This window comes from Carettochelys insculpta, chromosome 17, assembly GCF_033958435.1.
Source record: "Carettochelys insculpta isolate YL-2023 chromosome 17, ASM3395843v1, whole genome shotgun sequence".
Lineage (NCBI taxonomy): Eukaryota > Metazoa > Chordata > Testudines > Carettochelyidae > Carettochelys > Carettochelys insculpta.
Window position 1 is genome coordinate 19,655,011 of NC_134153.1, and position 283,481 is coordinate 19,938,491.

Below are 283,481 nucleotides of genomic sequence, written 5' to 3' on the forward strand. Positions count from 1 at the left end.
ATATCCTGAAAGGACCATCTAAGGCCTTGCAGGTTGGTATGATGCAGTTTTCCAGGAATGTCTCCTTTTCTAGTACTTGTCTGGGCAGTTTACTAATTGGGCTAGTTATGTGTTTAATATTATTTTCTAGGATGTGTTCTTGTTCCACCTCAGTTAAAAGGAGTGAGAGGAGGTGAAGCTGGGAAACCTCAGCTCTGGGAAGGTGCAAATGGAAATCAAAAGGTGAGGAGAGTGGAGGGGGCTATCAAGGCAGGGTCATATGACTAGACTGTGCCAGGGGCCGGTCTGGTAGGCCATGCTGCACACAATGGTTAGCACGCGCATCTGCCCAAACTTACTCCTGCTGACACTGTGCAAAAGACTGGAACTGTGACAACCAGTGACTCCTCTTTCAGTTCAGCCTGGCTGACAAGCTTAAGAATCAGGCAGGGAACTGTCAGTGCCTATCTGGGTCTGGCAGAGTACATGGAGGGGTGGTGGACTTCAGAGTAATAAAGAATTACAATCCAGAACTGAGGGGATTCACTCTTTAAATCTGAGCTTCCTGCAAAATCTGGCCAATGAAACTCATGCTTTGCAGCGACAGGTGCCATGAAAACTGACAAATATTATTGGCATGTCCCTGGTTAACACAGCTTTTTCTTAAATGTGTGAACTTCAATACGCAGATGTTGGCCATGGTGTTCTTGTCCTTTTACTTTTGAGCTGATGTGACTGTACAAGTCCTTAATGCATATCTTTAATTTTAGCCTTAATCAGGGCTTGGGTGACTGAGGTTTATTGTGGAATTTTTTTTTTCTCTTTTAGGCTACATCTACACTAGCATTCTTCTTTCCAAAGAGGCATGCAAATGAGGGAAATTGAAAGTGCAAACGAGGAGCAGACTTACATATCTGGCACCTCATTTGCATATTCTTCTTTCGAAAGAAAAGCAGCGTAAATGCGGGTCTTTCAAAAGTAAACTCCATCTTCAAAAGAACCCTTCTTTCTAAAATAAAAAGATAGAAAGAAGGGTTCTTTTGAAGATGGGGAGCCGCATCTACACAGCTTTTCTTCTTTCCAAGGAATATGCAAATAAGGTGCCAGATATGTAAATCTGCACCTCGTTTGCATTTTCAATTTCCCACATTTGCATGCCTCTTTCAAAAGAGGAATGCTAGTGTAGATGTAGCCTTAATCTGTACACCAGAAAAAAACCCAGTACCTTTTATATTTGAAACTGTTAACTCATTTCCCTCCTGCTAGTTAGTTACATAGGGTGATGCATAAGTACAACTATGTGTTTGTTTCATGGGGAACCTAAGACAGCAGGTGAATTGCACCTCAGAAACCGTGTTCCCTCTCATTTTTTTCCATCCCAGATGGAATGAATTTTGTTATGTGCACCAATTCATGTGTGAATGTGCACCACCAACAGCATACTTGCTACCAGCTATGGCCATTCTGCTAATCATCTGGGTCACCTGAATGTCTCCCAGGTGGCTGCCCAAGCATTCAGCTTACAGGGAACACTGCTCAGGACCAAATCTTGGTAGCATCTGAGGTGTAGCTCCCCTAAGGTACTGAAGCACATAACTGCCACTGAAATTAGCAACTGAATTGCAAAGCTCTGGATGGAAGTGCCCTCAACTCTACTTGATGTCATTGAAAGCTGAGGGTTCTCTGTACTATGCTGTATTCTACCCATTTAATGACATGGATGGTATGCCTACACATGCCTGCTCTCTGCTGGATGGACACAGAACCTGCTTCTGTGTGTCATAGATTCTATCATGTTAATCATTAATGGAGAGTCTTCTTTAGCTCAAGGTTAGGATCCTGTCCTTCTGTGGGGGAGACTTTAAGTTTGATTTCCTGTGGCCATAATAAAGTCCTACATAGCTATGTTTTAAAGAACAGCAATAGCCTTTAAAATTCTTTAAATCAACATATGTGGTGCAAAATAATACAAAATATATCCAGGTAAATCATCTCTTTACCAACCTGACTGCTAGTTATGCCTTTGGAGGACATTACTAAGTTTTTCCAACCAAAGATCCTGTCCTAGAACTTCAAGTGAGGCACAATTTCTGTCACCTGCAACTGGAGAACCTGCCAGGTTGCAACAATTTGCTCTTACATAGCAATACCCTAATCAATAGCCAGAAGTGGTTTTACACCCCGTTACAGGGCTAGACCTGGCTTTCCAAATGCCGGAAGGGCTTTCTCCCACCCAGAGAGCTCACTCACAGCCTGTGACTCAGCTGCCATTCCACACAATAACAGTGCTTCCTACAAATGTAGTAGGGTCAATAATATATATTTTGTTCTAACTACAGCTCTGTTTATATCCCATTGCTCTCAGCTGAAGGTTGCTAGAGCTGCCTAAAATCAGCAGCTGCCCATTACTGGAGATGTGTATTTCCATTATCAGCTACAGACTTTAAAAAAAAAAAAAAAAAGGAAAAACAGCTCCTATGAATCTAATCTTGGCATCTTCCAGTCATTCTGAAGGTAACCTTGTAGGCATCCTCACAGCTCAATTTCTTATTTATTAAGTGGAGGGGAAAAAAGATGTGCAGTCTCAAAAAGAAATGTCAGGAATTTCTAAAAGTTAGTCAGATGTAAAATCTTACAAGAATGTTGGTCTCATTTTTTGAAGGTTTGGGGTCTAGATACTACAATGATGGGTGCAGTCAAAATGTTTGAGTCTGACAGATCACATGTTTTTGGGTTCAGTATTTTTAATTGACAAGTGATACACTTTCAATATAACAATTGAATTAATGATGTATTTGGAAAGAGTGATTCCACTTTGCATGGAGAGAAAGCTCTCTTCAGGAAGCACACCATGTCCTTGTCACATTAAATGTAAATAGAAGGTAACATTTTCAAAAGCCCTTCAGCCATGGAGGAGCATAAAAGTTGTGACTTTCACATTAAAGCTGAGATATTTTTGGAAATGGTCAGCAAGGGCCTAACTCCATTCCCTCTGTAAAAATATCACCATTAAGGATTAATAATTATAATGCCAAATCAGAATCTCCATAATAATGAATACCGTGCTCTCACGGATATATTTTCATCCATAAATCTCAAAGCAGTTTATAAAGCAGACCAATTGCATGATCCCCATTTTACATCTGGGGAAACTGAAACAAGTGAGGGCAGCCACTTGCTCAAGGTCACCTAGGAGACTGGTAACAGCTGGGAATAGAATCCAGGTCTCCTGAGTCCCATTCCAGTGCTCTATCCACTGAGATTTCTTTTTGCGAGTTTAACCCATTATTGAGTACTTGAGATTAGCAAATATATTAACAAATATATGTACCCAGATTGCCAACATTAATGTAACCTAAGAGCCCATATCATATACAAGGCTGAAGTTAGGAGCAGACAACATAAACATTCACCCAAGGTCCCTTGTTTTTAGGGGCTGCTAGTTCTGTACCCTCCCCCACCACCTGGGAGCTTTGGGAGGGGCCTACTACTTTAAGCTTGTTCCTTCTCTTCCAGATGCATCACTTGAAGCCTGCAAGAAGGCCTCCATAGCTGTCTTTTCTTCACCAGCTGGGATTGTTTCAGGAGCTATGTATGTCCCCTTTAAGGCTACTGGCTACTCCACGCCACTGGGTTGCATCAGACGTGTGGTTAGTGCTGACTACGATGGTGTTCAGGTGCACATGGATCCCAAAAGGCCACAAAACTTGATTAGTAGTCCTGCCTCATAATTAATATTATGTTTTCATGGATAAATGGGGCTGTGTGAGCATGACAGAGGATCAGCTGGCTTTGCTCATTGCAGGAGCCAGCAATTACCATAACTAATAAGGGTGTGAAAGTTCTTGTTTTTCTAACTAAGCCTATCTTAGCTTTTCCCTGGTGACTAAGGTGAGGCCCAAAAGCCTGGCCCAAAGGAATCAGTTCCTTCTCTCAGACCACCTGTCCTACCTGGGCATAAATCTGGATTCCAGTCCTACACAGAATGGTTTGCACAAGTTTGTAATTTCCCAAAGAGTTACAGAGAAGAAAGGGTGGTAGTGGGACTGAAAGACAGAGTCCAGGGGTGTTCTGGCATTTGGGCTGGCATCCACTTCCCCAGACAGCCAGCAAGGGAAATGCATCGGCTGGGTTTGTAGAGGACTGACCCATGGACAGCTTGGATGGGTCCAACCATGATGGATGATAAGGAGCAACTGAATGCTGTGATGCTAATGGGACTTGTCATTGCTCAATGCCACTCAAGGTAAGGTTTAAGACTTGCAAACTTGTTTGCTAAGATAAGAATGAATCTGTCTCATATTTCAGGACACAAAGGGGTCAGGAAATATGGTTTTCCCCAAGGACACACATTTGGCAGGATGCTTTGCTGGGAGTAGGCGTGATGCAAGTCCTGGCTTTGTGTCAGCAAGGGAAGAGAGGCACTGCAGATCCAGGGTTGGGTAACAGCAGCATAGGTGAATTAGATGTATCTCCAGCGAGGAGAGCAATTCCCAGCCTGGCTCATGACTGTCTATACAGCCACAGAAGCAGAACTGCACACAGGAGGGTCACAAAGGACTTTAGCTTCAAGAGATACAGACATGTCACACAGTGTACGATGCAGCTCAGTCCTTGCAGGCCTCAGTGCAAGGAGAACGACTGGCCTTGGTGTACCAAGGCTTTGATCCAATATAGGGAACGCTGCTTGGCAGTTACTGCACTCATTTACATTGATGCAAGTGTGGAGCAACTTCTTTGATTCCAGTGGCTTTACTCCTGACTTACACCAGCTTGACTAATAGCATAATTTAACCCTACAGACCTAAATAATATAACAGTAAAATTCCTTTGGAGAATTCAGAGCTTCAGGAGGCATGGCAGCTGGCCAGTCTCATGGGATAAATGTTTGTCCGCAGTTCAAAGCCTGAGCTAAAAGTGGAGATAAGGGGAATAAAGTTTTGTTCTTCAAGGTAGTGTCAGACAATGGGACAAATCCACCTTCTGGTTTTGGCTACTCCAGAAAGTTGCCCCACTGACCATAGACCCATCATTTGCGCTATACCACCCGACGACCTTTCTCTGAAGGTCACTAGCAGCGTTCCCTGTAAGCTGAGCCCTTGGGCAGCCACATAGGAGAGAGTCAGGTGTCACCCAGCTGATTAGCAAAGGGCCCACAGCTGGCAGCATGTTTCTATTGGTGGTTTACATAACAAAATATTTTCCACCCAGGGATGAAAAAATTCCAGGGAACAGTGGTCACCAGGGCCTCCTGCCTTGGAAAGCTGGTCCACAGCCTGTGGAGGACATGGAGTTTTGTGCAGCCTGTCACATGGGAACCATGTAGTTGTTGCTGTACTTCCAGCCTTGTGAACCCTTAAGGATGACTTGGGAGAAACATCAGGACCATAATGCTTAATAAGGCTAAATTAATCTCCTGGATAACTTAATTGAAATCATTGCAGCTACATCAGGGATGTATTCAATTCATTGTGAGGGTTTTAAACTCACACAAAGTTTTTTTTCTTTGTGCATTTTATGTGCTGTCTCAAATTCAGAGCATTCCGGATGCGACCAAGATACATGTGGCTGTGGGCAAGGTAGCTTTTCATGTACAACCACCTTAGGGAACATACCAGTGTTTCTTCAGCACTTAACGAGCTCTTAGTTCTTTAGATTCATCTTCATTAACAACCTTGAGAAGGCAAGGTCTTACTGACCTACTCTGAGGACATGAGGCAGCAATGCCTGCATGCCCATTGCTGGTGAGTGCTGAAAGATTATTTAATGCATGCCAGGGAGGATTCCTCCACAGAAATACAGTGATGAGTATTGCATGGTATTGCTGAAAGCCACAGGTAAATGCTGGTTTCCCCTTCGTACTGCTTACCAGGTAACATCTGGATAGGTAAATAGGTAATTTCAGTTAATGCTAAATCTCAGAATGTGCATTTGCACCATATACTTGCCATGATCTCTGAAGTATCTGAGGTTTAAGGAATCCCCTAGTTAATAACTAGAAATGCCTGGGAACAAACAGGATTTGTCAATGATTGCTGTTCAAGCATTTGGCTGGCTCCACAGGCCCTGAAAGCATAAGCCACAAATTAAGATTTGAGATGTCTGGGGTATAAAAAAATACCAGCTGAGAGAGGTTATCCAAAGAGACGATGTGCTATTGGGTGAGAATTTTGCCAGAAGGTCCATCATGTATTATATCACTTCACCTTTCTGCTGACCCTGTGAGCAGTGTGTGGGCAAACAGAACAGACATTCTCACTAAATAGACTCTTTTCAGGTGTGACTGGTTTGGCAATCTTTCCTGATTTAGGGGCTGATCTTGCAGCTTTTATAAGAGAACTCAGACTCATTTGAGTAGTAACTGACAGGAAGGAGTCTAACGTGACCCATCAGCAAAGTGTTGCCAACTTGATTTCAGCCTATTTTATTGTGGACATTTTCCCCTTCTTTACTATTCTTGTAGTACTCCATTGCTTCTAAAGTGGCATGTGAATGGTATTGACAGCTTCATAAAAATGGTGTAGAAGGTTATAAAACCTCTGGTCTTAAAAGTAAAGGTTGCCTCTTTCCTAGATTTATCTGCTTTGAATCTGATTTATTTTATGTAGGATAAATCTCTTAAATCAGGTACTCTCTGGCCTGCCAACCTCCATGGCCCAGAGGCTGGGGCCAGACCTGCATCTGTGGAGCAACTGCTGGGGCTAGGAGCAGTAGCTGGAAGTCTGGCCAGGACCAGAGCTAGAGTTCTCACTGGCCCCACTGCAGCATGGAGAAGGGGAGGACAGAACACTCGCCACACTGTGGGGCTGGGCTCCAGCCCAAGCCCCGCACTGGTGTCCCCACCGCTGCATGGGGCTGGGGCTGGACTTCGACATGATGACCAGGGCTGGTCCAAGCCAATTGGTGGCATTCCCAGGAGCACAGAGGCTGGAACTCTGTGGCAGCCTGAGGAATCCAGAGTTCCTGGGAAGGAGGAGGCTATGGCCACCTGGGACAAAAGATCTGGCCCTCCCCTGGTCCAACAAATTCTGTCCCTCAGGACCTGTCAGGTCCCAACCAGGGAGGTGTAACCTGTATATTACTTGTTGTGTTCTTACTCCCTTTAGGCAAGCAGAGGTTAGTTCTGATGCTGTTGCTTGGACAGCACAGAGGTCACTGAATGTGTTATGCACAGGTTCTTTTGGGACAGAATGCCATTGTGTGTGAGGTCTTTTACATTTACTTTCATTGGTTCAAAGCTGAAAATTATTCTCGCCAACAATCTGGTAAGTATTTGCAGCAGTTGATCCTACCACATTAGCACTGGGCCCATTTAATTAGAAAAAGGATCTCTGCACTGGATTTCAATTTGTACCATTTGTTTACAATGTTTACAATCCTTCAGAGATGTTTCTTCTTACAGAAGAAGAGGCCTGACTTTATCATAATGTAAGGTAATGTACCTAGGATATCATGGATGGTACTGCAGGCAAATATCTATTCTCATAGTACTGTCTAACTGAAGATTTCAAAGCACTTTACAAATGTCAATAATTCACCCTTATCACTCCAGGCAAGCAGTTTTATTATTCTTATCCCCATTTTACAGATGGGTAAACTGAGCCCTAGATTTGAAATTACTTGCCCCAGGCCTCTCACAAAGCTTGTGGTAGAAGCAGAAATAGGACCCATATCTTCTGACTGCAGATCATGTGCTTTAAAGACAGGAATAGTCTGTCTTTCAGGCAGTGTGGCCTAGTGACTAGAGCATTGGGTTGGGACCAGTGTTCCTTCTAACTTTTTTCCATTCATGGAAAGAATAAATTTTATGTGAAAGAAGGTGTGGGGGTCTGTGCATAACAAACAGAAACACATACTGCCCACTGTGGATGGCTCTGGATGCTGTTAAATGGCACCTGAATCTCACCTGGGCAGATGGACAAACACTCAGTTTACAGGGAATGATGGCTGGGACTCAGGAGGGGTTTTATCTTCAGCTCTGCCAGTGGCCACTGGGTGACATTTGGCAAGTCGCTTCACTTCTTTATTTCTCCATTTTTCCCTTCTGTAATGTTTAGATAATGATGTTTACGTCCTTTGTAATTCGCTTCGAGCAGCACTAACGAAAAGTGTGATGGAGGGCTAGGTATTATTCCTTCAAAGATAAACAGTCTTGACCCTACACACACTGTGAGTCGTGTTTATCAGTGGTGTTTACATGCGAAGATTTGAAGGATGAAGTCATAAGAGTAGAATCACATAACACTAGAACTGTAAACCACCTAGAGATGTCATCAACAGAGCCAATCCTAGGGGCCAGTGAGCTGGGCGGTCACCCAGAGCTGCCACTTTTGAGGGACTGCAACAAGCCAGGTGCTGCCTGCAGTCCTGAGGGACTCCTGGTCCTGGACGGCCCCCAACATGCTGCTTGCAGTCTGAGCAGCCTCTGCTGTGCTGCCTGTGCGCCCATGCACCACCTCCCGCCCCCACTCCCAGGCCAGCCCCTGTTGCCCTGCTTGCACTTCTGGGTCATCCCTGCTCAGGGACACCAGTTGGCTTGGACCAGCCCTGATCATCATGTCCAAGTCCTGAACTCATGGCAGGACCAAGCACCAGCTAAATAATCCCTAACAGATGTTTATCTAACCTGCTTTTATATATCTCCAATGATGGAGATTACACAGCCTCCCTAGGCAATTTATTCCAGCGCTTAACCACCCCAACAGTTAGGACAATTTTCCTAATGTTTAGCCTAAACCTCCCTTGCTGCAATTTAAGCCCATTGCTGCTTGTCCTATTGTTAGAGGTTAAGGAGAATAAATTTTCTCTCTTCTCCTTGTAGCAAACTTTTAGGTACTTGAAAGCTGTTATCTTGTCCTTTCTCCATCTGCTCTTCTGCAAACTAAAAGAGTTTAAAATAGGTTCGTATGTAGGTATTAATAGATTCACATATAGGTATTAATTAGATGATAGTACAAGGATGAAAGCCTGGGTGGTGAAAGAGGCATCTTAATAAGCAGAGGAACTATTAGCAGGAGAATTAATCTCTGTGGTGTTGGTAGGCCTGCTTCTACTGCAGTCAGGAGCAATGCATTACAGTGTTGCAAAGGGCTAGGGGATAGACAACAAGAAAGCCCTACATGGGACCTATCTAACAACACAGCTCCCCTTAGATCTTAGCTCAATGAGCAGGAAAAGGCCATGACGTGTGTATCATCTTTTGTTTCAGCTCCTAACAGTTTAAATGAGTTTTATTGAGGGAATGTTTCAAATACAGCAAGGAGCATAACAAATTAACATACACAGGGATATATCATCTGAGAAACTAGAACAGGTTATGGAGCGTAATATACAGTAAACAGCATCTTAGTACTTACACAAGAAACCCAACTAGTCTCAGATAGAAAAAAAACACAGTTACAAACAAGAGATAATATAAAATATCGGCCTTTTAACCAATCCCTACCCTGAGAAGAAAAAGGGGAAAATACTTTAAAGTAACAGACAATATAAGATATTGGCCTTTGGATCAATCCCAATCCCTAGGGGAAAATCAAAAAGGGGAGTATTTTACAGATACTAGACAATAAACAATATCGGCTTATCGGCCAGTCCCTTGAGAAAAAAGAAGTCTTTGAACATAAAATTTACTACCCTGAATCCAATCCCTGTTGGTTTTTTGTGGTGTCACTTTGAGGGAGGAGGGTGTGTGTATGTGTGATGTTAATGTTGATAAATGCAAAGTAATGCATGTGGGCGGGGGGAAATCCCAACTATCCCTATAAAATGATGGGGACTAAATTAGTTACCACCACTGGAGAGAAATCTTGGAGTCACTGTGGATAGTTCTCTGAAAACATCTACCCAATGGGCAGCAGCAGTCAAAAAAGCAAACAGAATTTTAAGAATCCTTAAAAAGGAATAGAGAATCAGAGTATACCTGAACACTTCCGTATAAATCTATAGTATGCCCACTTCTTGAATACTGTGTATATATGTGGTCACTTCATCTCAAAAAATTATATTGGCATTGCAAAAGGTTTAGAAAAGAGCAACAAAATTATTAGGGGTTTGGAATTGGTGACAGATGAGGAAAGATGAAAAAGTCTGGGACTTTTCAGCTTAGAAAAGAGGAGCCCAAGGGGGGAATACGATAGAGGCCTATGAAATTGACAGGTGTAGAGAAAGTGAATAGTTATTTACTTGTTGGTCATCAACTGAAATTAACAGGTAGGTTTAAAAGAAACAAAAGGATGTATTTCTTCATGCAGCACCAAGTTAGCTTGTGGAACTCCTGGCCAGAGGATGTTGTGAAGACCAGGACTTTAACTGGGTTCAAAAAAGAACTAGATGAAGTCATATGAGGGAGGTCCATCCCTGACAATTAGCCAGGCTGGGTAGGAATGGGGTCCCTAGCCTGTGTTTCTCAGAGGCTACAACTGGGCGACAGGAGAGGGCTCATTTGAGGGTTAGGTGTTCTGTTCATTCTTTCTGGGGCACCTGGCACTAGCCACTGTTGAAAGGCAGGATACTGGGCTAGATGGACCTTTGGTCGGGGGCGGGGGGGGGGGGGGGGGAGGGAGAGAGAATGTGTGTGTGGGAGAGAGAGAGAGAGAGGGAGGGAAGACCTGCGGGGTGGGTGGATGGGAGGAAGGGAGGGAGGCAGAGAGAAAAGACCTGCGATGCAGGTTCCCTGAAGGAAATACTCCCCGGGAAAAACAATTGTATAATCGCTGCACTTCCCGAAGCGCTCCCAGGCTCCTCCTCCCTCGTCAAGCATCCTTGCACCAGTGCAGCCAGGCCGGGCCGGGCCGGGCCGGGCCGGGCCCGCGTTCACTCCCCCTGCAATGCCGCATCCCAGCTCACGGGGGAGCTGCTGTCCTCTCCTCCACCTCCAGTGCCTCATTGCTGCCTAACGACGCCGGGACCGAAAAGCCGGAGGGGCAGCGCTGACTTGTTGATCTCCGTTCAGAGCCAGCGCCAGGAGCCAGGCGCGTCCCTCGGCGGCTCCCAGCCGGGGACAGGTGGCTCCACCTTGGAAGTGAGCCGGGGGCGGCGGGCAGGCCCGCGGGAAGCTGCTGTCAACTGGAGCCTGGAATCCGCTGCGGCTCGCAGGCGCTCGGGCTGCCTGGGCTGCTCGTGGGCTCGCTCGGCCCGCGGCTGCCGGGAGAGGGGCGGCGCGGCGCGGCGGGATGTAGGCAGCCCGGCTCTGCGGCGATCCTTGGCCAGCCAGGTAGGGCGGAGGGGAGCGGGGGGCCAGAGGTCACCGCCCGGGCCGGGGCAGCCCCGGGCTTGGCTCGGTGGAGGGCGGGGGCGCGGGGAGCCCTGCGGGGAGGCGAACGCGCCCCGCTTCCCCTCCTCCCCGGGCGTGCTCCGAGCCGCGGGGGGGAAGCAACAGTGCCCGGCGCCGCGGCTGCTTTCGTAACCCGCCGCGGGTGCAGGGAGGCTGCTTGCGGGGCCCGGCCCTGCAAGTGCCTCGAGCCGGGGCAGGGCCCTGCCTGGCCTCGGGGCGCAGTTACCCGGTGCCGGGGCTCCCCCTCGCCCCGCCCCGCCTTGGCCCAGGCTGTGCCTGCCCGGGGGGGCGCAGCCCTGGCTCCGGCAGAGCCGCCGGGCTCCTTGGGGCGCTCCGCAGCCCGGCTGGGCAGGGCCGTACCCACCGCGTCCCCCAGCCTGCGTCGCAGCCGGGCCCGGCTACCCGCCGGTGTGTGGCTTCTCCCGCGGCTCCCAGCCCCTTCCCCGCCTTCACCGATGGCAGCCGGGGGCGGGGGGAAGAAGCGCCCCACCGGCAAAGCAAACTGCAGCCCCCGGGCGGAGCGCGGAGTAACCGGCGCCGGGTGCACGGCGCTGCATGTTCCCTTCCCCCCCCAACCCGCCTCCAGGGCGGCCGCCGCTCCCCGGGGAGCCCGGCGGAGCAGAAACAGCAGCTCCTGCCTCCTACCGCCGGGGCGGGGTGTTGAGCGGGCGGCTGGCCCCGCTCTGGCTCAGGCCGGTTCCTCCCCTGCTCTCGGGGCAGAGCCGACGCCGCGCTGAGCCCCTTCCCTCCGCCCGGAGCCTCCCGGCCAGGCTGGTCCCCCCCAAACGCGCAGCGCCGGGGGCTGGGGCCGCCTCCCGGCCCGGCCGTGCCTCGCGTCCCTGCCGGCGCGGGCTGGTTTCAGCACCACGAGGCGGAACAGCGCCCCGGGGCCTGCCCCGCGCCCTGACCCGCGCGCCTCCGCCTTGTCTCTTGCAGCGCTGCGGCATGGAGGGGCGGGAGGAGAGGTGAGGGCCGCCGGCTGGGAAGCGTGAGCGCCGGGCGCCCCGCGGGAGCCGCCGCGATGCCGGCGGGGCTGAGCAAGCATGGCTCGCGCTCCTCCGCCTCGCTGCCCCCGGAGCCGATGGAGATCGTCCGCAGCAAGGCCTGCTCCCGCCGGGTGAAGCTCAACGTGGGCGGCCTGGCGCACGAGGTGCTGTGGCGCACGCTGGACCGGCTGCCCCGCACCAGGCTGGGCAAGCTGCGGGACTGCAACGCGCACGAGGCCCTGCTGGAGATCTGCGACGACTACAGCCTGGAGGAGAACGAGTATTTCTTCGACCGGCACCCGGGGGCCTTCACCTCCATCCTGAACTTCTACCGCACCGGCAAGCTGCACATGATGGAGGAGATGTGCGCCTTGTCCTTCAGCCAAGAGCTGGACTACTGGGGCATTGACGAGATCTACCTAGAGTCCTGCTGCCAGGCCAGGTACCACCAGAAGAAAGAGCAGATGAACGAGGAGCTCAAGAGAGAAGCCGAGACGCTGCGGGAGAGGGAAGGGGAGGAATTTGACAACACCTGCTGCGCCGACAAGAGGAAGAAACTCTGGGATCTTCTGGAGAAGCCCAACTCTTCAGTAGCCGCCAAGGTAACTTCTCCAGGCGCTGCTCCTGGGTTGCCATCGGCCAGTAGAGCCTGTGGGGGCTGGAGCGGGGCTGGGGCAGGCAGTTGCCATGAGCAAAGTGAGGGGCGCTGCTTGGGATGTGCCTCGGAAGAGTTGTACGGGAGCCCCTCACCCTGTTGGCTGAGGCCTTTCATGTCTCCACGATTGACCATACCCAGGTCTCTAGCGGGCTTCATGGAATCTCTGGTCTTTTCTGGTTCTTTGGATGAGGTTTATGGGGGATGGAGAAGGGGAGGGCTCCCATCCCATTCTACCCTTGGCATGCAAAGCAGAGCAAGGCGCTTCTCTTCATTATCTGTGGCTAGAAGAAGGAGTTGAGGAAAGGGAAATAACCACCAGCAGCCATGCAGTCCTGTGAGGCTGGTGGGAACTGCTGCACAATTGCACTGAGAAATGTAACCTCCCTAGTTTATTAAAAGCATTGGGCTTTTTAAAGGTGGGTTTGGTGAGTTCTCTGAGAAGCAGTTGTGGTTTATCTATTGCTTGTCCTATGTCTTGTTTTGATGCACTGCTCTAGTAGATGTCCAATCTTGGTCCACAGCTGTAATGATCTATACCAACCTGCCTATGAGTTTTGCCCTTTTGAGTTCAGCTAGTAAAAATATAATTGTGTGTATCATTCAGTGTATGGCTATTCAGAATCATTTCTGACCAGCTGGCAATAAGCTAGTAAATGGTGCCTTTAAATGGGTATCTTAACTATTTAGGATGAAACTGAAACACCCCAAGGAAATACTTTACTTCAGAGAGTGATTTAAATCTGTTTCTTACCCACTTTTCACAGACGTAAATTTTCCCCTCTATTCAATGCGATCCAAGTTTCTTGTATGTTAATACATCAGTGATGTGATGCTTGGTTGGAAGCTGTTGTGCTTGGATCCAGCAGTTCTATTTTAAAAGAATATCATAGTTCTGAGAAATCAGTGTCATAGTTGACAGCTAATTAGCTGCTTCACATTAGTGAATGTCCTCGCAGCTGCACATTTTCATTAGCGATGAAACATCCGCAAACAAACCTGGCTATTCTGTAACGGTAGAGGTAAAAATAAACTTAAAAGAGGTGGAAAACACAAGGGATAAGATCTTTAAAGGATTGACAAGTTGAAATTTCTGGGTCCAATGCTCCTACAAAACCACTACAAAGTAAAATGAAAGTGGAGCTGTTTTCCTCAGTGTCATCTTCATTTACGTTTCCACATGCAAACTGGATCTTTGTACCTGTAGCAAGTGGCTTATGTTTCATCTTGTTTGTTTCTGATTTTGAAAACTTGGAGTTTGTTTTTGTTGCAGCATTTCGGGTATGAACAAAAGTGTCTTTGAAGTTCTGGCAAGATAGTTTGAAGAGTGTGTGGGATCAGTGATTTATTCTGGCAGGGAGAAGGAAAGGTGTGTTGCTTTGATGAATCGATCACTTTTTTTATGACAGACGGAGCCACAGAATGCCTTTTTTATTTCAAATGGCACAGATGACACTGTGCTGAAGATGTTAATAATTTATAAGCATATTTTGGCACAGTTATGGAATCCTGAAACACAGGCCTTGGGCTTAGCTGTCTGTGGCACTGACTCAAAATCCATTAGGGACTGTTGCAGTTTACAATTTATTGTCTATGAACAGGGGATCATTCTTGCCAAATAAGTGTCTTGTGTGATTTATAAGTGAAATACACTCAAGGTCTATCTTCTGAGAAAATTCTCAGAGTAAGAGAGTTCGGCATTGCAGGCGCTGGAGTAATCTAGAGTGAAATGCAAAGGCATTATGGCCTTTCTCTTGTTAAGCTACCATTGTGAGGTTCCACTGTTATAGTTGAAGTGGTGCTGTTCATTTGTCTGTCTTCAAATATTCCAGCAGTTCCCATACACAGATCATTGGTGTTGTAACTAAGCATGGAAAAGAGGTACGACTAAGGATTAACTTCTGCAGAAAAAAGCCACTAGGCCTCGTGAAACCTCTGCCTCTTTTCTTGTGGCTATTTCTGCACTCACTTCCACTTGTGACTCTTGTGTTTGTACAGTGTAGTCTTTGCTGACCATGGAAAGGACTAAGTGAGGATTTGGGGATCTGACCCACTATTATCAAATAGCTGTGCCCAGTTATCATCACTTGAAGACTGAATTCTCTGAATTTGGTTCTACTCTCCTACCTCATCCTGTCCTTCTCATAGAAAGGCAACCATAGTCACTTATTCCGGTAATTATCACCCAAGTGTCCCTCAGTTGGTGCAAACCAGCATCTCCTGTCTTTTCTGTCTTCCCCCTCCCCTTCCCCACTTTGCACCTGGGCCAGACTGAAATACTTAGACAGCTTCTTTCTAATTTTCTCCTCTTGATCCCACTTCTCCCCTGTTCTAGTTGCTCTTTTCCTTCCTCTTTTCCCCATTAGAAGGCTCTTTCCAGTGAACTATGTCGCTGATAGGAGCTGGTGGCAGTTTCCTGTTTAACCAATTTTTAAAATAATTCAAACCTTCTGCACCATGAGCCTTTGTATAAGCCAATGTGGCCCTTCGCCAAAGTGTTAACCCTCCTCCTCCTCGCCCACACATGCAGTGCCTTTGTCAGCTTTTTCCCCTCTCTCAGGCAATAAGGAACGAGTCCTAATCAGATTAAATTTTTCAAGGTGGGCTCCCTAAATCTCTCCTAGTTGTTTCTATTCTAATATTTTCTCTACCATACTTAACCTAATAACTCATAATAACTTGCTGCAGTATATATAATAGACATGTTGGGCCCAGTTCTACACTGGTACCGATACCACGAAAGAAAGAGGTTGGTACATCAGGGCAGAAGTGGGCTCTTAAAAGAAAGAGTGAGACTGCGTGAATGAGCTAAAAATAAACATTACATTGACATCTCCTTGAGTTTCTCCATACATTTTGTTGTATCTTTGATTGGCTTTTATGCTACAACCACCTCAGGGTAACAAACGTCTTGTTTGTCTTGTACAATGCTGCATATTGGCTAAATAAAAAACGAATAGTATTGTTAGATTGGTTCCTGAGAGCCTCTAAACATTGGACCTAGTGTCAGAGAGCTTCTCACAAGAGCAGTTTATGTCTTATTAACGATGAATGTCATTTTCTTTAAAACTTGAGAAATGTGTACAGGTTGAACCTTTCTAATAGGGAACTCTCTCGTCGGGCACCATCCATAATCTGTCATGATTTTAGTTAGCCGGGTGACCATTTATCATGTGTGTGGCCAAGTTTCCTGTGGCCCCATAGTTTGTTTATGGCCACCACTCCTGGCTCTTAGTGTTTTGTCCTGTTATTCAGCTGTCATTTATCCCTAAATGTCTTCTAAGAGCCCAGTAAGCTGGAGAAGTGTTGATGATGTACTAAACAATATTGACCTCCTGTCATCCGGCAAATTCTTTTGCCTGGTACCAGTCAGGTCCCAAGCGTGCCAGACAAGAGAGGTTCAGCCTGTACTACCTTTTCTTAACTCTTTGCCTCAAGAGGTGCTGTTTTCCTCCCCAAAGCATCCAGGTTCTCTGCTGATGAATGCAAGAGAGATGTATATTTATAAATACTGTACATTTCCACTCTTCCATGCACACTGTACTCCTCCTCTGCAAGGCTGGAGTACAATTGCTACATTAGGCTTCCATCCTACAAAGACCTACACAGGTATATAGATTTGTATGTAGTTCTACAGAGCTATTGTTTAGTCCAATTGTATTCAACGTGACTGTTTTCAAACATAAAGTTAAGCCCGTTCCTAGGTGTTTACAGGGTCAGAGCCTTAGGTCTCTCTCCAGTCCAGAGACAAACCTGTATATCAAAGTCCACTACTTTTCCTTCTTGTTCCTACTGGTTCCTTGAATGGATCAATTTCTTCTGATTCTACTTGCAGAACCCTTTACTGTTAGCTGAAATGTTCACTGCACTTATAGTCAGTGTTTCTTTCTGTTCCTCTGATTATCCTTGAAGCTTATACCAGCTTATTTTCACAGATCTCCCAATCCTCCTTACCAGTTTGTTTATATTTTTTAAAAGCCTTCTACTTATACAGTGGATTGCCCACTACATCCTAACTTAACCACATTGGCCTCTATTGCCCTTGCTTCTGTTTGGATTTAACCTGGGTGAAACTGAGTAGCAGGTTCCTTCCACCCTGACTTTTTTTAAAGGGTGGTTTATCTTGCAGTTTACGGAAAATCAGCCTTCCTATAGCCAAATGGGAATATTGCTTTTCTAGGACTTGAACCTCGTGAGTATGTCAGATCTTGGCATCCTTGGAGTCTGGCCATTCTCTGGTTTTGAGGTCTTGATGTTTAAATCCAGTTCAGTGACCTCTTCCCCATAGTCATTCTCTTGGGCTATGTCTACACTAGCATTCCTCTCTCGAAAGAGGCATGCAAAAGAGGGAAATTGAAAATGCAAATGAGGTACAGATTTACATATCTATCACCTCATTTGCATATCAAAAGAACCCCTTTTTTTTAAAAGGAAGAAGGGTTCTTTCGAAGATGAGGTTTACTTATGAAAAAGCCATGTCTACACTGCTTTTCGTCTTCCAAAAGAAGAATGTGCAAATGAAGTGCCAGATGTGTAAATCTACACCTCATTTGCATTGTTGATTTCCCTCATTTGCACACCTCTTTCGAAAGAGGAATGCTAGTGTAGGCACAACCTTGGGGTCTTATTCTGCCAAGCCATAAAATTGGCTGGATGGCAGGACTTTGTATTTGGTCCCGTCATATAAATACAATATCAAACAAATCAGGTAAAGTTTAGTTAGTGTACTTGGCTCATTTACTAGAGATTAGGTTCTGAAAATCCTCTGACCATCTAGACCTTCCAGATAACTCTGTAACAAATAGTCTGCTTGCCTCTTCAGAAAAAGAAGTCCTCATTCCTTAGTTTTCATAAGAGCAGGTAGTGTCCCATTGGGGAAAAAAATAAAAACTTCTGATCTTCTTAAAGACTTTCCTGCATGACCTGATTTTTATTTTATTTTTGATGCCCTGGAGACCTAGACTAGAGCAGCATGTTAAAATTGCCCAAGTCCCCTTAATGATAAAAAGCTTCTCTGCATATTGTCATATCAAGTGGAACTTCCATATCCTCTTTGTCATGTAGGACTATATGATACTCTGCCTTTCCTTTTAGCTTTAATTTAGGAATATATATCTCCCCATTCTGGTGTGGCTAAATTTGAATGCATTTCCCTGTCTCAGCTTCCAGCACTGGTACAGCAGCTTTCTTTCCCCCCCGCACCCACAGCTACCCATTTCTCTGTGCTGTTAATCTCCAAAGCCGTGTCTACATGTGCACGCTACTTCGAAGTAGCGGCACTAACTTCGAAATAGCACCCGTCACGGCTACACGCGCCGGGCGCTATTTCGAAGTTAACTTCGACGTTAGGCGGCGAGACATCGAAGTCGCTAACCCCATGAGGGGATAGGAATAGCGCCCTACTTCGACGTTCAACGTCGAAGTAGGGACCATGTAGTCGTTGCGCGTCCCGCAACTTCGAAATAACGGGGTCCGCCATGGCGACCATCAGCTGAGGGGTTGAGAGACGCTCTATGGTCACCGTGGGCAGCAGCCCTTAGCCCAGGGCTTCTGGCTGCTGCTGCCGCAGCTGGGGATCCATGCTGCAGGCACAGGGTCTGCAACCAGTTGTCAGCTCTGTGGATCTTGTGTTGTTTAGTGCAACTGTGTCTGGGAGGGGCCCTTTAAGGGAGCGGCTTGCTGTTGAGTCCGCCCTGTGACCCTGTCTGCAGCTGTGCCTGGCACCCTTATTTCGATGTGTGCTACTTTGGCGTGTAGACGTTCCCTCGCAGCGCCTATTTCGATGTGGTGCCGCGCAACGTCGAAGTTGAACATCGACGTTGCCAGCCCTGGAGGACGTGTAGACGTTATTCATTGAAATAGCCTATTTCGATGTTGCTACATCGAAATAAGCTATTTTGATGTAGGCTTCACGTGTAGACATAGCCCAAATGTGTTATATTGGGGTTAAAGAGATTTCTCCATAAATTCTTTTCTTTCCTTATGACTATTATGATAGCAACAAAAATAATAATTAAAAAAAAGCTTCTCAGTTGCTTCTTCTATAACATTTTGCTTGTTATAAATGTCTTCAAATTCTTATACCTCCCATACAACATCAGTTTCTCTAACTTCTTTTGTATGAATTCACCACCTTTTCCAACAGTCAGCAGTATATCAGACTCTCCCCTTTTCACTCCCATAATTTGATTTTCTCCTGTCTCTAAGCCAGGTTGCCGGATCATATGTCAGCTCATTCCACAAAGCAAGGCTGTCTGATTTTGGTTTGCTCAGCTGAAGGCTTGTAGCTGTCATTTTCCTTCTTCAGTGTACAATGTGGCTATTGCCTGGGTTCCCCTCTTGTGTGTAGGTCAACTTAAATCTGCATGTAAGTAAAGTAAACTCCTCCCCTTCCTTCTGAGGTAATCAGAAAGTTATCATCAGCCCAAAGCCTCCACCCTTTGGTGCACAGATTCACCTCCTTTGGGCCAGATCATACAACCATTTTGCCACTGTGCTTCTGCCATACCAGTTTGGTGGAGACACATAAGCAGCTGCTGCCATCTCTGCATTTCCTCCTAGCTACTGGTTATTCTAGCCTCAAACGTCACCTCCTTCTTCAGGTACATTTCCCAGTCCTTCAGTTGTAGCTCTCGTTCTCTTCCCAGGCTCTTTCTTTCTAAATCACACTTAAACCCATTTCCCAGAGAGAGCCAACACTGTGCTCTGTTCCCTTCAGTATTCTTCTGCCTGTCCTGTGCCTCACCAACAAGCTTCCCAGAGCACCTTACCATGCCTACAGTTCCCAGAGCTCCTCTGAACTACAACCCCAAGAAATGAGCTGGTCTGGAATTTTTTCATTAAATTCTTTTTGGTTGAAAACTCCAGATTTTGAAAAACAAAAGTGTGAAACAGGGTCTGTGAATCTCCTAACTTTAAAAAAAAAAAAAAAAAAGAAAAGGCTTTGTTTTGACATTTGTTGTAACAAAACATTTGGAGTTTTCCAGTTGAAACATGTTTTTGGTTTGAAATCTAAGCTAATTTGGACATTTAAAAAAAAAAGGTTTGAAATCAAAATGAAATGTTTTAGCTGACATGCACAAAAATATTCTCTGTTGCCTCACTAGAGCCCTTTATTTGGTCTCACATGCTATTAACTTGGTCTCTTTTCACATTATAAGCCATGGTTTTGTCAGAATAACCATGCAATTGCATGTCTAATTTGGGTCTGAAATGACTACAACTGAACATGTAAATACATCCACGTAGTTGCTTGTATGTAAAACTACCTGATGGGCATCTGTAACTGCACCAGTAAGTGAAGTGCGTTGCAACTGCCCTACTCTGCTGCTTTTGCTCTATGCCTTCCTCGCTTGCGCTGGTCCCTGCAATCTGAATCCTGCATGTTTGCAGCAAGCACTCATCCTGTTCAGAGGGAATGGGGTTAGCTGTTAGAACAGGGGAGTGGAAAGCAAAACTCCTTGGTTCTACTCCTTGCTGAGCAAGTCCCTTGAATTCTCTGTGTTTACATCTGTATGACAGTGCCTGCCTCAGGAGGTGATTGTGAAGTTAATCTGCTAATGCTGAGTTCCTCAGGATGATGACAGGTGCTACTGATGTGCAAAATATTCAGGGGTGAAACTTTCAAAGCCCGAAGGGCTGGTAGGTACCAACTCCCATTGCACCTCTGAAAATCTCTCCTGTAAAGGTTTCATTCTCCACATCACTACATTTTCGTCCTTCCTTATCCTTCCAATTTGCCCAGTGTCTGTTTGCCATGTTTTACGAAGTCTCCTGTGCTTTGAACAGCCCGACTTAGAAATTCACTTAGTGGATTCTCAGACTCTGCTTTCGTTCCTTCACCAGCGGAGAACATCTCTAATTTATTAGATCTTAATTAGATCTTCCCGAAATCTCCTTCCTTACCTTAGTGCCAGAGGGGAGTAGCCATGTTTATAAAAATGGGATCTTTGTGGTTAAGAACCAGCAGTGTGTTCAGTGCTGTGTGAGATACACACAGACCACATGTCTGTTTCCTGCTGGGAGGAATTTAAAATATTCTGTTGCAAGCCCATCTTACACTCAGTGAGCCAAATTCCACTGTGATGCAACTTTGGTGGTTTCAGGGGGCTGTGTCCCTTCCATCAGAGCTGTATTTGAACAAATATTTTTGGCATAAATGACGATGACTGCAGATAGACTTCTCAGGTGTTTTCCATTAGAATGATCTTCTGGCAAAAATACTGTTTTTTATTGTGCAAAAATTTTCTCTGGGAAAACCTCAATTTTGCTGATTTCCCCCCTCCATTAAAGCTTTCAGAAAGCAATGAAAAAAATGCAGCTAAATTTTGAACTAACCCAAAACAGGGCATTTTGGGTTATTTCAACAAATGAAAACATTTTGGTGTTAGAAATGTCAAAACCTTTTGATCAGAAATATCAACATGAAAACTTTTGACCTATCGAACTTGTCATTTTCCAGGATTTCCACTCTGTGAAAAATTTCATTTTTTAATCCCAATTTGGGATAAAAAACTGTTCATGTGAGAATCTCCTGGAGGATTCAAATTCCAGATTTTACTCAGTTCTAACTACAGATGATTATTACTGATGTTGATGAGAAGAACTCCTGGCTGAATTTTCAAAGTTTTTATTTATGCAGTTGTGCACATAAACTGCACATGTACAGCTGTGTCTACACGTGCACGCTACTTCGAAGTAGCGGCACTAACTTCGAAATAGCGCCCGTCGCGGCTACACGCGTCGGGCGCTATTTCGAAGTTAACTTCGACGTTAGGCGGCGAGACGTCGAAGTCGCTAACCTCATGAGGGGATCGGAATAGCGCCTTACTTCGACGTTCAACGTCAAAGTAGGGACCGTGTAGACGATCCGTGTCCCGCAACGTCGAAATTGCCAGGTCCTCCATGGCGGCCATCAGCTGGGGGGTTGAGAGATGCTCTCTCTCCAGCCCCTGCGGGGCTCTATGGTCACCATGGGCAGCAGCCCTTAGCCCAGGGCTTCTGGCTGCCTCTGCGGCAGCTGGGGATCCATGCTGCAGGCACAGGGTCTGCAACCAGTTGTCAGCTCTGTGGATCTTGTGTTGTTTAGTTCAACTGTGTCTGGGAGGGGCCCTTTAAGGGAGCGGCTTGCTGTTGAGTCCGCCCTGTGACCCTGTCTGCAGCTGTGCCTGGCACCCTTATTTTGATGTGTGCTACTTTGGCGTGTAGACGTACCCTCGCAGCGCCTATTTCGATGTGGTGCCGCGCAACGTCGAAGTTGAACGTCGACGTTGCCAGCCCTGGAGGACGTGTAGACGTTATTCATCGAAATAGCCTATTTCGATGTTGCTACATCGAAATAAGCTATTTCGATGTTGGCTTCACGTGTAGACGTAGCCGTAGAGTAATTGTAAGTGCAAATAAGATAAGTGCATACAGTGGTTACCAGTCCTGGTCTACAGACCATTCCGTTACTTTATTTGTAGTTGCATGCCAGATGGGGTATTCAGTTGCACCCTTAAACTGTGTGAAAATCTTTTCCTTTCCATTAAAGAAACACCACATTTAATTCATTTTGTTTGGTTGAATAAATCATCCCCACCACTGATTTTTAGGAATGAACCTGGTGCCTCATTGTCAGCTCCCTCCATTGTCTAGTCCTTTGATTCAGGGTGGCCTTAGTTTCTCCTAACTCGCAAAGCAGACTAATCCAATGCTACAGTCACAATTAGGAGAGTATTGCTATTTGTTATCACTAATGGCAAAATATTTATGTCAGTGAAAGTTCACAGCTGATTATTTAGTTCTTATAATAAACACAGTCAATGTGATTTACTTTATGGAGGTACCTGGCAGTAGCAGAAGAGGCAAATGTGGCCCATCAGTATGGTTAACATGTTAAAATTAGTCCTGTCTAAAGAAGCTGGTAACTCTTCCTCCCACTAAATTCAGTGGATAAAAATTGTACTCGTGCTGTCGGAGACGGGAGACGTCTCTCTTGCAGCACAGCCAGACTACATGACCTAATAGTTTTTTTTATATTTAGTGTCTTGGTTTCTGGTATCTCTGAATTTTGTGCTCTGAAGGCGGCTGAGGTAGTGTTGTTCGGACCCTTTCTTCCCTGGGGTTTCCTTTTTCTTGGGAACTCAATACAAGAACACAGCAGAGACAGATCTCAGCCTTATCTTTCTCCCCAAGCCTGCTTGTTTCTGAGACTTTTTCTTTCCCCTCCAGGTTCTCCTGTGTCCTAGTTTTCTCTGTCCCCTTTAAAACCTGCTGGAGCTTACAGGATATCTCTACTAGCATGACTCAGCAGTATTCCATTCTCAATCTTAATGCTGGGATTTAGCTCTGACACCTAAAGAGACCCCTGAGAAGAGCCTGACATTCCTATGCAGGGCCTTTGAGTTTGCTCCCTTATTACACACACATAGTAAATGCTCAAACAGAAATAGCCAAAACATGATAGTTCTTTGTCTCTTATGGTGTCAGCCGAGGGTCCAGATCCAACTCTTGGAAGGTAAAACTCCTGTTGAATTGAACTGGAACATTTCCTTCTGACTATAATGATACCTGCACTTATCAAACAAAGCTCAGAAAGGGGCTTTGGAAAGATTGAATGCTTAGACCTTGAATCATAGCCGTGGTATGTAATTATCTCATTTTAACATTTGTAAAGTGAACCAAAAGATTAGGTGGCTTTGCCAAAGGTCGTATTGCAAATCAGGGGCCGAGCCACGATGGGAGGCCAGGAATTCTGTCATGCAGTGCCTCATTGTCACCACTAGACCACGTTATCCACAACATGATTTTGTAGCTAGGATAGACAAGTTTTCCAGGTATCAAATCTTACCTAGTCTGTGTTCTGCACTACTAAACCATTAGTTGATGTACCAAAGATGATAGATTGCAGCCCTCTGAATGTCCTTCCTCAGGGGAGGCAGTTTAAATCCATCTTTGCCTTCATGTAGCAGTTATGTCTAGTTTAAGGCTTGCAACCCTTATGGAGAAGCCTTATAGAACTTAATAGGGAAAGAAAGGTTGTATAGAAATTTAGTAGGGCTGCCTATACTGATAGATTTTAGAACCATCCCATGGAATTCTATGATAGGGGTACAATTCTTGATTAAGTCTTGCAGAATGTTTCAGAAATTCCGTGGAAATATTCTTATTTTCCATTAATTTTACAGTAATTTTTTCCATACAGAAGCTCTTATCAAATATTGAAATCATTAACCTGTTCATGTATGGTATTGAACTGCTCCTGATAATCACACTTAATTAGGGACGTTCTGTAACAGCAGCAAGCTGCTTTTCTCCATTCCACCCCATGCCCATTTTTCTTCAAACACATTAAAGACACCCAAAGGCCACAACTTTTTTTAATACAGTCAACATATTTTAATATTATACAGTATTGAGGTACTATCTAGGATACTATACTCATGGGGTAGCTGTGTTAGTCTGTGGCTTGACAAATAACAAGGAGTCCTATGGCTCCTTAGAGACTAATGACCTAATAGATTTGTGAGCTTTTGTGGGTAAAACCCACAGAAGTATCTATGACACTGTTGTTTCTGAAAGATCTTTCCAGTGAGTTGATTTGTCTAAGTGGGAATACTATCCCTCTATACAAATAAGAGCATTTATTTTGATGAAGCACCCATCACATGAATTAGAAGGATGCTCAACAGTAGTAGTGTATGTACTTGATAATCTGGTTACTCTGCTTCAGGCTATTTCATTCAGCAGTCCAAGAAATTGCATGCAGTCACACAACTGTTGATTCCCAGCCATAATTATTACAGGGTGTAGGAAAATAAATCTTCCCTTTGGAGATGTAGAAGCTGTGTGGTTAATTCCTTGCAAATAACGTTTGTTGTAAATTAACTCTTATTGTCCCGTTTATACGCCATCACTGATTACTCTGTCATCTCTCATCTACTAACAAATTGGACTTGTAAGTGTCATTTGTGTTATGTAAATAGAATTAATGCCATATATACTCTCTAATTGGCAATGATTAGTGAAACTGTTTCAAAGGCATAATGCTGAAATCAATTTTGGTGTCTATGAAGAAGATAACTTGTGGCAACATTTTTTTAAACTAATCATTCTGTTAAAAGAGTAAATTGAATAATTTATCAAAGGTTTACCTGTCTCAGACTCTCTACAAAGGCTTTTCAAATGCATGCATTGGACTGTACGATTAGCATTAGAACTTCCAATTTACATTTCATGGCACATGAAGTCTTGTATATCTGCTTGGCTTCATTGGTGACTGATTACAAAACTCTCAAACTTTGTAATTTCTGACTGTGCACCTCTGTCCTCAGCACTATGAAGTCTAGGATTCTCTGATTCCCAGACTAGATTCCAGAAGTGTTCTCACATTTCTCAGCCCGGAGGCTTTAACAAAACTTCTCAGCAACTCAAGATCAAGAGAGCAATAATGATAAACAAGAATCTAAACAGGAATTTACAAATCTTCCATGTTCCTTGGTGGTTGTTGCTTCCTTGTAAATACAATAGATCAGCTCTTTAGCTCATGCAAATCACCAGAGATCCATTGAAGTAACAGATACGTTACCATTTTAAAATCAGAACTGGCAGCATAGAGAGTAGGTATTTTGGGGTTTGAAACAGTCATTTTTAACATGGCAATTTCCAATCTGAACTGATGGTATTCACCATCTAATGGCCAAACTATTATATGGCCCCTAACACCATATAATCTCCTTGATCACTATCACCTTAATTTCTAAGACATCCCTCTTCTCCAATGATACATGATCTACCCATGTTGAATAGTAACAAAGAAGAAGCCGTGCTAGTCTATACACTATCAAAACAAAAAGCAGTAAAGTAGCACTTTAAAGACTAGCAAAATGGTTTATTAGGTGAGCTTTCGTGGGACAGACCCACTTCTTCAGACCATAGCCAGACCAGAACAGACTCAATATTTAAGGCACAGAGAACCAAAAACAGTAAGCAAGGAGGACAAATCAGAAAAAGATAATCAAGGTGAGCAAATCAGAGAGTGGAGGGGTGGGGGAGAAGGTCAAAAATTAGATTGAGCCAAGTATGCAGACAAGCCCCTACAGTGACTCAGAAAGTTCCCATCACGATTTAAACCATGTGTTAATGTGCCGAATTTGAATATAAAAGCCAGCTCAGATGTTTCTCTTTCCAAAATGGTGCGATAATTCCTTTTCAGTAACACACATACCCTTAGGTCATTGACAGAATGCCCCATTCCGTTCTCTCCTACAGACAACCTCCCAACCTCATGAGGATCCTCACTAACAGCCACAGTCTATACCCCAGGAATACCAGTCCTGGAACCTTTCCCTGCAACAAAGCCCGCTGCCGGCTTTGTCCACCTATCTTCTCTGGAAATACCATCACTGGACCTAACCAGGTTACTCACAGAATCACAGGCACTTTCTCATGCTCTTCTACTAACACCATATATGCCATCATGTGCCAACAATGCCCAGGTGCTTTGTATATTGGACAGACTTCTAACTCCCTTCGACAAAGGGTCAATGGGCACAAAACAGACATCAAAATACTCCAGATCCACAAACCAGTTAGTCAACATTTTAATGGAATGCGGCATTCTGTCAATGACCTAAAGGTATGTGTGTTACTGAAAAGAAATTATCGCCCCATTCTGGAAAGGGAAACAGCCGAGCTGGCTTTTATATTCAAATTCGGCACATTAACACATGGTTTAAATCGTGATGGGAACTTTCTGAGTCACTATAGGGGCTTGTCTGCATACTTGGCTCAATCTAATTCTTGACCGTCCCCCCCACCCTTCCACTCACTGATTTGCTTACCTTGATTATCTTTTTCTGATTTGTCCTCCTTGCTTACTGTTTTTGGTTCTCTGTGCCTTAAATATTGAGTCTGTTCTAGTCTGGCTATGAGTGGGTCTGTCCCACGAAAGCTCACCTAATAAACCATTTTGCTAGTCTTTAAAGTGCTACTTTACTGCTTTTTGTTATGATCTACCCATGAATGCTAAGGGGATAGTTTTGCTAGAAAAGAGAGCTCAGCATTTCCACAAAATTGTGTGAGAATCTGACACAGTATCTCTTGACCTCTCAAAATACATAGGTCACAGTGGGCATGCTAAGGGTGTAAACATCATGGCTGTGTCTATACTACATTCCCCTTTGAAAAGGGGGATGCAATGACCAAGCTCAGAAATGCAAATGAGATGTGAATTTACATATATTGAAAACAAAATAGGAAGAAGGGTTCTTCTGAAAATGGGGTTTGTCTTTGAAGGAACCCTCTCTACTCAGCTATTTTGCTTCCAGAAAAGGCTCTTCCAGAATTGACAATACGCAAATAAGGCACAAGATGTGTTAATCCATGCCTCATTTTCATTTCCAATCTCGTTCATTTGCATTCCCCTTTCGAAAGGGGAATGTAGTGTAGCCACAGCCCATGACTCACACTTTTGGTTTTTTTTAATCTTCCTGTATGTATCAAAACATCCATCCATTGCTCTAAGCATCTTTTTCTCCAGCACTGTATGGTTTTTAACCTTATTGATTGTGCATTTAATAAGCTCTGTTTACAACTTCTCAGAGTTGTTACTGTATAGTCACTCACCCCAGTGACACAGAACAAAATAACTCCCCTTCTCTGTCTTCATAGTTCAGTCTGTGTATTCCTCAAAAACCTGAGGGGAAAAAAACTTGTCTGATAATTTGCCTTACTTGGTGGTGATTCTAGATTCTATGAGGAAAAACCTGCAATCTACTGGGACGGGGAAAATCTCTTTTTGTTAGTTTGCTTTTTTAAATTTTGTCTTAAATCTGTCTTTCATATATCAAAAGTAATAACTTTTGGGGGGCAAACATCTCTCCACTATCAGTGTGCCAGAGGTTTATTAATAATGCCTACTAATTATATGGTGCACTTAGATTCTTTCTTCGAAGAGCTTTGCATATATTAATTGGCTAAGCCTCACGACTGCCTGCTGAGAGCTGTTATTCGTCTACATTTAAAATGGCAATTCAGAGGAAATAACAACTAGAAAAATCCTCTTCAGGATTCAGACAAATAATATCAAACCTGGCCTAAAAATATCTAGCTGGTCCAGAATATTTTCTACTGTAATTTTGCAACTCCTATATCATATAACATTTGTCTAATCTACCTATCACTGTTGTACTATTTAGGGACCAACACGCTTGAGTATGACTAAATTCAGGCCCAGGCCCAAGACGGACTCTGTGTGATATATTTTTCTAGACCTAGGGAATATCATCATTGCCAGCATGAGGAACATTGCAATTGGCAGTAGAACTCAATTTAGCAGTTCCTTGGTTTAAAAGGAAGGAGGCTGGCATCAGGGGGCTTCTGGAAAGGATGCTCAACTCTGAAAGGTACAATCCTTGCTCCAAAAGATTTTTTTAGGGTGCCCTGCAGAGCTGGTGTGTATATGTGCGTCAGACAAGTGGATACAAAAGCTGCTGTTATTTTCAAGTCCCATTTGGGTGGGGTCTGGAATAGGCATTTCCTCCTGTAGGGTTTAGGTTTTTCAGCTGTTTTTTGAATTGGAAAATGAGAGAGAATCAGAGACAGAAAAATACCAAATATGATTATGTCAGTAAATGTCCTCAAATACTTCCCCTTTTAGAATCCCCCCTCCCGCCTCCCCCAAAACACATGTTGCCAGCAGGTTGAATTAAATTTAGGTCATTCAGCATATGGCAATTTTTAACCTCTGATCTTTCTCTCATAAACTTCTGATTGATCCCAGCAGGTGATGGAGCATTTACCTGCTAACAGCCCTATCTACAGACTATGGTACCTTTACCATTGAGAGGGAATCCTGACACGATTACTGCTTATGCAGACTATATTAAGTGCATGTCTGTCTGCTTTTGCAACGTATCCAGTCAGATTATATTGTTGCTGCAGGAGAGGTCTGAAATTCTGAAATCAAGTCCTTGGGTGCTGAATCGGATGTCAGAAAATTAATTTACTATTTTGACCATGAACCCTGAGATGGATAACTGACTAAATTACAGTGGTTTATTTTTTTTAATTTGATTTTCAAAGTTAAATTTGAATCAGGTGGGTTACATCCATAGACTCCAGTCCTGAATTGTGCACTTAATTTTCAGCCAGTCTGGTGGTAAAACTCCCATTGATTTGGGGCTCGCACTGCAGATCTATCTAGGCAGAGCTCTTGTGTATTTCATTGGGAGACTGACAAAAGCAGAAGACAGCCCTAAACAGCTCCCATCATTGCTCTACCACTTTTGAACTACTGGGGCTTCCAAGCTCTTCTGTACTATTCAGAGTGTTTGTATCCTCACCAAGCTGCCCAGGTACAAAGATATTCCCCGAACATGATACCTGTGCTGTATTTCCAAGCAATTAACTTAATGGGGCTTATTTTGTCAATGGGCATGTACAATGTATTCCTTATGTATGTTTACACACAGAAGGTTGTTTGATAGAAGTAACTAAAGACTTGCACCAGTGCCAGTGATTGCAAGACAATATGGTCCAATTACATGTTCCTATCACTGGCCAGGAGCCACGTCAGGCTATTCATTTCACCAAATGAAATATTGGACTTTTATCATGCCAGGCAAACAAACTGGTCTCTCTCTTGAGTGACAGCTGATTCCAGTTCGGTTTTGGCAGTCACTGGGGCATGTATAATTCCATATTTCTGTATGATGAATTAGGGATTTGTGACCTCTGGGTAGTGAATGAATCCATCCATCCCCTCTTGATTTACTGAATGATTGTCTTTAAAGAGGCTGCTTGTAGAAGTTTGCATTGGGTTCAAATGCTTATGAGTCAACACTGTTCTTTGGAATGGGAAACTTGTTACATGGTTATAGATAAATTGGGCATGGACACCACCTCTTGCAGAAGTCATGTAACCATTTGTTTGGATTGCAGGACTCTAGGGGTGGGGGTCACCTTTTTGTTTCGAGTTTGTACAGCACGGAACGCAATGGAGTCATGATTCAGGACTACTAGGTGCTGTGGTGATGTAAGTCCTAAATAATAGACATTTTAAAAAGTCATCTGTTGAAAAGATATTTTAATTCCTGTAAACATAAACCATCTTAGAGCCCACAACAAGCTGGTTTCTTTCTCTGAAGTTTCAGTGATCTAGTAGATACCGACAGATCTTTCATGCACCACCACATTTTTATTGTTTTGAATGGAGAACTTGTATCCATATGTGTGTTCTGTATCATGGTAATTATGAAAAGGCTGGAAGGCACGGTCTATGTGCAGAGGTGTAGATTTTAAAACCATTTGATTATACTGGCTCAAACCCATGTACATATTAATTTATTTCATGTTGATTTGAGCTACATAAAAGGAATTGGTTAAAACTGAATTGATTTACATCTGGGTTACATCAGTTTGAGCATCCACGCAGGGATTTTGCATGGCTTTAACAAATTCGGTCTGTAATTGTACTTTTGTGTTGACAAAATCTAGAATGGTCATTTAGGATGAGTTATTTATTCACTCGTGCACTAAAAAGAAATGAATACTCAGTTTGCACACACAAGCCATGTCTACACGTGCACGCTACTTCGAAGTAGCGGCAGTAACTTTGAAATAGCGCCCGTCACGGCTACATGTGTCGGGAGCTATTTCGAAGTTAACATCGACGTTAGGCAGCAAGACGTCGAAGCCGCTAACCCCATGAGGGGATAGGAATAGCGCCCTACTTCGACGTTCAATGTCGAAGTAGGGACCGTGTAGTCGTTGCACATCCCGCAACATCGAAATTGCAGGGTCCGCCATGGCGACCATCAGCTGAGGGGTTGAGAGACGCTCCCTCTCGAGCCCCTGCGGGGCTCTATGGTCATCGTGTGCAGCAGCCCTTAGCCCAGGGCTTCTGGCTGCTGCTGCCGCAGCTGGGGATCCATGCTGCATGCACAGGGTCTGCAACCAGTTGTCGGCTCTGTGGATCTTGTGTTGTTTAGTGCAACTGTGTCTGGGAGGGGCCCTTTAAGGGAGCGGCTTGCTGTTGAGTCCGCCCTGTGACCCTGTTTGCAGCTGTGCCTGGCACCCTTATTTCGATGTGTGCTACTTTGGCATGTAGACGTTTCCTCACTGCGCCTATTTCGATGTGGTGCTGCGCAACGTCGAAGTTGAACATCGACGTTGCCAGCCCTGGAGGATGTGTAGACGTTATTCATCGAAATAGGCTATTTCGATGTTGCTACATTGAAATAAGCTACTTCGAAGTAGGCATCACGTGTAGACGTAGCCACAATGACTGAATTAGCATGCAAATCAGTAATTGAAATATGCAAATATACCTGGCAGTTTATATAAATAGTTAGCCTATCTGCACATGGAATACGGGATAGCTGTATATGCAAATCAGATGTGTAATTGTGCAGTTGTATACCTGAATGGTCAGAAAAAGTGTCCCTTTGTCAATAACTAAACGTTACATTCTAAGAGAAATTAAATAAGTCTCTTTGCCTGGTTTTATTCAATCCTTTCTTCCCCACCAAGGTGTTACACAATTTGCTCCTGCCTACACTCTCTGTGCTCGTTTCCTTTGGACAATATACAGTCGTCTGCTGAGTCCTGTTTGTACCTATCTACCTGTTTTTTCCTTCTATTGGCTATGCCCTTTCGTTCATGCTGTGCCCTAAAATACTGCCCCCGCATTCCTGTGTGTAAAGTGACCTCCCTATGGATGAAAAGCTCTTTTCATATTCCTCTTTGAAACCTATTCCCAACAGTAAGAGTCAGTCAGTGCGGCTCTCCTGGCTGCTTCCTCACACAAAGGAAGTGTTTCTGGTGTACCATTTACATCTGAATTAAAATGTAAATTCTTGGGGTCAGAGCCATTTGGCCAAATTCTGCTCTGATTTATGGTTTATCCTATAGAACCGCCATTAGATCAAAGAAGTATTGAGAGGAAGGATAGTCTTAAAAAATTCCACAGAAAAGGGGTAATTCCCAGCTCTGCCACTGGCTTCCTGTGTGACCTTGGCCAAGTCTTTTAATTTCTTTCTGCCTCTGTTTCCCATCTGTGAAATGGGGATAATACTTCCTTTCTCCCACCTTTGTACATCTTGTCTTTGTACAGTATAAGCTCTTTTGGGCAGGGATGGCTTCTTGCTAGGTATAGGTATGACACCTAAACACTGGAGCCCTAATCTCAGTTCGGGCCTCTTAGTGCTCAGGTAAAAACAAATAATGATGTTCACCTTTTATTTCTTTGTGCTTCACCATATACCTCTATGATGGTAAAATAACACACACAAACCTTATCTGGGTCAATTATCCTATTGGTAATGTAGAGACAAAGGGTTACTGATAATCTTTCACTAAGTATTAGTGTCAAGTTCCATGCACATTACTGTTTGCCTGGCTCCTTCAACTGTTCTGATGCATTCATAGATTCAGAGCAAAATAATGGCAAAGATGTTCCAAGTTCACAGAGCAAACTTGGCAAAGTTCCAGCCACAATACCTGTTCCGCTTTTGTTTTGTTTTCTACAGTGCTGAGCATTTGTTTCTTTTTCTTTGAGGCTTACTAAATTCTGGTCCAGAATGGATTGAAATCTCTAACGAATAGGGAGTGTTTTAAAGGTCTTCTGAAGAATCTGGAGCCTATGGAGACTTTAGAAATGTGAGATATATTCAGACGGGAACAAAGATTGATGGAGTATTATTGTCCCCAAAAACGCAAATGCCAAAGCAGATTGGAATAAGTGGGCATATAGATATGATCAAAGTGTACATGATGTTCAAATCCTGGCATACCCTCTGGGTGGTTCTGCCACTCTTGATGAAATTAACAGCCCCCACCCCCACATTCTAGTTCAACAAAAAACTTGAGCATGTGCTTAATATAAACATGTGAGTAGTCCAGTTGAATCAATAAGATGGTAAAATTAAGCAGGTAGTTGAGCATTTTGTGGAATCAGTCTCAGAGGGTAACTGCGTTATTCTGTATCTGCAGAAGCAACAAGGAGCCCTTTGGCATCTTAAACACTAATGGATATATTTGGGCACCAGCTTTCCTGGGTAAAATGCACTTTGTCAGGTGCATGGAGTTTCCACTCCCCACGAAAGATGATGGGAAATAAATCTTTTCGTCTTTAAGGTGCCACTGGACTCCTCCATTGTTTTTGCAGAATTAGGGCATTAATAGATTGCTCATTTATTTAAGAACACGAAGAGCATCCAGTCTCTAAATTACTGGGGAAGACCAGAAATTCTCCCTCCTTAAACTAAGATACTTGAAAAATGCTTGAGGGTAATTTGTCATCTGTAGCATCCTGAGGGCCTGGAGAGATCTCTTGTCTGGAGCAGATGTTCAGGCATCTGGATTACTGTTTTGATTTGGACACTGGTTACCACTTACAGATATCTAATTAATCAGAACTGAAAAATGTGTAAGCGTACCTGTGTAGCCCTGTGATATCTTGACTTTTAGTAACAATCCAAATATTTATGGAGTAGATTTTCCTCACTAGATTTCCAAACACTTTACACACAATCCTCATTTTACAAATGGGAAAAATGAGGCACAGAGAGGAGTCACACAGCAGGGCAAGGGCAGAGTGGGAAACAGAATACTTGTCTCCCAAGTGCCAGTCTAAAGCTCTAACCGCTCAGACAACTCTCCCACCCATGAAAACCTTATTTCAAATGGCTGCCATATAGGAGACTTTACATGGCCCATAGAGCTCTAACTGCTTTTTTTTAAGGTCTCAAATTGCTAGCTTTACACAAGTAGTTCTAAGGAAAGCAGTGGGATTATTCATGCACGTAAAGTGGTTTCAGCTTCGTCCTCAGTCCTGTATGAGCATACATGAAAAATAGCTCATATTTTATAGGTGTAGTTAAGTGTGAGGTGAGGAAGTAAAAGAAGAGGAACAAGGATCTTACCAATTACCTCCTGTAGGAACTTGTCCTCCAAAGAAAGTTTTCTGTCCTTCCATCTTCCAGTGAACTCAGCTGGAAAGACCCCCCACTAATTCACTGGGGACAGGTTTAGAACTAGAACTTTAAAGTGTGGTTAGGATTAAAAAAAGACACCTACCTCTCTGCTCAGCTGATCTACTTTCTAATGAACATTCCAATCAGTTCCTTTCACCTCACTGATTTAAAAAAAAGATTTTGGTTACTCCTGCTAATACGGAAGAGCCAGTTTTGGTATGGTAGAAAACTGCAAAATAGACAGAGGGTCTTTCAATCTGAGTGAAAAGTTCCAAATACCTGTTGGATCTCATTCAGAAGTCCACTCCTCATGCAGACTGCAGAAAAATGGAAGACCACGCAGCCGTTTTCTAGGGGCCAAGATCCCTACCACTGTGAAAGGATGCACCTTTATTAAGTTTTAAATAGCTTGGTGGAGTATTGAGACCAGGGGTCAGCAACCTCCAGCCCGAGTGCCAGCAGCGGCACATGAGCCAATTTTCATCGGCATGCAAGGTGGGAGATCAAAGACCAGCTAATGCTACCTCCCACCACCTAATGGGTAAAGCTTTGCATCTTTATTTATTAATGAAGCTGTTGTAGGCAGGACTGTTAGTGACTTTAAAAAGTATTACCGGCACTCAGACCATACAGAGAGATCAAAAGGTCAAATTTGGGCACTCTGCCTCAGAAAGGTTGCTGGCCCCTGATTTACACCCAGGAAGCCAGAGTCTCATCTGACATAAATCAGTGTACGTACATTGATTACAGTGAGCTATGCCAGTTGACATTAGCTGAGGCCCTAAGGGTATGGCCCAGTGCTGCCATTTAATACATCCCTAAAGGTGTCTAAAAACAATTCATTATGTAATTGTCAAGAAGCCATTGCAGAGCATCTCAGTAATTATTATCATCACTATTTGTATTACCGAGGTGCCTAGCAGTGAATTTGCAAAAGTGTTTTTTACCTATTGGAGCCATCTCACTTTTCTTGGGAAAATCACAAAATAAAGCCTACAGTATGTAGACTAGAAAAGGGAGGCACCCCCCTTGCATTAGAATTGCTCATGTTCATCTCTGTTTTCTGAGATCACAAAAAGCTCTCACAACTTTGGTTCTTGTGGACAGATAGCACGTTCCTAAACAAGTATATGATAATTATAATTCGTAGCTCTTGTACAGCACTCTTCATCCATAGTCTCCAAGTGCTTTACAAAGGAAATTCATATTATTATCCCATTTTAGGATAGATGATCTGGAAACTGTCAGAATTTTGTGCACAAGCAGAGCTGTCAAAAGACAGAATAATATCCCAAGTGCTTATATACACAGTACAAATGTTTAACAAAGGGATAGTTAGAGCAATGATCCTGGACAATACATGATTTTATAACAAATAGAGTTGGTCAATTTTTTAACCTTTTGTAACTTTTCAATGAAAAATTAAAATGTTCCCCTTTTTAAACCATCCCTCCTAAAGGTCCCTCCATATTGGAAACAGATGAGTCAGCCATCCTTATATTTTCACCTATTATTTTCAGGGAAGTTTGTAACATCTGTATCAGACATTCAGAACAGCCTGAGCTACAGCCAGCCAACAGGAACTTAGTACAGACCCTCCCTGGGACACAGACACAGGTAACCTCTGAGGCCATTTTATATCAACTCATCAATCTCAATCATTAACTGGTGATGCAGTGACACAGTTCCTCTGCAGGTGAAGAATCACATGGTCATAAAGTTTCTCAATGCAAACAAGGGAAACATGCTCAGAATCCTATTTGGATAGATTTGTCATTTGATTATGGAGTAGCAGCCTTGTCTGGGCCGTATGCCACCAGAGATTAATATGCACCTCACGCGCTGCTTTCTCTCTGGATGATGTACACTTGTGTGCTTTCCCATTATATTGTAAGGTGAAGGTCTGCTGACTTCACAGAAACTGTGTTATAGACCCCTGGATGCTGTACAGAGGTTTACACTGGTAAGCAGGCACCTAACAAGTTGCAAAAAGTTGGAGGATAGAAAATGGCCAAAATCTCCAATTAATCAATACACAATGGGTATAATTTTTAAAAGTTAGTATTTACCAGATATTACCACACTCGTCATCCAGTACTTTCCCCATAGGCCTAGTTATATTGGTTAGGAGTGTGAAAAATCCATGTACTTGATCAACAAACACTAATAAAAGCTCTAGTGTAGTCACAGTTTTAGTGGCAAAAATTGTCCTGTAGTCAGTGTAACTTATTCCATTCAGGTATAAACTAGCAAAATAACTCTCTTCCAGGTCTAAGTTGCATCTCCAAGTGGGGTTTTGCTATCAAAACTCTAGGGCTATGTCTGCACTGGAAGCATCTGTTGACAGGGAAATCGTGATGGAACCTCTGTCGACACACCGCATCTACACGCAACTTGCTCTGTCGACAGAAAACTGCCAGACTACACTGCCCTCTTGTGCCAGAAAGCAGAATGGCTGCTCTGCACAGAGAGCTGCCCAGGAACTGGAAGTCTTCTCTGTTGACAGAAGTGTCTACACGGCATTTCTATCGACAGATTGTTATGCCTCAAATTTTTGAGGGATAATACTGTTGAGGCAAATGCAGAGTTCTGTTGAGAATCTGTTGACAGAATGCTTTAAGTGTGTAGATGCTCCCTGAGTTATGTAAACAGAAAGTCCCTTCTGTCAACAAAACTCTCTAGTGTAGACCCAGCCTCGCAGTACAACTGTACTGGCAAAAGCTTGTTAGTGTGGACAAATCCTTTGAGTAGGGGACTACTACTGTGACTGTGTGAAACCTATTGATATTTAATGGTGATCTCTCTCCCTGTCTCTGCTGTGGTGTTCTTGAAGAGTTGCTGATGCAGTTTCTAGGTCTACATAGATCATTATTGTTTCTATTTAAAAACAAATTGAAGCAGTTCCTCCCCGCAGTAACCTCTTCCAGACTCCAGTTCAGGAAGGCTCTCCAGCAGGTGCTTTGCTTTAAGCAGCTGCTTTGCTTTCTTTGAAATCAACAATACTTAGGTATGTGCTTAAGTGCTTTCCTGAATCAAACATCAGTTATCAGCATTCAGGGTAGATTAAGATGAGCAAACTTTTTACAGGGGTCCCCACTTTTTATCCCTGCAATTAGCAGCTCCCCACTAACCTGTCTAATGTAACCCAAGCCGATGGAAATTTTGGTTATGTTCATATGAAAAAAAAAAAAAGAAAAACCTTTCAGCATGTGTAAGAAAATAAGTCTGTGCAATGTAAAAGCGTTATTAATCAGTATATAAATGTGAATACACAGACATAAAACAATAACATATTTTACCATTTTTAATGAGATATGTGAGCCTGAGATTCAGCAGCCAATCATGCTGTGCCCCCCCTTACAAATGTCATGCCCCCCAAGGGGGCCTGCCCCCCACTTTGCTTACCCTTGGATTAAGGTAATGTGGGTCCCTAGGAACACTGTGACTTAAGTCACCATAGCACCGTTGCCATGGCCTCACCTCAACCGTTGTCCTATCCTTTCTCCCTCCCCTGTCCTAGAAGAAGCGGCCATGGCAGGGACTCTCCTCCTCTTCCAGGGATGACACAGGATCTCTTTATTCTGACGCAACTGTCTCTCCTGGATGTGGCAGCATCCCAGATGTGTAGGTGTGACAACAGTGGGTGCCTCAGAACTCACCTCAGCAGTCGTGCTGTCTGGGTTTGAGTGGCTGCCTAGCCCATTTGCCTCACGCCCTCTGCAGCCCACTGTCCCTTGTTGGAATGGCTTTGGCAGCCTGACCCCCTTTCCGCAAGCTGTCGGTTTTGACATTCAAAGCCAATCAAGATGAATGGGGAAGGTTGGGCTGCTCACAGCTACTGTTTCAATTTGTCTTCAGACTCGGACAGACCTTGCTGTGCCTGTTATACTGAGATCATGTTTTCAAGCTTTTCTGTAGAACTACATGGGCTAGAAATATGTTTGTTTGTGAAATCTGAGAGTATGCCCTCATCAAAATGACTCCAATAGCTGGGGCCTTAACCCTGGGTCTGTAGTGACTATCTGTGCTTCATCCAGCCCTGGCAATATCCTCATTGGCTGTGTCTACACTTGGCAAAAATTTTGAAAGGGCCATGCCAATGGCCAAATCGGAGAATACTTATGAGGCACTGAAATGAATATTTAGCTGCTCATTGGCATGCTGCCAGCCACAGCACTTCAAAAGTGCCACGTTTCAATCGCGCGCTGGTCAGCTACATGGGGCCCTTTTCGAAAGGATCCTGCCAACATCAAAATCCCCTTATTCCTATCAGCTTTAAGCAGCTGCTTCACTCTCTTTGAAATCAACACTACTTAGGCATGTGCTTAAGTGCTTTCAGCTGATAGGAATATGGGGATTTTGACATTTGGGAGGTCCTTTCAAAAAGGGCCCTGTGTAGACGAGCCATGCTCCATTGAAATGCAGCACTTTCCAAGGGCCGGGGCTGACAGCATGCTAATGAGGTGCTGAATATTCATTTCAGCAACTTATTAGTATTCTCTTATTTGGCCATTAGCATGGCCCTTTCGAAATTTTGGCCAAGTGTAGACACAACCATTGAGAATCCATTTCCCACCCAACAACCCCTCTCCTGTAACTGCTTCCAAACACCAAAGCCTTTCTCTCCTCTCTCACATGGGTAGATAATATTATCATCTCTTTCCAAGACCATCCTCCTCAATAGATTCAGCTGCAATGTTCATCTACATTTCTACTGGTGATCTTGCCACTTTGCATTCCCCTTAAAGGAAAAATATGACTCCTCTTGTATTAAAATATAGCTGATTATATGAAGGGAGGGAACATTTTGCAACGAATGATTGTCAAGTGGGAGGAAATGTACTGCGTACATAGACTGGATTTTTGTCAACTTCAGTATTTTTTCAGCGTGAAATGAATGCTGCTGTTTTGATGAATTATTTGCTGTCGGTAACCCTATACTCCTGTTCCTAGACAGTGTGGAAAAAATATTTTAGTAGTTCAGTGATCACAGGACTTAGCAACAAAATCAATACTGTTTAATTAGATGTAAGCATTCTGGGTGAATTATGTCTTTTTCTAGACAGCAAGTGTTCATGTTAGATCAGGCACGCAGCATGTTAGCAAAGGACTGGTTAGCGGTTAACTTGTCAGCGTAGCTATGTTGAAAATGACACACACCACCTCCTTCCCCAGAGCTGCCAGTCCTGTGATTTCCACAAGCACTTATTCATTGGCAGGGTAACATAAAAATTATATAGGGACTGGGTTAAAGGAAACTAGAGGATAAAAAAACTCAGCTCCTGTTGAATATGACCATATGTCCTGATATCAGTGCAGTTGCAGTCCTAGAGTTGTGTCCTGGCCCAACAGGGTAAGGATATTTTACTGAGAGTGGATATCCTGGTGAGATAGGGCTGTGAGGTGGATGGATATGAACCCAACATTCAGATGTTGTTTTGTTTTGGTTTTTAAATCAAAGTTTGGGCATGTTTGGGTTTAGAGATTCTGGTTCCACATTGTGACAGGATGGATCACTGAAGACTGGCAGCTACAGGGAGGGCTCAGGTGTACGTCATTTTTAACACAGCTACATTGACAAGTTAACTGCTAACCAGTCCTTTGCCAACATGCTGTGTGCCTGCTCTAACATGAACATTTGCTGCTTAGAAAAATACATAATTCAACCAGATATTTATTAGATCATCAAGTCACTGATGCCCAGCTGCCCGCCTTCTGGGGTTCCCCACCACGCTGGCTTGCTGGGCCATAAGCTCTTGTCCCCCCTCAGCCAAGGCACAAAGTTGGGAGTAACTGCTCCCTAGCGGAGCAACAAAGATGCTGAACCAGCTCAGCTATAGGGCCATTGGCAGCCCCTGGAGCACAACCCCCAAAAGGGACCAAAGCCCCAGTAAATCCATTTTACTGTGTAGTAAAGTTTTACACAGAGAAAGCTTATGAGGTCAGGTCATCCCTTTTTATCAAGCGAAGAGAAGAGAGATATGCACAATGGTTGCTGCCTCTTCCCCTGAGTAACAGTTATTTACATTGGGTTTAATCATAAACAACAGTATTTTTATTAGGTATAGAAAGCATAGTTTAAATGATTGGAAGTAAAAACAGACAGACCAAGGTAAGTTATGAAGCCAAAATACACAAAACATGCCAGCTAAACCAAATACACTAAGAAACTTTTGTTACATACAAATTCTTACCCCAAACAGTTGTTCTAATCATCTCTCTCTCACAGGCTAGGGGGACTCCTAGCTTGGGCCCAATCCTCCCCCACCCCCGTTCAGTCTTAGATGTTTTCAACAGGCTTCCTGTGTGGAAAGTGGGGTCTCTGCCACCTGGCCAGTCCCCTGTTGTTTGGTTTTCTCCTTTTATGTTCATTTCGCCCAAGGTGGGAATTGTTTGTGCTCAGTTTACATGTGTGTCATCTGGAATGGAAAAGTACCAGACCCCAAAAGGGTTCCAGCATCAGGTGACATGGTCACATGCATTTCTAGGACCAGCCACTTCAGGCTGACAGGAAAAGCAAAACCTTACAGAGGTGATTGACTTGATCACTAAGCCATTAAGTTACTAAAGTATTACTAATATCTAGACTAATAAAGCAGGTTTCCACTTAATATTTCTAACTTCACATGTAAGAAAGATACATGCACATACATGGAATATACAGATTCAGCAGATTACAATTTTTAAAATGATGCGTTACATCACTCATTTTGCATAAACTGTGTTTGAGTTGTGCATATTCTTAAGCCAGTTTTCAAAAAACTTGGTGGGGCACATGACACTGTATAAAAATAGGTGCTATTAGCACAATTTGGCTCTGAATTTGGACTTTAAATACAGCTTTTCCTTAGATTTTGAAAGTGTTCTTATGTTAGTTGTTTGTTTTGGTCCAGTGTCTTAGGCCCAGCTTTAGTTTCTGAAGGTTCTCAGATGTTTTGAAGGTTCTCAAATGGTGAGGCACTTTGCCTATTATTTTCTGTCTAGGGTCAGAACCAGAAATGTAGAAACTCTTCAAGAGAAGTGGATTTTGGTGCTTCTGCTTTGACAGAAAATAGGAAATGTCATAAAACTCAACGTGATGCTATAGGGTTTTTAGCAAATTTTTTGCAGATTCAAGATTTGGTTGGTTCAGTTAAGATTCAGGAAAATATCCACATTTTATCCAAATCAAATCTCAGCTCAAAGCCTCTTTTCAGTTTCTCTCTTGCTAATGATATATTTTGGACCTTGTTAGGCCGAACAGTGAAGTATGGATACAAGAGCATGTTGTTACTTCTGGTTTTCAGAGTAATGTACTGAAAGTGACTTGATCAAGTGGATGTCAAACTCTGAAAGATGGTTGCCACTGAATAGCTTGTTGCCAGCCAAAACGACAAGAGATCCTGTGGCACTTTATAGACTAACAGATTTTTTGGAGCATAAGCTTTCATGAGCAAAGACCCACTTTGTGGTCTTTGCCCATGAAAGCTTAGGCTCCCAAAAATTTGTTGGTCTATAAGGTGCCACAGGACTTCTCATTGTTTTTGCAGATACAGACTAACATGGCCACCCCTCTGATACTTGTCAGCAAAAGCAATCCTAGGAGAGGGTCGTAAGTAAAACAATCAAATAGCTGACTTTTTTGATTGCTGTTAGTTCTGGGAGTGAAAAAGGAAAATTAAAACATGCCTTTGAACAGAATCCAAAAGTTTCAGACTATGTCAGCAAATTGAGGTCTGGATTCAAATTGCTGCTTCAGAATGCCCAGTGGGATGCCCACCCCCCTCCCTTTGGCTGTTTTGTGAGTGGGCATTGGAGGGGCGGGTGGGGGGCGGGGTGGGCAGAAGGCCTCCTGCCTGAAACTATTTAGTGAACATCTGGCAAATTCACAAATAGTTTTGCGTTGATCAAAACTGCCTTTTTTGACACATTTTCATGAACTAATTTTGATTATTTCCATGACCAGTTTTGCCCAGTTCTTGTTATAAATTGAATTACCCACACTTTTGGGCGCTGTTTGTTTCCCCTGTAACTGCAGTGATCCGGGGCGATTTGCAAGATTTGATTTGGGTGATTAAAGCAGAGAATCCAACAGAAGGGGACGCGGTGATCTGATGCTGGCTGTCATTTGGTGGGGTTGCAAAAATGCTTGATGACAGAAGATGAAAACCCTGCACTTGTGACAGGTTTTCTGTGCAGTCATCCACAGGGCTGCTGTTACCTAGCGTCCAGGCTGCCTGTTGTGAATTTCAACAAGATTTGATTAAATCCCTTAATACAGGGCTGCACGCTGAGAAAGAAGTGACAAAATCAATCTTTTTTTCTTTCACCTGTGAGATAGCTAATTAAATCTGGGCTGAGCTGCAGGCCAGGTATGCCACAAGCTACATGATGATTTAGCAGGCATCAAAGCTGTACACGAATGTACTGAGCAGCACATCATGTGCGGGTTTCCAAGTCTTTGGGAAGGTGCACAATGTGTAGGTGTTACTGCAGGGTGTTTGGTCTATGAAGTGAATAACACACGTTGCAATAAAAATGACCTAATGGATCTAATTATAGTACTGGCATCTGGGCTAGAACTGAGGTTTCCAAGATAGCAGTGAACCACTGCGAGACGGAGGGGTGTGAAGAAGGGGCGAATTTACCAGTTTTGTTCCTTTTTAAATTTGATATATGAGACAAGAAGCTTTCCATGAGGCAGTTTATTCACATCAGTCACCAGCAATCAAGGTCACACATGACAGGGCGATATCTGGTGATGGGCTCTTACTATCAAATGTTAGAACAGCCGCCCTCTGGTGAGTCAGCCCCTGCTGGTGTAACCCGCATACCTACTGGGTGTGGTTGGCTGTCCCATGTAGTGGTACTTAGACCACTTGCAGAGAGAGAGGATGAGTCTCTTCTACAGCTGTAGCTGGCAACCAGCTGGCTTTTAACTCCTGTGATAGGAGGGGGAAGCCAAGATTTTGGTGAGTGCTCAAGCACTGCACTTTTCTATGGAGGGGGTACTGAGTCTGGGACAGAGGTTGGGTGCAGAGCAGAACTCAGGGTAGGTGGCTGGGATGCAGGAGAGAGTGGGAACAGGGCGTGAGAGGCAGGGTCTGGGAGAAGGGTATACGTGCAGGAGAGGATTCTGGCCTAGGGGAGGAGTGTAGGCAGCAGTGCAGATGTGGGAGGGAGTTGTGACCTGGGGAATGGGGTTGCAGAGGGTCTGGGTGGTGATCTGGGGCAGGGAGTTTGCGGGGAGGGAGAAGCTGGGGTGTCTGAGGCAGGCTCTGGCTGGGAGGTGCTTGAGTAGGCAGCTCCTGGGCAGCAACCCTCTGAGAGGGATTCTTGCCTGCTGCACCCCAGATCAGTCAAGCCTACTCCATGTGTCTATCTGCTGCAAACACTGAGAGGAGGGGGAGGCTTCTTGTGCTGCTCTGGCCCCTCAGCAAAATTGCTGAGCTCCTACTGGCCAAAAGTCAGCAGTGGGAGCTAAGAGATTTTTGCTGTGGGTCGGGGATAGTGTGTGAAGCCACCTCCTCCTTCTGTGGTCTGGAGCAGAGAGCTACATAAAACAACGTTGGGCAGCTCTGTATTGCTTTAAGCAGCTTCCTGCTGCATGCCTGAGGCTCCCAGCTTGGCAATCTATGGGCTGGATCCAGTGGCTTGGTGGACCAGGTCTGATCTGTGAGACATACTTTGTCCACCTGTGCAATAGACGCTTACGTGCTAAGCTCCAGAGGTCCCAGGTTCTGCACCACCTGTCAGTGTTACACTGGCCCCAACATGTTCTTTAAATTATTCATAGTTTCAGTCTCAAAGCATCCCAGGTCTGCTAGTCACATGCAAGGGAAGGGAATTCTACTGAAGAAAGTGTTTTTTTTAATTTTCTTGTGCTTTTCCAGGGGCCGAATAATTCCCAGAGCTCTCACTCCTACAGAAATATTTGCAGCCCTTGTATTTGTGGACAATAAAGGATGTTAAGCATTTCGAGGAGAGCCACTTATTTGCCATAGAATGATAAACAGGGACTACAAACAGATGACTCAGTCTCTGGAGTTCTATGTTATCATCACCTGGGTTTCTAATAACCTGACATAATCAGGATGCAGAGTTATTTGGCATCATTTACAGGCTGTCAAGTGGGTAATGCGACTTTTTAGAAATAAAGCTGATAAACTGATTGGCTTTCAGCAGGCCTGCATCAGGTGTTCACATATGCTTGCTCAGTTCTCTGAAACAGCAGCCATAATTTCTGGTAGAACTTTGATTGTTTCATCCACCTAGTGAGAAACATTTTAAAAATATACAACAATGATCTAGGACAACAGACTGTCAAAACTAAGGCTAAATGAACTTCACTAGCCCAAGCAAAAGACTCTTTGTTTTGTTAGCAACAAGTGATGGGGGGGATCAGGAGAGAGACCATTAGTGGAGAGGCAGAAGAAGGTAACTTCAGCTGGGGACAAACTGGAGACGGATGTATGAAAAAGGAATACAGCAATTATGTCTAGACCCCCAAGACTGGGACTGAGGTGAAATCCTGCCCCCAAATTAATGACAAAACTCGATTAACTTTAGTGGGCCTGGATTTCACTCTCATGTTTTGTGAGAAAAGGGTCATGATCTACAAACTTAAAGTATGAACTGGTGATTCTATAACTGTTTCTTAAACCTTTTTGAGACCATGGAACACTAAACAGTAATATTTTTTATGAGGAACACCTCTGAAAATTTTCTTCAAAAAAAATTATCTGGCCAAAAAAAGCAAACAAACGGCAACATATACAGCAAAATCAAAATGAAGTAATTTAATCCGGTATCATAGCAATGAAGAGGTATCATAGCAACAAAGAAGTAACATTGTGTCTGGTTTTAATAATAGAAAATATATACCATGGGTGTATTTTTCCACTTATGGCACACCTGTGAGTTATTCATGAAAAACTGTTCTATAATGTTTTTAAGAAAATGAACTGTGATAAGTTGCAGTACAATTGGAATAAATACATATACATGAGCTGAAATGATACATATTATATCTGGGAGTCCTGTGGGGCCCCAGCAACCCTGACTGAAGTCAGTGAATGTCTTTCTTCTGGTTTCAAGATGTGCAGAATCAGGCCTTTGTATACAAGATAGCAAATAATTTGTACATGTGTAATGAAAACAAGCAATTTGCTCTGCCAGTCACACATCTCTGACCAAATTGAACTACTTATCTTTCATTTAAATTCTGCACTTGTTCTGACAGGATTACTGGTAGTTTATTTTTCATTACTAAGATTACTATGAGCCTGAGAGAAAGTTAGTCACACAGAAGACAAGCAAATTTCCTCGTAATCTAGAATTCAGCGGGGAATTATTTACACCCTTTGTCATATATCTAAAAATGTTGTTTCTTTGCTGTCAAACTTGCAGTGATTCCTTGAAAGGCGGGTGCATGAATTATGGCAAAACTGTAGAGAGAGTAAAACTCTCAAGTCTGAAACCTACGGATAAAGATTACGGAGACTGGAAAGTGTGAGTCATAAGATGGCTACTTCGTTTAGATTTAGCTAATACTGCTCCAGGCATAGTTTGGAAACATCTGTTATAAAGAAAGTGTGTTCACTTGTTTTATTTAAAATAGACCATTTTGACATGTGCAAAGCTGGTCAGAGTGCTATAAAAATCTGTGTATATTGTGTACTGTGAGGTTATCATTATTTTTTTTAAATCTCTATGTAACCTACGCACCTATGTGTGGTTCACTGTGCCATGTACTGGCACCTAGACCACATCACAGAGAAAGGATAAGTGTCCTCTACAGCATGGGCTAAGTGCAGCTGGTTATTAGCTCAAATTGTAGAGGTGCCAACTCCAGAGATGCCGGGTTTGAGACTGCCTGTGGGTGGATACATCTACACAAACCTCTTTTTCTTTGGTTGGTTCCAAACAAAATAGTCTTACTCAACAGATTTTTAAAAGTATTTTGAAACAGGTTCTCCACGGGTGTAAATCTGCATTGCTCCAGTGAAGTTACTGGAGCCATACAGATTTACTGCAGAGGAAAATTTGACCCTTTAAATGTACAGCTAAGCTTGCAAATGGGGGGCCCAGTTGCTCAGGCAGTTTTTGAAAAAAAAAATGTGGCCCTCCTCACATTTACTGTCTTCATGGGACCCATCTACAAACCCTTATGCATACAAATAAACTGCATAATCTCATTGACTTTGAACACACAGGGGTAAGAACAGCTTGCGTGGTAAGGGATATGAGGTTTCTACTGTTTTATGTGCTTAATATCCTTCCTGTTGTAAAACAGTGTTCAAACACAGAGCTATATAAATATTAATGAAGAAACAAAATGTGCCATAAAGGCTCAAAGTCAGCTTCCTATAAAGTTTTCAGCATGCTGAAAGCAATGTATGTTCATGCTTACCAGCTATTTACCTCAGTGGAAGGGAAGTCTGTCAAATAAACCCCACACTGGCATATACTCACCTGTGCCCTCATACATACCCTCTGTCCAGAGTGGTTAGGGCTCTGTGAAATTGGTGGGAAATTTCTTCATGAAATTTCACTCTACATTTCTGCTCCCCTGAAATTCCATTTTTTCAAGTCATTTAAGCAAGCTAGCCCTTCATATGCTGGAAATATGTCCCATTCAGTCATAGAATATTTTGAATTTCAAAAGTTGCTTTTTTTTGCTCGGAAAGTGACAGTTTCTACTTGAAATAGGGTTATGTTCACCAGCCCCGGGCCTGGGTGTAAAACCAGCTGCAAGCAAGCTCCAGCTTGTGACCTGGGAGGATGTTCCTGTTCTGGATACACCATTGTAGTTTACAACTTGACTCACTGTCATTTGCATTGGGAACTGGGGGCAGGGATCTTAAATGATAAAAACAGATGACTGAGATGAATGTTTCAGTAAAATGGCCACATTTTTTACTTAGTAATTATGAAAATGCATTTTTTTAGTATCTTTCCTTTCCCTGAAATTATTTCCGTACAGTTTTGTACAGAACAGTGTTCTTGTTCAGCAGAGTCCTTTCAAGCACTTTATTTTGACTGAGCATGTGTCCTACCTGGGCACCTGTGTTTGTACTTTGGTATTAATCAGGCTTTCTCTTTAAGGACTAGACTGTGGCCTGAGCAAGCAATGGTGCGTAAAAGGTGCCACCTCAAAAGTCGCCACAGAGGGGATTGTGCTTGTCTTCCCAGTGTTCTGCTCATGCACTAGAGAGAAGGGAGACTATTCATAGAGTCTAATGCCAGAAGAGACCATTGTAATCATCTATTCTCACCTCCTGGATATAACCCAGGCCTTAGAGACCCCTCACGTAATCCCTAGAGCAGATCTTTTAAAAGAAAACACCCAGCCTTGATTTTAAAATTCAGTGCTGGACAATCCACCCTAACCCTTGGTAAGTTAGTCCAGTGGTTAATTACAATCGGTATTAAATCCATTCCTTCCTGTTCTGAATTTGGAAGTCAAAGCCAGGCAATCGTTGGTTTTACCTTTCCCTGCTAGACTGAGAGAGCCCACTGTTATTTATTTGTTCCCCACCTAGGTATGTTTAGTTACATTCTATGTCACTCACCTGTTCCTCTGTTAAGATAGATAGGTTGATCTTCCTGAGTCTGTTTAAGGCAATGGTTTTTAGTTCTTTGGTCATTGTACATGTTGTTCTATTTCCTTTTATATGCTGCAGTGTGCTGCTCCCCTCACACCTGCCGTGGCTCCACCTGCTTCTTGCCAACTTACTTGTCATGGTGTGGATGGAGAGTATCGAGCACACACTCCCTCCTCCCTCACGTCTCCGTGCCCCAGGGAACAGTCGGAGCAGCCCCCTGGGCAGGTGCAAGGGAACTCCTGACTCCTTTGTTGGCTGCATTTGGGTTGGGAACAACTGAATGTCTCATGAGAGGCCAGCAAGTAAATATAGGGACTCTACAAATGAAGTTGCAGCGGTTTGGTCCCTGGATCCCTGAAGGACTCTCTGGTGAGCAAATTCTTGCTTCCTTTCCATGGACCTCTGGTTTCCTTTGGTGCTCTTGACATTTCATCTATCGCATTGTGCCTGTCAGGGTCAGCAGCCTGACTCTTGCCGCCCCTGCCAGGAGCAGTTTTCTGCTCCTGTCAGGGGCAGCAGCTGCCGCTGTCAAAGGTGGCAGCTGCAAGTCAGGTTGCCATCCCTGACAGGAGCGGTTTCCTGGTCTCTGCAGGGGCAGGGAGCTGGGAATCAGGCACAGCCTGGCTCCTGGCTCCCCTCCACTTGCAGAGCTGGGAAACTGAGCAGGGAAGCAGCCCTGTTAGTTTCCTGGCTCCAAGCAGCAGAAGGGAGTCAGCAGTCAGGCTGCCCCTGGTTCCCAGCTCCCCTTCACTGGCTGGAGCCAGGAAACTGAATACGGCTGCTGACCTGCTCAGTTTCCCCTCTCTGCAAGCAGAGGGGAGCTGGGAGCCAGGATGCTGCCTGATTCCCAGCTCCCTGCCACTTTCGGGACACGGGGAAACTGAGTTCTGCAAGCAGTGGGGAAATGGGAACCAGGCTGCCCTCTGGTTCCCAGCTCTCTGCCACTCTGTGAGTCAGGAAACTGACCAGTCCTGCTGGGCTGGTCAGTTTCCTGGCTCCTGCAAGCCCAGGGGAGCTGGGAACCAGGCTTCAGCCTTGTTCCAGTCCCCCCTCAACTTGCATAAAAATTCAAGTTACATGGGGGTTGCAGAAACGCAACCTCCATATAACTCAAAGGTTTACTGTACAGAAAAAATAAAATTAAAAAAATAACACAAGCAAATTGAACTTGCAAACAGTTCCCAAGGAAACATGGCTGTTGGCTAAATCTTACTCTGAATTTTCACAGCTGGGATTAACACATGAGCATCAAGGACAGATGTTTCCAGCAGAATATCAGAGTTTGATGAATTACATCATTCCTCATTTAATTCCCACAATATAACACAAACCCAGAAGCATGTAATTGTTCTGTTGCATTTACACCACTTTGTTTCATTAACTCCTCTTGGTTGAACCTTATTAGAGAGAAAAACACAACAGCCTGTCCTCCTGTTTGATTTTTGTCGCTCAGAAAACAAATGTATTTAGGTTTCCCTAACAAAGAGTTCTGAAGTGACAGCTGAAATATTCAGCATAATGAGAGCTAGTGATGTTTGTGTGTGTGCAGACAGAACTCCACTTGGAACTAGTCTAAATAAAGAGTGATGTATTTTGAATTGTTACAGTGCCATCCAAAGCCTACAACAATTCCATGAAATCAATTCCAGCCCCATGCTTTATTTATGTTCTTCATTCTCATTGGACTTGTGGCTGTGCATGATACTGCAGAGAGATAATAGGCCCTTATAGAAGAAATACTCTTTGCTTTGTGCATTGAATCATTTGACCTGATCTGATTATAAGCATTTGGATGCTGTTTACTTGGAATCCATGCAGCTTTGGTGTATTAGATTACTCTACAGTGTGTGATGATTGTGATCTAATCTTCCTGCACTATCTCCACTGACAATTCCACGGTCCTTCCAGCCCCACAGGTTTGTAAGCTCCATGTTATCTTTACTCTTCTCTCTGTATGCCCCATCCATCAGCCCCACATCCATCCTCCCAGCTATGTACAGTTGCTTTGTTCTCTTTCTTAGCACCAAGATCTGCTCTTTCCCATGTTCTCCACTGCGAAAATTCTTGTCCATCTGATGGTTGTTTCTCACCTTGATTTCTCTGGCTTGCTGCTGTTTGGTTGCGTTATCTTCCAGGGCAGCCCCTGTTCAGTCTTTTCAAAGCACTGTTGCTAAAGCCAAGGATCCTACCTCATCATTTTCATCTTTGAGTCCCTCCAATGGTTTCTCAGCTCTTACGAGCAACATCGATTGACTTGTGCTTTTTGTTTTGCTTTTCTAACCCAGTTATGTGTCTGCTCCTTTGAAACAAGGGAAGTTCTACCCGCTGCCTTGTTTTGTGTGAAGATGTCTGTAATAGGGTCCATCTCGCTAGTGACCCATGAGGGAAAGGGCATGGAGTCAGGCCAATAGTCTTTTTGGTAATGCTCAGTGTGTCTGCCCCCTTGCAGGAGGAGTTACAGTAGTCCAAGCACAGTCCTAGGTCTTCAAGAAGCCAAAGGGAAAAGTTTCCTTCCTTCTGTCTGAGAGGGTCTGGACAGCCCAAGCTCTCATGCCATTTCCCTGGTGGGCAACCCCATTCCCGGGGCTTGGGAGCACTGAGTTCTAGTCCTCCCTCTTCAGGGGGCTGAGGCTGATTGTACCCAGAGGAACACTTTAACTTCTTCCTGACTGGGGTGTGACTTGATCACATCACAAGGTCACATAGCTGTGCAGGTCTTTCAGTATAGTTCTAAGCATCCTTCATAGACAACTATGCAAGTCCATGAAGTTCAAAGCTGAATTGGGATAATGCAGAGAGAGAGGTGTTTGAAATTCCTTGAAATTAAATATAATTCAGGCCTACCAAAGTCATGTTCCATATTGAGCAATTTCACAAATCACCAAAAACCACAAAAAGTCCTGTGGTACCTTATAGACTAACATATATTGGAGCATCAGCTTTTGTGGGCAAAGGTGCATCTGACGAAGTGGGCCTTCGCCCATGAAAGCTGATGCTGCAGTATATCTCTTAGTCTGTAAGGTGCCACAGGACTTCTTGTGGTTTTTGCAGATACAGACTAACACGGCTACCTCTCTGATACTTTTCACAGTCACCGGATTTTAAAAATCATAGATCTCATCATTTCAGATATTTAAATCTGAAATTTCACAGGGTTGTAGCTGTCAGGGTCCTGACCCAACAGGAGGTTGTAGGAGGGTAGCCAGATTATTGGGAGAGGCCATGCTATTGAGACTCTTAGTTCTGCACTGCTGTGGGTGGCAGTGCTGCCTTCAGAGATGGGCGGCTGGAGAGCAACTCCTGCTGCCCAGGAGCCCAGCTCTGGTGGCAGAGCCACCGCCAGCAATGGCGCAGATGTAAGGACATCTAGCTGATACTAGACTTGCTGGAGCCCTGAAATTGGTAGGGCCCAAAATATAATGTGTATTCCAGTTCTGACCTTAGAGCAAGGCAGTTGCGTTGAGTCCCACACCTTCAGCGCCTTGCACTCTAACTGAATATAACCTCCACTGCCCACCGGTCAGCATGCCACCTTGGACTCCTCCACTGGGCCAGCTTTGTGTAATTCAAGATCAGCAGGTACGTGTTTGAGGCCCTCAAGCCCCTAGAATCTAAAGGTTTTCCTTCGTTTTTACCCACTGCCCCAAAAGTCCCTGTATTTTAAAGACCTTTCCTCGTGCTGGCTGACGCTTGAGTCTTTCACTCCAGGCATCCAGGTGCTCCATCATCACTGGAAATTGGGTTCACTTCCTTTTGCCGTGAGCCCAAGCCTACCCCTCCTCTGCATGAGGCTGGTAATGAGACGTGAATTTGGATCCCTGCCACAAGGGATCTCCATCCCTGGAGGTTTTTAGGTCCCGTCTTGACAAAGTCCTGGCTGGGGTGATTTAGTTAGAGTTGATCCTGTTTTAGGCAGGGGGCTGGACTCGATGACCACCTGAGGTCCCTTCCAGCCCTAGGATTCTATGATGAGGTGGTCTCTAAACTAATGTGCTGACCATGCATCGGGACTCATGTTAAAAATGACTAATTAATGATGCTGTCTCTCTAGTTTTAGGGCTGCAAGTGCACTAGTAAAAAAAGAAAAGTTTGGTAGTGTTTTACTTCTAAACCCAAGAAATTACTGCTTAAATAAGAGGGATTGTCAACGGAATCAGAGGAGTGGTTCATCTAATCCTATATCCCACGGTAACGTGACGCAGATGCTTCAGAGAAAGGCCCAGTTGGTGAAAGGAGTAATTATGGAATAACTTGCCCTGAGAGTCTTTCCCTAGTTCTAAATATTTTCTGTTTTAAAATAAAAATAGAATGAAATAATAAAGGTCTGGGAAGCAGGGAGTGTAGTTAAGTCTCAGAAATGTCTTCTGTGAACAAATGCCCAGGGGATGCTTTTTTCTCAGAGTATTTTTGTGATTGATTCCATTTCCCCTACCTAAAGAAAAGCACCATAATTCTTGAGGTCATAACAGCAGAGACTCTTCATTCAAAGAGTGTTGTAAACTGAACAAAGTGAAACGCAACACTCGTTGGCAGCTTGTGGAGATTATATCAAAACAATGTGAACGTCTGTCCATGGGGATGGTGTTACGAGTTAAAAAAGGCAAAACAATGTCAGTGGATGCCTATGGGGGATGATGATATGGCTGGAAATATGATCTGGTGGAAAGCAAAGTGATCTGGCCACTTAAAAACAGACAAATCCCAAATAAAAACCAAGTGAGGTTCTTCAGATAAAATTCGTGAGATGGGCCCAAACCAACAGGCTGCCAGCATGTAAACAGCCCTGAAGAGGGGAGGTTTGGATATGAACGTGCAGCATGGGTCGGTCTGTCTGTAGTTAAATGATAGTTAGCCGCCGAATCGTCCAAGCTCATAGGTGTAATAACCCTTTTGCCCCCCCAAAAAATGGGAGATGCGTGATGTTTTGGGGACACTAATAGGCTGTCAGTAAAATGGAACAGGCATTTTTAACCATTTCCACCAGCTCGTGATGTAATACAAACTTAGTAGCGGTGCTTCTGGTGGCAGTGGCAGAAGTACAGCCATGGATCACAATTCCCAGCAGTCATTGGTGACTGTTCATTGAGCCTACAGCAGTGCTGGCTGCTAGGAAGTATGGTGGTTAATTGCCTTCCAGCTCACCCATGGCTGGAAAATGCAGCGGAGCATCCCACAAGCAGCTCAGCATTGAATTGAAGGCATATGAAACAGGGAGTGACCAACTAACGTGTTTTTGGAGAAAGACAAACAATAAATAACAATTTTGAGTTTGGTGATTGATGCCACAAACATTTGTGTGTGTGATTTAGACATCTGAGTCATCCCAGGAGACTATTGCGTGAGGATAGAACCACACGAGCACTGGGAACTGGGTTATGCATAATTGAGTTAGATGCTGTGGGAAGAATAGGGGTAGGTGCTGTACAAATACAAAACAAGAAGGTATTCCCTGGTCCACAGTCTAAGGATCAGGAAAGAGATAACAAGTGGATGCAGGCAGACAGGGAAACCTCAAAGAAATGATGAGACAATACTAGTCAGCATGATAGGCAGTGATCTCAGGATATTAGCTGCCTTAGTATTGTCAAGATTTTTGTAGGCATCACTGCAAATAAGAGAAGTTATAACCTACTCAGCTTGGGGACTGGAAGTCTCCAGGGTCCATGAAGTATGTGCGTGTCTTAAAGTCATTGTCAGCTGGTGATTGCTGGTAACAGAAATAGCAAGGTTTGGTGACTTTTAAGCTAGTTTCTAGCACACAGATGTTCAACACTAATGGATGAACGGGCAGTTGAAACATACCAGGGTACAGTCTAGACCACTGGGGGCGCTGTTCACTCCTGCCCTGCTGTGGTAGCTCCCTCACAGGCCACTTGCAAACACCTGCCCAGCATGCACACCACACCCTGAATGGCTCTGTGTTACTGCAGCCTACCAGCCATGCATGGGTTACACTTTGGTTCTCACCAGCCTTGGTTATTCTGCAGGGGAACCACAATGCAACCCCACTCTCCGATTTTTACCTAGAAATGTACGTCTAATATTTCCCAGCCCTCTCCTAGACAATACAAAATATTTTACGTATGTTATTCCTTTAAGGAAATAATGTGCCATTTTATTATATGAAATAGTTATCCTGACACTTCAGTTTCAGCACTCTGGATGAGACAAAACCCTAAAGCAAGTTTATTAACTACAAAGAGATTTTAAGTGGGTACAAAGAATGAGGCATAAAAGTCAGAAATGGCTACAGGAAAAACAAAGATAAGGTGTTTACTAAAGCCTGACTTAAACTGTATCACATTGAAGCAATGCTTCTCACCAAACCCTTTCAGCAGTCTTGCTGACCAAACTTGATCGCTCAGGACCCCTTCTTCAGAGTTCATCACCCACTTCCTTTTTCTTTTCAGGTGCAGTGAATGTGGTAGGTAGACAGAGAGAGGCTGGTGTTTTGGGGTGTTTGTTTCAGTTTCTTTCTTGGAAATAATTTCTAGCTGAGCACTAGGAAACAGGCTACTGTGGAGGAGGGACACTGGGGAGGCACCAGCCATGTGATGACCCTCCCCATATGGCTTCTCCCCACACCACCTGTAGCTTGATGGAGGGCTGGGACAACCCCTCTTCACTTCAGGCTCCACTCCACCCCTTCCCTGCTCCAGCTCCACTTTGCCTGAGAGAGGGAGCTTGGGGGCAAGGTGGGATGGGAGCAATGCAGCCTGGAAGATTAGCGAGTTGCAGGGGAAGAGGAGCAACCTGGCCCCAGTCTACTCCACTCCCCTAGCTCCCAGCCATATCACTTAGGGGATGGGGCAGGTGGTAGGCACTAGGAGGAAGAGGGAGGAGTCAATCAGTAGGTCATCAAGAGAGTGGCTGGCTCTGGGGGGGCGGGAAGTAGGAGCTGGCTGCAGGTGGTTGCTAAACACCCACTAATTTTTGTCCATGGAGCCAGCACCTGTGGTTGCCACACATGTTTAATTAGGATAATACCAGCAAATTATGAGTCTTCAAATGATATCTTGAACATACAAAAATATTACAGCTGTGTGTGGGGTGTGATCACCGGGGTATATTCTGTCACAGCAGTGGAGTCTGAACTACCTGCTTTTCCCTCAAGTTGGGCTGCCCAGCTCAGAGGCAAAAGTTGGGGAAACTTGTACCATCTCTGTTCCTGCCATGTTTTGCTGAGGGACAAAGAGAAGATTTAGTATGGCTGCCAATCCAATGTCACTAGCTCCAAACAAAACAACCCCCTTCCCCTCAAAAATAAGGCTAAATAATTCAGAGTGGAACAATTGCATAATGTTACCTCCAAATAAAACTTATATTCTCCCTTTCTCTAGAAAAAGGCTTTATATTGCACATCCACCCTGCTGTAAACAGCGTGTGCCATAGTTCTCCTGAAAAATGTTAAAGTAGGGCTGCTTGGTATGATATAAGTGCAGTTCATTCTCCTTTTCCACTGATGTGGAATAAAACTTCTCTCATAACTCAGATTCTTTATAGGGAACAAGACAAATGCCCCTAGCAGTGGAGGGATCTATGCAGTATCTATCTGGAAGACTAATTGCTATGAAGTGGGATCTGGTAATTAGTATTTATGTAAAAAAACCACTTGAAATCCCTGGTATAATGGAGACAATGGCCTGGCTTGATTACCAATAAAATGATTAATGAGTCACAAAATGCATATCGATAACCACAGTTGGTTTGACATCAGGAAAGAAGCCAATGGAAAAGGAAACTGAAAAGATTGCCCTCCAAAAGAGGCAGTCAGATACAGAACAAATCCATAGCTGCCAGCCCTTTTCATGTCTGATACGCTCATTCACATTTCTTTCCTATTTAATGTCCTATAATATTATCTACTCTGATGAGTGACTGTGTATTTATGTATTTTGCTTGTGCCTCTGGTGCAGGGAAGACCCCCATGCTGCCAGATAGCACCATGTCCTGACTTGCGCATAGCGAAGGCTACAAAGGCAGGAAAAATTTTCAGGGCCTGCCTGTCACCAGAGGGAAGTTTATCCACCGCTCCTGCGGCAAGGATTTCGGGGGCTGGGTGTTGACAGGTAGCAGATTTTAGCTTGTGATCTCTGGCACCCACACATTCAACAGGTTCCACCATGACATCCCTCTTGGAATGTGTCTTCTCAGAGCCCAGTGAGCAGTGGAAGTGTTGGTTATGTCCTCGACAATATTGACCTTCCATGCTCCAGCAAATTCTCTTGTTCAGCACCAGTCAGGTCCCGAGGGTGCCAGACAAGTGTGGTTTAGCCTGTACTACCTTTTCTTAACTCTTTGCCTCAAGAGGTGCTGTTTTCCTCCCCAAACCATCCAGGTCTTCTATTGATGGATGCAAAAGAGATTTATGTTTATGAACACTCTACATTTCCACTCCTCCATGCACATTACATTCCTCTCCTACAATGCTGTAATAAAATTGCTACATTAGACTTCCATCCTACAAAGACCTAAGCAGGTATTTATACGCATAAGTGGTTCCATTGAACTCTGTTTAGTCCAATTGCATTCAAAGTGACTGTTTTCATACATAAAGTTAAGCCCATTCATAAGTGTTTGCAGGGTCAGAGCCTTAGGCTTTTCTCCAGTCCAGAGACAAACAAGTGTAATAAAGTCGTCTACTTTTCCTTCTCATTCCTACTGGTTCCTTGTATGGATCAATTTCTTTTGACTCTACTTGCAGAACCCTTTACAGTTAGTGCTAAATTTACTTCTAAATGTCTTCTAAGAGCCAGTAAGCAGTGGAAGTGTTGGTAATTTTGCTAGACAATATGAACCTACCGTGGTTTGTCACTGGTCATGTCCCAAGGATTCTGGACTAGAGAGGTTCAGTGTGTACATGAGAATGCTGGCCAATGGCAGGATACCAGATTACTGAAGCTTTTTACATAAATAGGCCAGGAGAATAGCATGCAGATAAGAAAACAGGCAAGAGTTTAATAATGTTACACCAGGAACGAGGTTGGGCCCAGTGTGCTAGTTTCAAAGGGACTCTCACCATCCCTTTGAATTCAGTGTAGGGGGAGGGATAGCTCAATGGTTTGAGCATTGGCCTGCTACACCCAGGGTTGTGAGCTCCATCCTTGAAGGGGCCATTTAGGAGTCTGTAGCCAATAGATCAAAAAAAAAAAAAAAAAAAAGGAGGGTACTTGGTCCTGCCAACAGGCCAGGGGACTGGACTCAATGACCTCCTGAGGTCCCTCCCAGCTCTGTGAGATGTGTATCTCCTCCTTGTTTGCTTTCTGCCTGCATGCTGGATCATAGCTTTGAAATGATAATTACAAACTTTATGCCATCCCTCACAGGGAGCAAGCTAGTCTGATGGTTTTTTTGATGCACTTTTGAGATTCACTGTAAGAATATGAGGTTCTGCCTGTGGAAGCAAGAAATATCCCCACTCAAATACAGCAGCTAGAGACAAGGGAGCAAAGGGTTTGATATAACGCATGTTAAAAGTTGAAAGCTAATGTAGCAGTACAATAATAAAAGGTGTCATTTGGAGTTATTGGCTCTAATCAGAGAAGGAAGCCCAGCTCGTAGACTCATCGAACACTAGAATAGGAGGAAACCTTGAGAAGTCGAGTCCAGTCCCATGCACTTATGGCAACACCAAGCACCGTCTAAACTGTCCCTGACAGGCATTTGTCTAAGTTGTTCCTAAAAGTCTTCATTGATAGAGATTTCACAACCTCCCCAGGCAACTTATTCTAGTGCTCAGCCACCCTCACAGTTAGGAAGCTTTTGCTAATGTACAACTAAACCTCCCTTGCTGCAATTTAGGCCCATTGCATCTTATCCTATCTTCAGAGATTATCTCCATCCTCCTTGTGGAAACCCTTTAGGTACTTGAAAGCTGTTACTGCGTCCCCTCTCCATCTTTTTCTTTTTCCAGACTAAACAAACCCAGTTCTTCCAGTCTTCCGTCAGAGGTCATGTTTTCTAGAGCTTTTATCATTTTTGTGGCTCTTCTCTGGACCTTTTCCAGTTTCTCCACATCTTTCCTGAAATGTGGCACCCAGAAGTGGGCACAGCACTCCAGTTAAAGCCTAATCAGCATGGAGTAGAGGCAAAGAATTACCTCTCATGTCTTGCTTCCAACATTCCTGTTAATACCTCCCAGACTGGTGTTTGCTCTCTCTCTCTTTTTTTTTTCCCTGCAATTGAGTCGCACTGTTGACTCATTTAGCTTGTGGTCCACTATGACCCCCTAGATCTCTTTCTGCAGTACTCCTTCCTAGACAGTCACCTCCCATTTTGTATGTGTGTAACTGATTGCTCCTTCCTAAGTGGAGTACTTTGCATTTTTTGTCCTTTTTGAATTTTTATCTTCTTTTTCCTCAGACCAGTTCTCCAATTTGTCCAGGTCATTTTGAATTTTGATCCTATCCTCCAAAGCACTTACAGCCCCTTCCAGTTGGGTATCATCCACAAACTTTATAAGCATTTTCTGTATTTCCTTATCTAAATTGTTGAAGATATTGAACAAAACCATTTTTTTATTCAAGTACTGAGGTTATGTGGGTTAGGCAGGTATTTTATTATACTGCAATTACTTTCCTTGCTGTGACTTGCAGGGGGGATGATGATGGTGTGGTTCAGTGGATCATAGAATCATAGAACACTAGAACTGGAAGGGACCTCAAGAGGTCATCGAGTCCAGTTCCCTGCCCTCTTGGCAGGACCAAACACCATCTAGATCATCCCCTATCTAACCTGCTCTTAAATATCTGCAGTGGTGGGGATTCCACAACCTCTCTAGGGCTACGTCTACACGTGAAGCCTACATCGAAATAGCTTATTTCGATGTAGCAACATCGAAATAGGCTATTTCGATGAATAACGTCTACACGTCCTCCAGGGCTGGCAACATCGATGTTCAACTTCGACGTTGTGCGGCACCACATCTAAATAGGCGCTGCGAGGGAACGTCTACATGCCAAAGTAGCACACATCGAAATAAGGGTGCCAGGCACAGCTGCAGACAGGGTCACAGGGCGGACTCAACAGCAAGCCGCTCCCTTAAAGGGCCCCTCCCAGACACAGTTGCACTAAACAACACAAAATACACAGAGCTGACAACTGGTTGCAGACCCTGTGCCTGTAGCATGGATCCCCAGCTGCCGCAGCAGCAGCCAGAAGCCCTGGGCTAAGGGCTGCTGCCCACAGTGACCATAGAGCGTCTCTCAACCCCTCAGCTGATGGTCGCCATGGCGGACCCCGCTATTTCGAAGTTGCGGGACACGCAACGACTACACGGTCCCTACTTCGATGTTGAACATCGAAGTAGGGCGCTATTCCTATCCCCTCATGGGGTTAGCGACTTCAACATCTTGCCGCCTAACGTCGAAGTTAACTTCGAAATAGCGCCCGGCGCGTGTAGCCGTGACGGGCGCTATTTCGAAGTTAGTGCTGCTACTTCGAAGTAGCGTGCACGTGTAGACACGGCTTAGGTAACTTATTCGAGTGTTTAACCACCGTGACAGTTAGGAAGTTTTTCCTAATGTCTAACCTAAACCTCCCTTACTGTAGTTTAAGACCATTGTTCCTTGTCCTATCTTCAGAGGCCAAGGAGAACAATTTTTCTCTCTCCTCCTTGTAACCCCTCTAAATCTTCTCTTTTCTAAACTAAACAAGCCCAGTTCTTTCAGTCTTCCTTCGTAGCTCATGTACTCTAATGGATGGGTCATTAGCTGTAGCTGACTGGTCTGTACCACTGCCTAGAGGGGTGATCTTGGGCAAATCACCTGCCTACTTTATGCCTCTGTCTTCGTTTTTTTGGGGTTTTTTTGGTTTTGGTCGGGGTGCGGGGGAGGGTGGTTAGACTGTAGGCTCCCTGTCTTAGACATTGTCAGCTGAGATTATTAGACGCTTCTCTAAAACCATAGATAGTAACAGTGATTTAGTTTGTGAGCTACAGAATCTAGGTTGTGTAGAAAGGAAATGTTACACCAGGAGTTTAAAGTTGTCAGGAAAAAAGCAGCTGGTCTCTTGCTTGACTTTAGCAGCCTGCCACTGCAAAGGAGGGGCTCTTGCCTAATACTTTCCTGAAACATCAGGGACACTAGCAATTTGTTTGTCCAAACCCAGCCCATTCAGGATTGTTCCATACTGAATGTTCTTCAGCAGGTGGGCTAGGACCCTGTTACTCCTGTTTATAGTGCTCTGCCGAGTGACTTGGCAATTACAGGACAAACCACGCACTGTTCTCTAGGCCTGAAGAAGGGCCTGACCTCAGCAAAGTGGCGGGGAGAGAGGGCACAGCACTGCAGAATATGTCCAGGGCATGACTAGAGTGGCCAGACACAAGAAAAGAGGCAGCCAGAGGCTCACAGCCCCAGCCCCACTGGAGCCATGGGGGAGGGGATGCACAGCTTGAGGAAGCTGCAGGTCAGGTTGCACAGCCCCAGCTCTAGCCCCACTGCAAGCTAAGGGACAGTGGCTTCCAACCAATGGGAGCAGTGGAGGTGGGGATTTCAGGCATGGGCAGCATGCAGAGCCCCCTCTCCACCCCAACCCTAAGAGCCAGAGGGACCTGCTCAGGCGGGGGTGGGAACCTGTCAGCACTTACCTGGGCTGGCTCCTACTGGGAAGTTCCTGGCAGGTCCCTGTAGTCCTTAGCTCAGCAGAAGCTGGGGGGTTTCTCTGGGCTATGCCTGCCACAAGCACCAGCTCCAGCTGCCACTGGCTGGGAGCTGTAAAGATGGGATGTTCTTGTAGCCACCAGAAGTGCACAGATGTCCCAGGCCAGGCTGCCCAGCGAGAGGTTCCTAGGCATTGCCTGTGCCTGCAGACGCCACCCCTGCAGCTCCTATTGGCCACGATGGAGCAAGCACTTGTGGTGGGTGCAGCATGCAGCAACCCTCTGGACATCCTTGTGCCTGGGAGCTGCAGCATCCTGTACCACCAGGCCCCAGGTCAGCACTGACCAGTGTGCTCCAGCCCTGTTCCAAAATATCAGAACAAATGGCTTTGTGACTGTACCCCGGTCCAGACACAGGACAAACAGCTAAAGGTCAGGACAGATGTGATTCTATGGGGACATCTGGTCGTGCTAAGCAGAATCCTTCTCCAGTACAGCTGGAACTTGGCTGCAAGGCAGGAGCAGAGCAAGGTCAAGGGCCAGTAGATCCAGGACTACAGTGATTAATCAGCAAGTAAATGTACATACCTTGAGGCTTCAACCTGCAATACTAGGTATGGAGTGGTTCTACAGCTGCTCCAAAACTTACAGAGGGGGCTGCCTTCCTCTCAGCCTCCAGGGAGCTCCCCTGTATATAACTTAGCTTCTCAGTCTGGGGAACTTCAGGATTTAGGCCTACAAGAGCTGATTTTCCCTACAATTTTGTATGTAACTTTTTGTTTTGACACTGTAGTGCTCTGGCTGATTCTGAGTGTGCTTTGCTGGAGAGGACAGTTTGGTGTCGCCCATCAAAACAGAACTGTGGCCTCTTGTCCACTCTCCTGTAACTGTTTGCTTTGGTTGCCTGACTTCTCACCAGCAGCTCTATCTTGGGTGGCCTCACGTGGCCCACTGAAATCTTGGGTTTCTTCTGCTCAAGAATCATATGCCAGCTCATGGGCCTCTCTGGGTCCCAAATAACAGCAAACAGAGACCACATTGACACAAGAGGGTTTTTCTGGCAAAACCAGGCTTTTGTCGGCAAAATTTGGCAGAAAGTTTACGTGCAAAATGCAGTTTGACAAAACCCGGCACATCCTTCGGCAGCGTTATACCTCTCCCCTTTCAGGTACAACACCCCTCTCGACAGTGTTCTGTTAACAAAACAGTCTTGTAGATACTCTGGGCCCTTTTGTCAACAGATGGGTCTTCCAGTTTGCTGGGCAGCCCTGTTTGCAGAGCTTCTGGTCCGTTGTTCGTTTGAGAGAGGGCCGGGCAGTCTGGCCCTCTCTGTCAACAGAGCACATTGCTTTTTCAAACCGCTTTTATGTGTAGACGCAATCTGTCAACAGAAGTTTTGCTGGGAAATCCCTTCCGACAGTGAGCTCTGTTGGCAGAGTCTTCTCGTGTAGATGTAGCCAGACAGTATGAACCTGCTGCTGCGTCTAGAAGAGAACAAAGTGAACTCCATGAAAGGAATAAGAAATTATTTGAAGGACTCCTGTTCCATCGCCATAAACTACAAAACCAGGGGGTGACTGCTCCTGTGATTAAGGCATGCAGGATGTGAGGCAAGTTGTATTGTTCCACTGATCAGAGAGTGCAGCTTCTGGCTGGCTGAATCAGAGACACGACTGGAGCAGTAAAAAGACAGTCAAATGAATACTTCCTTAAAGAAGTGTGTATATAAACAGCGGCAGAGTCCGAGGATATTTCAGCTGAGAATGTGATACCACCAAGGAAGCAGCCAGTCACCATGGTACTTTTATCCCTGATGAAAACACTTATTGAACTGGTTCTTTTACTCACTAGCTTCACTGGAAATAAGGAGGGGATCTGCCTACATGGGAGACATGGCTCCTCGCCACCCCACAGAGCAGAGAGGTTGCGTCTCACATGTCCCCCAGACCCACTGCAACCTAACAAGAGGAAAAGGGAGATAAAATATTCCTTACTTAATTCTCTCAAACTGAGAGAACATAATTGTTACTTGTTAATGGAGGGTTAGGCAGAGACTCATTGTGGTCATGAGTTCTGCTAAATGGAGAAAGAATCTTGTGCATAAAAAAGTACTGTATAAATTAGTAATATTTATAGAATCTCTTCCTAGAATTCCTTTTGGGACTGGGCAACATAATGGCAGATGGAATTCAGTGATGATAAATGCAAAGCGTTGCACATTGGAAAACATCAGCCCAACTTTACATACAAAATGATGGGGGTCTAAATTAGTTGTTGCCACTCCGGAAAGAGATCTTGGAGTCATTGTGGATAGTTCTCTGAAAACGTCTGCTCAACGTGCAGTGGAAATCAGAATAGCCAACAGAATGCTAAGAACCATTAGGAAAGGGCTAGATCAGACAAAATAATAATTCTAATATATAGATCCATTATATGCCCACACTTTGAATATAGCATGCAGTTCTGGTTGTCCCATCATTAGAATTGGAACAGGTTCAGAATAGGGCAACAAAAATTATTAGGGCCCTGGAACAGCTTACATATGAGGAGAGGTAAAAAGGCTGAGATTTTTCAGCACGAAAAAGAGATGACTTAGGAAAAATGCTAGAGATCTATAAAATCATGAGTGAGTTTTCACCAAAAAGTTAAAACTCTTCTGGAGAACAGGGGAGGGGAGAGACAGTTTTTGACCATCTCTAGTAATAGCCTAGAAAAGCTACATTTGTTTAAACATGTAAAATGGGCTGCTGAGCTCAACGCTTCAGTGTTTCCATTTGCATTACGTATTTGCAGTTTTATAAGTAACCCACAATGATTAGGTGCAGCCGATGTCCTCTCATGCCTTTAAATCCTCTTCCATATTCTCTTGTTGTGGAGTGTTTCACCATTATTTCTTACTCACATGAGCTGTGTCTACACGTGCACGCTACTTCGAAGTAGCGGCACTAACTTCGAAATAGCGCCCGTCGCGGCTACACGCATCGGGCGCTATTTCGAAGTTAACTTCGACGTTAGGCGGCGAGACGTCGAAGTCGCTAACCTCATGAGGGGATCGGAATAGCGCCCTACTTCGACGTTCAATGTCGAAGTAGGGACCGTGTAGATGATCCGCGTCCCGCAACGTCGAAATTGTGGGGTCCTCCATGGCAGCCATCAGCTGGGGGGTTGAGAGACGCTGTCTCTCCAGCCCGTGCGGGGCTCTATGGTCACCGTGTGCAGCAGCCCTTAGCCCAGGGCTTCTGGCTGCTGCTGCTGCAGCGGGGGATTCATGCTGCATGCACAGGGTCTGCAGCTCGTTGTCGGCTCTGTGTATCTTGTGCTGTTTAGTGCAAGTGTGTCTGGGAGGGGCCCTTTAAGGGAGCGGCTGGCTGTTGAGTCCGCCCTGTGACCCTGTCTGCAGCTGTGCCTGGCACCCTTATTTCGATGTGTGCTACTGTGGCGTGTAGACGTTCCCTCGCTGCGCCTATTTCGATGTGGTGCTGCGCAACGTCGATATTGAACATCGACGTTGCCATCCCTGGAGGACGTGTAGACGTTATTCATCAAAATAGCCTATTTCGATGTCGCCACATCGAAATAGGCTACTTCGATCTAGGCTTCACGTGTAGACGTAGCCATGGTCTCCTTTGCTGCTTCTGCTGCACCTGACTCATATAGGAAAAAAAACAATTAAAAGAGGTATTAATATAGCCTGAAAACTCACATGACTGTGAGGTGAAGTGGGCCAATTCTCCTTTATAAAGGGTTTAATCAACAGACACACAATTTTATTTTTCCTTTTTCTTCCTCATCCAACCCCCTTATGACTTGCTGCTTAGAATCATAGTGGACCAGACTCTGATGTCAAATTGTACCTTACTTCAGAAGGTTATCAGAGTCTGGCCCAGTGTGATTTGTGTATAAGTTAGGCTGTAAGGTCCTAGGACTTTATCTTAATTCTGCTTCTGTCAAGCACCATGACTGTGTCAGTCAGGAGGCAAAGGCAGGATCTTCTTAGCAGATGGTTCCTGATTCTGACATTCCCCGCCAGTAGCGATCAGAATGAGCCAAATCTAGCCACGATCAGGGGCCCAGTTCCATTCTCACATAGATCAAGCAGCTATAATTCCACTGAAATGTGGGGGAGGAGGGGGCAGTAACACTGCCATAAAACTAGTTTGAGCATGACAACTGCCATCTTGTTGCACACAGCAGACACTGGAGTGGACCACAGTTCTTCTGAGCTAAAACCACAGCTTGAGCTAGAGCTCTCAGGTGGGGGCTGAAACCAGAAGTGAAAGGAACTTAAATTTCTTTACGGTACTCTTTGTATCACACCTCCCCCTGGGGGGGGCCTGAGGGCAGAGGACGTGGGGTGAAGTGGGGGAGCTTAGGGCAGGTGGCTGTATTCAGGATAGACAAATATCTTGCCTATGGAGGGACAATAGAAATCTACCCACTGGTGAGTGAGTGTTTACAAGTCTTCCCCCTGCACTTGATTGACCTGCTGTAACTTCAGTGTAGCTGGTATGAATAATAGCAGTAGTAAAGAGGAGGTTGTAAGAGTTTTAGCGTGGGCTAGCTGCTCCAGGAGAAGCCCACACAGAACTGTGGAGATGTATTCAACTCGCTAGTCAATAGGACCACATCTATGTGGCTATTGGTACTCATGCTAACTAGATTGCGTCATGTCATCAAGCACAAATCATGTCAAAGGAGTCGGATAGCTTTCTTTGATAGGATAACAAGTCTTGTGGATAAGGGAGAAGCAGGGGATGTGGTATAGTTAGACTTTAGAAAGGCATTTGATATGGTCTCACACGATACTCTTATCAATAAACTAGACCAGGAGTCTGCAACCGAAATAGCGAGAAGAGCCATTTTTTTGAATTCCGTTACAAAAGCAATACTTCAAGCGCCGTAATGCATGTGACTGAGACAGTCCTTAATAAGTAATGCCAAACTGCGCGTTTTGTCACCCCTGTTGTAAGATCAGCACATTCCACGCAATGATTTGTATCAGTTAGAAAGTTGTTACCCCAATCTCCAGGCTTTACTTGCCTCAACCCCCAAATCTGCCCCTGATCCCCAAGCTTTACCCCCCCCATCCTGCAAGCCACCCCCCTTTTCCAGTATTAACACCTTCAGCCCCAAACTGCCCCCCACCTCCAGGTTTAACCCCTTTCAACTGCAACCCCCCATCTCCAGGCTGACCCCCTAACAACCCCAACCTCCCCCTGCCCGCAAGCTTAACCTTATCAGCCCCAAACTGCTTCCCCCCAACCCCGGGATTAAACCCTTCAGCCCCAGACACGTTGTCCCCAACCCATCCCCAGGGTTTACCTGAATCAGTCAACGAGGTCCATGTGCTGCTGCTGCTGCTCCTCCTCCACAGTCTCCACCTTCCCCTGCCACCTCCTTCGTTGCACCGCTGTGCAGCTCTGGCAGGGCAGGCTCAGCTGCCCTTCCCCCCAACTCTCCTGCAGGCTGACTTTCTCCTTGTGGAGCCCTCCCAGCTTCCTCTTACAGAGTTCCCTGCCCTGCTGGCTTCTCCCCTCATCCCCCACCGCAGCTGACTTCTCAGCAGCTCCAGAGGCCGTCGCCACCGCTTAAAGAAAAAACTCAGTTCCATTTTACCAGTGGGTGTTGTTTTAGCGGCAGCAGCCTCTGGAGCTGCAAGAGGAGTCAGCGGCGGCAGCGCTCGCAGCCACAAGCGGCTCCTTAATGAGCTACATGTGACTCTGGAGTGATAGTTTGCTGACCCCTGAATTAGACAAATACAACTTTGATGGGGCTACTGTAAAGTGGGTGCATAACTGGCTGGATAATCATTCTCAGAGAGTAGTTATTAATGGTTCACAATCAAGCTGGAAGGGAATAATAAGTGGGGTTCTGCAGGGGTCTATTATGGGACTGGTTCTGTTCAATATTGTCTTCAATGATTTAGCTATTGGCATAGAAAGTACATTTATTAAGTTTGCAGATGATACCAAGCTGGGAGGGGTTGCAATTGTGTTGGAGGATAGAGTCAGAATTCAAAATGATCTGGAAAAACTGGAGAAATGGTCTGAGGTAAATAGGATGATGTTTAATAAGGACAAATGCAAAGTACTCCACTTAGGGAGAAACAATCAGTTTCACACAGACAGGATGGGAAGTGACTGTCTAGGAAGGACTACTGCAGAAATATGGATCTAGCGGTCACAGTGGACCACAAGCTGAGTATGAGTCAGCAGTGTGGTGCTGTTCCAAAAAAAAGCAAACATGACTCTGGGATGTATTAAGAGGTGTGTGGTGAACAAGACACGAGAGGTCATTCTTCCACTCTACTCTGTGCTGATTAGACCTTAATTGGAGTATTGTGTCCAGTTCTGGGCACCACATTTCACGAAAGAGGTGGAGAAATTGGAGAAGGTCCAGAGAAGAGCAAAACCAATGATCAAAGTTCTAGAGGACATGAGCTATGAGGGAAGATTGAAAGAACCGGGCTTGTTTAGTTTAGAAAAGAGAAGACTGAGAGGGGGACATGATAGTGGTTTTCAAGAGGGTTACAAGGAGAAGGGAGAAAAATAGTTCTCCCTGGGCTCCGAGGATAGCACAAGAAGCAGTGGGCTTAAACTGCAGTAAGGGAGGCTTAGGTTCGACATTAGGAAAAAGTTCCTGTCAGGGTGGTTAAACACTGGAATAAATTGCCTAAGGAGGTTGTGGAATCTCCACCACTGGAAATATTAAAGATCAGGTTAGATAGGTGTCTCTCAGGGATGGTCTAGAATCTCTAGATGGTGATTGGTCATACCATGTTAGCAGGGGACCAGACATGATGACCTCGCGAGATCCCTTCCAGTTCAAGTATTCTATGATTCTGTATGGTATGTCTGTCTGTGCTAGTCATGTCTTCATTTGTGTATGGACATACCCTGTGTGCTTTCCCAAAAGACATTTTAACTACAGAGACTCTAAGCAAGAAATACTTGCAGAGAAATTGAATAACTAAACCGTCTGATTGTTAACAAAGCATGTATATTTGTGGGCAAAAAAATTAAGACAGTATATGTTAATATCTAAAAAGCCTTTTTCCCACCTGGTGCACTGCAGCTTTGAATAGATTCCAGCTGTACTGGACCCTAAGGAAATGCCTCACACTCCATAAAAGACAATGTGAAAGTTAATCTACAAATACACCACTTCTTCCCCCTCCAGTAAAATCTGTATGCAGGGTGTGTGCTTGGCTTGATTAAAGCATGCAAGATAGAAAATAGTTGGCGTTGGTTTCAAATAATCATAAATCTAAAAAAAGCTGGAGCAGGTTTTTTCAGTGAGAGAGAAACTTTAACTTTGGTTGCACTTATAAAAGACATTTGAAATTTCCAGGCTGATAATGGCTCCATCTCTTTCTTCCACTTACAGCAGAACCTCTTCAAATAAATAAACAACTTTTCACCACTGCATGATTTCTGAGACATTCTTCTCCCCTGCTGAGAGAAGTGCTGGCTTGGTAACTACAGCACCTTTCAGACCTTCAAAAGCCTCCGGCTGCCACCCACATCAGATTGTGTCTGAAACCTAATTAGGTCTTGTCAGCATAAATTATTACATGGAGCTCAGCTGGAAGCCAGCAAAGTAACAGAGATGGGCAGAGGTGTGGATGCTTGAAAAGGCTTTGTAGAGTCTGAAGTAACCAACTCTGTAGATTGCTCAGTGTAGCCATATTCTAAGGTAGTAATACAGTAGCTGGTTTATTTTAAATCAATAGAGACAAATGTATACAATCTAGCTGGGCAATAGTGCATGCAAAATGAGCATGCAATTCTCCATTGCATTTGTACACACATTTACCTCAAAGATATTCATTTATAAGCATTCCTATGCTGCCCATCGTCGTGGAATCCAAGTACCAATTGTGCATGCAAATTGGCTAACAGAGTGTACTGATGACAATAATCAGTTACTTGCATGGGCTGTTACACCAAGTTTGCAGTTGTAAGTGTGTGCCCAGATTATCATCTGGCACACAGTTGTGCACCTCAAACCTATTTGAAAACCAGGGCTTCAAATGTTATATCACTATCACTGCATGTTTGAAAATAGCAGGGGTGTTTTTTGATTGGTGCACACCCTATGTTGCTATACACATATTTAATCATGGGAAATATGATCTTAGAACTGATACGCGCAGCACATACATTACTCTTTTTAAAAAATGAAACAAAAAGTGACATTAGCACTTAAGAAGTTGATTCTTTTGTTCTTTATTGAGTAGAGAAGAAGCCCATGGAATCCTCTCAAATGTCTTCAGAGGCTTTGTTTCCACTGGGAGGGAGGTTTCGCCTCCCTGATCTGCCTGACACTGTACTCTTTCACACAAGGGTTCTGGTTTTCTTCAGATTCTAGCATTTTATATACTCCTCCTCTGCTCTCCTCTGTCAACAGGCGACTCTCTCTCACACACAGTCCTAACTCTTCTTTTAAGCAACATCAGGTGGGGGATTGGAGGGGAAATATCTTTGTTTCTATTTAAGGTGGGCCTGGAAACCTCAAATTAGTTAAAATAAATGATACTATTTAAAGGTTTTTCCACCAGTGAAATCTTGTCTGCCCTGTCACCAGTGAAGCTTTATTGCCAGCACTTTCATTTTTGAAGTTGGCAAGCAGAGAAATATAGCTTTAAGTTTAAGCAGTTTGACGGGTTACTGAGTTCAACAAGAGTCTGATCATGGATAACTCAATAATGACGAGAGTGGGAAAATGCAAAGTCAGGGAGCTTTGAATGACGAGCTGTTTAACACATACAGAACAGAATCTCCTATACACACTGAGGGACAGGTTTTTGGAAATGTTCATTACCCAATTGTGTTCCTAATTTGCACACACTACACACTTTGATTATATGTGCAAATTGAGTAGCTGCATGCAGAAATTGCTAATTAGTTAGGTAATTTGTGCTTGCAATTGCTGCAATTATGCCCCCAAACTTGGGCAAAGTTTTGTTGGAGACTTTTTTTATTCTTCTTTAGAAATGGACAAACTTAGGTGCAGAGAGTTCATGTGAGTTGCCAAAGGTTACACAATAGACATAATAGTAGAATCAGGAATGACAAACAGATCATTGGACTCCTGGTGATTTACTTTCAGCTGGCCCTCCCCTGCATTTATCACCATGGTACTTGAGTAATTAGAGGATACACCATGTTCCATTCCTCTGCATCACTAAGCCATAGGGTGTGTATGAGAACCTAGTAGAATTGAGCTGAGCATTTGGAAAATGTATGACAAAGCCATGCCTTCAGCCATGGCTATTTTATATGTCGAACACAATGTACAGTGTTTTGATGAAGTTATTATCCATTTCTTGTATTTCCCCAGTAATTAGATGCTAATTGCCTGCGAGATCTTTTCTTCTGTATGGACAAATTAAGTGGTGTTATCTTACAGCAAGGGACCATCACTGACTGACAGCCAAAAGGCTTTGCAACAACAAAAAATGGTAGGAACCGTGCAATTTAAGTCTATAAATGGCATCTTGGTTGAATGGTAGATAATTTGAAATGATTAGACAGATTAGCCAAGCACAACAAATGAACAAAACAACAGATGACAAGGAGGTATCGGTAATCGATGAATTGTCACCATACAACCGTTGCTTGCAATGCTCAGTGATGAATTATTTAAATACTTGTACCACACACCTGGAACAATATGAAAAATTAAATGAACCATGAGCTCTTTAGAAAATCTGGCTTCACATTTCATCATCCTCTTAATGTCTTCCTTCCGTTTCTGCGCCTTCATTCATGTGTCCTCCCTGACTCCTACCCCACCCACTGCTCCTTCATTCCCATTCACCAACAGAATAAACTTTTCTAAGGTGGTTTGTGAAGCTCCACCCCGCTCTTCAAACCTGTCTGACCTAAACAGATGGCAAAAAAGTCTTGGATCCTTCTCAAGCAAAACTGAATTAAAGAAACCTGGAGCTAACATGATGCCGTGTGGTAAACATCGTTGCTCTGTGCCTTGCAGTTTTGCCAGCCCCAAATGTTCAAATATCATGAATCAGGCTCACCAAAAATCATACGCTGATGTAAAAATAATAGATTTTTTATTTGCCTGATGCTTTTCGAGACTTTCCAGTGTAGTGGGGTCACATTTTGATGCTTTCTCCTTAATGGTGAGAACTAGAAACTTGCTTTTTCTTTAAGAATGAAGGCTGAAGTCATCACAGAGTCACTTGACTCCAGGATATTGGATTTTAAAGACAACAGTAATTATCTTGAGACGAGGGCTTTTTTTCTGACGGAATGCACTGGAATGGAGTTCTGGCACTTTTTTCCATTAGAACACCAGAAAGACTTTCACTGCCAGTTCCCCAGCAGTGCGGCGACCAGGGCAGGAGACCTGGCTGGTCCTGCCACAGCATAGGGACCGGGGCAGGAGCCCCCACTGACCCACAGCAGCATGGGGACTGGGGCATTAAAACTGAACATCCTAACCCCTGTGAAGAATCATCAGACTTCAATTCCAGTGGTGTTTTTCTACAAGAAAAAAACACCACTTGAGACTCATGAGAAAATCCCATCACCCAACTCTGTGCTGAGCAGTTAGACGGTTAGCACTTTAGACATTGATCTTAGCTTTATTTTTGACTGTGAAGTGCCTCAAACTAGAGCCATGTGATATTTTCCCGGTGAAACTTTGTAGGTTGTTTTTTTGGCCAACAAGTGCAGATTTGGATCGACCAGAACTTTCCATGAACTTTTGGCAACTAGTTTTAGCATAAGTCAGAAATGGGGAGCCCCAGATGCCATGTGTCCAAATGATCAGTTTCAACATTCTCTAATAGAACATGTAAAGTCATACAAAAAACATCACTGCTTTACACCCAAGACCCCAATGGTTAGAGTGCTCTCCTGGAATGTGAGAGATACGGCTTTGACCCTATGCTCTAGAGCAGGGACAGAAATGCTCTTCTTTCCCATCCAGGGGACAAATCCCATTGATTCTAAGAAGATTTAGGCACCTAACTGCTTAAGCACTTTTGAAAATCCCACTGGATGTCTGCTGGCATCTTTAATCACCTGTAGAGTATGGAAACCCTGACCCTTAGGGAGCATTCCCTGTAAGCTGAGCACTTGGGTGGCCACGCAGGAGAGATTCAGGTGCTGCCCTGCTGATTAGCAGTGTCCACAACACCCACAGTGGCAGCGTGTGTTTCTACTGGCGGTGCACATCCACACATGCATTGAGAGTTGCTGTGGGCCCTGTGGCAAAGTGGGAGGGGGGCCCTGGCAGGGCCAATGGTGGAAGAAGCATGGCCTAAGGCACTTGGCCCTCAGCACTGCTGGGACTGTGGTGCTCACCCCCAGCCACGCATAGCCCAAGCTGCACTGCTGTGGCCGTTCAAAGGGGCCTGGCACTTCAGCTGCCACTGTTGCTACGATGAAGGGCTGATCCCGGGGGCTGCTGCCCTCTTTGTCCCACCTTTGGTGGGCCTCCGTGCACATAACATTTATTCTGTACACGGATGTCAAAAATTAGAGGGAGCCCTGTCCTTAGGGATAAGTTACGCCTTAGTATAGGGAGGGAGTGAGGCCTCATACATCACAGACCAGTTCATAATGGGGAATGGGCGGTATGCTTGCTACGTGTTCTAATGTATCCATGCTACCTCTAGCATCTATGAGGCCGTAGGCTTTCAAGGGCTTAATACTTCCTGCCTCCCTCAACCCCATAGAATTCAGCCTCTTAGGAGGAATGATTTAGTTGTAATCTCTCAGTGACTTGATTACCCACGGGTATAATATTTGCCTTCCACACCAGAATATCCTGAGGCTAATGAAGGCAGTAAAGTGCTTTATGATGCTCTAAGGAAAGAGGCTACCCAGGTGCGATCTTTCTCTTGTTTAAAAAAATCCACATACCGGCTCCATAGTCCTTTTTTCCTTATGACCTTTCTAACAGTAATAGCGCTGTTCTGGGGAATGCACCGCACTTTGGTTGTTTTCGCTTAATGGAATCATGTTAGCCCAATACAAGATTGAAATATCCTGATATAAACCTGCATTCTGAATGCTTATCCCTTTGTATCTATCACCCTTTGTGGTTGATTCGCTCCACAATCGGTTTCAAAACCACTTATCTTCATATTGCGACCAGAGAAAGAATTCCACAGTGACCAGGAGTGGTAATTTCAGTCATATTTCTGAGTTGCTAGGAGTGATTTTCAGCTGTGTTTTAGGAAGGAACTATGAGAAAAGGGCACTTGCCAGGTTTCCATGGCAGCTGATTCACAGCCTGCGAGTTCAGAGCTGTGACAAGCGATAATTAAGAAAATGAGAAGAAAAATACAAATATTCTTCATGTTTGTATCCTGCAAATCCCACCGACTAGCAGACCCCAGGTTGTTTGCTGCTCCCTGCCTGCTTCATGTTACAGAGCTGTCTGTGATGAGGTGCCTCAGTGTATACCAGTTCCAAAGGAGAAAGGTCCATGGTACAGCCCAAGAATTTCTCACTGCCATCACTCAGCATATAGGCAGGGGGGTATTATTCCTTTAAAGGAACATGTTGTATGCCCAGAAACTTCAAACAGGGGAAGCTCTTATCAGTCTTTAGGTGACAAGGAGCTTTGAGAGGATCTCACTGAGCATCTCTGTAGAGCAGTGATGGGCAACCAGGAATAGTTTGCGGACTGTATGAGTGGCCCTCCTTCTCCTCAGTTGAACACGTCAACCTGCAGCCCACTGGCGTTCCACCTGCAGCCCCCCTGTGGGCCCCCTACCCCATGCCTCTCATGCACTGGAGCCCCACACTTACCTGTTCCTCCTCATCCTTCCCAGCACTTTTGGAGAGTGCAAATTGCCTGATTCATGTACAGTTCCCCACTCCCCACCACTCCCACTCCACCCCAGAGGTGGAACTCTGCAAACAGCTGATTGGTAAGGTTCCAGCTCTGGGAGGGAGGGGGAGGAGTGGGGATGGGGGAGGAGGGGAGGATGAGGAGGTGGCCTGATGCCAGCTGTACTGACAGCCACTGCAAGCCCCAGAGTAAGGTGGGACAGGGGGCCTGGCCCTGCATCTCAGAAGGGGCGGGGCCAAGAGCTGTCAGCTGTCAACTCTGCCTGGACTGCAGTGCTGCTCCCCTCTCACCTTTCCCTCAGAGCTGCCCACAGCTGGAGCAATGCTGCCGTGGCATTTCAAAGGGGCCCAGAGTACCATAGTAGCAGTGACGGGGGCCAGGACAGACGCAGGGCCTATGGGCCACTGCCTCCATTGCTCACAGCTGGCAGCGGGTCTGCTTGGTGCACAAGAGCCATGCGAGGGAGGGGAGGTGCCATGGGGTCAGTGGGCCACAGGTGAAGCCTGCAGGTTGCCGTCCACTACTGTAGAGTCCTATCTGGAGGGAGCTCTGCCATCCTAAATAGTTCTAAATTATTAACTAAGTGGTATTGAAATGGGTGGCATCCATTCCATGTGCACCAGCTGATTTAAGGCAAGTTGTCTATTCAGTTGATATCTAGTGATTAACGGAGATTTCAGGGGAAAAAAGGAAGCACTGAATGTGAAGGGGCGATGAGTTACCAGGATCGCTGTGGCATATTTGCTACTACTACGACTACTTAATCCTTGTACTCTGCGTGGAGTGTAGGTCATCTACAAGTCTCCACCACTTCACTCTGTTGTCTCCACAGGTTATTTACTAGAACAGCCCCTACAGGGAATACATTTTTGAGTTAACATCAGATTTCTTCTTCTTCATGGTGTTTCTGCAACATAAAGAAGCCTTGATTGCTGATTAGCATAAAGCAAACAACCAGCTCAGAGCCCTACTGGGCACAGGGAATCTACAATCCATCACACACTGGCAGGCAGGAAATAAAGGAGCCCTCTTGAGACCTTCACTAGGATGGGTCAAATGAGTTGCTGGTGCAACGCCTTTGATTTCAGTGGCTTTCCCCTGTTAACGCCAACGGTAAGTCTGACCCAGGGCGAGTATCCCAGTTACTTTCCTGTCATTTGTCTCACCCTGTGGGGGTAACACCAGTCACACACAGATGTTATTGCTGTTAGATATAGAGGCAGGTTAAGTGTTGAACAGGATGTGTCCTTGAAACCTTAAGAAAATGCAGCTGTCCTGGGTTGTGTTGGCATGTCATTGGCTAATAGAAGGGGGAGAATTTATGTAATGCTATTGCATAATCAAGTTATTCGCATGTGGGCCAGATTTACCTACGGCGTAAATCATCAGAGCTCCTTTGAAATCAGTACTTATTTACATGAGATGAGTCTCTATCCCATGAATACCGCAGTCTGTGCTCTATCAGGGCTCCAAGAGGACATTTGAGCTATTTTCCCCCCGACAAGTAACCTTAGGAATTGAAATAAATACTGTGCTGACGATTTCAGTGGACTTTCACTACTCAGGGTAGGTCTGCTCTGCAACTGGAGGTGTGAAGGCAGCACATGTAGGTCAGACACCTGAGTTAGGATGTGTCTACACTTTTGGAGTTTTTCTCCTGGCAGATTCACCAGTGATGGAAAACCAGTAAAAAAAAAAAAAGGGGGGGTGGCTGCTTTGTATTCTTATTTCCACAGGTGTCAGAGAGTGTTTAGATTTGCAGCAATTCCATCCCTGATGAGAGCAGTGCTGTGAGAGCAGGTATCCCCTAGTGCAGCTCTTCTGGGAATGGGGAGGGTCCCTGCATAGCCTCCTCTCCCCAAACAGAAGCTCAGCATTGCTCTAAGCAGGGAATTGTTTACTCCAGGGACCAGGCATTGTCACATGGCCAGATCATCAGTGGGCACTTGCCAAGAAAAGAGGAAGCGGAGTTCCCTGGGGCTTTTCAGGGGGAAGGGCAGATGTGTGTTCACCTGGGATCAGAGCAGTTGAGGTGCTAGCTAGAGTGGTCACCTAGGCACTGTGGGATACCCCATGCCGCTTCTGGTGAGTGTGGGGATGGTCCCGTCCCACCCCTCGAACAACATGGCTTGAGAGCAGCTTATGCTGCTCTAACTCATGGCCCTGCTGCTCTGGGGGAAGGGACCAACCCTGCACTCACCAGAAACAGCACCGTGCTGAACGGTGGCGGGGAGGGGCTGGGTGCTGGGACGTGCGCATGACCCCTTGTGCATCCCGCCTGCGTCGCCCCGCTAGGGTAGATGATTTCACAGCCTCTCATTACACCAAGTCAACTTAGAACAGCAAGACTTTTCCAGGCTCCGTAACCAGAAGCAAGGATGAGGTTCTGAGGTGTTTTCTTGGGTGCTTGCCTCTGAAAAGGTATATTCCTGAAGCATCTGAAACAACAGAGAAGATAGGAAAGGAGCATGTGGGAGGGGGATAGAAACCTTCCACGTTGCCAAGACCGTCACCTTTTGCTGGTGTGCTGGCGAGGGCAGGAAATCTCATGTGTCACAAATGCTTCCCTGAACCCCTCTCATGACTCACTTATTGCTGCCAACCTACTGGCTCCCTGGCTCTGTACGAGTGTCTCTTTTATTCTTTATAACCAGTGGAAGGAAGAAGAGCCGAATTGGTGAATTAAGCAGCTGTGATGCAAACACGCAAGGAGCTGGGATTTTTTTTCTCCCCCTCCTTCCTTTATTTGGAAACTGCCAGGGAGTGTGTTCTTTGATGCAAGAGGAGTTTGTTTTGAGGGAATGAGGTTGTCACACGTGCACTGTTGTATGGGAAGGATCTGAAATGGGGACATCGGGGGGAGGGGACTGGGTGGCTTAGTGTTTACAGCCCAGCAGCACGGTTGTTAAGTGGGTCGATAGTGGGGAAGGCAAGGAGGTGACTGAGGCTGAAGCAGTGTCCCTAATCCACCAGGGGCCCAGCATTAGGCAATCTTCTCATATGTTTCCAATTGCCCCACACATGATCTTCCTACCCCTGGTGTCCTTAAGTGCTGGCTACAGCTGCCTGTTCTGGGAGTGGGAGTTGTGCCTTCTTAGCTCTTGGATTTGGCCCCTGGGCAGCTGGGAGTCAGGACCCTGTCAGACTCAGCTGTGTTGCTGCTCAGGGCCCATTGCTCTCTACCTCTAAATGGGCTGCAGCAGCATCTCAGCTGGCAGCTCCATGCTTTCACCAGGCCACCAGGGATGCTTTCTCAGGATACTCCTCTGCCTTAGTGAAAGGGAGGTTTGCTAGTTCTGTAGTGAGTGACAGCTCCCTGCCACTCCCACCTGTTAGCTGCCCCAGACAAGCTTCAGAATCTCAGGACTGTGCTACCCCATTGCTTTGCCTACCAGGAAGATCCTGGGGTAAGTGAGGGGGGAGTTCCCTTGCAGTACCAGTCCCTCTCTGGACACTCAAAGAATCCGTCCTGTCCTAAAGATTTTGAATATGCTGCAGCCCATTAGCTCAGCTGGAGATGCCCACTTCACTTAATCCTACAGCACTGAGAGCTACTTACGATAACACAAAGAAAACATTATTAATGAAGATATATATTCATGTGATACTGTGCCAAGGTAGTAGAAACTTGTGGTTGTAAATGAAACAAAAGTAAAACCCACTTCCAAGCAGCATAACATCGCTTCAGCCAGTGACAGGCCTTTGCCTACAGCCATTTTCTCACCCTCGTAGTCCTTTTGGAAAGTTTTCAGACTCTTTTTCCGTCAAAGCAGGACCCAGATTTTCCATAAATTATCACACCCCCCCCCACCAGGCATGTTCCTCGGTGAAATGGATTTCCAGAAGGTTCCTTCTGCTGCTTCTTATAGTTAAGCAAAGCTTTGAAGTGCATTCTTGTGACATATTCCCCAGGTCTTCCCTCTCCTGCTGGTGTTCAGACACCATGCTACCCATGCTGCTTCCTCCTCAAATTTTTGTAGCTGGGAGAAAGGGGCTCCTCTTTGCTATCCCCCGCAGGGAGCCACCCAGGTAAGTCCAAGCCTCAACTCATAGCCCCACCTTGAGCCCCCCGCCCAGCCCTGAGCACCTTCCTGCTCCCCAAAGCCCCCATCCATGGCCCCACACCAAATCCCACATCCCCAGCTCAGAGTCTGTCTCTGTTTCTCTACCCCAACCCCCAGATCAGACCCCTCTCCAGATCTGGAACCCCCCTCCTGCATCCTGAAGGTATTCATCCACAGCCCCATCCCAGAGTCTGCTCCCCGCCCCCAGCCAGAGCCCTCACCCCCCAACTTCTGTGGAGCAGCTGCTGTCCATTCTGTACCTATCTTGTGCTTGTAAAAGAACTTTTAGGTTAGGTGCCATAAAGGCACCTTTGGCTGTTACAAATTCACTTTAAAAATCCAGGTGAGCCTGGCACTGAATAGGGAAGCATCCCACCTGCTGAGGGTGGCACTGCTTCAGCCTGGCTGCCCTTTGGCTTGCTTGGCCAAGGCTGCAGGGAAGTTACAGACTTCTAATCTCACCCACTTATTTTATCAAAACAAAAAAAACTGTCATGTAACACTTTAAAGACTAACAAAATAATTTATTAGGTGATGGGCTTTCATGGGACAGACCTGCTTCTTCAGATCATAGCCCCACCGGAAGAGACTCAATATATAAAGCACAGAGGTCCAGAAATTGTTATCAAGGTTGAGCTGGTGTGTTATAAAGGCATCATAAAATAAATGGTGAAGACACAGACTAATTCGGCTATCTCTCTGATACTCATCTCCTGCACGAAGCAGCTAAGGGAATTGAACCGGCATATCAGCTTCCCAGCCTGTTTGCTTGGACCTTGGGCAGGAGGGTTGTGCACACAATCCTTTCTTGGTACTCAGGCAGCCTGAGAGGAACTGGCACTCCTTTCCACTGTCGTCTTGCTTGGGCCAGGGCTTAGGGGTGGTCATTCTAGTAACATTGGGCAGCTGTGGTTTATGATTACTCAGCAAGGCCAAGAAAACCACAGGCTATTTCTGGGCACAGCAGCCTTAGTAAAGAATCTTGTAGATATTCATTCCAGCCAACTCCAATCTCTGCCCTACTCTGAGGGACGCTCCAGTACAATGGTGGAGAAGGACAGAGAGTCCTCAAAACCTGACCTTGACAACTGTAAGCTTTTTGGGTAGGGACCATATTTTTGTTCTGTGTTTGTGCAGCTCTTAGCACGATAGGGTCTATCCCAGGACAGGGGCTTGTAAGTGCTTCCACGATAACACTTAATTATTAATAATAATTGGAATAATGTTTTATTTCTCAAGACTGGGGAGTTTCTCAGATCCATTTTTTCTCCTCTCCATTTATGCCTGAGAGGGAGCAGCACTGGTGATTCAGTAGACCCTCTCTGTCGCAACTTTAATGCTGAATTATACAAGAGTCCTTGCATAATTCTTTTTTATGTCATTGTGTTTCCCTGTGCATTGTGTTTATTTGTCTCCCTCGCGCACGCGCTTGGAGACAGCAGGTAGCTGCTTTAGAAGAAAAGGGGAATATTTTGTCTTTCCCAGTGCCTAACATTGATCCCTGTGTTTCACTCATTGTCTTGCCCCTCACTCCCCAGAGCTGGCAGTTTGCAGCCTAAGTTATAGTGTTCCTCTGGCAAGAGGCGGTGCTGTGTCCTTTGGACCAAATTCTAAAAAGGAATTATTTATGTCTTGCATAGTTCTGGGCTTGACTGCCAAAAATGGCAAGCAGCACTGGGACAGGCTGATAGCACCAACCCTGGAGGGAGGGATTCATGGCTTGTGACAGGCAAACAAACAACCAACACACAAGATAGCTACAGGGTGAAGCCTTTTTTTGGGTAAAGGAGTAGGGCACAAGCGGTTGGGGAGGTGGGTTTCAGGATGTGCCTGGCGGGCTCAGCTTCTGGAAACTGCACAAATATTACAAAGAGATTCATTCAGTTGATGCTTTCCCCTGAAGTCCCTGAAAAAGCATCTCTATTTTAGATCTCTATAATGGATAAAAATAGCAGGTAGTAAGAGAGACAGAACTATGCTTTGCCCAAACATTCAGTGTCTGTGCTTACATCCCAGTATATATACTTTAAGGATAGTAAAATTAGATTTTTTAAAATTATTTCATAAGATATTATCAATGTTTGTTTTAATCATTTTTTCTGCTTTTTATCAGTTTACATTTTCACAGTTTGAGGAATTTTTAGGGGATAAGACAGTCAATGACGGTAGCTGTTGAGATTCAAAAAGTCACAGATTTTATAATCATTAAAACACAATTTGTTCAAATGCTATAAGAAGTAAATATACTTTAGTCAGACTCTATTAAGTTCTTAAGCAGCATTTTTCTTTCTTTGCCTATCTGTAAATTTTTATTATTATTATTATTATTATTATTATTATTATTATTATTGATGGAAATGTTTTTCATTGGTTGGTGTACATACAGCAAAACTGACATAGACTGATATTTACCAACAAAAAGGGAGTCATTCCAAGCCTGTGTATACTACTGCAGTATCTCCCTGCCAGGTGTAATTATATTGCACCTTTTGGGGGAGGTTTTCAAAAGCACCTGATGGAGTTAGTGACAAAAATTGTGCTGGAAAGGAAGAAAAAAAAATCTGGAGGAGAGAGAATAATTTCTTTGGTTAGGTTGGCATGCCCTTCTGCACATATTGGCCATATCTCCATTAACCCCAAACTTCGAAATGGCCATGCAAATGGCCATTTCGAAGTTTACTAATGAAGCGCTGAAATGCATATTCAGCGCCTCATTAGCATGTGGGCGGCCGCAGCACTTCGAAATTGACACAGCTCGCCGCCGCGCGGCTCGTCCCGACAGGGCTCCTTTTCGAAAGGACCCCAGCAACTTCGAAGTCGCCTTATTCCTATGAGCAGATGGGAATAAGGGGACTTCGAAGTAGGTGGGGTCCTTTCGAAAAGGAGCCCCGTCTGGACGAGCCGAATCAATTTCGAAGTGCTGCGGCCGCCCACATGCTAATGAGGTGCTGAATATGTATTTCAGCGCTTCATTAGTAAACTTCGAAATGGCCATTTGCATGGTCATTTCAAAGTTTGGGGCTAGTGTAGACACGGCCACTGAGATGCATTTATTTAGTAAGTGCACTCTTGTATATTTGTGTGCGTGTGGTTCAGTGAGCACACATACAACCACATATATGAGCAAATCAGGCATTATGTGCATGAAGCAGAGACATATTGCTATGTCTGAGCAGACAAATGATTTGTGTCGTTGTATCCAGTTGTATAAGTCTAAACTAGGCACACAGCTGCACACCAGGAGTTTTATCTGAGCCAAAAACATCATGCTTCCAACTGCTTACTTTGCATGTGCAGATGCAGATTATGCACACGCAAAATCAAATTGACTTGAGCACAGAAACAGATGCATGGCAGGGGGAGGGGAACACCATCATAAATGCACGAACTGCTTGTGCTAGTGTGGGTGTTAGTCTTTCCCTCCAACATAAATTAACATTAGCTTCTCAAAACACTGCAAAGAGCCAGAGTACAGCTGGCAGAACAGTATTGCCCAATTGTAGATGGAGTTGCTAATAACATTTCAACTGAGGGAAAGCGGCATTGCATCTTCTTTGGCTGGTGCTTTTCTTTGTATATTACAATCCTGTCGTGCAGCCTGCCAGTCTGTTTTCTAATTACAGGGAGATTCAGCTGATAAATTTCATTACGAGATAAATACTGAGGTATCAGCATCTCTAATTTCTGATGTATTATACTGTAGGGCTTCAGTGCTAAAATATAACATGAAATATGTGACTCCAGTGCCTGTCCCAAGCAGTGGTGTTATAGGACTTCTAAAATATAAGTGGGAATCCACAACATGGAACAGATTATATAGCCGGCTGGGAGGTTTTGCACAAATTATTGTGAAGCAGTCTGCGATGGCCTCTCTTTGCTTCTATTGAAATCAGCAGTAAAAATCCCCATTAACATCAATGGGAACAGAGTTAGGTGAACACTGAGCACTTTGGACACTTTGTCCCCAGTGTTTGTCAGAGGGACCAAAAATAATTTGCCATATTCCATGAAAAAAAAAATCTCCATTTCAGGCCATGCCCTCAGGGGTGCTCAGTGCCTACAACATCAATTGCAAAGAGTGGGTGAAGGTTGTTCTGAAGATGACCCAGGAGTTCCTCATGACCTCATTTGCTCAAACCATGTGTTCCAGACCATTTTGCCACCCGAATCTTTGTAGTTCATGAAATTTCCATGAAAATATGAGATGCTTGACGTTTCCTGTGTGCTTGGTGCAAATGGACCTTCAGCCAGAAGAAACCTGGATTGATGGAGATCCAGCTATGCAGTCCCTGGGGAAATCATCTGGGCTGTGGGTTCGTAGATAACTGCTGTGGAAGCCCCTGTTCCGTAGATAGACATGGAAGCCAGTGAGGGTTTTGCTTCCTCATCTGAACCTAAGCAACATACGAGCTGAGGAGCTTGCATATATCCTCACCAATACTCCCGCCTCCGTTTTATGGCTGGGAACTGAGGCACAGTGAGATTAATTGACGTGCCCAAGGTCACAGAGTGAGCAACGTCTCCCACATCTCCCAGTTAAGTCCTAGAGCCCTAATCGTTGGACCAGATTACACTTCATCTCTCCTTCCTATTACTGAGGCGATAAGGAGACAAGCCATTAACGCTGGTGAAAACATTTTTGGTGGAACTGTTTTCTGTTGGCAAACACAGGGGATTTTTCATCTGAAATGAGCTATATTCATTCCTTGCACTTTCTTCTCTGAGGAACAGCCAGATTATCTTCTCGATAGCCCAGAGAAGCATCACACTGGGCAGTCCCCACTACCATGACAAAAGCCTGGTCCTTGAACAGAGTTAAAAAAATCAGTTCTCTTTTATTCTCTTTCTGTTCCAGGAAGACCAAGATTTTAACCCTTTAAGAGCAATATTTTTCCAAGTTCCTCAGCTCATTTGTGTCAGAACTCCAGGAGAAAACCTTTGTTACCTAAACAAGATAATAGAACAAACATCAAATTTTTGAGGCTAGGATGCAGAGTTTCGTGCAACTCAGCATGCAGCTTCATCATCTCTAAGGGTGAGTACAGGATTATCATCATGACAGTTCTTCACAACTTGCTCCTGATTCTCAATTGAAATCCCTTTGCACCCCCTTCTCTCTCTGGCAGTGAAAAAGGGTCTTTGTTTAAAATAGAAATCAGGTCCTTTTTGTTCATTGCCTCCTATAATTTACTCTTGGGGGAATTCTGTGCCTAAAATTAAAATTTTAAAATTAAAAAAAGATATTTTAAAATGCTGCAAAATGTTTCATATTTTATTTGTCAAAATAACACAATGTAATAGTGCTCCTTTCAGTTATTTCAAAATGCCCATCACCAAATATGTCTCTCACAATACAGACACCAAAAAAAAAATTAAGATAATGCTTCTTGATACACAGATTCCTTACAGGGCATAGAACCTGCATTCCCATTCTCCATACAGTCAGGCATAGCTGACCCTGTACCCGTATATCCCTCCACCTCCTCTCAACCCTGCCCCAGTGTCCATGTGGCCATGCACTCCTGCTTGCATTCAGCCCCTGTCTCAATGTTGTCACCCACTAGTTCCTGTGCCCCACCCCAGTAAGCCCCCCACTAGCTCTTCTAACCCCCTGTCTGTGTGAGCCCCTACCACTCCCATGTACCCTGCTCCTCCGTACCCCTGCCATATCCTGTGCCTCCTCACCTGGCTCATGGGCAGGATGCTGTGATGAAGGCAGCCTCTGCACCCTCACTCTCCACAACTGGCTGCTGCAGTTTGGGTGAAAGGCATACCTGCAGCTTCCCTTTGCTTCTTTGGCTGCGTCTACACTGAGAGATAAATTTGAATTTAAGGCTGTTGTTACCGCGTGACTGTCCTCACTGAAAATACCATGAGCTCGATTTAGAGAGCATTAATCTCGAGCTTACAACGTGGCAGTTACCTGACAGGTACAGCGTCAAGCTCGAATTGAGAAGTTCAATTACAGGCCAGTGAGGAAGCCCCACATCCCAAAATCGAATTTATTAGCCTCCCCGATCTATCCCACACAGCTGTGTGTGCTGCACCTGGCTCCCAACCCCCACTACTAGCAGGAGCTGGGAAACTGGCCAGGCTGCTGCACTCCTGTGGTTGGGCCAGGCATCCTGCTGCCGGGCAGCTCGAGCTGCTCACGGGGCCAAGCACCCTGCAGCCGGGCAGCTTGAGGCAGCTGGGGCCCGGCACCTCGCAGCTGGGCTGCTGGAGCAACGTGCGGGGCCAGGCACCCCGCCACTGGGAGGCTTGAGCTGGCATGGGCCAAGAACCCCACATTCTAGCTGCACACAGGGCCAGGCACTTCATGGCCAGGCAGCTTGAGCCGTACGTTGGGCTGGATGTCCATGGGCAGTCACCCACCCTGCAGGTGCCCTTACCCACCTGTGACCAGGTGGCCCCACCCAGCAGGCTCCAGCAGCTTTTCCAGCAGAGCTGGTAGGTGGCAGGGGTTTGGGTTTTTAAAAGGGTTTTTGGGGGGCCTGGAGTGTTTTTGGGGGGTTGTTTTTGAGAGGTTTTTTTTGGGGGGGAAGTTGGGGTTGAACTGGGATTGGGGGAGCCTGTGGGGAGGGGGAGTAAACCCTCATATTTAAGGAACTGTGGGGAAGAATGGACAGCCCTATTAGTCCAGTAAATGCAGAGTTTACTGTTCTCGCGGGAGCTAGGAAATAGACCAGGGCTGCTGCGCTGTCTGTTTCCCGGGTCCCCCAAGCTGCTGGACCCAGGAAACTGACAGCGCTGTGGCTCCTGGCTCAGAATGCGGGGCTGAGGGAACTGTTGGATAAGTTCCCACAATGCACTGCTGCAACAGTCGAAGTTTGGTGATTTCAGTGTGGAAGCAACATGTCGAATTTGTTGGACGCCTGTGGGAAGTGAGGATACGCCAAATCAAATTTAGAAAAACCGACATTATAAAATCGATTTTAATAAATTCAGATTTATTTTGCAGTTTAGACGTAGCCTTTGTCGGAATCAATTATTCTGTAAGAGAAAAAAAATCTGTAGAGGACATTAATTCTGTGCTTGCACACTGGAGCAGCATTCCCTCAGGGTCCAATGGCAAAGTAGCTGTGGCTCTAGTATCCAACCACTACACCATTACATCAAATCATACAGTTGGAGGAATGGAGCTCTGCTCCTCCTCTCTCCCTCTACTTGCTGTGAGGTGCCTGGTGTGGAACAGGTCACATCTTGCTGGTACCTTACCATAGGGAACAAGCAGAGCCACTACATCATGCAGAGTTCAAAGTTCTCTCACTCCCATGGTGGGAAGGAGAGGTCTGTGCATCAGAATCAAGCCTGCAGGTTCCATTGACAAGCAGCTGTATCCCATACTGCAGCATGGGGAGAATACTGTCAGAATGGGTGTCGTACCGTCCCTCCCCAACTCTGACTCAACCACAGCTGGCTTGAGCAGGTTGTTCAGTCGCTCCAGGCCATCAACCCTTTTCTCTGCCATTTGGTAGCACGTATGAAGAAGCAGCTGAGGCAGAGGCTAAGTTTCCTTTTCAGACTGTCTCCTGTCAATCTGTACACCCAGATTAAATCAAATAAGCATTGTGCCTAGCAGGCAAGAAATAATTTAATTTATTTGAGAGACAGCATGCTCTTATGGTGCCAGGAGTCTTGAAAGCTACCCTATCAAACTTTCAGTAGAACTAAGGCATGTTGATCTGAGTGATACCCTTCCTTGGCCAATCTGCTGTTTCCAAAGTACAGTTGCGTAGGGAATAATATCTCCTCCATGCATATCTTCTTCCAACACACTTTTGTCTGGGTTTTCGCAACAGCACATTCAAAATCAGGCCATTCTTTCAGTCATGACTTGATGTGAAACCCCAAAAGACTATGTTACATGCTAGGTGAGATACTGTCTGGTACTGAACCAACTTGTGTGTGTGAAAGAGACAAGTTTTTGAGCTATGCAGAGCATCCCCCAAACTCTGTTTATTTTGGGGAATATTTCTCTATTGGTCTTTGCCATTTCCATTCCTCAAAGTAACTGGAAATTCCAGGATAGAGCAGATCTCTGTAGTACAGTGCTGAAATACCATAGGAGGGTATTCTTGCTGTTTGTGGACCAGTCAGAAGCAGGAAATCACATCTGGGAAATCTTGAGGCAAGAACCTGTGGTCTTGAGATTTCTTACTTAGTTTTGTTGACCAAAGAAGTGGGATAGTACTGATAGCTGAGTTTCTGGGGTATTGATTAATTTTGAACCTACACATATCCTAATATTTAACTAATATTATTTATTCAACGTGACTACAATGCACAGTAGTGTAGAGTGAACCTCTCTAGTCCAGAACTCTCTTGCCTGGCGACATCTGAAATCCAGAATGATTTTAGTTAGCAAGATGACCACTTTTCATGGATGTGACCAAGTTTCCCATGGTCCCATAAAGTTTGTGTACAGACACAAGTCCTGGTTCTCAGTATTCTGTTCTGTTATTTAACTCTGATTTATCCCTAAGAGTCCAGTGAGCAGTGGAAGTGTTGGTTATGCTGCTAGACAATATTGACCTCCTGTTCAGCAATTTCTCTCGTTAAGCACCATTCAGGTCCTGAAGGTGCTCGATTAGAAAGGTTCAACCTGTAATAACAGTTGCCAAACTTTCTGTCAGTGTAAATAGGTGCAGCTCGATTCACTTAGGTGAATTTGCCTTCAGATTAGACTGTGATGCTTGAGCAGTTAATGTTTCCTGAAAAGGGAACCTGAAAGGGTTGCAAAAACAAGCAACTTGATATTCTGTTTCAAATTCCAGTGAATAGTTCCTTTGCATTATTCACCTAGCTCTACTGTAAATGCAACAAACAAGATGTCAAAAGGAAAGGTAGGCAGGAATCCCATGCAAAATGAGCCCTTACAGACAAGAAAGCAGCAGCAATTGGATTTAACTTGCATGCTAATCAAGTCAATCCTGCTTTGTCAGCCTCGTTATCTGGATTGAAGGAAGCTATAAATACACAACAGTAAAAAGAGGCTGCAAAGAAGGGCACATCTAATTCTAGTGCATTATCGTTATTAATAGCAGGGTTATCCACTATGTGCAACAATTGATAAAGAGATTTTTCCTAATGCCTAAATGACAGTGTATGCAGAACTAGAGGCCATGCGCAGGCAAGGTGTCCTTGACTGTCTGCTAAGTTTCAGGCTTGTGGGGTTTGTTTATTTTTTCTGAAAGAAGATGTATTTTTTTTAGATTCAGGTATCAGCTTTCTGATGTACTTTCATGAGAAGTTGCATCACGTTATGACACTTGCCAAGGAAACAAGTTGTGCTACTGCATCCCATCATTTTAAGGTATAGCTTGATTATATAATGCGGTGGGATGCATTGCAGCAGCTACGTTTATCAGGACATCTGTTTATTTGTTGCTAATGAACAGAGTGGGACAGAAATTCCAGATCCCTTCTTCAGACACATTTTGTGCTTTTATCGGAGGGGTAGCCATGTTAGTCTGGATCTGTAACAGCAACGAAGGATCCTGTGGCACCTTATAGACTAACAGAAAAGTTTTGAGCATGAGCTTTCGTGAACACAGACTCACTTCATCAGATGCTGATCTTGGATCCAAGACCAGCATCTGATGAAGTGAGTCTGTGCTCACGAAAGCTCATGCTCAAAACTTTTCTGTTAGTCTATAAGGTGCCACAGGACCCTTCATTGCTATTTTGTGCTTTTGAGACTTTTACCATCCCAGGATGAAAAGTTAAAAATGCAAAGATTTTTACCAGAAGGGGCGTGCAGAAAAATTCTGGTTTGGGAGAACTAACATGGACTGTTTTGGCTTGTCTACCTGCTTACCCAGAAGGGTTCCATCTTTCTGTTCCATCTTTCTCTGGGGAGATATTGTCTTTTCCTTACAGAACATTTAAATTTTTAAGGAAAATTTGAAATTTCCTCCCAGACTATTTACATTTAGTGAGTGGAGCTCTCTCCGCTGGAAAATTTTTCTTTTAGAATATTCCCAAACCAGCTGTAATACTGAATCAACTCTTGTTGATCTAACAGAGAAGACACATAGGGTGGAATCCTGGATTCTTAAATCAAAGGACATTTTGCCTTTGACTTCAGTGCCCACCTGATCTTGGGCAAAGTCAGTTTGCAGCAGTAGCAATGAATGATTAAAGAGCCATAGATGTGAATTCTGCAGCAATGTTAATTTTTAGGATATTTGGCAAATCTTCAGTGAAATTCTGCATTCGTTTGAATAATAAAAGGAGAAGAACTCCACTGTTTTGTTTGAGTAAGTGGGGAATAATTTATTGCTTGGGCTTCTGGTGGTAACTGTTTAGGTTGTGGTTACTTAACATTGTGGGACCCAGAAACATACATGAATATATCCAGGAGAGAAAACCAAGGTAAGTTTTAAGGCCGATCTCTGTATACTACTTGCTACAGACAAGTTGGGTTTTTACAGCTGTAGAGTAACCTACCAAATTGGGACAAAATAACTATTTTAATTATAGTGATTTTAATTATGTTAAAACCTGCACACAACACACTTTTTATCATAAATTTCCTGGAATGTTAAAGTTTCAGCTCCTGAAGTCATGTGATGACATGAAAGTCTCACATTTTATTCTTTGAAAAAAACTTAAAACCTATGGCTATGTCTGCACAGTACCACAGTTCTAATTAGGGCTGTGTGAATTGCAGCAGCACACATCAGCATGCCAGGCTGTAAATCCCCTGCATGGACTTTGCAGGTGAGATCTAAGGAGAAGCTAGTTCACATTAACTTAGCCCTGTTTAGAGAGAACATGAATTTGGTATGACTGAGTTCAACACCTGCTGCAGATACACAGGGGGATTAAAGCACAGTCCACCCTGCAGTTTACACCCTCTGGTCCAAATGGCAGGGCCAAGTCAATGAGCCCTTAGCTCTCAGTATTACAGTGGAAAGCTTGAAAACATGGAAGCTACAGGTGAACAAAAGAGAAGGCAAATAAAAAGAATCCTCTAGAGTATTATTTCTATGCCGTTCTTGTGATTTTTGAATGTTTAGGGTTGACAATACTGTCCTCAATCTTCACCATCCTCCCAAAAACTCAGAACATGTAATTTGTCATAAGAGTGTTTACTCCTTAAAAAGTATTTTACATCCCTACATCGCAGAGTGCTTTGCAGAGGGGACAGTAGCACTGCCTCTGTTTCACAGATAGGGAAGGTGAGGTACTCAGTGGGAAACGACTTGGCCAAGGTCACCAGCAAAATAATGTCAGTCTGGAACTTGAATCCAGATCCTGTGAATCTCAGTCCGGCACTCGCGCCACTTGGAGCTTCTGCAGCCTCTCATGTAAGCAATCCCCTAGATGTTTATGGGACTAATCTCGTATTACATAGACACTTTGAGTCTTGCTGAGTCAGGGCTGTGGTCAGGAAGGCAGTCAGATTCAGAGTGCTTTCTTCCATGGTAGTTTTACTAATTTAGATTTCTGTTCAGTCTGTGCTTATGAACTCCTGTTTTCTCATCACTGTCCTTACTCCTCTAAAAATCAATGTGAAAAAACAAACCAATCATCCTCTTGTCTGGATCGTTTGTTCAAAAGACTTGGCTTCCTCTCAATATAATAAACATCTGCTGATCCCCTCTGTCTCCCATAGCCCATCTGCATTCTTAAAAAGTGTTTTTCTTTATTTGTGCGGCATAAAAATAGGTCAGTTGTAGGTAATTTATTACATGATGACTTTGCAACAGTGGTAGGCAACCTGCAGACTGCGGGATGCACACAGCGCATCAGGGTTCTATGTGTAGTCCACAAGTCATTTTGTTTACCGTTGCCGATGTTGTATTCTGCTAGTTTCCGTCCATGTAGGTTTTCTTTCCCCTAAAATGACACACACACAAAGCAAAGGCACATAAAGTCAGGTGCTGCTGATTGCAAACAACATTGACTGTGAGAGCCATGTGCTTTCTCTGCATCCAATCAGAGCACAGCTAAGGTTCAGTTGGCACCCCCAGGAAAATTCTAGGTACGCAAGTGCAGATAGCAAAACTACCCTCTCTCTGGAGACCATCTTGGTTATGACAATCTAATGGCCCACTGAGAAGGAGGGCTACGCATGCAGCTCACTCACTAACCTAGGTTGCTCATTGCTGATTTCCTAGACATAAAAACCTAAAAGCTGTAGCAAACTGATAAATGATGGTTCTACTTCAGCTGTTAGAGATCCTCAAGTAATTTGCTTGTGACTGTTATTCATAAATCTCATAAGAATAGCCATATTGGGTCAGAATAATGGTTCCTCTAGCCCTGTAGCCTGTTTTCTGACAGCAGCCAGAGCCAGCTGCATCAGAGGGAATGAACTGAATATGGCAATTTATCCATCAGTAACTCTGAATGGACCTTTCTTCCGAGTGCATCGCTGACTGCTCAAAAGGCTTTTGGTGTGGGACCTTGTCAAACACTTTTTGAAAGTTCAAGTTCACTCCTTCCACTCAATCACCTTTGTCCATGTGTTTCTTGGCCCCTTTGAAGAATTCTAACTGAATAGTGAGTTATGATTTCCCACTAGAAATGGTGGACTTGTGGCTAAGACATTGGCTTGGTAGATGAGAAATTCAGGTTTTATTCCACAGACATCTTAAGCTACTTTATGTAAGTCACGTCATTGCTCTGTGCCTCAGTTTCTCCTGAGATTGTATTTCATCTGGCCTCTAATCTCATGTACTGAAAGACCCCGCCGCCCCCCACTGACTTTAGATCAGGCCCACAATAATGTCAACTGCCAAATACCATGGCTGAGTAAAAGGGAAGAGGTACTTCAATCCCCTATGTTAGTATTTCATTCTCTCCACAACAAAGCAACGTGCTGTTTGATAAAAGCCGCTTTAAAACGTATGTATTTTTAAATGAGAAATTTAACAATCCAGCAACTTGTGCACAGCAGTGCCTGTGTTTCAAAACATGCTGGGGAACATAATGCTAGTGGGCAAGAAAAGCGGTGGTACTGACTTCAAACCTGTTTATGAGCTTAGAAACAACCAGGTATCTTTTCTTTGTTCATACGTAATGCTTGTGCGCTTGGCTAGAGGGGCCACCCGCCTTCAGTTCTTTGCCTTCAATTGGACAGGATCAGAGTGCACCTCCCAGCCTTCCAACGGTACCTCCTGTCCCAACCCGCCCCCAGGCGCGATTTCCAAAGCAGCGTATAGCTTTGCACTTGAAACATGATATACATTTTTTCCTGGGCATAGGAAGAGCTCAGAATGTGTAACCACCCACAAAAATGCCTGTGCGTACACAAATGGGGTCACATGCGGATGTTACAGGTGCCGTTTAGGAGGTTCTTTGAGCCTGTCCCTAAATAGCATGAGGGGATAAGGTTCTGGTGGAGAAGAAAGGCAAAACTTGGATCCAAGAGATTTTTGGCTGCTAATCTAGTCCCATTTGCCAGTCTTTGTATTGTTATGATAATAATACTATAATAATAGTAATAAGCATGAAAATTCAGAAATGTTCTTAGGCCATGAATTCTATGTGGAGGCCATCATTCACGGCTGGGTTTTTTAAAGGCAGTGCCCGTCACCTCAGACAGGCCTGCGTGTGTGTTTCCATTAAACATCAAAGAAAGCTGCTGAAGTATGAGCTTTCAGCTCCTGAGATGGTAAAGTGACAGCCCACCTGTGACATACTCTAGTGCTGAGGCTCCTCTAGAGGTTTCCAATGGATTGTGCCTGAAACAGCATCCATTAGATTGTGCCTCCTTACTCCAGAGACTGGGGAGAGGGGAATGAGAGGAGTAAGCACAACTCAGGACTGAGCATAGCTCTAAAAATGTATTCATTTTCCATGTTTTGTGGCCCTATAGGACCCCTATGGTATCCCTCCACTCACATATCAGTGCATCTCAGCCTCACAGCTGCCCTGTCAGGTAAGGAAACATTTGCCCTATTTTACACATCAGGGACTGAGACAGAGGGAGGTTAAATGACTTAAAGACAGAATTGGGGATGGGGCGGGAAGGGGGCAGGGCTGCACTCCTATAACAGACAGGGCCTCGTGCAGAAGGGGTGGGGCTGTGGGCAGCCAGCCCTCAAAACTGCTTTTGGCGCATTGCACTGCCCCACCTCTCCCAGCCAACCCTTAGCACTGCCCAAAGTGCATTGCACATTGCTCTGGTTGCAACTTAAAGGGCCTGGGACTCCAGCTGTTGCCTCTACCACAGCAGTGGTGCCAGTGTCCAGGACCCAGGGGCCCTTTTTAGTGGCTGGGCACCTCTTTACCACCACCGTCTGTGTTAGTGGGCCTGGCCAGAACTCTTGAACCCTGTTTGATAAACTAACCACAAGGACATCTTTCTTCTTGTTAAGTTCCACTAGTTATTTTCCTCTCCATTACTGAAAGTAGATGAAAACCATAGCTGCTGAGGCAGGCGTGTTGGTTCAGTATTATATGGGACTTTCTTCCTATAGAAAACTTTACAAGCCTCAAACAAACTCAAAAACAGGCAGGATTTTAGTAGCATCCTCACTTTATTATATCATCTAACCCCGTGTTTCTCGTGCTATCTTTCAGCTGCTGTAATTACTGTTGACAGACATTATGACCACTAATGTACTGTGTTGGAGTCTGTCCCCATTATTAGCAGTCTTGTAGCACCTCAAAGACTAATGAATTTACTAGGTCATGAGCTTTCATAGATAAGACCCACTTCCTCAGGTATTGCTACATAATGACTTGTAGGACTGGCTGGTATCTGTAGCACTGTTGAAGGGAACAGTGAATGTAGAACAAAGCCCCTGGCTGTGATATCCGTCTTACCCAATCTCCCTCTCTTGTGCTAGGAAGAAATTAGGTCATCACCATTGTGAATGTTTTCATTTTTTAGCAGGGCAGCTGGATGAACCCATTTCCTTGTGATGCAAGGAACGCCATGGGAGTCACTCGCAGAAGTTCTATGAATAGAAACAGAAAATTTAGACTTGTTCTGACCTTGGTTTAGTACACCCGCAAGCTGACTTAGCTTTCTGTTTCTAGGCCAGAAACTCAGGGGAATTATTTTGTAAAATTAACTCTGACTCCAAGGTTTGTCTAAAGAGTCTGTGTATCATAGTGGCTGTTCTGACATCAAGACCTGATGGTGGGCAGCTGATTTGATTAGAGAGGGCCATTTGTGTGCTCAAGGGAAACAGCCCACATCTCCGTAGAAGGAACTAATATTTCTACCTCGAGGCTGTTGTTCATGGCTTTACTTTGCAGGATTATCTCTCATGAATGCTATGATGAGCTGTGTATGTCTGTGTGGCTGCAAGCAAGATGTGCTGTAGTCTTGTCAAGTTGCACATTGGCGTGGCGGATCTGTGGGTTCAATCCCAGCACTCGTGGAGTGCCTTCCCAAGCCTCAGTAGGTGGGAAGTACCCTTTGTACCCAGACCAGAGTTAATCTGGTCACTAGGTGCCATACCTACAGTAACAGATGGGTGGCTGCTGCTGAGTCTAGTTAGGTTTGGAGACTCAAGTTCTTCCACATTTGGGATAAAGGAAAGGATTTCCTATCTTAATACCAAGATAAGGGTGTTCTGGATCTGTAACTGCTATTTATATGGCTGTTTCAGGCATTCAAAGACCACTGAACGACCTGAGGGGAACATGTCCAGGGACCTGTTTAACTTTTGTAGTATTCTGGCTGCACTGAGGGGGAAGAAAAATCTGTAAATAAATCTTAGATGTGGAGAGGAGATTTACTGTTTAACCTGAGATTCCTGCTGAGATTGTTCTGGCCAACTGGACCCTAATATTGATCTTTAGGAACAACAATTCAGGATTTTACTGCACTGTCTAAATGGCACCCCTGCTACTCTTGTGTTTTCCTGTGCCTGCACAAAAGCTTTCCTAAAACACCCAGGACTCCCAGCCATGTATGGTATTGGCTTACTCCAATTGCATAGTTCTGTGGCAGGTTGTATATACAGTTTGTAGCATCTCACAAGCAAATATGAATTTAACTAGCTGTGAGAGTGGGAGCATGGAGGTGGAATTTACCTTAATACATCCCAGGGTGCTCTTTCTGCCAAGACAAAATATTTTGGAGGGACATGGGGGAGGAAAACTACTGCTTTTGTTTTTAGAAAAACAGACTAGAATGATCACGGAGTTCCCTGTCTCAGAAACACGGAACAAAGCACAAGTGCTCACCTCAAAGAATTCGTCTGGCAGGACTTCAGGCGCAGACACTGAAATGTCAAGACGAGAATCTCTGCTCTGTGGAGATGTGCGTGTCTAATGTTAAAGGGAATAGAAATCATGAACAACTTCAAGCTTCAGCTTTACCCTGCTTCCTGTATGGGTCTGAGACAGGCAGGGGTTAGCAAAGCAGCACCACGCTTCTCACAAAGGTATAGGCGACTGTATACCTCAATGTTGTGCCTGTTAGCAAAGGCGAACCTGCACAGTAGAGCCAGCATTCACCACTGGAATCTACTGCTCACTGCCAGCGGCTCTTGTCTAGATCACCCCACTGGGAACCTAGCAAAACTGCCTTGGTGTCAAGGTCTCATACTTAGGACAACGTGGCAACATGAACATTTGTTTGAAGACACCCATGATTTCAGGGATGCACTCTTTCTTGGCTGGTCAAGTTCTAGAGGACAGTGTAACACACGCTTCTGTTTTCAGTTCCCACTTCCCCAGTAACATAGGGCCTGACCCCATGCTATGCAACAGCTTCCAGTTCATTTCCAGTCCAGGAGCCAGTCAAGGCAGCGAGTTGTAACCCAAGAGGCTTAAGTAGTCTGAGACCTAGCCATGTTTCTTCAGCTGAGCTGCTCAAGCTAACAGTCCCTGGGTTTCAGAGAGAGGGGGCAGCTGGCAGGGCTTTCCCAGTGAGGGAGCCTGGAACACATTTCCCTCCCTTGTGTGACAGAGCTGCTATCTGCCCACCTTCTAGCACACCGTCTGTTCTCCCAGGGCTTCTCCCAAGGGAGGAGAAGGTGAATCCTGTGAATTCTGCATGGCTGATGGCTTGCATTGTCCATGTGCCCAGAGCCTTGCCTGCAGGCAGAGTTTTACAATTGAAATGAATAGGTAAAGAAGCAAAACAGTTTGACTTTGAGCCACCTACACAGCAGCTTGGTTGATGAACCTAGGTGCAAGTGTACAAAGCCTTAGGTGTGAACGTTAGGACAGCATTGCTGTGCATGGGGAAGAGAAGGACTCAGCGTTTCAGCAGCATTGCTCTACTTCCACGGCTGAGACTGCTCCCTTTATAACAGCCTAAGAGACTTGAAATGGGAGCTCTGTAAGCATCCTGAAAACGTATGCTTTGAATTTAGCAGCAGGGGTACCATTCTTGACAATTGCTCAGGACACTGTTCACACCAATAGCCCAGCCTTTGAGTATCTGATGCTCTTCAGCCTGAATTAGCTCACACTCAGCTCTCCTCCCCCTCCTACCCCCAGACATAATACAATAATGGCAAAGTAACCTTTTTAGGGGAGAAAGGCCTGGCATGAAAGAGGACCCATTATGCCATAAGCATGAAAGAGTGACCTTTCATGGAGCCTAAATTAGACCACCTCTTGCAAAGGTCAACTCCTTCATCACTCTAATAGATCATGAGTACTAGGTCAAAGTACAAAGGAGGAATATAAACAAATAACACAGGAATGCAGAGGAAAATCAGAAAGGCGAAAGCACAACATGAGCTCAGTCAAGCTTGAGATGGAAAGGGAAACAAGAAAACATTCTACAAGTGTAATAGAAGCAGGAAGACGACCAAGGACAGGGTAGATGCATTGCTCAATGAAGAGGGAGAAGCAATAACAGAAAACATGGAAATTGCAGAAGTACTTAATAATTTGTTTGTTTCAGCTTAACTCAGTGCCAGGAAAGATGATGGAGCAAGTAATTAAGGTATCCATCTGCAAACAGCTGGAAATCTGAAGAAGTGGGTCTGCTCAATGAAAGCTCATCACCTAATAAATTATTTTGTTAGTCCGTAAAGTGCCACGTCTGCTTTTTTGTTGTGTGAAGGTGATAGATAACGCCCACCATGGATTTGTCAAGAACAAATCATGTCAAACCAGCTTGATAGCTTTCTTTGATAGGATAACAAGCCTTGTGTATAAAGGGGAAGCGGTGAATGTGGTATACCTGGACTTTAGAAAAGCATTTGATACAATCTTGCATTACCTTCTTATCAGTAATCTAGGGAAATGCAACCTAGATGGGGCTACTGTCAGGTGGGTCTATAACTGGCTGGATGACTGTTCACAGATAATAGTTACTAATGGTTCAGAGTCATGCTGGCAGGCAATAGCAATGGGTTTCCACAGAGGTCAGTTTGAGGGCCAGTTCTGTTCAATATCTTCATCTATCAGAGGGGTAGCCGTGTTAGTCTGTGTCTGCAAAACAACAAGAAGTCCTGTGGCATCGTACAGACTAACAGATGTTTTGAAGCGTAAGCTTTCGTGGTCAAAGACCCACTTTGTCTGCTGCATATCTTCATCCGTAATTTAGATTGGAGTGAGCAAACTTTTTATGTCAAGCCCCACTTTCCATGGCTGCAATTAGGTTTGTTTAGTTTGGAAAAGAAAACACTGAGAGGGGACATAATAGCAGCTTTCAAGCACCTAAAATGGGTGTTACGAGGAGGAGGGAGAAAAATTTTTCTCCTTAGCCGCTGATGGTAGGACAAGAAGCAGTGAGCTTACATTGCAGCAAGGGAGGTTTAAGTTGGACATTGGGAAAAATTTCCTATCAGGGTGGTTAAGTCCTGGAACAAATTGCCTAGGGTGGTTGTAGAATCTTCATCATTGGAGATAGCTAAGAACAGGCTGGATAAATATCTAACAGTGATGATCAGGGTGGTGCTTGGTCCTGCTGTGAGGCAGGGAACTGGACTTGATAACCTCTTGAGGTCCCTTCTGGTTCTAGTATTCTGATTTTATGACTCTGGTGTGGCATGAACACCCACGGCAGTAATTTCTCAGATGAGAGAGAAACAACTGCAGTACCACTGATGTGTTTGTCACCACAGTGACACTTCTGTGTTGAGCTGCAGAGAACTTGGTGCATAATCTCAGGGGAACAGCGGCAGGTTTCTATGATGCAGAGCAGATTGTAAGGGCTTAAAAGTTGTTCTGTGTGAACACCACTAATCCAACGCCCGACAGCAAAGAGTGTCCTCCCTCATGCCCCTGAAAGAGACAGAGCAAGGATGTCATTTTGGGAGGGCAGGTAGGGCCGGCAGCTGTGTGTACTAGGAGGCTGCTTGCTCTTCTTCCCTTTCCCTTGACTGTCAGGGAGTGAAGGGAATGTAAGCAGATTGTGTGAATGACTCTTCTGGCCTCTTCCATGACTAGCTAGGAATGAGAGGGGTGCAAGCAAACGGTACTTTTTCCTAACTCCCTCATAGTCAGGGGAATGGGAAGAAGGGAAAACAGCATCTCAGTACACAGGGCTGCTGCCCCCACCGCCCTCCCAAAGTGGCACCCTTGAGACAAAGGGACTTTGAGACCATTCCAGGGCTGTTTCCTTGTATCCGTGAGGCTGGACAGCTGCATTTCGACTGTTTGCTGGAGCAAACAAATGAGGGTTTGTTAGGTCTCACAGTGAGCCTGACTCTGTAACCAGTGAGAGCAAACCGAATCCTTTTGTGCAGAAGGTTGGGCCTGTAAACAAAGGCAAGTAAAGGTCACAGCATGAAGGGGAGGAGTGATGTGTGCAGAGGGTGGAAGGGGCCTCTCCATCACAGTGGAAGACAGTACGCAAATTATGCAGCTGTGAGTCATACTCTCTGGTCTTCTCAAGCATCTGAGAGACTCCTCTGTGCAGTTAAGGGTTGGTGCACACTGGGATTTTCAAGCCTTCTTGGAGGAACCTGGAAGCAACTGCTCGATGTGGCAGGCTGCGCCAGTACCCCTGCAGAAGTGCTACCAGTCATGCCAGCAGACCCTTGCAGCCAGAGGTATTGGGACTAGAGGTATGGGGGTTTTCTGCACCACCCCCTGGCTTGAAATGGTTTCCATTAGATCCAGGGTTTACATTTTGGTTCAGTGGCTCTCAACACCCCTACCGTATTCTTTTTTCCAGTGCCCTTGCTTGCTTGCATTAAAGTTTGCTCTGTGCTGTTTGCCACCTTGGCAAAACCCATGCAGCTCTCCCTCACCCCAACTGTAGCAACAGAAATAGCAACTGATTGTCACCAAACTCCCTGCTTAAGCAGCGCTTTTCCTTTGCACTTCTAGCTCTGTCTCTGGATTCCAAGCCACGCGGCTCTTCCTGCTGTGAGCCTGCAGGCTGCTTAGCCAAGCTGCAAACACACAGTAGTGCTGAGGGAACTCACCCCAGGCCCTTTGGCTTCCATTCGTGGTAAACAAGATCAGGATTCCAATGTTATAATAAAAATAGTATTGGCTAAAAACTTCCCCTCAGCTTTTTACTTTCACTAAAAATGACCGCAATTCTCCAGGTGTGTGTGAAGACCTTTGTACAGCAAAAGCCATAAATTTCCCATTCTTGATACATTTGCTATTTTATTGGTTTAATGAATACCATAAATATGTACAGCTCTTTGCAGAGAAATAAGATGCAATGTTTGCTCCAAAATATAGAAGGGATTGAATGCAGTGTAGATGGGATTGAACTAGAGAATGTAGAGAAGCTCACGTATCTGGGGAGCAGAATAACCTATGCTCTAGACTGTAAAAAGGAAATAGCAAGTAGAGTAGCAAAAGCAAGCTTGAAGGTGATGGATACGATCTGGAAAAGCCAAATGATTAGTTTAGGAACAAAGCTGAGCATCTTGAAAATGTGTGTATTCAGCAGCATGTTGTATGGGTGTGAGGCACGTGTGATAACGAAAGATTCAAAGAGAAGAATATTGGCATTCAAGAGGAGTTGTTATAAAAAGATTCTGAGAATAGGATGGATGCAGAAGGTCACCAAGAGGAATTATGTAGGAAGATACAGCCGAAAGAGAACCTACTGCAAAAGGTATACAATGGAAGCAACAGCTATTCGGGCATATTTGCAGAATGAATGATGAATGAAAAATCAAGACCCTGGTATTCAGCATAATGGACGGTTCAAATAGGAGAGGCAGACCCTCTGACAGAGAATGGGTAGGTGATATAGTAGACTGGTGCAAAGCTAGTCTACAGAAACTAAGTCACTCTGCACTGGACAGGGAAAGATGGAAGGAAATAGTGGGAGTGGCATCAGACACCAGTGGGCCTTGAGCCTGTGATTGTTGATGATGATGATAATGATGTCTGCTCCAAAGAACTGAGAATTTAAGACTCTAGCACAGCAAACACTGCTGGGCAGAGTAATTATTGCCATGTGTAGTGAACTGGAGTCATCTCTGAATCTACCAGCAGATATTTACAAGAGTGGATCCTAAGTTTAGAAATGGCAAAGTGTTGACAGCAAAGAAATGAGTAATGGCAGGGTGAAATTTACAGGAACTGGTTACCCTGAGGATGCCCTAGTGCTTAGTTACACATGCCCATGATTCTACCATCCATGTGCATCCAGTAGGTCTTTGCTATAGTGCAGTGAGTATTAGCCTATGCCTACACTTGAAGGCTATGTCTACGCCCGAAGCTACTGTCAATAGAGGTCCCTGTCCGAAGGGATTTCCCAGCAAAACTTCTGTTGACAGATGGCATCTACGCATAAAAGCAGATCAAAAGAGCAATCCGCTCTGTTGACAGGGAGCAGCCGGACTGCCCAGCCCTCTCTCAGCAGAACAGCCAACCGAAAGCTCTGCAAACAGGGCTACCCATTGATCTGGAAGCCCTGTCTGTTGACAAAAGGGCCTCGGAGCATCTACATGGCTGTTTTGTTGATAGAAGACTGTCAAGAGAGGTGTTATACCTGAGCAGGGAGAGGTATCACACTGCCAGTGGATGTGCCAGGTTTTGTTGACAAACTGTTGACAAAGCGCATTTTGCTTGTAGATGGTTTGTGTTTTTTCCTGACAAAAGCCCCATTTTGCCGGGAAAAGCCTCTTGTGTAGATGTAGCTGAAGAGTTTTTGCACTGTCAGTTTCATTGTTGATAGTTAATAGAAAAATGCTGGTTTGTATAGTCACTTCCACAGGTAACAGAGAGTTCACATTTGCAGCACTTCCATCACCCATGAGAGGAGTGCCCTGAAGGCAGCTATCTCATAGTGCAGCTTTCTTCATTCTGACTATAGGTCTTGTGGTAAAGGAGGGAAGGGGGTTAATCATGGGACTCCTGATTTCCTTCAGAGCGCCCCCACCTCCAACACTCACTTCCAACACTGATCAGCTCCAGTAGCTCAGCATTGCTCCTTGAAAGGGATTGTTTGCTCTGGGGTTCAGGCATTAATTATCATTTGGCGTTATCAGTGAGCATTTGTCAAGAAGATAGGAAGGGGAGTTTCATGGGGGTGGGGTCTGGCCAGAGTGGTCACCTATGCACTATGGGAAATCCTATGGAGACTAAAAGCTCTAAAATAGCAAGAGCATGTCTCCACTTGCAGATCACTTTAAAACCATCCCTGGTGAGACCTGTACAGTTCTCATGGAGATGGTTTTCTTTTTGTGGGGAAACTTCTGAGTTTCACCACAAAAAATCATTGGAGAATGTAGATGCTCCATGTCTGTCTCACAGAAAAGGGACATTTTCCTCTTTAAATGAAAAGAGTAGGCAAGTCTCTTGTTCTGTTTCCTGATAGATAGCTGTCCCTGCACAAACCTACAGACCTGTGCTGCGAGCTGTAGCATCCTTCTTGCCTCATGGATTTAGGAACCAGTTGATGACATCAGTAGTTTGAGATGGCATGTTTCAGGCAGGTTGGCTCCTTATCCCCTTGTCTAAGATTTGCGTAGCATTGCACAGCATATCAATACACCCAGCTTCCTCTTCAAAGCAAGAAACCAAGAGCACAGAGCCAGTCGGTGGGAAAAACAGAAGATGTGTCTGATTCTAGGAAGGATCATGCCTGTGCGGCACCCAGCACAATGGGACTGCAAACCTGACTGGTGCTTTAATACAAGCAATGAGATCTGAGTAATACCGCTCTCACACAAGGTTTATGTCTGGACAGCTCCCCTGGTTTCAACAGTTACATCTGATTCCCCTGCCTGCCCCCATCTGCATCAGAAAAGAGTCGAGTCCATTACCACTTCCTGTTTTCTGTTTCAAACCAGGACAAAACAGCAAGAGCAGCTAGCTTTGGCAACGGAGATCGTCCTAGAGTTATGTTATTTACCGCATGTTGGCTGTGAAGCAGCAGTGAGAGTAATATGAAATACTTAGGCAATAACTAGATTCTGCTGAAAGGCCACCGGTAATGACTTCTTCTGGTTAAGGCAGAAGCAAATAAAGTGCAACAAGTAAGCTAGTAACATCGTTATACCACACAGAAAAAAAATGTTCTCAGCCTCCTCTAGGGATGTAATCACAACAAATGCATTCCTTCTATTTGAAATTAACCATGTTACTTGGGCTAATTATTCTGGATGTTCCCTCCCCTTTTGAGATTTTGCAAAGGAAAAATAAGTCTTTATCTGTGTGAGAATATTGGTTTTTATTATTTTAATCTTGGCTTTTCTAGATATTAAATTCCCTTTCACTGCCACTGTGGTTCATGTTTCTTTGGATGAAATCATGATGTTAGTGGGGGATATTATGGAGCAGTGATTTAGGGCTAGATTCTGACCTCACTTCATACCCATTTTACACCACTGTCAGTCAGGTGACTGTAGTGGAATCATTCCTGTTTCCAGGTAGTGCAAGTGACAGCAGGGCCCCTTAGGGCTCGATCCAAAGTCCATTGTAGTCAATGGAATTCTTTCCACTGCCTTTTTTGGGCTTTGGCTCAAGTCCTAAGTAAGCTCCTGCACCCCCATGTTGCTCAGAAGCTCCGTTCTGAAAATGGTCCAGCAGACACTTCTCAGAAGCACATCCGAACTCATCTCTTGGAACTGAGATTCTTGCAAGATAAGATTTTCCCCATGAGATTGCCAATGTTCCTATTTTTTTAAAGCCAGGTCAGAAAAGCTATGAGAACAGCATGTACTAATGAGAGAGATTCAGCTCAGACCAGGAAGTTCAATACCATGGGCAAATTAAAAAGAAAAATGAACCAAACTTTTCCAAACTACAACTAAGTTTGGGGTTTGGTTGGAGTGTTAGGTGAACGAATTGCCCTTCAACCAAGTTAGTTCCACTGTCCATAGAAAGGGGACAGGGTCCAGTGGAAAAGGCAGTGATCTCAGGGCTCTTCCCAGCAGGGCCACTCACCTCCTGTGTGATGCTGAGCAAGTCACCTTCCATTATTAGTCACCTCATCAATAGATCAGGGCAAATGATACTTGTCTTTGCATTTATTTGAGATGTAGAGGTGAAAGGTGCTAATTAAGAGCTGCGCTTTGTTTAGGTGAACACTTCCATGGGACACAAAGCTAAACATTTGGATCCTGATGCCTAATACATGGAAGATGCAAAGAGCATTTGCTGCATTCCTCTCAGTGTTGTGTTTTAGTACGTGGGCATTTCTGGGGTGGATGTAATTGAATGACCCATCCTTTCAGTGATCTGTCTCTCTAGAAGGGAAAATTTTCAGGGTATTGCACATATCAATCTTGATCAGTTTTACTGCTGACATCTTCTCTAAGTTACAGAACAGAGACTACTGAGCGATTTCTTGAAGGATCACTGTTTAAGCTGTAATTAAAGAGAATCTGGGGCAAAAACAATTAGGTGCCTGGGTTCAATTAATTTTTTTTTACATTCATAATTGATGTAGCAAGCTAGAAGTGCTGGGCTATGATCTACCAAGCTTAGGCAAGCCTCAGCACAAATTAAGCACTGTGCAGGATATAAACTTGACTGAGTGAATGATGGACCCATTCTTCTTCCAGCCGTCCTACTTTAAAATTAGGGTTACCATATTCTGTGATGCTGAATATGGGATGCCTGGTAAAATTACTCATATTCAAGAGAGTTCCATGGCAAGCAGGCAGAACTATGCCATACAGACATTCAAATTACCAGTCCCAGAGGGGTAACCATACCTGTCTGTCGCACTTCAGAAAGAAAGAAAGAAAACCAACCAAGCAGTCCTGTAGCGTCTTAAAGACTAACAATTGTATTTATTAGGTATTGAGCTTTCATGGGTAAGGTGAAGTGGGTCTTACCCACAAAAGCTCATTACCTAATAAATAAAATTGTTTGTTTCTAAGGTGCTACAGGACGGCTTGTTCAATTTAACAGGGAGTTGGCCCCTGTTAAAAGAAATACTGTGTAGTTGTGATTTAACATCTTTTCTTTAAGGCATTAGGGTTCACATGGGGAGAGGTGACACACACAACTCCTGTGCACCTCTCACACTGTGTGTCTGTGTGTGATTGACCTGAACCTCCCTGCCTGGAGCTCTCCACCCTCCATTCTTGACTGGGCCCTTGAGACAGACCTCCTGGTACCTGGCAACAGTGTTCCCTCTAATTTATTTCTATCCATGGGTGGAATAACTTTTATGTGCACTGAAGCATGTGTGGATGTGTACCACCAGTAGAAACATGCTGCCAGCTGTGGGAGGCTGTGAGGGCTGCTCTACTAATCAGCTGGGCAGCACCTGAATTTCTCCTGGGCAGTCAGCCAAGCACTCAGATTGCAGGGAACGCTGCTTGGCACTGTGTCTTCAGGAAGCAAGACAAAGAGTGAGCAAGGGGAGAGGTATGCAGGGTCACTCCTCGCTCCCCAGATTTCTGCCAAGATTCACACCAGAATATGGCCAGCAGCAACCTTTGTGTAGTGTCCTGGAGGGAAGGGACAGGAGGTGCTTCCAGCTGCAGAGGAGGAGGAGGAGGAGGAGGGAGGGGGTAGGGATGACTTGAAGACTGTGTTTCTGCAGAGCTCAACTCTTATGTCTCCAAGAAGCTTGTCCTTTCCTGCCCACGCAGTGTTGAAAGCAGGCTAACACCTCCAGACTGCTGCTGGCTACTGAAATCACCCACCTGCCTCTTGACACTCAGCTTCAGTGCAGACAAGAAGGGGATAAGCCCTAAGGGGGATGATGGAACTTAACTGGAGGGATTTCAACAAACCCGGCCAGAGGGGTGACTCAGCAGAGGAGGGGGCCTAGAGAACAGAGCAGCCCCTTGCTCCGTGAGGGCAGAATTCGGGGTAGGGGGCAGTGAGGAGGGTGCTAAGCTCCTGCTGAGTGGGGATGCTGTGGACCCTACAGGGCCAGATTGCGTTCATGGACTATAAGGTGGATAGAAAGATGGCTTGCCAGATGGGCCCAGCGAGTGGTGGTCAATGGCTTAATGTCTGGTTGGCAGTCGGTTTCAAGTGAAGTACCCCAAGGACTGGTTCTAGGACCACTACTGTTCAACATCTATATTAATGACCTGGATGAGGGGATGGATTGCACCCTCAGCAAGTTTACAGATGACGCTAAGCTGGGGGGTCAGGTAGATACATTGGAGGGTAGGGATAGGTTCCAGAGTGACCTAGACAAATTGGAGGATTGGGCCAAAAGAAATCTGATGAGTTTCAGCAAGGAGAAGTGCAGAGTTCTGCACTTGGGACGGAAGAATCTCAGGCATTGTTACAGGCTGGATATGAGTCAACAGTGTGCCTTTATGGCCAAGAAGGCTAACAACATACTGGTATGCATTAGGAGAAGCATTTCCAGCAGATCTAGAAAAGTTATTATTCCCCTCTATTCAGCACTGGTGAGGCCACATGTGGAGTATTGCGTCCAGTGCTGGGCCCCCCAGTATAGAAAGGATGTGGAAACATTGGAGTGGGTTCAGCGGAGAGCAATGAAAATGATTAAGGGTTGGAGCACATGACCTGTGAGGAGAGCCTGAGGGATTTGGGCTCATTTAGTTTGCAGAAGAGAAGACTGAGGGGAGATTTGATAGTAGCCTTCAGCTTCCAGAAAGGGGGCTCTAAAGAGTATAGAGAGAGGCTGTTCTCAGCGGTGACAGATGGCAGAACAAGGAGCAATGGTCTCAAGTTACGGAGTGGGATGTGTAGGTTGGATATTAGGAAAAACTATTTCACAAGAAGGGTGGTGAAGCACTGGATGTGTTACCTAGAGAGGTGGTGGAGTCTCCATCCCTAGAGGTTTTTGAGTCCCAGCTTGACATGATCATGGCTGGGATGATTTAGTTGGGGCTGATCCTGCTTTAGGCAGGGGGCTAGACTAGATGACCTCCTGAGGTCCCTTCCAGGCCACGGATTCTATGAAACACACTGGAAGGGAGGGGTGGTTTCCCATGCCAGCACTGTGAAAGACTTTGGTACGTGCAGGGCTGTTCCTTCTGATCCGTGCTCTGGGTCAGAGGCTGTTGACCTTTCCCTGGGTGCCAATCCAGCCAGAGGCAGTGGGGAAAAGTAGGAACCTACCAGTCAGGCTGCAGTGAGTTGAATGCGCCAATCATATTCTGGTTCTCAGCACAGCACTGGGACTGAGATGCATCCTGCTGGGGGTGGGGTTTAGAGAAGTGTGGTGGGCACAGTTAAAAGGGTAGGGCAAGGAGAGGCCAATGAGAAGGACAACCTGTAGGGTGGGTAGGTGAGCAGCAGAGGCAACATGTAACCAACACCTGCCTGCCCAGACACACTAGCCACTGCAGCTCGCAGCTCACAGCTAGTGCCAGCCTCAATGGCATGGGGGCAAGACGTGCGGGCAGAGAACCAGTACTCAGCAGGCCTGCACTGACACACCAGCTGAGCAGCTGCCTAGCCCCATCCACTGCAGCTTTATCCTGACACCAACCTTGCACGCACACTCTGCCATTGTGAGCCATGGGATCCCTCCCCCCACCACTAGTGGGCAGGCAGCTGGTGGGCAGACAAAGGAGCCACTAGTACTGATGGGGGCAGAGAGAAATCAAGTAACAGTTTGCCTATTTTTAAGAAAAAGTCAGAAAATCTGTATGAGGGCTTAAATAGGGGGCTGTTCCTTTAAAAACCAAGACCCCCGGTCATCCTACACAGGGAGGGAAAGGGGCCAGTGAAATGCACAAGCCAAGTTTCAGGGTTGGGATCAGTCTGTTTTGTTTCTGAGTGCCCCCTGTGAGATTTGTGCTGCATTCTCTTCTCGGGTCACGAGAATTTCCACGTGGGAACTGCATTTCTGTGTGAGAGCTGATCTTCCTCATTTAAAGGGAGATTTGTTTTGGCGAGGGTGCCAAATCTATTTTTAAAGACCCTGTGTAGGTACTGTTTTGTCAGATGTTTTTGTAGCTACAGATTAACGGTTATTAATAGCCAGGATCTGTTCCTTCTATCTCATTGTCTCATGCTGCATCCAGCACACAGTGTGGTACTACTGATGTAGAGCTATGGAGTTAATGGATGATTCAGCTGTATTTTTAACAAACAACCAGCCAGGTATTTTGCTAATGTAAATCAGCATAAGTCCATTGGAGTGAATTGAGCCAGACTAATTTTCACCAGCTGAAGATTTAATCTTGTACATGTTGTGGCAGATCACAAACTGCAGTGGACAAGCACCTGATAGGAACATTTTGGGTGCAGGAGGAACCCCTTTTTTGTTGCCCTCTTAAGTGCACAGAAGGCTGCCGGCTAGATAAGCAGCTGGGGCTCATCAGGAGCCCACCAGCAACAGGCTGTAATTAAAGCACCTGTGGCCAGTTAAGGCCTCGAGGCTTTCTTTAAAAGCCTTTCCCCAGGCAGCTGGAGGAGAGGTACTTAGAGAGAAGGTCACTGAGGTGTAGTGAGTGAACCAGACCAGACGAGAACAGTATGGTATGGTGGGGAAGACCCCAGAGGGTAGTGGGTGAAGGTGCCCAGGGAAAGGTTGCTGCTATGGGGTAGGGGCAAAAAGCCCCCACCAGCTCCCTCCTTCCCTAGGGTCCCTGGGCCGGAGTCCAGGGCAGTAGGCAGGAATGGATTTCCACCACCACTTCCCCCCACCTCCAGAGGGCCAGCCAACTGGGCCAGAGCTGGAGCAGCTTGAGGCTGGAGAAGAGGGACCTATTCCACCCCCCAAATTCAGACTGGCCAGAGACAAAAATGGCTCAGTAGAGAGTGACTCTTGCCTTTGGCAAGTCCCAGGGCAATGAGAGGGGCCTCTCTGAGGCACACAAGGAGCCACCTAGAAGCGCAGGACCCTTAAGGGACAGTCAAGGGGTCCATCACAGTGTATACACACATGTAGGGCACACCTGGCTTTTCTCTCCCTTTGGTGTGTGGGAGTCTCTGCGCAAATATTATTCCCATTAATGCAGATCTCAGATGCCACTTGTGTATTAATGGGAGAGTTGGGGTAACCCACTGGTGAGTGTGTATTGTAGGCCACTCAGTGCGAAATCTGCAAAGGGAGTGAGTCTGTTATGGGCCAGTTACCCCCTGGCTTTTAACTCTGAAGTTCCCAGGATGGAATAATTGTTGGTAGTTGACTTTGTGTGAATTAATGACGTTATGGGTCACTCACGTCTGCCTAGGTCAGGCATGCCACTTATTATTTATTGTTATTACGGCAGAACTTGTATGTTCCATTCTGGATGAGGACTCCATTGTGCTTGTCATTGCCTCTACATCTACTTATAGCAAGAAAGTCCTTACCCCAAACAGCTTGAAACCATCTATATAGACAAGAAGGACAATGGGTGGGAGAAAGGAAGTATCTTTATCCTCAATGTAAAGATGAGGAACTCGGCTACAGCCACAACCAGCCCAGTCGAAAACAACTGAAGCAAAGGATGCTATTCCATGGACCACAGTGGGCCTTCGATGATGTATTAAAGACCAGATATTTTTAGTGGTCAGCTCTTTCCAGGTGGGGCCAGATTCTCAACATGTTCTAGACTCTCTTGGCAGCTTCATTACTCGTGATTTTGTTCAAGGTCACATAGGCTACCATCTAGATCTCCTGAGGCCCAGTCCTGTACGTTTTCCCCAAGACCATCCTTCTTGTCCAGCAAATGCCCTGTTTAAGAACTGTGCACAAATCAGGGTGTGGGTACAGGCACTGGGCTATTTGCATGCTTCAGTCAGATGTAGATTTATAAGTGCCTTTTTGAAAATTAGGCCCCATGTGCCTGTCAGGATTTGGAAGTGCTCTTTGAAACAAAATTGCCTGTTTGCATTATATTTGTGTAGGGTCCACATACCATCTGAGTGAGACATCTGTGCATTGTGTTTTACCACCATTCATTGAAGAAGTGCATTGGATATGGTGCCCTATTAGATCCTCAAACCTTTGCAGAGGCTTCAGATGTGATCCTGGCAATTTCATGCTGTTGAGCATAGCTTGAGTGCATTTCCAACAGATTTGAAATTTAATCTTTCAATAATTTCATTAAAAGGAGCAAAAAATACATCTGGTTCTTTCCTAGTATTACTTTCCCGTGTAAGCTATTGCTGTAGTTCCAAGGGGAATTTATTTGAACCCCACTAAGAGGGTTAGGTTACCTATGCTATTGTGATAGGCAAATTTGGCCTCTTCCCTCCCCGTGCAAAAAACACTATTTTTCAGGACACAGAAACTAGCTGTGCGCACCCTACTAATCACCTGGGGTGCATTTGATCTCCCCTGAGCAGGCTGCACAGCTAACAGGAAACACTGGCTGGAACCAATGGTTTTGAACATGTCACTTTGAAATGTCATATTCAAAATTAACAAAAGATTCACAATGAGTTTTTGACATTATGAGTTTTATTATTATTATTACTATATTTATTATTATTTTAGCAAGAAAATCACAAATTCAGTTTTGGTTCCAAACTAGCTGGGTTTTTGTTTTGGTTGGTTTGTTGTGGGTTTTTTCCTGTTTTCAGCGATGCAAACCAGTTGTTGTTGTACTTGTGCCTGGAACAGCTCTCATAATTAAAATCCTAGCGGAAATAAGGCACAGATAGTGGGCGGTTGGGTGTGTGTGTGTTTTAAAACTTAATTGTAGCTAGTTGAGATCCAGCTTCTACTTTGTATTTGGGGTTGACCTTGCCTAGCAACACTGAGGTTAAAAACAATCCTTGTGGAGATATCCTTAGTGATCTCAACATAAAACCACACCTCTTTTTTGCAGTGAAGACAGTCACAGAAGGAAGTATCCATGGGGTAAAATCTTTATTAAAGTATGAATATGTTTGAGAACCTGACAAAGGCCATCTATTCACTGCCAAAAAAGTGGTAAAAAGTCAGTTATACTGGGGATGCTAACCAACTAACTACCATGGTGACAAATGGTCCAAACTAATGATTTGTTCACAATCTGATTTCATTCTGACCTAGATGAAATTGTACATTAAAGCCTCGTGCTTAGAGCTGGGGGGTGTGCATGCAAGGGAGGGTGTGCGTGTACACACACAAATGTGTGTGCATTTTTAATTTAAAAAAAGAGAGATTTAAAATAAAGGGTCATTTGTTAAATCTTGGCCTTCATCAAAAAATTTGTATCTGGATATCTAAACCCTGAAAGTTCAGGCTTGTTTGAATTTGGGGACATGGCTCTGCTTTCATTGGAGAGTTGCATCCAGGCACAATATTTGGTCTGGATCAGGGTTTGCATTCTGAAAAGTCCCAACATTCGGGGTTGGTCCCAGTTTAGCTCTTTGGGTCAAATCTGTCAGGCTTGTTGTCATTTTTGTTCTTTTCTATTTACTTTAAATGTTAAAGTTAAACTAAACTCCCTCAATATAACCCACACCCTGAAAAAGTGGTAAAAGTGTTTTTTTTCACATTCATTAGGAAAACCATTGAACATCCACTGTGGGTATGTCTACACAGATGCTGGGAAGCATAATTCCCAGCTCAGGTAGATGTACACAGGACATAAGCTCCACTTGAGCTAGCACCTAAAATAAACAATGTAGCCCCCTTGGCAAGGGAGGCAGTTCAGGTCAGCTGCCTGACAACCTGACTACATACTTGCACAGTGAGCCTGAGCTGTGGGTTGTGCTGCTTCAGCAACACTAGCATTTTTAAGCACTGGGTCAAGCAGAGCTCATGCATGTATGGTTACCCAAGCTGAGAATTACACCACCCAGCTGCTGAGTAGATAGAGCCTGTCAGGTCTGTCTAGATGCATGACAATAGATCACAGCTCTGTCAGTACATTGCACAGTATGTTCATCTGATGGACTGCAGGCTCATCCATCCATCTGAGATGGGTTTCTTTAGGCATTTTTCTGGTTTCATATCCAGCTGTGCTGTATTTGTGTAATACCTCTTTTTTAATAATACCATTTACACACACACACACAGAGAGAGAGAGAGAAAGAGAGAGACAGTGTTCCATGAAGAAACCAAAGTCTTGAGCACAATTGCAGAATAGAAATCCAAGATGGCAGGTGCAATGGATTAACAAATGAGGCTAACATGCTGAAATAAACTAACAAAAGCAGGTGTATTCTCCATGCTTCAGCACAGGGCATAGGCATTCAAATGGGAGTTGTGCTGTGTTCACTTCTTGACTATTCTGCTGGTCTGCTGTGTGACCTTTAGCAAGTTCTCATCTTTCTCTGTCTGTTTCCCATCTGTAAAATGGGCATAAGGAAAGTTACCGTCCTATGTAAAGTGCTGTGAAAACTACAGCTGCCAAGTGCTACATAATAGTATGCCACAAATCCCAACTGTTGAGCTTCAGAATGCTTTGGCCTGTTGCGTTAACTTCACTTACAGTGAGCCAAGATTACAATAACACGTACACCTTGTTTTCTTTTGCGGTACTTACACAGGGTGCACTGATATGAACACTGATGCTTTAGTTGGACTATGGTCTGCTCAGGTATTTGCTAATATCAACCTACTGTGCAGGCGGATCTATTAACTGCTCACCAGATCTGACTGCAGAGCCATGGAGATGTCTTGGCTGGTTTGGTGGAATTGTTTTTAAGAGGGTTTTCCTACTCCTTTCTGTGTCTGAACTGGCTAGAAGGGATTCAGCAAATCACTTGTGGCTCAGCTTTTTTTCAGTGTCTGGATAAGTCAACAGAAAAGGCCAAGGGCAAGAAGGGAAATTGTATACAGTAGCAAAGGTGGGGAAGAAGCCTAGCAGAATCACAGATGCAGTCTTTGTTCTGATGTTTAAATAATTGCTTAGTGCCGGCACTGCTTTATGAACAGGTGGTAAACAAGTTCCCTGAAATCTAAACATAAAAGAATATTTCCTCCCGAGAATATTAAAAGACCAGCCTGAAAATATCAAATTTCAATATATTTGAATAACATCCTCTGTTTTTACAATGACTTTTACAATACATAGCTGGTGTTATTCCATTTGCAGTGGCAAAACTATATGTAAAAATATTCAGGCACTTAGCACAGTCTATTTGGACTTATATTTGGATGTTTGTTATTTTGCTGTAGTAAAAATATATTTCCCATTCCAAATGAATCACTTGAAAAATATAGCGTACTTCTCATCCCAATGGTTTTCTGTGAGAAACTGAAATAAAATTAATAAAGAATAATATGAAACCTGATGCTGAAACCAGCTCATAGTTATATAGCTGAGATAAGGATTCCTTAAAGAATCGAGAAGACTGTTTAAAACTTCTGTACAACTATTAAAATCTACAGATTACTTGACTAATTCTTCTATGGAACCCCAATTAATTTCAACAAGTTTCATCCCTAGTCACGTTTGTGGGATTTCTCCACGGGGGTATATGAAATATAGTGTCAGAGTCCTGGATTCAGATGTTAGCACCCTCCAGGGCCAACTTAGAAGTTGCTGAGCACTCCTAGATGCCCTTGAATTAATGCTTGGTCTCATGCAGGATCGAAGCCTCAGAATACACAGACAACCTGTGCTTCAAAATACCTTAAACAGAACATGTCGGGTTTTGAGCCATTAATAGCACCAACCTGTGGAATTTCTACCTGGAGCTGACACCTCATGGGCAATTATTTAATGGTGGCAAAAGCCAGTAAATCACCCTAGCATATATCAGTGGCTTTAAGTAAGAATGCAGGTACACTCTGCGTGCACATCTCTCGTGTGATTGGCATGGACCTCTGGGGAAATATTTAAGGGTTTTCAGAATCAAAGCAAATGGAAAGGACCATAGGGGTTTTTAAACAACACAGGATTATCTCCCTGCTTGCAAAAGCTGGAAACAAGATTCATTTTTTCACAGAATGCCAGTTAAGGTACCATTGTCCAACAAGCTACCTGAATGCAAACCCAGCCATCTGACAGCTACACAGAGCCAAACATTTTAGTGTGAACCAGATGGGGAGATGATGGACCCTCTTTCTGTTACACTTCATTGCCTCCCTGCCCTCTCTCGATTGGTTCTGTCACCACAGAAACATAGGCCAGGAAATGATATGGCCTCTGAAATCAACTAGGTTTCTGCAGCCCTGTTACATTCTAGTTTTATCATTCTGCTGGGTATAGATCTTCCTGAGAGAGAACAGCAGAGCTCATTGTGTGTTGGACCATTGATTATGCAGGTTGAACATATTGAACAGGTTGAATCTCTAATCCAGTACGCTCGGGACCTGACAGGTGCTGACCTGAAGAATTTGTCAAACCAGGGGAGGTCAATATTATCTAGCAGCATTGCCAACACTTCCGCTACTTATTGGGGTCTTAGAAAACATTTAGGGGTAAATTAGTGCTAAATAACAGCACAGAACACAGAGCCAAGTGGCTATAAACAAACTTCATGGGACTGTGGGGCAACTTGTCCACACCCATGATAAATGAACATATGGCTAGCTAAAAAACATGCCGGACCACGGATGTTGCCAGACCAGAGTGCGCCAGACTAGAGAGGTTCAAGCTGCGTTATGTAATGTAGAAACAAGCTGCCGCCTCCATGTAGTTACACAGAGAACAATTTGGAGCCAGAAAGCCTGAGTGCGAGAGATAGTTGTCAATATCATAGTCCTTCTGACACTGCAGTTTTGTCAAAACTAAAATCTTTTTTGGAGAATGTGTTGGTTCTGGAAAAAAAAGTCAACAGGTTAAAAAGCCAAATCATTTAGACTTTCTCATTTTGTTTGGATAATGTTGAAACATTTGCCTTTATAAAGTAAAATGTTTTGTTTTTACTTTATTTCTTTGATTAAATGTAGTCTTTTTATAGTGTATACAATATTATTTTTAAAATTATATTTTGTTTTTAATACTGCTTTGACATTATCAGAAGTAGTAACTGTTATTGAAACAATGTTTTGAGTAGGATGGCCATCGGTTCCGTTTTTCCCGGGACAGTCCTTTATGTAAGCTGTCTCCCAAGTGTCCCGACTTTAAGAAATGGACAAATTGACCCATATTTTGCTTTTCCCTGGCACCTGCTGTCTTGAGGCAGCAGCCCCCCTGCCAGGGAGCTCCTCCACTGGGAGGCTGTCCCATCCCCCGACATCCCACAGAGGCACTTCCCACTGCTGGTGAGCTCTGCCATGGAGAAGCTGCGTCATTCCCTGGCACCCCCCTGCTGGGAGGTTGCAGAGCCCCCCCCCTCATCCTCCACTCCCCCTCATCAGGTGGCCGTGGACCCCCCATCCCTGGTGCCTCACTGTGGGCAGCTGCCCCCATCACTGAGGAGCCCTAACATGGAACAGCAGCGCCCCCATCCCAGGAGGCCAGTGTCCCATATTTGCCATGGGGCAATGTGGTCACCCTAGTTTTGAGAGTTCTGAATAGAACATGTTTGGTATTTCCATTTCTTGAGAAATTAGAAAACTTCAGCTTTCCATTCAGAACATAAACCAACTGGGAAATGGCAGAACTTCATACAAAATGGGGATTCCATTGTCTGGCCAGTTCTGCTGGATTCCACAGCGATGTGACAGGCACAGCAACTGAGTCTGGAATATTGAGATTCTTCTGCTGTGCATAACATTGCTCAATATGGAAGTGGGCAATGCTTTGGGGGGAGAAGGGGTTATACTTTGCATTCTGCCAGGGGATAGCACTTGGTTCCAAATGAACTGAATTACATCGTCGTTTTCCCTTTAGCAAGAGCCGTGTTTTCCTTTGGCTTTCAAAAACGGCAGCACCTTTCCCTTTGTACCCTCCACCGCCATGCCTTAATTTCACCTCTTCACGGCTCATAGCCGCATTATCCAAGAAAGATGCTGACTGGCTTTTCTATCACTCTCATTGTTCTGTTTACCAAAATCGGAGCTGATTCTTGCTTCTCGGCAGGGAATATGGATCCCTCTTATAAACCCACCATCACATTTGTGTAATGTAGGGAGGCACCAACCTCTGAAATTGCAGTGATTTTGTAACCTGCTTGTTCAGTGGAAAACGAATCAAGGATAATTATGCTGGAATCATGGATCCAGGAAACAGACCTATTAGATTCTGCTTGTATGATGATTTTTTGTTCTTGGGTGGCATCAGGTTGGCCTGACAGCTGCTGAGAAATTGTTTGCTCATGCTGAGTCCTCTGTCATGCAGCAGTGTTCAGTGTTACAGACAGTCGCCCACGTTTCAGTCAGGGAAGATTGTCTTTCTCATGCAAATCCAATATTTGGAAATAGCAGGAGCTCTGCTGTAGATCTGCTGCTTTCTGAAAGTCATGGAAGTTACTGCTGGGGCTTGAAAATGAAAATGAATTCATAAAAAAAGTTGGACATGCTGATTTCAGTGACGTGGGTTTCAATCTGACTCCAGTGGAATCATCCCAGAATCGTTTTCTGTAAATGAGATCAGCGTTCCATAGCTTACAATGTGTGATGATTTGTTGCAGCATCTTAGCTAGGGATTTCACATTCACCAAAGTTGGTAAGTGGGCCACATGAGTGGACCTCCTTGTGCTGCATAGGCCACCAGATTGTCATAACCAAGATGGTCTCCAGGAATAGAGCAGTTTTGTCAGCTGCAGTTGCATACTGAAATTGCAGGGTGTGCTGATTGGATGCAGAGGAAGCGCATGGGTTGGAAATTGGAAAGGGTTCAGAAAAGAGCAACAAGAATGATCAAAGGTCTAGAGAACATGACCTGTGAAGAAAGGCTGAAAGAACTGGGCTTGTTTAGTTTGGAAAAAAGAAGATTAAGGGGGGAACATGATAGTGGTTTTCAGGTATTTAAAGGGGTGTCATAAGGAGGAGGGGAAATACTTGTTGTTCTTGGCCTCTGAGGATAGAACAAGAAGCAATGGGCTTAAATTGCGGCTTAGGCTGGACATTAGGAAAAAGTTCCTAACTGTCAGGGTGGTCAAACAGTGGAATAAATTGTTTAGGGAGATTGTGGAATCTCCATCTCTGGAGATATTTAAGAACAGGTTAGATAAATGTCTATCAGGGATTGTCTGGACAGTACTTGGTCCTGCCATGAGGGCAGGGGGCTGGACTCAATGACCTTTCAAGGTCCCTTCCAGTCCTAGCATTCTATGATTCATGTGCCCCTGCTTTACGTGTGTGTCACTAGTAATATTGGTAGGAAAAAAAATTACACAGACAGAAACCAGTTAGATCTGGCAGCCCTGGGCGTGGGCAGCAGTAAGCAAAATGTCTCATGGGCCACACACATCACTTCGAAGGGCTGTCCACCACTGGGTCACATACTTATTTCATATTTTCCCAATGTGCTGCTATTGCATGTGTATAATAACTAGCAAATTGAGCCAGTGTTGCTCAGGTAGTTAAGTGAAATAAGGACTGGGTTTCTCCTGTTTGGAAAATACAGTGGAAAGGGATATGGGTTATGCAAATGATTAGGTGGCTAACTGTGTGTGGGAGTTGTGGGGAGGCAGCAGGGCTCTCTCTGCACGGCACTGTGGCCAAGCCGTGGTGGGACGGGGGAGGGTTGGGCAGAGGGATGCTTTCTTCTCTCAGAAGGGTGGAGAGCCCTAGCTCCACATGGCTAGTGTCTTTCTGATGTGGCTGCCCTGGGATCAGTCTGCAGTATTGCTGTGCCCTTCATTCACTGCCCCCATCAATAAGTCTGGAGTATGTCATCCCCCCCGTCAGTGTCCCTCCCTCTCCATGTTCTGGGGAATCCTGGGATTTCCCACTTTTCCAGGCACAACCAAACCCTGACCGTGGTTTAAGTTGGGTAAGAAGAAGCTACGTACCAAATTTTGTGGTTGTAGATCTTAGGCTTTAAGAGGAGTTCTTGAACAAGTAGCACCAACAGAAAGACAGACACTCTAAAATACATAGTAGAAGACTAGTATCTTTACTAGGAATAGACCCTTTGGATTAGTCACCAGAATTCACCCTAGCAGCATTTGGCCCGGTGGGTGGATGGGGGCAAGGCATGGGTGTACTCCATCACTGTTCCACCCTCTGGTTCTGGAGGTGGTTGAGTCTAAACCAAGTGCCAGCCAAGTAATGGTGCCCTGAATGAAGGCTGTGCTGGGTAACAGCTGTACTCCCAGACAGGATCACCAGGGTGTCTGATGGCTTGGCCCAATCCCCACCCCAACATGTGCCCCACATACTGCAGCCTACCCAGAATGCTCTCTATCCCAGGGTTCCCAGCTTTCATATGGCACCTTATGCAGGAAGGCTGAGGATCCTGGTCTCTGTGTTCAGGGCATTATTCATGAAGCAAACGTGGATTTACTACATTAGCAGGTTAACAAAGCAATTTAATATCATTCCCAAAAGCATCTATGCTGTAATCCTAATTTGTTTTTATTGCTGGTTTTCACCTGTTTGCTAGCTGGTGACTCAGGTTAATTCTGCCATCTGCATTTTATTTTATGGCCAGTGGAATTGATAACTAAATGAGCCAAAACTAAAAGTGAGTGAGTTATATTTTTTGTGCACGGTCTTTTATTCTCACCTCTAGGCCATTTTACGCTAATCTAAACAAAGCATCCCCGTTGTCGTAGCCACTATGTATATTTACACTCTTGATGGGGTTTTTTTTCGGATGCTTCATTTTCCAGCTCATCTTGTATTGCTTTAGAACACACGTTACTACAAAACAGGACAAAATATCATGGGTAACCAATTGAAAGAATTTGTTTCGTAGTTTGCTTTTCAAGGAAATTTGCAATTTTCGAGCTCTCTGAAGAAAATCTAAGGCCATATTTCCAGAAAATAACTTTAACATATCTATTGGGGAAAGGGCATGGCCATCCATAAAAGTGCACTTCTGGCAGCCACCATGACTTCTCTAGCACCAAAGCATTGCAAACAGAAATGTAGACCCTGATCTTTCATAAGGATCCATATGTGCAGTCTAATTAAACTCTGTGGAACTCTATAACATTGCCAGGGTCTGTGACAGCAGATCACTAGGCATAATCAGAGTCTTAGAATATATTTTTATCTAAAAATAAATATCATTCTATTATGTTGTGAAGAGTCACTGATAAGTCACATATATGTGTTGTGTTTTTTAAAATAACGATATTACTACAGGTTGAAGCGATCTAGTCTAGCACCCTCAGGACCTGACTGATGCTGAACGAGAGAATTTGCCAAACCACAGGAGGTCAATGTTATCTAGCATGTTACTGCCACTGCTTACTGGGGTCTTAGAAGACATTTAGGGGTAAATTTGAGCTAAATAACAGCACAGAACACTGAGAGCCAGGCCTGGTGGCTGGAAACAAATGTTATGGGACCACAGGAAATTTGGCCACATCCATGATAAGTGGTCAGCTAAGTAAAATCATGCTGCACCATGGATATTGCTGCGCAAGAGAGTGCTGGAAGAGAGAGGTTCAACTTGCAGCATTGTTGTTATAGATAATACCTAGGGTTACCATATTTGACCTTTTAAAAATGAGGACACCCCTGAGACTGATACACTCCCTATCTGCCAACTCATGTTATATTAATGTGTGTGCACATACACAAAGTGAGTTGGTAGATGTTGATACAGATACACTCCTTTAAAAAGGGGTGTCCTTTATATAAAATGGTAATCCTATACTACCTTTTTATCTCCAGAGAGGCAATGGGACTGGGAAAACCACACCGAGTTCCTCTAATGTGACAGGAATTCATTGCACAAGACCAGAGTCATCCAGGACAAATATATTGTTGTTTACCAGAGGAACACAAAATGGTTTGAGCAGATGCAGTCAATCCATTTTGGGCAAACTCACCCTGTGAGGCATTTCTGCTGAAACAGCTGCCTTCAGGTGTTTGTACAGTACTAATTATAGTCAACACTTTGCAAAGCCTATTAACTATGATTCCATTTTATCTGCTGGTTATTAACATAGCTGCATGGTCTAACCAGCTGAAATGGATGTGCATAAAGGGAACCTGCTGGAGAAAAGCAGTCTGCTGGCAGAAGTCAAATAGTCATGAGAGAAAACTCCCTTTCCAAGCAAGCCCGCTTGAGCAATGCACAGGAGGTCAAGAAGAGTTTTTTATCAATAGAGCATGAGTAACAGCAGAGAGAGGCGAATGGGGGAACAGACAGGAACTGCTGCAGCAAAGCAGCAGCACAGGCAGTGGAGGGAGTTCAGTACCATGAAGGTACTTTCCAAATACTGAGACCTCCTACTAGTTTTTCTCCTGCCAATCTGTGAGAGGGAGGTAGTGAAAGCACCCTCTGCAATGCATAGGGAGGTCCAGATCAAAACTCCATACCCCAGTCAGTGATCCCTGTAAGCTGAGCACTTGTGTAACCACTCAGGAGAGAGTCAAATGCTGCCCAGATGATTACCAGAGCACCCACTGCTAGGGTTGTGTTTCTGTGGGTGGTGCACATTGCAACATGCCTCAGTGCACATAACAAAATTTATTCCATGCATGGGTGGAAAAGATTAGAGTGAACCTGAACCCCCATGCCTGCTGGTTTGGGGGTTGTTCAAATCTGTATCTGAATTCATAATGAATAGGTTGGACCCATGCACACTTTAACATTGTCATCTTCAGTGCTCAAGAAACAGATTCACGTTACATCATTGCCCTCAGGCGATGTGTGTTTTAGTGTACAGGCTGAGAATGGCATGCATAGATAAATATATGTGCTTTGCATGTGTTAACATTAAGACACTGTAATTTGAATAGGGAGCTGGTGAGATGAAAAGTGAGTCTGTCACCTAAGCATCCCTTATAGCACTAGTGTGAGAGGGATAGTTATCTTGTGGTTAGCACTGCTTGTTAACCCTTGTGCTGTGCATGTGTGTTTTTCTAAGCATTTGTCACAAAACTAGATGTACAGTGTATTATATAGAGATAATGCCTGTATTTGTGCACTGTCCATGAGCCAATCAACCCCTACCTGGTTTTCTAGGGCCCATGTAGTGAAACATGGCGATAAATATATCTGAGAGAGCTGGAAGGGACCTTGAGAGGTCATCAAGTCCAGTCCCCTGCACTTACAGCAGGACCTTTGACCATCTTGAAGAGATTTTTCTTTTTTAATTTAACCTGCCCATGACAGGCCCCCAGCAAAGACTGAGCTCACAACCCTGGATTTATAAGGCCAGGCCTCTAACCACTGAGCTATCCCTCCACCCAAAGCTATTTCTCCCTGTGATAATCATGATGAAGAGGAGGTCTTATCTGTAAAGCCCAATGGACTTGGACTCTTTTTCATGGTTCTGTAACATAACCTTCTGGTGGATGAAGCCTGAAGTCCTGTGGAGTAGGAAGAGGTACAGCCTTGAAGGGATCAGCAAGGTTTTCTGGCTGTTTCTATCATCCTGGGGAGTGAGGAAGCCTAGGGTTTTAGTCCTGGCTTTCCTTGGGAATGAATTCTGCAAGCCCCTCTGTGCACACAAGTCCCATTAATTCCAATGGGAGTTACACATGCGCTCAATTTACAGTGTGTACTTCAGTGCTTTGCTGAACTGGGGGACTTGCCAAAATGAGCTCAGCATGCATGGGAGAGTGATCGGGAGATGTGGGTGGAGGAAACTGGGACAGCTGCTAACTCATGCTGCCCAGCACATGTCTGAGTTAGGAGCCCTGTAACAAGCAAGAACAGTGTCTAACATACACATGTACGGTCTATAATAATAAGTAGTTCTGTAGCACCTTAAAGACTAACAAGTGTGCTAGGTCATGAGCTTTTGTGGGTAAGACCCGCTTCTTTTGATGGCTGGAGTAGATGTAAGTTCTATGGGATTCTTACTTTCAGCCAGTGCAATGTGAGCAGGAGAGGCCAGCTGCCCAGGGTACAGCCTCACCAAGGCATTTGGTACTTATTCGGTCAGCTAGTCTTTCACACCACCATGATGACATTTAAGGTGATCCTACATCCCATTTTGGCCAGGACAATCCCATCCCCGTCCTAGCTTTTTTTAGCAGGAGCAAATAGGACAATGCCCACTTGTAAGTGGAGAGCAGTGGCGAGTGGAGGGGACAGAGTTTAGGAGGGGTAGGCAAGACTTGGGTGAGCAGCAACACCAGCCTTGTGTAGGGAAATAGCTTGGGCGAGTGGTGCAGGCCATCCCTGTGTTAGGGGGAGAAGGCTGAAGCAAGCCCATGGGGGAATATGGTCACCCCACATCACCAGTGTTTCTTAGCCCCCTGTCTTGACCAGAGCTAGCATAGGTGTGCCAGCTAGAAAATATACCTCCCAGCTCGACATGCGGACTCACCCTTACTCTTAAACCTAGAGATGGGCCTGAGCCCAAAGCCTGGATTGCCCTCTACCCTTTCAGCTTAGGACCACCAGCTTCTAGCTCTTCTACCTCTAGCCCATTGCCCTCTACCCTTCCAGCTCAGGGCTACATCTGTACTTTGCAGCTCAAGTCTGTCCCTAGGTGCTCACCTCCGATAGTGAGCTAGTTCGTTCACACACTCTGTGGCATATCCTGATCCCTTAACAGCTGTAAGGCTCCTTCAGTCCTCAAAGATTAACTGTACCTCTATCTCCAGGGGTGCTGTGTAAGGCCCTATGGGGTGTGGGGGGCAGGTTACAAGGGGAGAGGAGTTTGTGAAGAGATTTAAACAGGTTTGGGCTAAAAGAAATACCTTTTTCAAATAGAGCACAGGCTGATTGCTAATGAATTCTAGAACTGGAAGGGACTTCAAGAGGTCCTCAAGTCGAGTCCCCTGTTCTGATGGCATGGCAGGACTAAGCACTATCTAGATCATCCCTGACAGGTGTTTGTCTAACCTGTTCTTAAATATTTCCAATGATGGAGATTCTACAAACTCCCTAGGCAATTTATTCCAGTACTTAACCACCTTGAGTCTATGTCTACACTAGCCCCAAACTTCGAAATGGCCACACAAATGGCCATTTCGAAGTTTACTAATGAAGCGCTGAAATGCATATGCAGCGCTTCGTTAGCATGCGGGCGGCCGCGGCACTTCGAAATTGATGCAGCTCGCCGCCACGCGGCTCGTCCCGACGGGGCTCCTTTTCAAAAGGACCCCGCCTGCTTCGAAGTCCCCTTATTCCCATCCGCTCAGTTCTCTTCCTCCTCCTTGTAACAATCTTTTAGCAACTTAAAAGCTGTTATCATGTCCTCTCTCGGTTTCTCTTTTTCAGTTTGCACAAACTCACTTCCTGAAATATGGTACTCCAGATGAGGCCTAGTCAGTGCAGAGGAGAAGGGAAGAGTTACTTCTCATGTCTTGTTTACACTATTCCTCTTCATGCATCCCGTCTTTTTCCATTTTGTATGTGTGAAACTGATTGTTCCTTTTTAAGTGCAGTAGTTTGCATTTGTACTCATTGAATTTCACCCTATTTACATCCAACCATTTCTCCAGTTTGTCCAGAATGTTTTGAATTATAACTCTGCCCTCCAAAGCACTTGCAACTCCTCCCAGCTTGGTATCATCCACAAACTTCGTAAGTGTACTCACCACGCCATTATGTAAATTGTAAATCTTTGCAGGATATTATTTTGAAGCAGCTCCATATGAATTCTGATATCATTAAAGAACAGTTCCTTTTTTTTTTCTTTCGGTTGTATTAGTACAATCAAAACTGGCAAAGGGTCTGATAAAGTTTGTAACAGCCCCATAAAAAGTAGAATGAACCATATTTTGCTTTGACGGCTTTATTAAGGTGAAACTAGCGTGCAGCATAAGGCAAAAACAACATTTACTTGTTTAAATCCAATTCCCAAGCAGCCCCAGAGATACTGTTTTTCAGGAACTTCTGGCTACTGCAGTTAAGGTTTATTTTGTTGCATGTCAGGTCCAGATTTTGAAAGGCTCAGTTTTGCCCATATGCCACATTTAATATATCTACAAGAACAGGTATATAATAGTTAATTTGTAGAATTTTGCACATTCCTGTCAACTCTGAGGTTTCTAATTCTAGGCAAATCCCACGCTAGGTACAACAATGTGCCCAAAATATACAGTCTCAGGTTAGGTTACGGTGTTTTGCACAGAAGTGGTCCCAACTGTATCCAATGGGGTTCCAACATAAAAATAACTATTTTAAAATTAATGAGCTGTGTTTTTTAAGTCCATGGAGAACTCCTTAATGCTGGAACAAATATTGTTTATTAGTTTCATAATTAAGGTAATGGATCTTTTAGCTTCAAAAGCCTCTGAGGATATCTTTTGGAGGAGGACACTGTTCTGGAGTGTATAGTTCCAAACAGTGCTGGCAAAGCCATGACAGAAGTTTAACTATATTTGAGATAAAATATCAATTAGCTCTGGAATATTGGTTCCAAATAAGATCATCATGTCCAGGAAGTGTCCCCACACCTTCTAGATTCCTAACCAAAAATTTGGAACCACCTCAGAGAATCCATCCCCTATTGTACAGCTACATTTGCTGGCCAGGAGCATAGTCAGTGTTCTGTTGATGTCCCATGCACTGGGGACAAGGGATAATGCTTTCAAAAGCCCCTGAATGACTTAGACGCCTCAGTGTGATTGAAAGTCAATGGAACTTAGTCTTATGTGCCAGTGTCAATTCTGAGGATGGGACTTAAGTGACGTATACATAGGGTCTATAGATAGCCTGTTTATGTGTGATCTGATTGATAGAGCAATAGGACCTACTATCTCAGTTCTGGCCTTACAGCTCTATGCCTGAGCTTCCCCAGGTGGGGGTAATGACACTGACTTGCTTTATACAGCGCTTTGAGATCTGTGGATTAAAAGTATGAACGAAGAATTGGGTACTATTCTGCACCTGCTGAGTCTCAGTGTTTTTGGTTAAGGTGCTCCTAGGACCTGGTATCAAGGTTGGTTTGGCATTTACCAAAAGCTCCATAAGTGGTGGCTCCTGCCCTACTTTGTGAATGTATGACAATCTGGTTTGAAGCTGTGATCTTTACCGCTGGGTGACTTCAAAGTAAGCAGACTTCAGATGTTCAGCCCCCTCTTAAGGGGGAATTGGTGTTGATATGAGACAACGAGGACACCACCAGATAACTATATGCAATTAGGTTCTCACAGTGTGCCAGTCAAACAAGCATAAGCTGAACATACAGAAGAACAATTTATAATTCCCAACAGCACTTTTTTTTTTTTTCCTGTAAAAGCCCTTAATATGTAGTGTTGTGGTGTTCAACTCTTTCGGTCCAGTTACCCCAGCTGCTGGCAAACTGCTGGGTTTGAGTTGCCATGGATACACTCTGCTGTGATTCACACGAAATGCATCACTGCCTTATCCCCAGAGTGGTGAAAGCCTTTCACAGCTGATAATTTTTAAGAGGATGACTCATCGTTAAATATATCATGGCAGCTTCGCATTGTTTGCTCTTCCTCAGAAGCGCAGTCTGGAAACAGACAGCATTTGTATGGCCCGGAAGTCAGGTAGCAAAACTTATATCAAGACATTTGCAGAGCTAAAAGGTAGTACTTGATCTATTGTCTTTTATTCCCCTAGCGAAACAAGCTTTGTATTTGACTCAGCCCAAGTGAAGCAAGGCAGAAGCCATTTATGTATAATAACATCATTATTTCTATTGCAGTATTACATAGGGATGTGTGTGACTGACTGACCCGAATCTCCCGGCCTGGTGCTCTCTGCCCTCTGTACCTGGCTGGACCATGGGAATAGACCTGCCTTTCCTGATACCTGGCACTATGCTTTCCTCAGATAATATGCAGGGAAGTGGGCACCACAATGGGACACATGCCCCCTCCTTCCTCTGATTTTTGCCAGAATATTCACCCTGGAATGTGAACAGCATAAGCCTTCAACACTCAGGAGGGGACAAGAAGGGACAGGAAGGTACAAGGACTGCTTCCAGCTACAGGGGAGGGAGAGAGGATGCAGCTTGTCCCTTCTGTGTCTGCGCAGTGCTGAAAGACAGCGAACACTTCCAGGCTGCTGCAGGCCACCAGTATAACCCAGCCACATCCTCTCCTCAATACAGCATGGGCAGTAAGGATTTAACCCTAAGACTGCATCGTGCACAGCACCCAGGGAACCTCACTGCAGAGGCATCAGCAAACCTGAACAAAGAGGTGGCTCAGCAGGGAAGGAAGCCTAAGAGATGGAGCAGTTCCACACTCCCTGGAGGCTGGACCTAGGGAAGGTGCTGTGTGATGAGGCCCTACCCGCAGGCAGATGCGGAGCCTGCACGGTCAGGGTACAAATAGTCTAGAAATCACATCCCCACCCCACCATCTTCCCCCAACCACTTCATCGTTTACCTGAGGGGCCGAGAGGCTTCCTGGTGCAGCACTATGTGGGGCTTTGGCCCACACAGAGCTTGGCTCTTCATGGGCAGCACACAGCACCAGTGGGTCTTGGGCTCTCCCAGGCACCATGCCACCCAGAGGCAATGGTAGAAGGAAGGAGCCAGCTGGCCAAGTCGATGGTGAGCTGAGTGCTCTGGCCGGGGGCTGATTATCCGTATCCCTCCGGGGGATATGGAAGAGCGGCAGGGCTGGGGAGTGGTAGTGAAGGGACAAAGTAATGAGAGGGCAATGAGCAGGGGAAAACAGCAGGGGCAATGGGAGGCAGCAGAGGGGCTGGCCCATGCATGCTGCAGCTTAGCACTGCCACCAGCCTGGCCCTCCCTCCCCCATCGTCAGCCACTGCAATCTCCCTCTCACTGCTGGTGGGTGGGCAACTGCCTGACCAGCAGCAGCCTGACCCGTACCAAAGGGGGAAAGAGACAGAAAACACCAGACAGTTTGCCCTTTTCAGAGAAAAAAACTGGGATGCCTCCAGGAGGCTTAAAATAAAGAACTGTCCCTTTAATAATAGGATACCTGGTCAGCCTCCGCGGTAGCCAATGGAAGTCATCAGGTGTGACCCAGCACAAATATGGGGATCAGAATTTGGCCCCCTGGGTGAGGGACCTCGAGGTTGTATTAGCTGTTACGATTTTCCACACCCACAGAGCCAAAGCCCACTGTCAGTCTGAATGATTTATTTTAGATTAAGCGGAAACAACAAACCAAGCATAAAAGTGAGGCCTCTATGGGAGAGGACAGCAGCTCTCCTTTGACAGGCTCTATCCAGTCTGCCCCACAAACCGGGAGCTGCGTCCTGCTGGGAGGAGGCCCCTAGAGAGAAGGTGCAATCCACCAAAAGCAAATTCATAGCAGTTCCACAGTGATATATGCCACAAGGGAGCTTTCCCTGCTGAGGAGTCTCAGCTGTATAATTTATATCCCATGCAGCACTGTTATAATGTATTACAGATTAGCAGCCCTTTGGGATGAGAGATTAGTGAACCAATTAGAGAGTATGTGGCCAAATTCTCCAGTTCATGATCTCCTGCCATGTCAAGATTCAGAACTCAGGGAAAGTATTTCTGAGGATCACCCCTATGCTGCCAAGGTTTGGGTGACCTGCTATGCAGAGCACTTTGTGTACATGGCTAGAAAGCAAGGTTGGATGTCACCAAGATTTCTCATATATTGGTTTAAGAGTAAGAAGAAAACAGTAGAAGTGAAATCAGGACAGATAAAAGGAATTGACAGAGTAGATGTCTGGCCTGGGTGGAAGAGAAGAATGAGGTCAGGACTGGACATCCTTCAATATCATCTGTAGTTTGGCTGTGATCTACATTAGCAAACCGGACATGATTCCCTATAACATTTTTTTTGTGTCCTGAGAACCAAGAACCTGGATTTTTTTTCTGCTCTTTCTGGGTATCTGAAACTCCTTTGGGGGCAGCTGATCAAAGGCACGTATAACATATGTTCACTGGGTAAACTCACAGGTTGGAATGTATGGTTAGTAACCCCCACACTTCTATTTTCCATTTAGCTATGAACACAGGCAAATGTTCATGAAACCCCAACCTTGTCTAACCAAGCAGCTCCAAAGCCAAATCATAGGAAAGTTAGTTTCAGAAAAGCCCAGTCGACACAAGGTTCCAAAATGGCTGGGCTTGTTTTTCAAGCAGAAATTTTGCATGCAGTCATACATTTGCAGTTGTGCCTACTCTGTGCATGCTGGTGCAGGTCGGTAATCCTCAACCATGTGTGGCAGTTCTCATGCTCTCAGAAGGTGCATAATTCCTGGGGTAGTATTTTCAGAAGCTCTTAAGTGATATAGGAGCCTAAGTCCAAATTCAAAAGTGACCTACGCATTCAGAGACAGATTTTTAAAGGTATTTAGGTAGCTAAAGACACTGCTACATGCCTACTGCAATTTCCTGAAGAGCCTTGGAGACTAACTTCCAATGCATGCGTTTCCCATGTGTTGCTGCTTCTGGAAGTGGGAAAGCACCACACACACAGAGTGAAATAGATTTTCTCTTTTTGGACCAGCTCATAGGGAGAATTTGTCAGGAGCACACCAGCATATTCATTCTCTCTCTCTTTTTAATGACATGGACCCACAGCGAACAACTTTTTGCATTTAAAAAGTAATCCACAAGACAGTGAACCAAAAATAGGGCTGCAGGCCAAAATAAACCTCTGTGATTCCTGAGAAGAGCCTGTCTCCTCTGTCCCTAAGAGCCCAAGACAGACATTTCATACATAATTAAAGTAAGATTTTAGCATGCATCAGAATCTACAATTGTGCAAGGTACAAATGGAAATTTCCCAACAAGACATTTGATTACTAAAGCCATTTCAAGTGAAGGAGCTAATAGCACTTTGGAGACCTCCAAGCCATCAGCGAGGAATTTCTGGTGTGACTGATTGCTTTGGCTGCATTATTCTTCCGCGGTGTGCTGTAGCATTTGGGGCCCAGGCTTTCAAGGGGGATGTGTCAATGTAGAGTGGAGGCATTTGATCTAGCTCTCCCGTGACATAGAGGGAAGGTGAGGCAAGGTGACCCTTGAGTCTGAAGTGGGGAAGAGGGGATGGATGGTGGATGAGGGGGAAGTAGTGTTAATTGCAAGGGAAAAGAGCAGTGTGTGGGAGTGAATTATGATTGTATAGATGGTCCACAAAGAAATTACTGGTCCAATGAAATTCCTTTAAGTGTGAGCATGGACACTCAGGGTGGGGGATGGGTGCTCCTCATATGAATGCTTAAAAATCAGAATAGAAACTGTGCTGTAGGGGAACATGACAGCACTAACCAAGGGAAGGGAGAGATGGGGCTTTTCCATGATTCTTTGCTGTGGTTTAGCAATGGCGGGCATGCAGCTCAGGGGTGGGTCATGTGAAAAGCTGGGGAGGTCTTGAGGCTGCTGAGTAAGGAGGCCTTGGAAAATTTGGCCGCAGAAAGAAGAGGTATTATAAGTGGAAGCTCAGTGGCTCTCCCTTCAGTGTCTTCTGTGCCATTTGATAAAATGAAGCTGATAATGCTTGAGTGCTAAGTGGAGTTTCTTGCCTTCCCCTTCGCTGCTGGTGCAGCTTCCAGAGGTGGTGGAATATAGGGGACAAATAACTACTGTAGGAATAATACTGAAAACTTGCAGAGTACTTTTCATCCCTGCATCTCAAAGCACTTTACAAAGAGGGGCACCATTGTCCCAGTGTTACAGATGGGGAAAATGAGGTACAGATCAGGGGGAGCAACGTAATTGCTGGGTTCCTGGGCAAGGTTGGCTGAGCCTGGTTCTGTACTCCCACAAGTGGCAGGGCCTTGGGAAGAAGGGGTGGGGCTGGGACTAACCTACCCCCACTAGCCCTTCAACACTGCCCGGACCACACCTCATGGGGCCCTGGCGGTGAGACTCAGCCTTATGTAACCCACGTAGGGCCCCATGAATTGTAAGCCTGGCCCTGCTCACGCTTGACATCAAGGGATGCCCCTGCTTGGGAGCACAGGACTGGGCCCAAAGAGTGTGCAATTAACATTAATTGTTTAAAGTCCAGTTACTACAAAGATTAGCACAAGAGATGTGTCTGAGGAGTGCAAGGAAGAAGTGTAGAAGGTGGGAATGGCAGGGGCACGGAAGCTAGGAATTTGCCCTCCAATGGTCTGTTTGGAATTGCTTTATTCTCTCTCACATTCTGCCTTTGCAACTTACTGCCCATTGGTAGGATGCCTTCGTACAAACCACGGTCCCCTGGCACAGTCTCAGTTACTTGCAGTATTGCAAGTAATAGGAGATGGAGCTTTTCTGCTATTTGAACCAAGTTATTCTAGTTTCCAGAACGTGAGTGTATTTACGCAGGGCAGACTGCCCATACGCCCTTGGGGGTAGAACACGGGGGAGGTGGCTAAGCACACAACCCACAGTTCCAGCCCATGCACGATGTAAAGGACCAGCAGGATGAGGAAGAGCCGGGAGAAGAGCAGTTTTACACAGGCTGTTCTCAGCAGGGCCTCCCTGCACAATGCAGCTTGGTTTGCATTGCTGCTCTGAAGAGCTGTATAATGCCCTTCCTGCACCACGCACAGAGCACAACTATGTGCCTGGCAATGACCTTCCCTATTGCTGCAAAACATGGTTATGAGCCATGCGTACCTTGCCATCTGGAAAGGGGCCAGGAGCAGCATGACTTCTATGAGGACCCCTTTATGGCCTGAGATCTCCGGCATCATCTTATCACTGCCCTTCCCACTGCCCTATGCTGGATTTGTAGGCCCAAATGTCATCCTTGCAGGGACTAGCCAGATGCTAGGAGGCTGTGCAGCAGGTCCCTGGTTTTCCAAAGGAAGAACCTTTCTGGAGCACAGCAGTCCCCTTAAACACAGTTTTATTGGGGAAGGAGACACACCTGTCCCAACGAGCCTGCCTGGTTTCCTTGGCTCACGTTTCTGCCTCTCTTTTTGTTGCATTTCACAGTATGCATGGGTCCCCTCCCTGCCTCTGCCTAAGCAGTGCGGATGGAATCCCCCTTTGATGTCCCCTGGGCTGCTGAAAGTGCCCTGCACTTGGCTGTCATTCTCCTGCTCAGATGACCCCACCTTATTCCAACAGAGTAACAACGAGTTTTCAATCCCATAATCTTCGTTCGTTGAGAGCAGCCCCGTACAGCTGAAGGAGAAAGGTAACACACTTTGTGGTAATCTCTAACACCACCGCCGTAGCTGTGTTCCCTCTAAAGGAGACCGTCTGGCTCTGGTGGGCGGTGGGGTTCAGCAACTCTGGTCTGCTATTACTTAGAGTCTGGAACACCACCACCCCCAGCCACAGTAAAAGGACTGGACCCCATTATGCTAGGCTCAGTGCAAATCCTTTCTACCTTAATAGTATTCTGTGAAGCCCCTTAGGTCCAATATGATCTGCCCAAAAGTTAGTTCCGATGCTGTTCCTGACCAATAGTTTCCCACCATACAGTTGCCCACTGGGATATTTTTCTAGGTTGTTTTAAGTTCAGCAGCTGCTCCGTTTGCTGTGATGGACCCAAATGGTCCAGAACTTCCTGCCCTTGCAGAGAAGGACACTCAGCTATGGGGTGCAATGGTCTTGGCCTTTTAAAGAGGCAGGAGACAGGCAGCCCAAAGAGGTGAGGAATTGCAACTGCTTTGGAGGATAGAGTCAGAATTCAAAACAATCTGGACAAACTGGAGACATGGCCTGAAGTAAATAGGATGAAGTTTAATAAGGACAAATGCAAAGTTCTCCACTTAGGAAAGAATAATTAGTTTCACACATGCAAGTGGGAAGTGACTCACTAGGATGGAGTACTGCAGAAAGGGATCTGAAGCCCATAGTGAACCACAAGCTGAGTATGCGTCTTCAGTGTGACACTGTTGCCAAAAAAAAAAAAACAAACAGGCATGATTCTGTGATGTATTAACTGAAGTGTTGTAGAGATCAAGACGTGAGAAGTCTGTTTTCTGCTCTGCTCTACTCTGTGCTGATTAGGTCTCAACTGGAGTATTGTGTCCAGTTCTGGGAACCACATTTCAAGAAAGATGCACACAGACTGGAGAAGGGGCAGAGAAGAGCAACAAGAATGATTCAGGATCTAGAGAACATGAGATGTGAGGGAAGACTGAAAGAATTGGGCTTGTTTAGCTTGGAAAAGAGAAGATTGAGAGGGGACATGATAGCAGTTTTTGAGTACCTAATAGATGGCTACAAGGAGAAGGGAGAAAAATTGTTCTCCTTGGCCTTTGAGAATAGGACAAAAAACAGTGGGCTTAAACTGCAGCAAGGGAGGTTTAGGTTTGATATTAGGAAAATCTTCCTAACAGTTGGGTCAGTTAAACACTGGAATAAATTGCCTAGGGAACTTGTAGAATCTCCATCACTGGAGATATTTAACAGCAGGTTAGATAGACATTTATGAGGGATGTTCTAGACAGTGCTTGCTCCTGCTATGAGAGCAGGGAAGTGGACTTGATGACTTCTCAAGGTCCCTTCCAAATCTAGTGTTCTATGATTCTATATGTGTGTTGCCAAAACATTGAATTTCAGCCCAAAACTCCCGTTGCAAGTGAGTCATACAGGAAAGAAAACTGTGGTAAAACCATGGGCCATCGAGTCTCAACTAAAACAAGTTGGAAAGGTTAGAAGGAGAATGCAGAGCTCTTGTACTGGGGGAAACGGACACACCAAACCCTTTGGAGCCTTTCCATGCCCTCGCCTTGGTGTTCAGAGTCATTCATCTTAGTTTCCTGCTGACTTGAGAGCCGGAATGATTTCTTTGTAGATGCTTTTGGGGGGTGAGTAAAATACCCTCTCTTTTCTTTTATTAATCTCATGGTGCTGAGAAATGAAGAGCAGACCTCTGTCAGTGCTGGTGCAGTTCCCTCACGGGTTTGCAAGGCCATGTCTACACTAGCCCCAAACGTCAAAATGGCCATGCAAATGGCCATTTCAAAGTTTACTAATGAAGCACTGAAATGCATATTCAGCGCTTCATTAGTATGCGGGCGGCTGCGGCGTTTCGAAATTGATGCGGCTCGCCGCCACACGGCTCGTCCCGATGGGGCTCCTTTTCGAAAGGACCCCGCCTACTTCCAAGTCCCCTTATTCCCATGAGCAGATGGGAATAAGGGGACTTGGAAGTAGGCGGGGTCCGTTCAAAAAGGAGCAGATGGGAATAAGGGGACTTGGAAGTAGGCGGGGTCCTTTCGAAAAGGAGCAGATGGGAATAAGGGGACTTGGAAGTAGGCGGGGTCCTTTCAAAAAGGAGCCCTGTCGGGACGAGCCGCGTGGCGGTGAGCCGCGTCAATTTCGAAGCGCCGCAGCCGCCCGCATGCTAATGAAGCGCTGAATATGCATTTCAGCGCTTCATTAGTAAACTTCGAAATGGCCATTTGCGTGGCCATTTCGAAGTTTGGGGCTAGTGTAGACGTAGCCCCTGGGTCGAATAAAAGGCCCATGTGTGAATGCCTCTCTAATCAAGATCAGGACAGTGTGGGCATGGAGGCTGTTATAGAAGTGCAGTTCTTGTGACAGAGCCAGATTCACTATAGGGGCTCTGCTGGCTTCCACTGGGATGGATGTTAGCATAGACCTTTCAACAGCAACAGCCAGCCAGACCCCCAGCAGCAGCCTGAAAGTGAGTATCTGCAAGGCTCGAAGTGGCTGGGAGTGCTCACCAGCCACCAGAGATCAGTCCTGCAGAGGTAAGCCTGGCCTTTTCTGTTTTACTCAGACATCTTGATGGATCTGCTGGCTGGGAGATTAGTGCGAAAGGGTATTGTGATGGAAGTTTTTAATGCAACCTGTTCACTCCAAAATGTAGCAAAAAGAGCAATGCATTGGTGGAAGGAATGGACAGGACCGGAGAACTCACAGTAAATAAGCATTGTAGTTCACCTGCATTCTACTGTCTCCAGAGATTAAGAAAACGAGAGATCTGATTTTCAGTTTGAAACTTCATTTGACAATGATCCATATTTTTAATGCGCAGGCTTTGATCTAATTGCTATCTCTACTCAGGAAGAATATGAAGTGCTGGAGTTGTGTTGTGTCTAATCAGTCCTGGCATTAATAATTGATTTATGGAGGAGAGAGTTGACAGACACAGAGCTTAGAAGAATAAGTCATCATTGGAGGAAAAAGGGAAGAAAAATATGGTTTCCTTCTCTTGTGCAGAGAATTATTAGCATCAAAGAGCTTTCTAAAATGTCAATCAGCTGGGAACAAAAAGGAGGTGGCAGTGAAATTCTCAGTTTCAAAAGGAAGCATCTTGAACGATAAATAAATGCATGTAGCTGTACTAAGGTTGTCTGAGCTGCAGAGCAATTCCTCGGTAGAAGCACACAGGATGTTATGAGTTTTTAAGTGCTAGATTTAGAGCCCTAAAGACTAAGTGCCCTAGAACACATTCAACCCAGGCGGTAGCAGTGCAAGCTTCCCCCACGGCTTCTGCAGCTGACGTGCCTCAGCCCTGAGGGTGTGTCTAGACCTCCCAGCCCAAGTAGACAGATGTGTGTTAGCAAGGCTCACGCGAGCGTGCTAAAAATAGCTGTGTGAACGTTGCAGTACTGGCAGAGACTTGACCCAAGTTGGTTAGCCCAAGCCTCTGGCAATGCAGCAATGTCCAAGCAGCTATTTTTAGCATGCTGTCACAAGCCCTGCTATGACAAGTCTGTCTGTCTGCACAGGCACAGAGGCTCACTCCCAGCTCCTGAGGGTAAGAGGGGAGTTCGTGTGGGCTACTCAGTCTTTGGACTCTCTGACACTGGCAACAGATGGGGAGTAATTAAGGTGATAGCAGTTTGTATGATATAGACATCTGTCCACACAAAACCAGGCTGAACCCACCACTTTATTTCACATGGGCCACCAAGCCACCATCAGGGTCATGTATTTGGAGATGAGAGCCTCTCTGTACTATCCACTGCTCCCCAGAGCCTGTCAATCCCATATCCTGCTGGTTAGATAGCCTGACTGACACAAATATCTATGGCTGTTTCTTTCCTAATAGCTTTAAAAATGAAACCCGAAGAGGCTTTGCCTCAATTAGCTATTTTTGGGTCCATCCAGGTGCTCAGAAACCTTAATTTTCATTGACTTCAGCTGTCAAACTCAATAGCACTGGGAGTGCATGACACCCAGGAGAAGCAGGCACTAATTTAGGGCCTACCCAAAAATCCTTTCTCAGGACTGTACAGTAGAGAGTGAGTGTTTCAGTAGATGTTTGACTAATTCACAGGAAAACCAAAGGTCTTTGGAAAGGCAGAACTGAGGCATCCTGCCTTTCCAGCAATGTAGTACTAGCTCCCCATGTTCCTTGTGTTTGTTGACCCAGTGTCAAGTCACAACTACCGTATGTGTCTGTGCTGGCAAAACATCCCAGAGCAACCAGCAATGGGTGCAAACAAGCCATGTTCCTTTGTACACTCCGTTTTGTTTGGGGAAGTGCTGTAAAGGATAAAAGAACTCACCAGGACCAGAGCCTCACCTGGTATGAATTTGTTGATTTCAACAGTGCCACATTGATTTGGCCCATATGTTTACAATTTTTAACCTGAGGAGCAGATAATGGGCATTAACTCAGGACAAATCTCAGCCTATCTGTCATACTTCTTGGGTGACACCCAGGGAGAAGAGCTGGACTTTTCTCTGCACTCTAACAGTAAGTTTGCGCTGCAGTTGGAGGTGTTATTGCAGTCCATGTAGCCAGCCCCAAGCTAGATTTCATCCAGTTTGCTCAGTACTATAGCAGTGAGGCCAGGACTGCTCACATGAGCAGCTGTGCTGCTCTTGGTACCCAAGTTAGCTGGACTATAGCTAGCTCAGGTATGTCCACCTGCTGCAGTTACACCTCTGATTGTAGAGACCCAGGGAAAAAACAAACAAACTTGTTTGGACCTGTGAGGAGAATGAATCCTCAAACCAAGGGCTCTGCCTCAGGTACCTCATTCCCACCCCAGACAATCCCGCTCTCTCTCAGTCACGTGCTCATATGGCACCTGCAAAGCAACATTCTGTAGATGCAACTGTGGTCCCTAAGTAATTCCCAGGCTGCCGCTGTCAGGTTGTGGATATCATCCAGCTCACCTTTGAATCCATATCTTCGTCACTGCATTACGATGCACCCTGCTTGTTGTTGAGTGACTGCCGAGAGAGAGCTTTGGGTGCACTTACTGCAGTCACACGCAAAAGGAGCCATTGTTTTCCCCTTCTGCATCAAGTAGCCAGAGCTTCCCTGGCTGGTTCAAATGCAGTTCAGTGCGGTCTGACGTCCACGTGGCAAAGGGAAAGCAGAAGGGTGGCTTGTTGTGTTGGGTCAGTAATAATGTGCTTCTTTGGAATGGTAGGTGAGGTGCAGACACTTTGCCATTCCCTAGTTGGAGCCAGTGACCTGAGGTGGTCCCTTGTGATCCACAGTGGTCTGGGGGCTCTCAGGTGTCATTGAGGTATGTTTTGCATAAGCTGCTAGACAGGAAGTTCTGACTAGTTTTCAGGATGTTGAGCTGTGGCTGTATCCCATCAGCTAGCCGAGGTTCCACGTTTGCTAACGCAGAAAGCCGCGGCAGTGGTGGGGACTGTACAGTTGCTGGGATTATTCACGTGCTCTCATTCAGCTGCCTATCCATCCTGGGCATAGTTTGGGGGCTGGTGGGGGGAGGCAGTATTCCCCCTCCAAACTGCAGGCCATAGGAATTCAGGTGCAGAATTTGACACACACACACCCCTACCCCATGGCTCCACTGGCAGAAGTCCCCTAAAAGTGCAGGGCTGGGGACCACCCTTCCCATACTCTGGGGAAGTGTGGGGCTGTATGCCGTGTGACCCCTCCCTTGTGCCCCAGCCAGGGCCGAGGACAGCTGGGGCACATGTCACCCACCACCCCTCTGGCTAGTGCTACCTCTGCCCTTGCTCCCACTGGGGCACAGTGCCGCCCACTGAGGCAAGGATGGATTGCCCCTAGGGTGGGTGAAGCGCTTGGCTCCCATGGGATCCTGGGAGGTGGGGGCAGGACTTTGTGGGGCGGGGGCAGGACTGAGGGCAAAGGTCACCCACTGCCCATGTCTGCCTCCATCTATCCTGTCCCGACTCCCTGCCCACTAACTGCACCACCCAGAGCACCAGGGCCAGCAGTGCAGCAGCCATGCCCTGAGGCTGGGGGAGCACAGAGTGCGGGGGAGCGGCTGGGGGCTAGCTGCCCCTGCTTGTCTTGCTGCCTGATATTTAAACTGGCCCCTCCTGGTAGTACTCTCAGACTTACGGCTCAGTAGAGGTTCCCCGTGAGGTCATTACGCCACGGCAGAGTGAGAACTGTGCAGTTCTGTGGGCAGCTTTCCTTTTCCACCCACTGAAAGGTCCTTACCGCTACAGTTCAGCTAGATTGGCTTCCTTACATTGAAGACAGCAAGTGAGAAGTTTGAGCAGAGCGTAATCTGAACTGCAAAAGAGAAGCTCCATTTCACTGTGATGATTAAGGGCAAGATTTCCAGATGCGCTTTGCCCCAATCCCTCAAAGCATGTCAGTGCTGTACCCCTGAGAGTCACAGCATAGAAGTCACAGCACTGGGGCATGGCAACAGTATGCATTCCCAGCATAAGTTAGAGCAACCCCAAGGGTACTGTAGCTTATGGCAGCCTCTGAGGGCCACCTCCACAGCACTAAATCTTTGTAGCAGCATGCAGTGTGGATCTATTCTGCCTGCCTCCTACACATCCCCTTCTGGAGTGGCATTTAGTGGGTGGGATATGGGGAAGGAGAATCTCCATCCTTTTCCAAAGGTTTAATTGTGTGTTCATAGATACATACAGCTGCAATTAACAGTGGATGGCCTGACTTGGCCTGAAAATAAGATTGTTAGATGGGTATCTGTACTCTGTTTGGTTTTTGCCTACAATTAACAGCATGTGCATAACCACATATGTAAGTAATGTATTTCAGAGGGCAGACTCAGTTCTCAAAACAAAAGACAGCATTTAAATGCCTCTACATTCGAAACCACTACAGTATATAACACCATTGAACATGCATCTGAGGGACAATCTCTGTCAATAATTGCTTATTTACTGACAACAGTTTGGGGTCTGATTTTTCAACCCTTTACTTCACAGTGCCATCGGTCTGAAGGCTCAGACCCTGGGTGAGTTAATTTTCAGTTTAGTGGAATGAGATGCTATAGCTATACAATGTTGAAACATCTTTTCCAGGACAGATTCGAAACGCACTATGCCACTTCATTTACTTATGCATTTTGCTGTGTCCCAGCACTGTGCTGGCAATGTTACTGGGTGATACAAACTCAGGCCTTGTCCACACTAACCCTGTGCCGTGGATCTACTTCAGCTATGCAAACAGTGTAGCTGAAATTGACATACTCACCATGCTGTCTTGTGTGCAGTAAGGTGGGTGAGGCTGCTCTCCCCTCGACACTGGCTACTCCTCTCATTTCCGTGGAGTACCAGCATCAACAGGAGTGTGCTTGGAGATTGATTTCATCATGTCTAAGCAGACATGATAAACTGATGGCTGGTGTATCGATCACTGCTGAAACCCTTTTATACAGACAGGCTACGTCTACACGTGAAGCCTACATCGAAGTAGCCTATTTCGATGTGGCGACATCGAAATAGGCTATTTCGATGAATAACGTCTACATGTCCTCCAGGGCTGGCAATGTCGATGTTCAACATCGACGTTGCGCAGCACCACATCGAAATAGGCGCAGCGAGGGAACGTCTACACGCCACAGTAGCACACATCGAAATAAGGGTGCCAGGCACAGCTGCAGACAGGGTCACAGGGCAGACTCAACAGCCAGCCGCTCCCTTAAAGGGCCCCTCCCAGACACACTTGCACTAAACAGCACAAGATACACAGAGCCGACAACGAGTTGCAGACCCTGTGCATGCAGCATGAATCCCCCGCTGCAGCAGCAGCAGCCAGAAGCCCTGGGCTAAGGGCTGCTGCACACGGTGACCATAGAGCCCCGCACAGGCTGGAGAGGCAGCGTCTCTCAACCCCCCAGCTGATGGCTGCCATGGAGGACCCCACAATTTCGACGTTGCGGGACGCGGATCGTCTACACGGTCCCTACTTCGATGTTGAACGTCGAAGTAGGGCGCTATTCCGATCCCCTCATGAGGTTAGCGACTTCGACGTCTCACTGCCTAACGTCGAAGTTAACTTCGAAATAGCACCCGCCGCGTGTAGCTGCGACGGGTGCTATTTCGAAGTTAGTGCTGCTACTTCGAAGTAGCGTGCACATGTAGACACAGCTACAACGTAATAACATGCTTCAGAAATTGAGATGTGTTGTAATATTTATTGATTCCACTTATAATACCAGGGAGGGAACTGGAGAACTCAGGAGACTAGGACAGGCATTATAACTGATTGCACCGTCCTGAGCTAGCGTGGACAGCTGTTCTCACCCCGCTGGCTGGTCCTTATCTAACTCAGGCTAGTAGTAAACTAAATTGCACTACCACATGTGGAAGTTTGAGGTGGTGGATACCCATTTGGTAAAAATGCTTCTGGTCAATGCATCTCACACTAAAAGGTTTCAGGGTCTTTGTTGGATTCCAAATTTCTAGGGCCGGAGTTTTAAAGTACAACAGTGCACAAGTGAGCACTTACTGAAGTTGTATGTGAAAATGGACATAACAGGAAAAATTCTCTGGGCAGGACACTGCATTTCTAATAGAGATACTCTGGAGAATTCTGCTGTTTGTACATCATTACTGAATTCAAGCAGACCTGTGTGGCTTGAAGAGAGCACTGGAGTAGTTAGGGATTGTAAGTGCTATTAGCTGGGTAATTAAAAATTAAAGATGATGTCCAGAGTCTTAACTAGAGCTGGTCTAATGTTTCCTAATGCCACATTTTTTCTATCGGAATAAGCTGTTTCATTGAAATCAAAACTTTCCATGGGAATGCATCAATTTCGATGAAGTTTTGGTTAGAAAAACTAGAAAAAATATAATTTTGGTGAAGCAAAAATGGAATACTTTAATTTTTCACTGACTCTTTGTGCCTAAATTTACTTTATTTTGTATCATAAATTATTGTGAAATATACAAATGATAAAATATCAAAAACCAGAAGAAAACATTTCCATTTGATTGAAACAGAACATATGGGTTGGTTAAAAACATTCCACTTTGACCAAAATTGAAATGTTTTATTCTGGTTTGTACATTTAACATTTTTTATAATTACAGTATAATTTTGTTTTGCAGGAAGTTCCTAAACATTTTTGATTTTTGTTCTGGTGTCAAATGAACACAGATTTTGAAATGTCAGAATTTCTTGTCAAATGTAAATTCCAAGTTTGGACCAGGTCTAATCTTAACCAGGAGGTTCATCAAAGACCTCAATTATAGTCCAGAAAAACCTCATCCACTTATTACTCAGAGCAGAACTGTATATAATTACACAGAGTTATTATACAGAGTGACCTTCAATAATATTATCTAAGCTGCTTATTCAAACAGAAATGCAGACGTGTACGTTAATCTTCTTATTCTTACTGAGAAACATGAACAAGACAGCTCTATGAGGGGGTCACTTATTTCTGGCTTTAGCAAGGTTACTATACAAGTGGGCATTAATTTTATATGAAGTGTCCTGGAGATTTGGCATTTTAAGTTGTTTTGATCATTTGTTTCTTAAGTAAGTGAAAAATGGAAAGTCAATTTAGAAGCTTCATATGTTTGAGCATCTCTCTTCTAGAAAGAGGTGGGAAAAGGCCAGCTCCTTTTGCACATGGTGCCATGACATTAAGGCATTCTTTATGTTCATCAATGTTCCTAAACCTGTGAGTAGTCCCACTGACTGGTTGTGTGCTTCAAGTTGGGCAGATGCTCAAATGCCTTGTTCAGTCAGGTGATAATGTGCACTCGAAGTAGTTTAACAGCACTAGATATGCAATATAATATTCATGGGGCACTGTATTAAATAATGGGAAATAAGGGTTATAACTTGAGCTGGATGGATAGTGTTTTTTACCCCAATGGAAAATGTTGACTTGCTGTTGAAATACAAAAACCAAAAGCTTTTGCTTTTATAGGCTGAAAACATTGTTTTGATTTGGCTTTGTAGGAGCCGTAGGTCAGTTGACTCCTGCCCTCATTCTTCTCTATGAATCAGACCTTTTGTCCAATGGTTCTTAGTTCCCCATCGTTTTCCCCCTTGCTGAGCCAGTGTGGAGCGCCGTGTGAGATGTAATCTGACCAGGAAGCCCAGAGAACAATGGGAGCAGGAAGCAGCCAACTGCAACCACAACTCACAGGTTGAACCTCTTTCTTCAGGCACCATTGGGACCAAACTGGGGCTAAACAAGAGAATTTGCCAGACCAGGGGAAGTCAACGTTGCCGAGCATGTTATCAAAACTTCCATGGATTACTGGGCTCTTAGAAGACATTTAGGGATAAATTACAACCAAATAACAGCACAGAACACTGAGAGCCAGGACTGGTGGCTGTGAACTAACTCTATGGGACCACAGAAAACTTGGCCACACCCATAAGTGGTCGTTCGGCTAACTAAAATCATGCTGGATTACAGATGTTGCTGGACTAGAGAGGTTCAACCTGTACCAGGACAACATTTCTCAGTCAGATTTGTGGTTGTCAGTTAAGTCAAAAGTTTCTGACTCTTCCTGTGAAGAACTTTGTTTAGTCCAAAATCTTGGTTTTGTATGGCAAATTTTTGACAAGCCCTAGTAGTCACAGCATGTGTTAAAGTGAGTTCCAGGCAGACTGTGTCCTCCTGATCTGATGAATAAAATATTTTGAGAACCACTCGGTGAGAGATTAGGAGAGTGGAAGAAGTAGAAAAGCAGAGCCTCTGTTGGCCGGTTGGTGCACAGCACCCTAGGGAGTGCTAGCGCTTGTATCTAGGGCCCTACCAGACTCAAGGTCCATTTTGTTTTAATTGTAGGGATCCCGAACAAAAAAGGAGTTGAGGGTTAGTCGCAAGGTTATTGTGAGGGGGGTATGTGGGAGGGTTCCTGCTAATGTTTTATGTTGATGTGCAGGATAAATGTCATCATGTGCACCAATGGGGCACATCACAGAACTTATTCTGAACACGGATGGTGTTTGGTAAGGAGGGGCGCCATTCAATGGTCCTGGCATGTCCAAGTGAGGCTGGTTTGGGGCCAGCGCAGGGGGACCACTCCTCTGGCTGCAGAAAATCTGGGAGAGCTTTGTCCTGGGGCTGGTGGGGAGAGGGACCTTTCCCCCAGCCATGGGAGCTCCACGCTGGGCCAGAGGGGAGAGGCACCTCTCGCCGCTACAGTAGGTGCAAGGCTTGGGCAAAAGCATCTCTCCTCATGGCAGCCCTGAGCCCTCGTGGAGGGCTTAATAGGCAGCTGCATGGCCACACAGCTTAGAGAAAATTTACATTTGTGGTACTGCTACCCATATTTCTGCACTGCTGCTGTCTGCCATGTGTCCTTCAGAGCCAGGAAGCTGCAAGGCAGTGGTTGATGGCCAGGAGCCCAGCTCTGAAGGCAGAGCAGCCACCAGCAGCAATGCAGAAGTAGGGATGACGTGGTGTGGTATTTCCACCCTTATTTCTGTACTGCTGCTGGTGGGGTGCCGCCTTCAGAGCTGGGCACCTGGCCAACAGCCACCATTCTGGCTGTCCACCTATGAAGTCAGCAAGAAGTAAGGAGCGCAAAACCGGGTGAGCCCCTGCAACTCTCTTTCGGGTCAGGAAGTCCACTGTGGACGGCACTGGTCTCACCAGTGGACTCTGTAGAGTACATGGTAACATCACTCAAAAGACCAGATTTCATGGTCCATGATACATTTTTATGACTGTGAATTTGGTCACCAGTGGACTCTGTAGAGTACATGGTAACATCACTCAAAAGACCAGATTTCATGGTCCATGATACATTTTTATGACTGTGAATTTGGCAGGGCCCTACTTATATCTCTGTAACACAGAATAACACCCCACAGAAATAAGTCCTTATAAAGCACCCCACAAAGTTAGAAGTCTGAGACACTAAAATACACTGAATTCCTGATTAGATTGTTGTGGGATAAACCCTGTCTTCAAATCAGGATGCAGCCAAGCAGTTTTGCAGCTTGCACTTGAAATGTCTCTGTGGACGGTCCCCGAGATGGAACACAAGGGACAGTAAAGAGCAGGAGAGGGTTGATTGGTTGTTTTTGTTTCCTTATTTATTTCTGCCTGTTTCCTTCTCAGTCTGAGTTTTTTGCTTGATACTGACCCTACTGCTGCTAAGAGGCAAATGAGCTCTCCTAAGATAAACAGGGAGTCTAAGCTTTTTAAGCTGGTATCTGAAGATGGAGCTTGTGCAGTAGAGAGAGAGAGAGACATGATGTGCCAAGAGCACAGATATTTGCGTGCTGTGTGGACAGGTTAGACGGCTGAGTATATCCACTCACTGGAAAGACCTTACACAAAACTGCAGACATGTTTCATTAGGGATTTTTATAGGGGATAATCAGAGCCAAGATGTTTTGTGCAGCTGAGGATCTAATTCCAACCCCTTGAGTCATGTCTCTTGTTCTAAACGTTTTCCCCAATGTATGTACAGGTTGAACTTCTCTAATCCAGAACTCTCATCCAGCAACATCCGTAATCCAGCATGATTTTAGTTAGTCAGGCAATCACGTCTTGTGGGTGTGGCCAAGTTTCACATGGTTCCATAAAGTTTGTTTACAGGCACCAGTCCTGGCTTTCAGTGTTCTGTGCTGAATCCCTAAAGTGCTGGTAATGTGCTAGACAATATTGACCTCCTGTGGTTGGGCAAATTCCTTGTGGTCAGGTCCCGAGGGGGCCAAACAAAAGAGGTTCAACCTTCAGTAGAGTGAAAAAACAACCCTTTCTCTGTACATGCATACATGCTGCTAGGGCCAAATTCTCTTTCCAAAAGGTCTGAATAACTGACTGATTTCCATAGGGGACATTTCTGCAGTGGGAGAGTCCAGTCCTGGACTACTTAAAAATAACTGGCTGGACAGCAAATGGAGGTAAAGAATATGGAACCCCCAAACTGCCAAGGTTCACAGGGTCACTGGTTAGACTCACTGGGGTTCCCAAGGCCCAGCATTCTTTGTCTATTGGGATGAGATTAAACACTGGGGTATGTTCTGCCAAGAGGTACCCACTACTGACTGGTCACATCTCAGAGACCCTTTGATCAGGAGGCTCCACTCACTCTGTCTCATAATACATGGCTGAGGGATAATTCAATGAAAGGCAGTTAATTTAGAACAGATAAAAGGAAATCCAGGAGGTTTGACTATGGAACTCATAGCCACAGAATGTAACTGCAGCTATGAATTCAGCAGGACTCAGTGGCTTAGGGCCGCATGTGGAGTGCAAGCACCATGTATACATATCCACATACTGCAGTGGAAAGCTCCACTGTTAGGGAGGCAGTAGGAAAAGGCAGTGCAGCTGCCAGAGCCTTCCCCGCTGTCTCCCTGCTGCAGAGACCATCACTGTGCCTTTTATTGGACAAGGCTCCAGCAGCAGGAAGGTAGGTGAACACTGCACTGCTGAAAATAGCAGCGCAGACATGGGTGTATATGCAGGGGACTCAGGCTAGTGGGCCACTTTGTTGCATTAACCTAACTGTGCTTCATTGTCTACTTTGTTATATGCATGTTAGCTGAACACACAACGTCTGTATTCTGCACACTGCTATAGGCGTAGAGGTACTGGAAAAGGGACTGACCATTTATATGGGTAACAAGAGAATCCCGATCTACAGTTGTTAATTCTTCCAAAAGAGTTTGGAAAGTGTATCAGACCTCACGCTTTAAGGGTGAAAACCGTTCTTGGTTAGCTGTTAGGATCAGATCTTCATGGTGTGGGGATTGCAACTTCCTTCTCAGAGGTCTCTTTTGTGACCTTGTGATTGCACCCTCAGGTGTTGGTGACCCCTGGAAACAAGATGATGATGCAGATGGGCCACTAGTTTTGAATGATATGTCAGTTTCCAATGTCCTATCTCTCTCGTCAGTCACTTGAAAACAAGTAGGACATCTTCATGTCACCCTCCTATTTGTGAGTCCGTTGAGGGCTGATCAGCCCCATTCTGGGGCTGCAGGCCTTTTCACAGAAGGGGCAGGTGCTGGTAACTGTTGGAGGGGTGTGGGGCAGTTTTTCTGCTCATTTCTCCTTCTCTGCCTCTCCTTGTCTGCGCCGTGGCAGGACCTTTCAAACTATGCCACCCCCTCACGGATTACGGCTCTGCACTAGGGGCAGTCCTGGGCAAGGTTCTTCCAAGTGTTGACACCAATGCTGCACTTTTTCATGTGTGCCTTCAGCACATCCTTAAATCTCTTCCTCTGGTCCCCAATGCTTCACCGCCCCTGGCATATGCTATGCAGTGATCCCCCAAGATACGTCCATTTGAAATGTGCATTTATCATATTTACTTGGGGGGGGCAGTGCTGTGGGGGGAGGAGACCCACAGCTGGAAGCCAGCTGGGCAGCACCTGGTTGGCAGGGCCAGCCATGGGGTCCCCAGTTGGGGGACAGCGAGACCCCACCACCCTGTGGCTGGGCTCCCAGCCCAGCAGGAGCCCCAGATAAGGCTGCTGCTTTGTTCCCCTTTCCTTGCTGCTTGCAGGACCTGGAAAACTGACCAGCTCATGGCTGGTGAACTTCCCAGTTCTTGCAAGGGACAGGGATCTGGAAACCAGGCTGTCCCCTGGTTCCCAGCTCCTGCAAGCCCAGGGGAGCCAGGAACCAGGCTGCAGCCTGGTTCCCATTTCCCTTTGACTTGCGTGAAAATTTGAATTACGTGGGGGTTGCAGGTACGTGAGCCCCTCATAACTCAAGGGTTTACTGGACTGGACTGGACTGGACTGGACGTAGAACCAAATCCTGAAGTCTTGAGAAAGGTATCATGAAGTCAATTAAAAGTTTCCCTGTGTCCAGACTTCAAGTTTTGTGTCTGCATTGCATGCGTTGCAATGATTGCATTGTAGTGTTCTGTATGTACTGCAGAGAACATAAACCTTAGGATGTGTTATCCATTGCACATACTACATATATTCAATGCACTGTCATAAACTGAATTGTACCGCATATGTTCTGTCATTGGCGTGTGCTGCATTCCATGCCATGCAGTGGACCCTGCTTCTCAGATGCTGGTCTGTTGTAGATGAAATGATGATAAAATATCTGTTGTGTTCAGAATGGAATAAAAGGAATCTGTCATCTTTGCCCTTTGGCAAATGACTTGAGCTTCTTCACCTGGTTTCCCTGGGAGACTCAGTTTGTGAACAGTGACAGTTCTCATTTACGTTATGAAAAGCTCACGCTGCTCTTAGTGCTTTTAGAAACCTCTGCTGTCATGGCAACAACATTATCTTTTGCCTAATGGGCATCAACTTTAAAAAATGTGGCCATAGTTGCTAAGTGAAGCTTGGGTCAGGGAAATGATAACATCATCACCCGTTTTAGAGCTCTTTTCATCCAACAGTTGCAAAGCCCTTTACAAACTCCTCCCTGTTAAATGACAGAGGCTGTGTCTACCCGTGCCCCAAACTTCGAAATGGCCATGCAAATGGCCATTTTGAAGTTTACTAATGAAGCGCTGAAATGCATATTCAGCGCTTCATTAGCATGCGGGCGGCAGCCGCGCTTCGAAATTGACGAGCCTTGCCGCCGCGCGGCGCGTCCAGACGGGACTCCTTTTCGAAAGGATGCTGCCTACTTCGAAGTCCCCTTATTCCCATGAGCTCATGAGAATAAGGGGACTTCGAAGTAGGCAGCATCCTTTTGAAAAGGAGTCCCGTCTGGATGCGCCGCGCGGCGGCAAGGAGCGTCAATTTCGAAGCGCGGCTGCCGCCCGCATGCTAATGAAGCGCTGAATATGCATTTCAGCGCTTCATTAGTAAACTTCGAAATGGCCATTTGCATGGCCATTTCGAAGTTTGGGGCACGTGTAGACACAGCCAGAGTGTTATTAGTCCCAGCTTCTTGCAGGTAAACCAAGGTTCAGGGAAGTGACATGCTCCAGGATAAGATCATATGCACAGGCAGAGGTGGGAATAGAACCCATAAATCCCAACACCTAGTCATTTGGTCCTATCTCTGGGTCACACTCCTTCCATCAGTAGAGACCGTTGGTTCCTGCTGCTGTTCCTTTCCAGAGGCTAGATTCACATCTGAAATAGAGCAGCTCTTGGTGACACTGGGTGGGGCACTGGAAGGAACAAAGATGGTTTATGCCTCCTTTCTGTTAACATCACCCTCTTCTTTGGCCTTGGTTTGGCCCACTACCCAGCTCAAAGCAGCTGTAGTGTCTATTTCGTCTTGTTATTTTCTTTGTCCAGTGAATGTTGATGCACCGTAGAACAACCATATTTCAAAAACAATCACTGGCAAACTGGTGCCTAGTGAGGCAGCTTTGTGTTTCCTGAATGGGTTCAAAAATGACCTTTTGATTTGACAAGATCAAGTACAAATATAAAACTGTGTCAAAGCATAATTAAAACGTGCTAGCATCTTTCTGTCTGAGCTGGAACCCACGGATATCAATGCAGAGCAGACCCTGGCACGAATCAAATTTACATGACCACACTCCCTGCATCCATCTAAGCCGTATTTAAATCCATTTGTATTGTAATGCATGGTTGATCAATAATGCAGTTCAATTATATAATGGCTGTACCAGCAAGGAAACGTTACTACCCTTCTTATCAAAGCCAGGCTGAAGAACCAGGTTCTACAATTTCAGTTGAATTACGTTTTTCTTTAAACTGTCTCTGTTTTTTGTCTGTCCATTTCCCATGGCAACCAGCAAGGACCCGCAGTTACAGAGCCAGATTTCACTTGTACAAGATGAAATTACATTAGCGATCAGCAGGCTTAGAATACCAGTGGGCAACCTAAGCTAGTGAGTGGGCCCTGTGAGTGGCCCTTCTTCATCTCAGTAGCCACAAGATTGCAGTAACCAAGAAGTTCTCTGGAGACAGGATACTTTTGCTAACTGTGCTGGCATGTCTAGAATTTATGGGCTGTGCTGGTTGAACTACAGCAGCGCTTTGATTAGATGCAGAAAGAGCACACGACTCTCACAGTCAGTATTGTCTGCAATCAGCACATACCTCACTGTATGTACCCTTCCTTTACATATCTGTCACTTTAGTAACACCAGTAGGAACAAAACTATGTGGATGGAGACTGGGGAATCTGGCAATTCTGCACATGGGCAAAGGTAAACAAAATGTCTCTTGGGTCACACATAGAACCCCAATGAGCAGCAGACGGGCCTCAGGTTGCCCACCACGGGGTCAGAAGCAGAGAATTTCTCAAGGATTTTGTGTGTGACGTGGGACTTACCCTATGGCGTCTATAGAGCATCTTTTCATGCACGATCCACAGACTTCTTTCTACCGATTTCCCTGCACCTGCCCTTTTCCCCCTGCCCCCATTACTGGCCAACGCCTCTCAGGAGAAAACTTAGTTCTATTTACATTTAATATTCAATGCAAAGGGTGGAGAAATTCTCAGTAGGAAGACCTGTGTATGCTACTGCATGTTGTTCAGTGTCAGATAATCATCCCATATTGTCAGCACAAATAAAAGTTCTCCCTTTCCCATGTGTACACAGCACTGAACTCAGTCCCAAGGATGTTTACAGCGACCTGTTCCGAAAAAAAAAAATCTGTCTTTCATCCAGGCTCAAAAATCTTGGCTCTCAGATGAAGATAACATTAACATAGCAGTCATTGTTGTCATCATCATAATAGTGCTAACACTGAGGTGCTGTCCATCTGCAGACCACGTCACAAATGTTTGTATTGTGATGACTCTCAGAATACACCACTTAAGGATATGGACAGTGATTAAGGCACAGATTTTTAAAGGTCTTTAGGCACTGCTGTACTCAGTGTTGCAAGTCTTAAGGGACTTAATGGCTAAGTTCTGTTTTCCAAAGTGACTTAGGATCCTATAGCCAATTGACTTTCAATGTGTCTTAGGCTCCTAAGGCTATGCCTACACTAGCCCCAAACTTCGAAATGGCCATTTACATGGCCATTTCGAAGTTTACTAATGAAGCGCTGAAATACATATTCATTAGCATACGGGCGGCCACGGCACTTCGAAATTGACGTGGCTTGCCGCCGCGCAGCTCGTCCCCATGGGGCTCCTTTTCAAAAGGACCCCAGCTACTTCAAAGTCCCCTTATTCCTATGAGCAGATGGGAATAAGGGGACTTCGAAGTAGGCGGAGTCCTTTCGAAAGGAGCCCTGTTGGGACGAGCCGCACAGCGGCGAGCCATGTCAATTTCGAAGTGCCGCGGCCGCCTGCATGCTAATGAGGCGCTGAATATGTATTTCAGCGCTTCATTAGTAAACTTTGAAATGACCATTTACATGGCCATTTCGAAGTTTGGGGCTAGTGTAGACACGGCCTAAGTCTCACATCTTTACAGCACACTAACAATGGTACCTCAATTGGTAATGAAACGTTTGAAATCAAATTGCCAAGCTCAGCGAACATTCGAACATCAAAATCTTTATAAATATTGAGTTACCTGTCTGCCTCTTTAGGTGCCTAAGGGTATATCTGAAATTCAAGATCAATGAAACAAACGCAAAGTAGCTCTTATTGATGTACTATGAATTTACCTCCAGGAGATGTTGATGTACATAAAACCTTTGTGAAGCCATGGCAATGCAATCAGCAGGAGAAACTAACACCTGTGATGAGCACATGCTCAGGAGGACAAGCCCTCTGTGATGGGGTTCAGGGGTCCCCAAGTTCTGCACCCCATTTGTAGGCAGGAGTGACTCTCACTCAGCGGGAGAACAGGGGGTTTATTAGCTGACAGGACACAGCGTCGTACAGTAGAAGTCAGTACAGCCGGCAGAGACAGCCAGTCCAATCCAATCCATGCTGGGGAGAGGAGGCCCCGAGGGGCCCCTGGAGCCGGAGCCTTTCCCCCTCCTTTGTCTCTTTCTCTCTCCCAGCCCAGACTAACTGCTTGCCAGCTCCCAGTTCCAATTCAAACCCCTCAGGCTCCACCTCCTCCTTTGTCTGCAGTCCAGAGGTGTCACCTGGTTGCCTCGGTTACCCTCAGCAGGAACCCCACACCCTCTGAGAGCCACTCACGTACACACATGTATCCCCTACTCCATCACACCCTCCCACCCTGCATGATGCTGCAGCTAGTCTGTTTTTAGCGCACTAACTGATCCAGAGCTAGCACATATCATCTGGAATTAAACCCCCAGCTGAATGTGTGGGCATAGGTTAAGTCCCCATTTAGGCTCCATTGCCATTGTTAGAGCTGTTGCTCAGCTGCCTGGCCTCTCAAGGTGCGTAAGGGTATGTCTACACATCTACTAAACACGCATGGCTGGCCAACACCAGCCAACTCAGGCTCATAAGGCTCAGGTTGCAGAGTTGTTTTATTTCTGTGTAGACTTCTGGGCTTGGGCTGTCTGGAATCCTGGAAGGTACGAAGACCCCAGAGTTCAGTGTCCAGCCCAAGCCCAGAAGGTTATAAAGTCCCAGCCTCAGTCAGTCGGCATAGGCCAGCTGCTCCGTAGAGAAACCCTTAGTGCCAACTTTTCACTGGTTGTCATTTGCAAAGGTGCCAACAAGCTGCTGCCACGCCACAGCTCACAAGCAGTGAGGAGTCCTAGATAAAACCAAAGCCTCTGGAAGCCCTGAGGCAGGAATCTCAAACTAGACAAGGGAAGACTTAGCTTTCTGGGAGGCTGGTCCTGTAGATGTGCTCTGAGTACATGGAAGACATGATACCTGTCAGACCTTGCAGCGAGAGGGCAAAGAAGGCCACTGCTAGAAGATGGGGGTAGCACAACACCCACAAAAAGACAGCTGGAAGCTCAGGGAGATGTAAGGTGAGTGTGAAAAAGGCACCAAGAAAGAGCAGGAGGCTCAGAGGAAAAGATGGTTTCAGCTGCTGGAGCATAGGTTATGTAAGAAGTTGTCCTGACTCCAGTGCCTAACTCCAGAATAGGGTTCACAGCTCAGGATCCTGAGCAGAGAAGGTGCCTATCTCTGCCCTGCCAGCTATACACACGCCTAAGCCCCTCTCCTCAGCATATCATGCCTGGCTTTTCTAGGCAGACTTCGCATCTGAAAATCCCATACTTTGGCACCTAGGTCTCCCTGTCATTCTATGGGGAACTTGGACATCTTGTCTAGGACTGAAAATTTCAGTGGGCAGCAAGCTGCCTCGGAAGTTAGGTGTTACAAAGCAGAGCGAAATGAGTCTGGCCCCAGGCATTAAGAGTTAGGGCTATTCTTTCCATTTGGCACATGGGCAAACTTAGCACAGAGTTTAAGCAACCTGCCCAGCATCACAGAGTAGTAAATGTCCAGACCAAGATCAAAGCTCAGAACTCTTACCTCCTAGACTTGTCCTCAGATCCCTTGGCTGCACCTGGCTCCCCCATGCATTCAGTGACATTTCAGGTAGAGATGGTCAAGAGATTGCTCCAGTCCCCCTGCCAAGAATTTCCCTCAAGTTGGAAGGCATTTTGGATATGGCTTTCAGACCTGTTTCTGACCCCTAACATGGCTCATAACGTTGCTGCCTTTTATCAATAATTGTAAATACTTTGCCAGGCAAAGAGTGTTCTCCTTATGGGAGTTAATTTTATTTGCCTACTCTCTGTTCTTGGAGAGGGAGTAAAGAATTTTATTTGTGTGGAAAAGATCATGAATTCTTTTTTGTGTACAACTCTTTCCAAGAAGGGGCTAGAGCTCTGAAAACAAGTTGCTTCTGTTTGCAGTGTGATAGTTGGGAGAGAGGAAGAGATTCCGGGGATGTCCATCATATGTGATGGGAGCCTAATGCCTTCTCTTCACTGTTGAAAAGGTGCTGCTTTTTTTTAAAAAAAATTACCCTTCGGGTAGTTAAAATACATGAGTTTATCCTTGGGTAAATCACCATGAAGACCAGGCACTTCCATTTTACTGGAAAATCCACTGCCTGCCCGCCCCCCCCAGCCCCGGATTGTTCTCAATGAATTAACCTCATATAAATCAAATGCCTGGTTTCGCTGTCTTACTTCAGGATAGCTCATAAGAGTTTGTTACCCTGAGGTGAAAAACAGACCATTTTTTACCAATGAAGACAAGGCCTCAGAAATATCTCAGACAGGTGCAGGTTCTCTCACTACTGAAAATTATGGAATTGAAACCCTGGCACTGAATCTTCAGGTATGCACTTGTCTTATTAAACAACACTTCAGCAGCCTGTTCAACATTTCAGTGAGGAGTAAACTCTCTGATGTATCCCAATGAATATCTCCATTACCTGCTGAAATCCTTTCAGGAAGATTAAAAGTCACAATGTCTGCTTAAATTTCCAATGATTGAGTATCCTAAGGAATGTGTGTCATGTACTTCTGAAGAAAAGAAGGCGAAGGCGACAATAATAGAACTTTGAACTTCTGTAGCACCCTTCACTTAAACTGTGTCTGCTTGGGCATTTTGTGACCCTGGTGGATAAAAGATAGATTTGTGTACTTATTTTAATTTTAACACCAATTCTTTATGTCGTCTCTGGGCTCATGCATCAATAATTAAAGACAATATGAAATTATTGGTGTGGCATCAAGCTACTTGCAAAGAACTTAACCTGACAATCAGCTGCCTTCAGGAACTGAGGGGCAAACTCTGTATTGGAGGGAGGTGAGAAAACAGTAGGAAATATTTACTATTGATAGTGCTACAAATCACAACGCAACTGTATTTGCAACTGTGTCTGCATCCAGTGGCTTTCTACACACATTGATGCTTTTAAGGACTTCTTGTAGAAACAGAATTTCAATCCTGAATGTTTAAATAGCCACAAGAAACAAAATTCAAACAGTACATTTGAAATTAAAACGGTTGCTTTCTAGCGGTGTTGGTTAAATTACCTAAATCATTCACCTGAAGGAAAAAAAAGGCCATTTGCTTTAATTAATCAACCAGCACAGCAAAACATATTAAAACTGCTTTGTTACAGATGTTCAATCTGCAAACCAAGAATTATTCACTGACAAACTTTACAAATTATTCTGAATAATGAATAAATTTGGGAATTTTCTACTCTGTGCTTAGGCAGTTTGCAAACAGAATAAAGGGCAACATTTGTCAGATAAATTATTTGTTATGAATAAGCATTTAGCTCTGTTCTGAAGTCAACTGAGCTACTTGCATAAATAAGGGCTATTCATGTGAGTAGGATTGAGTCTTCAATGGTACTTGGAGAATGGGAATTTAATTAGTCGAAAGCATTCATTACAATCAAAAGGAAGGAGAAAAAATCAAGTAATAATTAGTCATTTGCATTTTATCAAGAATAAAGCAACTTGATTTCAAACAAATCCAGATAAAGGGGAAGGGTTTCTAAGGTGGTCTCCCTTGGTCTTTTGAAGATTTATTAAATAATGTCAATAAATTACAGCTATTGAAATTCAGCTTATAAAATCCACATAGTGATATAATATCAAACAAGTGAGTAAGACTGTCATAGTGGAACAGAAGTTAAATGCAAATTTATTACGGAAGCATATGCTGACTCTTTCTTTGTTCACTTTTCTAGTCTAAACTTTCTTGCCTTTACACCTGTTATTGATACTGTATCTGATAACTTCAGTTCTAGTGTTGAAGTCAGACCAGATTTGATCACTGAGTGGCTTACTTACATTGCAAAAGGACTCCTTGTAAAATGAAGCAATCTGAATTAATTATAGTATGCTAAATTATTCAGCATATGTGTAAAGACCTATTTGGAATTTACCTTCATTTATATTGTAGCATGGCATTTGGATTTCCTTGAATAATTTTTTTATGTGGTGCTACCATTGACACAGTTTTGCAGGAAAAGAAGGCATGTGATTAGCGAGTCTATTTATCCAAAGCTGTGTATGAAAAAGAAGATAAATGGAAAGTAGCCAGTGCTTGGTACGATATGGTGTGGGCACAAAAACCAACTCCTTTCCAGAATATTATTTTTAGGGAAGCATCAACAATATTCTTGGAGCTGTACAACATGGGGTCTTGAAGAAACCCATGGCCCAAAAAGCTCTTGGCTTAGAAGTCCACATGATACATGACATACTGGGAGACTGGGAGAGAGGTGTTGTCTTTATATAATTTTAAACGTTCAAGGAGTTTTTTAATTTATTCTATTTTGCGGTGCTCAGGGAAGAAATACATTTTGAGGATGGATTTAAATAAGCCTAGGATGATGAGTTGGTATAATATGTATCTATCTTAGGTACCTATTTTGACCCTGATCAGATAATATCTAAGTGCCTTATATTCTTTACAGTACTTGTCATAAAAACCTGTTAGGTAGTGAAGTACTATAATCAGGGCCCTATCAAATTCACAGCCATGAAAAAGGTGTCACAGTGTGAAATCTGGTCTCCACCCATGAAATCTGGTCTTTTTGTCTGCTTTTATTCTATACCATGCAGATTTCAAAGGGGAGACCAGCATTTGAAACTGGGGGTCTTTACCCAAAAGAGGGCCATGGGAGGGTCTCAAAATTATTGTACAGGAATCACAGTATTACCAATCTTCTGCTCTCTGCCTTCAGAGCTGGGCAGCTGGAGAGCAGCAGCTGCTAGCCAGGCACCCAGCTCTGAAGACAGTGTCCCTCCAACAGCAATGCAAAAGAAAGGGTAGAAGTACCATACCATGGCACCCTTGTGTCTATGTAGCTGTTGGTGATGGCACTGCCTTAAGAGCTGGGCTCCCAGACAGCAGCTGCCACTCTCCAGTAGCCCTGCTCTGAAGGCAGTGCCGCCGCCACCACCAGCAATAAGGATGGCCAATACAATTAGCAGAGTGTAGACATGTACAAGTGACATGATTACTTCAGTGTCTGTATGCTGACATGTTAGGCTGATTTAATTTTGTAGTATAGAGAATCCTCCAGTACCCTCTTTGCCTTTTAGAAAATATCCCCCATATGACTGGTCTGAAGATTTCAGATGTAGTCTGTGGCACAGCCTGAAATAAAAGCCAGATCCCTGTTCTACTACCTTAACTGTAAGGTCATCCGGCTTCCCTTTCTGATAGGTCAGTCCATGCAGGACAGACAGCATGGAGAAATGATGCAAAGGCAGGAGTGAGAGGAGGAAACAAAAAAGATGTCAAAGGTGGGGAAGGACAGTAATGAAGCAGAAATGCTACAAGGTACAGAGCTCCAGTGTGTAGGCCAGAACATGTCATGCATTTGCCTTGGGGGAAAGATTGAGAATCTGAACAATTCAAAGACAGAACTGACATAGTTTGCTTGGTAGGCTGAATTCTTTGGTCAGACTAGGGGAGTTATTGGTGTCAAGGATGCTTAGAAGATGAAGAAGTCGAAAATAACAAGGATGTGTTCAAGGGGTTTAGTGCTATTTCAACAGTGTGTGTATTTAAACAGATATGGCCCCCTCAGGATTCTGTCACAAAAAACTTTAATACTATTTTCTAGCTGGTGGCTGTGAAAAAGTTTTCCAAGCAATGGAATGTGATGTGTAAAGGTAAACTGTCTAAAGGACAGGAAAATGGAGTGCCAAGAATGACCCAGGTAGGACCCTAAGTCCCTTTCTTCTTGAACATCTATGACATTATCAAATGTCAGTAGCCTTGAAGTATGAAATCTATATCAGTGTGTGTGTTGGAGGATTTTGCAGACGTTCTAATCCAATAATGGGATGTGAGAGTAGAGTAGAACTGTATATAGTCCAAGCAGGATATACAACAACAGGGTGTGGAAGTATTGTGTTTTGCAGCATCCCCTTTCTGTTTCCTTTTAATACAGGCTGATAATAACACAGTTAAGGTGACCGTCTGTCTGTCCTGTATTGGGCAGGAGGGTCTGTATTTGGGATACCAAAAAGGAGTCCAGTCTTATTTTGTAAAAGGGACTCATTGTCCTGCATTTGGGCCGTCCTGCCCCCACTCACTTCCCTGAGCCTCGGGGAAGCAGAGGGATTGCCGGCAGCTGCAGCTTCCCCGGGGCTCCAGGAGATCGCCAGCAGCTGCCACTTCCCCAGGGCTCCGAGTGGGCCAGCAGCTGCTGCTTTCCCAGGACTCCCGGGGAGCTGCCTCCTTCCCGTTTCTCCGGAGCTTGGAGGAGCTGTCCCGCCCCACCACACATCTCCCTGTCCTGTATTTGGGACAGGGAGATGTGGTTGCCCTAAACACAGTAATGTGGAGATAGAGGAAAGACAACTATGTTCATTTTCTTTTTCTGCCGAAGCCAGGATTTAAACTCTTGTCTCAGTGGCCAATCCTGTCACTTAGTGGATAGTCCAGTCAGTGTGTTATAGACTGTGGTAATAAATACACAATCCTACCAGCTACGTCTACACTAGCATGTCTCTTTCAAAAGAGGCATGCAAATGGGGGAAATGAAAAAATGCAAATGAGGCACAGATTTACATATCTGGCACCTCATTTGCATTTTCTTCTTTTGAATGAAGAAAAGCAGTGTACACACGGCTGTTTCAAAAATAAACCCTGTGTTTGAAAGAACCCTTATGCCCCCCAAAAAATAGGAATAAAGGTGTTATGCTTAAAACAAAGCACATGAGATCTTTTATAGGGGAAAAGGCAGTACGCCGCATTTATTGAGAATCCAACAGTAGCATATGCTTTTCAGTTACACACACACACACACATCATGCACACAGTCCCACCAGATGATGATATAGTTACCAGTCCAGACCCTGGATCAATCTAGTGGCCAACTAAATTAATCACAGAAGGGGAACAGGGTCTTGTAGGTCATGACCCAATGCTCTCCTGGAGTTCGTGGCAAGACAAACCCAAAGTCCCATGACAAAGCACCCTGCTTTTATAATCCTTTTCTCTGTTGAAGTCTGCTGTGTCAGTCTGTGACTGGTGTGTTATCTTGTCGATGCCAGTTGTTCTCAAAACATCTCTGAAAGGTTCATCCTGTAATCAGCTATCTTTATGGGTGCCTGCTCCATGCTTTAGAATCATCTATCTGCCAGTCTGATCACTTCTTGACCAGGGGTACGCACTGAAGTTCCTTCTCTTCACCCATGCTTTGCCCCTCCTTTCTTGGCCGTCTGGCTCTGGGGATGCCCTGCACACCTTTATCTCAACAGAGACATACCACTTTCACATGTAAGCAATTCTTAAAAGGACTCTCAGAGAATAGAACAAAAGCCATTGTAAATTAAACAATTACAGCTTCAGCCTTCAACATCCCTCTAATCTTATTAACGTAGACATAATACCAAAACTCTTGTCTCTTTACCAACTAAACTCACTAAATTTTGAAATAAAGAGATGTATATTCCATTAAAGAATTTAACCAATAAAATGTTAAATGTTAATATGTTACCTTACATTGCTACATTGTTAAACCTAAAATTCAAAATATAAAGAGAATAAAAGAGAATATAACTTTCAACTCTAACAAGGATTCCTTCGAAAACGGGATTTATTTTTGAAAGAGTCACATCTACGCTGCTTTTCTTCTTTCTAAAGAAAAATATGCAAATGTCATGCCTCATTTGCATTTTCCGTTTCCCTCATTTGCATGCCTCTTTTGAAAGAGGAATGCTAGTGTAGATGTAGCTATCAAGTTACTGAGCTTTTGGAGATATGTGGTAGGCAAAAATAACTCATAGTCTGTTTCCCATCAGTAATGGCTATTCTTACCCTCGGGAGTCTTGAAGTCGTTTGGCAATTAATCTAGAGCTACTGGAGTTTGTAATTCTTTGCACTAACATTGTGGCTTTCATCCAGTCAAAACACTGCAAAGGTAGGTAAGGATTATTTCCCTATGGTAAAAGAGAGATTAAGACCTAATTCAGCAGAGCATTTACACACAGACTTAAAGTTAAGCATGTGTTTAAATTCATTTGCAACCAACAGGAAAAAAAAAACCCCAAATGCTTGAATGCTTTGTCAAATAAGAATAGGATTACTCACCTGCTTAAGGTTTGGTATATGCTCCAGAACCTCCTTGAATTGAGGCCTAAGTAACTTATTTAAGATTTTGCAAAGTAAATCAACTGCTAAATCAAATATAGAACCAAGGGATGAAATCCTGGCCCCACTGAAGTTAATGGCAAAATTCCCATTGACTTTAGTGCAACCACCTCAGAACTTCCCAGCTCATCAGTTTCTTGTTTTCAACCACTACATAACAATGTCTCCTCTCATTAAATGCCTCTGAACTACTGTTATCACTTGAGAATGATGGGCATCCTATTTTCAGCATTCAGTACCTTTCTAATACTGTAGCATTAGAATGATCTCTCTGGAGTCATGTAAGTTTTGCATATTAAGCACTTAGATGCTTGGTAGAATCCATGAATATTTTTAACTGATTCATTGTGAAGAAAGTTCTATTCCTTTTCTTCTCAGAGCCAGTGTCACTTTTAACTTCTATCTTATAATTCAGTATGTCACAAAATAGTCTCCTGAGCTGAACACTGGTTGTACAACTTATTCAAAGCTCAGGAAAAAAAATACATTTCCATGGACAGTGTACGGTGGTAACAGAGAGGTAGCAGTGTTAGTCTGTATCCTAACAAAACAAAAAAAGCAGTCATCAAGCACTTTAAAGACTAACAAAAACATATAAATTATTTTGTTAGTTTTTAAAGTGCTACATGACTGCTGGCTTGTTTTGTTCGTATGCTGCGGTGCTAGCCAGGAGGGGCCAATTTAAGACCGAATGGGGATTTTGTTCTCTATGGTTTATTCAGTCCTCAGCCTCACTGCTAAGATCACCACTTAGTGCTAGTTATGATGATGGATGTTACTTCTTCCAGATCATCTACTAGGAACTTGAGCATTGTATTCAGAAATGTGCCCAGCCATCCAACCCCCCGTATCTGTTTTTGGTTTTGATAAATCTAATGCACATCTTACCTTTGCCAGGTCTTATTCCCCAAACTCCTGATTCTGTAGAGTCTCTCCTGTTCCAGATGCAATTGCTTTTCCCCTTTCTTTTTTGCTGTGTGGAACCACAGCTCACCATCCTTCCCTGTCTCATTATCTTAATTAAACTAAGGCACATTAAGGGCCTGTTTTATAACCTGCCATCACCCAGCCCAATTTCCTTAGCTCACTAATTGTGAAATCACATTAGAGCAAATTCTGAGATGTGCTCAGTACTTCAAATCCCTGTGGCTTTGACAACAGCTTCGCCTGAATAAGGACTAAATGAAAAATGGAGCAAGGAACTCAGGATTTGTCTCATTGTGTCAGATAAACCAAACTGTCCAGTTCCTTCATGCTCTTTCCAGGATGCCTGTGTGAATATTTCAGGTATGTACATCACTGCATTGCAAACTTTAATATCTCCTATTTGGCCTAGACCTCTCAGCATGCACTGGAACAGTTAATAATTGTCCTATTATTCATAACTGCATTTATACTTCCCAAGCCACTATTGTCAAGTTGACCATAAAGACCAGCAGTAAATTATGGTTTAAAGCTGACAGGTTGTCTGCAATAAATGCTGTAGGTGGAATAGATGGCAACTAATCACGTTGGATGTAGTGTTGTCACTGTGTTCTTTTCAGGATATTACAGAGATAAGGTGGGTGAGGAAATATCTTTTGCTGGACCAGCTGCTGGTGAGAGAGACACAAGCTTTCAAGATTACCCAAAACACTTGTTCAGACTGGGAAACGTAGGGCTTGTCTACACTGCGCTGTTACTGTGTTGTAACTTTCTCATTCAGTAACAGAGAGAGAGCCGTCTTAGTCTGTGTTCTGTCAAACAAAAAAGCAGTCCTGTAGCACTTTAAAGACTAATAAAATAATTTATTAGGTGGTGAGCTTTCAATATCGAGTCTGTTCTGGTACGACTACGGTCTGAAGAAGTGGGTCTGTCCCATAAATCTCACCACCTAATGAAGTATTGTGTTAGTATTTAAAGTGCTACTGGACTGCCTATTTCTCATTCAGGATTCTGAAAGACCACAGCCTTGAGCACAGCAAGTTAAAGCACTGTAAAGTGCCAGTGTATACAGGCTCCCAGCACTGAGAGCTAACCTCCTTGTAGAGGTGGTTTACCTGCAGCGCTGGGCAGGGGCTACTGGCCAAGTGCCCCTATCTAACTGCCTGATTGCCACTGATCCACCCATGCCCCACCCCTGCCCCGCCCCTGCTCCCCCACCATTTCCCTGCCCATGTCCCTCCCTGTCTTGCTTGTGCTCCATTTATGACCCACCCTTCCCTGTCCATGCCTCTCTCATCCCTGCTCTGCCCATGCCCTGGCCACTCCCTGCCGCATCACTTCCATGGGTGCAGGGAAACTCCCCTCTCTCCCTTAAAGGGGTGCAGCCTGAAGAGGAGCGCTCCTAGGAGTAGCGCATTCAGGCTGCATCGCTGCAGGTCTACCCCTGTGCTAATCGGAAAGGATCCTACGCTCATGCTGAGTGGAGGGGGGAGCGATGCAGGGGCGCATGTGGCCCGTTAACAACTCTCCCGTCATAGGGAGAAAAGGAAATGAGGATGAGGGTTGTTAGTGGATTATAGATTGTTGTACTAAGAGGTAAAGCTGGCGTCTTTATTCAGTCCATGATTTTTATTGTCTGTCAAAGTTACGAATTTAAGCTGCTAGGCTTGTCTTTTGAAAGTGTTGTGCTGGTCTCCTTTGTGGAGGAGGGCTGCCAGGTCAGATACAGGGAGGCTCCTATGTGAAAACTCCACTCAGAGATGATGGGGTGATTTTGCCTTTCATCATTGTTGTCCTGTGTGAGTTCATTCAAGAGCGTAGTGGTTGTCTGTCTGCTTTCAGCCACAGAGGTGCTATTGAGGCATTTAGGACACTGGATGAGGTACTCCACATGTGGTGATAAGCATGTGGTGGGGGATGTGGATCACTGCAATAATGAAGCTATGTTTGCAGGTTTTGCATGGGTCTGGTGTGGTCTTGTGCTGCTTTGAGTTGGTTTGTCCTGGTCTGGGGGGAAGATTACTTTTGATGATGAGCTTAAATTGTTTGAAGGCCAAACCATGAGGTTCAGGAATGATTCATTTCAGAATGGGGCCTCTATAGGGCACAGGTTGTAGTTATTTGATGATGCCCCACACAGATTCCAGTATGGGGTGGTTGGTGACAACTAGGGGTGCATAGTCAGAGGATATTTTATTTACGTATTGAAGCAGGCTATCTCAGGGTAGCTGAGTGACCAGTTCCATAATGCAACCAGTTTCTCTGGTGGAGTGTCCTTGGGTGGTGAAGCCATTGTTGAGCATCTTAAGATGTATATCCTGGACTGTCTCCTCAGTGTATTCAGTGGAGTCTGAGTGCCTAGCTCTAGATTTACAAATTTCTTGATGTGTTTGGGGATGGTTACATGGTCTATGAAATTAGTTCTGGTGATCTGTGGGTTACTTGTGTATAGTGGTCTATAGTGTTCCATTGTTGAAGCTGATCTTGGTATCTAAGAAGTTGATGCTGGTGCAGGAGTACTCCAGAGAGTGTTTAATGGAGGAATGGTGGCATTCGAAGTTGTGGTGGAAATCCGTGAGGGAGTTTAAGTTGTCTGTCTATAAGTGTCTTAGGTGTAACTAAGGGTGAATGGCATAACATAACTCTATGCAGTGCCTGAGTCTTCAAGGTACTGAGAATTGTAGCTTTTCTCAGGAAGCCCATTTACATCTTCAGAGCTGTGCTTAGTGAAAGAAATAGCCCTCATTGCCTGCTGAGTTAGTAGTATTACCATCCCTATTTTGCATATGAGGAAACAGGTCATGCAATAAATCAGTGGCATAGCTGGGATGAGAACTCAAGCTCTTCTGGCTCATTGGCTCAAACCCCATTGTCTCACATGTTCACTATAGACTGGCTGGTGGTATGATTTTGGTTGTTGATGTGACAACATTGTTTTAAAGGTAAAGTTTGAACATATAAATATTGTGGAATTCCATACTGGAGCCAGAATTTTTTTTTGTCAGTTCAGTCTATTCTTTTCAAGTTACAAGAGGAGAAAGAGAAAAGAGCTGAAGGTTGAAATTTTTCAGAGGTATCTAACAGCTGTAAATCCAATTCTTTGTAATATTAATAGACACTGGGTAGCTGCATTCCCTAGGCAACTCAAATGCTATTTTGTGGTTGTGGATTTCCATGTTTATGTTACATGTTTCACTGGGGGAGAACAGCACCAAATATCATATAGAAATAAGCTAAACACATTCAAATATATTCAAAAGGTCTATATTGCAATTCCAATTCCTAAGACATATCAATGATATTTTCATCCTAGTAACAGACAACATAAACTCCTTGATCAACAGCTCAAGGCCATATACCCAACTAGCTTTAATGTCACTAGGGCCGTGTCTACACTAGCCCCAAACTTCAAAATGGCCACGCAAATGGCCATTTCGAAGTTTACTAATGAAGCGCTGAAATGCATATTCAGCGCTTCATTAGCATGTGGGCGGCCGCGGCACTTCGAAATTGACGCGACTCGCTGCTGCGCGGCTCATCCCGACGGAGTTCCTTTTCGAAAGGACCCCGCCTACTTCGAAGTCCCCTTATTCCCATGAGCTGATGGGAATAAGGGGACTTCGAAGTAGGCGGGGTCCTTTCGAAAAGGAGCCCCATCGGGACGAGCCGTGCGGCGGCGAGGCGCGTCAATTTCGAAGTGCCACGGCCACCCGCATGCTAATGAAGCGCTGAATATGCATTTCAGCGCTTCATTAGTAAACTTCGAAATGGCCATTTGCGTGGCCATTTTGAAGTCTGGGGCTAGTGTAGACGTAGCGTAGGAGTCCCAGAGCAGTGAAGCCATGGCAGCATACCCTTCAGCTCAAACTAGCTCCATGTATAATTATAGAGGATTCCGAGCAGGCATGGGTAGCCCTCACTGAAGTTGACTGTGCACTTCAGGACCTAAGCTAGTGAGATGAAAACTCTCACTTCAGTCACTCTGAGGACTGGTGTGCACTAGGTAGGTAAGTTGATTGCAGATATGCAATTCTAGCTACAGCAATTGCGTAGCTAAAATTGACTATCAGCAATCAACTTACCTGGCCATCTTCACAGAGGGCAGTCAACAAGAGGAACTCTCCAGTCAATCTCCCTTACTCCTCATAATATCAAGTAATTCAGCGGTTGACTGCTGATCCCAGATAGTTCAATTACATGCATCTCTACCAGGTACAGGAAATTGAATTCCGGACGATTGACTCTGAGCGAGTCAGTCATCCACATAGCGTAGACATACCATGAATGACTGCAGTCTAGACCTATCCTAAATGTGGAAGCAGCATGGTCCAGTAGAGAGAACAGTAGGGTAGGAGTGAGATACCATGTACCTAGAAACTACATTATTGGCCCAAATAAACAGTTTTCTACTGCCTCGCTGTGTGTCTGAACTAGTGGTTAATCTTGTGTCTTTTCGGTGTGGGTCTAGCACTAGAGTTTTACCTAGCTCCTTTATTTTCAAGCAAAAGATATTGTTTTCCAGAAATAAGTAGATCATGTTCATAGGAGTTTTGAGAACACCCACCACGTTTTGGAAGACTGAGATAGAGTTGATGTTTCACCCTTGGGAGTGGGCACTGAGAAGCAGGGTTAAGTATGGTAAAAATTTTACTCATTTCTCTCCTGGGAGTTTTCTGAGGTATGCTTAAGTGAAATATATAGAAATTCACAAATGTGCAGAATATTGTTAATAAACAGACTGCATCCTGCTACATGATGCATCAACAACAATATTACTTTTTGCTAAATATAGCACCCAGCTCTGATATAGCACTTTGCAGCTCAGCATTGCTTCTTGTCTTCCAAAGGCAAACAACCAGCACCCTTATCTCCATTTTCAGGTGGGGAAACTGAGACAGAGTTGGATGTGATATCCAAGATCACCTGTTTTGTCAGTGGCATAACAGGTAATAGAACCCAAGCCTTCCATCACCTAGTTCCTTTACTTCATAGTCCCTTTTAATGAGCACTGAAGCTTTGTGGCAACATCACATGCCAGTGTCATATCTATAGTGAATGGCAATAAAAGTTATTGCTCTCTTTCTCTCATGCACACACACAAATACCCTTTTTTAAAAACTGTGGCAGCACTTCTTTTCATTATCTGAGGGAAATTCTCACTGCAAACACGCTGGATTAAATAAAAACAAAACCAAGGTCTAAACTGGAACTGCAGCTAGAGAGAAAACCAAGGATTTTACCTCAGAAAAACGTTAAAGTGGTTTTATACACTGAGTCCCCAAACACTGATAAGCTTCTGTTCTAACGTGAAACATTTTGTGGTATCACCTTCAATACCTCAAGCATCCTAATGTCCTGTAAGTCTAAGTTCAAGATGAACAATATATTCGTCTCTGTAGGCATAAGGTTAAATATCGGGAATATAAAGTTCCTTTTCTGTTGCTGGGTTCCATATTCTCCTCTGTATTTCAGAGGCTATAAACACAACTGAAGCCATAATACTTAGGTTCCCAGTTCCAGAAAGCTGTGACACAAAGATGTAACTTTAAGCAGGTGGTTAACTCCTATAAAAGTCAGTGGGATGTAAGCAGTCCTGTCCTGACTAGGGTTAGTTTCCTGAATCAGGCCTCTAGTACTTAAAAGGCTCACGAGAAGAAAATGTTATGCCCTAAGGCAAACAACTTGGGGTTCTAGGCTTATGATGAAACAGAGATTTTGGGTGTTATTTTTGTCTCTAAACTCTGTCAGGCAAATGAGTGAGCAAGTGAGGGGGATGAGGCTGGGGGAGGGAGTTGGAGGAGTATCCAGTGGTAAAAATAACAGAGGTAGCCGTGTTAGTCTTGAAGTGCGTCTTTGCCCATGAAAGCTTATGCTCCAATATACCTGTTAGTCTGTAAGGTGCCACAGGGCTTCTTGTTTTTCCCAGTGGTAAATATGTATCCAAAAATCCTCTCCTCACTGCCATGGATGCGACCATTACACAAAAACAGCAACATGAGCAAAACTGAAGAGGCTAAAGCTAAATGGTCTTTCTAACAGCAATGAGCTACATTTTATAATGAATTAAACATCATTAACTGGGGAATTATTTTTGAATGCGACTTTAATAACTTTCTTCAGTAATTGCCACTGGGGTGAATAGCTTGGCACTGTCCATCCTTATCATCTTCTATTATTCAAAAGTACATTAGACTCAGTCCCCTCTATGAAGGCGTATTACAGTAAGCGATATTGACTAAAGTATAGTGCTCGCATTACAAATCAAAGTAAATAAAACTTTTCCACATGCTACTTTGCCTCTGTGTCCAGCTCATCCAACAATACTGGCCCTGTTTCCTCCACCAAAAAAAAAAGTAAAAAAAGCCTTCCTAGTATATAATCCAAAGTCATAAGAAGTTCGTTTATTAAAATTGTCACATATAATTAAACCCTGATATAAAGATTATAATAGGAATAATGAAGTTGCTAGTAATGTGTATTACACAGTTCAATTCCACAGTAATCAGACCTTCAGTAATTGTTCTTTGTGCCTATTTATAAGATTCTTTTCCTAAGAAATCATTTGGTAGTTTTCCAAATATTCCTTCTCTTAAAATAACAGAACCTTTTACTTTTTTAGCTGCTTGCAAGGTTTACTTTTGGGCTTTCTTACATCTCCTTTACCTCTATCTAAGTCAGAGGTCTGCAATCTGTGACGCCAGAGGCACATGCAGCTCTATAAGGACTTTTTTTGTGGCTCCCAACACTAATTGCAAAGTTAAAAATAAATAAATTAATTAATAGCCCCATCCTCCTGATTATTATCAATAAACAGTGAACATCTAAAAGCCCGAAAATGAAAAACTCATCTAAATAGCAGACGGTACGTGATCTCAAAATGTTGGCTAATTCCCCCTAGTGTCCTCCAGAGAGATAATAGGTTAGGGAGTGAAAGTCAAGAAGACGGTGGTCCAAAGACACAAATAAAGTGTGAGGAAATAGAATATGTAAAAAGTTTATGAACATCCTGCGGTAAACAAGAATTGCATTACAAATCATTGTGTGTGTGCTGTTCTTAGAATAATGGTTACAAAACGTAGGGTTTGACTTTATTTATTAAGGACCATCTCCTATTCACATGCATTGCGGTTCTTGAATTATTGAGCCTTTTACCAAACTGGAAAAAATTACTTTTCTTGCTATTTTGGTTGCTGACCCCCAGAAGTGGAGAATTTCTCTGTTGGTACCTAAAAATTGCTTGATTTTGATGGTGCAGCTAGGAGACCAGACATATGGCCCTAGCTGTGACTTTAAAAAACCAGAAGCATTCAAAAAAATGAAATTGATGGAATAGAAGGGGGTGGAATGCAGAAGACACTTTAGCCTATGGACATGCCTGTAATTTATGTTCCATCATGTTAAACAAGCTTTTCACCTGCATTTACTCTGCTGTTCAGTAAAAGCAGCAGATATATTTTATGGTCATATCTTCATCAGACAATAAAACCTTGCTATTGACCATATAATTATAATATCTCTTGCAATGGAGAGACAAGGCATAGCTAAAATGACTAGCTGAAGGTGGTGCACATAGATCCTGTAGTTCTGTTTCTCTAACTCTCAAACTGGCTCAGTCACCAAACGAGGTCTCTCTGAAACCTGGCCTAGGCAAAGCCATCATGGGATAGGCAGTTGGCCATACTATAATAAGCAGATCTTTCCCCACCTAGAGCCAGTTACACAATTCATAGCATGACAATGCACTTCAAGGGACTGTGGATTTTCGATTCCCGCATCCCATCCATCACTTAGCAATGACACAGACTAAGCCATAAATAACCCCAATCCTATGCTAACAGCCGAATTATTATCTAGTAAGTGAACATAAGCCAGTCTTTTTAGACTGGAGTACCTGAACTTAGGTGCCAAAATCCAAATGCAAGCACTTAAATAAAAATGGTCTGATTCATTTTCATAGGGGCTGAGCACCTTCAGCTCCTTACATGTTTATAGTCAGGATCCAAGTGTGCTATTCCACACTCAAGCTGCGTCTACACGTGCACGCTACTTCGAAGTAGCGGCAGTAACTTCGAAATAGCGCCCGTCACGTCTACACGTGTTGGGCGCTATTTCGAAGTTGAAATCGACGTTAGGCGGCGAGACGTTGAAGTCGCTAACCCCATGAGGGGATGGGAATAGCGCCCTACTTCGACGTTCAACATCGAAGTAGGGACGTGTAGACGATCCGCGTCCCGCAACATCGAAATAGCGGGGTCCTCCATGGCGGCCATCAGCTGGGGGGTTGAGAAATACTCTCTCTCCAGCCCTTGCGGGGCTCTGTGGTCACCGTGGGCAGCAGCCCTTAGCCCAGGGCTTCTGGCTGCTGCTGCTGCAGCTGGGGGTCCGTGCTGCATATACAGGGTCTGCAACTAGTTGTTGGCTCTGTGTATCTTGCACTGTTTAATGAAAGTGTGTCTGGGAGGGGCCCTTTAAGGGAGCGACTTGCTGTTGAGTCCGCCCCGTGACCCTGTCTGCAGCTGTGCCTGGCTCCCTTATTTCGATGTGTGCTACTTTGGCGTGTAGACGTTCCCTCGCTGTGCCTATTTCGATGTTGGGCTGAGCAACGTCGAAGTTGAACATCGACGTTGCCAGCCCTGGAGGACGTGTAGACGTTATTCATCGAAATAGCCTATTTCGATGTCGCAACATCGAAATAAACTATTTTGAAGTTGGGTGCACGTGTAGACGTAGCCTCAGGGAACTACTTTGGTGTCATGTGAATCCCTTGCTACAGGAGCTTTGGCAGTGCAGGTGGATTTCTGCTGGGAAACGTAATATACTGAAGAGCCCATTCCAAGAGTGTGAGTGAAAAGAAGGGGACTATGCTTCAAATGTACATAAGTAAGGAGGGCCTATAACACATACCCATGCAGGTACAGAGAGCAGAGGTTTGCTGGGATCCTAAGCACATAAAAGTATGTTCTGTATGGGGGTGGGCAATGATTTTTGATGGGGAGCCACTCCAAGATTTTGGCAAGTGGTCAAGGGGTGTGCTTTTCTATAGAGGGGGTGTGAGGTCTGAGATTGAGGTTGGGTGCAGAAGGGAGCTCTGGGGAGAGGACTGAGGGTCAGGACAGGGAGTTGGGGTGAAGGAGAGGATGCTGTCCTAGGGCAGAGGGGAGGGGTGCAGGGTCTGAGAGGGGGCATGGGTGCAGGAGACGATTCTGTCCTGGCGGAGGGCTGTAATAGAGCTTGCAGGGTCTGAGGGGGAGTTGTGACCTGAGGTGGGAGGAGGAGGGTGCAGACTGGTGACATAGGGCAGGGTATTGGGATGCCAGGTATGGGTGTAGGAGAAGATTTTGCCTGAGAGAGGATGATATGAGAGGTGCAGAGTCTGGGAGGGAGTTAGGGTGCAGTTTCTGGCCAACAGGAGCAGAGAAATGTTGCCTGAGGCGGGGACAGCAAAGTTTTCCCCCTTCCCAGCCATGGACTGGATCAAAAGGCTTCGTGGGCTGGATCCAGCCTGTGGGCCCTATTTTGCCCATCCCTGTTCTATGTGCACAATTATCTGCTTTGTGCTTACGTGATAAGGGCATGACTTAGTGTTGAAACACATGCTTGAAAATTTATTCCAGAGTGCATAAAGATACAAAGCAGGCAGAACTCTGTTAGAATTAATCACTTCTTCTTTTCCTCCTCCTTTCTCACTGCACTGATACTGAGAGAACCGTCTCCATAATCCTGGTTGAAATGCCTACCTTGAGAGGGGAGGGGTAGCTCTGTGGTTTGAGCATTGACACCCCCTTGCCCCCAAACCCAGGGTTGTGAGCTCACTCCTTGAGGGGGCCATTTAAGGATATGAGGCAAATAAATTAAAAAAAAAATTCTGTTGGGGTAATGATTGGTCCTGTTCTGAGGGCCGGGGCATGGACTTGATGACTTTGGAATGTCCTTTCCAGCTCCACAAGAATAGGTATATCTCCTGCATGGAGGGCCATCCTTTGTTTGGCACCATCCACTTTACAATGTTCTTTCCAATGTTGTGATTTCTGAAGCACTCAGGTGTTTGTGAAAAGATGTATTTGTTTCCTGCTACTGTTAGGTCTGAGCATGGACTGACTGACTCCTCATTCACTTCCCATTTCACAACCAAAATATTTACAACTCAATGAGTGTGGCTGGCAAAAAAAAACTTTGCTTTTGATAGTAAATGTGATTAAATGTAATGCTAATGAAGTGAACTGCTCACTTCATGCCAGGGGGAGCTGTTAATCACCACTTATAACATTTTTCATGGGAAGCTCCTAAAATGTTAGATACTTTAAAAAAACACATACAACTCTTTGGATGGGGGGACACCACACACAGAGAAATCTAAGACACTAAAAATGTAACAATACAGTTCCTTGGCATAGAGCAATCAGAATAGATCTGCTGTCCAAGCTGGCTTATTGTTCGCTTTAGCAATCCATAAAGCCAGCTCCCACACAGGCTGCCTGCAATGAAATAGGACATAGGATTTCTCTAAGCACCGTTTACTGAGTATGATAAAGTAACTGCTCTGTCTTCTGGGACTGGTCACTTGCTGCTTGCAGATCCTAGATAACTCTGTCACTATAATGATTTCTGCATTTCAGTGTAATGGAAGCAGAACTGGACAGGGGATGACAATCCCACTATGTAACAACTTCTGAGATTTTGAAATTGGTTTTCATCCCACACTGGAATGAAGACTAAGCCTAGTAAATATTTTCACGGAATGGAATTTGGGCCTGTCCTCTCTCTTTTGTTAGAAGTGACCAAAGAGCCTTAGTTCTCAAAATATTCCCATCAGAAACTTCATGGACATGGATACATCTCTGAGAAACATTTCTGTTTCAGTGAAAAAACATACTCTGATGAAAAGATTTATCATCATCCATCATCAACAACAACAACAACCATGGGCTCCTTGGTGTCTGATGCCTCTCTCACAACTTCCTTCCATAAAAGATTTTTGGTTGAAAACGTTCGAACCAGTTCAAGGAGGGGGGAAAAAGAATCTCTGTGACTAAGAGAATTTGCAGTACGTGACTTGGTGCAGCCTAGTGTAATGTGAAGGAAATAAATCCCTGATTAGAGACATCACATAAATTATTTCATGCTTCTGAAGGTAGAACTTCTTGAGGAATCTACAGCTTGAGACTCTGGTATGTTAATACTGAAAGGAATGAGAAACAATATAAAATCACCTAACACTTGAATATTTGAAGATTGTCCATTAAACAGAGGGAAAGTTTCCTGACTGCTTGGGACTGAATTCTGCTCTCAGAACAGAAAAAATATAATAAGGTTTTGTTTTTGTTTAACTTTTACTCCAGATTTGTACCAGAAGTAATTGATATCACAGTCTGGTATTTCAGACCTAGTTGCCTTGTTATAGCCTAAAAGTTCTGCACGGAAACTAATGAATTCTGTAATTCAGCTATAATCAAACTGTTGCCTATGGGCCAAATACTCAAGCTGAGTTCTGTGGGGGACGTCATGCTGCTCAGATCAAGGACCACTGTGTGGTAGTTCTGGTAACTTAGGCATGGAGGAATTAAAAATATGGACAGATGCAATCTGCCCCCATTTTATACAATTTGGCCCAGCCCCTTGGGAAATGTTTGATTGCTCCTGCTGTACATCACACCAGGCTAGAAAAGATGTTCTGTGTAGCAAGGCTGGTCCAAATGCTTTCCTCACGAAACAGCACCCATTGTGTTGCTTTTAACAAGGAAAAAAGAAGGCAGCATTGGGTGAAATTATGGCTTGCCATCTACCATGTGCTGCCCCTACCCCAACCCCAACCACTGGCTCTGCACTCCCACTGGCTGGGAACAGTGGCCAGTGGTAGCTGCTGGGATGGTGCCTGCGGGCGAGAGCCACCCACAAACTACAGCACTTCTTGGCCCACCTGCCTAAAAACTGACCTTGTGGCTGCTTCCAGGACACAGCATGGAGCTAGGACAGGGAGGAGGCCTACCTTAGCCCTGCTGTGACATTCACCAGAGTGGCCCAGAGTAAGCCCACACCCCAGGCCTGAGTGTTCCCTCCGCCAGACCTAGAATCCCATTGTGAGTCCCAACCCCTCACCCTTGCTCCACCTCAGAGCTTGCACACCCAGAAGATGCCCTCACCCCCCATTCGTCCACCCTTAGTCCCAACCCAGAGCCCCATCGCATACTCTGAATTCCTCATCCCCAGCCCCACTCTAGAGCCCTGAGCCCTCACCTACTTTTGTACCCCAGTCTCCTGCCTCAACACACAGCCCTCTTCTGCAGTGCAAATCTCTCCCCGCCCCTAGCCTGTAGCATCTTCCTGCACCCCAAACTCCTCATCCCTAGCCTCAGCTGGAGCCCTCACTCCCTGCCCCCGCACACACACACCCCAGCTCCCTGCCTCAGCCCAGTGGAAGTGAGTAAGGGTCGGGTAGCAGAAGCCACCAATGGAGGAGGAATGTACAGCGCAGGGGGCAGGGCCTCTGGGAAGGGGCGGGGCTAGGCTGTTTGGTTTTGTGCAGTTAGCATCTTGGCAACCCTAGAGGTTACCCTGATTATTTTGATGACTTGGACCAACCCCTTTTATCTGTAATCAAAGTTGGGAGTATCAAAAGGAGATAAGGCATCAAAATGGTCATCACTGGGAACTGATTTAATTTGAACTCTCTTTTGCATTAATTTGAAAAAAGCTAGTTCTGGGACAGACTAAATTATATATACCGCCATGGTTTGAGGATAAATGCAACCCGTTACTAGGAAGCATTATTTAGAAGGAAATAAAACATATTACCAAACCACAGAAGCTTTTCAGCATCCATTTCTCCATAGCAAAAATATATGTGAATTAGTGGGCAAGAAAGACATCTGCTTATTTAATTCCTGGAGTGAGGGCAGAGTCCATGAGAAGAACAAAAGGCTTGCCTCTGCGCTCAGAGGACCGCTGAATTGCTCAGGAGTCAGCAATGAGGACAACAAATGAAGGTCATAGGTAAGGAAATAAAAAAACTTCCATGAGTGCCTGCAAGATGGGAGTGCAGCAAGGTCACAACATTTGCAAGTGCAACATTCATGAGTTCAATTATTCGTGCACGGCCGCCACTTCCCTGGGGCTCCGGGGCCAGGAGCACCAGCAGTCACCACTTCCCTAGAGCCAGGAACACTGGCAGCTGCCCCGTGGCCCTGCCACCAGTCTCCTCCTCCCGCCTCTGCTGGCCAGAGCTTCCCAGGAGCCGTATTCGTGAAATTCAACATTCGTGAGGGTTCTCCACACCGAACCCTTGCAAATGGTGTGACCCGACTGTAATGTGAACAACACACATGCCTAGAAAGCTGCCAGAACTCAGATTCACAGTGCAAGGTTGCTACTCAGGTTCAAGGACAACAGCATGTCACCTGGAGACATCCGGATACCTTTAAATGTATGCAAATTATTACAGCTCTACAAACAGAAATCCCTGTTTCTGCACAGAACCATCACAGAACAGGTTGTAACCATAAGTGTTTCCTCCTCTCCTAAGCAGAAGGGAAATTCAGACTGCCGGCTCGTCACATACAATAGTGACTGCGGAAACAGTTTTAGAGCATTGCAAGATGTAGTAGAAGACTCAGAGTTAAAACACTTGCGCATAGTCTGCACCAGCATTCCAGCTGTGGCCAGCACTGGCAGAAGTGCATAGGTGCTACTCAAACACTGGAGAATTTCTGAAAGCTCAGTGCAGCAGCAGCAGCCTGAGTGCTCAGCAGTCGAGTGGAGATGCTCAGCCCATGTTGTAAGACAGTGCAAGTTCTTATTGTCCATGGAGGCTGATGCATAAGAATTAGGGGCCTACCAAATTAATGGTCTGTTTTCATAATCTTCATGGTTGCAATAGCTGCATCTACACCAGCACCCCCCTTTCAAAAGAGGGATACTAATGAGACACATTGGGATATGCTAATGAGGTGCTGCAATGAATATGCAGCACCTCATTAGCATAATGGTGGCCGCAGCACTTCGAAAGTATCTAGCCACATGTTTTCTACTGATTTCAGTGGGAGTTAGACGCCTACTGTCTTTGAGGATCAGAGCTTAAGTAGACATCATTAGAGCTGCTTGGGAGGAAAAAATAGCAAATTTCATGAATATCGTGGATTTTCTGCAGTTTTTCAAACCATTATACATCTAAAATGTTCTCTGTTGTTTTTTTTTTTCCAAATTTGGATGAGGAGGGGACTCACTGAAACTAGAAGTGTTTAAGAAAACTGTCATGCCATAAAAATGTGAACATTTTTGATAGTAATAGACATAACACCATGGTGAGCTTTCAGCATCCACTTCTGGCCAGTGTGATTGATTTTTTTTTTTTTTTTCGAAAAAATATCTTTAGACTTCCCCTGCTGACAGGTCTTCACTGGAGAAGCCAGAGAGTTTTATTCTCACCGAGCAGCATGAAAGCCATCATATATGATATGTTGGATCAGACATGAAAAGATAGTTTCCCTATTAACTGGAATCTCATTAGTCCAAGTGGCTTGTTCATTTAAAAATGTAATTTGCTTCATATGCTATTTCCATGCAAATATTGCCTGCTTTGTTTTGCTCACATCTAGCATTTATGAAGTAGAACCAAATGTGTGTGGTTTTAAAAAATTACTTTTAATTTTAAATATTACAAGATCATATATGTTCTAAATGTTTTTTTTTTTCCACCCTTAGTAACCTTGGTGAATCTCAGCCAGGGAGCTACAATACCAATAGGCTACAGGTACGCTAGCCCCTTCCTTTTGGAAGGGGCATGTTAATGAGTGAGTTGGGAAGATGCTAATGAAGTGCTGCCATGAATATGCAGCACCCCATTAATATAATGGAGGCCATGCATGATTCGAAAGTGCCTCTTTCGAATTGCGCATTGCCCGTGTAGATGGGGGCCTTTCAAAAGGACCCCCCAGACTTCGAAAGCCTCTTCTTCCTATTTGATTTTAGGAAAAAGGGGCTTTTGAAGTTCGGGGGGATCCTTTCGAAAGGCCCCCCCCTACATCGGTGGCACACAATTCGAAAGTGGTACTTTTGAATCGTGTGTGGCTGCCATTATGCTAATGAGGTACTGCATATTCTCGGAGTGCCTCATTAGCGTCTTCCACCTTGCTCATTACCATGCTCCTTCCAAAAGGAAGAAGCTAGTGTAGACATAGCTGTAGAGTTACGTCAAATGGATACAAAACCATGTGCATGGTAAATGAAAAATCACAATTAATGAGCTGCCAGCAACTGTCTTTCTGAATAATAATTTTAAGGATGAAATTCCAAGGTGAGCTTAATGTTGGGATAAGTTCCACAATGAGAGGGCACGAGGAATTTTAGCAGAAGTTTACCTGGCAGAGGACATGATGTACACTAAGATGCAGTAGAAGGCAATAGTAACCAATAACATGACAAGATTCAAAATCCACCAGCTCTAGCAGCTACTCTTGTGTAGGTCACCCCGAATTTGGGCTTAGTTGAAGTAGGAAGCCCAACCTTCAGCAGTTTCCAACTTTTCTGATATCTTGTGTTGATACTTTGTTTTTCTTAAAGTCTTAGCTTCTAGAGTCATATGATTTTATCAGAATCTCAGCTTTCATATTTTAAAAGGAAGTTTCTAGCCCTTATGGATCCATGCTTGCAGAATAAAAATTGAAAATGTAAACCCTAAATATCAGAAGGCAAATAAAAAGTCCAGAATTTATCCATGATTTTTAGCTAATCTTGTGATTGGTGGGAGGATCTGTTTTTTAAGCTTTTTTGATGCAATAGTGTTTCATGCTGTAAATATTTCTCTCTTTTGACTTAATTCTCATTAGAGAGAGTGCTTCAGTTTTTAAAAATTTAATGAAATACTAAAGCTGGCAGTGTTTCTTCTCTTCCACAAGTATCAAAGGCCAGCTGCAAATTGATTTACAAGCATACTCTTACTCTGGGCTCCCACACATCCAGAGACACAACTCATATCTTTCAGCAAGACAGCTGCTCCAGCAAGAAGTTGAAAGGGCCAAATGTTGTACAATCACAACAACCCATTTTGGAGTTTATAGTCAGTAAGAGGTATGCAGAAAGACTACGGCCAGAAGGGGCCAGCATAATCTCATCAGACCTCCTATACAACACAGGCCCTGGGACTTCTTCCCTGAAGTGCCTCATTCCTACAGGCACACAGACTCCTGAACACTGTTCCCTCTATTTTTTCCATCCATGGGTGGAATAAATTTTAATGTGCACCATGGCATGTGCAAATGTGCACCACCAGTAGAAACACACTCTGCTGACTGGGGATGGCTGCGGGTGCTCTGCTTGTCAGCTGGGTGGCACCTGAATCTCACCTGGGTGGTCGCCCAAACGCTCAGCTGACAGGGAAGACTCCTCCTGAGGACAGCAAAATGGTGGGGATACGTCCTTTAAACTGCAGGAACCAATGTATAGGTCATACAAAACCAAGTGGAAATGTTCTGAAACGACAGGCTTTCTCCATTGGTTTGAGAACATATATGTTAGGAATGATTATGACCTCTTGCTAGCTGGCAGATCATATGAACACCAGTGAAATGTTGCAACATCACAGAGCCCAAATATACTTTAAACAAATTTCCTTCATGTGATCACATGCGAGATGTATGTGAAATCATCACACAGATGCATGTGGCTTAATATCTTATTATTCCAATTCCAAATAAAATTAATATATAGCACGGGAAAAAAAATAGAGGGAACAACCTAATCCTTCTCAGGCTTTGGTGAAGTCTTAGAACCAGTGGGGTTTTTTTGTGCCAGTACTTGCCAGTACCGAGTACTGGCACCACAGCAGTCCCAACCGTGGGACTGGCGGGGGGAGAAGGCAGGGAACCAGCTGAGTATCAGCTGTTCTTTTGTTTTGTTTTGTTTTGTTTTGTTTTTATCACAAAAAAAATCACTGCTTAGAATTTTTTTTAACCAAAAAAAAAACACTACTTAGAATTATGTTCAACTTCCTTAGGACACAATAAAGAAAAGAACAGTTTATCACCAAAATGCCTCTTCTCTGAAGCCACATAATGAAAACTGGGCAGCAAGAGAATTCACTCTGCAGATGAAGTGCAATCAGTGAGTTTCTAGTATGTACCCCCTAACTGCATTGTTAGAGTGTGGAAATAACCAAGCCTTGTTTTTTATTAGTGCACTTATCCTTTGCGCTACTCAAACAATAACAACAGAAGCTCAGGGCATTCTTTGAGGATTAACATCTTGCTGGGAGTAATTGATTGTCCTGAAATACAGAAGAGGGACCCTACAGTTAGTCATTAATCTTCAGGAAAATCCCCTGTTTCTATTATCTTTTAAAAATTAAAATTCCAAACCAGAGGCAATAAGCAATCCGCAGCCAAGAATGTATGGCCTTGAAAGCAGTCTGGGGGTGGTGTCGCTGAAAGGTGCTATAGACTCCTCGGGAGTTGTTGTGAGACATTCACGTCTCATGGAAAGGCCGCGTGCTTTTATCTTGCACAGGTGGTACTTGTGAATTTCCAAGCATGAGTTTGACAGGCACCCAGGGGAAGTTCAAGCCCACACTTTTCGTTAGCTTGGACATTATGGTGTGATATATAGAGATATCAGTTGTGAGGGATTTTAACTGAGTTGAATACAGCAATGTGAAAGACTGAAATCTTTGTCTCCTCTGCAATTCTTTATCTTAATGTGAATTTAAATCCTGCATCCAGAGTATAATGGCTTGAAATAATAATTTCCAAGGTAGTCAACTCTGGCTGCTCCCAAGAATTATAGCACTTAGATCTATGCCTTTTTATTCAATAGGTAATTCACAGGGCTATGATTCTTAGATAGTTTTGTAGAGTTATAGATTCTAAGGACATTATGATCCTCTGGAGTAGCATCCTGTATAGCATAGGCTATAGAACTTGCCTCAAAGCAGATCTTGTAGAAGATGTCCAATCCTGATTTTAAAATTGCCAGTGATGGAGAATCTGTGACTGGCACGCACAGGCTTTGTGTGGTATATTTTTCTTCACTTATCTGACTTCCTACGTTAGTTTTGATTTATAATGACATGTAGGAGAGAGCACTCCTCCTGGGCTCCATTCACTCTTGCCAAAATTTCAAAATCCAGTTAACAGAAGTAGAAACTGGGTCTGCTCCACAGCTCCCAAGCAAAAAGAACCAACCACAGTCGACTGCTCTCCCTAACACGGAGAGCTTCCATTTTGCATGTCCCTTCCTCTCCAAGAGCCTTGGTAGCTACTTCGTGGCCCCACATTCTGCCCTTCAGCACAGCCTGGAGGTCAGCACTAGAGCTGGCAGGAACATGACAGTTCCGTTTCACAGCAGCCTTCAAGTTTTCCAAATTTGCTTTTGTCATTGGAACAAAACCTCACGACAATGCATTGTGTTGAAATATCTTTTTTTCATCTGAGATGGACAGGAAATGGCGGCAGGGCAGATCAAGGGGTTTCCAGGGACTTTTGACAAGCCCAAGTTTGACTTACTCCCCATAGCCTGGTTAGTGTCCTAGCCTGGGATGTCAGAGGCCTAGGTTCAACTTCCTGCTCTCCCTGGTTCTGAGCAGGATTTTTTGTCCCAGCTCACTCTAATTTAACCAAGCAGAATCTTCAATCCCATCCCAAGCCCGTGCATGAACACCAGACGACAGAGTGCACATTGTTTTCATTAGAAGTGGCCAGAGAGCCCTGTACCTATTGCTCGGCCTCCACTCCCTGACCAAGCAGCTGCATTGAGCAGTGAGCTTGGGGGAAGTGGACAAAAGTGTGACCCAGAAAGGAAAAACTGAAATCACCTGTTCTGCTGACAGTCCAAGAGAAAGGTCATTCCAGTGCTGTCCTCTGTCTCCACTTCTTTCAAATCCATCACATGCTCAGGGATGAGCGCACAATTCGTCAGCACTCCCTAGCCAACACTTGTTTCTTGTGATGACTGATACCCCAAAGTAAACTCCTCTGCTTGGTTAGTGCAGCCTGTATATTAATATGTCAGAACAAAAAGCAGTCAAGTAGCACTTTAAAGACTAGCAAAATAGTTTATTAGGTGAGCTATCGTGGGACAGACCCACTTCTGTCTGTCTCACCTAATAAACTATTTTGCTAGTCTTTAAAGTGCTACTTGACTGCTTTTTGTTTTGATAGTGTGTAGACTAGCACGGCTTCCTCTCTGTTATTATTATGTCAGGTGTCACTGCAACCACCCACAGGCAGACTCTAACTTGGACCTCTGGAGCTTAGTGCAGGAGTTTCTACAGTTTGAACTAAAAACCAGCTGCCTCTCAGCTAAAGCTGTAGAGGAAGCTCCTGGGCCAGTGAACCAGTAGGTGTGTGGATTACACCACCAACTAGCACTGTTGCACGTAGTCTTTCAAATTCCTTTTCTTGGCATGTGAACAAGTTTTTAGTCTTGAAGAAATGTATGGGCTGGTGTGACTGTGGGTGTGCAAAGATCTTTTCCAAACAGGTATCCCTCCCTTTACCTTCTTTAACTACAGCTAAATCCTAGGGCAGAATAGCTTTCTGGGAATGATTTCCTGGGCTGAGATTTCTGAAAGAAGGGATTTCCTGCAAGCTGTTCGGTCACCTCTGTTCCCAAACTAGCATATAGGTGTAAATAAAATTACACCGAGAATATGTCCAGCAACCACATCACTGATTTCTCCTCTTGTGCGAAGCTGGCCTGAAAGAGCCTGGAATTTTCTGCTCAGCAGAAAGGGGACACTGGTGTCAGCCATAACTGAAATGATGAACGGATGATCTCTCACAGTTGAGCTTTCAGGCAGAGCTATCAAATGTAAAGAAAAAAGCAGTCAAGTAGCACTTTAAAGACTAACAAAATAATTTATTAGGTGAGCTTTTGTGGGACAGACCCACTTCTTCAGACCAAAGCCAGACCAGAGCAGACTCAATATTTAAGGCACAGAGAACCAAAACAGTAATCAAAGTTGACAAATCAGAAAAAAACAGAGACCAAAGACTACAAGATCTCTACCAAATATTCATAAACTTGAATTACCCACCAGGAGAAATAAAAAAACAAATTGACAGGGCCAGACGAATACCCAGAGACCAGCTACTCCATAGGCCCAAAAAAGCCAAGAACAGAACACCACTGGTCATCACCTACAGCCCCCAACTCAAACCACTGCAACGAATTATTAAAGACCTACAACCTATTCTTAATCAGGATGCCACACTTCAGAAGGCCCTAGGTGACAGGCCTGTTCTCTCCTTTAGACAACCTCCCAACCTTATGAGGTTTCTAACCAATAGCCACAGTCTATACCGCAGGAATACCAGTCCAGGGACTCTTCCTTGCAACAAAGCCCACTGCCAGCTTTGTCCACATATCTATTCTGGAGATACCACCACTGGACCTAACCAGGTTACTCACAAAATCACGGGCACTTTCTCATGCTCCTCAACTAACATCATATATGGCATCATGTGCCAGCAATGCCCAGGTGACAGACTTCAAACTCTCTCAGACAAAGAGTTAATGGGCACAAAACAGACATCAAAACATTCCTGACCCACAAACCAGTTAGTCTACATTTTAATGGAGTGGGCCATTCTGTTAATGACTTAAAAGTCTGTGTTTTATTGAAGAAGCATTTCCAATCTGCTTTACAAAGAGAAGCTGCTGAACTCTCTTTTTACATTCAAATTCGACACATTAAGACATGGTTTGAACCGGGATGCAAACTTTCTGGGACGTTATAGGGGCTCTTTGGCACACTTGGCTTAATCTAATTCTTGACTTCCTGCCCCCCCCCCACCCCTCTGCTCTCTGATTTGCTCACCTTGATAATTTTTTTTTCTGATTTGTCAACTTTGGTTACTGTTTTTGGTTCTCTGTGCCTTAAATATTGAGTCTGTTCTGGTCTGGCTATGGTCTGAAGAAGTGGGTCTGTCCCACGAAAGTTCACCTAACAAATTATTTTGTTAGTCTTTAAAGTGCTACTTGACTGCTTTTTTGTTTTGATACTACATAGACGGCTCCTTCTCTGTTACAAATCAAAAGAGTTGTGCTGGTGAGAAGAGTGCATGCCCAGTTATAGCAAGTCAGCTCTTAGGAACCCCTCTGGGGGACTTTTGACAAAGTGAGGTAACCTTTAATAGTTCTGCATATGCAGAGCAGAAATGGCAGATGGTGAGACAGAACCTGAAGAGCTGGGCTGAGGTCAGTTAAATTTGCCAACTGAAGAAATATAGTTTTATAATTATTTCAGGTTTTCCTCAATGATCTGAGCTAGAAATGGACATAGGGTTGGTAGATAAATGCCTACATTTAGGTTAAGAGAGGGGGTGAGGCTCCTAAATTCTATTGCTAGTAGTAATGACTAAGGGAGAACTTTTTGGAAACTGGGATGTCCATGTATAAAAAGGGGTTTCAGACTGACCATGACAATGAACTTTATAGAAATCCCACAGTATATGTGATTCCAGTGATATAGCAAGATAACCAACAGGTATCTCAGAGTACAACATAACTCTCTGGGTGCCCATGCTAAGAAGCTAAGGGGAAAAATACAAATCCCAGTGATTTCAGAAGAATTGCTGGGTCTCCTCACAAGCTGCAAGTAATAACTTGAGCCTTTCATCAGCAAATAACAAACAGCAAGGCAGGGACATCACAAGTTGTTTTTTAAAGGCTTCCACAGTTGATGAGTATTTGTGTCGCTCACACTGTAGCTTTTCTTTGTGATTAAAAACTAGTGATATGTTTATGGATAATATGAGGGTACTGGACTGGTAAGAAACTCGAAAGCCAATCAATAATGCAGGCAGTTAGAACTGGACACAGAACAAGCCTGTGTAAGATACAAGAAGAGCTGGACAGGAAATAGGTTTCCCATCTCATGAATATTTTCAAGATTTTCAAAATTGTTCTGAGGGTTAACAGAAAGTCTCCAGCACTGTCAGGACCTCTTACCAAGAATAAATTCACATGGCACCAACACAAAGGCTGACTAGACCCCACAGACTTCATTGGGAATACTCAGCCTTAGGCACATAAAACGTGTAAACGTGACAGATTCTGGCCCGTAATAGTTGAGAGAGACTGCAACATTCTTCTCCTGTAGTCTTGGACCGTGTGTCTGTAGTGGAACCAATGACTTCAGCGCAAACATAGTACATGATATACAGACAATGCCAAGCACAGATTAAATGCAGTAGGTCTTCTCCCTCCGATTCTAATTTTAGCACTTTAGCTGTAATTTTTCTTCTCATTCAGACATTTCCAATTACCAATGCAGCAGAATTTCTGTTGGTCCAGTTTGGCTTCCATATGTTCAGTGCTGGGTTGGTCCTTGCTTTCCCTGGGACAGATTTCTGCTTTTATTTAACAATCACATAATCTTCATGCGTTGACAGAATGTCCAGATGGCTCTTGTGCATTTCCTGAAGCCATAAAGAAACTTATCAGCTTTTTATATCACAGCCCCCTGAGGAAAATACCTCTGGGTTCTTGGACCACCACATTTTAAATATGCATATTTGATTTTTTAAAAACATATGTTGCCTCTGTGATCTCATGAAGATTGTAGGTTTGCCCATATAAAGAAAAAAGACATAAAAAATACAAATAGGATCAAAAATAAGTTTTCATGGTTCATATGGGAGGCCCATTGTATCTTCACAGCAGTCTCCATCACTCTTCCCTGCACAGTTCACATAGACTCTTTAATATGCATATCATTGACTTTTGAGATCCCACTGATGTGGGGGAGAATGCTATATTTCCACATTTTCCGATGTAGATTCCCCATTTAGAATTATTTTGCAAGACATAAATTAGACCTTCTTTCTCTAATATAAGGGCCAGATTGTCCCTAGCCTTAGCACAGCTGTCTGGGGCAATGAGGATTCCCTATAATTTGCAGGGTTCATGAGGCTTTCCAGATCACAGCTGCTAGAGCACAGGGCTGCATTCAAAGTGCTCCCCATGAGAGGAAATGGCCAGAGAAGGATGTAGAATCTATTGAGCCATAGCTCCTCCACACTATCCCTGGTACCTACTAAGCAGAGCTGTCTGGGTATATGCTGGACCCCAAAGAAAGGAGGTGCTTCATACTTTGCCTCAACAAAACAGAAGAGTCCCAGGTTAGGAGGAATTGTCCCTATGTTATCATTGCAATTGTAGATTCAGAACTGAAGATCCTCAAAAGTGTCAGCAATTATAGACAAGGCAGAAGCGTCACTCTGTAGAAAATATGAAGATCTGGTATCTGCTAGCAGGATAGGTTCTGACTTTGCAACAGCTGAAGTCACTGACAAAGCATCCATTGTTAGGATTGCGACTCCCGAAATGTTGAGAAAATATGGAGTCCCAGACGTGTTTTGATGTCATATCTCTAGGGGCCTTTTTCCTGCCTTCTTCCTCACAGGATTACTGGTGTGGGGCCAGATTCTGTGACCCTTACTCTCCTTGAGTAGCACGTCTCTCCACAAGTATATCCCTTGCTGTCAACTGGGGCGATTCCTGGAATGCAGTGCTACTTATGATAAATAAGGGCCTCAGCATCTTGATCTTTCTTGGAACTAGTCAAGGAATAAGGTACAACTCAGCATGAGCAGGGCTGGCTGAATCTGGTCTGTAGTACTGTTCAGCATGAGTATGGGTGACAAAACTGGTCCCTATAGGTTTATATACACACAGAGCAATAAAAGAGTAACTGGAAAAGCCCACTGATGCACATATGAAAACAGGTGAACAAGGTGGAAAACATGAATATTTTAAAGTATGCTGCCTGGACGAAATATCTTAAGGCCATTGGAATTTCGGGGGCTTGTTTCATATGCAGATGTGCATGGCTCATTGAGATATATTTGAGAGCTGAACTGTAGTCAAAGGAGAAGAAATTTTTTTGAATGTTTCCCTGTTTGTGGCAACACTGTGAGCCCCCACCATTCAGAACTCCTGAGTCAGGACACAAAATGTTTAAAATTGTCTTCAAAATCATTTGATGATTATTTTTTAAAAAATGTATATTTTGGGCTCATTTGCCTCTGGGTTTTGAGCCTGGTGGGTCCATGGTTTCAAATTTTTCTCCACAACCATTAGCTCTGGAAACCTTTTGTAAAGGAAAGCTGGTGTTTCCATATAATCACATGACTCGAGGAGCTGGATCTTTGAGGACAGACATCAACCATCATGAGAGTTGGCAACACTATAGTCTTAAATGCCTCCTTCCTATGGCGGCCTCATTGCTGTGTTTGCTTATTGATCAGTTTGCGTGATACCGGGATTTCTTGGTTACTGTTGGATAGGCTAGAACTTTAAAACAAAAGTTTGGGGTATTTGATGCCCGCATTGCTGTTTTCTGAGGTCCATGTAACTGTAGGTTGAACCTCTCTAGTTCAGCACTCTGTGGTCCAGCATGATTGTAGATAGCTGGACAACCTCTTATCACGGATGTGGTCAAGTGTCCTGCAGACCCATAAAGTTTGTTTGTGGCCACCAATCCTGGCTCTCCATGTTTTGTGCTGTTGTTTGGCTAGCTGGGAGTGAAATGCCAACGGGAAGAGCAGAGAGAGGAGGGGGCTTAGGTGTCCAAGCAGGTGATTTGTTGAGCCTCACAGATGCAAATGGGAGAGCCAAAACTGTGGCCCTTCCCACTTCTGAAAGTGGACAGGCCTGTCCACTTCTTGTTATGGGCCCCTCTCCATAAGGCCAGAGTAAGAGCTGTGTACACAGCTATGGAGAGCCACAGACCCTCTGCCTGCACGGACAAGGGTTCTAAGGGCAGGGACATAGGCCAGGGGCTGCTTTCAGGTCTCCTCCCTCAAGCAGGTGGAGGGGCCAAGGCTACCAGGCCTGACTCTGGCTTCCAGTTTGGCCAGGGGATAAGGTGGTGGGAAGAAAAGGAAGACTAGGGAGGGGAACGGGGCAGGGTCCCATACACCTCTCCCCACACTTTTAGGAAGAATCTGTCCACCTTGGTGAGCCTGGCTGACAGGCCAGAGGTAGGCATCTTCCTGTCCTCATGATCCCCATTCAAAACCCGTCTCCTGGAGTTAGGCACTGAAATCCTTTCAGTCCGTTAGGAAGCCCACACCCTAGCAGCCAGAATTACCTTTCTCTCCTGCTCTCCTCAATACCCCTCTCATATGGACCCTTTTTCCCAGTGTCCCCAGCTGTGTTTTGTGTGGCCTCCATCTAGCCCTACTGCTCTGGGGTCTGGCAGGTATCAACGAGTAGGTGCAGCACACCTCCAGAATCGGGCCCCTCTGGTGAGATAGGCATTGCCCAGCCTAGTTTTAAAATCCCACTTCAGGGCCTTTGAGGCGTCAGCTGAGCTCTGGCTTCTGGCCAGTTCCTTAGTTGTGGGTTGGCAACAGGACTTAGGCCAGGGGTCATCAACCAAAATAGCAAGAAGAGCCATATTTTCTGAATTCGGGAAAACCTCAATAATTCAAGAGTTGCAATGCACGTGAGTAAGACTTTTATTGCATCACAACCAAAACACAGATACCAGATTGTATCCTATAATGCACTGCACATATTAAAGGGGGAGCTGTCCAATGTTTGGAAATCACATATTGTTTGCTGTTTAGAGATGAGGTGTTCATTGTTGGGCTTTTAGAGGTTCATATTATATCAAAAATAATCAGGAGGGTTTTTTTGTCTTTTCACTTTGGAATTATAGCATTGGGAGCCACAAAGACGTCCTCGAAGAGCTGCATGCAGCTCTGGAGCTGCAGATTGAAGACACCTGACTTAGGCTGATTTGAAAATGCTGACCGGGGAAATTTGGGAACCACAGGGAGGCAGACACCTGGTGTTTTGTGGGACATGAATAGGTGCTCTGTGGTGGGACACCAACTCAGCAGCTGCTGGCCCCAGCAGAGACACCAGCCCCTCGGCTGCCAGCCCGAACATGATGCCAGCTTCAAGGCTGACAGGGACACCAGCCCTGTGGTTGCTGGCGTTCGCAAGGCCCCAGCCAGGAAACTGGCTCACAGCAGCTAGCCCCACAGCTGCTGGCCTGGCTGGGAAACCAGCTCCACAGCTGCTGATCCTGGCTGGAAACCAGCTTGCAGAACCAGCAGGGACACCTTATTACAGCAGCCCCTTGTTGGGGACACTGGCCCTATGGCTGCCAGCCCCAGCAGGGACATGAGGCCTCCTGGCTGCTGGATCAGTTGGGTCACTGACCTATGCCCTGTGTCCCCAGGTGGGCATGCCCATTAACCAAACGTGCCTCATTTCCCCATATGTTCAAAAAAGTCACCTGATGATCCATGGGGAGCCTGTGCTGCATATGGGAGGTGGTCACACGATGCTACCACAGGCCTCAGGCCCACACAGTGTGCTAATGGTGCTTGTGAACTTGTGTATTTTAGGTTGTTTGTCTTATAGCAATATTTTTGTGAGGGAAAAATCAGGATTTCCAAATATTGATATTAAACTCTCCCCCTATGGCTCTGTGTCTGAAAGAAGGAACTTTGAAACAAAAAGCAGTTTCTTCGTGTACTCCAAGTGCAGTTAAAAAAAAAAAAAAAAAAAAAAAGGAAAGCAAAATCTCAGGACGCTTCAAAGTGAGGGTGGACAATCACAGCCTTTCTTTGCTGGAAAATTGGGAAGTGAGCTCTCCATGATGAAACAGTTCCAGCCAGAGCCCACCAAATTAGCAGTGGGTAGTAAGATACCGAAACAAAAGGATGATGAAAGTCATTTGTCTTTTGGATTTACATGCATTGGAAATAAAGATGCTCCTGATGTGCAGTGCGTGGTGTGCAACAAAATATTATCCAGCAGCTCTCTTGTCCTTGCTACACTTCAAAGGCATTTTGGAAACCAATCACGCTAATACAAAGACAAAGAGGTAAATTTTTTCAAGCGACATCTTGACTCACTTGAAAACTGTAAACTCTCAGTGCTTCAAATTGCTAAAACAGACAATGAAAATGTAACAGAGGCATCTTACAAAGTAAGTTACCAGATAGCACTCGCCAGAGAAGTTCATACAACTGGAGAAACACTCATCAAGCCAACTGCATGTTTATTGAAAACTACAGTAAAAATATTGACACAGTACAGCTGTCAAACAATACTGTTGCACGCCATATTAAAGATCTTGCTGCTGATATAAAAAAAGACCTACTTTGCTGACTGAAAATCATTGCAGCTTGATGAGTCCACTGACATATCTGGGTTTGCTGTGCTGCTTGTATTTATCCATTGTAGGTGTAGTACCCAGAGACCTCATCTGGGGTGAGTGAAATCTCTGCTCTACAGCCTCAGCTGAAAGCCAGCTGGCCTTTAGTTCATGTGGTAGAGTGCAGGGCTTTAGACTCTATGCTTGCAGGTTCTGTTGCTGGGGCTGGCAACGCAGGTCTGTTGGTGTTACGTAGGTTTGATAAATCTATTGAAGAGGATGTGCTCTTATGTGAATCTTTGCAAAGGAACAAGACTGGTGAAGAAATATTCAACTGCATTAACAACTATATGAAAAAACATGAAATTAGTTGGGAAAAATATGTTGATGTGTGTAGCGATGGTACCAGGGTAATGGTCAGGAAAATGGCAGGAGCTGTAACATGGATCAGAAGTGTGGCACTAGAAAACACGATGGCTGTGTCTACACTGAGCCCCAGTGTTGACAATTTGATGCAAATATGCAGTCTCAAAAATGCAAAACACTGATTAATTTGCATATTCACACTGCTAATATGCCTATTCTTTGCACTAATTTGCATATTTGCGATATGAATATCCAAATGAGTAGCCATTTGGCATTTTTGAGACTGCTTATTTGCTTCAAACTGTCAGCACTTGGGCTCAGTGTAGACACATCCTAGCAATCGTGTTCTACACAAACAAGTACTTGTGGTTAAAAAAAATCCCCACATCTCTGAAAAACGTGCTGTATGAGGCAGTGCAAATGATTAATTATATTAAAGCTCAACAACTTCATTTAGACTATTTAAAATATTCTGCGAAGAAGTAGGTAGTCAGCATACAGCACTTCTACATACAAAGGTGAGGTGGGTATCACAAGGCAAAGTGCTTGTAAGTCTTTTTGAGGTTTGTGGTGAACTATTGGTTTTCTTGGATTCCAACTTTTGACTGTCTGAATGTCTGATAAGTTCCTTGTGGCTTCTGAGACTTGCATACCTTGCAGATATTTTTACAAAATTAAATGAAGTAAATCTGTTGCTGCGAGGAAAGTATGTGACCATTTTTACTACAATGGAGGAAATGTCTTCATTGTCAAGGAAACTGGAATTTTGGACCTCGTCCGCAGGAGAAAAGAACTTCGACTGCTTTCCTATGCTAGGTAATTTTCTGATTTAAACTAATTCTAAAACAGCTGACGAGGCTATTTGGAGTGCCATTGCACAGCAGCTGCATTGCTTGCACCCTGCTCTCAGAATATTTCCTTCCGATAAACAACCATAATGCTTGAGTTTGAAATCCATTTGCAATTATAGCCAAGCCAGTCATCTTAGCAGCGCAAGATTATGAGAGTCTGATTGACTTGATTTCAGACTCTGAACTGAAACAAAAGTTTAATGAACTTCCCCTAAGTATTTTTGGAGCAGCCTAATTGCAGAGTACCTGAAAGTGGTAAAATGTGCAGTTTGAATGCTCCTTCCCTTTGCTACAACGTACCTGTGTGAAACTGCATTACACTGCAATGAAAACAAAATACAGGAATAGACTTGATGCTGCATCTGATATGCGAATCCAACTCTCCAGCATTGTTCCAAATATTAAGCCAATTTGTAATCAAAAGATGCAAAAACACTCTTCCCATTTAAAAAAAAATCAAATATTACTTATTTTTATTTTCTAGTATTTTTAAATAACAAATATATAAAAGCATAAAATTTAAAAATATTTTTCTATACCTAATTTATTTTGCAGCTTTTTTTCATAAAAATATTTTTTAAGTTTTAAGGAAAGACAGTCCTTTTTTGAAGAATATTGTCCTTTCTATTTTTATACAAAAGAATGACACTAACTATCCTTATTCTGGCTGTTATATTGATGTTTTGTTTTAGGTTTGTACTTAATTTTTAATTTGAATATTTAATTGTAGATTTGCTGACTGTCCTCCTATCAGAAGGGCATTAGTTGTTCATTCAGATGATTTTCTTTTGTTATTTTTTGTTCTTTGTAAAATAAAAAACATCTTTAAGAACTGTTTTAAATCAACTTTTGAACAGTACGCATGGCAATTTTTTGGTATGAAACCTTCCTCCTCCCCAACCAGCAGGTGTGTATTCCATCAATATAATCCAAGCCCAAAAGTTTTCCATAACCAAATTACTCCGGGAAACAGTGCTTTAGGGTCTTTGCCTATTTTGGCACTTAACTCCCTTTAAAATCTGGTCCTGGATGATGGAGCAAAGGCTACACAATGAGTCAGTAGCAGAGCTGGGGCTATTAGTCACAGGTTCCTGGCTCCCAACCCTCTCTTCAGCCCACAGACCCTGTGGTCAGTTTTACCCACTTCCATTTCCTTTACTAAAGAATGCTTATGATCCACTTTTGCTGCTATTAGATTCTCCTGCACTTTCAACCATCTGCATTCTGAACTCCTTTTCCTTCCACACCCAGCTCCAGGAAGCTTCTCATGGCTTAGCCAATGCTTTTGTCATTCAGTAAAATGTTACTTGTACTGAAAGGTTTTTCTCTCATGATCAAAAAATGTGACACTTACCAGAGGAATTGTAGTAACCAGAACATTCATCTCCAGAGCTGAAAAGAGAAGGTTTCTAAGAGACAAGGGTTAAACTATGCTCCAAAATATCTGTTAGTCTATAAAATGCCACAAGACTTCTTGTTGTTCTCAAAGGATTAAACTAGTTATTTCTCTCTTTACTTAACCTTGATGCAGCTCTCTCTTAAATGTAAGTGCTGGCTGCTCTTTGCCTAGTGGAATGAATGATAATCAGCCTGGGGAATTAAACTGGTATGGTTAAAATTATCATTCTGTTATCGGTGGGATTATTATTAATGCTAAAGTAACAGTAGAGAAATTGGTGGAAACAGCAGCAGAATCTGCCTATTAGGGAATTGCTACAAGCAAATAATGCTCTCTCCAAAGTGTTGACAGCAATGAAGATTGAATCAGAGTCTGGGTTGGTTGTAGGGCTGAGGTGCTTTTATTTGTCCTGAAGCCATCTTCCAGATATCAGAATAAATGGAAAAGCTATATGTACTCTCTTCCCTTGAGGATTAATATCAGACGGGCAGTACAAAAATGCCTGGGTTTATCATAAACTGACAAAAAATCAGAGAGAGAAAGCAAGGCAAACACTTCAGTTGTAAAAATACAATGTTCTCCGAGGTCCTCTTTCATTCAGAGCCAGATTGTCTTGACAGCTTAGAGTGCAGTTGCATAAACAACTGCATACCTAATTTGCATGTATAGTTACCATGACTGAATGTGCAAATTGGACATCTTCATGTGTGAATGACTTACACTGATCTGAGGTAGATGCTCTTATACAGTTTGAATGCACAGTCACTGTGACAGCAATTCTAGTTGGGTATGTGAATGCAATTTATCACTCAAAATGAATTTACAGACTCCAAAACTTTTGACTGCAGAATGTTATTCATTCAAAGTCATTTTCACAGTTTTGGGGTGTGCAAACCTACCAGCATCTCAATATATACACTGTAATTCCATGTGACTTTCTCAAAGTAAACTCTGAATAAAAAATGACATTGTCTTCTGATATATTATTGTCTATTGGAGGAGCCAGTTGGATTCATGGAAATATGGATGAAGCATGCATCATTTTTTACTTGGACAGTTAATGAATTCCTTCATGAACCAATGATCATCTTTTTTTAAAAAATCGACCTTTTAATCATAACTTTTAATGGGACAGCTGCAGCCCAGGTGCAGTGCTTGAAGTAAATGGAGTTAATGGGCTAGGAATTTATTCATGGTTATTATTGAATCATTAACCATAACACTTTTTCATCCCAAAGGCTCTTAAAATGCTACACAGCCATTTATGAACAAAGTGACTGCTTTCAATTAGGTAAGTAGGGAAACTGAAGTACAAAGCAGTTCATGTGACTTTCCCAGTATCATACCTTGATCTAGGCCGGGTTGTCTACACATCAGGTTACTGCACATTAAGCTAGGGTGTAAATCCACAGTGCACCAAATTGCTGTGTAGTAACATCCCATGTGAACACTACTAGAATGTACTGAATGTCCCTGAGTGCAGTTTGATGTGCTCCAACTTCTAACATAAAAAAGCTAAAACATCGAGGAATCCTGCAGCACCTTAAAGGCTAACAGATTTATTAGGGCATCAGCTTTTCTGGGTAAAACCCACTTCATCAGATGTACTGGAGTTGAAGTGGGCTTCACCCGTAAAAATTTATGTCTAGGGTGAACATCTGTCCCATTTTGGCCAGTACAGTCCCGTATTTTGGGCACCAGGAAGGCATCCCAATTTATTTTAACAAAGGGACACCGATTATTATTTTTACAATCAATCTCAAATGTGCAGGACCTATAATTAACTAACAGCATTTTTTTCAGGTAAATGCATCTGTTTTGCTCCAGTCACACACACTACAGATAGTGATTATGCATAGGTTGTTACTGCAACACTGAAGACTCAGTGGATTGTGATGTCTCATCATAAATACACTGAGGTCTTCTGCTTACTGTCAGAATAGTTGCCACACAGCATCATCAGGGCAAGTGTGACTGAGAGCTGCCATCTTGGTCAACAAACCGGGACTAAAGTAGGGGAAGGGGTCTCTGGAGCTAAAAGCAAATGCTAAAGAGGCATAGGTCTGTAGCTGGAGACTCTACCAAACTCATATCTTCTGTGGATCAACATTCCAATGGGAGCTGAGAAATGGGTGCTGCACTGCATCCACCCCCAGAAAAACCTCTCAGCTTCTATTGAACAAAACTAACCAATGGGAGCTGAGAAATGGGTGTTGCACTGCATCCACTCCCAGAAAAACCTCTCAGCTCCTATAGGACAGAAACTAGCCAATAGGAACTGAGAAATTGTGCTACACTGCACCTATCCCCAGCAAAATCTCTCAGCTCCTATTGTCCAGTAGGAGCTGACAGATTTTGCTGTGGACAGGGGCGGTGCATGAAATCCGCCAATGGGAACTGAGAGGCTTTACTGGGGACAGGGGCAGCACCCAAATTCTCCCTCTCCAGAGCCGTGTCTACATGTGCACGCTACTTTGAAGTAGCGGCACTAACTTCGAAATAGCGCCCGTCACGGCTACACGTGTTGGGCGCTATTTCGACATTAACATCGACGTTAGGCGGCGAGACGTCGAAGCCGCTAACCCCATGAGGGGGTGGGAATAGCACCCTACTTCGAAGTTGAACGTCGAAGTAGGGCACATGTAGACGATCCACGTCCCGCAACATTGAAATAGCGGGGTCCGCCATGGTGGCCATCAGCTGAGGGGTTGAGAGACGCTCTCTCTCCAGCCCCGGCGGGGCTCTATGGTCACCGTGTGCAGCAGCCCTTAGCCCAGGGCTTTTGGCTGCTGCTGCGGCAGCTGGGGATCCATGCTGCATGCACAGGGTCTGCAACCAGTTGTCGGCTCTGTGGATCTTGTGTTGTTTAGTGCAGCTGTGTCTGGGAGGGGCCCTTTAAGGGAGCGGCTTGTTGTTGAGTCTGCCCTGTGACCCTGTCTGCAGCTGTGCCTGGCACCCTTATTTCGATGTGTGCTACTTTGGCGTGTAGACGTTCCCTCGCAGCGCCTATTTCGATGTGGTGCTGCGCAACGTCGATGTTGAACGTCGACGTTGCCAGCCCTGGAGGACGTGTAGACGTTATTCATTGAAATAGCCTATTTCGATGTCTCCACATCGAAATAGGCTACTTCGAAGTAGGCTTCACGTGTAGATGTAGCTCAGATGTGCAGGGGCCAGCTGTGAGCCAGATTCAAAGGCTTCGCAGGTTGGATCCAGCTCACAGACCATATATTGCCTGCCTTTGCCCCAATGGAAAGTAGCCAGATACTCGGAAATGCCCAGAGTCCAACATCTTCCATTATGGCATTTTGGACTAGATTTTCAGAAGAGGTATTAGTGTGTATTTTGGTGCCTAAATGGAAGCTGCGCTCTTCTGAAAACTGGGTTCTTTTTCTTCTTATTTGTAAAGCACCATAAATAGTTTGAGGGTTGTATACATAATAATAATAATTAGTCTAAGTCTTGTTTATGGAGTCTTTTGCTGGCCCGTGCAAACTGGAAAATGCCTGCACCTTACAGCCCCATATTTGCCAATCCACTAAACAATTAGCTCCACATTTGGCTGCCCCTTAGAATTTACTTTCCCTGGAGGGGGATGCCTGTTCTGTTGGTATGGAGGAGCCAGCCCTTGGTAATCCCTCTATATCACTGTAAGTGTCAGCTTGAATAACCGCAGTCATTTGAACCCACCGACCACTTTTGACAGCTACCGTGATATAAATAAGGCAACTAACGCGGATGCTGTTATTAATTCTCATGACCCAGTTGTGCTTCACTAATAATATTTGGGTTAGCACCAGGGCAAGGCAAGAACACTAAATATAATCTGTTGTACACCATTCCACCAAATGGCAGCCATCTAACTATATTTGTTTCTCGCAGGAAACAATAGAGCCCGTCTCTCGCAACGAGGGAGTAAGGCAGGGAAATACAACTGCACAGCCTTTCCTGTCCCGCTTTCCACCCACACCCCTCCAGACTAACAACTGAAGGTTGCTTTCATGAACCATTGGCTGCAGTAACCATAGGCTGCTCTGTCCCTTCCATAACTAGCTTGTCTTAGTTTGATTTCAGACCCTGCAAAAATCAGTATCTGTTGGTGCTTAGGTGCTATTGGCCCTTATGCAGCTGTTGCTTGACAATGTTAGGTAATATCAGCTGTCCTACCTACATAAGGCCCAACCCTGTGAAGTGTGTTAGCAGGTTGTCTCAAGGTCCAGAAAGGCCCGCACTACTTCCAGCTTTGGCACTCCTTGCCACAATAGAAATGAAAAATGATGACACATGAAAACAAAATAAGGCACCAAAAAAGAGTGGGACATAATTTGAATATGTTAATTTAACAAATTTTTTTCTAGCCTTTTACTGTGCAAATGCACTAATTATTGGGGGGAAAATCCAGGTGTGAGGTCTCCTTTGCGCTTGAGGCCAAGGCCAAATGGCTCTCCTGTTCCCCCACCCGGCGATTGGCCATGAGTGCTGTGCTGTGATAATGGGGAAGCAGGTACACAGAGGGACAGAGAAGCTTGAGCATGGTGGGTTGTGACCCAAGTGAAAACCAATTCAAGTTTTACTCATTTGGCCTACATTCATTGATGTACTGTCCAGTAGATGGAGGTTTCCAGGAGAGAAAATATGAATGGTTCCTGGGTAGCCAGGTCCCATACTTCCTGCCTGAGAACTTTACCTGAGTATGTTTATTTTTTAGAAAGAGTATCTAGTGTAAACACCATGGAAAGAGTCAGGAAAATATGATTTTGTTCTTAACCATACACAATTGAAGTTAAATGCCTGGGACAGAGGAATGGCCGTGACCTCCACAGTAAAGATTGACACAGCTGTTCTCCTCCATAGTTCTACATGCATATTTAAAAAAGGATTCAGGCGAGACCAGCTCTCTGAAAATCATTTTACAGGGAGAGAGGAAACTGTGCTTGAATTATCACAACCTAACTATTGATTTTGAAAATCTTTTTTGTTTTCATTCTTGACGCAGATGAGGATTTCTTTAAGGATCTTCCAAAACTAACCCCAGGGGCCTAAGGTACCACTAACTGATTATTAACGTTCATTTTCAGTTGCCAAAAACGTATGAGGCACCTTGCAGAAATAAGTAAAATCACAGTCCTTGCCCTTGAAGAGTTTACAACCCAAGACTGCAAACATATGTGCGTAATGTACCTTTACTACCGTCAGCTCAATGTAACTACTTAGGAGAATACTATTACCCACGTGTGTTAGTGTGCGCAGAATCAGCCTTTCTTAATAAAGAAATAATAGGGTCATGCTTCCTACAAAGGACTCCTTGTATAGATTAAAAACAAGCAGACAGAAGAGGGCAAAGCAATATACAGTGTAAATATGGTGCAGGTTTGTCATTTATGTTTTCCAGGATAACATGATTGTGCAGTTGCAAAGAGGTTGAATTGTGCTTTTCCTAACAGGCTAGAAGGCTTAATTAAGCTTCTAGTTCTGTAAAGTTCATTTCACTGTTCGGTGGAGGACAGTCTAGGATCAGCATGATAGGATTGCTGTTGCTATATACAGCTGTGTAAGCCAGGAAGTCCTCCTAATGGGCCTTTACCCAGCAGGAAAATCTTTTCACAGGCTGCTTTTTATTTACTGTACAGTTATGCATGCTATAAATACTTAGGGGAGAAATACACTGCCTTAATGTCTGATTTCCAGATAGTAACAGTCCCTCCTTCCAAATCAAAAGCCTATGAATAATACATATTCCAGATCACAAAACAGGTCAGCCACATTTTTTGCTCTCTAATACCTTTTCATGGTCCTGAAATTGAAATCTAAGACTCTGTTATCTTGGTAGGATACATGTGCAGTAAACCCTCAATTTCATGGACTTTGGTAATAATGGACCCTGTCCGACAGCTTCACACCCCCAAACAAATGCTGGTGACTCACCAGAGCATAAGAGCCACTGCTGCTGCTGGAGGAGCAGCTGTCGTAGCTGGGGTTGCTGGGGCCAGAGGAGCTGCTGGGGCTGCAGGAAATGCCACTGTAGCAGCTGGGGCCACCACCACAGCTGGGGACGCAGGGGCCAGAAGAGCCACAGTGCTGAGCACACCTAGAGCCACGGGAGATGGAAGGAGCCAAGCTGGCATGCAGCTTCTCTCCCAGTAACTGGAAGAGGGAGATGGAGGTGGGGAAGGGAAGAGGAGGACAGAGGACAGGCGCGAGTGATGGGCTGGGGAGGTCAGTGCATCATCATACACTAGAACCATTTGGATATAACAAACTTTCAGCATTAATGGACACCCCTTTCTCCCATTAGTCCATTACATTGAGGGTTCACTGTATTGTCGTCTTTGGGCTGAAATGTTGGTAACTTCTAGCTGGCTATATACACGAGAAGTCACTGAGGCTGCTCCGTCAGCCATATGACAGCTTTTGAATTTTATCCCTTGTAGAACCACACTGTCACAGACTGTCAGCTAAACCCAGGTGCCTCTGAGTAGTTGTGCACCCACCGACTATAGGAGGTTATGGGATTCGTTGAACTAAAAGACAAGCGTGAGTTTCTGTTATATGGTTAATAACTTGGTCGGTTTGCATGGGACTGAATTGTGTCCTGTGCGTATAGGTAAGCCAAGGTGCTAGAATATGCTGAAGCTAGTGCTTGCCAGTCCTGGACCTTCAAAGAACCAGCGAACATTAATGCTCAGCTTCAAGTGTTTTCTTTCTTACTAACCATCAGTGACTATGGCAGGTTGTGGCAACTGTTAGTGAGGCCTGGAAAAAGCAGTGAGTCTAGACTGTGCCAATCTAGACAAAACACAAAAGGATGGGATTTTCCAAAGTACCCAGCATTGACCTAACTCTGCTGCCATTTATCAGAGATGGAACCGTGTTAGTCTGTAGCTTCGAGAACAACAAGAAGTCTTGTGGCACCTTATAGACCAACAGCTATTTTGGAGCATAAACTTTCATGGGCAAAGACCTGCTGCCATTGTGGTCAGTGGGAGTTCTATCCCTGACTCTACAGAGTCCAGCCAAGAGCTGAGCGTTTTTGAAATTCCCAGTGTAACAGCGTGGGAGGGGAGAAAGAGGCAGAGGAACCCTGTAGAATGAGCTGGATGGCTAATGATGCATTTACCAGCTGCAGTTGTGTCAGTCCACACAGGTGAGGGAAAGGAGAGAACTCGCTGCCATGTCAGAGGAGCTGTGCCAACATTTTGGCCACTGAACTGTGGAACTAATATAATAAAAGATACAGAACATTTTAGGAGCAGTGAGCCCTAGCTGGGCTCATTCACCCCAGTTAAGAGTCTTTCCTTTCCTACAAAATAATGCACATGCCTGAGATAAAGGAGGGACATGAACTTTTGTCATTGTAGAAAGTGGGAGGAAATATTCTGGGATGGTTAAGAGTCAGCAACAGAACACCAGGTCTCGTGGGTTCTATTTCTGGCTTTTATTCTCTGTTTGGTAGTGGAAAAGTCAGTTATCATATCTGTACCTTGGTTTTCCTTTCTGTAAAATGGGGATAACAAGAGCTAGTTCACAGGGAACTGTATCGTTTAATCTGTGTCATTGTTCGAATGGCAATACAGAAATGTAAAATCTTGTTATTGCTATTTTTAATTAACAGTAATGTGGCTTTCAGTTTGAGTTTAGCTGGTGTCATGGCTTTAATGCTATTCCAAAGCCCTCCTCTGTCTATAGATATCACAGGGCTCAATCTGCTCTGCTCTGCACTGAGGTAATGTCACATCAAGTAGGTTAAAAGGACACAGATCTCAGCTGTGAAGGAATAATTTCCCTAATGCACCTTCCAACAGGCATATTCACAATGATTTTCTTACCTCTGGGTTTTTGGGGTTTTTTTTTTTTTGGTTTTGGTACAGTAGCGGAAATTTGAGTGACAGAACAATTTCAGGACTTTTATACACACCAATGTTCCTTGTAAGTTGTTGATGACTAGCAAAGTGCCCATAACTATTTTTTTCTATGGGTGGTGCACATTTGCAAATGCCTCAGTGCACATAAAAAAGTTTATTGTGTACATGGATGGAAAAAAATCCGCATGTGGATGGAGATAAGAGGGAATGTTGATACACACCCAAGCAAGCTGCTCTTAATCTTTACAGATCCCTTAGTGTTCTCTACAATTTTAAACTAGATTTAGTTCTATAGAGAGTGTGTAAAATCAATCTCCATCCAAAATGTCACTATGAACTAATGAGCTGGGTTTGTTTTAACTCCAGCTGAGCTGCTGTAGACCATGGAACTATAGTAAATCCATCAAAAGCATAGTGGCATTACAGTCACTTTGAGTACTGTCTGGTAGCACTTGTGAAGGTCTTCCTTGAGTTATGTAAACTCTAAATTACACTAACTGTTGTAGAAGTTGGCCAAACCACTGTAGTCGAGAGGTGGGTTATAATAAATCATGTCTTTTCTTTTAACTTAACTTATTTTGCATAGCTCCCAGAACACAAGGTGAAGGCAGAAGGGGTAGCAAACGATGCTGCGGACTCAAAGTAGGGTCCAGTAGAAAACAAAATCTTGCCATTACCTGTTTTTACCTTCTGATTTTTGTGTGCATCCCCAGAAGTTTTCACAAGAACCAGGCACTTTATTCAGTGATTAGTTGCCCTGAGGCTGCAAGTGAACAAACAGAACTTTATCCCCACAGCTGTGGTAAAATACAGCACACACGATCAAGGTCACAAATGTCCTCATGCGTGAGTCATCCCCCTTTTCACTTGTGTCTTTCAGTGAAATGGCACTTTTCATACAGGCTCCAACAGCCTTCACCAATACCGTGTCTACACTAGCACCCCCCTTTCGAAAGGGGGATGCTGATGAGGTGCTGCAGTGAATATGCTGTGCTTCATTAGCATAATGGTGGCCACAGCTCTTCGAAAGTGCCACTTTCGATCATGCGTGGCCTGTCTACACAAGGTCCTCCTTGAAAGGACCCCGCACACTTCGAAATCCCCTTTTTCTTATTTGGTTATAGGAATAAGGGGATTTCCATGTCTGTGGGGACCTTTCAAAAAGGGCCCTGTGTAGATGAGCCTTGCGCAATCTAAATTGGCACTTTCAAAGTGCCGCGGCCAACATTATGCTAATGAGGTGCAGCATATTCATTGTAGCACCTCATTAGCATACCCCAAAGTGTCTCATTAGCATCCCCCTTTCAAAAGGGGGGGTGCTAGTGTAGACACAGTCTTGGTGAAGGCTCTTGGAGCCTGTATGAAAAGTGGCATTTCACTGAAAGACACAAGTGAAAAGGGGGATGACTCACGCATGAGGAAATTTGTGACCTTGATTGTGTGTGCTGTATTTCACCACAGCTGTGGGGACAAAGTTCTGTTTGTTCACTTGAAGCCTCAGGGCAACTACTCACTGAATAAAGTGACCGATTCTTGTGAAAATTTCTGGTGATGCAGAAAATCCTGTGTAGACATAACCCAAATGTTTAGCAAATAGAAAACACAATGTGAGCTCTTCTGAGAGCTGTTTCAGACATCCCTACTGGTAAAATAATTCTACCCCTAGTTTTAGGAACAAATCTCTCAGTAGCTTCCAGCAAAGGACATGGTAGTATCAGGGTGTTGACAGACACTGTTAAATCCATACTTTGGTGCATGTTCCTTGGTTAGATTCCAGTGTCTTGTGTTTGAAACATTGGATCCAGATTGAGAAGATCGGGGGTCAACTCCCAGCTCAGCATCCTGGTGAGATCTTAAGCAAGTGATTTAACATCTCCATGCCTCAGTATTTCCTTGTCTCAGAGGGGCACTGGGAGGATAATTTCATTAACAGCTGAAAATTGATTAGACAGCACAATAGGAGAGCCCTATAAATACCTAGATATAGTGCATGTTAAAGGCTGGCCAACATTTTCAATGTGTAGCTCTGTGACTCTTCTACAAATAGCAGAACCTTTAAGAGAGCAGCTGTGTTGAAACTTTCTTTCAGCAGCAAAATTAGCTCTATTTGCATAATTAAACTGTATAAGTCAAAGCAGAGACACTGTTTTCTCTAAGGCTATGTCTACACAGCAGCTTTATTCCTGAATAAACTATTCTGGAAGAGGTATTCCAGAATAGTTTATTTCAAAATAACAACACAAATTGCATATCTTATTTCAAGCTAGTGCTACCCTGGCTCGAGTGTTTATATGCTTTCCAGTATACAAATCAGCACTGCCATAGCCTGTTGGAAGCTACCTGCAGTTACAGATCACCCTCTTAGTCCAACATTTTTCAGCAACAGAGGCTCCTCATTCCTCCTGCATCACAGTGTTGAAAGCATTTGCCTAGATCACAAACAATGTGGTAGCAAGATTTCTGAGACTTCTGGCTTAGTGCGAGATGATGGGAGGATCATTAGTTTTAAACCCAATGCTAGAGACGTGAGAATGAGTGGCACAAAACCTATGTATTTTACAATGTACATATTGCAAAGGACCAGCTACTAAAAACACTGGGCAGAAAAGCCTTTTTGTATTTTTGAAATAACCCACTTAGAAAATAATGTCAAAAAAACTTGACATGAGAACTCTATATTTTGTAATTTTTGTAAACCATTCTTTTTAAAAAACTGGAAATCAACCTGTAGATGTGTTTTACCAGCAACACAGTTCAAAAGAGTGCATGGAAAATATGCCTGATCAAATGGTGACTTTAAAGTGCCAACTTGATAAAGCCCTGCAGTACTATTACAGTATCGCCTACAGATACTGCCGTAATTAGGGCTCTGTCAGCTTTCTGCATTTCCCTTTGCACGCTATGATTTTCATGGGTGTATAATTTAACCAGAAGCGCTCACCCCGGCAGTACATTATTTTACAGCGTTTCTTAAAAAATATGTTTGGGCATTTTAAAATTACAGATGTGAAAAATCACCCCACACATCTAGTGTCACACTTTTAAGGGCAGGCATCTAGAGTTCCTTTGCAAAAGCTACCTGGGCACTTGTTGCATCCGCAATGCACAAACAAACATGTGCAACTGCCCGGTTTGCACAGCTAATGATCCACCTGTGTGCAAATGTAGGGGCTGAGGGCACAGTCATACTAAGCACTTGCTCAGCATAAGCACGTGGGTTAGTTTTTTTTTATGAGAAGGCTTTGGTTTTTTATAGGGCAGTAGTGCACAATAAGGACTGGGCTTTTCTGGCATTGGAAACAAATGTGGAATGGTCAATGGCTAGATTCAGTGAAGTAAAATCTGTCCAGTCTCTGTGGTTAATATCTTCAGAACAGCACATAGGAAGGCTTCTGGGGCATTAAATCCAAACATTGAAGTCAAACAGCAGGTTATCAGTAGTGGCAAACTAGCAATGATATAAGCGTTTTGGATCCACCAAACTAAATCTGCTACGAGGGCAGGTCTGTAGGTGTACTTGAGTCTTGTGTGTGTGGCACTCCATAGATTTTAACCCCATCTGGTGGAAATAAAATGAGGTAAGCCCCTTTAGGGGAAAAGTTAGGAAAGAAAATGGCATCATCCAAAACAGCAGTTTAAAGCTAGATTTTGGATTACGCCTCCTGGGACAGAATAGGCATGAAACATTTCACAGCTCCTTAAGGCTGTGATCCTGCAGACGGAGCAGTATGGCGGACACCAGAGTGACTGTGGAAACCCAGTGAAGAACATGGAGTTGCCCAGCATGCTAATATTGCTGTGATTGGAGCCCCAGGTGGCATAGCCAGCATGAGAATATGCCCACCATTTACACTTTTCAGAAAGTGTGGGATATCCTGTTGGTAATCCAGCTGTCCTCTATGATGAGACAAAACCCAGTCACCTGGAGTCCCTCCAGTGAGTGTTCCCCAGATTACTACATTGGGAAAGAGACATAATTGACTGTTTTCTCCAAATTAATAAAATATAAAACCAGAAATGAAGTCAAAAAGTACCACAACAGTGACAGCAAGTGGCTGAATTAAATACCCCCCCACCCCCGAAAGAGCATCACACATGGCTCCCACTGGCAGTGCAGGCTCATAAGGGGGAATTTGCAAAAGCCATTGCCATTTTTCTTCATGCAAATGTGGAAATCTCATCTTTCCTTTTTCTCTCACTTTTGAAGTAATGGTTATTTTTACATGGAGAAAATTAGAAATTTCAAATATATTTTCTGTGCCCAGGCACTTTGTGTCACGCATGGTCCAGTTTCTGTCTGTCAAGCCTGAGTGCCCATTCATATGCAGGAGGCAGAATTCCTGTCAAACGGGACCATGGTAGAAAATTGGGCCCACAATTCTAGATGATCATCTATCTTTAGCTAAACACAGCTAAGGTAAATCTTGCCTTGGCTCTGCTGCAGTGGTGGCTACTGTAGCATAAGAATCAATGTTAAGATGACCATATTTTCTAAAGTGAACACAGGACACTGGGACTCATCTGAGTCACAGATCAACCTCTCTCCCCAGGCACAGGGCTCACAAGTGCCATCCCCTTCCCCACACACACACCTGCAGCTGATGCTTAGAGCCCAAGCCCCATAACACCAGCAACCAAGGCTGAACTTCAAGCTTCACACTGCCTGGGGCTGGGCACCCAAGCTTCGTGCTACCTGCAGCTGGGGCTGAGCACCTGAGTCCCTGCTGAGGTTGAGTGCACCCCCACCCCAAGCTCCATGCCATCTGGAGCTGGCACAAGTGAGACTGGGGATGCAGCTGAGCTCCATGCCACAAGGAGCTGGGACAGACCCCCCCAAGCCCTGCTGTCTGGTAACTCACATGGCCACCTCCCTCCAGAGTTCCTCCACACCCCCTTAGAGGAGTGCGCCCAATTCTTTGGTGAACTGGGCATTTGTTGGTTTGCTTTTACCCACTGAGCAGTTGGGAAGAGCAATCAGGAGAAAGGCTCGCTTTAGTCAAAAAAGATAAAGACTCCCAGGGCAGGAGTTGAAAAGGGCCAAACCAGGATGTGGTCCCATTGTGAAAGGATGAGCAGGAAAGAGAGTCCAGGACATCCACTGAGAGGGGTAAGGGGGAGTCCTGGAAGATTAGCTTCCATGACAGAGCTGGGGATGAGGGAAGATGTATGTCTAGTGTGAGGAGCTGCTGCTGAGGCAAAGGATGTGAGCTTCATTGCAGGACATCACCTGGAACAAGAATGTCTGTTGGTGGTGCTCTGTGCACTTTACGAAGACACCACAGGGGCTGAGTTGGGTCCAAATAACTATGTTTAATAACTGTATACAAAGCGCACGGCCTAGCTACATACATATGCTCTGGCAGGAGTCTGCCGGCTTCTGAGGGACAGAAGATGGGAAGAGTTACTAAACAGTCACCACAAACTATTTAAATAAACAATACACCATTCCTGTGCATTACAAGTCAACTTCAGCCAGAGCAACCTGCCTTATTAAACCTCTTGCCAACCTGCCCTTAATAAAATGTACTGCCATATGGTCCCATTTGCTACAGCTTACAGCAGTGATATGACAGTGCTTTGGGTGATTATTATGAACAATATGGTATTTGCATATTCATTTCAATAGTATACTGAAGAGCTTCATTTCCTTTGTGGATTTTCTGAGGGCGGAGGAAGAAGGGGGTGAAAATGTGGAGGGTGATTATTGTATAAATCTCTGAAAACTGTTCAGATAGCCAAGATTCATACTTTCTCTGTGACTGACGCTAGCCCAGAATTATTGCAGCAACATATTTGACCACAATACTTGATTTTGGTCTGCCTTGTTGATTCTGCCAGGCTGTGTCTACACGTGCCGGCTACTTTGAAGTAGCGGCGTCAACTTCGAAATAGCACCCGTCACGGCTACACGTGTTGGGCGCTATTTCGAAGTTAACATCGACGTAAGGCAGCGAGACGTCGAAGTTGCTACCCGCATCAGGAGATGGGAATAGCGCCCTACTTCGATGTTGAACGTTGAAGTAGGGAACGTGTAGTCGTTGCGCGTCCTGCAACATTGAAATAGCGGGGTCCGCCATGGCGGCCATCAGCTGAGGGGTTGAGAGACACTCTCTCCAGCCCCTGCGGGGCTCTATGGTCAAGGTGTGCAGCAGCCCTTAGCCCAGTGCTTCTGGCTGCTGCTGCAGCTGGGGATCCATGCTGTATGCACAGGGTCTGCAACCAGTTGTTGGCTCTGTGGATCTTGTGCTGTTTAGTGCAAGTGTGTGTGGGAGGGGCCCTTTAAGGGAGCGGCTTGCTGTTGCCCGGGAAGTGCTAGTCTGCCCTGTGACCCTGTCTGCAGCTGTTCCTGGCACCCTTGTTTCGATGTGGGCCGCTTTGGCGTGTAGATGCTCCCCTGCAGCGCCTACTTCGATGTGGTGCTGCCCAACGTCGACGTTGAACGTCGACAGCACCAGCCCTGGAGGACATGTATACGCTATTCATCGAAATAGCTTATTTCGATGTCGCTACATCGAAATAAGCTATTTCGATGTAGCGTACACGTGTAGACGTAGCTCCAGTGCTAAATGGTTTGTTCCTTACTCTGACAATCTGTAATAGTACCAGAGAGAGAGAGATTGTATTCCATCCACTGTGTGTGTGTGTGTGTGTGTGAGAGAGAGAGAGAGCAAAAGTGCAAAAGAGAGAGGGAGCCTGACTTCCCTCAACTCTGTGTGTATTTGGGATAGAGAGAAAAAGAGAGAGAGAATTCTGTCAACAGAGAGACGTAAGCTAGAGGGTGACAGAGAAAATGATGCAGTGCAGTAAAGCATAGAGGATTTGATGCCACTCGGTGGCAAAGAGACCCCTGCTGGCATGTTGCTGTTTATATTCATGCTGTATCAGTCTTTTTGGAATTTAAATGCAAAAACTACATCATTTTAAAGCTCTCTGATTGCGCAGTGGAACAAAACCAGGAGCATGTGTTCATTTACCAGTTTCGTTTTTTCATCTCTTCGCTATCTCACCTCTTCCTCAGTAACTGGGGTACTTGCTACCCTGAGTTGTCCAAAGTGTTTGTAAAACAAAATCTAACATTAGAGGAGGGGAACTAGCTTTGGCTGAAATGTCTTTAAATATCAACAACTTCTTCTCTTCTGAAACAGCTCTCTGTAAAACTTGGCTGTTACTGCTCACAGGACATTGGCTGGTTTGGTTCTGGGCGTATTCATACATTCTGTGATTTCCCTTTAACTTTCACAGTCAAACAGAAGCAAAACTCTACCAAAACTACCAAGTTGTGCCTGCTTGGGAGTCAAAACTTTTTCAAGATTATTTTGAATTAATCCATAAATCTCACCCAGGGAATTTGACCCCACATGACCTGCCAGGGATTATTGCCTCAATTTGGAGTGAAAGGAAATCAGCTGTATATCCACTGGGGTTTCATAGTACACAGATGCACAACTATCAGAGCACTCGGGCCTGAAGTTGAATCATATCTGTGACAGAAGGTTTAACATTGGAATTTGTAGGGTCTATCCCTGATGCTCTCAGCAAGTATCAAGCTTCCCTCTGTCATTCTGTTTTCTAGCTGTGCTATGACTGTCTTCATTAGACATGTTTTTGCCATAAACAAAACCATGTTGTGCCAGTTTATTTTGTGCTAGCAAATAGTATATCAGAAATGAACCTGGGTGAAATCCTTTTTCCATTAGGTCAATGGGAGTTTTGCCATTGAAATTCGACAGGGCTGGGACTTAATGCTGTGTCTTTTATATTTATGCTTTTGAATGCTGTGATAAACAGGAGAGCTGCTTGGAAGTTTTAACACAGAAATGGTGGAAAATATTAGACTTGTCTCTGTGTCATAGAGTTTTAAACAAACCCATTTGTTCAGAGTTTTTTTTCCACAGTATTTTCCATTTTAAATTTCAATCAAATTCTGAATCCATGAACACTATCAAAACTACCTTTGAAACAATTAGTGAATATTCCCTTCCCCCCCAAAATGGGTATACAGTAGAGGTTACATTCCTAAAAGTGTTCAATGAAAAATAATTTTAAAATGTGAAAAAAAATGTAAAAAATAAAAATTTTTGAAAAGTCAACAATTTATTGCAACCCATCTCCCCAGGAAGAAGTATGACAAAAAGGCCAATTTTTTAACACTGCCAGGCTTTTCATTCAAAAAATTTCAAACAGCTCAGGAACCAGGTACTAGTGCTACCATTGTACAGACACAAAGCAAATACATAGTTCCCCGCCTCTAAGAACTTACATCCTAGTAACCATTAGCTAAGTCACTACACAGGATGGTTATACAAGTGCTCATAACTTGCTCCTGTTTTACCTCCCTCGAGACTTTGACAGTGAAACTCTATAGAAAGCAAGATGACTGGGGAATAATAGAGGAAGCGATAAATATGAGGCTACTTTTTTTAAAAAATCGTTTTCCCTGTGGCAGTGCCACCCTATTTAGCTCAATTTCCAACTTGGGCTGACAAATGGGATTTGGGATTTTTCTGTCATTTGGAATTGCTAGAAAGAATAAAGATTTTGGGGGCATGTGACAGGGTGCTACACCCCCCCACCACCACCACTCTTGTCTTCCTCTGTGCACACAGACTACTTGGAGAAAATCTGCTTGTCAGGGTTTATTTACAGAGTCCCCCCCTCCTTGGCATTCTGCAATGGCATATTTCCAATAATATATCATTCCTCAGCCCCTTTGAGCAAGGATAGGAGACAGAGGGAGGAGAGCTGTCCCTCAGAGACCTCTCTTGGCTCAGGCTCTCAAAGCCTGCCTCTCTGTCACTCTCTCCTCTTCCACTTCGTCCCTGCATGGTTGTCTTCTGTTCCCTCAGCTAATGGGCTGATTAGTGCCCATTAGTGTCCCCTGCCCATTCTAATCTGTCCGTTAGACACAACTTTGCTCCTTAGGTTTACTCTGGGGTGATTTAATTGGTGAGACAGTGAAGAGAGGACTGGTACAGCTGCTGTTAGGCAGTGCTCTGGCACCGCACTTCCTTCCTTTACCCCCGATTATTGGTTCAGGCCCTGATTTGTGCTTGGCTCTTCACGCACATGTGCTGTGAGCAGACCCATTGGCTGGCCAAGTCTCTATGCTGTTCTCATCTCTTGCACCTAGGGGAGGGATAGTTCAATGGTTTGAGCATTGGCCTGCTAAACCCAGGGTTGGGAGCTCAGCCCTTGAGGGCACCATTTAGGGATTTGGGGCAAATAGATTAAAAAAAAATATTCTGTCAGGGATGGTGCTGTCAAGAGGGCAGGGTGCTGGACTCCATGACTTCCCAAGGTCCCTTCCAGCTCTATGAGATATGTATCTCCATATATTATATTATGATTATCACCCCCTGCAACCAGGCCCACTGCTTCTGCTTCCTTATAGGGGCTCATTTGCATACCCCCCCTTCTGTCCCTCTACTCTCTGATTTGCTCACCTTGATAATTTTTTTTCTGATTTGTCCACCTTGATTGCTATTTTTGGTTCTCTGTGCCTTAAATATTGAGTCTATTCTGATATGACTATGGTCTGAAGAAGTGGGTCTGTCCCACAAAAGCTCACCTAATAAATTATAAAATTATAAATTATTTTCTTAGTCTTTAAAGTGCTACTTGAATGCTTTTTTGCTTCTGTTGTAGTTTCTCTGTGCTACAGGTCTTGCACAGGCTAAGAATTCAGCATGTTCTCCTGAGCGGGATAAAGGCGAAGGGCAGGCGGCAGGTGCGCTCAGGGCTCCTAGGACAATTTTACATTCCCTGACTGCTGCCCAATCTACCACTTGGGATGTGGAATCTTCCTAGTATTGTAGGGATTTCCTGTTCAGGTGGAAGGTGATAGAAATCAACCTGCAGCTTTGCAGCTGTGCCTGTAATGTGAGCATCTGTGCTGGAAGCCCTATTTCATGCAAGTTACATACTGTCATCTTGCAAGCAGCAAATTATTGTTAATCCTCAGACGATGGTGCCCTGCTCCTAAACTAGAGAAGGGGCAGAACTAAAACCCTAGGAATTAACCATTGGGACAGCAAGGAACAGCAAGGGTCAGGGATCATCCATCACTGGCAATTCTTCAGTCAAGCTGGGATGGTTGTCTGGAAGATCTGCCCTAGGAGTTATCGGGGGAAGTTCTATGCCTGGGTTATGAAAGAAGCCAGATTAGGTGTCTTCTGACCTTACAGTTTATGAACCTATGAGTCTGAGCTCTCCCTCAAACTCCAGGATTCCACGTCCACCCCTTAATTTCACAGCTACTCCCTGACTCAGTGAGAGTCCAGACATGAGCCCCACCCAGCTGCTGCAATATTCAAAATGCAGATGAGGAATTGTGTGGCTCAGACTGGTGTCTGCATCACATTTAAATTATTATATCCTCTTGTGTGATTCCACTTAAAAATATTTTGGTAATTACATGTACTTCCCAAAAGGGACTTTGGTGCCCAAGTGTGGAACGCAAAAAGCTTTTAGGTCCTGTTTCACAGAAGCTTACTACTATGGGACAGTAGGACTCAAAGCCAACCTGCAGCAATGGTCAAATATATGAGGCAGGGGTTCAGGAAACAGGAGATTAGCGTTTTGAGGCCAGTCATACCCTCTCCCAGTGAGTGCTCAGTCAGCAGAGCAAGGAAGAGAAACCCTGTGAGTAAGAGAGAGGGAGAAGTAAAGACACCTCCATAAACCAACCTTAGGGCAAGCAAACTTGGGAGCTCTTTGATTTCCTCTGTAAGTGAACTTGTGAGCAGAGAAGGGGATGGGGCATTTCTGTAACTACCAGGCTAATGTACACATGCTGCTCTCTGGTTGGTATAAAAAGTTGGGCTATTTTGTTTACTTTTAGAATTTGAGTTCTCAAGCTTTTCTCCCCAACCACATGGACAAGGTTCTCACACATTCACATGATTCCAGGAGCCCAAGCTTTAAGAAAAGTCATGAAACACACAGTAAAATCACACAAGTCAACAACTCTGTTATTTGTACATGTAGTCTTTCACAAGCAGAGATGTTCTGCCACCTTCAAGAAGTATAAGCTATGGGCTCTTGTTTACCCCAAAATGGTCTGAGACCATCAGCCTGTTGGATTTTGGTCCCTGACTAAAGTCCTAGGTCTGAACAGCCTGGAATGTTGAGGGCATTTGGAGTCTGATCTAATCTCTGTCTTGTGTTCTAATAGCAAAACCTCTCGCTGTTTTATTTTTAAGCTCCTAGCCGTGTTTCCGTATGAACATCTGTCTGTGTTCAGGCCGAGAGCCCATATGAGAATCCTGAATTTGTTCAAATCCAACTCACTGGTGCAAAAACAGGCATTTACTGTCTGCCTGTGGGTGTCTTGTTAAGAAGCCTGTGTCTGAGAAACAGGCTTCCCTGTGGATCCATCACAGTGCCTGTGCAGACAAGCTGGCAGCTGGGCATCTGCAAGCAAACAGAACCAACCAGAGTAAAACAAGGTAGTTATAGGCTTTGCCTAAAAGACCTAAAGAAGGTGGGGTTTTGCTAGTTCGACTTGATTGAAAAGCAGTGTGTGGAAGTGTCTGACAGTGCTAATTAGGGATAATTCAGTTTGACTGTAGACAGAGCATAATCCAGTGACTAGCTGAACTCACAGGCTGGCTTGTATCTGACCTTGTCAGAGGAATTAATACCTTGACTCTGACCCCTCCAGCCCCACTATCTGATCAGGGGCACCAGAGCTTCAGAGGAGGGGATTTGACTTTTGTGTTGACAGAACCATTAACAATCATGAGTTAAAACAAAATGCCGCACCTCCTCCCCCGCCCTGTGCTTCTCACTCCTAATCAGGGTGTGCCACTTGGCAGTATCTTTACAGCTGCTTTGTTGCTATAATTCAAAAACAGTAACTGCAAAACCAGGTTCAGAAATGAAGCCATTCAAAAGAGCAGTGGGTCAAAAGTAGAACCGGTTAGCTGACCTGGGTGAAACTTTGGGGGAGCAAAACAAAACAAAACATAACAAAACAAAGCAAAATGGAAGTTAGACCCAGTCCTCCATTAGTTTTTATTCTGCAAAACCAAAATGAGACCGAGTCTGCATATGGAGATGGACATGTATAGATGGCTAACTGGCCTAAAACTCATTCCACATAGGCCACTAAACAGAGATGACCAGTGCAGGGATTGCAGAGGGGCACCCTCCACATGCCCCTGCCCTGCCCCGGCTCCACCCCTTCCCCAACAATGCCCCTCCTCTTCCTACCACTGCTTTGCCCATGCCCTGCCCCTGCTCCTCCCTGGCCCTGCCTCTTCCTGTGGAAGCACCGCACTGGTTCCGGTGGGTGTGGAGGCAGTCCCCCATCCACCTCTGGAGCAGCACAGATGGAGGGTAGCACAAGCTAGGAAACTCACTGCTCTCTAGCCATGCCACTGTGAGGAGGGGAGAAGTAGACTGCCCCACACTCATCGGAAGTAGCCTGGCGCTGATGATGAATGCTGGGGGGATGATGCTGACGGGGTTGCTTGTAGCCCCCTGAGCATCCCCCCCACACATCATCTATGCTGCTAAGTATGATAGTTCCTTTTGGTCACAACCAGTGTTCCCTGTTGGCTATGCCACTTGTGCAGCCACGCAGGATAAATTCTAATGCCGCCCAGCTGATCAGTAGAATGTGCACAGCCTGGCTTTGTGGTGCACATTCCCACGTCCCCTGGTGCACATAAAAATATATTCTGCACCTGAATGGAAAAAATCCACACATGGCTGGAAAAGCTTAGAGGGTCACAATCTCTCTGAGTTGTACTGGAAACAGTAACCACCTGTGGAAAGCTGTCCTAACCTACTACCAGTCATGTGCAGGATCACGACCTTCACAAGTTTTCTATTTCTAATTAAAGTAATTGCATTCACAAGTTGAATGCACAAAATAATGCCCAGCTCTTAACATCTCTCCTCAATAAATCTCAAGGCACTTTACTAAGGAAGTCATTATCCTGCTCCTGACTTTGCAGAGGGAGCAATTGAGGCACCAAGAGTAAAATTACTTGTGCCCTAAGACCACCCAAAAGTCCAGCAGAAGAACTGGGCCTGGAATTCCAGTTTCCTAAGCAGTGTTCTCTGTGAGCTGTGTGCTTGGGCGGCCACCCAGGAAAGATTCAGGTGCTGCCCAGTTGATTAGAAGAGCACCCACAGCTGCCCACATGTGTTTCTACTGGTGCAGGACAGCTGTCCATGCCTTAGTGCACATAACAAAATTTATTCTGCTCATGAATGGAAAAAAATAAAGGGAACACAGTTCAGCATTCTAGCCACTCACAGTTTAGCATACACAGAGTCTGTAAACCTGACCCTTGGTTTCAGCCCTTGGATGCGAAGTTTAAAGGAGATGAATTTCAATAGCTACTGTTTTTTCTTCAAAATATAACAAAGTCATTTATGCAGCAAGCACAGGACTAGTGTGTTGACTAGTGATAATAAGCAGGAGCAACATATCTGGAAGAACTGCAGTCCCAAGTTTCCCAGGACATCGGAATTGTATGGGTCATGGAGATGACAAGTTCTATCTTTGGAATAAAGAAAAATAGAACTCTTTTACACGTCCTTCCCCCAGTTACTTTGTTGGCCAAGGAATGATGTTGATGTCAGTTTAGCAAACATCAACTAGGAGGCCCCACTAGTTAAAGAACTTGTACTGAGCATTATCCTCAGTGGACATGGGGACAGGGTCAAAACATTTCTAGTGGAGCAAAGTTCAAGAAAGGTTCATCTTTGCTATTACAAAATCTGCTGCTCTGAAACCAGCTCAATTTTAAGTATCAGAGAAGGATCAACCTAGCAGAGGAGCACATTTGTGGCAGGCTTTATTTCAGCACCATATGGAATCCTCTTACATTAACTTGTAACAAACAAAGAACAATGCAAAATGCTCCAGTGAAATGAATCATCTCCCTTAATCTTAGACAATCTTTGCTGTTCCATGTGTGGATTATAATGCAATATACAGTGCGGCAATGTTAGTCTGTCATTTACAGCACAAGCTTCCCTCTGCCCCCTCCCACACACCAGAAGACAGTACATCCCTGTTTATCAAAAGGTTTCAGAGGACTTTGGCTTAATGGATAAAATTCAGTAGATCAACTGTAGAGAAATGAAATCTGTGCTCCAGGTTTCCAGCATGGCAAAGGGGCCACTAAAGGCCCCTGTCCCAGAAGGGAGTTCCCCAGCTGCTCTGGATCCAGCATAGATGAATCTCAGATGGCTCATTTGGCTTTGGTATATGGAACCTGATGGAGCTGAGGATGAGGCCAGAGCACTGGTTGTTCCTGGCTGACACAGTGGCCCTTGTGTGTGTCTTCTGTTGTGTGAGTAGATTAATTTCTTTGCTGGTCTTTGGCTGAGAGTGGCCTGTTTGGGATGTACATCATAAGTATAATTATGAAAGATCTGGAAAAGATGCAGCCATCAGGAATGATATCGAGGTAGCAGGTGTTTATATCCTTGTGTGAAAAGCTTATTGATTACATTAATATTGCTCCCATCACTAAGGTAGGAAATCAGCTCACACATAAGTGAAGAGTATTTCAAGACAGCCAGCTGACACTTAAAAGGGTATCTGAGCTCAATTAAAAGTTTTACAAATAAGCCAATACATATTCATGGCCAGTGCTCTACTTCCTGTCTTCTATATGCATATGTAGAATGCATCAAAATAGTTTAATTCAGATAGTATCAAACTTTGTTGTTCAAATGCTAATGTACAGGAATGGTTTTGTTTTGATTTTCCCCCCTTTAAACGGACTCCATATCCACTGCCTCTATTTACTAGTCACTGGGGCCTCATGTTAAAACTGAATGAGTAATTGCCAAGGATTAGCTCTAAGCTGCTTTGGTTTGTATGCAGTGTTACTATTTATTAAATATGTGATATCTAATCCAGTCTATAGTACTTTCAAAGACAAGAACCATCTGCACTTGAGATTAAAACACTTTCATTTGCATTGGTAGCAATACCCTACCAAAGGGCTTTATGATCTAGAAGAGTGAGATGAAAGCTTTGGGGACCTTGGCTTCTAATGAATGGATCAGCTTGCATAAAAATATGTATCCAGGATTTAAAAAATCAAAGGTTTTGTCTCTGATACAAGTCCTGTGTGCCAGATACAAAAATAAACACAGTAATTGCAGAGAGAAGCTGATTGTGAAAACATGAGATGTGGTCCAAACAAAAGACTAGGAGCTAGGAACCTCTGCAGATCTAAACATGAGGCTCTGACATCGATTCATTGCGTGATCTCACCTAATTCACTTCACCTCCATGTCTCACTTTTCCCATCTGTAAAATGAGCAAGAATATTCATAGAATCATAGAAGAGTAGGACTGGAAGGGACCTCGAGAGGCCATCAAGTCCAGCCCCCTGCCCTCATGGCAGGACCAAGCATTTTCTAGACCATCCCTCAAAGCCATCTATCTATCCTCTTCTTAAATAGCTCCAGTGATGGAGATTCTACCACCTCCCTTGGCAATTCATTCCAGTGTTTGATCACCCTGACAGTTAGGAACTTTTTCCTAATGTCCAACCTGAACCTCCCCTGCTGCAATTTCAGTCCGTTGCCTCTTGTTCTATCCTCAGAGGCAAGGAAGAACAAGTTACCTCCCTCCCTCTGCCTTATGACACCCTTTTAAATACCTGAAAACTGCTATCATGTCCCTCCTCAATCTTCTCTTTTCCAAACTAAACAAGCCCAATTCTTTTAGCCTTTCTTCATAGGTCATGTTCTCTAGACCTTTGATCATTCTCGTTGCTCTCCTCTGGACCCTCTCCAATTTCTCCACATCCTTCGTGAACTGCGGTGCCCAGAACTGGACACAATACTCCAGCTGAGGCCTAACCAGTGCAGAGTAGAGCGGGAGAATGACTTCTCATGTCTTGTTCACGACACACCTGTTAATGCATCCTAGAATCATGTTTGCCTTTTTCGCAACAGCATCACACTGTTGACTCATATTTAGCTTGTGGTCCACTATAAGCCCCAGATCCCTTTCTGCTGTACTCATTCCTAGGCAGTCCTTTTCCATTCTGTATGTGTGACACTGATTGTTTCTTCCTAAGTGGAGCACTTTGCATTGTCCTTATTAAACTTCATCCTGTTTACTTCAGCCCATTTCTCCAGTTTATCCAGATCCTTTTGAATTATGACCATATCCTCCAAAGAAGTTGCAACCCCTCCCAGCTTGGTATCATCTGCAAACTTAATAAGTGTACTTTCTGTGTCAATATCTAAATCGTTAATGAAGATATTGAACAGAACCGGTCCTAAAACAGACCCCTGCGGAACCCCACTAGTTATACTTTTCCAGCAGGATTGAAAACCATTAATAACTACTCTCTGGGTACGGTTATCCAGCCAGTTGTTCACCCACCTTATAGTAGCCCCATCTAAGTTGTATTTGCATAGTTTATCGATAAGTATATTATGTGAGACCGTGTCAAATGCTTTACTGAAGTCTAGGTATACCACATCCACCGCTTCTCCCTTATCCACAAGACTCGTTATTCTTTCAAAGAAAGCTATTAGGCTGGTTTGACATGATCTGTTTTTAACAAAGCCATGCTGGCTGTTCCCTATCACCTTACCACCTTCCAAATGCTTGCAGATGATTTCTTTAATTACCTGCTCCATTATCTTTCCTGGCACAGAAGTTAAGCTGACTGGCATGTAGTATCCCGGGTTATTCTTGTTCCCCTTTTTATAAATGGGTACTATATTTGCCCTTTTCCAGTCTTCTGGAATCTCTCCCATCTCCCACGATTTACCAAAAATGATTGCTAAAGGCTCAGATACCTCTTCTATCAGCTCCTTGAGGATTCTAGGATGCATTTCATCAGGCCCTGGTGATTTGCAGACATCTAGTTTTTCTAAGTAAATTTTAATTTGTTCTTTTCTTATTTCAACTTCTAAGCCTACCCCTTTTTCACTAGCATTCTCTATGTCAGGCATTCCTTCAGATTTCTCAGTGAAAACCGAAACAAAGAAATCATTAAACATCTCTGCCATTTCCAAATTCCCTGTTACTGTTCCTCCCTCCTCACTGACCAATGGCCCTACCCTCTCCTTAGTCTTCCTCTTGTTACCAATGTATTTGTAAAAAGCCTTCTTGTTTCCCTTTATGCTTGTAGCTAGCTTGAGCTCATTTTGTGCCTTGGCCTTTCTAATCTTGCTCCTGCATGCTCGTGTTGTTTGCCTATATTCATCCTTTGTAATTTGTCCTAGTTTCCATTTCTTATAAGATTCCTTTTTTATTTTGAGATCATGCAAGATCTCCTGGTTAAGCCAAGGCAGTCTTTTGCCATGTTTTCTATCCTTCCTACGCAGCGGGATAGCTTGCTTTTGGGCCCTTAATAATGTCCCTTTGAAAAACTGCCAACTCTCCTCAGCCATTTTTCCCCTCAGTTTAGCTTCCCATGGGACCTTACCTACCAGCTGTCTGAGTTTACCAAAATCTGCCTTCCTGAAATCCATTATCTCTATTGTACTGTTTTCCCTTCTACCCTTCCTTAGAATTGTGAACTCTATGATTTCATGATCACTTTCACCCAAGCATCCTTCCACTTTCAAATTCTCAATAATTTCCTCCCTATTTGTTAAAATTAAATCTAGAACAGCTTCCCCCCCCAGTAGCTTTTTCAACCTTTTGGAATAAAAAGTTGTCTGCAATGCAATCCAAGAATTTATTGGACAGTCTGTCCCCTGCTGTATTAGTTTCCCAACATATACCTGGATAGTTGAAGTCCCCCATCACCACCAAATTCTGGGCCCCGGATGATTTTGTTAGCTGTTTAAAGAAAGCCTCATCCACCTCTTCCACCTGGCTAGGGGGCCTGTAGTAGACTCCTAGTAGGACCTCATCCGTGTTTTTCACTCCTCTGAGTCTAACCCAGAGACTTTCAACCCGTCCATCTCCTACATCCATCTCCTACGTCCATCTCCTACCTGTCCATCTCCTCAGAATGAATCAGGCTATCTGAGGTCCCTCCTTAGATCGTCCTGTGACCTTTGTTAGTGAGGAAGCTTCTTCCTTCCCTGCACTATTTATGGGGAGTTTAGCAGCCTTCACCCTTTCGACAATAACAATCATCTGATGGAGCTTCCTTATCCTTCCAAACTCACTCATCAGAGGAGAAGGGCCCATGGGCCCCATAACCCTGGCAGCACTAATTTACAGAGGTTTGGTGCACCTCTCTCTGGGAGCATCCCATACCTTCCCCTGAATCACTGCCTGCGGAGGGAGGGGAGACTTCTGTTTCCCCTCACTATTCTCTTTCCTCCTTCACCCTCCTCACGTGTTTTGGTGAGGACGTCCCAAAAAATTGATTAGTATCAATGATTAAAATTCTTAATTACTCCAGATTGTGCCTTGCCCGGCCACATAAATCCAGGTCTAACATCAGTATCAGGCAAATGGGTTGAAACTATAATAAAGAAAAGGATTGTCAAATGCATAGAAGAACATAAATTTTTTGGGAAAAGTCAACATGGTTTCTGCAAAGGGAAATCATGCCTCGCTAATCTACTAGAGTTCTTAAAGGGGACCAATAAACAAGTGGACAAGGGGAAGCCAGTGGATATAGTGTACTTACATTTCCAGAAAGCCTTTGACTGTGTCCCTCACCAAAGGCTCTTAAGCAATATAAGCTGTCATAGGGTAAGAGGGAAGGTCCTCTCATGAACTGATTATAGGTTAAAAGATAGGAAACAAAGGGTAGGAATAAATGGTAGGCTTTCAGAATGAAGAGGGGTAACTAGAAGCATCCCACAGGGGTCTGTACTGGGACAATCCCATTCAAGATGTTTATAAATTATCTAGACAATGGGGTAAAGAGTGAGGCGGCAAAATCTGCAGATGAAAGTAAACTGCTCAAGATGGTTAAGTCCAAAGCCGACTGAGAAGAGTTTCAGTGGGATCTCTCAAAACTAGGAGATTGGAAAACAAAGTGCCAGATGAAATTTAATGTGGATCAATGCAAAGTAATACATATTGGAAAACATAATCCCAACTACACATATAAAATGGACACTAAATTAGCTATTACCACTTGAGAGAGATCTTGGAGTCATTGTGGTTAAATCTCTGAAAACATCCACTCAAGTGCTGCAGCAGCAGCTGTCAAAAAGCAAACAGAGTGTTAGGAATTATTTAAAAAGGGATAGAGAATAAGACAGAATATCTTATAGTTTCTGTATAAATCCATGGTATGCCCACATCTTGAATATTGTGTGCAGATCTGATCACTTCATCTTAAAAAAGATACCTTGACATTGGAAAAAGTTCAGAAAAGGGCAAACAAAATTATTAGGGGTTTGGAACAGCTGCCATATGAGGAGAGATTAAGAAGACTGGGACTTTTCTTCTTAGAAAAGAGGCGAGTAAAGTGGGATATGATAGAGATCTATAAAATCACATAGAGAATGTGAATAAGGAAAAGTTATTTACTTGTTCTCATAACACAAGAACTAGGGGTCACCAAATGAAATTAATATGTAGCTGGGTCTATTCAAGTGGTTACCCTATGCGCAAGGTAAACTTCACTTGCATGCTCTTCTTATTTCCTAACAAGTTGGCAAGCTTGTGTCATATGAGCACCTGTGTATGCCTCCCAGCAGGAAAAAATAATTACATCTTTCGGTTAGAGCATGACAGTGGAACTGTTTTACTCATAAAAAATATCACAGTATAGTATGTGATAAGAATGTGTCTTTGCTTTTCAAAGGAGTTAATATCAGTTATTCTCATGCATATTCACAAGAGAAAGGCTGGTTAAGCAATCAAGCTAATAGTTTTTGCTCAATTACATTTAGATGATTTCAGGATGTCTTGGTACACTGCTGATGGAATCTAGCCCCTCCTTCCTCACCCCATCCCAGAGGACAAAGGCACAGGTTGCACTTGACATTTCCTGTCAGAAGCTGCCAGGGCTGAGTGGAGCAGGGCCGTGGGTATTTAACCAGCTTTGGTTTTTGGTGCAAAGATGATAAAACTGCTAAGGCCTCTCAACAAGAGTCCTCTTCCCACTGAGCTGGTTGGCGTGGGAGGTGAGTACATTAGTTTCCCCCCTTGGAGACCTGACATTGAATGTTAAGCATGGTGGTATTAACTGGTCTAGTCCCTGTTGAAGATTTGTTCACACTGCAAAACTACAGTGCAGTTTGACAAGATTAGCCAGCAATACAGGAGTGATGCAGGTCAGCACTGAAGTGCATTGACAATTGTGTCTGGAAAGCTAGCTGGAGACCTGACCTGAACCACATCTAACTGTTTGCCATGGTGCCTAAAGAGCTTGGAATGCGTTGCCTAGGGAGATGGTGGAATCTCCATCCGTAGAGGTTTTTAAGTCCCAACTTGACATAGTCATGGCTGGGATGACTTAGTTGGGATTGATCCTGCTTGGGGCAGGGGGCTGGACTCAATGGCCTCTTGAGGTCTCTTCCAGCTCTGTGATTCTCTGATTCTTGGCAGTAGCTAGGGTACTGATGTGCTGAGACCACTGCACTAATCCTGCTCACCAATATTGTTTCATTGTTTCCTTGTGTTCCCCAGTGTTTGTGTCTGTATCCAGCTGTTGTCTTGTTGTGAGCTCTGTGGGACAGAAAAGAGCTTTCTGTTCTGAGTCTATACACTGCGACCACAATGGGGTCCTGGTCTATAATGAGGGCTCTGCAGTACCCCTGCTATACAAATAAGTCAGGTAATTAAATAACAAAGTAATTATTGCCCATTCTTGGCCATCCCCCCAGTTTTTGCTGAGTTGCCTTCATTCTGGCCATCAAAACAAGATTTCAGATTCTGGTCATTTAGTAAAATGCGTCGCATTAAATATGGATGACTGACAGGTAGGGAAATTGGCCTGGGCCAGGGTTTCCTTTATTTTTTCCTACATCTGAGCAGATTTGTTATGTGCACCAGTGAGGAGGTGAAGTGCAACCCATCAACTTCCTATTGGTGCACATAAAATTGTGGTGGGGTGGAGCCAAGGGGTTCTGAGTGTGGGAGGGGGCTCAGTCTTGGGGAAGAGGGTTGGAGTGCAGAGTGCAAGGCCTTTCAGGGGTGAGGGTACTGGGATGGGACCAGGGGTGAGTGGCTCAGGGATGGGGCAGAGGTTTGGGAGATGAAGTCTCTGGCTGGGGTGGGGGCAGAAGCGTGGGTGCGGCTTGGTGCCAGGATGAGGCAGCGGAGCTCCAGGACTGGGAAGCTCATGGGGGTGGAAGGGAATCTTGGCTGCTTGGATCATGGTGGGGGCTCTGGGCTTCCCCAGCCCAGGTAGTTGGAGGCACCAGGTTGGGGGCGGCGTGGCTCTCCTCCCCTCCTTGTGCAGCGTGCCTGGAGCTAGGAGGCCACACAGCTTATAGGGAACTAAGCCTGGGACCAAAGCCAGTAATACTGGGGGCAGTTTGCAGACTGGAGTGGGAATGATGAGTAAAATAAAATAGAGGGAAATGTCAATCAAAAGGGGGTAGGGAGAGGGGTAAAGCACATCTAGCAACCACCGAGCAACAAGAGGAATATTTTCCAAATTCAGAAATCCTTAGAAAACAGTAGTTATTACAGAGGAGGTGGTTGCAGCCTGCATTATGTAGCTGCAGCACAGTAGATGTCTCATTACATCATGCTCCTAGCATTGGCTGTTAAGGTTTTGGTTTTAATTTCCCTTCAGAAACAAAGCTGCCAAATGTCTCTCCCCAAGGATAGCTTGTGGGATCTTTGTTCCCGCTTCTACCTTTAGACCAGTCGTAACTCAGCAAATCACAGCTTTTTCCAGGACACCTCACAGGGCTTTTGCACAAAACACGTCATAATTATACCGTAACCCTATCATAATAATTTCACTGTGAAGAAAATGGGGTGCAGCAACACAGTGAGAAATTCAAATGTAGACATGCACAACTCAGCTGACACAAGGGAGCTAATATTGGCCTAACTTTGTAGCAAGAAGCTGGTCTCAACTTATGTCAGCCAACTTCTATGTTTTCCTGTGCTAAAAGTAGCAGGATTAGAATGGAACTTCAGGTGAGCTGGGAGATGCCTTCGTGTCTCTTCCTTGAAACATATCCGTGGACATCATGTGCCTTTGAATTTTGCCTTTTCTTTCATTTATCATTTTCTACTTACCCTGCAAGCCATTTGCAGCAGGAAATCTGGGCTCTGCTCTGAAGGAAGAGAGACCACGTTTATCACTTAATGGGACTTGACAGCCCTCTGACAATTAACCATGTGCTTAACAGCATTAAGGAATTTGCAAGCAAGCACTTGAAAGGTATTTTCCCCGCCACTTCAACTCAGTGTCAGAAGCAGTTGGAGTCTGTGCAAATGCTGCAGTGAGCAAATGAATTGCTCAAACTTAATTAGTGACATTCCTTTATTTCCTTTTAAACCACATGCCAGATCCGAGGGCAGACACAATTATTACAGTTATAACCAGTATTCTCTGTTAGCTGAATGTTGGGCAGCCACCCAGGAAAGATTCAAATGCCGCCCAGCTGATTAGCAGAGTGCCCACATGTGCTTCTACTGGTCATACACATCTGCACATGTCTTGGTGCACATAACAAAATTTATTCCACACATGAATGGATAAATAGAGGGATCAGTGGTTATAACTAAGCTAAAATACTCAGACTAAAGGTATAGCTACATCACATGGAAGATTGACCCAGTCAGGGTTGATCATCCAGTGTTCGATTTCACACACCTGGTAGAGACACATGAGATTGAACTATCTGGGGTCGACAGTCGACCTCTGTACTCCTCGATATCACAAGGAGTAAGGGATGTCGATGCGAGAGTTTCTCCCATTGGCCTCCTTCTGTGAAGATGGCTAAGTAAGTCAATTGCAGATAAGTCAATTCTAGCTATACAATTGCTGTAGCTAGAATTGCGTACCTGCAACCGACTTACCTGCCTAGTGGAGACCAAGCCTCAGTTGTATCAAGGAGCAGAAAATTGAAGAACCCAAATTTTTCAAAAATGTAACATTCATTTGGTTAGTCATGTTCTGGCCATGAAACCCCTGAGGCACTCATGGTTGTGAATGAGTAGAAGGGCTTAGCCATACATGGCATGCTCCTGGGTACTAATTCACACTTTAGAAACACCGGTAGTGTAGCTTGTGTTGTATAAGTATGTCACCACTAGATGGCAACGGATAAGCTAGGCAGGTATGATGCTCACTCCAGATGCGAAGTATCGGAGGGGTAACCGTGTTAGTCTGGATCTGTAACAGCAACAAAGGGTCCTGTGGCACCTTACAGACTAACAGAAAAGTTTTGAGCATGAGCTTTCGTGAGCACAGACTCACTTCATCAGATGCTGGTCTTGGAAATCTGATATATATACCAGATATATACCTGGCCCTGCAGATTTCCAAGACCAGCATCTGATGAAGTGAGTCTGTGCTCACGAAAGCTCATGCTCAAAACTTTTCTGTTAGTCTATAAGGTGCTACTCCAGAGTTCCTGACTGTCACAAAGCAGCTGATTCACAGCAGTCAGGGAGGGAAGTGCGGGGGAGCAGGGACAGGGAGGAGAAAGTGGAGTAGAGGTGGAGTGTGAGTGGGGGTGTGGGGCAAGGATGGAATTGTGCCAGGTGGGGTTTGCAGGAAGTGTTGGAGTGGGGACAGGAAGGAGAAAGAGGAGGTGGGTGAGGGTCCTTTTGCCATGATCAGAAATACCTCAAAAGAGATTGCTGGGATTTTTCAAACCACCTGTGGAACATGGACTTCGTTTCCCATTCATTTTCGTGAAACTTGGGTGTCCAGATCTGGTCGGTGGCTTTGAAGTGCTTAGCTCTTCGATCTCATCTGGGGCCTCTACACGCTCCTGCCATACAGGTAACAATTATCCTGTACTGCGGTACATATCTCAAGACCTGAATGCTCATGAGAGCCTTCCCTCCCAAAGACTCGCCCCATTCCCTAGTGAAAGAAAATGCTTGCACCTCATTTTTGCTGCCAGCAAACTTTTTCTGCCAGGAAGAGGAAGAGAGAAGCAAGAAATTCTTGAGCAGATTTCTGTTTAGGCTGGACACAATTAAGGTCTTATCTACATGAAACTCCATTGATCTACTCTCCGCCACTTCAGCTATGCAAATAGTGTAGCTGAAATCAACATACTCAGCGCGGTGTTTTCCAGATGGAACGTTTGTCAGGGACTGCTCTCCTGTGGATTCCAGCTACTCTTCTTATCCTGGTGGAGTATCGGAGTTGACTGAAGAGGGCTCAGAGATCAATATATCATGTCTAGGCAGACATGATAAATCAACAGCCAGTAGGTCGATTGCTACAGTGTAGATCCACTGTGTAGTGGAGACGAGCCCTAAGGCTCAAGCTGTGCTCACCTTGCCTGTATCAGTAGGCCTCCACAAGGTCAGTGGGGTGGACCCTAATGCCATGGGGTTGCTCATAGGAAGTAAGCAGGAATTGGCACTAACGGGGGAGGGAGATTGTCAAACTTTTGGTGGCTCTCTGAATGCCCAGAGCCAACACCCTTCCCCCACCCACATTTCTTCCCGCTCCTAGTGCCGGGAGGGTCTGGGTGGGAGTTTAGGTGTGGAGGAGGGGTGCAAGTTCTCAGATGGAGCTTGGGAGCTGGGTGCAGGTTCTCGGCTGGGGTGGGGGATTGGGGTGTAGGAGGGGGTGCGTGCAGGAGAGGCAGGAGATGGTGCGGGGTTCAGCACTTATCTGGGGCACCCCAGTCTGACAGCAGCTCCTGGGGGGTCTCCACATACTGCTTCCACAGGCACCACCCCTGCAGCTTCCCATTGGCCGCAGGGGCAGTTGGGACAGTGGCGGTGAGCAGACACCCCCTCTGGGGCCCGCAGGTATGGGTTAGCCATTCTTAGAAGCTGGAAGCCACTCTAGCCCTTCTGCATTACCTGTGTGGGCAATGAGGACCCCGGGCCATTTTAAATCACCTGGGGTGAAGGGCAAGTTGGAGGCACATGAGGAGCGGAGCATATGGGAGCAGCAGGTGGACCCAGAGGAGACACCTGGCCATGAACTTTGCTGGAGCAAGGCTCCCAGCTCGGAATATTCCTGGTGCCTGGGTACCACAGGCCCACATACCTCACCGCCCATGCTAATGCAGAGTTCCAATAATAAGGACCTTAGCAGGTTTATCGGGGGGGCGGGGTCTCATGGCAAATTTTCAAGAGCAAATGGGAATATGAAACATTTTTGCTCCTGGTTACAATAATTGCATGCACTAATATGAAAGCAAAGTATCTTTGGTCAGGGATACAGCACTTCTATGCACAGCCTTCATGCAGCATTGGCTCATTAGACTCATTTGCACATACCCAGTCCATATGCATGCATATGATAATCACACATGCACATTAGGCATGTATTTTGTGTGCTTACATACTTTTAAAAAACCTTGCCCTACTTTCTCTGAGGTTACTTAACACTAATGAATCACTAACAGTCACAAAAATTCAGTCAGAGGGCTACTCACTTAAGTCTTTGCTATGGTAGAAACAATTTAGTGTACGCAAAACTTTCTGGACTCCACAGCTTCCTTGTGTCCCTGGAATTCTGCTTGTACCTATTGCAACTCACGTTTCAATACAGCAATTTCATTAGTGGCCAGTGTAATGCAGTACTTTTTGGCAGATGCCTGGAGAATTATTTCATTGGGACTAACAAAATCTGTGTTGCTTTCAGGCAGGTGAATCGTAACAGCCCACAGTTAAACAAAGCAAAAGGAGACCCAGCCTGAGGAAAGAAATATTTACTATGTCACATACAAGATAAATTAACTGAAGGGGTTTAAAACCCTCCATAGCAGGAATGGGCTGTATATTTTTAAGTTGTATCAAACACATATGAATTGTGTTTGTGGATGTATTTTGGATACAGATCCACTCAGACCTGAACTGTTAGGGCCAGTTATGGTAGCCCTAATAGGCACCTGGTTTGGGGAAATGGCATAGTCTAGATGGAGGGGGTCTCAAACTCCCAGCCCGTGGGCCATCTTTGGCTGGATCAATGGCACAGTCTGGCCCAGGAGTACTGGGAAGTGGGGATAGTTGTCCATTACTGTCTCCCAAACCCCAGCCCTTCCTGCCACTACCCTGCTCTCCCATGCCTCCAAGGCACCCTGTTCCCCAAGGATGCAAACTTGTGGATTACCAAGAGCCCACACACACACACACATTCCATGGAAGTGGAGCACTTTTAGTGAGTGCATTCGATCCACTTCCCCATGGTTCCTGCCATCGCAAGTTTGGTGGGGGGGGGTCCCAACCGCTGCTACTGCCCCATGATATGTCCCCCCAATAATCCCTGAGGCCACATCACTGGGTGATGGGATGTCATGGGGGGAGGGAGCATGGTGGTGGCAGGAAGGGGGTGTTGCTTGAGAGACAGTAATGGACAGTACCCCCGGCCTCCTGCTACTCCCTGGCTGGATTGCACAACTACTGTGTCTGGGGATGGCCCATGGGCCAGGTGTTTGAGACCCCTGAGCTAGCATTTAGGAGAGTGACCAGAGACTCAGGAGCTTGTGGGTTCTCCCCTTTTGCTTCACAAATATCCCACAGTACAACAAACATCTATATCTATTGAACTACTTGTCTCACTGAGATCAAAGCTAGTGTATTAGCACCGCCAGCGTCCCTTCAGTCTAGCAGAAACACAGTCAACAGCTGTTTTGCAACTGCTTAGTCAAAAATTAAATCTTGCTTTGGTGTTTTGAGGTGGCCAGCATATAGCTTCATGAACCAGAGGAGCAAGGGGAAGACTCAGTCCACCAGAATTTACTATTAGCATTTCAATATTGCCAGTGCTAATCCACTGGTTGGACAGAATATCTGTGCTTGCAGCTTTCCAAACAGTTCTGTACTATTAAAGATGCAAGTGTCATACATTTTCCTTGACCAGACCAGACCACACTGAAATTGGTGAAGAGTCTCCAATGTTCAATCAGTGTTTGCATGGGGATAGAAGATGTGGGAAGGTTGGCTGTGCCAGAATAGGAATGTGTGAGCCATCTGTCATCTGTTTCCACTCAAGAACCCCATTACAGTAAATTAAGCCAGTGATTTTCAACCAATGTGGTGTGAGAACTGTCCAAATGTGCTGTGAAATTTCATCTATTTCCCTTGGCCATGGCTCTTTACAGAGCCACCACAGGAAAAAATTAATGACCTTTTGCCAGCTGGGTCTCAAGAGGCAAGGCCGCTTGCTCCTGCTGTGGCAAGGTGGGAGGAAGGGCAGGAGCCTATTAGAACTGAGAAGTGGTTTAAATGCCATGTTTCAGCTCCAACAGGTTGATGGGGAGGGGCAATGCTCATGAATAATTGATTCAGCTGAAAAAAGTGGGTGTGCCATGGAATTTGTTGTCTTCTTGAAGTGTGCCGTATTACCGAAAAGGTTGGGAACCATTGAATTAAGCCACTAAGTCCTGCACATTGCTAAGAGTCGCAGTCCTGAGTAGCGGGACATAATTATTGGCCTTAAACACTTGCATGACAATGGCTTCTACAAAGGATTTTCTGACTCCAAAGTGAATGTCCACTAACTGGAAGCAACCCAGACAGCTCAGCTGCCACAGAGTGTTTCCCCAGTGATCGCCACTCACTTCTCCTCTGTCAATGCTATGCTTAGTCCTGTGTCCCTGTGCTGGAGGTCTGGGGCAAGCTTGGCCCACAGATCTGGAAATGTAGCCTTTCCTATCCTAAAGTTCTGCAGTCCCTGCTAGTCATCTCAAACTAGCGTTATGAGAAGATCCCACCAATCAGAGTTCATTTCTCAGGCCCTGAAGCAGCATGCCACCATCTGCAGCCACTCTGTGAATGCCACCAAACCCCTTGACTTGATTTTTGGTATGTCCCTTACCAAGTTGTCCTTAAAGTTATTACCACCTCCCCCATTGGCGGTGATATTTCTTTCAGGTTTATGAAGACAGGAGACTCATGCATCCTTTCTGTGCAGTGTTAATAAGAACGCTGTGGAACTATGTGGGAACCAGGCTTCTGTCAGAGATGGTGGGCACTGAGATGTGCAGTGTGGTTTTGTGGGATTTTTAAAAACAGGCACAGAAATTATAGGACAGAAATGGTTTTATGGACTGGAGAAAGTTGCAGGCTGGGAACTTGACTCACACCCAGGGGACTTCCATGAGTGTGATTGTTACCTCACAATACACTGAGAAAAATTCCCAAAAGCCATAGCATGGGATGGCAGCACATGCCATGCTGGGCTGTGTGACAGTGGTGCACCACACTTTTTGTTGATGTAAGCAAGCAATTCTGGTAAGTGCATGCAGCGCTCCCAGAAGCAGCCGTGTGCACACGCAATATTCAAACTTTTGCAGCTGTTCAGTGATGTAACTTACACAAACTAAAATTTGTAGTTCAGCCATGGCCTTACTAGTGGTCCCTTCTGGCCTTAAAAATCTATCACTCAGTGCCAAGTCAGAGCTGACACTGATGAAGTTGTCTTCAACTGAGGGTTTGCCCATATTTTTCATTGCAACATATCTGTGAAATTTTCCTCCACTTTTCACTGCTTAGGTCACTAAAACAAAAAATTGGCTTGTACGGGCCACCATAGTTTATTTCTTTTCAATTCCTTGTTTCTTTTCTATTGTTCATGGTTTGATTGTATTCCTGATTACCTCTGACTGGCATTCAGTTCACACACTTATTTACATTCATTTCTAAGCTGCTTCCTACTGGAAGTCTCTAGTGACTTGTGTATTTCCAGTTCTCTAACAATAAAGTTATATTTAACCAGAATGGAAAGAAACACTTAGGATAGGCATGTTTTCTACTTACATTGCCAGCAATAATTTCATTATTGATAGCAGTGGAATTGTAAAAATCCAGTATACTTTTCACCATTCTCTCTATAAGGCTGCTCTGTTTCATTTCCTGGGATACAAAATTTACAGGGGAAATTCTTTAGCCAATCTGAAAAAGTTTTGAATTACATTGTTGTGAAAAAGTCATGCAACTTTTGAAAATTACAAATGAATGTTTTAACACTTAGAGAAATCCACAGAAAATCTACAGTTCTGAGCCTGGATGTGTCTCTTTGTTTTCAGAGTATATATAATCTACTTCTATTCCAAAACTACATCTGAAGTGTATTGCATCAGCCTAACTCACAGGATGCGTCCAAGCATTGCAGAACCCATTCAGTATTCACTCTTTGAATAAGAGACAGGTCAAGGTGTGTGATTGAAAATGGTTGCTTGTGCTACCGCAGCAGAGGATTGGATTGCACTGTGTTCCATTGTAGTTCTTGTCCATGCAGACAGATGTGTTCCAACACTTGGGGTATCTTCACTGCAATGATAGTTGCATGGTTTACAGGTGAAAATGTGATACATAAGAATTTCTTTCTTCGGTGCTACTGACGGTAATTCTTGACGCTTGTGCATAATAGTTGGTTAAGCAGTGTCATTGTGAGCAAGACTAACATTTCTAACAAATCTATTGTGGGGGATGTGGGGGCGGGGCATTCTTTGTCATGTTTTCAACTCATTGGGTTGAAGCCTTGCCATGGGATTTTCTAGTTCTTTCTGTATTGTGGTGTATTTAGCAAAGGGAGCTTTTGACTTTATCTTATTTTCAAAGCAGAGCAGCAGAGAAGTAAGCATAAAGGATCACCTTGCAGCATAATGAATAAATAAAAATCATCCTAGGCTTGTATTTTGAATGCATTTCCATATTTTGCCAGTAGCCCAAGAAAAGACCTATCCTCTCACCGAGTTAGCAAACAGCAGAATTAATTCATCAGCAAGAGAGTGTTTCTCAGATGATCTGTCAACTCAAGAGCATCTCTCAAATAAGTTAAAAGAAAATGTCATCAGCTTTTGAAGCAGGGAAACGGGGGAAAAATGGAATGTGTTCAGTTTTAATGCCCACATAGAACATCTACCGGACAACTCAGATAGACACCCTTAAGGTTGTAATAAGCTTTGATTAAGCCAGCACTGTACCACTTCCCAGTCTCTGTACAATAGTGATTCAGGAACAGCAGTTTGGGCGTTTGGGGTTTTGGGGGTTTTTTTTGTTTGTTTTTGTTTTTCCTTCTAGCCATTTTCTTCTGCTCACTGCACTCTTTGTTCCAAGAATGGGTTTCTAATGGCTGCTTAGCCCTCTGGAGGTTGGTACTGACCTGCCCTCACCCTTTCAAAGTTGTGTAATTTGATTTTCACCAGCAAGTTAGCTGTCTCCCCAGGCTATGGTGATGAATTTGAAAAGCAGACCAGGCAAATATAGAATATTTTGAAAGTCTACAATCTCTCAAAAAATCTTGGGAAAGTTTTAGGAGGTTTCAAGACAATCATACCAGTTTTCCATAGGTTTTCATCATTCAAAATGGGGCGTGTGTGTGTGTGTGTGTGTGTAATGCCAACAGACCTCTCTTATTGTTGGGTGCGGTTGAACCTTGGACCGCTGGATCTAAATGCATGTGCCCCTAGTGCATGTAATAAAAGCCACATGGCTCTTAGTGAAGCCTGTAGCAGACTCTTTTATCCATATGTGGCTTTGGTAGAACTTGAGAGGACAGAGCACCACACCCAGGAGGTGTGTGGCTCGCACATGCAGGTGAGTATTATTAATTGTATGCACACGCAGTTACCAAATGAACACCATTATGTTAAACTGTACATTAAATGGGACGCATTACTGTGCACACTTTTTGCATGCATCAGGACATCCTCAAACTGCGTGGAAATCTGGCTCTTATCTCCAGGTGAACTTTAATGGGTACTTTATGAATGGCTAATGCAAAGCTACTCCTCTGAATGATCTATTCAGTGTCCTCCTTACAGTTTATCTCTCTGATACAAGTGCCTTGAATACATAGAGGTGAACAAACTGGTTTGGAGTATCTGTGTTCAGCCTTCTTTGTATACAAGACACATTTTAAAACAGTTCGCAGAGTAAAGCCTTTCCCAAACATGCTCTGTTATGTTTTATTTATGGGAGCTGCACTTGCATAACTAAGGGCAAAATTAGCCTGAGATATGTCAGTGAAAGCATCCTGTATGTTATTAACGCTGAGCTTAAATATTGGAGCATATCTTTTGAGCAGAACTAACTAGTTTCTCTTTTCTTTGCAGATTTTGGCCATCATTTCCATCATGTTCATTGTGTTGTCTACGATAGCCTTGTCACTTAATACGCTTCCTGAACTACAAGGCATGGATGAATTTGGACAAACCACCGACAACCCTCAGCTTGCCCATGTGGAGGCGGTGTGCATTGCATGGTTTACAATGGAATACCTCTTGCGGTTCCTATCCTCACCTAAGAAATGGAAGTTTTTCAAAGGCCCCCTTAACGCTATTGATTTGCTAGCTATCTTACCCTATTATGTCACTATCTTCCTCACAGAATCAAATAAAAGTGTACTTCAGTTCCAAAACGTACGCAGGGTGGTTCAGATATTTCGTATCATGAGGATACTCCGAATTCTAAAGCTTGCCAGGCACTCAACTGGTTTACAGTCCTTAGGGTTTACGCTAAGGCGGAGCTATAATGAACTTGGATTACTCATCTTGTTTTTGGCCATGGGCATTATGATCTTTTCCAGCTTAGTGTTTTTTGCAGAAAAAGATGAGGATGATACAAAATTCAAGAGCATCCCAGCTTCCTTCTGGTGGGCAACTATCACCATGACAACAGTAGGCTATGGAGATATCTATCCCAAAACTCTCTTAGGCAAAATAGTCGGAGGTTTGTGCTGCATTGCTGGAGTCTTGGTGATTGCTCTTCCCATCCCAATTATTGTAAATAACTTCTCTGAGTTCTACAAAGAGCAGAAGAGGCAGGAGAAAGCCATCAAGCGCAGAGAAGCTCTTGAAAGAGCAAAAAGAAATGGCAGCATTGTCTCCATGAATATGAAGGATGCTTTTGCCCGTAGTATAGAACTGATGGACATTGTGGTTGAAAAGAATGGAGAAAGCACTGGCAAAAAGGATAAAGTTCAGGACAATCATTTATCCCCCAACAAGTGGAAATGGACCAAGAGAACACTCTCTGAAACTAGCTCCAGTAAATCTTTTGAAACTAGGGAGCAAGGCTCTCCAGAAAAGGCCCGATCCTCTTCCAGCCCTCAGCACCTTAATGTCCAACAGTTGGAGGACATGTACAACAAAATGGCAAAGACTCAGTCACAGCCAAACCTCAACACTAAAGACACAGGTCATCCTGGAAAACAAAAGGAAGAACTAGAAATGGAGACCATTCCTGGCCCTGTGGTCCCTTTGCTGCCCACTCGTACTGACGGGATCATTGACATGAGGAGCATGTCCAGCATTGATAGTTTTATAAGCTGTGCTACAGATTTCCCAGACACTGGGAGATTCTCCCACAGTCCACTTGCTACACTTCCCTGCAAAGGAGGTGTTAATCCCATTCAGGAGCCAATCAGGGCAGAGGGAAGTGGGAGAAGGTTCATGGAGATAAACCCAAACTCTGAGAGCAGCCATCGCTCTACTTTTTTCATAGAAAGTCCTAGCAGCTCCATAAAAGCCAGTAACCCTTTAAAACTAAGATCTCCGAAAGTCAACTTTAGGGAAGATGACAGTAGCACATTGGTACCACCACCAAATGTAATTAGAATAAATCCAGATGCCCTCAAGAACAGGGGGGCTGCCTCTGGAGCAGACACTTCCATACTCTCTGATCGATCTTTAGTGAGTCCAGAAACCTCTATCTACACAACGGCGAGTACCAGGACGCCCCCAACATCGCCAGAGAAGCAGATAGCAATAGCTTTCAACTTTCATGATGCCAGCATACATAAATATATAGATGCTGACACAGATGATGAAGGTCAGCTGCTTTATGACTCGAGCCCTCCAGGAAACGAGAGTCCCAAGTACAATGTTACAAACAGCGGCTATCCAAAGCAAAAAGATAACATTTATAGAATGGAGAAAAACCATCTAGAGAGTGCTGTTTTACCAACCTCACCTAAGTTTATAGGACAAAACTGCATTTACGCCATGGAAGGTATCACTGGAAGAGCCTCGGTCAATCAGGAGACTGTCAAACTAGAAAATCACATTTCACCCGAGGTCCATATATTACCAGGTAGTGGAGGACATGCTAATACCCGTGAGCAAAGCATTTGACATGTGCTCCAAACAAACTTGTTCAACATTAAAAGGAATGTCTTTACAGTCAATACAAAGAAAGAGAGCTTCTGCATGGCATGAACTTTGACTGAAACAAGCCACTTGTTTCTAAAGTCTGAGAGGAAGCCAGCTGTGGATTTATGAAAACATCCTTCTCTGGAATAAGTATAGAGATGCTGCCCAATTCAACCTATACACATCAATGAAAATAAGATTGCAGATCTTGCTCACGCTTTGATCTCCTTTCATGTCCTTCATTGAAGTCATCATGACCAAATATACATCTACTCCCTTGTACAATGGATCTCCTTTTGGAAACGTTAACCTCTGATCTGTATCACTTCCACAGAAGAGGCCGAGGCAGCCAGATTTGAACTCTGGAACAAATTCCTGGGGTTCGTATAAAAGTTATCAGAAACACAATACTTGCTGGTTCAGAGCAATTGTTCCAGTGTCCCCATATACATCTCTCTTTCTGATGGATACAGTGACTAAAGGTAACAGGGAACACTAGCATTATGGGCAAGTCTAAGCTTATGTCTATTTAAACTACCAGTGGTCTAGAGAAATAAATTATTAAAATGCCCTGTGTCTGTTTAATTCTTCCAGATACTTTAGGACCTAATGTTTTACTTTGAAATGTCATCAGGGTGAGTTGCACCACTTGTATCTAATTTAAAACTCCCCTTAGAATGTAGTGAAACTTGCGCTTACCCACTGCTAATCCCAATAGCTATTCTGGGGCTATAGCGAGGCTTCTAAGCCACAACCCTCGTTTGGGGAGTGTGAAGGGTATGTGCAGAAGAAGGTGTCTCTTAGGACACTTGGGCTGATTCAGCAAGAATCCTTCCAAGTTTCTGTGGGAGAATGTACCTAAGTGCACAGGGTGTAAGGCGCTCGCCTCCAAGAGTCTATTACCCCATACCCCTGCCCCTGTGCAGAAGCAGGAGCCCAGGAGCCAGTGGCGATTCTAGGCATATATACTGCTTATATTGCAGTTGGCCCCTACACAAGAGGGGCAACGATGGCCCCTTGTGCTCCTCTTGCTCTGACTTCCATGTTCACTTTGGGGGTCAGCCTCAATCTAGCTCATAAAGTAGGAGAAAAGGAAGAAGCCAGTCTGAAACATTTTGCACTCGCTGTAGAATGGCTAGATATGCACGTGTGAACTAAATATGCAAAAAGAGGACTTATTGAATTATACACCACAGACCTGATAGTGCTGCCACTTCCATTGGTGTAAATCAGAAGGGACGCTCTTGAAACCAACGAAGTTACGCCAGTGTAAAGCAGATATAAGTGAAAGGCGAATCAGGTCAACTAGCTGAATGATCGTCGATTTTTTTTAAATGACTATTTTAAACAAATGCAACTAACAGCAACCAGCTTAGTTTTTAAACATTGTCCTCATGTAAAGTTATGTCAGTTTGTGTAGGAAATATCTTTTCTCTAATTTTTAATATTCCTTAAAAAAAAAGAGCACTTTCTGTTGATGGCTTTTTTGTTTTTATTTTTGGGGTTGGTTTGGAAGGTGGAATAACAAACCAGAGTGTAAGAACCTAGCACTTTACACAAGCACTATCTTCATTTGTGCCTCCTGTCGTGGCTGTGATTTGTTACACACTTGTGACAAAGCACAATCCGTCCTGTGATAACTGTGATGGTAAAACTTTACGTTGTGTCTGTTTCTACTGTAAAGCTAAACTGTAAATAACTTATATCAATAAGAGTTTGATGCATATTTATGAGTACCTGCTGTGATGTGTAACTATTTGCATGCAACAGGTCTTGGTACGTAAATATCAGGTGTCACTTTATATATACTTCTACATCTCTAGGAAGATAAACTATCTGGGGTCTGGCATTTTGTTCCTTTCTATTGCAAAATAGCTGTTGGTCAGTCCTGAATGTAATTGTCTGTCCATGCTAGACTATACTTCTGTCTGTCAGTAAAATGAATGCAGCACGTACAGATGAAAGCAATAAGCACATGTATGTTTTAGGAATTGTTATGGGTTGTAACTATAGCTTTGTTAGGTCTGCCCTTGGCATAATACTGTACATGTATGTGGATTTGTTCTGCTCTGAATATGCAGAGCAGTTATCCAGATTACTCTCCTCACATTCGGTTGGAGCTTGAGGTCTTTCCTCAGAGTTTTTACTTGCTCTTTAATAAGGCTAAAACCTGGGAAACTTCCTAAGTGAGTTGAAAGAAAGAACAAACTGAATAAGGACCTCCCGTCTTAGCCCAGTGACAGGAGAACAGCCCTCATTCCATGCAAAGTATTATACAGCAGGTACTCAGAATCAATAGCAGTATGTATGTAACAGAAGCATCTGCAGAGCACTTATATAGGGTCAGTTCCTGAGGGTCATTAGTCAGTTTTTGCAAAACTCATTCATTGGAATGGGCATTTTGCCTAGCTGAGGATTTCAGGTGTTGGTCCATCATAAATACAAGTGTACTTAGGAGAACTAATGTAGTGTGTTGCTGAGATACTTGCCAAGGCTGTTAGAAAGTAAAGTTAAGGTAACTGGCCAGCGGACAAAGCTTTAAGTATTAATTAATTCTATTGGCTGCTTGGCTATAGAGTGGAAACAAAACAGTTGAAAGCGGGCAGTCTCAGCATGATCTTGATGTTTCAGTCATCAGCCATGTCTGCCATCAGCACAAATGTAAAAAAATTAAATAAAAAATGAATTCAGGGAAAAATAACTTTTTTGATAAAGTAAATAATGGTGATTTCCGATTTAAATATTTTTTAGAGCTGATGCTTTCATGTAAAAATATCATATTTTACATATCAGGAAAGTGATCATATTTAAATATAGCCATACAATGTAGGGTTTACCACACATCTGTTCAAAGTGATGTATTTGGTTTATAGATGGCACTAACAAAAATGTCATTTTTTTTAATAAAAACAACTGGTGCAACTCTCCTTGTAACCAAAGGCCCTCTCTCTGCCTTGTGTGATCGAATCTGACACACACCTTATTTCATCCATGTGGTCTTACCATTAAAGTAGCATTTTATTGAATCACTTTTGAACTCGGTTGTCAAAAGTATCATTAAATTTCTACCTTTTAAGTCTTAATGGCCAAAGTCCTATAGATTTCTTATAGAAAGAGAATAATGTACAATTAAGCATATAATATGCTTGAAGAGCATTTCTTTCTTATTTGTGTGTGAAGATGTAGCTCTCATTTTGTGCCCAGTTAAAAATGAAATATTAACTTATTTTAATGAAATAAAGTCTGAACAAGAAATATATATCTATATATATGTGTGCGTGTGTGTACATAATATATACATATGTAAGCACTGGGAAATCTACTGTCATGAAAAACTAAGCTAGCCTGGGAGTCTGTACTCGTTACAGAAGAAAAGGCAGTGCTTTGAAAACATAATGCTCACCAAATCCCCCATTAAATATTTAAAGTACAACTTCATTTTACAGTTCATTTGGTAAATTGTTCCCTGATCTTCTAAAATCAGAGGGGAAATATGTTATATCTCTTTCATCAAGCTAAAGTCTGCAGTTCAGTCACTAATATCTGGTGTTCAGGGCCTCTTTACTGTGTTCCATGCATCAAGCAAGCTGATACAAGTTCTATCTACTGCAACAAAAGGCATAAAAATTGAAAGGACTGTGTGCACGTGATGTCTGGGTTCTTGTTTGTGTCTCACACAATGTACAGCTTTTTAAATATATATACATATATATTTGTGGAAGGAATGGGTGCAGTTTTCTTAATCAGGATGCAAAAGGTTTTTTTGACTTTTAGCTTTGTACAAAGGAAAACAGCAGGAACTTATTATAGTAGATTTCTCAGTGCCTTTTCTTAGAAACGTCACCTAAGCACATTTAAGGAAAAAACAAAAATAGACTCTCCTGTGAAACCCACATTTTATGAAAGCTTCAAGACTCAATGAGAGAGAAGAAGAAGAAGAAGAAAGAATGCCAATGGAACACATTCTCTTTCTGAACCTACTGTGTCAAAGGCCTTGGGAACTCTTAATCTGTGCACGTCACATAGAAACGAAATCCTGCGTGGTTGGTCTCTTTGGCAATTATGGCTGTGATAAACTGTAGCCTTTTCTTCCCTTGCAGCTAATATGATAAACATTTCTAAGAAAAAAAATGTAATGTATTGTTAATATTTGTATCTATTGTATATTTATGTTTTAAAGGAATTATGGCTAGTGCCGTTAATAATAAATAACAAGGGTGTCTAAAAGTCATCACAAAGACGAGGTTGCTAATGCCAGGTTCTTCCACGTAACATTATCTCCAGTAGTTTTTCCAAACTTCTCAAGAACTTAATTTTAAGCAAATAATAGAATTCCTGGGCAAGGTAATGAAACAATCAAAACTGTCTGGCATTTACATTGTAGCTCAGACAGTCAACAAACTGAAGGTATGGTACATCCCATATATATATATATGTATTTCTTCAGAAAAGTTCTCATGTTTTACCAATTATTACACTTATGGTAACCAAAATGAACCAAGCATTAGCTTAGATTGCTTTAGAATCACCCAGTTGGTCAGAATATGGCTTTAAATCATTCTTGATTAAAGTACAGATGTTCTTGTTACCTTTGTACCGTCTGTTTGCCATTGTGTTGGCTCTATAAGTATCTGGTGTATGAAAAAGTCGTGTGACTTTCATGCATTCCAAAGTAGTCTATTTTTCTGTTCAGATTTTAAATATTATATATATAATATAAATATCTGTATTTTTAGCAAATTTATAATAGGGCAAACAAGTCAAATTTCTTCTTTTTGTATTGCAGAATAACGTGTCAGCAGCTATTGTTCATTTACATAGCTGATTTCCTGAGGGGGGTTTTGTGATATCTCTGTTCTGAGAACACCTGAAGTGGGTCTCCAAAAGGTCACAGTCTCTTTGATGTTGTTGTGTATTTGTGTTTTCCTGCTTATAATCTTTAAAAATAAGCAAGATAACAGGACAGGTAATGGAAAGTAAGGTGTTTTCCTAGAAAAAGAGAGACTGGGCCAGAGAGTGTTCTCAAATGCAATAGTGCAGATTTGGAGGGACTCCACTGACTTCAACCCTTAGCTGCAGCCTTCGACTTCAGTGGAGCTTTTCCAGATTCATGCTGCTAAGTCAGTTTCAGAATCTTGCCCAGTGTGTGGAAGGGATTAGATCTGGAAATCATCATGATTAGTGATGGAATCAGCTACAATATTTTTAGCAATAGAGATGGGGTAAGCACCAGAGGTGAACGTTCAGGCTCTTATCCAACCTAAAGACCAGATGATGTATTCTTTATTCATGTGACGCTCCCACTGAAATTCAATGAGATTTTCGCCTAAGTAAAGACTTCACCGTCAAGCAATTGTTCTGTATTTTGATATTGCCACACTCAGTCCTGGGCAAAACCAGGAATTTGGAGAATACTTATTTATCCAAATTCCTAAATATACAAGTTTCAGAAAGAGACTAGTTTTGGGTATGGTTAAGGCAAAGCTTTTTCCATGTACTTAGTTTTTCTTAATCATTTTGCTGCTCACGAATTACGATGTCACCGACAATGAAACAAAAATGCAAGAGAAAAACAAATCCCTTGCAACAGACCATAAAGTTAATGGGCAGTTTGCCTGGGTAAGTTTGTCCCTAAATCTGTGCATAAATATTTCTTTGTTGAAATGTTTAAACATAAAATTAAGAAGAGGAGACTATTTGCACATTGGCCATTTCTTTCCAGAGTTGAAAGTCTGGCACAACTTCTGCTAGCCTAGCTCCACACTTGCCTAGGGAGGTTGTGGACTCTCCATTGTTGGAGATCTTTAAGACCAGGTTAGAGATCTGTCAGGGATGATTTAGATGGTGCTTGGTCCTGACATGAGTGCAGGGGACTGGATTCAATGGCCTCTTGAGGTCTCTAGTAGTTCTAGTATGCTTTGATTCTGTTTACACGGCCATGGTCTCTTTATGGAATATTCCTATATGCCTGCAACCCTAGAGAGCAAACCTGAAACATGATTTAATTAGAAATCTGTACATTTGAAAATGTATACACAATCAGCACTCACGCTATGAACAAACTTGTAAAGATGAGCCAAAGGTGCTTTGCCCGTATTTATAGATTAGCCAGGCTCAGCTATCAAGTGAGGAAATAAATGAATGGAAAATGTTTCTTTTTCTCAAAGCGAGTCACACCTCCTACTAACCCCTGCAATAACCCAGCATGTCTGACAGCTACAGTCATATAAAATATCCTCCAAAATGGCACACCAATAAAATACTTGGGCTATTTGGCATGTTATAGATCAAATTCATCACTGCAGTCATCTGCCTTTGCTTATTACAGTGTTAAAGTTAATCTTCTGCCAGCTCTTCTGCAGTAGGAAAGAACACATCCCAATGCCAGTCGTCTCACCAAATCAAAGGTGATTGTTTTCCAACGTGTGTTGTGCAATCAGGTACTAATATAATTTAGGCCTTTGGACTTAAAGGAATGTTACTTTTCTGCAAGAGAAACAACCCCTTCTGAAAGCTGTAAGTTCATATTCCCCTTTGTTGCTGATATTACCCAAACTACCAATAAGTGTCCTTTGACACCAGTGGTCAGGTGCCACAAATGTTCATATCTGTAAATATGACTCAATTTTCCTTTCCTTGATTCTGGCTTCATCGCACAATGAATCTTCATGTGAGAGGCTTAGAAAAAAATACTTGTGATTCTTAAATTGAGATGAATTCTATTCTACTGAGCTGCCGTAGGTCTGAGCAAGGATAAACATTTGGAATTTTAAAGGGATGCTCATGACACTTCAGCTGTGCTGCATTAAATAAAACAAGTAAATTTGAACTCAGAGCAAAAATCCACTTCATTCAGATAGATCTGTTTGAGATGCCAGCAAATATATTTTAGGGCTTTGTGTGATCTCAGGGATGGAAGACATCTGTTCACAGCACCTGTTTGAAAACTGTCTTGGTAGAGGGCGGTGAAAAGTAGTAATAATTAGACAGAAGTGTGTGAAAGAGAATGATAATCATTTCATTCAGCTCTGTTGGTTTATGATCATGCTACCTATTTCTCTTCAAATATGTGAACTCCTGGTCCCATTGAAGTCAAAGGTAAAACTCACAACATTGACTTCAGTGGGACTTGGATTTCACCCCATAGTTTTAAAATGTATTGGGATGTTAGAGAAGGACTTCTTGATTTGCAGACATTACCAACAGATTTTGTGTTGGTTTCTTTGCCTGTCTCACACCTTTTAGTCTCCTTGCTAATCTGTAATTAAAACTCTGTCAGAGCAAGTGAATTCTGATCTATGCGAAGTACTTCATGGTTGTGGTGCAATATTTCAATTTTGAGCCGTCCCTGTCCTGTCTCTTGTCTTTTATCCTCATCTATCCTGTTTCTGAAGTACTGTTGAGCTCACCTTGCCTCCTGTGGCCGCCCAGCTTTGTTTTCTGTTTTGTCAGTTTCAGACCTGTGGGATAGGACACTTTTCAGTCCTTACCAACTTTTTTACAGTTGTGCACAGAGTTGCTTTCCCTTCTGAGTTGTCATTGTGGCAGGTCTTCCATAGTACACTGAACTCTGAAGCCATGATAACGAGTGATTCTTAATACCGAAGACTGAAAGGCCAGCCACCAATTGCACCAGTCTTAACCTTTTTATATAGTATAGGTATTAAAATATGTTGATTTGCTGTAGCCAATTTTGACATGGAAGAATCCTATTTTTTAATCAATACAACAAAGTGGTTCTTTAATGGAGGGAAAACATCTAAAGATGCACTGGTCTTTATGCTCTCAAAGACATACCATGTTGCAACAAAGCTATGACTATTTAGGGAAATCACTATTGTCTTTCAAACTCTCACAGTGCCTCCAGGGACAAACTAAAGTCTCCAAAAACACAGGCCCTCACCTCCTCAGAAAATACATACTCTGTTAGCACGATAGGGCCTATGAGCCATGGGCGAACAGTTTTGATTGTATTCGCTGGGGGAGGATACACTAACCCATACGCTAGTGCAATGAAAATGGAACAGGGTTTTTAAAAAGTTAAAAAGCCAAGCTAATATTTAACACCAAAAAAACTGGACACAATTCCTGGGACTCTCCTGGCAGATTTGGATGGAATTATAGTGAGAAGGGGCAGAAAATAGAAGGTTTGATGCTCCAATGCTTTGCACTGTATCTAGTCATTTTATACCTATGGAAAGTGGAGGCACTGATAAATTAGATCCAAAATGTATAGTGAAGGGTAGTTGGTGCCATATAATTCCTACTGCCCAAGCAGATCCTGTACCAACTAGCATGCGCTCTTTGTTCTATTGGATTGGGTCGCACGAATGAACAGTACATCAGAAGATGTTTTGTTCACCATTGGAATAATATCTACTGACCACCCTTATGTTTGGTGGTAACTACAATCCCATTAGCCATATACTGGTGCACTTAGAGTCTTACCTGGTTTTTGTTTGTTTGCTTGTTTGTTTGTTTGTTTGTTTTTGTAGGGTTTTTTTTTAGTTAAGTTAGTCTTTCTTTGTTGAAGTTTATTGATCACTTCAGTTCTTTCCGTAAAAATTAATTTAAAAAAATTTAAAAATCAATGTCGTTATATGCATGTAGTGGTATGAAACTGTGATCAATGTGTGACATTCAGAAACTGTACTGTCTTGTAAAATATGTCCAAATGTCTACAGATTTTAAAGCAATGGTCCCCTACTGCAGAAATAAATAAAAAGTAATGGATAAAACTGAGCCTTGGGTTGGTTTGTTTCATATTTACTGTCCAGCAATAGAAGAAATGATCATTTGACACAGAGATTTAGGCTACTTGCAAGCAACTGACAGCAGGTTTTCATATTTGCCCATATCTAGAGCACTGAATTGGGAAAGCATATAAGAACGTGCTGAATTTTAACCAGGTATGTAAGAGCCATTGATTACAAAGGCACTTAAGTCCATAGGCATGAAGTTAAATGTGAACCTAAGCACTTACCTGAATAGAGATGCTTTTTTTTGAATCAGGGCTGAAGGCACAGAGCCTCAAAAATATTTAGTCACCTTATGTCCTGGGCCTTAGCATTTTGGACTTCTATGTCGAGACATGGCCTGATCTATTTGCACCTCACCTCACAGAAACATAGCACTTCCCAAACTGTATTACATGCTCAATAGTGATGTATTTACAGAGATCAGACAGGCAACCATAACAATGAGCACCCTGTCATCTTTAAGCCTTGATTTTGACATTGTTATTGCCCACAAGCGGATAGGATGACAGCGGAGTTTGTCAGATAAAGAGCTGTGAATGTGGAAATGGGCTAAACAGGAGGCATGGATAGTTAACTGGGTCAAGAACCTCAAACTTCTGACTGAGCAATTGCATTTTCCTTCTCCAGAAGATGAAATAATAAGGTGTTAGTTAAGTTGTGCAAGCCATTAGAACAAAGGGCCTTGTGTACTGCTCAGCAGTGCTTTTGCTTGCCTTGGTGAAACTAATATTTTTTAAAACTGGCACGTACTTCCAGTGTAAGATAAGACTCTTCAAACCTTAAATACAAACATGCTTTTTTCTAAAGACAACTAGTCTCATTTCATGAAGTCCTGTGGCACCCGGTAGAAAAACAGATAGTTTGGAGCATAAGTGTTCATAGGGAAAGCCTCGCTTCGTCAGATGCTTGAGTGGAGGGGTTTCAGAGGAGGGTTTAAAGAAGGAGTCTCAGTCAAGGCAGGGTCCTGAGCTGACAAAGTCTGTTCAGTCACGGAGGATGTGGCCCATTATCAGTAGCTAATGTGGAGGTGTGAACATCAAGAGCAAAGAAACTGCTTTTGTAATGGGCCAACCACTCCCAGTCTCTGTTCAATCCTCAGTTGATGGTGTCACATCTGCAAATGAATTACAGCTGTGAAGTTTCTCTTTGGAGTTTATTTCTGAAGTTTTTTTGTTATAGGACTGCTACTTTTAAATCTGTCACTGAGGCCCCATGGAGACTGAAGTGGTCTCCTACAGGTTTTTGTATGTTACCATTCCTGATGTCTGATTTATGTCCATTTATTCTTTTACGTAGAAATTACCCAGTTTGGCCAATGTAAATTGCGGTGAGGCATTGCTGGCACGTGATGGCACATATTAGATTAGTAGATGTGCAGGTGAAAGCTTATGCTGCAAAATATCTGTCAGTCTATAAGGTGACCCAGGACTTCTTGTTGTTTTTGAAGACACAGACTAACTCAGCTACTCCTCTGATACTCACTTCATGCAAACAGTTCAACTGATGACCCAATTTTTAACAAAATGGGAGCATACATTTTAACCAGAATTAGTCATTTGTCCATTGGGTTTCCCAGTCTACACAAGCACTCACAGTAACCACATACCTAATTTTTGTGCAAAAAAGTACACAATATATGCACATTAGTCCATGCAGCTTCCACCTGTCACATGCAAACTGAAGACATATGCACAAATGGTTAAAAAAAAACAAAAAAGCAATCAAGGAGCATTTTAAAGACTGACAAAATAATTTATTAGGTGATGAGCTTTCGTGGGACAGACCCACTTCTTCAGATCATAGCCATACCAGAACAGACTCAATATATAAAGCACAGAGGTCCAAAAATTGTGTTTTGCTGAAAAGGAACTTTAACAGTTGAGACAGTGTGCAGAACTCTCATTTATATTCAAATTTGAAACATTAACACGTGGCTTGAACCAGGACAGCAATTACCTGGCCCATTATGAGGATTGTTTTATTTTAGTTAACTCTTGACTTCCCCACTCCCTCCTCCGGCCTCCCCTCTGCTCTTCTGATTTGCGCACACACACACACCCGCCCCCCGCCCCCCCCCCCCCATAACAATTTTTCTGATTTGTCAACCTTGATAACAATTTTTGGCCCACTGTGCTTTAGATAGTGAGTCTGTTCTGGTATGGCTATGAGCTGAAGAATTGGGTCTGTCCCACGAAAGCTCACCACGTAATAAATTATTTTGTTAGTCTTTAAAGTGCAATGTGACTGCGTTTTTGTTTTAATACAATACAGACTAACACAGCTATTGCTCTGGCACAAATGGTTAAATCTGGTCCATTTAGGTACATAGCATTTTTGAATGGCTGTTTTTTTTGTCTCACGTCAATTTAAGTTTTTAAAATGAGCGTTTGGTATCACAGCAGCTTATAATATCTATCATCATTAGCAGTGAGGTCTAGCACTCAAGAGAAAGTTTACGAATGTCACGTACAACCTCTGATGCTGGGAAGAAAACATTCTGACAGCATTTGTCTATATTCCCCACAGATTTTTTTTTTCTTGCTTGCTTAACAGGCTGAGCACTAATACAGGCCCTGGGACTGACGTGTAATGTGATTCTAGTCTTCATGCTGCCTCAATTTCCACATCCGTCAAATTGGGCGACAGCATGGTATTGGGCAGGTTAGTTAGCTTGTCTGTCAAGTCCTTTGCAGATGAGAAGCACAAAGTAGGCATTTAACCTAGTTAAGGACAATTTACAGTATTTTTGTTTTGATTGGAAAAATCCAGATTCCAGGCCACAATGTTGCCAGGCCTGTTATAGGGTGGACCGCTCTATTCCAGCACTTTCTCATCTGGCAACATCCATAATCCAGCTTGATTTTAATTCGCTGGATGACCACTTATCTTGGGTGTGGCCAAGTCTCCTGGGGTCCCATAAAGTTTGTTTACAGCTATCAGTCCTGGCTCTCAGTGTTCTGTGCTGCTACGTAGCTGTAATTTAACCTGAGTGTCTTCTGATAGCCCACTAATCCATGGAAGTTTTTGTAATGCTGCTACACAATAATGACCCCCTGTGGCCTGGCAAATTCCCTTGTTCAGCGCTGGTCAGATCCCAAGGGTGCCAGACCTAGAGAGTTTCAACCTGTACAGTCTACTGAAATAAAAGATCACAACAGCGTGTAAAGAAAAGGAGCTTGGCTGATAAGCAGTCTGCATTACTGTGCATTGAAAGGGTTTACATTGCAGATGCATGGATCATAAAAATCTGCTTGTGTGTATTCTGTTTGAGCTAGTTTTACTCAGGCTTGTCCTCATTTTTATCACATTTACTCAGCCAGCTAAAATAGAAAGGGACATGGGCTTTTCCAGCGCTCTTTCCATGCGCTGGGTACATGTATGGTGGGTATAGCCCCCCCCCCCCCCCCACACACACACATATATAACAAAACGGTTAAAAATAGCTTTAGAAGCCAATTACCCCAGGGAGGGTTGTTCCTAGAGGAGTGTTAGGCCTTGTTGGTGCTCAAACCAGCCAGGGGTGGGCTGAAACTTCATAAAGGAATGAGCAACACCACTCTGGAAGACAGGCCAGCGAGGAACATCACCTGAGAGTTAGCTGGGAGTATCCACTCTTGGATAGTGGGCTGTGTGATACCGGGGACATTGAGACCTGAGCAAGAAACTTACCTGGAGACAGGTGCTGAGCAGGGAACTGGAACCTTCCTGAAGGCCTGGGTAAAAGGCGCTGCTATTTTCTGCTTTACTTTAAAATAGACACTTTGAATTCCTGTGAAGGGATGAACCGGGTGTGGCTGGATGATCAGGTGGCACCAAAAGCCAAAATAGGCCAATAACTGGATAGCGGAAACTTTTGCCGTACCACCCACCTCCACTAGGGGGCATAGTGCATGGGCAACGCTGCCACAGCCTGTCCAGGCAATTGATAAAGCAAAGTGTTAGACCCAAGAACAAAAACAGAGGCGATTACCTACTCAGCAGTAGCCCAACCTAGCATCAGACAGTGACACTGAAGAAGGAGCATTGCACAGGCCTGAAAGCAGCGAGAGTTTTCACAGCTGTTTGGGGAACCCAAAGCACTTTCCATATATTATACATGCAATATAAATGGACTGCAGCCTCTTCTCTCTGGCCTTCTCTGCCCAGCACCCCCTCACTCCTCTCTCAAATCTGCTTCACCAGGCGAGCCCACATCCCTTAGGCGCTTGCCAACTATGCTCACTGTCCTCCTGCCACTCCTGACCCATTGTCTTGCATCTTGTTCTGTGTTTGACTGTCAGTGCTTTCAGGAAGGGGGCATGTCTCTTTCTAGGGCTGTGAGTGAACTGAGCTAGCTAATGGCACGGTTGTTAAATGTTCAGAAGTAATGGCTGGAGCGCAAACAGGGTATGGCACGCATCACACCAGTGGAGAGGATGGGGTGGGAGGCTTGGGTAAGGCCATTGCTCATGTTTACCGACAGCCCTTACGCTTACAGGCCACACCACCAATATTCATGCAGCACCTTGCAGTGGCCCTCCCGTTAAAGACGTCAACTTTCCTCCCCAGCACCTACACCCAATACTTGGCAGTAACTCCAAAACAAAAGCTGCCACCAAGCTCTGACCCTTGAGTTTCAGGAAACCAGTATATGTCAAACCTGCAGTTCAGAAGGGGCCCCTTGCATTTCTGAGGGGTGCTGTAGGGCTTTTGCTAGCCCCAGGTAATAAAAGTTGGGGGGGGGGGAGGGGGCGCAGCATAAAGGGTGGGGTGGGGGGGGGCGGGGGGGTCCTCAAAGGACCAACTTAGCTCCAGGCAGGCTCCTCTGAGGCTAAAAGGCATAGCTGTAAAACAGCTTAACTTGCAATGTGAGCCTGGGGAGTCACGCTTTCGCAGCTCTCCAACACATTGCTGTTAAAGAGGCCCATCAACCATGGAGGGCAAAGAGGCCAACTTCCCCAGGGCCCAGCACTTCTAAAAGGCCTGGAGCGCCTGCTGTAGCGGTGGCAAACAGAGCCCTGGTGACTGCATTCTGAGCCACGCTAAATGTTGGCTGCCCTGTCTCCGCCCCTTCCAACAGCACAGAGGCTGTTTTGGGGGGGGGGGGCGCGGCTAGCAATTCTGTCAGCTGGCCCTGCTGTTGTGTGTGCATGTGGCCGCTCTGCAGCGTTTGCTGTTCGTGGTGTGCAGGATGTGCTGGTACAACACGCAGGTGCGAGCAAGCGCTTGACGCACCCTGATTGAAGCAATAGCTAATCCTGCCAATGCTCACCACATTTTTTCTAAACTGCCAGCTAATTGTTAGGCGATGCACATAAGCCGACCAGGCAAGGAACAGGGACCAGAACAGCTTCAGAGCAATAGTGGCTCAGTGCCATCAATGCCTAATCATACTTTATTGCAGCAGAAGGGAGCCGTGAAATCAGCACATAGGGTAATAACAGTTGCACAGTGTTCTGGCAGCCAGTCTATGGGGAAAGAGCCTAGACTGTATAAACGAGTCTTGTAATTAGGCCTCCAGTCCCCGTCCCCCCCCCCGTTCCCCCCCCACCCCGGCTGACATCACAATGGTGTGGAGCCCCTTGTAGAATGCAGTTATGCTCACTTGTTTAAAAAAAAAAATAAGCTGGGCTTGGGGGCCTGGCGCACGTTACAGTACAAGTGTTGCCATGGCAGGAAAGCCTTCTAGCAGGTAAATACTGGGTTGTAAAGGGCAGAGGGCACAGCATAACCTTAAGACTGTGTGTGGTACTTTTTTTTTTTTTTTTTTTTTTTTTTTAAATAAAAAGGGTCAACTAACTTCTTAGTGTAAAAGCACCACTGCAGCCAATGGGGTTTCCCACTGGGACTGAATTTGGGCAGCAGTTCCTCTTTTTTTTTTTTTTGGTTGGGGAGGCCGGGGACGGGGGGGGCTTCTTTTTATGCAGAGTGGTTTTTGCCCACCCAGCAACTGGAAAATGTTTCGCTGCCTCACAATTGAAAAGCGAAATATTTTTCTGTGTCCGAAAAAAAAAAACGTTTGGCTTACATATGCCAAAAACCAAATTTGGTTTCAGTGCTTTTATAATAATTTGCTATTGTTTAAAAGCAAAAAACCGGTCAATACCACGGCGCGCCCCCCCCCCCCCCCAGCCCGGAGGGAACGCTCCCTGGGGAAGGCCTCAAGTGGGAGGATCACATATTTTTAAAATAGGACATTCTCTCGCTCATCCTCTTAGTTCCTTATGGCCAAGGAGCGCAATAATAGAACTAGTAAAACCAAGAAGCAAATTATTTAGCAAACAAAGCAACTGGACCAATAACTAAATGACAGCAGGAAATGAGCCAATCACGTCTGCAAAGTTTGCCCCTTACTTAATTCAACAACGGCTCCACATTCCTTGCCTTGTGTGTTTCTGCTTTCTACTGTCTTTCAGGTCTATTTTATTGTTTAGTTGTGCTGCTAATATTACTTCATGAAATATGTAAATGTGTTACAGGTATTAAGCTAGACCATTAAAGTTTTGAATGCTTTGTTGAGAAGTAGCCTATAAATATATGGGAGTGATAGTTCTGCAGCTAAAGGAAAAGGTTAACAAAAAGATTCATTAAGCTAAGTTCAGCCAGTCATAAGAATATGTAAATGTGGGGGGGGAGCGGAAAATGATTTCCCAGCAGTGTTCACAAGCTAGTTTTAGTCCTCTTTACAGACACATTTGCCAGTCAAATAATGCAATAACTCGGAGCCATTAGGATCTGACCCATGAGAGACTGAGCAGGCTCCTAAAAATTGTCCCTAGGCCAGGGCATGCCAAGCACTTGTTACGCTCCACAGCGCTGTGCCTAACATCTGAAAACTGTGGTTACTATTCTTATGTCGTAACCCTTTCAAACCGGCTTTCCTCGCTTAGCAGCAGCACTTTAGCCTCTGACGTGTACAGGCCTTGCCTACCCTGGTGGCATGTAGGCCAGCTGATGGAGTTGCACACCTCCAGTCAAAAGCAGGGCATGGCCACACTTCAGTGAGTAGGTACATGCAGCAGCGAAGGGCTCTGATGGGGGAGGCAGCAGGGAGCAAGTCCAGCAGTGGGGAGGCAGACAGGAACTGTTGGAGCCTTTTCCTGCCACCTGACATTGTCGGAGCATTTCCCCCCCGCTGCCGGTGCCTTTCCCACAGGCAGGAAAAGGTTCTGGCAGCAGGGAGGTAGCAGAACACTATGCTGCTAAAATGAGCAAGGAAGACACGTGAGGAACTGCCTGGGCATGGAGGGTGTGTCTACACAGCAAAGTTATTTGGGAACAACAGGTGCTATTCTGAAATCACTTTGCAGGTGTCTACCCAGCAAAACCCGAAGTTCAAAGTAGCAGCCGGCTTCTTTCGAGGTCCATAAACCTCGTTCTATGAGTAATAGCACCTATATTTTGGAATAAGGGCCATATAGACAGGGAATAGGGGCTATTTCAAAATGGGGGGGGCCTCCACCCTCATCCCCATCCAGGGTGCCCTGATGGCCAATCGTGGGGGCCGGGGGGGAGGTATTCTGAAACAGCTGAGTGCTATTTCAATACACATTTTGTGTGTAGCCATCCTGTTGCTTAATAAGCTAGTCCAGAAGAATCTCTTCTGGAATAGTTTATTCCAAAATAATGCTGCTGTGTAGACATAGCCGTAGAGATGCATGGAACATTCCCATCCAAAGGGTCTGGCACATTGGTACTCAGGTCACCAACCCAGTGCCTCACTGTCTGCGCTGCTATTTATACCCCTGCTTCGGAGGCATGTAATGTGTGCACGCTACGCACCGTGGCAAAGTGTAGTCTGCAGTAGAGTAGCCCCTGTTCAATGGGATCACAAAAGAAATGTATCTGAACCCATGATGTATTTATAGCTTTTTAATAAATGTAGTTAATACCGCAGTGTCATTAGATATGTAGGCTTTGCTACATTCCATAGCAGTCCATTGAGCCATTGTGTCTGTCATCCAGCCCCAGCCAATGCCCAGCGCTTGGGAGCTGTGCCTCGGGAGAGCTGATTGTCATAGCACCATTCTTCAGTGGCGCAATGACCATTTACCCAGCTGTGCGTCTGCCCCATGATGCGTACATAGCAGGATGGTACAGTAGGGGCACAACATTCAGAACCCTCGCGAATGTTGATTTTTGCAAATGGGGGGGCGGTGGGCTTGGAGCCCCGGGGAAGCAGCAGTTGCCTGCACTCCAGCCCCAGAGCCCCCGGGAAGCGGAGCGGGTGCTCCCCGCCACAGAGCCGCTTGCGAATAATTGAATTCACGAACACTGAGTTTGCAACTGTGGGGACTTTAATGGAATTGTCTCTCCTACCTGACCAGCTGTGCAGTGCTGCAATTGTGCGGTAGTGAGCTAGAGAGGGAAATGCATTCCTGGCCCCTACAGAGCATTCATTTATGCAATGAAACATACAACCCAATTACAATTAACTAATGTTATACTGGCAGGCTTGTGTTGGAACATTCCATGGAGGAGGAAGAGAGTTAATTTCACAGGCCTCAGTTCTACCTTAAAGGTCAGGGTAGCTCCAAATGGCTAGTCCCGTTCACTATGGGAGATTAGGCTGCTGGTAAATTGTTAATGGCTATGTCTACAGGACAAGCTTATTTAGAAATAAGCTGCCCATGTAGACATAGCCAAGATTTCCCTCTGCTGGGCATTCGACGTCCCAAGTGCTTAGTATGCTTTAAATAAAAGAGTGTGATGTAAGACACTCCTTTTCTAGATCATTGCAAATTGTCTACAGATCATAGATGTCTTTTGATGGTGGCTGATTTACATAACTGATAAGCTGAAGCCAGCTGATCAACCATCCACCAGTTCATCAGTTACAAAAGATTTCTTGTAACCAAGCCTTTATGACAGAAATCATCTGTTAGTGTAAGTCCTGATAAACTAAAAGCATCCTTCACTGATTACTAGCTTATTATTTGCAGACACCTACCCCCCAAACAGGTTACAAGTGGTCTCTCTCTGGACATTTCCGTAAAGGGCAAGAATGTAAAATTAAAAGGACACAGAATCCATTATTTAGTAACATGCTTCAGTCCAGCTAAAATTCAACTTTATTGATAGTACACCAGAGTCAGCTATAGTTGAGAGCAGAGCAGAGTGGATAATAAAATACAGGCCTAGTGGGACAAAGAGGTTCATTTGTCCAAAACAAACCTCTTTACAATTAGAGTTTAGCCAGCACTTTCAGCTAACAGAAAAGATTCTGCAAGGTCTGGTCAATAAATTACACAAGTTTAATATAAAAAGAATACTAAAAGATTAATAACACTAACATTAACATAATAACAATAACATTAATAATACTAAAAGATTAATAACAGCACTGTATGTGTATATGATGCTGTCCTTTGGAAGACAGCTATTAAAAGCTGTCCACTGATATACAGTCAATAAGCCCATTTCTTGAAGGACGTAGTGTCCAGAGCGCCTGTTGCTTGCTCTAAAATGTTTCTGATTGAGAAATATTGATTTACATGAAAGTGTAACATATCCTGGCAAACAGAAGTTCAACAGAATTTCACATTCATATAAGGCGTGTGAAGGCCAGCATGTTAAAGGTGTTACCCTTCTGTCTGTGCCATGCAGAGCTCTGATAAGAAAAAGAATTAAATTTCAACTCATATACATGAGCTCATTAGCGATGTCAGATGGCTTTCAGAAGTTCAGTGTCCCCATACCAGGAAATACAAATGTATATGATTAAAAAGGAAAAGGAAACTAATAGAGTGTAGGTGCCTGTTTCTTGACTAAGTGACTTTGGTGTGCTGTTTTGATGGGTGATAAATGAAGGCTGGACTGTGATGCATCCCCAGACATGTTGAGAGACTGTTTACAGCTCAGCTATTACAGGTATACTTACCTGGGAGACGCTGTGTCCTACAATGCTTTGCAAGTTGCTTAAATAACCACCATTTCCGGCTTTCCAATCCCTGAGAGCTGTTCCAGGGACAATGTGATTAGGGCTTTTAGTGGAACTCCAGAATGAACTAATACAGCAACAGCTTTTAAGATTTGCTCTCTTCGGATACAGCAAAAAATGTTAAAAGGGGAGGCGGGGGGGTCCACATAATTCATCCCCAGTTACAATAACTAAGGAGAGATCAGAAATGGTTTGGTAGCCTTAGCATAGTATTGGCATCCAAGACTGCTTGAGGAAGCTTCCAAAAGCTGACATTTTCTCTGAGTCCTCCATTTCTTGGCCAAGTTAATTAATGCTGCAGCCTGAGTTTACCCACACCTATAGGCTGCGTCTACACGTGCACGCTACTTCGAAGTAGCGGCACCAACTTCGAAATAGCGCCCGTCGCGTCTACACGCGTCGGGCGCTATTTCGAAGTTAACTTCGACGTTAGGCGGCGAGACGTCGAAGTCGCTAACCTCATGAGGAGATAGGAATAGTGCCCTACTTCGACGTTCAACGTCGAAGTAGGGACCGTGTAGACGATCCGCGTCCCGCAACGTCGAAATTGCTGGGTCCTCCATGGCGGCCATCAGCTGGGGGGTTGAGAGATGCTCTCTCTCCAGCCCCTGCGGGGCTCTATGGTCACCGTGGGCAGCAGCCCTTAGCCCAGGGCTTCTGGCTGCTTCTGCCGCAGCTGGGGATCTATGCTGCAGGCACAGGGTCTGCAACCAGTTGTCAGCTCTGTGTATCTTGTGTTGTTTAGTGCAACTGTGTCTGGGAGGGGCCCTTTAAGGGAGCGGCTTGCTGTTGAGTCCGCCCTGTGACCCTGTCTGCAGCTGTGCCTGGCATCCCTATTTTGATGTGTGCTACTTTGACGTGTAGACGTTCCCTCGCTGCGCCTATTTCGATGTTGGGCTGAGCAACGTCGAAGTTGAACATCGACGTTGCCGGCCCTGGAGGACGTGTAGACGTTATTCATCGAAATAGACTATTTCGATGTTGGCTGCACATGTAGACGTAGCCATAATGTGGCTAATACTCCACACTATATCAGCAGAATATTGTGGGGGAGTAATTGGTTAATTTTTGTGATAAGCCCTATGGTTCCAGAATGGGGCTGATCTGCCATCAATGGACTCGCAAGTAGGAGGGTGCTGGGAAGATGTTCTACTCATTATCAAGTAACCACCGAGAGAGAGAATTGGTTAATATTAATGCCTTTGACGTTTGGAAGTGTTCAGAATTATTGTTAAGACTGAAGTGACAGATAGATTCTTGGTTCCAGAATCAAGACGTGGCTACAGTACTAAAAAAATAAATGCAATATGCAAATAGCTTCCATTTTTTGCTACAGCTACATGCTGTTCTGAAATTGTTTTTGCTAATTTATTTCCCATGCTTTTTTGGTGGAGTCTCTCAGGGATCCCAGAAGGAGGACACCCAGCCATTTCCTTACAGATTGTTAATTTTTGCCTAAGAGGGGATGAAGTTTTTCACACTCAGTATGTAGGTCAGACAGAAAAGTGCCTCTTGTATTACAAACAAAAGAAACTATATTAAAAGGATTATTTGTGTGGCAAAGTCAAATAACTGAAAATGAGGCCATGGCAGATTAATGGTTGATCATGTCACCTTGATTCTATCTCCTTGTGCATCTAGCCTGTGTTCTGAATGATACAGGAGTCCTGTGGGGAAAAAACATGTGACTGTGTTATTTAAAAATCTCTGTTAAAATGTATATTCACAAGGATGCCAACTTAAGTTTGCCTAGACATTGATAACATCTGATGTCAGTACTAACGGTGCAACTTTTGAATTCTTGACTTTACTGACTAAATAATATTATTTTATGCAGCTTTTTTGTACATAATTGCATAGGCTTTTTTAAAAGGCAAAAGGTAAAAATCCATTGTGCCTACCTGTAACAGCTTCCATAGCCACATGCTGCTCCAGCAGCAACAGCTGAACCTTCAGCACAGACTGATACTGCTCAAGATGTAGGACTCAAAACATTAGGTAGCAGCAGAAGCAGGATATTATCCCAGGGTGGGCAGATGGTTTCATGATGATTTTAACGTGGGCAATGTTCCCTTTGATTGTTTTCCATCCATGTGCAGAATATATTTTATTATGTGCATGTGTGGATGTGCACCAGCAGAAGAAATATATGCCGCCAGCTGAGGATGCTTTACTGAACAGCTGGGTAGCATTTGAATCTCTCCTGGGTGGCCACCCAAGTGCTCAGTTTACAACAAACACTGGTACTGGGTGTATGGGAAGCTGAGCCCTTTTCTTGATCTCTTCCTCTGTCTCTGAGGAGTTGGGGAAGAGCTCCACCACTTGTGGTACCCTCAGAGGTGGGTACTGGCCCCTGTGGCTATGGCTTAGTCCAGGTCAGGGATCCCAGATCAGCCTTCTTACCCATCTAATTGTTCCAGCAGGTCTTCTCAGCATAGCTTCATCTGCTCATGCTGCTGTCTTGGTGAGTCCAGCACTCACTTATTAAATGGGTACACAACCAACCTGAATAAGTACTACAGCTGGCTTTGGAAAGGTGCTGGTCTCCTGTAATTCCCATCTATGCCAGCTGGAGCTGCATATTCAGCTGATACTGAGAGCCCATTCAGGATCTGGCACTGATCTAGAATGGCAGGACTTGACCCTCCAGAGTTGCTTGAGGGACATGAGTGAGAAAAGGGAAATGCTGATTTTTTTAACAGCTTGTATCTCGACAAAAGCTGAACAGCACAAAGCACTTCTGTTGCTTGAGGACATTCCCCTGCTGAATATTCAAGGACTGTGAGTGCTTGTCAAGGAAAAGATTACCAGAATTCTTGGACATGGAAAGGTTGGCGGGGGCGCTCTGCTAAATGCCTCCATAAACTGAGACCAAAAAAGCATCATTGGGCTGATGTGGCTGATCATCTCACTGTCAGTGGGAGATGTAGTGTTTCTGAAATAGGGAGGAAGCAGGTTGTCCCTGATCCATAATGTTGGTAGCTTCTGGACCAGCAATCCACTGGAATTATTTTACCTAGTAGCCATTATTGTTGTAGAAAGGACAGAGCACCCCATGTCTGTGTAGAAAGGGTCATTGTTCTTTGGTATTTTCTCTGTGAAGTGGTCTAGGTAGCACTACATGAGACAGTGAACCACACATAGGTGTGTGGCTTACACTTTCACAGGTGAGACTGATTTATGACTGCATGGCTGCTAAAGTTCATTCCTTAGGCAGGATGGTTTGTGACATTCAGGGATCGAACATCACTCATCTCTCTCTTAGCCATGTGGCTGCAGCTGAGCAAAGGAATTGCTCTGACCTTTAGGAAACAACAGGGTCTGGAGCACCCAACCCAGGCAGTGAAGCAGCTGCCCCTTTGTTGACTTACGTTTCAGGCTAACTCAAATCGCAGATATCATCCCCGCCTCAGGAGCAGTCAGTGCTGATAACAGGCCCAGTCTTGCAATGAACTGAGCACTCAACTTCCACTGGAAATAAAGATGCTCAGCACCTCACAGAATTGAGCTAAATCCCAGGGAAAGCCTACCCAACCCACATCCAAGAGGTATTATCCCACCAGACTGTTAACTTCTGAAAGACAAACATTAGGAATCAAGTCTCAGAGGGGTGGTCGTGTTAGTCTGTAGCTTCACAAATAACAACCAGTCATGTAGCACCTTAAAAACTAACACATTTATTAGGTAAAGGGCTTTCATGGGTAAGACCCACTTCTTCAAATTATTGGAGTAGACAATTAGAATCCAGGGTTTATATTGTGGTGGGAAGGGGATGAGGAAGGGAGGAAAAAAGGGGTTACCTGTCACTAATAGGACAAGTAGATAAAGCAAATTAAGTTACGTAGGATAAGAGATGGAGGGATGTGTCACACATCCCACTTGACTTAGGAACCCAAGTGCAGAACTCCCATGGGCGCCATGCCTGAATAAGGACTACAGCCTGCTCTGGAAAGGTTCTGCTCTCCTGCATTTCCCACCTACTTCAGCTGGAGCTGCACACTCAGCCGATACTGAGATTCCCCTCAGAATCTGGCCTTGCGTTAGAGTGGCAGAACTTCACCTTATGTTACTAAAGAATAAAGGAACCAGAAGGGACTCTGCTTGAAGTGACTTATTAATGAGGCTTGACACAACATATTTATCCTTCCAGCAAGGACAAAATAATCCCATCTCAGCTCACCCTTCAAACCAGGCTCCCTGCTTTTGAGCATGAGGATGAAAATGCCAGATGAGGCCTGGCCTGACCAGTCTCACTGGTTATGCTGAAAACACATTTTGATATATTTATTTAATTGGCTTTTCTATGGTATCCAGCACTGGCATATCTGCCATCATAACAAACATCAAGGAATCTAGCCTCAGTGGACCCAGGAGAGGAAGGAAAGTCAATAATCCCATTTTGCAGAAGGAAAAATTAAGGCACCGAACCTTCATCTCACTGACTTTAACTAGAGTTGTTAGTGCTGAGCCTCTTAAAATCAGGCCCTTTGCATATCAGTTTGGGGAAATAAAATCTGAGGTGCCCAAAATCAATGGGCCTTTTGCACTTTTTGGCCTAAGTAACCTGCCCAAGTAGTCTGTGTTAGAAGAGGAATGCAGAACATAGACTCCCAGTCCAGTGCTTCAACCACAAACCCAGCCTGCCAGGTAAAATATTGTACAGCAGTAACCAATTTGTGTTATCAAAGCAGCTAATCTACTGCTTCTCTCTCACCATTTCTCTGTCTTCCAACAAACAGAATCCCATGGAAGTTTTGAGAGGCTGCCTCAATATCAGTCTCTAACTGAACAGAGAATGTTCTTAACCCAAGCACAGGCACTAAACCAGGATCTTCTCTGTTTCTGGAAGCTAGCCAGAGTGCAAGATAAAGATCCTTGCCACAAACCAGGCTGGGACTTCTAATTGGGTTTTTCCTCCCACTGTAACTCCCATCCACCATCTGCTTCTCTTTTTCCCTCCTGTGACACATCCCTCCAGCTCTTAGCAATACCCCTGGCTACCAACCAAGAGCTAGAGAATTAACAAGAACAACTGCCTCATGCATTTTAATCTCTCCCACTTTTCACCAGCCTCAAATCCAGGTGTGGGTGTCTGGATTCCAGACCTCCTCTCTCCCGCTCATGGGGTGTTCATAATCAAGAGTCCAGATCAGCTACTGAAATCAATAACAAAACTCCCACTGATTTCAGATGGGCCAGGATTTCATGTGAAAGTTTATTTCAGAGTCATTATTATTAAAGGTGAAAAAAATAAACCCTGCTAAACCTCCTCATTCCTAGAGGAGCCTTCTACTACAACAAATTGCTTCCACAGTCTTCTCCGGGCTCTGTCCCCACACCCACAATTTGAGGTTCACTTATCAATAATTATTGCACATGCTTCTGTTTCTTGATCAAAGCAAGACTCTGCCATAGCTGCTCCTAAGGGGTTTGGTTTTTTTTCCTCCTTCTAGAATCTATGCCACATCAGGCTTAAACTGTTCCAAACCACAGTACAGCATCATTTGAAAATCAATGAATATGTGAAACCTGCTTTTGGGGAATCCTGAAGATAATGTCACCTGTAACTACTTCCACTGCCTTCAGAAATTAGTAACAGCAAAAGACCTCCTTTGAATTGCCAGAGACAAAACAAAAATTAGCAGTTTTTACTTCTGCCCTTTACTCTTTCCCTCCCGTAACAGCCTACATTTTTGATCTATAAAGTCTGAAGATATGGCTGGAATAAAATCAAGTATATGTCAGAGGTTTAGGGGTATATTTTTATTGGGATGCCCTTAGAGGATAACTTTTGCTAGCCACCATAATAATTAATTACCCGCACTTACTGCCCTGAACAGAATTTCCTGAAAATACAGACTCTGAAGCAGACAATGGGTGAACTTCAACAATTCACAGGTTCCTTTCACATAATTACCGAGGCTGTGTCTAGAATGGCCCTGAACTTCGAAGGGAGCATGGTAATTAGGGTGTCAGGAGATTACTAATAAAGTGCTGTGGTGCATATGCAGCACTTTATTAGTCAAAATCTCCCCCGTGGCAACTTTGAAGTGTGAAACTTCAAAGTGCTGTCTTGCGTGTAGCTACTGGTCAGCTGCAGGTACTTTGAAGTGTCTGTGCTACATCAAAGTCCCTTTAGTCCACTGACCTGTGCCTACACGTGAGCTGGCACTTCAAAGTTTCACACTTCGAAGTTCCCGTGGGGGGTATTTTGACTAATGAAGTGCTGCATGTGCACCGCAGCACTTCATTAGTAATCTCCCGACACCCTAATTACCATGCCCCCTTCGAAGTTTGGGGCTAGTCTAGACACAGCCCTAGAGAGGTGGTGGATTCTCCATCCTTGGAGGTTCTTTGGTCCCAAAGTCCTGGCTGGGATGATTTAGTTGGGGGTTGATCCTGCTTTCGGCAGGGAACTGGATTCAATGACCTCTTGAGGTCCCTTCCAGCCCTAGGATTTGATTATTCTAATGGTAGAAGTCAAATACAAGAGTGGGGGGAAAGGCCTATTAGATCACGCATCCCATCCCTGTGACACATCTTCTAGTATCACACTCATGTCTGACTGATTTTTCAGTCCTCCCGAGCCTGCACAATTGGGCTTAAAATCTTGCACAAACAGGTTTTTGTGCAGTATATCTGGTACCTTCTGCTTTGGATAGAGCCAGAAAAGCTACAAAACTTTTGTTCTCGCTGTACTTTGGCTCATCTGCTTTTGGTCCTCAGAAGAACCCAGACATCTTATTAAAAATAAAGCACAGGGAAAGGAAAGGGTGGGGGGATTACAGATTTTTTTTAACTTCAGTGAAGGTTTGGGTTGGTTGTTAATTTAACAGAAACATTTCCTCTTTATAACATGACTAGAAAATTTACCTGGCATTGGGTGTGTCCTTCAGAGCAGGGGGTTGCAGGTTTGGGCGGGTGCAGACATCATGGCAAGAGCTGGAGGGGCTCAGGGCAGAGGGTGCGAGGGTTAGTTGTCAGGCCAGGGGACTGGGAGGTGTGGGTGGGGAGCTGAAGGCAGGGGTGGGGGTACAAGAGTGAGGGAAGGGGGTGGAGGGCTCCGGGGAGGCTCAAGGTGGGGGGGCACAGGATTCAAGGGAGGGGGGCACAGGAGATGGGGCTGGGAGCTCAGGAGAGGTTACCAGGGCCACCCATGGTGGCGAGGGTGGTGCTGCTCCAACAGTGGCTCCTCCTAGTGAGTGAGGGCACTGTCCTGGTCCCTCCTCCCAGGCCCTGGCAGCTCCTTATGGAAGCCTGAGGGCCAGAGATGGGCTGCCAGCTGCCCGCCAGTGGCTCCTTGTCAGCAGGAGGGCTGGGGCTGTAATTCCCAGACCTTCTAGCCATCGTCTTCTCAGGGGAGTAGGGAGGGCTGTAAGCTGCCACAGCTTCCCACCCTCATCCAGCAGACAAGGGCCAGGGGGAGGGGCCTTGAGGCAGGGGGCAATACGGAGAGCCCCAGCCACAGCTGACCACTCTTGTCCTGGTCCAGCCACTTCCCTTACACCATGCTGAAGTATATTTGTCCCCTGTGCTCATTGCCCCCAGTGGCCATTGCAGCTCATAACTGCCCTCCTATCAGACTTCTCCCTTTTCACGTTATGAAAAACAATCGAATTCCAGGCATATCCCATTGTCCTGGTGCAACTAAACCCTGACTTTGCTTTAACTTAGGATAAGAGGAAGCTGTATACCAAATTTGGTGGTCCTAGCTGCTACCATTTAGGAGGAGTTCTTGAAGAGACAGATTCGTGGACAGATAGAGGCACAAACTCTCTAGAATGTATACATAGATGAGAGCAAAACAGTCAAAACGCTGCTGATGTGCTGGAGGGGAATAGTGTTTGACTAACAGGTAGAAGCAAATGTAAGAAGCAATGTAGTCTAGTTGAGAGTCCTAGACGGAGTGTCAGGAGATATTAGTTCTATTCCTGGCTGTGCCACTGGATCCTGAGACTAGTCATGTTGCTGCTCAGTGTCTCCGTTCCCCCACTCTGAAGTAGGGGTATGACACAGACCTCCTTTGTACATCATTTTGAAATTGACCAATCACGTTTAGGTAGCAGCCACGTACCCAATCTACCATGTGGGGGAATATGAAGCTGATAAGGCTCCATTTACCTCACTATAAAAGGTATTTCTAACAGTCCCTCATCATGGCCTCTGCATGTAAACTAGATTTTGAAACCACCTCAAACGAAGTTCTAGACAAAGCAACATGTCTAGCCTCAGGAGCCAGTGGCACAGAACCTTCATCTCCCAGTTCTAGGCCAATCTAGCCTTGGCCCAACAGCCGCCTTCCTCCACAGCTTGATCCTGGCACCTGTTGGCCAAGCTTTCCCTTTAAGCTCTCCATGTGTGCGAGATGGCCTCAGATGGGGAACTTTTCTTACAGCACATAGCATTTAGACCAAGAACGAAAAGGACATGACTGACTCTATTTATTGTCCTGGAGAACACGTGGCCGAACAGCTCGTTCCCAGCAAAAATGCCATCTGCAGGCTGCATCATTCATTGCTGTGTTTTCCCATCTCTTTGGGAGGCAGCACCGTGGATACACAGATTTGCCTAAAATAACAACATACCCTTTTCTTTCTCTGTGGTGCTGACTGGCATACTGAAGTGGACCCTGGCTCTTAATGTGCACTGCCGAGTTCCTTCCTGATTTCCCTGGCTCACCCATTCAAACCCGACATGCCGTTTCGTGCTTCCGTTGCCTAATTTCCCATTAAGCTCTCCACAGGTGTGAACTGGAATCAGATGGGGAACTATTTTCCCCCACTTAGCAAGTCAATACCAAAATTAGATCAGGTTAACTTTCTAGAATTGGACCATCTGTTCTAACCACCAAAATAACCCTCCAATGCAAAGCATTGTGTTTTGGATATGAAAAACTGCTAGTGTCTCTTAATTACATTTGCTTTTCCTCCCTAAGACAACTCTAATTATTTCAGGAGCTCCTAGACAACAGTCTTTATTGGATTGCAGCATTGAAAAAGCTCCACAGCCACCATGTTCTTAATGTAATTTACAAATGTGTCAGAAGACCTAATGGAGTACACGTGAGTTGCGGGGTGGGGGAAGAAAGGGAGTATCTATTTAAAAGGGGAGCGCAGAGAAAATTGGCTGAGGATGTGTGAAGAGTGCCAGCAAGGAGAGTGCTAGAGGACAGAGGCATGGAAGAGGAAGAAGGATGTCGCCGTGGCAGAAGCAACACAAGTACATGCATGGGGAATTACTTGGAGTCCAAACACACAACAAAATGCTCATTCTGGACACCTAGGAAGTGTCTTAGCAGCACTTAATTTCCCTGGAGTTCCTGGGAACACTCTCTCCTCAAGTGAGATGGCCTGGAGCAGGGACTAGGTGACATGTTTAAAAGTGTGGGATATAGCAATGGCAGGACCCTGTTGTTGAGAAGTACAGTCAGGAAGGTGGGAAATATCTACAGGGGTCCTGCAGTGGATGTGTGTCTTGCATTTACATTGCTATTTTCCGTCCAAAAATGTCAGAGCACCTGATTTTAGACATGGGTGGAGCGGGGGAGATAGTTAGGGCTTGGTTTGCAGAAAGGCTGGAGGCCACCAGGCCGTGGAGGTGTCTGCTTATGCCAGTTTAGGTTGGTTCAGAGACAAGAATCAGATTCAGCCTTGTCAGGACCCAGTTTCCCTCACCATCGTTGTCACAGCAGCTTCACACCTGAGCACAGGCGCGGACACTGACTTGCCAGCTCACGTGTGGGACTAGCAGATTGAGGGAGAGCTGGCATTCGCGCGCCCCTCTGGTTGCCAACAAGCCTGCGTCAGCTTGCAGTGCAGGGGGGGCAGCAGAGGAGGGCCTCGCAGCCTGTCTGAGTGATGACAGCTTACAACCTGGAGGGTGAGGGAGGTTGACAAAATGGGAGGTTGACAAAACCTGGAGGTTGACAAAATGACTAAATGGCGATTATCATCATGGGGGTCCTACATTTGCTTTATTATTTCAATTGATATTTCGGTCCCATGAAAAGCGCTTTTTTATTGCCCTGCAACTACTCCTGACTGGAATTAGAAGGATGGCTGCATGGATGAGGCATCAGTGTGGGACTCTGTTGACCATGCTCAAGAGAAATTGCTTGTCCAGGTGTGTGAGGGGGAACGCAGCAGGGCGGAGGGGCTCCATGCTTCTGGAAGGGGCAGGGAAGCGTTCCCTCCATGCTGGGGTGGACGGCTTCTAGCATCCTCCCGCCAGCCTTTCAGCACTGCCTGACATGACGACATCAATTTAGAGAGCGTGGGGTTACAGCCACCTTCTCCGCTGCTGCCACAGTAGCAGCAGCTGGGAACTCCGGACCCTTTTTAATTGCTGGGCCCCGGGGCAACTGCCCCTTTGCCTACCCTGTCAGTGGGCCTGGCCATGCTGTGTGCTTTCTGTGTGATCTTGAGCCAGTCCTTTGTCTGTGCTTGAGTTCCCGGTCTGTGACATGGGGATAACAGGGCTTCTTTCCTCTCACTTGATGCATGTGAACATGGGCGTCACATCAGACATGCCTCCCCATCCAGCCACACAAAACTCGCATCAACAGGGAGGACACAGCAGGTGCGGGGGGCAGGGTGTCAAAGGGCAGTGCTGTGCATTTGGAAGGGAGAGTTAAGTTAAGACTGACACCATTGTGGTGCAAGCTGTGGTAATAGTCAGGTGACTAGATGAGATGCACTGTCATATGGCTCAGTACCATTCTTTGCTGTGGTGTTAGTGTCAGGTGAGCTCTGAGCATATCAGGCCTACCTGCTTCACAACAAAAGTGTGTGTATGGTGGGGATTAAAGCCACACAAGACCTCCTCTTTCCAGCGCTGAGAGAAGAGCTCAGAGCCCTCCCAGATTGAACCTGTGAGCACCCAAGCGATGTTCAAGGGGTGAAATGACATGAGGTTGGTGGGATCAATCTAGTGCCCAATGAACGGGGGCATAATAAGAGGCAGATGCATTAGATGTGGGATTCTTAAAACCTGATGCTATTTGACAGCCTCCTTAGAAACCTTAGAAAAGAATCCAATGACTGAATGGTGAATGGAGGCAGATTCTCCTGTCACCCTTGGATCATGCTTGGGATAGAGCTGCAGTTCAGTGAGAAGGGAGCTATTGTGTATTGCACAGAAGTCAGTCCAGGTCCTATTATGTGTTCAGATAGATGACTGGCATTTAGGACTTTCAATCCAGTAATTTTCACCAGCCCTGACTTAGTTAAACACAGAGAAATGGCAAAGATCTATTAGGCCATCTAGTCTAGCTCCTCATTCAGGGCAGAACTATTCCCCATTGGATATCTTCAGGTGGTTCGTTGACCTCTCAGAGCACAAGCGAGCATGGGCTGTTGGGCTCAGATCCCTGGAAGGCATTAAGATGTGTTTGCCTGGGACGAATCAGCCACCTCTGGTCAACTTACAATAAGAAAACCCAGCGGTGTTTCTCTGACCTGTTCCTAATCCTTCCATGGAGCCAGAGATCTTCAGAATAAAATACCCTTTGCAGAAAGCACCTGGAACAAATTGTCCACACCACCGGGCAGCACAATGGGTCCTCTTTGTGTTGATAAACCTCCAGCAAAACTGGTGCAGAGAATCCATTCATAGACTGCAATGCAATCAAAAGGCAGCATGAGCAGCTGGGAAGTCAAGATTGCACAAGGCAGACCTGGTCCCAGCCAAATTTTTTTTTTTTTAAAAAATGTAGTTAAACTCTCATGTGCCAGCCATCCAGTCAACAAGAATAAAATGAAGCCATTTTCACTGCCAGCGCCAGGTGCCCTGAGGAATTCTGCCCACAGTCTGTGCATGGAATAGCCACTGACAAGAACAACAGGAGGTTTGCAAACCGATCTCATGTAGAATACACCTCATAAAATAGCTTTGGTTTGCATGGAGGTGTTTGTGCAACACACACACAAAGCCCGTCTGGAGTAAAAAGGCACAGCACCGTTCCAGAGAGACACAGAAGCAAAAGGGGGCAGACATTCTAAAGTGAGACAAGAGGGTTTCAGGTCTGATTTGTAATGGTGTGAAGAGCTGCTAAGCTGGAGAGCTCCTGGAAGGTCCATGATCCTAGACAGTCCAAGAGGGCTGGAAGGTAAGATCTTGGGGCTGAGTTTATCTCTGTGCTATTCAGAGGCTGCTGCTGAGATGATTTGGGTTCCCTCAACCCAAACCTGCCAAGGGCCAAACCAGCCCCTCTTCTTTGTTAAGCAATCTTTGTCTTGTTCCCAACGGCCAAGACTCCCTTGGGACCTTGCAACAATCATGGTATAGCTGGGCGATGGTCTGCCATAGCCAAACTTCTTCTTCCTTTCAGAAAGATCCTTGGACCCTACCAGCTCCCACAATGTCCCACGTCAGGGGCTTTGTGTTGAAAGATGCCTTCAGCTGTTTGTGTCTTTGGTAGGAGGCCTCCTGCCTGAGAATATTACCCACGGGAGGTCATGGGGCAGGACATTCATGAGATGGGATGCCAGTGAGCACATGACACCTCCTCAGCTCTCAGAAAGAGATGAAAAATCAGCTGCTGACTAGCTGGAAGACAGAGGGACACAGACAGCAGTGACCAGCTGAAAAATGGCCAGAGCTACAACCGCTCACCTCTGCCAGATTTAAAGGACCAGCCCCAGACTTGGGAACAAAATGTTCCCGTGAAGGTGGCCATACATATGAAATATGCCTGCATTCCCTCGACAGAGAGCTATGGGGAAGGTGGCATGTAGTACAGAAGGGGGATATGCTGGCAGAGTTTCTCAGCCCAGAAGAAATTTCTCCACTGGCCATCTCTGGTCGCTTGTGCAAAGTACAGTACATAGACAGGAGTATCTAGTCCAGAGAGCACCAGAAAAATGGTCTGAGAGGTGGATGCAGACGCATATGAGGTTGTGAATTTCCAAGACAGCTTTGGGAGTTAAGCTTCTCCAAAGTCTGCTGAGGTAGTTTTGGTTGGGCCCCACATCTTAATTTTTCCATGCAGCATCAAGAAAATAAACTCATGGCACTTTCTGGGTATTTAAAGTTTGGCAGTGATGGTTCTAACAGATAGAGATTATAGCAAATTATTGCCACTAAAACAAGAGGGAAAAGTCAAATCAGTGAAAAAAAAAATCAGTACCAACTTGCCCTGGGGAAAGGTGAAGCAGCGAGGTCTTACACTTCACACGCATTTCATCAAGCATGAATCATTCTTGTTCGGCTAAAGGTAAGAATTTCCCAAGTTTTGCTATTTCATATGTGTTGTTTTGATGTACTCAGAGATTTCAATGGGGGAAAGGGGACAGCTGCCCCAGGGCTGGCAAATTTAAAAGGGCCCAGGGCTCCGGGCCACCACTGTTGCTATTGCAACAGCATCAGTAGCCAAAGCCCCAGGCATTTTAAATCACTGCTGAAGCCCCATGTGGCATGGTCCAGGCAGCGCTAAGGGCTGGCTGCAGGTGGCTGGCCCCAAGGTCCCACCTCTTCTGAAGGGCCCAAAGCTGAGCCCTTCCACACCCTATAGCCCAGCGCCTAATGAAGTCTGTCACCAGCCCTGGATGTGCTACTTCAAGAGCTTCCACTTGGATTAGGAGAATGATCCCTGATGCAGGGCAACAGCCGCAGCACAAAAAAAAAATCCACCAAAAACCTCCAACTCCCCAGACCAGAGTTCTGATGAGATTAACCAGGAAGCCTCAAAGAGGTTTCACATTCAGTATCCAGCACAGAATGTTAATTTTTTGCTTTTCCATAGCACTTTTCAACCAAGGATCTCAAAGCGCTCCACAAATATTCCCCCTTTACAGATGGAGAAAGTGAAGCACAGAGATGAAGGGCGTGATTTTCTAAGACATTTTGTCAAGTATCAGAGGGGTAGCCTTGTTAGTCTGGATCTGTAACAGCAACGAAGGGTCCTGTGGCACCTTATAGACTAACAGAAAAGTTTTGAGCACGAGCTTTCGTGAGCACAGACTCACTTCATCAGATGCTGGTCTTGGAAATCTGCAGGGCCAGGTATAAATAAGCCAGAGCAAATTTATACCTGGCCCTGCAGATTTCCAAGACCAGCATCTGATGAAGTGAGTCTGTGCTCACGAAAGCTCGTGCTCAAAACTTTTCTGTTAGTCTATAAGGTGCCACAGGACCCTTCGTTGCTGCTAAGACATTTTGGTATCTAAAGATGCAAATAGGCATCTAGGGATATTTTCATGAGTATCTAAGTGGTTGGGCACCTACCTCTTATTGTGATGTAAGCTGTGTAAATAATTGTGAACATCTGGCTCATAGTGACTCACCAGGAGGTCAGGTGATTGGAGCAGAGTAAGAAATTAGAACCCCACTCTCCTGGCTGTCATTTCTGTGCTTTAGCCATGTTGCCTCATGCAGGAAGATGTCTGAGGCATAAAGTGTAACTAACCCATACTTTGTCCCTCTAATGGATGGTTCATATGTCAAGCTAATGAGCCTGCTGCTGCTTGCAGATAAGGGCCCCAGTACAGCAGGTTGACATTTGTCATTCAATGAGCTTTTAGATTTAAAATGGCTTTTTTTTACATAAATGAAAATTTTCATGGAAAATCTCCATTCTTCTTCAAGAGAACCATTTTTTTCCTGTTTTTCAAAGAAAAAAAAAATCAAGGAAATATTTAAACTCAAATGAGTAAGAATTATTTTCTTCAAAACTTTTCACAAAAATACCAGACACTTTTGATCTGCTCTAGTCCCTGGGTCAAGCCCTTCTCAGGACCACAGTGGGGTCTGTTACAAAGGCACTTTCCTTAACATTACCATAATTCTGTAACAAAAATTACTGAAAACTTGCAACTTACTCATGTTCATAATCGTGGCACCACATGTTAAATAGTTTCATGGGGTAGCCGTGTTAGTCTGTAGCTTCATAAATAACAAGCTGTCCTGTGGGTTTTACCCATGAAAGCTCATGAGCTAATAAATGAGTTAGTCTCTAAGCCTTAAAGCAGTGGTGTCCAATACAAATTCATAGAATCATAGTATCATAGGGCTGGAAGGGAGCTCAGGAGGTCATCTAGTCCAGCCCCCTGCTTCAAGCAGGATCAACCCCAACTAAGTCATCCCAGCCAGGACCTTGTCAAGCTGGGACTTAAAAACCTCCAGAGATGGAGAATCCAACCACCTCTCTAGGCAATGGATTTCAGTGCTTCGCCACCCTCCTGGTGAAGTAGTTTTTGCTAATATACAACTTACATCTCTCCCTATGTAACGTCAAACGATTACTCCTTGTTCTGCCATCTGTCACCACTGAGAACAGTTTCTCTTCATCCTCTTTAGAGCTCCCCTTCAGGAAGTTGAAGGCTGCTATTAAATCACCCCTCATTCTTCTCTTCTGTAAACTAAACAAGCCCAAATCCCTCACCCTCTCCTCATAGGTCATGTGCTCCAGCCCCCTAATCATATTCAAAGATCTTCACTTTTGATCACACTTCTGGCGGTCATCGTTCCATATTCACAACATTACATTATACAAAAGTGTATAGATCCAGGCACACCCTATCCCCTCCCACTCCCCCCAGACCCAGGCACTCCCAGCCCCCCTCTTCTAAATAAATGCCCCCCACAGCCAGGCACCCCCAGCCTGCCCATTCTATTTCAATGCAGGTGACTCACCACAGCTGCTGGGGCCACCACACGCTTCTCCCACAAAACAGTGAGGCGCATGCACAGAGCACGCGGATGGCATTCCCTGCATGCGGCTCTCAGGAAGAGCCACATTTAAAGGCTCCAAGAGTCACGTGCAACTCGAGCACCACGTGTTGGCCACCTTCATATTTTCCACAATGCAGTGTCCTATTCACCACGTGGCGAATGTATTGGACACCCCTGATTTAAGAAAAGCAACTTAGTAGGTACTGAAGTTTGTGTTTTTATGACAGTGAAGTTGGAAGCATCCCCAGGGATTACTACTACTTGGTGGCAGCCTAGTCCTATAGGAGGAAGTTCCACCCCCTCCCACCCCCAGTGAACCGCTGAGGTAATTCAAAGTTCCATCAAGAGCCCTCTGTGGATACAAAACTGTGGGCCCGCACGCAGCCCGTGTCTACCAGGGTCAACTCCTCCTCCAAGCCACAACCCGCAATTTGAATTTTACTTCTGCACAACAAATCTGGAGGGGTTGGGAGAGAGGGAGCACAGCCTAGCAAGGGGGAGGCAGGCTCGTGCAGAGAAGAGGCAGGAAGCAGAAAAACAGGACAGGGCGGGGGGGTAAGGGACAGTAGGGACCTGGGGCAGGGACTTCAGAGGTCAGTGCTCATTGGACAAAGGGGAGGAGTCAGAGGGAGAGGGCTGGGCAGGGTCAGCACTTTGTCCCTCCTACAGGAAGATGTAGGACACCACTTCATGAATCTGTTCCCTGCCAGCAGTACAGGCACCTGCCCTGGTGCATCCCCGCTCTGCCTGTCACGGGGGGGCGGGGTCAAACCCTACACGGGTATCCACTCCAGTATCTGAAGATACCCACAGATATGCCAGTCTGTCTGTGGCCCACTATTGCCTCATTAAAGAGCAGTGAATGAAAAACCAGCAGAGATAACTGCAAAGGATTGAAAGTACTTGGGAGGGTATAAAGGAACATGACAGCCAACGAGAGATGTTCCCTGGCTCTGAACAGAGTGTTTGATTATAACGCAGAGTGGGGAGAGGCACTCTGCGTCCATTCACAGAAGAGACATCTTGCTGAGCAGGGCGTTTCATGAAAAACAGGTTCCTGTGAAGCCAGCCAGCTCTGCAAAAGACTGCACTTTTGGCAGGAGAGATCTGCTTTATTAGCTAGGAAAAGTCTCTCTTCCTAAGCATAGGCACTAATTTGCATTATTTTGTTTTGCATTGTAACCATTTGTATCCATCCATCTCTTTTGTTTCTGGTGGAGTCTATTCATTCTTAAATATATTTTCCCCCCACTTTATTATAAGTGCTGGCATTATACAGGCATAGTGATTTAAGGTTCAATTGGGAGGTAACTTGCTCCCTGGGGGCAGGGCGCCCTGGAGCTAGACATGACAGAGGAACATTTCCAGGGATCATAGGGACAGGGGGTGCACCTATTGCTAACCTGCAAGGCAAAGTCAGGGCTGGTATGGACCAGAAGAGAGTGCTTGGGTCGTTAACAGGCTGATAATAGACACTCCTTAACACCTGGAGCAGGGGTGAAAGTAACTTGAGTTCATTACAGGTACTGTCCTACTGCAACTAACCTCCTTGGGAAGTTTCAGGGCAGGGGGGCTGGGTGGTGTCAGGGGCTCAGGGGAGGAGATGGGTATGTGGGGGTGTAAGAGCCAGGGCAGGCACCGTCCTCAGAATTATTGTGTTCTTACGCTCTTCACTCAGCCTTCTTTGCCAGGTTGTCGCATTATCTACAACTCCAATTGTCAATGTGACCATTCCTGGGGTACTGAGGACAGTAAAAGACCTTGTTACCCTCTGCCCCAGTGAGGTGGTGTGACCTGGTGCACCACTTGGGTAAGGAGGTGTTGGGGACTCCACTGCAGGAGGGGCAGCACACGGTGTGCTCCCAGCTGGGCTCCTGCTGGGTCTTGGCATTCTCCTGCAGGGGAACCCTGCCTCCTTGGCACTGGCAGCAGCCCTGCATGTCGCGCTAAGCAGTAGGCAGACAGGCAGGTTAAAGGGAACAGGTGGGGTGCACTGTGGGAGGTGTGCAGGCTCTGGAGGGGCGTCCGCATCCCAGCTTGGGCAGCCCCTTTCTCGCCATGCCGACTGGATGCCGGTCAGTGCAGGAACAGGAGCTTCGCGAGGCAGGGACCTGTCCACCAGACAGGTGATGCAGGTGTGACCAGGACTGCCTCAGGCCATCTCCAAACTCCCTCACTGGCACAGGACTGCTCCAGCCACAAGGTCTCTCTGCATTCCCACCTCCTCTTGTATGTATACACATACACACGCACACACAACCATTCTGATCCCCTCACACCTCCAGTCCCCTGCTCTGACTCCTGCACCCCTACACACATACCCTAACCCCCGGCCCTGAGTCCTTCCTCACACCCCAAACCCTGACATCCCCAGCCCCCTGCCCTGACTCCTGTACCCACCTCCCCACAAACTTATCCCCTCTGGCCTGAGCCCCCCCACATCGCAGGAGAAATTGTCTTAGGTTCTCTCTTCATTCACCCAGTTCCACATGACTGTAAAAGGCAAAAGGCATCACATGAGAATCCAATTCAGGGATAACTATAATGTCAAAGAAGATGTCAGAAAGAGAGATGCAGCCAGGGCAGATAGACAGACAGGTATTATTATTACTGTGGTAGTACTTACAGGCTATCATAGGGACTATCCCATTGGAACTGATCAATAAACTGGGCAGGTAAATTGTGAAATTTGCATTGCCTCCTTTTACCTTGAAAATATCAATGAAATTTTTAACAAAAAGTTTTAAAATTTTAACCAGCTTTGCTGAAAACAAGAGTGAAACAAAAACATTATCCAGCTTGTTAGTCCACTGATTTCAATTGATTTATAAGAGCAATGGACTGGCCCTAGCGTGTGCATACAGAAGGAAGCCAGGAGGGAGGAAGGAAGATATAAAAGAAATCTAAGTTAATATGAACCTCTGATCCATCTCCATCAAACTTATACAGAACAACCCTCCCCATCCCCAGCAAGAAGGCAACATTTGAATTCTGTGAGCAGTCAGATAAAGAACTTGTTAGAAAAATACCAATGTGATTCCATCAAAGCTATGGAGAAAACAATGGTTTTGGACCAGGGATAAGGGAAGGAGGGTATGAATCTGCTGGGGTATTGTTTTACAAAACATCTGCAATTTTGGAATAAATTCTAAAGCAATTTGCAATCCTAAACTTGCATTGTCCCAACCCTGTTTACCAAGGCAATGAGAAATTGCACTTCCTCTGGTACCCTGGGCACATTATTATACTGTGTAATTTCCTTCTGAGAAAACCCAATTAACTGTGCATGTCTGGGCCTATCCCGCCAAGTATCATTTCAGAACAGCAGCAGAAACTGACAATGAGTTATCTGTTAGAACTATTCCAGAATAATTAATAGATGTGAAGATCAAGGCAAGGAGCACATCAGATGAGTCTTTATTACCATAGCCAATTACACGGAAACTTATCTACATGCCTGGGATCTTGTCTAAAATTAATTGTCTTATTAACTTTGTCCATTTCAACCTGGTTCTGCTACAAAGGTCATAAGGAAGAACGAATGTAAAGTCCAAGTGAACAGAGGCCTTGTCCTGACTTCCAGTTATTTGTTTTTAAATGAACGTATCTGAGAGATGACATGCAGGACAGAGCTTTGGGGGCTTTAACATAGTAGGTTTTGGAAAGATTTCCACCTCACCTTTAACAAGTCTTTGACGATGTGATGTTGACTCTCATTCATTCCTGACTTCACCTTTTCTATGAAGACACCCACTGTGCACAGATGAGCTTCACACTTCCCATGCACTACGAGTCAAATCCTAAAACCATTCTAGTCAACAGGGTCTGGGATTTTCAAAGGAATCTCAAAGATGTAGGCACCTACCTCCCACTGAATTTCAATAGGATTTGGGCACCTAATTCTCTTAATGCCCTTTGAAAATCCCAACCTCAGGGCATCCCTATTGCTTCAGTAGGCTTTGACCCAGATTCAGCATGTTTTACCTTCTCCCTCAGCACCATGGAGTCTGGGGCCATGTGCTGCCAGCCATCCCCATGCTTTGGGGCTGAGCAAGTCTGGGCTCATGGGCTTCCCATGCTCCAAGGGATGGGGCAAGCAGGGCCATGCTCCACAGAGAGGGAGAAAAAGGGCCACCTGGGCCACCTTTGGGGGGATGGGGAGGTTGGAGCTGCCTGCAGGGGACATGTGTGCTGGGGCAGAGCAGACTGCAGGCCATGGACCATCTAGGCCTGGGTAGGACCTGCCCCTACATTGTGGGGGGTAGTCTCTCACAGTGGGGCCATGGATAGAAGGGACAGGGCTGGCGGCTTACCTCCCCCAGCCCCAGGCTAACCCACAGCCCATACTAGGCTCTACCCCAAAATAAATATAAATAATGTTAATTCACTTCATCAGCAAAATCTCCCCACTGACTGGTGCTGGAAATGTTGTCTGATACTGTATGTTCTCAAGTTACATTATTACTTTTTTTTTTTTGGTGGGGGGGGTGGCAAGGAGGGACTTTTCCATATGGAAATGCTACATGCACTTACTCAGTGAAAATAAATCATAGTACTTCTGTATGGAGAAACACTGTGCCAAGTTAGAGCCGGAACCTACAAACACTTAATACCACTAAGTTTATTTGGGTGATGAGGTCCTCAAAGAGGAGATCTTAGAGCACTGGAGTGTTTAGGAAAGATATGAGTTAGACCAACTGTCATAGACCATGTCCTGCTCCCCTTGCCATCCCTTACCAAGTTTGTCACTGCCCCATCCAAGGTTCATCAGGTCTATTGTTTCTGACACATCATCATTGATCAGACATAAATCCTAGTCATTAGTGGGCAAAGAGAGATTTTTTTCAATAACATTTTCAGGTGTGCTCAAGTGATTTAGGATCTAAATCTCATTTTCAAAAAGTGACTTCAGCACTTAGGCTCAGATGTTTAAAGGTATGTAGGTGCCTAAAGATGCAAATAGGTCCTGAGTTGTCTTTTCAAAAATTCCTATGTACCCATTCAAATCAATGAACTTCCAAGGTCAGATGTTTTTGAAACTTGCTCTTGGTACTTATAGGCACCTAAATACCTTTAAAAATTGGGACCTTCACTACCTGCATCTCACCAAAAAAACACTGTGATTTAGGCTATGTCTACACTGCAATAATATTCACCACTAGCCCGCATCAATTGACTCAGGCTCGAAGGGTTCAGGCTGTGGGACTATAAAATTGCACCATCAACATCTGGGCTCCAGCCATGTTCTGTGCTTTGGCCAGAGTCTGTATATTTACGCTGCAATTTTATAGCACCAAAGTCTGAGCGCATGGGCCAGCTGCAAGGGCTATTGCAGTGTAGACATACCTTGAGGCTCCTAGATCTGAAAGCTGAGATTTGAAAAGGCACCTGAGGAAGTTAGAAGCTTAGCTTCAAATTCCAGTGAGAGTTGGGCACCACATTCCTTTGGGCCTCTTGGGCAGTGTTGGAGTCATAGGAAGTGGATAGCAGACTAATACAGTTGTTGAAAGATATCAATGATAATGCGGAGGCAGCAGTGAGAACATGCAGGGAGTTGGGAAGTTGGTTTAAAACAAGTAGAGGTATGAGACAAGGAGATCCAATATCGCCAAGTATCTTCATTGCACATCTGGAGAGAGCGATGGACAAGATCAAGGAAGAGGTAGAAGGGATATCTGTGCACAGGAAAAGAATTAACAACTTGAGGTTCGCGGATGATCCTGCTTGAAGCAGGAGGCTGGGCTAGACGACCTCCTGAGGTCTCTTCCAGCCCTATGATTCTGTGATATGATGTAGTTATCATTGAGGAAGATGAGGAGAAGCTAGCGAAAACGGTGCGGGTGTTAAACGAAGAAGGAAAGCAGTACAGACTGATTATGAACATCGATAAAACAAAAACAATGTTTTTGTTTGGAGATAAGGAAATAGGAAGGAAGATCAGTGTGGATGGTATTGAACTAGAAAATGTAGAGAAGTTCACATATCTGGGGAGCAACATAACGTATGATCTAGACTGTAAAAAGGAAATAGCGACTAGAATAGCGAAAGCAAGAGCGAGTTTGAAGGTGATGGATAAGATCTGGAAAAGCAAAGCAATTAGCTTAAGAACGAAGCTGGGCGTCTTGAAAATGTGTATTCAGCAGCTTGTTGTATGGATGTGAGACATGGGTGATAACGAAAGATTTGAAAAGAAGAATATTGGCATTCGAAAAGAGTTGTTATAGAAAGATTCTGAGAATAGGATGGATGCAGAAGGTCACCAATGAGGAATTACATAGGAAGATACAGCCGAAAAAGAACCTGCTGCAGAAGGTTATAAAACAGGAGCTACAACTATTTGGACATATTTGCAGAACGAACGATGAACAAAAAAATCAAGACCCTCATATTCGGCATAATGGATGGTTCGAATAGGAGAGGCAAACCCCACAGAGAACGAATAGTAGTATGAATGATGTAGTAGTAGTATGAATGATGTAGTAGATTGGTGTGGAGCTAGTCTACAGAAACTAAGCCCCTCTGCACTGGATAGGGAAAGATGGAAGGAAATAGCGAGAGAGGCATCAGACACCAACGGGCGCTGAGCCCCCGGTTATTGATGATGATCTTTGAAAATACCAGTCTGAGTCACTTTTCAAAAATTGGACTTCAGCTCCTCGGTCATGTAAATGCTTTTGAATTTTGTACTGTAAGTCTCCAGCGGACTCTGCTAGCAGGAAATTGAATGTTAATTGAAAGCACAGTTCTGCTGTGAAAGGTACCTTTGTAAGTAGTGTCTCAGCTACTCCAGCTGAGACCTTCCAGTTTATAACTGCCTCCACCACACACTCACGCTGCACACTTGCAGGACACGACAGTCAAGGGCCTGGTATCAAATCACAGGTTGATTAAATGAGTAGACAGACAGGCAGTCAGAAGTAAGGCTTGCTTCTGAACAATATCCAGAGCTCGCATGTGAACCCTAGGCTTGCTGTCCCCAGAGCAGCTGCTGCTGTTGCCTTTGTGTGACTTTTGTTTTTTCTTTAACTGAAGGGTTTGCAATAAATGCTAAATTGTAACCAAATTTTCTACAATTGTAAGGTCCAAATCTGCCATTTTTCTTGTGGGTACTGAGAAGGCTTTTCAGATTAAACAAAATAAAAATCCTGATTGTTTTCTTCATTCATGTGCTATGGGGGGAGGGGGAGAATGCATATTTATTCTCCATTATATGCTTTTTATCAAGAGGGTACAGGGGGGATTTTGGATACACAGCTCAGAAATAGTCTGCAGAATGTAGTGAGCACAGTACAATTATAACTCTGGAAAATGCATTTGCTTAATTCTAGGGCTTCCACATTTCACAATAAATGACTTGAATATACTCATTAAACCATTTGCAATGAAATGTGCAACCATTAATATAAAGCAAATGGCTTTGTAGTGCTGGTTGCTGAATTGTAAATGTTTAAGAAGCCATTCCTAATAAATAAATGTAGCTACAACTATCGGTTCCCTTTTTAATTGCGTATTTACAGAGAGATGAGCAATCTTGAATGTAAGTGTCTTTGGATGTATTGATTTGAAACATTCCTATTTCACATATACAAATGTGTCATCAATTTCCTTCCTCTACTCCTCATCATCAACCAGACAAATCCCAAAGGGATGGCGCCTCCTTGCAGATGCGTCACTAGCTAGGTGCCTAAGAGCATCTGGGGGCGTGTCTACTGGGGAATAATGGCCGCTATTTCAAAATAACTTTGTGAACATATACACAGTGCAACTGCTATTTCGAAATAATTTTGAAATAGCAGACGGCTTATTTTGAATTTGGTAAACCTCATTCCATGAGGAATAGTGCCTGTTTCAAAATAGGTATTTTGCTATAGGGGCTGTGTAGACAGGGAATATTCCAGAATAGCTTATTCCAAAATCAAATTGCTGTGCAGACATAGTATTTTGAATTAGCGCTTCCAGGGGCTTTAATCTAAAATAGGCTCTGTTGTGTGGGGACATACTATTTTGGAATAAGTTTTTTCTTATTTTCGGGCTTCCCTGTCATGTAGATGCATTATTCCATAATAGCTTATTTTGGAGTAATAGCTCTGGAATAAGCTATCCCAGAATAACCCTGTAGTGTAGACAGACCCTGGCTGTCATCAGGGTAGATGCACCATTCCAGCTGCCGCCTTGTGACAGCCTATCCCTGCTTCCTTCCATTCCTGGCTTGCCATGTCAAGGTAGAGCATACTTTCCCGGCTATGATTACCCGCCTGTGTTGCTGAATATTCCTCATACGATTTACAAACTGAGTGCAGTGAATGGAAGGACAGTTTTGGGACAGGTGTCGGGGGGGGGGGGGGCACCAGAGAAAGTTTCCCTAAGGGCCACCAACCTGAAAGAGGACTTGGTCACCAGGTTCCCGCACTCACCCATTCTTATCAGTAATCTCACTGTTTCTATCACCATCTCTTTCCTCTGTGCTAAGTGCCACATCTGGGTCTTTGTTCTCACAACCCAGCATTTAAGATCTGATCCAATCATTTGCTTCAAATCCCAGCTATGCCTTCACTCCCACAATGCCAACTGCCAGATGAAGTTGCACTTCCACCTGTTACCTGGAGGAGGCAATGTTGTCTTGATACGTAGAAATATTTGTCTCCATCCTCACCATTCTTGCAAACATCCCACTGTTCTTCACAGCCACAAACCTATCTATTTAGCTCACGTATTTGTTTTCAAGTTGTCATCTCTGTTTCCAGGAAACCTATGTTAACCACCATTAATACTGCAATTTCAAGTGTCGAAAAGCAGCCGAACGGAACTGAATGAAGTCTCAAACCCAGAGCTCCCATCTGGCAGCCGTCTGTTTGTTGTAGGACACAAAATAAAGCTGCAAAGCTGGTGTGCTAAGAGAATATTCACACTTGCCCTATGATCAGAGTAACTACCCTACTTCCAAGGTTTGAGGATAGTTCTCTATGACATCTTATGCCAGCAGAATGATAACCCACATAATAAACAGTTTCAGCACAGAGTACCATTTGAATTTGTCCATCCTGGACAGCACCAGAAGGACAATCCCACCCCTACAACAGTGGAGAATTTCTCAGGTATCAGTACAGCGCAGAACAGCTCTCAGCTACAGTGGTCCTACGCATCTGCCCCACAAGCTTCGGCACAGGGGTGTGCAATAGGCAGGAGAGAGCATCTGGGGAGCAGGAAGGGGTGAGCCTCTTGTGATACGGGAATTCTGGATGAACTGCCATTCATGAGCAGGAATGGACAGGCTTCTTCACCACATAAGAATGGCCATAATGAGTCAGACCAAAGGTCCCTCTAACCCAGGATCCAGTCTTCCAAGAGAGGCCAATGCCAGATGCCCCAGAGGGAGTGAACAGTAGAGTTAATCATCGAAGTGATCCCTCTCCTGTCATCCATTTCCAGACTCTGACAAACAGAGGCTAGGGACACCATTCCTACCCACCCTGGCTAACAGCCATTGATGGATCTAACCTCCATGAATTTATCTAGTTCTTTTTTGAACCCCATTGAAGTTCTAGTTTTCAGAGCCTACTCTGACACAGAGTTCCACAGGCCTACTATATGCTGTGTGAGGAAAACTTCCTTTTGTTAGTTTTAAACTTGCTACCCATTCATTTCATTTGGTGACCCCCTAGTTCTCCTGTTATGGGAATAAGTAAAGAACTTTTCCTTATTCACTTTTTCCAACAAGCCCCTTCAGACAGTAGGGCAGCCTGGAATCAGGAGGGTGCAAAACTGACAAAGAACCATTTTTGCCTTCCCATCACAGGCACTGCGAGTTTTCACACGTGTATTTTAAGGCCAGAAGATGCCAGCATGAACATCTAGTTTGATCTCCTGCATGACACAAGCCAGAAAAACTTAAACTAGTGATTACCACATCCCATCCAATAACCTGGCATTGATGAACTAGCATAGTGGCTCTCAATCATTTCTATGCTGTAATCCTGTGTTATAATGATTAAGTTTTAGGATCTCCCCTGCTTCCCCCACCATCTCAGCTAGCCAGAAGGAAAGGGTCGGTGGCCACTCACACACCAATTTGATAACTGGGAATTAAAGCACTTTATTTTAAAAGGTCACCATTCCTCTCTCCACGGTTCAGGGTTGACCGCACCTGAATAAACGCCACAGAGATCTGAACAAGCTGGAGGCAGGGCCAGCCCGACCATACAGGTGAACTAGACAGTCACCTTGGGTAGGTTTTAAGGGGTGCCAAATTAGACAGAAGTTATTTTTTTCTCTATTTAAAAATCTATTAATGTGTTATCTATTCTAAAGAAGAGTATCAAATATCGCGCTTGTAAAACAAATGCATCATTACCCTGACAGAAGATGAGTTGTATTATTTATTGCAAATTGGGGAACACACCTATTTATGTAAATACAGTTAAAATGTGTCAAGGCATAGCTTCAAAAGAACACTGTCTGGGGGCGGAGTCTGGCAGTTCAGTCATTCTTGGTAGCCCAGTGTAGGCCAGTCAGGCAGCTGAGTCTGTGTAGCTCACGCTTAGTGAAGGTCAGTCAATGACCCAAACAGCAGTCACGTAACGAGCCATGATCACGAAGACATTGTGCCCATGAAGAATTTGAATTGTGTTGAGCTTGAAAAATTTGGTAAGAGGTTTGTACAATATTGTAAAAGGAGAATCATAAGTACTTGTATTAAGATTGTGTATTTATGACAGACTATTACTGTGAAAGTAATAGTAAAGCCCTGACTTTCAAACACCTGTCTGCCACTTACCATTCCTTACCTTCCTTTCCATGTGAATTGCAATAATGTTCAATAATAATAAAAATTCTAACCTAGTTTATTTTTTAAATAGTTTTAAGTGAACACTGAAATCCACTATATATTTCAGAAACTCTGGCTGTTTGTCAGTTTAATCAAGAACTCCTAAATGGTAAGAGCTATGACCACCAACTTCAGCATACAGCATCTGTTTATTATAACTTAAAGCAACGTAAGAGTTTGCTTGTGTCAGGAAAAGAGGATGTGCCTGGAATGGGATTGCTTCACAGTAACTGTTACCAAAAAAAGATAAAACAGAATAATTTGAAGTACTGCTGTTTTGGCACTGCTACATCAATACTTCAGGCTTGAAAATTAGAAGAAATTGCTGTTGGAAACCAAACTGACTGTAACCCTTTTTTGTTAAAACGTAGTGAATGCTAAGAGTTTACAGGGATGAAGAAAAAGATACACTTGATGGAAATCCCAGTTTAAAAAAATTACTAGAAAAATTAAACAGACAAATTTTAACAATTCCTTTTAAAAGAAATCTGAAATAAAAAATAACTTCAGAAAAATAACACTATTTTTGAAAAATACAGTCCTTTAAATAAAGCATGTGCATTTTTCTTTAAAAAAAAAAATTAATGTTTTTATTGAGTTAAGGACCCAAGCAATGCCAAGTAAATCTGCTAGTGATAATATAAATTAAAATCAGCTTTATATTACTATGTTTACTGTATTCATTCTAGCTGCTGCTTTTTCCTCTAGATAGAATGTGGGGAGCACTGAAGTAAAGTCATAGTTTCCTCCAGGGTGTCAAAAACCTTTGGGTCAGCTCTGGCTGGAGAGAGTTCAGCAAAGTGCCAGGATACTGAGGGATTGTTTTGCGAGGAAAGACTAAAGGACAGAATTGCATATGGTTAGATTGAGGGGGGCAGGTTAACAGTCTACAAATAGCTGAAGTTTGCAAACACCGGTGATGGAGGGGAATAATTTCATGTGGTAGATGAAGCTCTAACTAGGACAAGAAAGACATTAAGAAACAGGAAATTTAGGCTGTATTACAGGAGAAATTCCCTAAAACAAAAAAGCAGTCCTGTAGCACTTTAAAGACTAACACCACAATTTATTAGGTGATGAGTTTTTGTGGGACAGACCCACTTTGTCAGATCTGGAAATTCAGTATTTTCCAGATCTGAAGAAGTAGGTCTGTCCCATGAAAACTTATCACCTAATAAATTATTTTGTTAGTCTGTAAAGTGCTACAGGACTGCTTTTTTGGTTTTCTGAAGATACAGATGAACACAGCTACCTCTACAGGGCTGTTTCTACACATGCCACGTTTTCCGAAAGTGGCATGCTAATAAACGGCCCGAAAAATGCTAATGAGGCACGGATGTAAATTGCCGGCATCTCATTAGCATACTGTCACATGATTTGGAGTCTGGAAGAAGCTCTTCCGGACTCCAAAACAGCGTGTAGAGGTGCGGCCCCTGGGGGATCTCCCAGAAGGAAATCCTGAAAATTTTCAGGAAGAAGGGGCTTCCAGGAGGAGGACTTCTTTCCGGGAAATCCCCAGGGGCTGTGCCTCTACACGCTGTTTTAGAGTCCGGAAGAGCTTCTTCCGGACTCCAAATCATGTGACTGCATGCTAACGAGGCATTGGAAATTTACATCCATGCCTCATTAGCAATTTCGGGCTGTGTATTAGCATGCCTCTTTCTGAAAAAGTGCCATGTGTAGAAATGGCCCAGGAGAAATTCCCTGACAATGAAATACAGCAGGCAGCAGAAAAGACTTCCCAGGAAGCTCCCTCATTTGAAATATTGAATATAGAATTGGACAAAGCATAATAAAGTGAGCTTCGAGGAACAATGTTTCATAGGGGAGGCTGATTAACAGGTGTTTCCCATCTCTAGAGTCTATGATCAATGGTAAAAGCTAATCAAAATGGAGGCAGCAGCAAAATTAGCCATTTACCATCTTGTCAGATAGAAAGCTACACAGCTCACAGGAGATGCATATCAGACAGTGCAGAGGACATGGCAGTCTAGGAGTGTCTAGCTCAGTAGTTCCATATCACTGAGAATTGTTTTCTCACTCACTCCTCTTTATTGAAAACCAACAGGGGAGTTTCATTTTGTTTAAAAAAATAAAGGTGAAAGAATGGTATGGAGTCACTGATACCCATTTAAAATTCAAAAAATGACCTAGTTACGCTCACACATTTCTTACGCCTGCCACTGTCTGCATGTGAGCTAGAGCACAAGGCTGCATGGAAACTGGGGAGGGAAAGGATTAACTTTTTTATTTCCTCATTTTTGTCAGAAGTTTACAACCAGTTCTAATTACCCTGCAGCCTTTAATTACATTAGTTGAGCACACACGATTTCTCAAACACTACAGATAAGCTTTTTTAAAGCTGCCACCATCCAGAACGCTCATGTAGGCAGACAAAGTCACAAATATGAAAGATACACAGAAAATTGCACAGCATACTATGTGGATTAAGTGGAATATAAATAATGAAAAATTGCTGGCATGGAGAGTCTGTCATGGCTTAGGGCAACTACACATGGATTTTCCCCTCATGGTCCCTTGAGGGCACACACCCCTGGCTTCAGCTGCTGCCTCTCCAGGACAGTCACATTTCTTTCCCTCCTGACAAAATATTTCCAGGCTTCACAGTCCCCTGCCTACATTGGTGTGTCTCCAGCAAGTCAGATGGCCAGAGCAGGCCTACTTTGCGTTCTCCTCAGGGGCCATGAACAGCTGTAACTGCACACAGTTAACACACAACCCTTTCTAATCAGTCCCACTCACTGTCAAAACAAAAAAGCAGCAAAGTGAAAGCATTACAGAAAAATCATTAGAACAGTCAAAGAACCTACATGCTAATGAGCTTCCCAGAGGGCCCCAGGGGTTCTGACGGAATTCAGTCTCTGAAACCCCACACAAACATTTTATGTGGTCACAAGTTCAGAACAGTCTTTGCTCAGAACAAGAACCTCCCATAAATAGATGAGATCCTTCCAACCCTTCTCAGGAAAGAATGAAGCCTCCCCCTCTCTGAAGGTCCTCTCCATTTGCACAAATAGAAAGCAGGCCCTGGGTCAATTTAAACTCAGGCTACATCTACACAACAACATAAATTTGATTTTTTTTTTAATTTATTTTGTAAAGCTGGATTTTATAAATTCGAATTTGACTATCCTCACCTCCCCACAGATTCCCCACAAAGTCAACTTATTGCTGCCACACTCAATCGCCAAACATCAACTGTTGCAGCAGTGCATTGTGGGTACCTGTCCCCCAGTTCCCTCATCCCCATAGCATTCTAGGTATTTTCACTGGTGCAGCATTGGAAAAAAATGCTCTGCAAGTGATTGTGGGTATGTGATGCCATCTTCCCACATTGCATTACTCTCATTCCCCTCCCGTGGAAAGCAAAATGGCCATTTTTCCAGAACGAAAGAAGGAAAAGTAGGGCCTCAACAAAGAGCCCCAAAGTAACCGAAATCTCTTGTTTCTATAACTGAATTATTTTTTATAAATGAATTATCAAAAATTTTACAAAACACAGCAAGTGTCTGAGTCTTTTCAACAGGCCCTCCAGCCACCACACCCCCCAATCCCCCTGCCTCCCTTGATTACAGAAACATGATCCCTGAAAATAATACAGGAACAAGGCAAAGCTTGAAGAAAGAATAGGCTAGTAAAAGTTTGGAAAAGAAAAATTTTGTGAAGCAGGGTTTTTGGCTTTCCAGTCCATTACACAGAGCCCAACAGGGGGGATGGGGGGGGGCGTGTCAAATTGACAAACATACGAGTGTTTCTGTGTCCTGGGATCACCCAGGAGTCTGCCTTCTCAACTGGCTCGCCAGCCATTTTTCCTTGTGTTAAGGATGTCAAAGCTTGAAGAAAGAGAAGGATAGAAAAGGCGAGGAAAAAGATTTGACGTCTCACTTCACTATACAGAGTTGTCCAACACAGGGGATGGGGCTCGCCAATTTCAACAAGCAGTGTTGCTTACAGTGGGGGGGGGCGACTGCGCCCTCATCACCATAGGGAGGTGTGGGGTCTGTGGCTGCAGAGCCACCTGACGTGGTCCCCCCTAGGGCAGCAAGCCCCAAAAATATTTCTGAGCAGGGAGGTGTGGAGTCTGTGGCTGCAGGACCAGTTGAAACGGTCCCTCTGTTGGCAGCGAGCCCCCCAAAAAATCTTTCCTGCCTTTGGAGCTCTCACCACGCGCAAGCCAGGACATGGTGCTGCCTGCAGCGTGGTCTGCACTGAACAACAAGCATGTCCTTTTATTGAGTGGGGGGCTAGCCACGTGATGTGGTTGGGTGTGGGAAAGACCCCCAACTGCATGGTGTCTGGGGCAAAAAGGGGGGGAGGTCCCTGAACAAATGTAAACTACAGAAAAGAAGTTTCTCAGCCTCTCATACAAGCACAACTCCCCAGCCATGGGCTTCCTGGTGCCGAATTCAAATTCACAGCCTTTCCGTTACCTAATTCCTGCACACCTGGAGAGCAGCAGAGATGGAAATGGCCAGAGCGGAGGACTGTAGGGCATTGTGGGATACATAAGGAACACCTCAGGAGGCTAATAAATTCGATTTAAAGACTTGGCGCTTCCATGCTAACCGTTATTTGAACTTTTCAATTCGAACTTGACGCTACACCCAGTCACTTTCGATGATGTTATATCAATCTTAGTGCTCCCTAAAATTGAGGTAATGATATTTACAGTGAAGACAGTGATATTGTAAAAACTGAGCTAGCTGCCTTAAATTTGACTTATTAGGTGAGCTTTTGTGGGACAGACCCACTTGGGTCTGTCCCACGAAAGCTCACCTAATAAACTATTTTGCTAGTCTTTAAAGTGCTACTTGACTGCTTTTTGTTTTGATACTGTATAGACTAGCACGGCTTCCTCTCTGTTACTAAATTTGACTTTATCAGGTAGTGTAGACATAGCCTCAGGCTGCATATCCAAAAGTCCTTTCTTTGTCTGATGGTCTCTCAAGAATCCAGGACATGCAAGCCTCTCCAGGTGGTAGGACATCTCTTTGCAGAGAGGTGTTACAACATGTGTGAATTTGCCTCCTCACCCCTGAGTGGTTCCTAGGCAGATAGCCACCAAATTAATACCTCATTCCCTGAACTGCATCTAAAGAATGCTATGTTGATACCTGGAAAATAAAATACAGTGCACATGGGTGCTTCGTAAGGCCACTGTCCTACAAACACTGATATACATGCTTAACTGGAGCAATGGTGTTAAGCAATAGTCAAGTTACAGAGCTCAAAGTTTCTCTTTTTCACCCACAGAAATTGGTCCAGTAAAAGATATCACTTCACCGGCCTTGTCTCTCTAATATTCTGGGAGCAACACAGCAACAACACTGCAAACAACTTTGCTATTAAGAGTTGTTCCACTGAAGCCAAAAGGCTTGCCTGGCTGAGTAAAGTTAGCATGTGCACAAGTGGCTGCAGGGTCAGGGGCCTTAATTATAGATATACAGACCCTAGAGAGAGAAGAGTGTGTAAAACCTTTAGGCCACTGAAGAATGATTGCACTGTGATGACAAAGAATATAGGCTGTGTACACAAGACTAATATTGCTATCTAATTGTCTGCTATGATCAGGTCTTTCAAGAAACAATTGCACAATGAAATGAATGGCTAGTGTAATGAAAGGTGCACCTATGCATGTACAAAGGGGCAGAGCAAACGCTGGGCATGTGCCCACAAGCAGAGGCCACTAGCTATAACCAAACAGCCAGCTCTCGGGGGGGGGCACTGCGGACAGGTCTGCAAGGACGTGAAAGGGAGAGCACTCTGATGTGTAGGGATCTAGCTGCCTGTGTAGTCCCCTGGGATGAAGCACATTGGTATAATCTGTCTGGATCAGACAGGCTGCATGGCTACCTGGTTTGAAGAATCCTTGCACACATGTGCTGTAGGAGTATCAGGTTTGATGGAAGAGGAGGAGCCTCCCATCTCCCTGGGCTTGGCAGGTCAGAGGCAGAGCGTGGCTGGGCACCCAGTACCCACTCCTGACATGTACATAAGGGAGGGAGGGAGGGACAGAGAAAAAAATGGGACCCCTCTGCCTCTCCACCTCCCCGACCTCCCCACAATCTTTCCTGCCTCCCACAGGCACCCACCATCCCCAAACCACCAGCCTCCTCACAGACAATCCCACCTCTGGCTCTCCCCAGTTTAGCTGGCTGGACTATCCCTTTCCTGTCCTCAGGGGCCAGGGGAGAGATGAGGTTCAGCTCTCTTTTCCCAGCCCCCACCTTCCCCTTTCAGTGCCTGGACCTCAGCACGTGGGAAAGGCCCTGCCCTGCAGCCTCCTACCCACAGTCCCAAGCTAACACCACCACATGCACCACCTGTCCAGCTCTCAGACTCTGTAGCTGCCCCACCTTTGCCCCACAACACAGGTTCTCCGGATGGGATGTGGCACAATGAAGTTTTGCCCAGGGCAACAGATTTTCTTGCCAAACCCTAGGTAGGTCTCAGCCTGACTTCTAGGAGTGGAACTGTGCAGCTTTGACCTGCTGCTCAGTATGGGATTTACCACACAGAAGTATCTATGCTACCAATAGCAGCAGCAGTTGGGACACGTCGACCCCATGGGAATTCCCTGTTGGGCTGGGTTCTCGGCATGCTCATCTCTAGTCTCAGGGAACGGTGTAACCCAGGAATGCCTTTCTTTGCATTCCTCGGTGCGGGAGAGCACAAATGCCTGGGAGTCCCAGGCAGTGCAGTGCAGAGTTGCTTAGACAGACTGCCTGCCACCCTCACTCTGCACCTCCCCTGAAAGCGACCAGCATGTCCCGAGGGCCCTTCCAGAGGGGGAGGTCTTGGCCTGCTGCCCTGCCCCAGTGTAAGCCTTTCAGCTCCTATTGGTTAGGAACCGTGGCCAAGAGAAGCTATGGATTAGTGCCTGTGGGCAACACCACACGGGGAGACTCTTGCCTCCGCCTAGTCTGGGAGCCAGATGGGCATTACAGGGACCCCCAGGAGCCACCCAAGGTAAGCGCCAGCTCCATGACCACCTGCTGCACCCCAACTCCAGGCAGAACCCACACCCCACACTCCCACTCCAGCCCACAGCCCACACCCCAATCCCCTGCCTGGTGAGAGTGAGCAAGGGCAGAGGAAACCAAGCAAGGGAGGGGGGTGGGGAGTAAGTGAAGGGGAAAGGCCTGGCAGAAGGGACAGGAGGGGGTCACGGCCTTGGTGCAGTGGGCAAGGGGCTTTGAGTTTCTGCTAGAAGACAACTGGTAACTCTACCTGGCGGGCATGTGAAAACCCCAGCTGTACTGGAAAAGAGCATCCAGCAGCACAGCCAGCAGCTCACTGGGCACAAGCCAATGCAGGCACAGCAAGGCCCAAATATCAGGTGGACCGTGTCCCTGGGGGCACAGCTTGTTTGCCTGTGCAGGGGCCACTGACTGTTCTGCTTGTAGTGGTAAATAGCTCGCATTGTCCATTTTGCCCAGCAGCCCAGTTTCAGACTCTCACACTCATAGCCCACCAGGAATAAAGTAGGTCATGGGCCTGAAATGTTAGTCTCCCCACAGGCATTTTATAGCCCCTTGCTGATGCCCTTCTCCACATGCACCTCCCAAGTTCCCCTTGTGTATAGTTTCCAGCGCCGCTTCCTGACGATTGTTTTAACTATCAACGGCAGAAAAAAAAAATTAAAACCGTTGCCAGCCCCCTCCCTCTTCATTCACTGTCTGTGTATGTACCAGTGTTCGTATGTGCACACGCGTGTGACATGTCAGATCACTGAAATCCCCTTGGGATGGTCACTTTACCCCAACTCTGTGCCTTGGCTGGGGATTACTAGAGCTTCTGACCCTGACGGACAGGGTGATGGGGAGTCCCAGGGGGCAGGTAGCCAGATTCAGTGGCTCGATCAGCACAGTGGGTGACAATCTCAAGGGGACCCGTGTGATCCAACATGTCATAGGTTCACCCTCAGGCCTGCAGCATGCTGTACAGCTGAGACTTACCTGTTTGCGCTGCAGGATGAATCGTGCCCCTTTTCTTGGAAATATTTCAGCTCTTGTGCCTGAGGAAAATGAACTTATGGCTCTGTTCCTAAAATGGAGAGATGTGATTAGTACACAATGCTCAGGGCTGAGGTGCTTACCACGCAAAAACCGCACACTTTCACCACCTGGAATGCACGCCTAGCCAGATACATTTGGTGGAAAAGCTCAGCAGAATGCAACGCCAGTGCTGCCAGAGGTAGCAACTCTATTGCAATGAGGTATTTCCTTTTAGGGCTCCAGACATTATGTTTCCATGGGCATAGCCTGTAGTCACTGGTGCAGCCAAGTAGCGGGTGAGGTATTTTAGGGTTGTCAGCTGTGCTTTAATATCACCTGTGAAACTATCCATCTACATGTCCTCTCTGAATTAGACTCCTACCTCGAATCACAATCGAATTAGTGCAATTTCATGTAGGTTTCTTCCTATATTGTACCAGTCTGCTGGATTCACAGGTGATTTGAGCTGAAACAAAGAGATGAAAAATAGATGGATTCTCGAAAATCAAAAAAAAGACTGAACTTCCGGGAATAGCATCTTTCTAGTGGAATGGCAAGTGATTTACAGATGCCTGGGAATTGTCCAACCAGATCAGACCATCCATCCAAAACCTGCACCCAGCAGTGGATAATAGATTCTGCTTCAGCAGAAGGCTTAAAAAAACAGAATATGTGCATAGTTACTTTCTTGATGCTGTAGTTCCCTGGAGGAAAAATTAAAACCCCTACTGAGTCATATGTACTGAACCATGAGTTCTAGCTACCCATATGATTGTTGGAGTTTGCAGATTTTTAGAAAGACACAGTAAATCCTGGCCAGGTCATAGAGATGTTAGCAGGGCTACAAAATTAACACTGGTGTTATAGATGCCACTGTTCATAAACTAGGTCTAGTACTCTCAATATATTTTCACAAGAGAAGTGTGGCAGCACAATAGCATTCATGACAAACAGAGTTGTGTGAAGCACTTGTTTCCATGTCCTGTTCTTGCATTTTGCAGACAACATTAGTTCCACCTCAGGAGCTAGTGTCTGAAGTACAGAGTCAAGGAATAAATGTCAAGTTGACTGAATATACACACACATTGAATAGAGCTGGCAGGGACCTCAGGAGGTCATCAAGTCCAGTCCCCTGCCCTCCTGGCAGGACCAAGCACCATCCCCCACCCCCTTTTTTTTTTTTTTGCCCCACATCCCTAAATGGCCCCCCTCAAGGATTGCTCTCACAACCCGAGGTTTAGCAGCCAATGTTCAACCCACTAAGCTATCCCAGATTAGTTTTAACAGCAGAGAAAGCTGGAACCCATTAGCTCTGACACTTTCCTGCATCTTCCTCCCAGTAATTCAATCACACATTTATATGAAAGACCACCAAAAAAACAAAACAAAAAACCCTCAAGGAAAAAAGCAAGTAACAGCAAAATCAAATGCATTAAAAGATAAAACCATTGACCTTAGCAGATGCAAGACCTTGTTGTGGGTACAGTCTTTCTACCCTGATACTCAGAAATGGGCACATCGTGGAATTAAAGAGGCGGTAAATTTTACAACCTGCAATGGAAAATACTGTATGTCTTTTTCCAACACATGAATGACCTCTAGAAGTCCTGCTGAATGAAGTTTTCAGATCAAATACCATTGGTAAATGTAAGAAAATAAATGGATAATATTATGATAATTAATTACAAGTATGGATGGAAAACAAAATAGCAGTAATGTAGCACTTTAAAGACTAACAACATGATTTATTAGGTGATGAGCTTTCATGGGACAAACCCACTTCATCAGATCAATAGCATTTCCAATACAGACTGACATCTGTAAGTACAGAGGTCCAAAAAAAATGCAATAAAAACTGATAAATCAAGCACATTGGACTGAAGGAGGTGGGTGAGGGGGATGCTAAGGTCTTGCCTGAGATAACTGCGGAACATCAAAGGAAGGAAGCAGTCCTTGTAATGCATGAAGTAATTGCTGTCTTTGTTCATACCAAGAGTTAATGTGTCAAATTTGAATATGAACGCCCAGTTCACAAATCTCCTTATGCAATCTGGTTTTAAAGGCTCTTTGTTGTAGGATGCATAGTCTCAGGTCTTTAACAGAATGGCCCACTCCATTGAAATGCTGTATGGATGGATAACACATTTTCAGCTTCCTGCCTTCCCTTTGTGCTTATGACATGGGGAACAAGCAGTTAAACAAATCTTGCCCTATGTACATGCAGTTCCCACTGACGTTATTCAGAGTTGAGTGGTTATGTCCAAGGACAAAAGTTATCCTTGGCAGCATAGAGTCAGCGAAGATCCTGATCTACTCTAAATTTCAACAGAAAACACTAAACTCAGTTTAGAAATACATATTTATTTCTGTTAGGCCAGGGAAGGAGGTTAATTGTAAGAGATTTACGTTTACAGCACAAAATAATGTTGCTGGTTAGGAATCGCCTCTACTCTCAATACTTATCCTCGTAAATTATAATCCTCTGTTTGCAACAAGACAGTCATCTCCACAGCAACTAATTCTATACAACATAAGTAAGGCCTTAGCAGTAACAATCAGAACCTTGTGTAATGCTTCACATTTTAAAAATGCTTTGTAACATTAAACCATAGGTTTTGTTAACCTAGGAGAGCATGAGCAACTGCCACAAGGTTCATTACCAAAACACAAACCCCAATCTAGGAAGGGAAAATTTAATCCAAAAGGAAGTTGCCCAAAAGTTTGTAACAGACTAAAAAATAAAGTCAAATTCTCAAAGCTAGTATTAACTGAGTCATTCTGAAACCTTTTCACACATGAAACAGTATTAATGATTTACCATCCCTCTCGCACCCAAAATGTCTTGCGATTAGCTTAAAAATACATTTGGAAAGGGGTTTATTATTTACCTTCAAGCTTCTGAGCCTTTCACAGGCAGTTGGATCACATTTTCAATCTTCTCTCCACAACCATCAGAGCTAGAAACATAGTGTTTATCTTAAAAAGAGCTCTCATCTTCTCAGTCACATGAGTCCAGAAGTTGGGGCTTTAAGAAAAACAAAATATTGTGTGATTCACAGAGTTGGCAACACTGATTAAGCCCCCCTAGTAAGGTGTGATCCTGTGCTGCTTTCTTTTCAATACTGGAGAAAACTGGCTAAATCACAGACTATGCTACAAGACCAGCACAATCTGCATGGCTCCTTCCCAGGCCTATCTTTCTCCCCTGCTATCTATAGACATGTCTGTAAGAAAAATAACCTGCTGGCCTCTACACCACTCTGGTAAATGACCTGTATTCTTGCCTGCCTTGTCACTGTGACTGAGTGCAGGAAATTAACAGGTGAGCCTGCACGTTAATCACCTGGGCACCCATTAGTTCCCCAGTTGCACAGGAACATAAAAGATTGTTGGAGGGAGATCAGTTAAAACGTACAACAACTACACAACCACCAGAATCTAAGCTGGTTTCAGTGTGGTGCAGACCATTGCCTGCTGTTGTTGCTATTAAGAATTGTGCCTGTCCAAACCTAAACTTAATCCCCTTATCAGAGAAGCCACAATGTGCTGAACATTTAAAAGCCCTTTAGTCAGTCCATCCCTGTTTCTGTTGAAGAATTATGGGCCCAAAAAGTGTTGCATAAACCTCAGTTCAGTTTCCATGTTCATGCCCCAAACTAACAGTTTCTCGAGTTTTGGGGTTTCCATCATGGAAGGGTCATGCTGCTCCGCTTGCTACATAACGGCTCCAAGCTAGAACTGCACGACCATTTTCCATCTCCACCTTCTTTTCCCAGAGAATTGGGTGTTCAATGAATTGAAAGTT

General features: G+C 44.5%; 1 protein-coding gene across 1 annotated transcript; it reads left to right on the forward strand.

Annotated features, from left to right (window-relative positions):
* Positions 1–11,080: 11,080 nt before the first annotated feature.
* KCNB1 (potassium voltage-gated channel subfamily B member 1) lies at positions 11,081–226,602 on the forward strand. Its single transcript, XM_075011743.1, has 3 exons — positions 11,081–11,191; positions 12,188–12,839; positions 224,450–226,602. Exons 2-3 carry the CDS (start codon positions 12,273–12,275, stop codon positions 226,466–226,468), a joined length of 2,586 nt encoding a protein of 861 aa, XP_074867844.1. The 5' UTR covers positions 11,081–11,191; positions 12,188–12,272; the 3' UTR covers positions 226,469–226,602.
* The last annotated feature ends 56,879 nt before the right edge of the window (positions 226,603–283,481 follow it).

Coding starts and splice junctions, on each gene's coding strand:
- KCNB1 (XM_075011743.1), top strand. CDS start 12,273: ATGCCGGCGGGGCTGAGCAAGCATGGCTCGCGCTCCTCCGCCTCGCTG. Junction 12,840..224,449: donor ACTCTTCAGTAGCCGCCAAG/GTAACTTCTCCA, acceptor TTTTCTTTGCAG/ATTTTGGCCATCATTTCCAT.